Genomic DNA, 277,004 nt, shown 5'->3' on the forward strand with positions numbered 1-277,004 from the left:
TTTTTTTTTTTTTGAAACTACATCTCACAGAGAAATATAAGCTACTCTGGAGTTCACTATGTGACCCAGGCTTTCCTCTAACTTACAAATACTCCTGTCTTAGCCTCAAGGAGGAGAATTCTAGGCAGAAACCATTCCTAGTAGACCAGAGCTTGAGAACTTAGAGAATGTTGAAGCAAGAAAAGAAAACTAGAAAGAGAAAATAAGGCAGCCCCGATAACAGGGAATTCAGCCACTTTCTAAGTGGATCAACTAAACTCATGAATCAAAAGAGCTTCTGCTTTAGTCTAATGCAAGGTGAATACTGCCCTTTACAGCAATTATTTTTATAACTAAATTAGGTCATCTGTAAAGGTTTGATTTTCAGGGACACAGAAATCATACATCACTATAAAATCTCCAGAGAGCTCTGACCTGATACTGCATATAATTGAGACATCCCCACTTACTTCAGGGACTAAATCAGTTGATTTTCAACTCTTTTATTCACCTCTAATTTATATGTCCTCTTTCTAAATGATAATTTGACCCACACCATCTTTGAAATGTCTGAGACATTTAGCGATTCCTCAAGGGGCTTTTAAGCCTATGACTCCATGATGAATTCAAAAGGCTCTACAAGTTAATGACTTTTAAGGGGGGAAATGTATTTGCTATGGTAGGACTCCCATCCAGGAAATCACTCAGCATGAAATCTAAAGGTCAGGAGGGCTGGGAGGGGAAACAGGATTGCTTAACGCTAGTCTTTATGGTTCAAGCCAGGCTCACTCTGAGTACTCGTCAGAAAAGAGCCTTTTATGAATCGGAGTCGTTGAAGCTGTATGACACTGATGAAAAGAGGACTGAGTCGGGGACCTGGAAGCCACTTCTGGCTTTTCCACAAATTTTCTCATTACTCTAATCAAATTACTTCCACTGTGGCCAGAGTTTCTGCAGGCTCTCGTCCAGTGAAGGGATTAAGCGGAAACGGCTGAAAGCTATAGTTATGTGTGGGACAGTTCCCGTCTGCTGCCAGACACTTGTTTCACCTATTTAGGAATTGATGAAGGCTGGAGGCTGAATTGTAGTTCACATGGATGAAAAGTCTGGAAATTATTCTAGTGAGAATTAGGGAAAAAACCAAATCACACTAGGAATGAGGTTAAGAATATAGGAAATAGATCATTAGCTCACAAACCTGGGTCTAAAAATACCAGTGTTCAAAGAAACTGAATATATCAATAAATACCAGAGCTTGAGAGCTTTAAAGGCATCCTTTTAAAAAACTTCGTGCAGCTATTTTATTATATGCTGCATGCACTCCTCCATTGGCCTACCACTTGGTTAGCTAAAATCTCTAGCTCTCTTTCACAGGAGTCACAATATTCAAAATACAAATATTTACAGTATGATTAATAAATATAGCAAAACTACAGTCATGAAGTAGCAACAAACATAATTTTATGGTCATGGTCTGCACAACATGCGGAGCTATACCACAGGGTAACAGCATTTGGATGGCTGAGAACCATTGCTGTAGAGGCAGTCTGGCTATCTGTACACATGGGTGCCAAATGTGCCCCCCCACCACCACCACCATGAATAAACATAGCTGCATCTAAGACCTTCTTGCCACCTTCTGTTCTCTACAGCTGCTTTCAGGTAATCTAACAAGGTGCCGAAGACCCAGGCTGGGAAACTGGCCTCTAGCTATGTCTCCAAACTCAAGCCAACCCACGCAGAGACAAACCTCCCTGGCTCTGAGGTCCCAGCAGCACTGTTTGTTCAGGCAACCTTTTCTTTTGCTCTGTCTTCGCCCTTTCTCTCTCACTTACTATCTCACCTTCTAGGTGTGAGGCCATAGGTGATCTGTTGCACCTAACTCAGAGGAGCCCTGGTTAGGTCTGGGAACACATTTGGACCTTTCTTCTGTTTTAAAAACTGCTGAGAGAAAGGCACTGGAGAATTTCCACCGGCTATGATGAGAAAGTGTGCCTGAGGATTCCAAATCTGGGAATTCCCTGCTGGCCTAGCACTCGGGTCGCTGTAAGCTCTGAGAACCTTCCACTGGGCCTGCAGTTTCTTAACCCTTGAATTATAACGGTTCGAGATGACCCTCTTCTTTCCAGGCCTGTTTGGTCTTTTTGAGACTTAGAGCGTACTCTAAGGGACTGCGTATTGACCTCTGCTTTTACCTTGATGCTAGGCCCCATCAAGGGTTCCAAACTTCTCCATGCCAAAGTACACACCTTGAACCTGCCACAAGCTAACCTAAAGAGCTCCATTTGGGAGACCTCATAGCGAGTTCACTTGTTCACATCTTGGTCCAACTCTGGCTTCCATATCCAATAGACAAATGGCCACTGCTGGCCCAAATTTGAAATATTTACTTACTTACTTACTTACAAGTTTATTTACTACTTATTTATTCTTTGGTATATTACAACCTAACCTCAGTTGCCCCTCCCTCCACTCCTCCCAGTCCCTTTCCTCGACCTCCTTTCTTCTCCAGACTTCGAACACTGAAACTGATTTAGAAAAGTCCCTACAAGGGAATAATATTACGGTCCAAGGCCCCTCCCCCACATAACTCACATTTTCCTTTTAATCCTTCTCCTGGCTCAGGCTTGTCACCCTACTCAGAGTCAAAATACCCACCGTTGTTTCTGTTGAGCTTCCAGACTTGTATCTGTTCCTACATGAGATAGCATGGAGAGCTTTTGCCTTGCGCCTTTGGTCTACTTGTGTGTCTGCCTTTCCAAGACTAGGAAATCTGGCTTGTGTCTTTAACAACCACGAGGCAAAAGCGTTTTATATGATCTGCCCCATTTACAGACACACACAAACACGTTACAGATTTGCAGATCACTGAGTGCAGTCTTAGAAGATTCAGATGTCCTTTGGGTATGCATAATATTGAAAACTTGTTTCATGGTGGAAAAAAAAAGTTTCCACTCCATTGAAAAACACCGGCTCTGGAGTTGGAATTTGGCTGGCGTGCCCCAGACCCCACGCATGTTTGTTTAAAAGTTGCCTCCAAAGTCTCTGTCATGGGTCAAAATAGCCACTTGTCCCTGTTACAGAGAAAGGAGGGAAAAAAGAGGACAGCACATGAAGAAAAACTACTTCAAAGCATCTAAAAAGTAAACTATTCCCAGTGGAAATTACTGCTGCTTTATCTCAGCCTCATTTTCTCGGCTTTGTTTAACTCTCTAAGTACTCCCCCCTTTTCCTTGGTTTTGTTCGCTATCTTCAAAAATGACAAAGTGAAATCACGGGTGTTTTACTTTCTAAATACTTCCCCTTTTATGTCTCCAGGACGTTTGCTAAAACATAAACTTTGTCTCAGAATCTGTGTGGTTAAAAAGGGCTGTATTGGGGCGTGAGTCTGCACAGTGGGCGCCAGTCCGCCACGGGTCCGCGGGGTTCGAAAGATGAGGTCCTCAATGCATTTTCAGGAGGATGATTGTGTTCCAGAGCTACACAGAAATGTTCACCCCTGAGAGCGGCCTGCTTGGGAGGAAACACTTAGCGCAATGTATTAGAAATACCCAAGCCGAGATCATCCAAGATGGCGTGATCACACACTGTGTCTAATCCACAGAACAGCAGTGACTGTACAGCCACCAGAGACCATACTGAGAGCTCCAAAACACAGTGCTGGTGTTTCCCAGAAAGAAGGAAATCTTGTCATGTGGATCATCCATGCCCTCCCACCGCAGGACCATGCAACCATGTGCTCTGGTGAGCTCCCAGGGACCCTTGCCACAGCTGATGCAGCAGCAGCTGCTTTTTGGGTTGCGGCTGGCATAGTGTGGGGCAAGGAGATGGCGTTTGAGTCGAGCCTGGGTGAGGACTGCATTGCCCACACCACAGGCCTAACAGACCTCCTCTCATGGGCCAGGACCATGCTCAGTGCTGAGAATTGGATCATGCAGAAGTGGATACTAGGGGCAGCACTGAGGCAGGGGCCCATGGCGGATGGAGCATGTACTGGAACCAGAGACTCAGGAGGCACAAATCAACATAGCCACAAGTTCCCTGGGACAAGAAGCTGAGCTGGGCCAACATCAATGGTTTCTGTGAGCTACTCAATGAAGACTTTGAGGAGCCTCCACTTGCCACCCGCTGGATGGCCCACAAGTTCCAGTACCCAGAAGAGTAGGAGGCCATCCAGGCCTTGATGGCCAACAACAATTTGGCGCATTGAACAGGAGCAGAAGAGCGGACCCTGAGGACGTGGAAGCAGGTGAGCCAGCCCTCGAGACATGGGAGACTGAGAGCTGGCCTTGCCATGAGGGCACAGGAGCCGGCCCTGCCCTGAGGACAAGCGAACAAGAGAGCCGGCCTAGCCATGATAACACAGGAGTGGGAGAGTGGGTCCTGGTCTGAGGACAGGGGAGCAGGCCCTGATCCAGGACTCTGAGTTCACCTCACCTCAACATCTACCCCATGACCTGCTGGAATGCATGTAGAGGCCGGACCTGCAGATTCAAAGATTAAGACTCTCCTTAACACATGGCAGCAACAGGATATCTGACAGCAGTCCTATTGAGGATCCAGTAACAACAGTATAGACCTCAAACCAGACCCATGACTCACAGCAATGAACATTTGAAAGTAAACATATGTGGACAGAAGGCTATATTGCTTGATACACTACAACTTCTTTGACAAGATTTTTTGTTTGTCTGTTTTATTTTAGTGGGGTGAGGAGAGGGATTTTGGTGCATGATGTGTACATATAGACATTCAATAAAAGTTATTATTTCCATATATATGGAAAAATGGCTGTACCAACATGAACAAGTTTTTAAAAGGTCACAAAATTCCAAACAGTTTGTTTAAAATCTATATCAAAAAGTTTTAATAGTTAAAATTCTATATGTAGGTGATCTTAATTTTCAAAAGCATACCACGTATATAACATAGATTGAACTTTGGTTAGAGACAGAGTGTGTGTCAGATGGGCTCACCTTGGAGTAAATAACAACCATGTGGCTGCCAAATGAATCCTCGGCCACCATCTTTACTAAGTTAAGGCAGGCCATGTGGTTTTACCATTATCTTTGCTGAGGTGATCATGTGATATAAGATGGTTTGTTTTGTTTTATTTTCCCTACATTAAGGCAACAGTAGATCTCCAAGATATTTTGAATTATAATGAATTTTTTAATTTTTTTATTAATTTATTCTTGTTACATCTCAATGGTTATCCCATCCCTTGTATCCTCCCATTCTTCCTCCCTCCCATTTTCCCCTTATTCCCCTCCCCTTTGACTGTTCCTGAGGGGGATTTCCTCCCCCTGTATATGCTCATAGGGTATCAAGTCTCTTCTTGGTAACCTGCTGTCCTTCCTCTGAGTGCCACCAGGTCTCCCCCTCCAGGGGACATGGTCAAATATGAGGCACCATAATGAATTTTTGTGTGAATACTTTTATCCTGAGAATGAAAGATAACAGATGAAGACACAACCATGAATAAGGTTTATAAAAAATAAGACTTAGAAACAACATATGTTTGATTAAGGTTTATAAATACCTAAAGTTATAATGACCTATTCAGGCTGTTTTGAAAACTTTGTTAACCTTTAGCTATTTGGAACACTGAGTCATATAAAATTTTTGATATTATTTCTATCTTTGTTAAACTTTAGGTAGTTGGAGAAGCTCAGTCATAGAAAAACTGCTGCTGTGAACAGTACATCCTTGTTCCCAAGGCTGCCACCCTACTGATAGAGAAACTGCATGCTAGTTCAATTGATCATACTACATAACTTGGTATTCAATTATCCCTCTTAGTAAAAGCTAATTTCAGCATCTATACCCTCTCATTAAAGCAGGATGCCAGACATGCTGTGATCAAACACACAGCTTTAGAAGGTTATTTACAATTGTAACAGAGTCTTTGACAGCTTGCCTTATCATCTGTAGAGCCAACATATGATTCTATTAAGTGATATCTCAGGCCTTTAGATTCTTCAGGAGGAAATTACTTAAGTGGAAGAGATGCCCTCCATCATAGACTCACCTGTGGTACTTTGAGACTATAATCTAGTCTCTACCCAGAGAGAGTTTGAGGGCCAGTGTCTGTGCTCTTACCTTAAAGTTTATAAGGACTATATAAGCTCTGGCAGTGTGATGGGTTTTATGAGAGTTGCCCCAATAGGCTTATATATTTGAATGCTTAGTCACTAAAGAGTGGTATTATTTGGACACCCTTTGCTTGCTCGGGTGTAGGCCTTGACATCCAGAACAGGTAAGAGTCCTATCTGCCATTTAAACCTTCCCACGCCTTCATTCTGAGCCGAAAGACCCAAGCCACTAATGCCCTGGCCCTATCCATAACAGTCATAAAAGTTAAGAGCCCCAGCTGCACTCAGAACCCTCCCATGCCCTTGATTCAGATTCCAAAGATGTACCCTAAGACACCCATTTCTATGCCCCAGTCTGCCATGCCCCTACACTCACCTAAGGCGGATATCTGCTACTCAGGTAAAGGCCACACCAGCCAGAACAGGTAAGAGCTCACATGCCTATGAACCCTCCTTTCCCTCAGTTTGGAGGCAAAAGACTCAAGCTGCTGACATCCCCACCGCCATCTGCCCTCACTGTCATGAACCCCCAGCTACCACATGGGCAGGTACCTAGTGTTCAATTACAGGCCACTGCAGTCAAAAGAACAGAGATTCCCCTGCTGGACCGAAAGCTAATTTACAAAATAAAGTACTCAAGAAACTAGAGTTCAACAAACTAAATATTCCAATTTAAAAATAGGGTTCATATCTAAACAGATAATTCTCAACAGGGAGTCTCAAATGGCTGAGAAGCACTTAATGAAATGTTCAACATCCTTGGCTATTATGGACATGCAAATCAAAATGACTCTGACTCTGCAATTCCACCTTACACCTGTCAGAATGGCTAAGATCAAAACCACAAGTGACAGCTCATGCTGGCGAGGATGAGGAGCAAGGGAAACACTCCTCTATTGCTAGTGAAAGTGAAAACTTGTACAGACACTATGGAAATCAATATGGTGGATTCTTGAGAAATCGGTAATAGGTCCACATCAAACCCAGTTATACCAATCCTGGGCATACAACCCAAGGATGTTGTACCCTATCACAAGAACATGTGCTCATATCATCTTTACTCTTAATAGCCAGAAACTAGAAACAACCAAAATGTCCCTCAACTGAAGAATGGTTAAAGAAAACGTTGTACATTTACACAATGGAATATTACTCCTCTGTTTAAAAAAAAATCATGAAATTTGAAGACAAATGGATGGAACAAAAAAAAAACCAACCTGACAGGGGTAATCCAGACTCAGAAAGAGAAACATAACATATATTTTCATATAATGAATATTAGCTATAAAGAAAAAGAAGATAATGCTTCTTAGAAATAATACTTAGAGAGGCTAAGTAACAGGGAAGACCCAAGGAGGGGATGTGTGAATCTCCCTAGAAAGAGGAAACAGAATAGATATCCTAGGTGGGTATCCTGGAGGGTAGGTAGGGAGAAGAACAGGAGGTTTTGGGGTTGGGAGAAGATGGAGGAAGAGATTGTTGGGAGAGACAACTGGAATTGGGGGGCATTTTGAGAACATAGTGCAATGGAACTTCCCACCCATCTATGAGGATGACTCTAGCTAAGACTCCTAGCAATAGGGGTAAAGTAACTTGAACTAGCCATCTCCCAGGCAAGACTTCTAGTGGAAGAATTGGGACACCAACCCAGACTCAAAACCTATAATCTGTCCTGCCTACAAGATGTAGTGTTGTAAAGGTGGCACAGAGATTGGGAGAGTGGCCAACCTATGACCAGTCCAGCTTGAGACCCATGTCATGAGAGGAAGCCCACCCCTCACACTGCTTAAAAGGTCAGGGAACAGAGCCTGGATAGCACAGACACCCAGAATAGAACCAAACACAACTGGGGAAGAAAGATCTCAATAAAATAATTCCTAATGATATTTTGCTATCGTGGTAGATGGGGGCCTAGCTTAATCATCATTGGAGAGACTTCATTCTGCAACTGATGGAAACAGATGCAGAGACCCACAACCAAAAATTAGGGAATCTTGGAAAAGATGGAGAGAAAGATTTGTAGTAGCCAGAGGGGACAAGGATACCAAAAGAAAATCTACTGAGCCAAGTAACCTGTGTTCATAGGGGTTCACAGAGACTGAACTGACACGCAGGGAGCCAGCATGGGTCTAACCTAGGCCATCTGCATGTATGTTAGAGTTGTGCATCTTGGTCTTCTTGTGGAAGCAGGGTCTGTCTGACTAGTTTGCCTGTTTTGAAGACCCTTTTCCACCTACTGGGTTGCCTCATCCAGATTTACTATCAAAGAAGTGCCTAGTCTTACTGCAACATGACACACCATGTTTGGTTGATATCTCTGTTAGGTCTGCCCTTTTCTGAAGAGAAATGGAGGAGGAGTAGACGTGGGGGTTGGGAGTGGGAGAGGAGTAACTGGTGAGGAAACTCTGGTCCGGATGTAATATATGGGAGAGAAAAAGACTGGCACTGTTTGAGTAGGATTAAGAGGTGTGGCCTTGTTGAAATAAGTGTTTCATTGATATAGGCCTGGCCTTGTTGGTGGAAGTGTGTTACAAGGGGTGGGCTTTAAGGTTTCAAAAACCAGGCCCAGTGACTCTTTCTTCCTGCTGCCTGCAAATCTAAATGTAGAACACTCACCTTCTTCCCCAGCATCATGTCTATCTGCATGCCACCATGTTCCTTACCATGATGAGAATGAACTGAGCCCCTGAACTATAAGCCAGCCCAAATTTAATGCTTTCTTTTTATAAGAGTTGACATGGCCATGGTATCTCTTCACAACATTACAACACTGTCTGAGACAGAGGTGTTTTCTAAGAAATTCCAAAAGCCAATTATTTGTTAAAGCTCATTTAACTGCGTTATCTGGCTTTACAAATTATGCCCCTAACGAGCCAATCTATTTTAAGGACTTTCTTCCTTCCCCTCAGTGTGTGATGACCTAGAGGTTTGTCTGTCAACAAGAAATAGAGTTGGCTTTAGCCTTCTCTGTTAGTTCAGTCTATTACTTATTTATTACAAATTTGACATGACTGACAACTATCAGTCACGTTAGTTTGTTTCTTGAGTGTATGGAACAAACATACTGTAGAGAATTTTTGTGTGTTAAACTGAAAAACAAACATTCTGTTTGTTCAGTGTGTAGGTGTTTGTTTCTTATCCAGGTGTCTGATGTAGACAAACAGCTAACTATAGTTAACATGGTGCAGCCTGTTGTACAATTGCATTTAACTTTATGTGAAACTTTTCCTCATGTAACTTTTGTCTCTCGGTGTTCCCCACAAAGTTGTACAGTTATTACCTCCTAATTTATGTTCTGGGTCTTTGCCAGTTGTTAAGATTTATTATGGCCCCTTGGATGGACCCACTCCCGAGGCACTCTAAACTACAGCTCTCCTATCTGCCCTTCTGACAGCATTGAAACAATTACTGAGACTGATGCCCCCAAACCTCTAAAAGCTGTTCAGGTGACCTCTAAAAGGAGACCAATGGGCCATGGGTCATCCAACTCATCCCTCTTCTTGCCACTCTGAACATTTCTGGGGAGACTCAGAATTAAAGCAGCTGGCCTGAAGCCTTCTTTGTATCAATTAACCTCTCAGTCTCACCAGCTCAGATCAGCTAACATCCTCCAGGACCAAGCTTGGCTCCTTGACTTGCTGCAGTACTCCAAAAATAAAAAGGACTACATCTGACTACCAGGGTGGGATCTGTGCTCTCATCTTCAAGCATTCTGATTCCAGGCCAACAAACCATAATGGGCTTGAAATGGGGACTAGAGTCAGGGGCCAGACAAAAATTCAAGCACAGGCCTCTTCCTGCGTATGAGCTTCTGGCTTCCTCCTGCTCTTGCTCTGCCCGTTGATCGCTCCTTTTCTCCTTGCTATCCTCATACTTACAACTTAGCCTGTCTTTTAAGTGTTTTACTTTTCCCCATTATATCTGAACAAAATGTTCCATGCAAGCTTCCCCCATAGCTCTCACCTACCACAGCTCCATTTGTCCCTGATACATTGGCAAACACCTTTTAGAATTGTTGTGGAGAAACTCTTGCTGGAAGGGGGCCCTCATGCCTTTCACCCCAGGCCAGGTACAATTCTTGGCCTTCTTCTTCTTCTTCTTCTTCTTCTTCTTCTTCTTCTTCTTCTTCTTCTTCTTCTTCTTCTTCTTCCACTAGTCTGCTTTATCTCCTAGACGAGTGGTTCTCAACCTGTGGGTCATGACAGGTCATCTGAGGAAGAGGAGTCAAATGACCTTCACATAGGGGCCACATATCAGATATTCCACATAACAGATATTTGCACTACTATTCGTAATAGTAGCAACATTGCACATCTGAAGTAGGAACAAAATAATTTTATTGTTTGGGGACACCACAACATGAGGATCTATATTAAAGGACCGCACCATTAGGAAGGTTGAGAACCACTGATCTAGACAGTTCTACTTCTACTTTAACATCATAGACACATATAGGACTTTGTGATCAATAAATATTCTGGAACCATAAGGAAGAGAGGTATACACCATTTGTATTCCTAAGCTTGGCTTAGTTCACTTAACATGAGTAGGCATCTCATTGCATCCATTTTTTTTTCCTGCAATAAACATAACTTTGTTCTTTAGGGCTTACAAATTTCAACAGTGTATATATACCTACTGGATTTTCATTACCCATTCCTCTGGTGGACAACTAGCATGGTTTCAGAACTTAGTTACTGTGAATAGCTCTGTAATAAACATGGATATGCAAATGCCTCTGTGACACACTTACTTGGAGTTCTTACATGGCTGTTTAGACGATAGACATGTTTTAATTTCGTTTTATCACCTCTCTCTCTCTCTCTCTCTCTCTCTCTCTCTCTCTCTTTCTCCTCTCCTCTCAGACACAAGAAACAAGAACACAGAGAGAGAGAGAGAGAGAGAGAGAGAGAGAGAGAGAGAGAGAGAGACTCTATTTTAAACGATCTGGTGAGAAATTTATGGCATTACTGAACTAACTACTTTTGTGCTCTCTGCTACAAGTCTCTTGGGTTTACCAGCCCATAAAATGACCTTAGATTTTTCTACTTTGGAGAAGACATGGGTCTTATACCATTATTCAACATGGAGATGAGATGACCTTATTATCTATAACCCTGTTTGTATATTTTATCGCCAGTTTTCTTTGATCAGTTTTGTGTACTTATTGCTTCTTATATAGTTACAAACACACATATAGGAGTGTGGCTCTCTCCGCTCTTGGTAAAGCTCCAGTCTATGGTGGAGATGTGTGTGGATAGAGTGAAAGATTTATAAAATCAGTTTCAAATGCCATGTGAACACAAAGAAAACTGACTGATTCTGATTAGAAGTATGGATAATATAAAATTTTAATGTAGACAAATAGAGTCCGGAAGAAATGTGCTTTTTCCAAGATAAATGTGCTATAAAAAGAATGCCTTGGATTTAGCTGGAGTATTGCCAGGATCTTAGCTACAAAGTTTTGAGTGAGCATTTTTGAACGCAAGGCTTTTTCCTCAAACTCTTTATCATTTGATTGCATAGGTAATTTAATCAGAAATATGTTATCTAGTTGAAAGTCAGAGAAAAATGTAATAATTTGCTAGGTAAGTCAGAACCACTTTCTCCCTTAAAAATGAAATACAGATTGAGTGTCTCTACTTCCTGACCATTTAGCATCTACCAATCAGATAAGTGTTCTTTTTTTTTTTTACCCTGAATGAAAGCATGGGCAGGCATGGACAACTTCAGTGGTCGTTGGCTCACAGAGTTGTAGCTGACAGAACTGGGTTCCAGCCAACCTCCACTAGCATTGTTATAGCTTTCGGTTTTGAGCACCAGTGACCCTCACATATTAGAAGCTCTGCAAGCTAACACCAAGTGTCTCTCAGCAACACTTCCTGCAGTTAATGTTACAGCTGGTTTGCGGTCATAGCTCTGCACTGCCCTTTGCCATCAACAGTCCTGTGGCTCAGCATCCTGCGGCTCTCCATACTATTGTGCTCAGACACTCTCTGGACTAAGAGTCCCACAAGTTTCCTGTCCTTTTTATGGCCACTTCAGTTTACGCAGCCTATGAAAAGAGCTACCAGCACACAACGAGATCACCAAGATCCCGAGAACGAGGGTGATCAAGACATAGGTGCTGTCACAGTGAGACATAGCACAGAGGTCTGAACTAACAAAACAGAGTGTGAAGGTTTCTCAAATAGCCAGCCCACTTTGAGGTGCAAAATGGCCTGGGCCTTCTGGGTTGAGTCGTCTGGTGGTCATCTCAAGCTCTTGCCTACAAAGAGGTTTGTCTAGAGTAATTGAAATTTTGTGAAGTGAAAAAGAGCCTCCTTCTCTACAACTGTTGAACTGTAGTTGCTTGGAACAGAAGCAGGGTTTCTAGAGCAGCCATCACACCTGCATTGGTTTCCGCTGCTGGACTGGAGTCTCCTGTCAGGATGTATGGCCAGACTGAAGTCTCTATAAGCAGACGTGAAGCATTTAAAACATGGGTAGCTGTCCATAAGGACAAGCTCCCCTGACTGTGAAGGAAGCAGTTAGTTAACGAACAGCTGGGTAATTTCCAGGAAAGCAGAAAGGGCTGAACTTAGAGTCGCTACTGTAGTTCCAGGACCTACTACAGGTGCAGTGAGGTCACTTACAGTCTTAATGGCCTCGGATGATACAAAGATGGCTGTAACAGTCTTCCATGAGGCCGTCATCCCTGCTGGCCCTGTCGAGTGGCATGTACCACTCCCTGTCCCCCATTGTTGCATACATTCCGGCATTAGAGGAGAAGCAAAAATCTGACTTGTCAATCGAGCAGGCAAAAATAAAATATCAATGAATGTTTACAATAAAGATTTAATGTTAAGTAACAGTTTTCTCAGAAAATTTTATATAACAAAATTTGAATCCAACCAAATAGTCACAAGTAAGGATGCATCATGTAATACCTCTCTTTACATTATCTTTTTATGAGATTATAATTACAACATCTCTCCCTTCCTTTTCCTTTATTTAACATTTTCCATATATCCCTCCACATTTTCTTCAAATTCATGCCTTGTTTTCCACCAAATTCTATTGCATATAATTCTGATGTAGAGAAATATATATGTATGCACATATGTATTGTGTATATATGTGTGTCCGTATGTACATTTTAATATAACCTGTTCAGAAGCCTACTTCTCTTGTTCCTAGCTTTCTTTAGTCACCTAGCTCCTTGTGTAAAGTTAAGGACTCATAGATTTTTCCCTGTCCACTGATGTCATGAGATTTTATGATATATGCCTCTGCAATTACTAGGAGACACAACACCTCACAGTAAACGTATAGGTACACTGGCTCTAAAATCTTTCTGCACCCTCTTCCGCAATGTTTCCTGAGCTTTAGGTGTAGCAGGAGTGTTTTGTGGTTGTATGCATGGGGACTGGAAACCACAATGCTGCATTATAAGTGCATGTGGTTTTCTGTGGTGGTCTTGCCTGCTGCAAAAGGGTAATTTCCTTAATGAGGGGTTAACATTATACTTATCTGTGGCTATAAGGAAAAATATTTCTAGATGGTTTTAGTGATCTCTTTCAATAAAACCTTCTTAGCCTCTGGTGATTCTGCTACCAATAATTTTAGAGAAGCAATCAGATATCTAGCAGTGGTTAAATGAATAAGCACTTGGGCTAGAGAGATGGCTCAGTGGTTAAGAGTGCCGCCTGCTCTTCCAGAGGTCCTGAGTTCAATTCCCAGCAATCACATGGTGGCTCACAACCATCTGTAATGTAATCTGATACCCCCTTCTTCAGATAAAGCACTCATATGCAATAAAATAAACAAACAAATAAATGAATGAATAAGCACTCTATGTCACCAAGGCATTTACTATGCTATGTTATTACATGTAATTATAAACTCTCCTGTGAAAAATACTAAAATATTGTGTCAGGGAAACATTTAAATTTAATAGTTTGATCTTTAGATGACTTGTTTAAGTGATTGTATACTGGGTTTTGCTTCATTTTGTGCTTTGGTATTTAAGCTCTTTGTTGAATTTCTTACCCTAATAATCTTGTGCTGAACCACAATTCACAAACACACTCTATAGACTCTAATTGTGTGTGCCTCTCATCACTGTTTCACACTGTTAAACTGGGATGGCATTTCTAACGGCTCTAACCACAAGTCCTTGGAGTGACCAAGGTCCATCTAGTGCTGCTATAGCCTTTTCTGAGAGGAAGGCAAAAAAGGACAAATTCATCAGTCTATGACTCCAGCATCCTTCTGTTTTGACATCATTTACTTCCCCAAGGGTCTTGAAACTGTGCCCCATACAGTCCAGTCATGGAGGTTGCTCATAAAGCCAGTCTGCCAACAGAGGCTGTAACCATGTGACTGTTGAGGCATCCACAAAAAGAAGTGGACCGCTCCTTGGGTATTTGTGGCCTGGAAGCAAGGGACACACACTGAACTATGGAAATACTCAACCTTAACTGATTAAAGTGATAGGATTTCAGAAGACGTGTCGAAAAGGTAGTCAAAAGTCTTTAGACAGTTTATTGAAGTTCCTCTTTGGAACCAGGTTCATGCGGGGATTGATTCTCTTTTAATGTTAAGTAAAATTTCAGTCTAGACAAGAATAAGAACACTAACCATACTCCATGTATTTACATAGATGTGTATCTTCCATTTCCCCCATCTCAACAGATACTCACGTATCCTGCATTACTTTTAATGTCTTTTATTCTTGTAGGAAAGGATAACTATATTACCCATTTCAAAGCATCTCTAAGGTACAACTAAAGAAAGTTTTATACTTTGTAATAGAAATGATCTTAGAAAAGGGAAACTCAAAATGTCTAATGAAGTTTGGAAGCGGGGTTAGACTTAAGAACTGATGTTCTCTTACCAAAATACTGTTATCTGGTACTTACTAACAGTGCTGAAATTTGAATTTAAAAAAACCCAAATAATATTAAGGTGAATAATTATGTCCTGAAAATGCAACTCTCAGAGATATTCAAGTCTAATAATAAGTCTATAAACTGGGACTGGTGGTCCAAACCTGTGACCTCACCTATTTGGGCAGTTGAGACAGAAGGATCAGGAGCTCAAGGCTTACCTGAAGTACAAAGTGATTACAAAGCCAGTCTGGGCAATTTAGCAAGACTCTGTCTCAAGACAAAAAGTCAATGGATGAGACTTGATAGGCTGCAGTCATATGGTGGGGGAGGAGGAGGCCCCTTTCTGTCAGAGGTCTTGGGGAGGGGATTAGGGTAGAAAAGGGAGGGAGGGTGGGAAGGGAAAGACACAAGTGAGAGGATAACATTCTGTGTGCAATCTGAGTAAATTATAATAAATTAAAATTTAAAAATTAAAAAAAATATATAGTGGCAGGGAATGACTTGGGTATCAGAGCACAGTGTAGAGTATTGGCATATACACACAAGACCATAGATTCAACCCCCCAGAATAAGAAATCTGTAATACTTTGAAGCTGTCTACCTTGATTTAGAAACTGTTAGTACATATTTTACTTGGAACAGTAAATCTGAAAATATTCCATAGTATACAAATGATCTTACATTAAGTGCTTGTTAAATGTTCATGAAAATTTTGTGAGTTAAATATTATTATCCCTGTTTTAGCATTGATAATATATTCTTACCTAATATAATGGGAGTATCACGAATGAAAGGCAGGACTGTGGCGTTTAAATTCTGACACCGAGTTTATTAAGAACTTGTCTAAGGCTAATACAGCTGCGGGAAGAGAACATAGGCAATTAGAATCAAATTCAAGCATCCACAAAGCGCTGCTTAGCCATCCAACACCTAGCCTGCCGAGAATATCCATTTCACGTCACTCTACGTCTCTTGGGGCTCTGCAGCTGTTTACAGCACCGCAGGCTATTTCAACTGTAGATTGCTTTCTTTACAAACTTGAAAAATTCATTCCAGAGTGAGAAACTCTCAGATAGCAATGTAATGTTCTCAGATAGAAGACAAATGAAAACTTGGGGACCTAAGCAAAAGAAATACAAAGCTTGTATCTTGAAGCAGCACAGTGTTGTTTTTGGAAGATCTTAAGCAGATATTAGCTACCAGTGTCACAAGTGAGCCAGGACCACAAATCGGATCTCCAGACTCAATATAGTGGTGTTCCCACTCCCTAGGTATATAAGTAAAATTTCCTATTATATTGATTTGTTGTCTCTCAAACTGCAGGAATTAGGTTACAAATATTGTAGCTTAGTTCAGACTGCCAACAAGAAAGTGACCCCTATCAGAAGAAATTGGTTTAGAATTCCGTTCTTTCTGGCCATACCAAGGCAGATCTAGTTTCTAGCTTCCATTTGTATGAGAAGTCACCTAAAGATATTAGCTATTTTCCATATGACTAACAATGTGAATCCATCAGTTAATGAAAATGTCACTGCTCTAAGCTTATGGAAATGGATCTTGTGATTATGCAGACTACAAGCTGTGTTGACTGGGTGTCATTTCAGTAATTGTATCCATAATCATATTTACTCTTCTGTAATTAGGCACAGCTGATTGTGTGACGTGAGCTTTCTTATTTAACATAGTTACTGTTTATCACTAGATAAATAATAAGCTTGAATTCCACTGATATGTTTGAAAAGTATTAACTTTATTGGAATGCCTTTTCAATAAATGCCTAATTGCAACCCATCAATAATGACTGCACAACCACTTATGCATAGACTAAGAGCAACAAAGAGTGAGAATTCAAATGCCCAACCCTGAAATAGCTTACGGTGAAGTTACATAAAGTATTACAATGATACAAAGCCAAGTAAATAATACTATATAACTGTTTGGGTGAATGGTATAAAATATCAGAGCTTAGAAAAGGAACATTGTACTGTGAACTAAGGGAAGGGAGATTGGGCAAGGAGGGAGTTTTATAGGCAGTGTTTATAGACAGTGTAATATACTAAATACAATAGTATCATATCAGCTAGAATGAATCTTGGAATTCCAAAGAAGACTTGACCTTAGTCATACGATTCTTCAATTGCATCATATTTTACAACACCTACCATGTTATTAGTCACAAATATATCGAAATCTACATTTTAAAGTTTGTTACTTTTTGAGATTTCCCACACTCACCTAACCAACTCACCTAACCACAAAGACAAACAATTTGTGCTGCCCAAATATTCCTGAACATGTACCCTTCTACTGGAATACGGTCAGCTTAGCAGAGACTACGCTTTTAGGAAAAGCCATCTTTTCTTCTTCCAGAAGCTAACAGTTCTACATCTGTGAGTGGGAACTCCTGCCCAACTTCCTTGCAAGATGGATTATGTCTGTCTTGAGTTTGCACATGTCCTAAGCATACTGTCATAGCTGCTGTGAGTTCATATGTGCACATCCCCTGCTGTGTCCTGAAGAGGCTGTTTCCATGTAGCATCCAGCATCTCTAGCTCTTATGCTCTTTACATGTCTTCTTCTGCAATAATTCCTCAGCCTTGAGAAGAGGAGATGCAGTGCATATATTTCATCTAAGTGTCCCTCAGTAGAAGAATGGTAAAGAAACTGTGGTACATTTACACGATGGAGTACTACTCAGCTATTAAAAACAAGGAATTCCCAAAATTTGTGGGCAAATGGATTGAACTAGAAATGATCATAATGAGTGAGTTCACTCAGAAGCAGAAAGAGTCAGATGGTATATACTCACTTCTATCTGGACACTAGCCCAAGGGGCATGTCCCATGAAAGTCTTCACTTACCAGGAAACTGGGACAGAGGGGAGGACATCCTATTGGGACTCTAGGTGAGAGAAGTATGGGAGAATGGGGAAATAGAAGGATCCGGAGGGTCCTAGAAACCTACAAGAAGAACATTATGATGGGCAGATCTGAGCCCATGGGTCCAGCCAAGGATAATACATGCAGTAAACTTCGAACCCCTACCCAGATCTAGCCAATGGACAGAACATTCTCCACAGTTGAGTGGAGAGTGGGGTCTAACTTTCACACGTACTCTGGTGCCCCATATTTGACCACGTCCCCTGGATGGGGAGGCCTAGTGGCACTCAGAGGAAGGATAGCAGGCTACCAAGAAGAGACTTGATCCCCTATGAGCATATACGGGGGAGGAGGTTCCCCTCAGTCACAGTTATAGGGAGGGGAGTAAGGGGAAAATGGGAAGGAGGGAGGAATAGGAGGATACAAGGGATGGAATAACTATTGAGATATAATATGAATAAATTAATAAAATCTATTTTAAAAAGAAAAAAAGAATTAATCATTCCACAGTCTGTTATTTTCTGCACCTCAGCCAGTTACAGATCTCTGTGATAATCACCAGCCACTACAAATAGAGCCTTCCTATGTGAAGTCTGAGACAGATACACTAATCTATGGCTATAATGATAAATCATTAGGAGCTGGTTTATGTCCATTTATCAGCATAATAGGAGCAGGCTCTCTCGTAGGCCCTATGACCTATCTAGCCATAGGTTCTTTGCCTGATAATGTTGCCAGGTATGGGATTCATCCTGTAGTGCGTGCCTTAGATCTGATCAGAAAGTGGTTGGTTACTCCTGTGCTGATTGCGTCACTATTGCACCTGTTGCTGTGTCATGCTAGGGCAGCCATTATTGTGGCACACAGGACGCATAGCTGGGTAGGACTGATTATTATTCCTCTCACCTGATAGAGTGAATACCATTTTCCATCACTATGAAAGCTAGAAAGTAGGAATGAAGAAGCTTCCATATGAGAATCTTCTTGATTTACCCATGTTCTGTTTCTTAGGTATGTTCTATATTCGGCAGCAGGATCTAACTACTAAGTTATTGAAAGGTAATTGTGTTAGGAAGTTTTATATCAACCTGACATAAGCTATAGTCAATGGAGAGGTGGAAACCTCAACTGAAAAAAATACCTCAAGATTAGGCAGTAAGCAGGCAAACATTAAGGACATTTTCTTAGTGATTGATGGGGGAGGACCCATCCCATTGTGAGAGAGGCCATCCCTGAGCAAGTGGTCCTGGACTGAGCAATCCATGTGGAGTGGAGCCAGCAAGAAGCACCCTTCCATGGCCTCTGCATCAGCTCCTCCCTCCAAATTACTGTCCAATTCAAGTTCCTGCTTTAGTTTCCCTCAGTGAACTGTGACATGTAAGTCAAATAAACCCTTTCCTCCCTGGGTTGCTTTGGTCATGGTGTTCTATCACAGTTAAAATAAAATGCTAAATAAGACAGTAGCAATAAGGAACGATGGTAATAGCTTGTACTGTTTGCATGGGGGGTGGCCTATAGGATCTCAGTGGCCAACAAAAAATTTTAAATATGTTAAGCATTCCTAGCAGTGGAACTTTCTTTTGTAAGTTCTCTAGTAAGGGTATTATCTCCCGGGGCTCTTCAGTAATCTCATTTGAACACACACACACACACACACACACACACACACACACACACACACACACACACACCACGCATGCACCCCAGCCCCCCACACACATACCCAAAACACATGCACACATGCACGCACGCACACACACATGCACAGATGCACACACACACACACACACACACACACACACACACGCACCCCCCACATCCCCCCCCTACACACACCCAAAACACATGCACGCACGCACGCACGCATTTCAGCTTATAGAATTTCGCGGAAGCACAATCACTTGAATGAAAGTTTGTTTCCTTGGTACCACACCATCATCTTCTCTCCTAGAAAAGAATGGGTCTAAGCACATTAGTAGCTTACTCCCTCCCTATGGCAAGTTTCTATTCTCCACCCCCAGTCATTAGTCAAGCACTTGTTTCTTCTTGGGGAAGGGAGAAAACTTTTGACAATTACTTGGTTCTTATGAATTACAACTGTTCTTACAGGAAAAGAGCCCCACAGAGGTGTTAGGAAGGAAACACCTGGACTCATTCAATACACATTTATGAGAGTCACACCAGTCCAGGAGTTCTAAGGGGTCTAGGAGTCAAAGTTGCAGGGCTAATGGAGAGAGCTCTAATGCTTGCAGAACCTTCCTTCAGAGAGTAGTCATTCTCCTATGAACTAGATCAACATAACACCTGAAACTAACGAGGAAGTAGCACGCTCATCAAACAGAAAACTGCTGTGTGCATGGGTAATCTTTGCACACGTGTCCTCTGCTCCCACTCTCTGTGTGTACCCAAAATTCACAGAGTTAACACGGTTGAGTAAAACGTGGCAAGTGACAGCATAGACTTGGAGACTGGAGAGAAGACTCTGCAGTTAAAAACACTTGTTCTCATTACTGCAGCATGCACAGGAGAGATAGCAACTGTCTCTAACTCCAGTAATGGGGGTCCTGACACCCTCTGCTACCTCTGTGGGCACTGTGCACATATGGCACACAGCCATGTATGCAGGAAAAACAATCACACATAAAATAAAGATAAATAAGGAAATCTAGTTGGATGTGGTGGTCGTGCCTTTAATCCTAGCGCTTGGGAGGCGGGCAGATTCCTGTATGAGTAAGTTTCAGTTAGGGCCACAAAGAGAGACCTTGTTTTGAAAAGAAAAAGAAAGAAAGAAATTATAAATTAATTTTTATTTTTTATAATATTTTTTATTTTTTACATATACATTTATATTATTACACATATAAAATAAACTACATACAGCATGAAGAACCATGAAACAATCAGGAATTATATTAATGTTACAGTCATAGTGTTTTGGCTATTTGTATTTGGCAACATTGAAGGAAACATCTTTCTTATCTTGGTGAGCCTAAAGTTTTTTTTTTAAGGAGCAATTTAACAAAAGTTCTTTTAAAAAATTAGATATAAAAGAAATCCAGGCCCATTGGTGTCACTGGCCAGCAGTAACTCACTGCAAAACTGCATGTGTGGAGAGGCAGAGGCGAGAGGACAGGCTGAGGAAACCAACATTCCACCTCCTATCAGCTGAGGCCACTTAACTTCTTCCCTTCATCTTAAGACTGAGATAGGAGTTACACCTCCCAGAGGGCTTTGGTGTAAATGAAATGAGTTATTGTAATTGTGTTCTTGAAGCGGGATCTGGTAAATGGTAAGCATTGCTAGTATTTTTTTTCTACTAATTCATTTAATATCCATGTTGTAGGAGTATTGGTTTATATGTAAACATATTTTTGTTTTAATCCCAAGTGTGTGATATTATGGGGCATGCTCCAGTTTGTCCACAGCTGATAACCTGAGACGGCACATGATGTTTGTCAGATGTGAACTACCTTGAGTGGTGGTATGGTCTTTATCAGTGGAGATAAAAGCCATACCAAGAGAGGGGCTGAGAAGGGAGAGAGAGAGAGAGAGACAGAGAGAGAGAGACAGAGAGAGAGACAGAGACAGAGAGAGACAGAGAGAGAGAGAGAGAGGCAGAGACAGAGAGAGAGACAGAGAGAGACAGAGACAGAGACAGAGACAGAGAGACAGAGACAGAGAGAGACAGAGAGACAGACAGAGAGAGGAGAGAGAGACAGAGAGACAGACAGAGACAGAGGCAGAGAGAGATAGAGACAGAAAGTGGCAGAGAGAAATAGAGAGACAGAAAGTGACAGAGAGAGACTGGGTCGGGGTCCTTCAAACAAGAATGCTGCTGGTGCTTCCCCCTTGTTGCTCCTGGTTGCTGTTGATGCAGTTTGACAAAAAGAAGTTGGAGACATCCTGAAAGAGGATTGGACTTTCCCCGAAGGAACCCAATGACCCTAACAAGCAGGAAATAGCTAACCTTCTTTCTCACCTACCTGGTGTTGGAAGGGATTAGGGTGGAATAAGGAGAAAGAGATTTAAGGAACCCAAAATATAAATAGGGTTTAAAATATTTCAACACCATGTTTGTCATTTTATAATTGTAATGGATGCTCAGATACACTTATTTCATTGGTTTGATGTACTTAGTAATCTGCTCTAGGTAGAACACTGAATACAGTGCAGATTCACAGTTACTCACTATTTATTGGCATCACTGCTGTCACACGGGATATTGCTCTCATTAAAATATATTTGAGAACACAACTGTTTGCCAGATGTGATGTGGTATCTTAGCAATGCACATATCAATGAGCTCATGGGTTTTTGAAGCTTCTTAGCCCCTCCTCCTAGATCTGGGCTGTGGCCTTCAGTGGTTTCTTTGATCATTCTCTCTGCTAGACTGAAAATTATACCAAAGTGCTACTCAGAAGATTAAACGTTCTTTTTAATAGTACACTTGTGCAAAATTTGGAAAGCATGCACTACTTTCAAAATATTGTACTCACATATTTCAACCTTCACCCATTTGTTGTTGTGTTGTTGTTCTGTTGTTGTAACAATGGCTCTCATGGGTGTCAAATTCGTCACAACTGCAGTTGTTCTTTCTACGGGAAGAAAATTTGGTGTGGAACCAAGCCACACAGAAGGAGAAATTTACGACTTGGTTCATTAATATCGTTTAAATAAGTCTATAAGAGAACCGTGGCTTCCGCGTCACTGGGTTTCCTTTGTTGGCTTGTTAATTTTTCACCATCAAAAGACAATTCTGAGAGTAAGTTTTGAGGACTTTGCTTCTATTTTCCAACATGCCTTCAGCTGTATAACTGGCAACACAGAAACAAAAGACAGGAGGCATAGATGGAATTTCCTGGGCTGCTTCTTGACATGAAGCTGGAGGCCTTTGCAGATACCGACCCTGTCAGTGTTCTGTCCTAAACACAAAACATTCAAGTGCAACTTCATCAAAAGGAAGAATAAGACATCACACACGTGACCATGTCACCTAGAGCTGACTCCCATGTGTACAACGGGTAGCACTGGAGAAAGGAAGCTGTCTGATGCTGTGTGAGAGCTTTAATGGATTAGAAACATGTGAAGCCAGATAGTCATCATGGCTTTTGACAGCTGAGGTCAGCCAAGAAATACAAATCAAGTCTACAGGTACAGTATTCTGACAGATTTTGCTTCTATTACATGGTTAAATAAATACATAATTAACTAGACATTTTTTATTCCATAAAATACTCCCTGATCTTCTTTTAAGTATACACAACTAATTATTTGTTGTACTTGATTTGCCATCCCAGTAAGTTAACAGAAAATTCTACAAAGAATAATATAGATGTATATGTAAGAATAAATAAATAAAAACATAATACTAAAAAAGTAAATATATATGTAAAAAAAGAAAAATAATAAAAAAACAAAACTTTAAAAAAAGAATATATTTTAGAATCTGCAATGTTAATGGGAAATATTTCATACACAGTTCAAATATGCATACCAGTGATCCTTGAACCAGAAAATGTCTGGTTTTTTATATTTTTAGCAGAGCATCCTGATGTTTCTAGTCAGGCGATGTTCAGGGTGAACAAGAATCTTATATCGTGTAAATACCAAATGAGGCTTTTATGAGTTGTAAAGTCAGATCAGCACACTGCCTCACAGTCCCGTCAGTGGTTTAATGCTTGTCTGTGTGGTGCTGGTACTAGATTGACCTTAGCCAAAATATTGGGCTTGGTTTAACACACTGACGTGCTTAACAAAAACTTCTTTTAATTAGCCCTATGAATGTATCTACTGGCTAATTATGCCTACATGTAATATCTGAATGTATCAAGCTCTTAAACGAAGGCACAGCATGACAACAGTTTTACAGTAATCCTCCTTTAAGAAGCTGAGAACATTCTAGTGTCAAATCCTCAGGCAGGAGCGTCAGATGGATTCAACTCTAGAATGTAAATACGTCACAAACAGAATAGAATGCTATCTTCTTTTCCCCTCTAAAGAGATCAAGAAATCACATCACAGAAATACTGATGCTAAACATGTCTTTACCCTTCAAAGACACAGTGGTCCCTCATGAATCCCCAAAATTATAAGGATTTTCCCCTTTATATTGCCTTCTCTTGGAAACGTGGCTAACAAATTCAGATGATAATCTCAGCATGATATTTATATAGAATGTATCTCTGTCTCTTCCCTTTCTTTCCTAGACTATAAATCTTCAAGCCCCTGATGAAATTTGACATGAATAGCACAGGAATATTTACTTTGTTATTTAACAAAGGACCTCAGATGATCAAATTGTATTAAAAGGAATGCATTTGCTTTCCCAAACAACATTCCTCTAGCCACAAAGATATATGCAAACACTGGCAAAGTTGAATCTCATGTCAGGAAGATAAATAAAACTAAGATCAAAGAAATTATTTCTGTAATTACTCGGTTATTGCGTTTCACCAAGTCTTTTTCCTTAAGAAGCCTTTTGATCTGCAGATTGGAGGGAAAGAGGAACTGCATGGCCAAGTGTAAGTTCCTCTATGTTGTAACAGATCCTGCATAGGGCTGATATTCAGCGATTGTTTGGTAAATATATGAACTAAGCAATATTCTTTATTATTTTAGTTTATTAGCATATATTAGTTATACATAATGAACTTAATTATGATGCTTTCATGCATTTAATTATATTAATTTTTTATTTGTATTTTATTTATTTATTTTTGTTTTTCGAGACAGGGTTTCTCTGTGTAGCCTTAGCTCTCTAGACTCACTTTGTAGACCAGGCTGGCCTAGAACTCACAGTGATTGTATCTTGAGCGCATTTACCCTGTTAGGCTTTCTTGAGCGTCTCCGACTTTTACTCATTCTCTTCCTCTTCCCAACTATGATTCTTTGCCTGCCTGCCCACCCACTTGCCTTCCTACCCACCTGCCCGCCTGCCTACCTGCCTTCCTACCCACCTGCCCACCCACCCACCTGCCTTCCCACCCATCTGCCTGCCTGCCCACCTGCCTGCCTCTCTGCCTGCTTGCCTCTCTGCTTGTCTGCAGTTCTCTCATTTTCTTTAGTGTTGCTCACAGAAGCATAGAGAAGAGGTGATTTTCAGGAGCATGGACACTTCACCAGTGGCTATACCACCAAAGAAATGCCTTTCCTCATCATTAGCTACCTTAGATGCTCAAGGTGCTATAGATCCTCATGGGCCCTTCTCTGTATCATGACAGGGTGTGAGAAGCCAGGTCTTGTTAAGATTCTCTGCAGGTAGCCACAGCCCAAGAGAGCTAAAAATGCCATGCCATTTCATATTTGTCAGGTGGTGCTCCCATAATTCTATTCCTTCTCCTGACTTCTGTTCTGTGTATGCTCTCTTTTCTTCCACGATCCCCGAGCCTTGTAGTGCCTCATTTATGGCAGAGCATTGAGTAGTCACTTGATCCTAGCACTTTGGTTAGTTAGAGTCTCCACAGTACTCACTGCAAAATGGAGGTTCTCAGACCAAAGCTAATGACCTCTGATGGGTAGGTATTGGTATGATTATTGAGAGGGGGTTTGGTGGTCATACTATGCCCATTAGCAGGACAATAGCTACAGTTTCCCCACTAGGACCTAATGAAAATATTATCACAGTATTGGTCCAGCCTTTAACAGAGAAAGTGACTATTCTGAGTGCAACAGGTGGTAGAGTGCACACACATGTGTGTTTGTATATGTTTCTGTATGTATGTCTATGTATGTCAGCATGTCCTCATGGGTGTATGTCTGTCAGTGTGTATCTCTGTGTGTGCATCTGATAACATCAACAGAAGTAACCATTATATTTCAATATCATTATACAGCATACTCTGTATCAAGCATTCTAGTCATTTCTGGCAGGAATAAGAGGAAATAAAACAAAAGTAGAATAGAATTCCATGTTCATCAAATCTGCCATACACCTGTTTCTAACACATCGCTTATCCACTCTTAGCTTACATAGAAATGAAATATGATTGAGTTCTTATTTTGCTTATGGGAAATGTCCTCTTCATTTAAGCGAAGTGCAGTAAGTCATGGGGAACCTTCCTATGATTCCATGCTATATACGAGTTGGATCAAATAAATGCAAGAAAGAAAGAAAAAGGAAAGTCAAATAGGTAGCAAACACACCAACATGCATCAAACAATGTGATTATGTCCAATGTCCATGGGAAAAGGGCAAGTGCGTGGGTGATTACTTGGTTTCCTAAGCATGGACAATGCTCTGCACACATATGTTGGCCTTCTTGTCATATAGTACAGAGTAATGGAAGCTCCAAGTAATAAGGGGGCTTTGTTATAGGCCACTTTGGAAAACAATCTTAGCTGGCAGAGCAAAATCTTGGGAAGGACATTGTCCCAGATATGAAAAAAAGTTTCACTGAGAAAAGATAAATATTTTACAGAGACATTAATGGAGGGAACAAATTCTAGGTCACTCATATGCACATGGTCTCTATAGTTAGTAATAAAAATTGGATTATGTATCTAAAATTGCTTTTACAGTAGATATTAGATAGTCCCACTACAAAAAGTGTCATCTGTGAAGTGATGGATATGTTAGCTTAAGTTAAGTATGTATATATTAAACATTACATTATTCCTCAATATGTTTATGTATAATTACATTTGTTATTAAAAATCAATAAATAGTAAAATTAACTTTAAAGTACACCAAATAAAATTGTGTGTGCAGTAAAATAAATAAATCTATTTCCTTTTATAACTTAGCTGTCATTGTATGAATAGATTTCAAAAACTGAAAACAAAAGAGAACAGAAAACTACGCTATAATAGACAGTAATCTCTAGGGATTGAAGAAAAGCATCCTGGGTTGAGGCTTCTCTTTACCCACCTAAGAAGTGGGTTTTGGGGAGTAGTTCCCAAAATTGTAATAGTGCTCAGTAGAGTTCCTGTTCTTCAAAACCTTACATCTTTACCCACCTTTAGAGGCATGATACTTCGCTTTTGCCTCTGGATTTTTACCTGTTGTTCACTAAAGCCTCAACCATCACTCAATATAGATCTTTCAATTTTCCTTGCATCAGTTCATGCTCCTAAATATGTAGAGTGATGTGATACTTGTCTATGCCTTAAAGTTTGATGTGTGAACTAGTTCAGACATCAATTACATATATATGTATATATACATTGTATATGTGAAGTAATATACTGTGAATACAAAAAACAATGTAGGCCTATTTGCCTGTTATTCAGAGACCTCCTGAAATAGTAAAGAGATGTTGTGACAGCCTTTGAGAGTTCTAAGATATTCACATATGCAAGGCATTGTCTCTGTGTAAGGTGTACTGTTAGTCCATCACTAACACTGAGTCAATACTGCACCAGCTTCCATATGTTACCCACCAGGTTGTCCTTCAGAAAACTGCAATAATGTTCTATGGAACAACATACAATCCTCATTCGTTTTCTTTGATAGTTTTAATTGATACATTCGTTTGTTTGTTTACATTCTTATTAGTTCTCTCTGTTTCAATAGTTAAATTTCTCTGAAAGGCAAAAATCAGTGGTCAATGTTTAGGCCCTTTAGATTTGTAGCACTCTCATATCCATGTTCATCTCTGATCAGGATCATAGTTAAAGTGTGATGGGTCCTGATGCTTTCGTGATATTCCGTAAGGATAGCAATCTTATTGTGGTTTTAAGAAAAGAAAGAAGTCTCTGGAAGATCAGTACAGGCAGGCATTGATATCTGAAATTCCATAGATTTGTTGGTCACCACACATTCAATGACACTGACCAAAATCATTCAGATGTTGGTGTTGCATTCCAAATAACAAGGCAAGCAGCTAACCAAAACTGTCTGCTTCTTCTCATTTATTTATTTCTGGTATTATAACTTTTGAGTTTGGCTCATAGCACAGTGGCCAGCATTGAGCTAGATAATACTTTTCTCAACTGTGGGGATGTTTCACTTCAAAGTCTTCTCATGGTAGACAGCTTGTAGCTCACCTGGTGGCCATGTAAGCATTTTCTCACAGCAGTTTTATGAACTTTGGAAACACATTTTAATTCCAGTGTTGAAACTATATACAAACAAATTATTTTTTATTATGACCAATGTCAAACTACTCAAGGAAGCTCACTACTTGTAGATAAATATGCATATTCTAAAATGAAATCATCTGAAATCTTTATCATAGTATAAAGTTGTACAAAAACTCCATAGCTAGATAATGTGTGTAGAGAAATTAAACCCTGAAAGAATAATACAGGATTGAAATAGCCTGGAGTTTATGTCATTGCAGACTTCCTTGGTAGGGACTGAAAGTGCATTCTGAAGAATTAATGTGAAGGAGCCATGAATGTTTGTGACAGGAGAAAGCATTCAAGGCAGACAGAATAGGCCAGTAAGGTAGAAGAAGAAGAATCCCTTGGCATTATCAAAGGACTATAAAAAGTCATTGTGTGTAGTGGAAGTTTTGGTGTCTTTAAAAACTCAGTTATATTATGTAAACATGTTTTTGTTTTAATCCCGAGTGTAGGATATGGGGCTGCTTTACATTGTCCACAGCAGCTGATTGTTTGCCTAGCGCCGGCTCTGAGAGGAGTGTGATCTTTGCCAACTGCAGATAGTTTAATTTATGGGGACTCTGGAGAAAGAATAAATGCCGGAGCCAGGAGAGAGCCGGGAAGCTTCAAGAAAGAATTCTGCTCCTGGTTGCTGCATCTTGACAAGAAGACATTGGGGATATCCTGAAATGAAGATCGGACTTGCCCCATGGAACCCAGTCACCCTGACCAGCAGGAAGTAGCAGAAGAGAACTGTGCCCCCTCTCCCCACTAACCTTCTTTCTCTCCTACTTGGTGTTGGGGTGTTAGAAGGGATCAGGGTCGAGTAAGAAGAAAGAGGTATAACAAAATAAAAATGGATTTTTAAAAAAGGTACCTACAATTATAGGTGCAGTAGAGTAATTTCAGCAGATGCTAAGGGTGGAAATTTTGGTGGGAATCAGGTCATCAGATCTTGTGGACCATGGTAAAAGATTTATATATCTACCTTCTGTTGTTCTGGATCTGTAAAAAAAATAAGGCTAGAAAAAGAGGGCCTATGTTTGCAGCAGGTCCTTCTTGGCTTTACATATTTTATGTAACAAGATTAGGAGTGAGGTGCTCAGGGAGGAGGCATGGGTGATGTCCTGAAAAACTAGAATGTACACCATGGGTTTGGGGAGAAATGCAGAAATATGAAACTTATTTTGCATGTGAAACAAGAGAGCCAAAATCAGCATCTCTGGCTAAAAGTATTTGAAAATTTTACTCAAAAATTATATGACCAACTAATATTCATTCTGATTTTTAGTGCCTCTATATTGATTTCTAGTTTTCTATATATGTATATATACATATATACACACACTTTACGTATATTCCATATATATGTACATACATAGGTATGTATGTATGTATCTATACTATCTATAGAGACTCTATTTTCTTGACAGGTAAAATGGTGGTAGTCTCTAAAATTTCAGATGTTATATTCTAGCACTATATGATGCCACTCAGTATGACAATGCACAACCCACCCACATCTCCAGAGCTAGCAAGGAAGGAGAGAATTCAAGACCACTTCTCAGCTTCAGTCAGACAAGGGGGAAATTGAAACTGCTATATAGTTTCATGTGACTTCCCAGAAGGCCAGCACAGCTGAGCTCTCAGATTTCAAATTTATAATCAATGAAAGGATTTACAGTGACTGCATTTGGATTAAGTTGACCTACACAATAGTATATATTTATAGAACATGTGCTTTAAAAAGAAATCAAATAAGAAATCACAAACCCTCCTATTCAGGTTTCTTAAGTACACAAAGATAAAATAGAAACCAAAGGTTTGTTCAAGGGCCAAGGGCAGAGCTGAGAGCCCACCCTGACTCCTTCCCAGTACTCCTCAATTGTTGCAAAAGTGTTTGTGCCTAAGAGAAAACAATATCTCCGAAACGGTTCCAAGACAATAAATCACGAAATCTGGTTTGCTCACATTTTTTCCTTTTCTTTCCTTTCTTAGGGTTAGCCTCCCATGGAGAAAGTTACAGCATGCAAAGCATTCAGCTAAACGCCTGAAATATGTGCATGCCACCTAAGGATTCTTAATCATGGCTCAATGCCAACCAGCAGCCCTGGAGGAAAAACGGTGTGTGTGTGTGTGTGTGTGTGTGTGTGTGTGTGTGTGTGTGTGTGTGTGTGTGACATGCTTCCCTTCCTGATTTTTACAACTGTAGCTGTCCAAATATCTATCACTTCACTTTACAAATAAGGAAATCACAAAGAAGCAGCATATTCTGCCTTCCATTTTACGTTTGTTGAAGGATCAAAAGGAAAGGAGTTAAGAACGCATGTGGCTCTGACCTAAGCTAGTTTGGATCCTTAAAATTAGAACCGTCCTTTCTTTTCTGCCTCCTTTGCTGAAAGCACCATCAAACCACCACTGAGTGCCACATTAGTTACTGAAGTTAATATTGACAACAGTGCACGGTCAGTTCTTTTGTGAACATAAAGTTAGGCATCAGGATGTACCAGGAAAAGACACTGACTTAGAATCTTTTGATTCTAACCAATGATTTGAGAGTGGTGAGGTCTGGTAGGCAGCTACCTGCCTTCAACTTTCTTATAGAATTTCAAGACAGGGTAGAGGAGATCATGTATGTGAGGGTGATTTTTAAATGTCTAGAGTGAGACACAGAAAAGGCATTCATTTAATGACATAAAATCAATTTATATTTTACAGTGGAAAAGCAGCCACTAAATGGTTCACCCAAAATTAAATTAAACTGAAGTAAGTCTGAATCAGAAATCCAAAGGCACATATTTCTACTCCATCCATTGACTCTTATTATATTTTCTTTCCTTCTTCCCTTGAGTGTGAATTCTCTTATCTTATATAGAAATACAAGAGTAACAATATATCTCAAACATCAGAAAGAAATGATTGACATCTCATACTTTCTGAGTTTAAGCCTGAGCTTTCTCACTAATTTTGAAATTCACTTTTTTTTTGATACCTTAATAGAATCATTCTTAAAACCAGAATGAATTAACACCATGATCATAGGGATACTCTGAAAATTGTATGGGCCAGCAGATATAAAACCCTTGGAAGACTTCCTGGAATCTGGAAAATGCTTAGTCCACATCAGCAGTTCTTATGCCAACAATGCCATGTTGCTCTCTTTAAGGAGGTCTCTTGTATTGAACTTGGCATCAGTGCTCGTAGTACAACGTTGTATTGAGGCATACTAACCACACTGACAGTGTGCAAGACAATGCTATAGAAACTCCTGGGGGAAAATCCTACTTCAAAATGAGCCATGCAACTCATTGCCGGAACACTTGGAAGAGCCATATTCATACTCTTTTTATCTTTGAAGGTATTAAATTGAGTAGTAGAAAGTGTACACGATTAATTATTTTATATACTTGAACAATATTTTTGGAAGCCTCATAAATTGAAGAATCCTTTGACACAACAGATTTACAGTGAACAGCGCATACCAGACTCACGCATCCAATTATTTTAAGGTCTGGAGGAAATTTAAATTGCCCTTATCCCTAGCCATATCTTATCAAGCATGTGACTTTCTCCTTAGTATTCCTCTAAGCAATCCACCTTTCAGCCACTATTTACTGATTTGAAAGAAATTCTTATGCCATGAGGAAATTAATTTATTATTTGAAAGTTTAGATATTTACATTTTTTCATGATTTTGAATCTAATTTTATTTCATCGTAAATATTGTATATATAAATCAATCCCTAGTCCAAAGAGAATAATAATGTTCTGTAAATAAAAGGCTACGTAAAATACTATGAGTGGTATTAGCCATATAAAATATCTGCAGTTGAGGACTATACAATAGATAGTTCCTACCACAATATTCCTGAAATTAGATATTTCAGGCTACTGGTTTTCAAGTTAAACATGACACTTCCTGCTTCTCATTTGGCAAGCACCACACGATTACTTCACCATTTATCTCTGAATCTACAGTGCATTGTTAGTTGACAACCACTGCCTCCTGCTCAACTACATGTGTAGATGAAATGTATATTTCCCTTTTTCCTTCTTCCGACCTAATTTTCATTACTATTTTCAGTATTTCTGAGCTGCTAACTATGGCTTTCAAAAACAATATGCTTATATTAGAGAGCATTTTTCCCAGGAATAAGACAATTTTCTAAAATGAAGGCATCATTGCCTGGGAAATGTTTAGTAGTGGGAACAGTACTGTTCGTCTGTCAGCATAATAAAATGTATTTTATGCTTCTCAAATGTTATGGTCTCAATTACTAGCGAGGGAAAAGGCATTAGATATAGCAGGCAAGCACAAACGAGGTGCTTTCAGCCCTTCTCCTTTGCACCCGGACTTTCTTTCAAATTGTCTTAGTTTTAAAGCCAAGCGTGGTATCTAGAAGACAAACAACCAGGGTGCAGCCTAGTTCCCAACTTCTTTTATCTACGGCATAAGAGTTCATCTAAGGAACCCCCCTAATGTTGTGTGTTGCAGACCACAGTATTTTCCAAACTAAGAAACTTAAATTTCTGGCACAATAAAGACATTTGAGACCATCACCCCTCTAGGGGGCATTTTAGCATCAAACGTTGCAGAGAATGTCATCTCAGCGTAGGGGCTATTACTTCATATGGAGTGCTTTAGACACTGGGAACATTTAGTTCATCATTTGTGTTTTTCTCGATTGCCAGTGGAAATCTCACCAGTGCTCATAGTGTGGACACCTAATCCCAGCAAAAGCTTCCTGCATCTTAAATATAATATATGAAGATGTGACTGTCTGGATAAACTCCTTCCTCTAAACATGCTCATTTATTTCTCTGCCTACAAAGGCAGAGAAGGCTGATCGAGGACCAACGCATATAATATTTGGAAATTCTCTGTCTATTATAAGTATCTTTATAAATCACAGTCCCTATGTCACACTGCTTTTGCCAATTGTAAGTAAAGAACCACTGCCACTGGCTTGCCAGGAACCGAGGTCGAAATCTACAGCTATTTACAAAGACAGTGTACATAGTCCCTTTAAAACACATTAAAAAGCGGAAATGCCTTCCCTGTTTCGGGGCATAGAAGGAGAGGTCATAGTTGAGATTGTACCGTGGGAGGCTTTCACAGAGAACCAACCTCAAGGTGTTCAGAATTAGTGGTCAATGGATAAGCTTAATAGCTGCCTTGCCACTAGTATAATTGGCTCATTTGTCGGTTCAGCAAATCGGGCTTCATGGAACTCAGATATATTTGCACTGTAAATCAACTTAACAAGTGATTTACAGATATGAAAAAAAAATGGTAGTTTGCATTTTTAAAAAAAGGTTCCGGTTTCTCATGACATGCTTATGCTATCTTTGACCAGTTAGAACACATGTCCTCATAAGTAAATTCCAGATTGAGTTTTTTTAGTAGCTCAGTATATAGCAAATTGCTAGGGGCTACTCATCATTTTAATGATATGAGGTTCATACTCCCAGGAAGCAAGCACTTCATTAAAAGAAGTAAGCCAAGCAGAGAAGTAAAGCTATGGCAACCCTACCATTATATATATATATATATATATATATATATATATATATATATATATATATATATATATATATATTTTAAAGGGCAGCCTTCTCTGCAGAAAATATCTTGAAATACTGAGTTACCCCCGAGCACTGTTTTATGTTTGCTACCATGTTGCCTGACCCCATGGCCCCCTCAGGATCTTCTGTGGCTTAACTTTGCTCCAGCTTGCGGTTTAGTAGAAATCTCCATCTCTGCTGACTGGCAATGCCCTCCAGTGGTCACTGTGGAAAAAGAGCCTCAAACAAGGTCTCCGTTCTCATCTGCCACAAGCTGGGCAGGATCACAGAAATGGCTGCTAATTCTAGAGTTCATCAATCTTCTTCTGTTGTTAAAAATATGGCTGTTCTGATCACCATTTATTTTCATGTTCTTTCCAAATGCTCTCCTGTTTTAACCCCCATTACTTCTAATCATGTAAATCTGCAGCCAGTATCAAAGCCATCTTCATATAGACTTACACGATGAAACAGGGCTTGTGTAAGATGGGCAAATGCAGTCAGAAAGTATGTGTACTATTTTGGGCTTGCATGAATCCTAGAACAAAGCAGAAGATTATTTGCAGAATGTTTTATTCCTGGAAAAGAAGCCCCAAAAACAGCATTCACAGCATGCTTTTCCCAAAATATGTTGCCTAGTGACCAAACTGAATCAATTGTCAATTGATCTCCTGGGAGCCTCAATGGACGGTCTGTTTGGCTACCCATTATGAGGACTAATGAGCTTGTGGATCTCAGTCGGCTGCAGGAGGAAAGTGGAAGCAAGGACAGGAAACGGCTGTGTTAGTAAGAATAAGAGAGGGCTATGGGAAGATGGTCCTTTTCATGTAAAATGTGGGAAAGAGGAGAATTGGTGACAAAAGAATACATGTATTCATTTGAGGCTGTGTAGTGATAGACATGTTAAATCTACACAACAATCCAGCAAGCAAATGGGCATTAAAGTCATCCTCTCATGCCTTATCAAATGCAGTAATGAACATCCTGCATCCACAATACCTTCTTTTAAAATGAGCATTATTAATATATATCCATACATATACATATATATGTTAGACATAAGTAGTAAGGATACATAGAAACGTGTGTATGTATGTTTGTATTTAAATTTTATAAGTGTGTGTGCCACATTGCTCAGTTTGGCCAAGCATAACAGAGCATATTGTGTCACTGGATAGCTCACACAGGAAGATACTCTCTTACTCTTCTACAAGCTGCAAATCTCAGATGCAGCTAACAGCCAGTTCTGTTTCTGGTGCACACAATTTTGAGCTTCTTCCTGATGTTTGTCACACAGGCTCTCAAGACCCCACCCACAGACGGTGTACTCTGGAGAGGCTCTCTTATCATATGATCATCACCTCTATGGGATCAAGGCTCTAATCTCATGACACTGTCCAACAGTTATTACCTCCCTAGAGGCCCAATTTTAAACATGGCGCAGCATGTTGAGATGCAAGGCTTTAGCTTATAAAACTCAGGAAGACGCAAATCCACCTGTAGCACATATTTTACTTTACCTAAGTGAAAAACTCTAAGGGAGACATCAAAATATTATTTAATATGCTTAAATCTTACCCTTCGAGGTTGACATAATCCATAACTAATGCAGCACTCAAATGGAAAGAAGATTAGATGCCTAAAGTGAGCTATTAGCAGGAAAAAAAAATGACCAGTCTTGGATCAAAGCTTTGGAAACCGGCCTTCTGGAAGCAGCCTTATGAAATAACACCAGTAAGAATGTAAAAAGAGTGAAACTTGAACTCAACTTTGCCAGATTTGACTTCTTTCTTCCATGGCATAAACCGTGCTCCCCTGAAATTTTTCACAATTTGATTTTTTTAAAAAAACAAATTCAGATGGGCACTTAGTGGCACAAGAAATGCTAGTAGGAAGTCAAGATGTGACATCACAAATAGAGGAAGGCCTGGTAGGGGCATAGTAGGAAGTCTGTTAGCCCTGTGTTTGGAACTAAATCCTGCTGGGGAGCTTTTTTTTTTTTTAATCTGTAACAAGCTAGAATATATGGTTCTATTACTAATGAAATGAAGCAGGGGGCACTTATCTATCCACTCTCTCGTGTCACTGTTTGAGGGTCATTTTGAAGCAAAATCTGTAGCACTTCCAGGTTTCCCTGAGTGTAAATCCACAGTGCTCCCTGTTCATAACAGCTTTTGGACCAATAATATGGTGTGTTTTCATTGTTGTTGTTGTTGTTGTTGTTGTTGTTGTTGTTGTTGTTGTCCAGCACCACAGAGATATAACACTGTTTGCAAGACCTGTTGGTACTGTAACACTGATGCCAGTCTCATCTCAGTATCAACAGTCAATCAAGTCAGGTGATGCTCTACTTCTTCATCTATTGCAAACTCTTCTACTGGTCCTCCCTTCATTGTACTGCAGTCCAGATTATTGCACATGGGAAAACTTGACTTACGTTTATAAATACACATGTTATCACCCAAATTCTCTGCTTGAAACCCTATTATGTTTCCTCGGTGGCATTTAGAACAACACTGAATTTGTTGGCACACTTGGATTTATTTTATGGTCGACCTTATGCCCGGTTTCTCTCCCTATACAAATACATGGGGACCCTCATCATCTGACCTTCCCTGTACCATCCTTAAGTGGTCCTCATGAATGGAAACCTGGTGTAGCTTACCAAAGCACAGCAGAGTCCTTTTGTAAACAAAAGTCTGTAAGGGAACCTATGGAGACCAGAGCTTTTGCCTTGTCTATACCTCAAAAGGATGAGCATTATTCATACTTACCAAATAAGAACTTTTTTTAAACATGCTAAGATAAGAATTCTAAGAAATCATAAATGCCTTGATTTGTCAAGCTAAGTGACTGTGTCCAAGAACAATAGAAATGTCATGATGGTTTTAAATGGCTAATGACATAGGGGTGCAGAAAGGAATGTTTTTTGAGTCAGTGACTAGTCTACACATTGAAGGTTTAAGTCCTGGGCTCTTCCTCTCCTCCCAGTTCATTCTAACTCAATAACCAAAGTCTGACCATCCCACCTATGAAATGTCGAAGTGGACATCTTATATCCATCTATTTTGCTGGTGCCTTAAATTACTTTCTCTTCCCCCTTCCTCCCTCCCTCTCTCTCTCTCTCTCTCTCTCTCTCTCTCTCTCTCTCTCTCTCTCTCTCTCTCTCTCTCACCACCCTGCTCCCTCATCTTTCCTCTCTTCTCCCACCTCCACTCCCCCCTCTCTCTTCCAAGACAGGGTCTCACTATGTAGCTCTAGCAGTCCAGGAACTCACTTTGTAGACCAGGCTGTTCTGGAACTCACAGAGATCTACCTGTCTCTACCTCCCAAGTGCAACACTATAGCCCCCTCTCAAATCACTTTCACAGGCCATCGGTAAATTTATTTGCATTATCTAGTCCATGTTCCTTCCCACTCCCTGCCCAACTTCACTTCTGAAACTGTCAAGAGCAATTAATTAAAAAACAATATCATGCCATTAACTTTAAAAAATATGTGTTACAACACTCTTGTTTGTTGGATAAAATGACATGTAACATCTTTATAAAGTTGTACGATTACTTCTTAAAACTTATTTAGTTTAAATTATTTCTTATGTGACAACAGAAACCCTTGCATCAAAAAATATTTATACTCATTTCAAGTGTGTCTTTGTAGTTATTTTTGAAACTACATTTTTTATAATGCCTTTTGCTACTATAATAAACACAAGATATATCTTTCTTATATTAAAGTTATCTCGTTATGAGAGAATTGTAATCACATTTTTGCTTAGGGCATACAAGAAAACCCAAAGCAACATTCTTTTAAAAGAAAAAGAAAGAAAACAACAAGTGATAAGGGACCTGCCTAAGAGGACCAGAAGCAAGGACCAACAGGTAGTGGGGACAGGTGACAGGTGGGGTGATAGAATGTGGTCAAATAACTAAGTACATGTATTAAAATGTCAGGATGAAGTCTATTGTTTAGAACAATTGATTTATGCAACAAAAATAATTAGACCGAATTTTAAACTGCTTAGAACTTTTGTATATCAGGAATATACCACTAGATGGCGCTAGATCAGATTATTATCAAGTTTTCCACATGCTGCAGAAATAGCCTAACAAATCTGCTTTCTTTAGTCCTGAATTATTTTCCCTATCCCCTGTACATGAGTGATTCCTGAAGACCCAACTCAGTATAGCTAGTATCCTGCCAGATTTGATATATTCCTTAATTTTCTCAGTTCCTCCATAGTTTCCTACAACCTTGGAAGATGATAATTTGAAACTTCACCGGCCCCAAATTAAGATGTCTTTTTTCTTTGATATGATTTTTTAACCCTCCTAAAAATCAGTTTTGCCAGATATTACAATATATGAAGAAACATAAAACTAGGGTACACAACTACAAAAAGGCAGCATGCTTATAAGTTCATCCTCCTAGCTGACCAAATCCCTTTCTTCAGAAATACACTGGTTTTCCATAAACACAGCTCAGTTTGCAATTAAAAAAGAAAATAGGAAAAGAAAGTAATAACGACCCAAAGCCAAGTGCTGACCCACATATTGCCCTAGGATAATCTGCTGATGTTTCAAAAGCCGGAGCGTACTCGGGGTTTTAGGTCCACTATTTTATCCAAAACCCATATTTCTCTATTGATAATTTATTCTAATTACCTGACCCTGTCTTAGCTTGCCAGAGTTTCTTTTAGCTTGTCCTGTCACTCTTGCTAATTTATACATATCTTTTGCATGTTTTTATTTTCTGCCTACTACCAGCAAAATGTGTGGCTCATAATTGATGCCATAAACACCAACAGAATATGAAACATCCCACGTATGACATGTAACAATTATTAAAGAAATGTTGGCATATACTTGGTTCAGATGCAGCATTTTAACATATAGCAAAGCATGTTTAGCCTTTAGCCACGAGGCCCATTTTTTTTTAATCTTCTAAAGGTGGCTCAGCTAATACACCTGCTCCAAATGCTCACTTGCGTATAGGAGTTGAGAGTCTATTCTTGGAACAAACTAAATTCATCAGCTTTGTGAGGGCAGCGGCTTTGCCTGGGGGACCTCTCTGACATTTACTCACAGAAGGAAGGCACCCTAGAATCAGAATGAACTGAGCAAGGTGTAGGTGTTGCAAATCGGGACTCCACCTAGAAAACCCACACGGCACATACCAACAAAAACCCTGCCATTTGTCTTAAGCAAGATGCACAGATGTGCGTGTGGGGGAATTCCTTAAATAACAAGGAGGGAAGGTAATTTTAAATGGTGATATTGCAAAAGACAGCTATGGGAGTGTGGCTAGGGAAAAATTAGACCAGAAGAGCAGGGCGTTTTAGATAGGATGTGAGTAAGGATTGAATATAAGATGCTGTCAGATTCTCTTTCGCATAGCATTTGGATGCATGAATGGGTAGATGGGTGCACAAATAGGTTATTGGTGTGTACACACACATGCACACACATAAATGCACACATATACATACACACATGCATACACACATACACATGTGCACACATATACACATACACATATATGCGTGTGCACACACACACACAATCCTCCTATTACACTTTTTTTTCTCACAATTTACCATAACAAACAACATCTGGATTTACTTGGGCCAAAATAGAAGTAAACGTAAGTGCTCACAAAGAGCGTGTTTTTATACACTACTTCACGAGACCCCTATCTCCTCCTACCCACACCTCTCATTTTTCTTTAAAGAGAAAAGGCTCATATATGCTTTTCTAGGAGTCAATATCACAATCTATATGCATCTGGGAAACTAAGGTAGGAAAGACGAGCCTCCCCTCCTCATCACGAGGCAGTCCCAGCTGTACAATGTGGGAAGTCTGAGAACGTGCTCTTACACATTGTCAATCAAAGTGTCTGGCTCTCGGGAGGTTAAATATTTCTTCCAGGGTTCACAGTAAGGTTTCTTGTGAGGTTGAAACTTCACCGATCCGTGCTTTCTTTTAGGTCCTCAAGCCTGTGGACCAGTAGGCAAAGAAAGGAATTGAGGTTAAAAAAGCTATAATTGGCCGAGATTATTATGTGATGTTTCTGCTGCTAAACGTTGACAACTGAAGAAGATTGTTTTTGGAACAATGATGACAATTTGGTGCTAGGTAAGAGAGAATAGGCAGTTGCATTACCACATCCCAGGAAGACAAGGAAAGGCTCATCTCTCACTAGGCAAGCAATGTGATGTATTAGCTCCTATGCTGCCTAAGAAAGAAGGAGAGATAGAACAAAAAGTAGGAAGGGAAGATGAGGATGGATATATTGATTAATGTCTCCTTGCTGGATGTGGTAGGAGACATTGAAGCAAAATTTAGTAATGCTCGTGGCTGAAGTCATGCTGTCTTATGTCCTTAAGCAGCCAGCATAAAGAGGCGCATGTAGTCGCTGATGATAAAGACAGTACATCTGCTCCAGACAAAATAAGGCACTTGGAGCAAGCAACCAGATATGGCAAAATAGGTGAGAAAACATAGAAATGACTCTATCAGGTGTCCTCCATGTGCCATTTGGATCCAATCATGATCACCTGCTCTTGCTCCATTTCCAGCTATTTACATAGTGTCCTCCCCTGCCCCCGGCATGTCATTAAAATGGTTTAAAATCACATACATCTGCAATATACCTTTATTCCACTAAGGGCTTTCCACTTTATTTTTTTTAATTACATGTATATGTGTAGGCCAGAGAAGAGTATGTGCATATGTGAGTGCAGATGCCCACAGGGTCTAAAAGTCAGTGTCAGACTCCCCCTGGAGCTTGCATAGTTGTGATCTGCAGTTGTGAGCTGCAAAACATGGTTGCTTAGAAGCAAACAGGGTCCTCTGAAAGAGTGGTGCATAATCTTAACTACTGAGGCATCTCTCCAGGTCCGTTACTGGGCACCTTATCAGTGATAGAAATAGGAAGCTGTGAGACAAGGGATGAGTCCAAACAAGTGCACAGAGAAATGCTGAGGACTTTAACAACATATATGGTAAACTTTTGGTCAGGAGAGAGAGTACATAATTGAAGGGTCTCTGTAGCTATAAGGGCAGGCAGCAAGCCATGAAGAGGTGAAAAATGAAAGCTCAGTTCAGAATGACTTCATCAAACTTTGGGGAGTCTGGAGTCAGGGGTCTTATTGTCATCATATTTAAACATAAGAGAATTTGAGGAAAAAAAAGTTTTCAGGCACCAATCATTCGAATTCCAGGTACACGATAAAGCTTAAAGTGTGACTACATAGAAACTCCTTTGCAAGGTACATGTGCCCTTAAAGATGAGTTCTATAGCTCGGGGACCTGGGATCTGGTGTGGTCTCTGACTAAGGTAGTGTGGAGATTAGCAGGCTATAAAGTCCATGTGGCATGCCCCTTAAGAGTGGGTACTATTAATTGGAAGTTAAACATGAAGGTCTACAGAGGGAGATTCTGAGGAAAACATAATGGAAGATTTGGGTGAGGCCTGCCACCACAGATAGCAAAAGGTCACCAGGTTGTTTTCAGTATCTACTCCTAGCTTTCTGGGTGGTAAAAACAAATATTTTATCTTCTCCATTGAGGTCTCTGAAGGCTTAACATTCCTGGTTTCCATAGCGATCTGTGAGCAAAAGAACATGCTTCTAACATATAGTGTCCCCTTTCTCCTAAAGATACCCTGATGTATAATTTAAGGAACTCCTCACAGGATACTCTTTGGCTATCAGTCATACCTCATAGTTAATTCAATAACCCGCCCGCTCTTGTATGACCACACCTGGACTTAGCACACACTCCTTCCTTCCTTTTTACTCTATGACATACATCACTCATCACTTGTTACCCCTAGCCTCTATTTTTTTATTAGTAAAGTAATAAAATATGTAAGTGTTACACTTGCCTCAGATACCCAGAGAATTCAAGCTAAGTGGAGAGCTCTTTCAGTCGATTTCCACAGACGAGAGTTGAAAGATTAATCTGCACTACTCAGACACAGAAAGCTTTGGAGCCTTTGAATAGGTGCACTTATTTCTAAACATCTTTTTGACATTGACTCAACTTTTGGAAAACCATGGTCACATTGACCAGTAAAAGCCTCTTCTTCAAATTACTTTTTAAAAAAAAAAAAAGCATTTAATTGACACTTGATCTAGAACTGCAAAATGTTTCCTAAGCTGGTCAGTCTCCTTGTTCCATTTTCAAAGCTAGTTTATGTTTCCTCCGTTGATGAGAAAATTGAAATAGGAAAAAGGCGGGAGACTCTAGGAAAAAATGAAGACCAGAGGGAGTCCCCCTCTTTACAGCCTAGCAGAGATGGACACTAATTGCAGAGATTTGGCAGTGACCCTCAAGCTAGATCATCATCATAGTCATCATCATCACCATCACCACCATCATCATCATCATCATCATCATCACAAAAATACTAAAACCAAAGCAGGCCAATGTAAAAGATCCTACACATTCACTGATAGAAAAAGCCTCCTGAGTGGTAAATGTCTATATAGGCGTAATTAGTGATAGAATTACTCTCAACCCAGAATCCTTGGCCTTGTCTATGGACTCTCAAAGAAGAGACTATGAGATGGAAAAGGGGGCATAGAACTTGGAGATGTGTTCAGTGTTTCTCTCCCCCTCCCTGTATCTTTCTCTTTCTCTCCCCTCTCTGTGCAGTGCTACTAGTCTCAGTCTCCATGAACATATTAACAATGGCTCCTTTTAACACTTCCCACAGAGATGCCCTAAATAACAGCAAGGGAATATTTGTAGAAGCATTTTATTAACCACAGATGGGCGGGATCAATATCCCTTTGCTATTAATATGATCTCCGTCGTTCCTAGTCAACACTTTCCTGGTTGAAGAGGTGTTTATTCATCATCATATTTAGCCAAGCAGATTATAAATATGTAAGTGTCTCCTTGGGCTATCAATAATTAGGTTGAAGTAAGAAGTTCATTTTCTAAAGCTTTTTAGACTGAAAATATTTTTCCATTACCACTGTGGGATCCTAAGATCACCATAGCCTTGGGGAATAGCTCTAGCCCAAGAGAACAGACCTACTTAATTATGGGCTATTTCTTCATTTGTTATCATCTTTATTAAAATAACAGACTCTCTTTAACTGGAATGAACCACAGCTGACTTGAGATGAGACTATTGTAAAAATAGCCATTAAGTAAGTATTTTTAGCCTTTACACATTTCAGTCTCGACTAGCATAAAAATGTAAGACGCACACTGGTAGCAACTGAAAGGAGAGAAGAGACATTGTGCTTGTGGGGTGGGGTTGAGTAGGAAATTCGCTTCCTCTTATAAACATCAAGGCAGTAAATATTGTTGTAATTCCTAAGTATATTACTGGGCAACTTAAAACAAAGTGTTGATGTATCTAAAGATTGTTCTTTTCTAAAGGGAGATAAAAAGCTAGTGATTCCAGAGGGGAGGAAAAAAAGGGAGAATGGGAGAAGCAGAGAGAGGGGAAACTGTAATCAGCATATATTATATAAGAAAATAATCTATTTTCAATAAAAAAGTAAAAAATATATTGAATAACTTTTCAAAATGTTACACAAATGTACAATATAATAATATATAATAATAAACCTATACATTCATGTTGATATATATATATATATATATCCATGTTGAGAATGACTCCCCTCCCTCCACCCTCCTAAGTTCTTTGACAGGCCTACAAATTAAACTATGGTAGACAAGTTCAAAGGAGAAAACTATGCTAAGTCACACAAATGCACACAGGTGTCTTACAAAAATTTGTGACTCAAAGGACACTCAGATCAGGGCTCTGGGCTTCCTGGAAGGGCTTTGTGACAAGGTAGTGAAGAGGAGACAGAAAATGCACCGAGAATTAAGCACCTCTTTATTGTACAGGCAAAAACATTGTCTCTGCTCTGTCTCTTCTGTGTACAAATACAAGCGGTGAGGCAGATTCCCTTCTTTGTGGAAAGGCAGCTACTCAAACTACACCTGTATTTATAGTTTCCTAAAATTATCTGTTAGAATAAAGAAGCATATCCTTGTAGGAATATTTTGGAATAGTGTGTCCCAAGGTTTAACACTATTTTAAAAATTAAAGTACCATGAGATATAGATGGATTTTGCCAAAGGATAGAAATATGTATTAGCTACACCACCATAACCAACATAGAACAAACCATGTACATGGCTGTCTTCAGGTCCTTTCCTGAAGTAGCATCTCTCTCTGGCTCTGGGACAGGCACACACTGCTCATTTTACTCCTAGCCTGGAACAAGCCTTCTGTTTGGGTGTCTTGGCTTTCCTCCCCTTAGCAATATGCAAAGTTAAGATACCTTAGTTTGAAGCACACATCCTTATATTTCATAAACACACATTTTAGGTGACCTAGTTTTTAATCCACAGGCTCAGTTTCCATTGAATGAGGATAATTCATAGTACATTAGCCCAGAGCTTTCCTCTGAATTTCAATTTTTTTTAATACTTTCATTTATGGATTGATTTAATGTGTATGGTTGTTTTTGTCTGCATGTGTAGCTATGCACCATTTGTCTGTAATGCCTGCAGAGGCCAGAAGAGGGCACGTGGTCTCTTGGAACTTAAATTATAATTGGTTGTGAGTGCTAGGAATTAAAGCAGGGACATCTGAAAGAGCATCGAGTGCTCTTCCTTAAGAGTTCTGAGTCATGTCTCCTGTCCCACGAACTGTAGAATGATAAAGCCAGCTGCCAAAGAAACAGTCAGCTTGGATGTTCTCATGCTTCTCAAGCTCCACAACTTTAAAAGCCCTAGTTATATCCATGTGTATCAATGCCCCCTATCTTATGTCAGTGTGTATCAATGCTCCCTATCTTATGTCAGTGTGTATCAATGCCCCCTATCTTATGTCAGTGTGTATCAATGCCCCCTATCTTATGTCAGTGTGTATCAATGCCCCCTATCTTATGTCAGTGTGTATCAATGCTCTCTATCTTAAGTCAGTGTGTATCAGTGCTCCCTAACTTAGAAGGGTTTAGGATCATTCTCACCCTTGGCACATAAATAGTTTCTTCCTTTTATACCCTAACAAGCTCTAGTGTCTGCCACTGACTTATATGTTTAGAATAACAACAAGTAAAGCAAGAAAATTCCTATCCACATGAAGGGAAAAGATTTTCTTTTCTCACAGGCATCTACATAACCTATATTGATGAACCGCTAACATCTTTACTTCCTAATGGTCCTTAAATCTTTGCATTTTGTTACACCATAAACCCCAGCTAGTCTAAATTACTGTTAAGTTTCACTTGCACCATTACCAAAATAGCCTCCCAGCTGCTCTCCCTTTCTCACTCATGTCTCTCTCTATATAACCGTTCTTCCTGCGTCCAGAATGATCTTTAAAAACAGTAGTTATACTACACATCTTTTCTTGTCCAAAAATTCCCTCCACTGTCCTTAGATTAAAGCTCCAAATAATTATAGTTTATAAGACTCTGCATGACCTGGCCATGCATTAATATACACAACCTAATTTTTTATAGTAAGTCACAAGGAACTATATTTTAAAATGATTTTTCTTTTTGTTCACACTTTGTCCCTCTCAACTGCATAAACCTTTTAAAATATTCTGGAGAACACAGTTCACCCACCATAGCATATAATTGTAGGTCCTGCAACTCCTATGGTGGAGGCAGGTCAGCTTCATCTGCATGACTCTGTAACAAATCAAACTACTGCACATCACAACTGAATTTTCTCCTTCATAGTGTTTCTTGAGGTCCTATGCTGGTAATAAAGGTGCATTTCGGCATTCAGTGGGACTAATCCCAATAAACCAATTGTAATTAATGTAAATCTAAAATTCAATTAAAGTTCTTAATCTGTATTACAACCTAAGACTTATTATAAGCTAACTTCTACTATCTTTAAAATAATCAGAAACAAGGTTTCATTAAGAAGCTTAGCTGGCCTGGAATTTGCTATATAGTCTAAGCTGGCATCACTCGTATAGTTCCATCTTGCTTCCCAAGTGCTCAGATTAAAAGTGTTTGCCATTATGCCCCTCAATTTCAGTACCAGAGTAAAGTAATGAATTCAACTACTATAAGTTAAAAATCCTCCTACTCAGTATAGGAAGATAATGTTTGCACCTTTATGAAGTACTTGAAAATTGTAATAGATAAAAATGATACAATAAAAAGACATACCCTTTTCTTCTTCCCTCACAAAATGAATGGAAAAAAATACAGTAAACACAGCAAATTTTTCTGTAAGAAACCCAGAGACAAACATAAAAGAAAAAAGTCACTGCATCCCAGACAAGGATAAGCCAGTGAAATCAGCCCACTGAGAAAATGTGTGAAGCTCTCCAGCTTTATCATCAGAGGTCTTTCCTTGTGGTCAGAACCCCAAACTGCTCCTTCCTAAGGAAGGGGAGCTGCTTAAACTATTTTCAGCCTTGGCTGTACCCAAGTGCTGACTAGAATTGTGGCAATAGGCTGGACATGTCTTGGAATGGTTAATTAAATGTGCACACAAGTAGGCTGTGCCACTGACAGGCAGCAAGATGGAGTGCCAGAACATTGTTCAATATATTACCCACATTGTCACAACAGTCTGGAGAGGCACAGGGGAATACCTCCTGGGAAGTAATGGGCAGACCTGTTCCAATGAGCTTAAACATACAAGACCAAAGAAAATGCATTCAGAAACAACTTGCTAAGCCTACAGAATACCCAGCCAGGCTGAGCAGAGAACGTCTTCCATGTAAGAAAACTGATTGTCGAATGTAGGAGACTTGAACATTTCTGTAAATGCCATCATTTCAAATAATCAGACAATTGAGCAAACAGTCATAGCATATTTAAAGAAATGAATTCAAAGCCCAGAAACCAAAGAGAGAAAGATAACCTGGCAAAGGGTCAAGGTGCAGTTATAAAGATGCTCAATAAATTACATGAGTAAGCAGAACAAAAGCAGGAAAAATGCACAAGGACGCTAAGCTAGAGGGAGGTGGTGAACATGTGAAGAAAAATCGATCAGAAACCCCGGGTGTGAGACTCCAGTTTTGAGTTGAGCGATACAAACTATAGAGGTCAAGCACTAAAGCTTTGCACTCACCATGGCAGAAGAAAAAGAAGAAAGAAAACTTCAGACTGATAGAGCATTGATAGGTAGAGCATCATAGGTGCTATGGAAGTGCCAGAAAAAGATAAAATGGGACTGACAAACATAATCTATTTGAGTAAATAAAGGTCAAATTTTCCCTGCATCTTAGAAGAAGTGAATTTATAAGTTCAGGAAGCTCAGAAAATATTCACTATGATAAATAAAGAGGGAAACCCTTAAGTCACATAACGGTCTGTTTGTATGTTGAGGAAAGAGAAAGGTAAAACCAGCATGAGATGACTTATCGTGTTCGTCCCTGTAGAGGGTTCATAGGACCACCAGAGGCTAACAGGAGTAATGTATTAAAAGCATAAAAAGAAAAGGAAGCATCCACTCAATAGGACTTCTAGATATGCAGAAGCTGGAACACCTTAATTGCTTTATAAAAATTATGGAAAATTCTTTTTTTACTTTATTTTATTTTTTATTAATTTATTCATATTACATCTCAATGATTATCCCATCCCTTGTATCCTCCCATTCTTCCCTCCCTCCCTTTTTCCCCTTACTCCCCTCCCCTATGACTATGACTGAGGGGGACTTCCTCCCCCTGTATATGGTCATAGGGTATCAAGTCTCTTCTTGGTAGCCTGCTATCCTTCCTCTGAGTGCCACCAGGTCCCCCCCAGAAAATTCTTAATTGAGTGAAAGAATGATAAATAGCAAGGAAAAAAGCATGCAGGATATATAATTTCCTGATAAACATACCATAATACATATGATTATAATATAAAGATAAGTATAGAGACAAATAAAGAGATGTATAGCAAGAATCTATGGGCAAATATTTTTAAAAAGGAATGTGTAAAATATGAAGTAAGTTTTATCATCAATAATAATGTGAATGGGAGTAGAATTTTTTAAGTAGAATTTCATGGGCAATTCATGTTAACTGTCAGAGAAGAGTCTGATCGTCTTACTGTGAAATATTTAATAAAATTTCAATAGTATATAGAAATAGTATATCTGTAGAATATGTACACAGAGAAATGAGAAATCAATCAAAATATGACTGTGCAAAAAGCAATGAGATGGAGCTGGAGTGATGATGGCTCAGTGATTAAGAGCACTGGCTGCTCTTCCAGAGGAACCTTGGTTCAATTCCCAGTACCCACATGGTGGATCTCAATCATTTCCAGCGCTTGTGGATCTGATGCCCTGTTCTGGTTGCCATGGGCACAGTGTGCATGTGTGGTTTACAGATACATGTTCAAACAAAACAGCCCACACATAAAAATGAATATAAAATAAAGTTAAAAATTAATGAGGCACAAAAAGTGGCAAGAAGAAGAAAGGGAAATATTTAAAAAGACGGAAAAAAAAAAAGAAGAAAAATGTCATTACTTGTAATCCTATGCCAATAGCTACTTTAAATATACACACACAAAATACATCGGTTAATGTAAAAAAATAATGACAAGAAACAAGAATACTACATAATGATCAAAGGAACAGTTTATCAGGAAGATACGATGGTAAGATATACATACAACTTTCCAGCACCCATTATATCAAATGTATAGAAATAATGGGGAAAACGGTAACAAGGAAATGTAGTATATTTCAAGATCTCATTGTAAATTATGTATAGACTCACCAGAGAGAGGCTGCACAGGACGGGAGCTGAATGACAGACACCATAGGTGAAAAGGACCTAGTAAAAACAAACAGAACATGACCAAACACTCGATACAGCAGAATACACACATCTGCTGGCTTCATACTTGACACACGGAACAATTGCTAAGATCATACTCAGATGATGCCACAGAAGAAACGCTACAGGCTTAAGAGATTGAAATCTTATCGAATTGTTGTTGTTGTTGTTTTGTTTGGTTCTGATTTTGTTTTTGTTTTCTAGAAAGCAGAGATCAGTCACAGAAGGAAAACAGGGAAATCCTTAAAGAGATGAAAAATCAAACATCCTATTTCATAATCAAGTTCAAATCAGAAGTCATTAAAGAACCTAAAGCACCTGGACATAAATGTAAGTGAAGAAAATTTTGTGAAGCTGTAGGATACAGAGTAAAGCCTCTCATCTCAAGGAACTGGAATAGAAGAAAAAGCCCAAATTAATGAAAAGCCCAAAGATAAATGATATTGTAAAAGGCCAAAAGATCTTTCTTCTCATGTCCACAAGAACGGCTCAAGTCACCGTCAACACAAACTGGAAGTAACACACTGACCAATGGATGAGAAAAAAAATGGAGATGTGCAGCTGGAAAAGAAGAAATAGAATTATCTCTGTTTATTGATGACTCAATCAACTGTGTAGAATGGTCTAGAACGTAAACCTCCACACACATACAGCACATATGCACTCATACACAAAACTTTTGGGGACAGTAACATAATTCAGCAAATTGTAGTGTATAAAATAAGTGCTAAAAATTTAGTTGTGTTTACATTTACTAGACTAAGTAACCAATAAGGAAAACAATATATTTGCATTTTCCTATGTGTTATCAAAAATAATAAAATACTTCATTACAAACTTATCCAAAGAAGGACATATTATTCACTGGAAACTGTCAAAGTTGATCAAAGAAATAAAAAGGCAAAAATGAACATTTCTGGGTTTGATTGTGAAAATATATCTCTTAAATGATATATAGATTCAGTCATAAAGGAATATTTTCAGAAGCAAAACAACAACAACAACAAAGCAAATCCTGAAATCCTCCCAGGATCTCAAGGGATTCAAAGACCAAAAACAACCTTGAGAAAAGAAAATAATAACAGAAGCCTCACAAGCCTGGAGTTTAAATCTGTTTACATGACAGCTACCAAACAGCAGTAATTAAGACTTCATAATGCTATAAAAAAGACAGGGAAAACAGATAAATGCCACAGAGTAGCGAGCTCAGAGATAAGCCCTTGTTTTCAGGGCCACAAGAATGCCAGCTCTACACATTCGACAAGGAGTGACCTTCCACAAAGAGGCTGAGAAGAGTGCCCATTATCAGAATGAGTTGCTTCCTGACTTTACTCCACATACATAAATTGGCTTAAAATATACTGAAGACACAAATGTGAACACAGTTGTATTACAGCACTAGGAATAAAGAACAGGAGAAAATGTCAGGACGTTGGTGTTGGAAACACTATTCCAGGGAACCAAAAGTCAAGCAGCAAAATAAAACAAAAAATGACAAAGAGGAGGACAGGAGAGGTGGTTCAGTGGTGAAGAGCACTGCCTGCTCCTTCAGAGGACCCAGGTTCGATTCCCAGAACCCATATGGCCGCTCACAAATTTCTCCAATGCCAGTTCCAGGGAATCAGACACCCTCATATAGATAGATATACATGGGGACAAAACACATATATATGTAAAATAAAAATAAACAAATAAGAGAAAAAGAAAAATAGGCTGCAGTAAACTAAACAACTTTCATATGTTAGTAAAAAAAGAAAGAAAGAAAGAAAGAAAGAAAGAAAGAGAGCAAAAGAAAAAAATCAGAATGAAAACCGGGTGGCAGAATGGGGACAAAAATATGCAGTGACCTATAAACATAAAGTGTGAAAGACATCTACAACTCACCAATAATAACGTATACTTTATTTTAAGATGTGTAAAGTACATTCTGCCTAATGTAACAGAATAGCACACACTGGGGAACCAATAAAAATAAAACATTTTTTCTCATATTCTGGAGGCTGTGACATTCAGGACCAAGACAGCAGCAGATTTTTTTTCAGAAACAGTACAACTATTCTTCATTATAGGTGGAGCCTTCTCTGTGCCCTCAAATAACAGACAGGACTAAATAGCTCACAAACTTACCTTTTACGAGGGTGCCAATCTCACCATGAATGCTCCTTCTTCATGAGCTAATTATCTTTCCATATAATACTATCACCTTCGATGCCAGATTTCAACATTTGATTATCAAGATATGTAGGACTTGAATAAATGTTTCTCAAAAGAACAGGTTCCAATAGCCAATAAGTGGAAAATTGCTCACTGTCCCTAATTATTAGAGAAATGGACATAAAGAGCCGCCATGAGACGCCATCTCGCTCTCTTCAGAATGGCCAATATTAAAAGACCAGAAAATGTCAAGTGTTGACAAATTTAGGCATCTGAAACTTTGCATCACATTGAAGAAATGTGAGATGGTATTGTATCTTCACAAATCAATGCCTAAGATTTTTCTTATTATACATAACAAAATACACAATAAATAAGTAGTACATAGCCATCCTAAAGTAGACAGAGTAAAAATATGAACAACAGTATAGGAAGGCATGGAAAAACTTTGTGATAATGCTTGATTATTACAAAGAATAGTATAATAGAGCCCTAGAAGGAATAAATAATTAAAACTCAGCAATGCATAAATTATGCATTATGAGAAGGAAAAGGAAGCATTTCACATAGATAGCTGTAACTAACTAAGACAGACAGAATATTCTTATTAGTAAAACCAAAGTAAAATAAGATGACCATATCTAAAGTAATGCTGATGAGACAGAGCAAAAAAAATGCATTCATGCACTGATGGAGGGGACACCAATAATACAGACATTTTTGAAAATTATTTTTCAGGGTGTTTTTTTCATAGATAGATTTTATTTTTTAAAAAGAATTTTAGGTGGCCAGAGAAATGGCTCAGTGAGTAATGGGTTAGCCATACAAGTGTAATACCCTGAGTTTTCATCCCCCATAAACCCTGGTCTGGCCAGATACATTAGTCCAAGCACCTGCAATTCCAGCCCTCTATAGAAAGGTGAAGCTTTGAGAGTCCCAGGAAGGTTGTGGACCGACTGGCCTGGTATACCCAGCAGTGAACAATGACAAGCAGTGTCTCAAACAAGGAGAAGATAAGAACCTATACCTGAAGTTAACCTCTGACCTCCACAAGCACACTGTAGTGCACACATGCCCTACTCACACACATGGACACACATACACACACACAAATACTTTCGGAAATTTTTACAAAGAAATTAAGTAAATAGCATAGAGTACCACCTATTCCTGTAGATAATTCATCCAGTTATTAGTAATAAAAATAATAAAGCTATATATATTTTACAGCTAATAAACCATTATTGATAGTTTCTTAGCAACCAAAGTTCCCTTTTTTTCATATTTTCTTATTGTCAGATCACATGGCAAACAGTGATTTGGGGAGTTGTGAGAGAGGCTCCAGGACAAACGGCAGAGGGACTTTACCCCAGGTGCATTTTATTTTATTCCCTGGATTGTGCTTGGATGTGGTTTCATGCCTCCAGTGACAAATGTTTGCATTTAACTTATAAGACATGTTTATTCTTTGTTGGATATCAGAAACGTATTTATAGAACCGAGTCTGGGCAGTGTACCCTGAATCTGAATATGGCCTTCTGCTTGCTTTCCCAGATCTAATCTATAGTGCATGCCGGGCAACTGTGCTTAAATCGGTCTGTCCTAAGAACGTTCTGGAGAAGAGCGGCTCTGTTAACATTAAGTATGTGTTTACTGACATCAGCTTCGTGATTTTCTGATCATGTTGTCTCTGAACTCAAACAACCTTCCTTGGATCCGTTGTTTTCTTTGCTACATTCATTATAAAAGTACAGTCAAACGGAAGTGAGGTTGTCTTCAGCATCAGACTGCAGTCTGTCTCATCGTTTCAAGGTCTCATAGACACAGGTCTGCATAGGTCAGTGAAAGTCAATCGTTCACCAACTTTTAGTGCAAGACATCACATAATATAAGTCTATGTCTCCTTTGGTCCCTTTTGACCATGTCATTTCTCAGCTACCTCTTGTTTTTTAAGACCATGACATCTCCAAGGAGCACATTTTAAGTATTTTTTTTAACATCTCTTTGAGTTTGCCTCTTTTGTGGAGATATTATGAGATTGAAGAGAGAAACTACAGAGATAAAGTGACTTTATTTTTATCATCTATTCTCAAGAGTGCCTGGATGTGGCAGCATTTATCAGGATGTTCAACTTCAATTTCATTTTAACTTTTTTTTTTTTTTACTTTTCCTACCTCATCATATACTTTGGCAAGAAATCTGGACAACAGCACATGCTTAAGGAATGTAGCCCCTGCTGTGGGGTACTTTACCTACCTGGCTCTCTTATTTATGGAGATAATTGGTTACTTATTTATATCAGTGGGGTTATATGAATATCTGTCTTACAGGTTAGATTAGATTATAATGCAATTTTCTTTATTTTGTTGTTCCCATTAAGCAAACTTTGACCACTGAGAGGTCTTTCCACATATGTCCCATGCCTTTGTGTATATGCATGCATATGTGTGTATATGTGTTCATAAATGCGTATGCATTTCTGTGTGTATGTGCACATGTGTGTGAGAGCGTACACATGTTCAAGCATATGAAGGCCAGAGGTCAATGTCAGTTGCCTTCCTTATTTATTTGCCATCTTACATTTTGAGATGAGACCTCTCACTGAAAGTAGAATTCACTGACTCCACTAGATTAATGGAGCAGGAAACCCCAGGGATTCCTTCATCCTGGCCTCTCTAGTGATGAAATTACAAGTATGTGACATTGAAGCCCAGCTTTGTGTGTGTGTATTGAAGACTGAACTTTGGTTCTTATGCCTGCACAGGAAGAAACTGACCAACTGAGCCGTCTCTCCTACATGGTGATTAATGTAATCACTTGAGTTTTGTTTGTTCTGTGTTGTCATTGTGATGGTGATAACATAGCTGTACAAAATTGTCAGACTCACAGACCACACAGTACTAAGGCATTACAAGGTATCTGATCACACTGTGAATCCTCAGACTGGGTATTGGAAAAAAAGAAACATTTCTAGTTGTGGTGTGGCTCAGCCCTAGCACACCCTTTTATCTAAGAACTTTCTGTAAACAGGATTAAATTAAGCCTAGGTGAAGAGGCAGAGCAAGTAACCAGTTGACAGGAAATATGCATACTTAAAAAGGAGGGAGTAACCGGAAATCTGGAGGGCATATAGAAAGACATGCAGGAAATAAAAAGCAGAGACATTGTGTTGAAGGATAATTAAGACAGTGTGGAAAAGGAGAAGGGGAGGTTTTTTTCCTTCTGGGATGTCAGCTAAGTAGGAAGTTCAGCTGGGTATTTTCTCTGCCTCTCTGAGCTTTCAACCTAGTATCTGGCTACTGAGTCTTTATTCATAAAATTGAACGATTGGGATTTTATTTGTTTATAACAACACTAAGGAATTGGTTTTAATGTATGTTAACTATTCTTCAATGTAAAACTGAAATAAGAGTTGCTATGAGCCTGTGGCTTATCCCCCAAATAGTGCTCTGATACCCAGGCAAGTAGAAAAGGAGGTGATATGACATGTTCTCAACTACGTGAAATAATTTTGGCCCAGATAAAGAAAAAGAAGAAGTGAAAAAATCCATTCAAAAAATTCCGTTTATAATAGCACCAAGTCACAAAGATATTTATAGACAAAGATGATGTAACACAGGAAAAGCTAGAAACCATTTTAAATGACTTCCATAACAGGAAAGATGTACCACAGTCATGGATGGAAAGACTCAACCATTCAAAATACTATTTGTTTTCAAGTTGATTTATAATCACAATCTCAGTGGTCATTGAAGGTTTAATGACCCAGAAAAACAAAGCAGTTCAGGAGAGTTGAGAAAACTCCTACAAGGACGCTAGATCCTTCTAGGAACTTCTGCAGACACTTATAAGCTAGGACACTCCGGAGAAGGAGATCACCCAGGAGGACGTGAAGAGCCACTGGCACCTACACTCCTGAAACCGCAGCAAACAGATGGAACTGTGCACCCCAAGATGAAATGTCCATTTCCTGCCCTTTAAGATCCTCAAGCCCGCTGTGCCTGGGAACAGTCTCTGCTCCCACAGAGAGATTGTGGCTCTCCACTGCTCAAATTCAGGACAATGTGTTTCTTTAGATGTCTGACTCCTCTTCCCTTCATCTCACATTTTCTCTATTTATTCAGATCTAACAATCATAATAACAGCCAAAAACTGACCCTGGTAAGGATATATATATAATACAATAGATACTGCAAGGTAGTGGCAAGCAGAGCTCTATGATTTCAAAGCTAGCCTAGTTTGCATAGGAAACTCTGTCTCAAAAAGTGAATAGTAATAAAATTAATAGCTATAACATAGGATAATAAACATATATGGAAGCACAAAGTGCTTATAATAGCAGAACTAACTGGAAAGATGACTAAAGGAAAATTATCCATGATACTAAGATTCACTACAAAACTGCAGTAATCGATAGTGTATTAGCATATACATGGACGGATAGATCAATGGATCAGGAAAGTAACCACAGAAATTAATCCACACTGAATAACATACATTTATCTGCAATGACAACACAAAGCCCAATAGAGATGCTTGAATGAGCAGCCTATGCCAATAACCAAGCACAGAGCTGCCTGAGGCAGGAGAAGTGCTACAAGTTAGAAGCAAACCTAGAATACACAGTGAGTTCTAGTATAGCCTGGGCTACAGTACAAGATTCTACCTCAAAAACATAAAAAGTAAATAAATAAATTAGTGAATAAATCAAGTTTATAAGGAAGAAATTTTATAAGTGGCGTACAATTATTAAAGAAAAAAGAAAAGATAGGCCATGGCCTTTAGTTAGCACCACACTCAATCACTGCTTCAAAGTAATGGATACTGAATGAAAAATTTCAAAAACAACTAGTAAACAAAAAAGTGAAAACTCAAGCAAAGCAAAAGTTGCCTTAAATAATACAGCATAGAATATTTTCTTAGATGAGATAGGTAATATAACGTATGAAACTCAGAAATTGTGTTTGTGTTGAATGGCATGTTTCTGTGAATTGCAACATCCTTTCCAAATTCCAAATTTTCCTCCAGGAGGGAAATCAGAGGTTCACTAGCCTAGTGTGGTAATCAAGAGGCGAGCAAATGGCTATTATGTCCTGGAGAAGAAAAACTTCAATTCTTTTAAAAATTTTTAGTTTTATTAATTTATTCAGTTTACAACAACTCAATTGTTATCCCATCACTTGTATTCTTCCATTCCTTCCTCCCTCCTGCTTTCACCCTATTCCCCTCCCCTAGGTCTAAGACTGAGGGAGACCTCTTCCCCCACTGTATGGTCATAGACTATCAAGTCTCATCTTGGTAGCCTGCTTATTCTTTCTTTGAGTGCCATCAGGACTCACTCCCCACCAAGGGGAGGTGGCCAAATATGGAGCACCAGAGTTCATGTCAGAGTCAGTCCCCGCTATCCACATAACTGTCAAGAATGTCCTGTCCATCGGGTAGATCAGAGTACAGGTTAGATATTTACTATTTTTTTCTTTTTAAAAAAAGTTTATTTATTTATTTATTCATTTATTCCTTTTTTATTTTACTATTTGTATTTTCCTTGGTTAGTGCAATTGTTTGAACAGACCCCCCTGGGCCCTGATCCACCCATCTTGATGTTCTTCTTTAGGTTTCTAGGACCCTCTGGGTCCTTCTATTTCCCCATCTCCTATATTTCTCTTACCTAGAGTCTCAGTAGGATGTCCTCACATCTATCCCAATCTCCTGGTAAGTGAAGACTTTCGTGGGACATGCCTCATGGGCTAGTGCCCAATTACAAGTAAGTATATGCCATGTGAGTCTTTCTGCTTCTGGGTTAACTCACTCATTATGATCATTTCTAGTCCCATCCATCTGTCCACAAATATCTGGATTTCCTTGTTTTTAATAGCTGAGTAGTATTCCATAGTGTAAATGTACCACAGTTTCTTTATCCATTCTTCAACTGAGGGACATTTAGGTTGTTTCCAGGTTCTGGCTATTATGAATAAGTCTGCTATGAACATGGATGAGCATATGTCCTTATTGTGTAGTGAAGCATATTCTGGATATATTCCAAGGAGTGGAATAGCTTAGTCTTGAGGAAGCCCTATTCCCAGTTTTCTGAGAAAGCTCCAGATAGATTTGCAAAGTGGTTGTACAAGTTTGCATTCCCACCAGCAATGAAACATGGTGCTGGAACAGCAATGGGCTGGTTGATCAATGGATTCAAAGTGAAGACCCAGAAATAAATTCACACATATATGGTCACTTGATTTTTGACAAAGAAGCCAAATCTATTCAATTGGAAAAAAGGACAGCATCTTCAACAAATGGTGCTGGTCTAACTGGATGTCTACATGTAGAAAAATGCAATTGGATCCATATTTTCACCATGCACAAAACTCAAGTCCAAGTGGATTAAAGACCTCAACATAAAACCAGAGACACTAAACTAGTTAGAAGAAAAAGTAGGGAAGAGCCTGGAACACATTGGCACAGGAGACAACTTCCTGAACAGAACACCAACAGCAGAAGCCTTAAGGTCTATAATTAATAAATGATATCTCATGAGGTTGAGAAGCTTCTGTAAGGCAGGAGACACTGTCAAGAGAACAAAGTGACAGCCTACAGACCGGGAAAAGATCTTCACCAACCCTACATCTGACAAAGTTCTAATATCCAAAATATATAAAGAATTAAGAAATTACATTGGTAATAAATAGCTGATGGTCATGGGGACTCTGATGAGCTGAAGGACAGAATGAAACTGACACTTGGCCTGTGGAGCTGTCTCCAAGCTGCATAGGGACCCTCAGGTTTGTTTTTGTTTTTGTGTTTTGTGTCTTGTTTGTTTGTTTTTGGCGTAATCACCAGTGTAAACTATTGCCAGGTGTGGCCATGGACTCTGACCAGACAAAGGAGAGAAAGAAAGATGTCTGGACTCTGACACTTTGCTTGCAAGCTGTGTAGAAAGCTGTGTGAGTTTTGGGGAACCATGAATCATGTTGGGTAGACTTTCTAGTAATACAGCTGCCTTTGAGTTACCCCTGCCACTTTTAACTGACTCCTCATGGTTAGGTCTTTTTGTAACCCCAATTAAAAACAACAGACTCACTGCTACCATAGGAGAAGAAAGTGTGTCACTTGGGATGGGATTTGAGGTTTCAAGAGAAGCATGCCATTCCCACTGTTTGCTCTCTGCTTCCTATTTGTAGAACAAGATGTGACATGTCAGATATTCCAGCCACGAGTCCTTTGTTAAATATCATGGCCACCAATCCTCTAAAGCCATCAGCCCTTTCAAACTCTTTTTCTCTGTCTCTGTCTCTGTCTCTGTCTCTGTCTCTGTCTCTGTCTCTATCTGTCTCTCTGTCTCTCTCTCTCTCTCTCTCTCTCTCTCTCTCTCTAATACACACACACATACACATTGATTTGGTCATGGCTTTTTTGTCATAGCAATATAGAAGTAACAAACACATAGGTAAAAACTAACCAGCAGAATAGACCCCATGATCACTCCTCTTCTTCCTCCTAAAATAGTTTCACCAACTGGGGAAACAACTATTCAAGCACATGAGTCAATGAGGGTCATTCTCATCCAAACCACCCCCCATGGTCTCTACTTAAGTTCCTCCCTCTATGTTCCTGCTGTGATCTTCACTTGGTTTCCTTCTGTTGTAGAATATAGCTTGTAATGTGAAATAACTCCTTTCTTCCTCAAGTCTCTTTGGCTTATGATATCTATCACAGCAGCTGAGAAGCAAATTAGGAAATAGACATGTCGACTGACTGGGACTACGTCAGGGGCAACATTTGAAGATAATAGCAATATCCTATACCTTGATTAGATGGTGGATACACAGTTGTAAATATATAGATGTACAGGTAGATAAACATCACTAATACACATTATATATGTGTAGGCATATGTGTAAAGTTTTATAAATTATGATATCTAAAATAATTCTTATTGCATCTAATAAAAGAGATGGATTTTACTAAGGGTAATAGTAAAACAAATATTTAGTGGCTACTCAATGGTTTAGCTCCAGATTAATACAAAATTTTTTCTTAAGAAAAACTTTTTACACAGAATAAAATCCAAAACAATTTGTTTGTAGACTATGTACACTATCAAGACACTACTGGCTATTTCAGATAATATTATAACAGTGTATTCTGGTGTATATTTGAATATAGAGAAGTAAAATACACTGTAATAGGTGGAGGACATAAAAACAATTACATAATGTGAAACATCCTAAGATAATTCAGCATACTCTTTTAATGTAAGCACCATAGTTTAAAACAGATTTATTTTCATTTCTAATACAATAATGAACAAATAACCATCATGTAGCTGGAAACTAATTCAGAGAATGAAAAGGAATACTAACAATTATGCCTGAACTTCATTATGGCTGACGTTCAGAAATCAACTCAAAAAACAGAGTAATTGAGAAAAGTAATTGAGTAATTGAGAAATTCCTACAATCCACAGGAAAATTTAGGCCACATAATGATTACATTATATACATTTAACCAAACACTTCAATTAAACAACAGAACATTATGAAACTAGGCTAAGAAAAGGTCCAAACATATGCTCCTTATGAAAGACACACCTTAAACACAGCTGGACTTAAGTGTTAGAGTAAAATAAAAAAAATATATAAAACATGAGAAGGCTAACATGTTTATCATTACACATCAAAGTATGATTTAAAATAGAAAGTATGCTAGAGATGAAGAAAATCACACTGAAATGAGAGGGGGAAATGCCAGTACATTAAGATGTTAAAGACATTGACCCTACTCCATGGGATGTCTAAAGTTGGAGCCCAAGCCTCTGGTACTCAGAAGGTATCTGTCTTTGGTGAGAGTGGGTGCCTGAGTTTGTGGTACATTTACACAGTGGAATACTACTCAGCTAGTAAAACTAGGAAATCATGAGATTTTCAGGCAAATGGATAGAACTAGAAAAGATCATCCTGAGTGAGGTAACACAGATCCAGAAAGACACCCATGATGTCTACTCACTTATAATCAGATATTAGCCATATAACACAGGATAACAATACCACAGTCCACAGACCTAAAGAAACTAAATAACAAGGAGAAGCCTAGGTAGGATGCTAGTCTTACATCCAGAAGGACAAACAGAAGAGACACCAGATGTAGCTGAAGAAAGGGAACAGGACGGAAACCTACCATAGAGGTCCTCCACCCAGCAGAGGATCAAAGCAGATGCTGGGACTCACAGCCAAACTTTGGTCAGAGTGCAAGGAGTCTTATGGAAGAGTTGGGGGACAAATGGACATGGAGGGGACAGGAGCTCCACAAGGAGCCCAACAGAGCCAACTAATCTGGGCCCATGGGGGCCTGCAGAGATTGAAGCACCAACCAAAGTCCATGCATAGAGAAGACATATAAACCCCTGTTCAGAAGTAGTCAATAGGCAGCTCAGTTTCTGTGTGAGTCCCTTAATATGGGGAAGCAGGAGCGGTCTCTGACATGGACACATTGATCACTTCCCTCTGATGGGGCTACCTCGTCAGGCCACAGAGGAAGAGGATGCAGGCAGTCCAGATGAGACTTGATAGGCTGGGATCAGATGGTAGGGTAGGAGGGCTCCCCATTCTGAGAACTGGGATGGGGGAGTGGAGAGAAGGAGGGTGGGACCAGGAGATGAGGGAGGGTGCTACACACACACACACACACACACACACACACACACACACACACACACGTCATGGATTTGAGAAAGAACATGAGAGGGTACATGGGAGGGGTTAGAGAACAGATAAAGGGACTAATGATGTCACTGTCATCTCTGTGGTGATTTGAATGAGAACGGCCCCCATGGGCTCACAGATTTGAATGCTTGGTAACCAGGGAGTGGTGGTATTTGAAAGGATTAGGAGGCGTGGCCTTGTTGGAGGAAGTATATTAGTGAAGGTGAACTTTGAGGTTTTCCTTTTTTTTTTTCTTTTCTTTAAATTATTTTTCTTTTTTTTTACATATACATTTATATTATTATACACAAATAGAATAAGCTACCTACAGCAAGAACCACAAAACAATCAGGAATTATATAAATGTTAAAGTCACAGTGTTTTGTCTCTTTGTATTTGGCAACATTGAAGAAAACATATTTCCTATGTTGGTGTGTCTAAAATTCTGAATGTAAATAAATATCTATCATATCTCATCTTTATCAACTTAAAATATCTATCTAGGACAAAAAAACACCTTAACCCCTAAATAACACAAGCATATTGTAAAACTAAACTATCTAGTCTTCAACGCCATTGGACACTTGAGAAAGAATAAAATTAATTACATGAATAGACAGGAAGTGCAGGATAGAAGCTTCTAAAATGGAAAAAAATGACAGAAAAGTTACTGCCTGAACAGTCACCCAAATCTCTCTGTAATGTTGGAGCATTATCTTTAGCCTTCTGGCCCAATATATCTATCTGACAGACAGATTTGTGAGGCAGGAACTATTGAGGACTTGCTTACTCTGTCTTAGCAGAGTTTGGCTGTCAACTCTGCCTGCATCCAACTTGCCCATTTTTAGGCAAAATTTTGTCTGTGGCTGAAACGAGGACATTTTCCCAGTGGCTGGCTTGGCACATTTTATGCCATCTCCATAAGTAGGTTCTTTGATGCTCATCATCTTCTTTGAGGTAGGCTGGGTATTGCCAGGACTTAACCTGTCTTATTGTAAAATAATCTTTAAAATAATAAAAACATCTTTAAATGCCATATTCATAGGTCTTCTAGAGTTTTGATGACCATATCTAACTATTTTACCTTATCTTTCTATAGAACCATATCTATCTGTTATTCATAGGATGTATATTCTTGTGATACAAATGGACTAGTAATTGACATGACTATGATATGATCAACTAACAATTAACTTGTATTACTTAATGATCCTAAGCAGCCTGCAATAGCACTTTCAAAGTATTAGAAGTAAACCTTGTATTATAACTGAGTTGTATGGGTATAATACTTCATATTAGAGTAAAAATATGTGTGTGTGTGTGTGTGTGTGTGTGTGTGTGTGTAAAGAATAATCTTACATTTGAATTCTATACCAAAGTATCAAGATTAAATTTATTTTGCATCAATATACAAAATTCTATGCCAGTGAATTAAAAATAACTGTGAATAACAATTCAATAATCTACTTTTTGATCTATCATCCCTATATATTTCTATTTTCTCCCTTCTTTCTTTTCAAGCCCTATTTCCAAAACTGAGAAAAATAAAGGAAAAGAGAGAGAAATTCACGAGTCCAACCTTGTTTTCTATCTGAATAAGGCCAATAATAACTCATAACCAACTCCCAATGCAAATAAACATCTATAGCCCAAGAAAGCAACCCAAAACCCACACACCTCTCCTTAAGAGAAATGGAGTGTCATTCTGTTAAGGTTTCTCCCAGCTGATTTGGCATGAATAATACCTTTGTAGGGGCCCAAATAAAATTGGGGAAAATGGTTAAACAACTTAGCAATAGTATTTGTGGTCCAGTTTCTAAATGTTGAGAAATGTTTTCCAAAAGCCCAAGACAGGCCCAGTGACTCTCTCTTCTTGTTGTCTGTGGGGCTGGATGTAGAACTCTCAGCTATTTCTCTAGCACCAAATCTTCCTGCATGTGGCAATGCTCCCCAACAGGATGACAATGGATTAAACCTCTGAAACTGTAAGCCAACCCTCATTTAAATGCTTTCCTATGTTAGACTTGCCGTGGTCATGCTGTCTCTTCACATCAATAGAGCATTGACTAAGGCAATCTCAAAACAGAAAAATATTAATATTAAAAATCAAGAAGACACAAGTATCCCCCAACACTGTGTGCAGCTAAGGCTTCCTCTGGATGCTCACAACTGCTGGAAGTGATGCTGAATTCCCAGGCTGTAGAGTAAGAATAGTGGTTAAGCTTCCATGTCATCTTGAAAGGCAGAATGCTCAGATTAAGCATTGTTTTGAGGTCTGTGAAGATGTTTCCAGATAGAGATAGCATTCAGATTGTCTCCTTGTTGGTCACAGTCCATTCCCTGTGTTGAAGGCTAGAATAGAACACAATGAAGAAGAAGGTGGAATTCATCTTTTCATCTGCCTCACTGTTGGAGCTAAGACACTCCTTTAATTTCTTTTTTAAAATTAATTTATTCATATTACACCTCAGTTGTTATCCCATCCCTTGTATCCTCCCATTCCTCCCTCCCTCCCATTTTCCCCTTACTCCCTATGACTGTGACTGAGGGGGACCTCCTCTGCCTGTATATGTTCATAGGGTATCAAGTCTCTTCTTGGTAACCTGCTATCCTTCCTCTGAGTGCCACCAGGCCTCCCCATCCCATGTTTCCAGAACATGGAAACAGACTAAGTGTCCTTCCTTTAATTTCTTATCTACTCTTACAGCCCCCTCCAGTATCCAGAGCTGTTCCAGCTAACCTGCCCTCTTTCTGCTGCAGCATAACCCATTATGAGAGTGACAGGACTCTCCTACTATTTTTTCTATCTTCTGTGTTCCCATAGCCTTGTCAATTGCCAGTCTGTTTCTCCCCTTAACTTTTCTTCTTTTCTTTCTGCTCCTCTCTGTCTCTTAGAGATACCCATGTCCAACTCCCCAAGACGTGTCTGGATATTTCTTTCTCTCTTTCTGTGTCTCTCTCTCTGCCTCTGCCCCATCCTTCCTCTCTCTCTCTCTCTCTCTCTCTCTCTCTCTCTCTCTCTCTCTCTTTCTCTTCTCTTTCTCTCTCTCTCTCTTTCTTTCTTTCTCTCTCATAATAAAAAAATTCCCTAATAATGTAGTGGTCTGATCTGTAATTTCTATAGTGCAACTTCTTGCATACAATCTTTTTTTTCTTTATTTTATCATAATTTATTCACATTACATACTGATCCCCTTGCTCTTATCTTCCTGTTCCGACCCTCCTTCTATCTTCTGCCCTAGACATCTGATAGGAAGAGTCCTCCTCCCCCACCATCTGACCACAGCCTATCCAGTCTCATCTAGATAGCCTGCATCCCTTCCTCTGTGTTCCCACAGGGCCTCTCTGGCAAGGGGCAGTGATCAAATCATGGTCATCAGCGTTCATGTCAGAGGCAGTCCCTGCTCTCCCTGCTGCCCCTCCCCTACATATAGAATGAACTGTCCATGGGTTACATCTGAACAGGGGCTCTGGGTTCTCTACTTGCAGTGTCCTTGGTTGGACATCCAGTTCCTGCAAGTCTCCTTGTGGAGATCCTGACAACTTCCCTTTGTTCTTCCATCCCCCCTTCCATACAACTCTCAGCACCTCGCCCAGAGTTCAAGTATCTGTCATGATCCCCAGATGGATGGACTTTCTCAAAGGACATCTATGTTGGGCTAATATCCACTTATAAGCCAGTAGATACTATGATTGTCTTTCTGGGTCTAGGTAACCTCACTCAGGATGATGTTTTCTAGTTCCATCCATTTGCTTGCTAATTTCAAGATTTCCTTGTTTTTAATAGCTGAAAAGTATTCCATTGTGTAAACATACCGTGGTTTCTTTATCTATTCTTCAGTTGAGGGACACCTAAGTTGTTTTCAGATTCTGGCTATTACGAATAAACATGCTATGAGCATTGTTGAGCAAATGTCCTTGTTGGATAGTGGAGCATCTTTCTGGTATATGTCCAGGAGAGGTATAGCTGGGTCTTGAGGTAGCACCATTCCCAGTTTTCTGAGAAAGCACCAGATTGATTTCCAAAGTGGTTGTACAAGGTTGCATTCCCACCAGCAATGGAGAAGTGTTCCCCTCTTTCCACATCTTTGACAATATGTGCTATCATTTGAGTTTTTGAGATCGTCTCAATAAAATGAGTTTCATTTTGATATTTTCATACTTGTGTATAATGTGCTTTGATCATATTCACTTCCTATTACCTTCTATTTCCCTTCATCACTTTGGTCCCCATTCTCTTCCTAAATAATCCCTCCTGTTATTTATGTCACATATATGTGTGTTCTGGTTTTTGCATATGAGAGAAAACACATTTATCTTTGAGAGTCTGGTTTATTTAACTTAACATCATGACTTGAGTTTTATCTACTTTCCTTAAAATGAAAGAATTCCCTTCTTGTTTGTGATGGAATAAACTCACTATATGTTTAAAACTGATCAGCAATATGAAAACTCTCTCACTAGATTTTCTTGGGCATAGATATGTATGACTATTATATAATAGATATAAACATGTTTTTTTTTAATCTCAAGTATGGAATGTGAAACTTATTGCTGTCAGGGTATGCTGTGTTTTTCCACTGGCAACAGGCTTGTGAGAGAGCAAGTGATGTTTGTCCACTAGAAGAGGAACCACCTCTTGCAGGGCGTGGCCTTTGCCAACTGATAAATATCCTAGTATGGCCTCTGAGAGTCCTCAAACAAGAGGCTTGGCTTCTTCAGATTTTTAGTTTCTGGCATTGCTTCCTATTGTTTGGCTATTCATCACTCCGCTTTGAGACACTCCTGAAGAGAACCACTCTAGAGAATGCTTCCAGGTTCTGGCTGCTGCTCTGGGTTCCAGCTGTTGCTCTGGGTTCCAGCTGTTGCTCTGGGTTCCAGCTGCTGCTCTGGGTTCCAGCTGTTGCTCTGGGTTTCAGCTGTTGCTCTGGGTTCCAGCTGTTGCTCTGCGTTCCAGCTGTTGCTCTGCGTTCCAGCTGTTGCTCTGCGTTCTGTGCTTGCAGTCACTTTTGCTGCATTGCTGTTTGTGTTTAATGGATCTCCTGAAATCCTGACTATGAATTACTCCAAGGAACTGAGTCGGAAAAGGTCTACTTCCGTTCCCATTAACCTCTTTATTTTTTTTTTAATAGATCTTGCCTCTGGCTTATTTGTAAAAACAACATAGGGTATTTGTCAGCTGTAAACAGTGTGTAAGAAGGTGTGTCACACCAATCCATCTGTCTTCACATTGGCAGAAGCCTTTTCTCTGGGGCCTTCACAGGGGCCTGGGCACCTATGGGAGCCTGAGCTAGGGCTGAAGCCTGGGCCTTAGCTGGAGCTGCAGCCTCTGCGTAGGTTTGAACCTTGGGCTTTGGTTGGCAGAGCCTACGACCCTTGGCCATGTAGCTTTGAATCTGCTTCCCAAGCTTGGGATGAGCGATGAAATCAAGCCAGCTGAGTTTGCGGCTGGGGCCCTTTGGCATGTTGGGCTTAACAGCCTTAGGCTTCACTAGGGCCTTAATGGCCTCTGCATGGCACTCACTGCCTTTGCATTGTTTGCCTGCATCTTCTTCAGGCCTTTCTTGTTGTGCTTCTTGGCAAAGCGCATGTTCCTCAGGAACTTAGGGCCAACCTCCTTAACAGATTCATATCGTTGTGACTGTTGTGTCTTGATGCCATTTCTCTGCCACTTGTGGAACTGGTATTGTGTGGTGTGGTTCTTGGTTTTGGCCATGTCTACATGGTAACCTGTGGCTCTTGCAATACCCTCCCATTAATCTCTTTTCTCTCCTATCTAGAGTAGATAGGTTGCAAGGGAGATTTAAGTATTAAAGAACTCAAATTAAAGTAGGTTTGAAAAAAGTTTAAAGCCTACAATATGATTACATTGTTTAAATGAGAAGTGGGCCATTTTCTACTCTGTTTTAAGTAAAATAGATCTTAGGGACATATATGTTAATAGACAGAGATCCCATCTCAGAAGAACCCAAGAATGCCTGCTGCTTCCCCCCCCCCCCCAACACTCTAGGCTAGAAGTACCTGTGCATACCCAGTAGAAGGAAGAGTCCTCAACCTTGTTTCAGTGAGGTAGTAACGTGAAATCACTAATTCTAATTTTAAATGGACACATTTAAAAACTTAAAACAACAGCATGGAGTTCACCACCATACAATGACAGTTCTTAGTTGTAAATTTGACCACAATTGGAATGAACTAAAAATCTAAGTGCTGAGTCCAACTGTGGTGGGTTTTATCTTAATTAAAGCATCTGAAGTGGGAAAGAACTGCTTTTAATCCAGACCTTCTGCGGTGGGAGGCTCCACCTTTAAATCTGGGCCACACCTTCTGTTGGTGTCATATATAAAGGATAAGAGCGAAGGAGGCTTCCTTTCCTTGTCTCCTTGCTCTTACTGGCAAGTCCCTTCCTTCACTGGTGTCAAAGCCTGTGCCTTCGGTATTCCAGCAGAAAACAAAGACCTACTGAGCATCCTACTGGACTGAACAACAACTGTATTCATGTGTCTTCTATTGGTAGACAGTCATTTTTCCGTAGCTGGATGAAAACTTGTAAGCCACTCTAATAAACCAACATTAAAGCAACAAATTAAAGCAATAAATAAATAAATAAATAAATAAATAAATAAATAAATAAAGCAACACACAGAATATACCCTCCTGTGATGGTTATTCTAGATTGTCGCCTTGACTCAACTGGAATTAACTAAAACCTACATGCTGAGTACACTTGTAAGGGGTTTTATCCTAACTAAATCATTTGAAGTAAAAAAGACTCTATTTTAATGCAGATTTTTGCCTTCTGTTGAGCTATGGTGTATAGTTATGGTCTTCATTTGCTGTAAAGAGAATCTTTTTTTGATGAGGAGTGAGAGCTACACTCATCTTTGGGCATAAGTGTTAGAAGGGGATTTGCAATTGTGCTGGTCTTGTAAAGTGGTGGTATCAGGTTCTCTCCCAAGACTCATGTCCTCACTGGCCCCGGACGAATGGGTAGATTTCTAGTACCAGATATGATTTCCTTATTGTTGGGCATGGGTTAAGTCCAATTAGACAGCTGTGGTCACTGTGAAGCTATGACTGGTACTGTTGTATCTCTGGGGATGTCTTGCCATGTTGGTTAATTATTGTTGCATATGCACTACAGATAGATAGAATTAGTGACTGCTTTCTTCCCTTTGCTGCTTGGATAGTACTGTTGGTACTATGTAAGCCAGACCACAGAAGGAAGGTCTTCAGGATAGATCCAGATTGAATCATCTAAGTCCTTTGTGCTACGTGTGTGTTGTCCTCAGCAACAGGGACTTACCTTCAATCTCTGAGAGGTCTCCAAGGGCAATGCCAATAGCCTATTGTTTTTTATTGTTTTAGTAGTCTCTTAGACTACCTTAGCCAAGAACTCAAAAGGAAATTTCTCATGCTGGGTACTGGAATTTATATTAGTCTGTGACTCTTGTTTAATATATGTGTATATACTTATACACATACACACACACACACACGGATGTATGTGTTCACTCACATGTATGTATTTTATAGTAAAATAGAAAATAGCATGATTCCTTGAGGTTTTATTAAACAACCTTGGTATTATTTGTCCCTCCTCCCTTTGTTCTTCTGTATTTACTTTTCTCCCGACACTCCAACTAACCTACTTTTCCCCTGTCATTTTGTGTGTGTGTGTGTTTGTGTTGAGTGTGTTGTGGGTTGTTGTGTGTTGTGGGTGTGTTGTGTGTATATTGTATGTGTGTGTGTTTGTGTTGTGTGTGTTGTATGTATGTTGTGTGTGTATTGTATGTGTGTGTGTTTGTGTTGTGTGTGTTGTATGTATGTTGTGTGTTGTGTGTGTATTGTATGTGTGTGTGTTTATGTTGTTTGTGTTGTATGTATGTTGTATGTTATGTGTATATGTTTGTGTTGCGTGTGTTGTATGTATGTTGTGTGTTGTGTGTATATTGTATGTGTGCGTGTGTGTGTGTGTGTGTGTGTGTGTGAGCATGCGCTGCTGGTGGCTTGCACACACTACATGACCACTCCATCACTGAATCACTAAGCTAGACTGTACGTTTTGTCAGGCTTAGTTTCTTCCCTCCTTATGTATGTTCTGTTAATAGTTTCTATAATATACCGACTGACAGTCTCTGAAAACCCATTTTTTTTTTTTGTCCTGAGGAACATCAAAAAGGCTGAGTGCCCTTTAATGGCCATCTTTATTATACCTTAGGTGGCTTTCCTGTCAACTTAATAGTTTAATTACACTTTAGTTTTTATAAGGAAAATATAATTATTTTAAATTTGCCTTCTTTACATATGTTTAGTTAATTTTGGGCTCATGTTTGTTTCTTCCACACTGTTCCTTCCTGCTGAGTATGCCTTTTCCTTTTGATATATTGTCTGTTTATTAATTCCACTGGTAGGACTTTTTTACTTACCCTTTTTTAAAATTTATTATTGTGAACTGTCATTGCTTCCCCATGGTTATGAATTATGGCTTAGCTGGATATAAATTTTAGGCTGACAGTCTTACTTTATTTTTCTCAGTATTCTCATAATATTATTCTAAAAGTTGACTAGCATCAAATTTTGCTGTTACAAAGTTCACTGGCAGTCAAATGTACTTATTTTTGTATCGTGATCTTTTATTCTTTCTTTTCTATAGATTTCCCCCTTTCATCCCTTTGAGCATCTGAAATGCAGCAACACACTTATTTTAAATTCTCTTTCTTATCTCTTCCTTTCCTGTAGTCATAATCAAATGAATTTTTCTGCTTGATAAGTCTGTTGTCTACTTATTTATTACATCTCTAAGCACAAAATCCATGGCCAAATTTTAGAAAGTCTTGCAGATTTTAAATATCAGGAATTTATCTCTGAAAGCAATTATGTAGATTCTTTGCTTGGTATATATGAGGTAGGCCAATCCAATTTATCTAACAAATTTTCTAATCATTGTCCTGTTAAACATTGCTATTAGTGCAATTATGGGCTCCATGGGTACAGACATTTTCAGATCTTCTAGGGATACCATTTTCTTGCTTGTGACTTTCTGCATGCCTATGACCTTGAGTGCCATCGGCGGGTAGACAGAGATGTTAGAAAATCAATACCCTCACATATCTAAAGCAGCACTAATTTTGGCTTTAGATTTATGCTGAACATGAGTCTGTCACATGGGTGAAATGAAGTCCTGCATAATTTATGCAAATGTCATGTTTACAAAAAGCAAACTCTAGTAATGGACAATGCTATACTTGGCTTCAGCTCATTGCCTTAAGGCTATTTTTCTTTCTTTCATGAGGATAGTTCTCCTTTTTGCTTCATGTCTTCTTAGACTCTTTTCATCCATCTTAAATATATGATGCAGAAGTGGTTTGTGTTCAGAAAAATAGCCAAGCTTTTTCTTTGTTAGCTTTTCCATTTTGTCCAAAAGTCTATCTCCTCTTTCCTCAGTCCCTTCTTCTTCTTTAATGTCTTTTTCTTCCCTTTTATCCTATACTTTCTTTACTATTTCCCTATTTGAATTCCAGAGAAAACGTATCTGACTGATCTACCCAACACCATTGTTCTGTGAGCTGACAACTCATGTTAGACCACATCACACATGAACAGCTTATGAATTTACTGTTCTTGGCACTGAACACTGATCGTTACATTCAAAGTTCTCTTCCCTTAAAAGAAGGATAGATTGGGGTTAGAAAACATGTTATCATTACCGTCACTATTATTAACATATTCAATACGCCTTCTAATGTAATGCTTGAATTTATGGAGTAAGGACTTAGCTTGGTATTTTTTTTTTCAGTCAGAGTCACCAGAGAAAAGGTCATCTCAACTGAGAAAATGCTTCTATCATATTGGTCTGTGGTCAAGCCTGTGAGGTATCTTGTTGATTAAAGATTGATGTCAGAGGACCAAACTCATTGTGGGAGATATCATCTAGGGCAATTGGTCTCATATTGTATAAGAGAACAGGCTGAGAAGCCATGGGAGCACGCCAGTAAGCAGTCCTCCTCCGTGTTCCCGCCTCTCCTCACACTTGAGTTCCTGCCCAACTTCTCTCAAGGACTGACTGGGATTGGGACACATAGGCCAAATAAACCCTTTGTTCCCCAATGTGCTTTTGGTCATGCTGTTTCCCACAGCAGTAGAAAGCAAGCTAGAACAGTATGGGACTGGGTGGTGCCTAAAAAATAAGACTATGTTTTACACACTGGATATGCAAAAATCTTTGTTGAAAGACGGAATACACAAATGAATAAACAACTTGTGTTTTATAAAGCCTCTTCACTTTATTGGAACAAACTTATAAACAAAGCTCATAAACAATTATAAAACAGTGAGAATAGTATTGGCTCTGCTTACTTCACAGGCTGTTATAAAACTGGAAACAAAAGGAGACATAACATGTGGAAATATTTTGAAACTCTAAAATGGTGTATGAATGTGATTTATTGCTACTGCCATAACAGCGAGCAAAAACTATATTTTATCTCACAAGACAATTTAGATAGTCTTATTATAGTCTGTAATGGCAAAATAGTAAGGCTTAGTAATTGTGGAGCCATTCTTGATAACATCACAATATGTCATCACAGCCGAAACGTAGGTAACCACACGAGAACCAATTTGGTTTGCAATGTTATAAGACAAGAGTGATTTGTGGGGAGGATTTAGACATTGGATGGAGATTTATTTAGATTCTGGTGATTGTTTGATCTTTGAACAAGTTAGCTGTTCTTCTCACTTTACTTTTCCTCACATATGAAGTGAGGACAGCTCTCTGGCCTCTTGCTATCAGGAGATGATTAATGGCTTGAAGTACAGGAGGATAGTTGACCTTGCCACTTTTCATCTTCCTCTCTTCAGCCAATTCCTACAGCCACCCCCATGCAATTCTTCACAGGAAATGTCAAGGTGAGAGAGAGAGAGAGAGAGAGAGAGAGAGAGAGAGAGAGAGAGAGAGAGAGAGAGAATAACTAAGTAGTAGGAAAAGAACATTCTTTTTTAAAGGAAGACTGTAAATATACCTAATTAAGGAAATGGAATAGTGGCTCAGTGGTTATTGCTCTTGCAGTGGACCCAAGTTCAGTTTCCAGTAAAAACATGGCAGTTCACACCTATCTGTAACAGCAGTTCCAGGGGTTTTGACTCCCTCTTTGACATCTGTAAGCACAAACTATCCAGACAGTGAGCATATATACATGCAGTCTAAATATTTATACGTGATCGAGAGCCATGTTTGATAATAAGTGTAGTTATTACACCTCACCAAGGAAACTTTTCTCTATAACAAACAGAGATCATCACAGAAATCCACAACTGGATACAATGCAGACAGCAGACTATGGAGAGCCCAGCCTCAATGAATACAACTTACATCACATCTTCTGCATCTATGGTTTGAGGAACATGGCCAAAGAAGGAATGGAAAGATACAAAGATCCAGATTAGCAAGACTTCTCCTCTAAAGCAGTCTCCTCTGGAAATAGCTGCATAAAGAAGACGGGAACAAAGACAGTATGAATAGATATGCTAACATGAAAAGGGGAAGTCTTACAGGAAGGTCCCATCCCTAAACAAGGAACTGCAGGAAACTGATGACTTCCTAGAGAGGGAGGATTAGCCTCTCCGAGGGATGAGGCCCCTCATTGCTGAAGCCTATACCCACCACCAACAAAAATGGACTCGGCAAGTTCTATTTATATTTGTGCATAATTATACGCACATACATACCCACATAAGACACACATATGTATATATGTAAAAAGAAAACCAAAAAGAGGCTATTAATTTAAGACTTGGGGCAACATGAAAGCGGTTGGAGGGAGAGGATTTAGGAAGGACTGGAAGGAGGAAAGAGAAGGGAGAAATTATGTGATTATATATTAATTAAAATGTATAAAAACACATAAAAATGTAAAATTGAAAGAACATAACTAGTTAGTGCAGTGCAGGTGGCTTTTTATGGCCTGTTTATCTATGGAAAGAGTTACACATGCTCTTGGGGCTAGGTCACTATCTGCCTAGAACTGAGCTTGTCGAATCACTATGACCTGCTTCCTGCAGTCATGCAGTTCTCTGAACAAACTATCTAGTCTAGTTTTGCCGGATCAAGGGATGTGAGAGGAAATGGTGTCCCCTATTATAGACGTGCTATAGGTATGACTCTGTCACTCTCCACAAGTGAAAGCTGCTTGCCTCTCTTTCTTTTCTTCTCTGAATTCTTCAAAACACGGTATGTCTCTGCAAATCAACTAGTAGGATATGTCTTTGATCTGTTTTTCAAAGTTTTGATGTCTACTCAAGTTACACTGAGAGAACTGCTCTCTGGGTCCCTTTGTAACCTTTCACTCATCTATCTATTCTGGGTTTGTTTCTGAATTAATGATTGTTAATTAATTAATCTGCTCATGGTTTTGAATAAAAGCTTGACATTCCTGAACGAAACACACTTGAATGCTCTTCCTCAGGGCATGTAGTTTGATGAAATGCAACAGGAAGCAGAGTCCTTTGACATGTTTTGATTTTCAACTTTGCTCTCTTTCTTTCAAGGGCAGGTTTTGTTTTTAAGACTGTGTGACTTGTTTGAATATGGGTGCCCGTCATAATTGAATGAGTCTTTCATTGTAGAACGTTGCATGGCTTTCAAAAGAAAGAATCGTTTCCCTTTAATTATCTTTGGTTAATTATCTCTACATTAATGGCCTGACTGCTGTTATCCATCACATGAGAAGAATAAAGAGAGGGCTAGAGCAGAGGAGCACAGCCTAGACAAGGTCTTTTCTCCTCACTATCAAAGACACTTAGTGTTCCTATAAAAGGGTCCTACAAGGTCAAAAACTATGCAGACCTGAGGTTTTGATTAATTGACTCAGGACATGTGATTCACCATAGATCAAAATTATTATGTTAATTATGGCCAATTATTTATAAATATAAGTTACCCATTCTGATTGCTTTCAGGAAAAATACAAACTTTACTTGTGTGTGTGATCAAAAGGGCCAAAGACAGAAATTGCTTTAAATAGCTCTTAATAAAGGGGTTCAACAACAGCTTTCAAGTCATCCTCTTTATATTTTGCTTTTTTTCCAGTGCTGGCTTCGTTTAGACGGTGCCTTGCTAGATAGTGAAGAATGAGTTAGCAATGCCTGTTCCCAAGAAACCTCACGAAAATACAATTTTGTTTCCATACAAGAGCAGATCTAGCAGAATTTCTTGGGAGTAGTTGGGATGACTTGCCTTCTGTGAACTAATTACTGTGGCTAGGAACATGCTACTTACAGGATAATTTCAAAGCTTTAGTCTTCTGGGTCTCATCTACCCATTAAACAAGGATTAAGAACAGACGACCTGGATTTCCTGAAACTTTAGACAGTTATTATTGTGAAACTGGGCAATGGGCCTTGGATTATAAAATTCTGTTGTCATGTTTTGTTAACAAGGTGAGGCGTTTGTTTCACATCAGTTGTTGAGCAGAAGTTTATATGAAAAACAAGCAGTAAGCAGTTAATGCAAAGGGCACCTCAATACTCAGCGATGACTAGAGCTATCATAACTTGGAGAAGTAAAGTCGAGTTTCTTCTGCTTTTGTGGTCAAGTTTCATGGCTCTCTGTGCAGTGCCACTCCTACATGTAGGCGTGCTCCAAGACCTCAAGATAAGCATTTTAAACATGCGTGGAAGAGAATTGCTAATAATCGGTAATAAGTTAGAAGAGCTTGAGTTTTATATAAAAATGGTTTATGAGGTATCTTCTGTGTGTGACATAGGACAGCATGCAGGCCTTAACAAGGCAGCAACAATTACAATTTAAGGAACTACTAATAGAGACTACAGAATATAAAAATCAGTCATTCAGTGCAAGTGAGGAAGCAAAGAACCTCATTCTTCTCATGAACACTAGCGTTACAATGGCTTATGAGATAGCCCTGGAACTGCACATGGTGTTCGCAAGGCTTCGACTTTCTCTACCTCAGATACACAGTCTCACTATGCTCTTTTACACCGAGAATATTGTAGCTAATCCCATAATTCCATCATGCTCTGTCCTTATTTCATTAACCGTGACAAAAATTAAGACTAAATAGTCTGCAGTCAGCCCTAAAATATTAAAACCTACCCTTTATAGGACTCTTTACCCTACCCAACATGACCCAGTCTCCCACCATATTCCTGCTGAGATAAATCAAACTGATTTTATTAGTAGTCACACGTGGCCAAGGTTAGAATAATCAGCACTATCACTTGCACACGTTCTGGACTTCACTTTTTTTTCTGACCTTACTCCCTATCTATACAACCCCAACATTCAATTTTCCTTAATATAATCATTATGAACTTGCTGTTCCTACAGCTTTTCTCCATTCTTAAACACATCCACAAGCTTCTTTATTGGTGTGGCTTAAATCCCGTAGCCAATGAATCCAATCATAATTTGGCAGGCATTCTCAATCTCCACTTAGTAACGCATTTTTCACCTTCTCATCTTCTGTATGTACATAACCCATATGGCAGAGACAAAAGAATAACTATGTTGACTATTCTTATAAATTCCATGACCAAAATTCTCATGCAGATTCTTACTGAACTTTCTATACTTTGTCATGTTGCTCTGTTCTATTGATTCACCCACTTTTTAAAGTGACTGTGGTTCAAACATCATTTTCTCTTATGCTCCCACTCAAGACTGATTACTCTGTTTTAAAACTTAGAGATCATCAGAAAAAGCTAGAAGACATTGAGCTCTAATTCAGGGCATACAGTCTACTCACCTGCTACCATACTCCCACTCTTTCCACTGCATGGAATTTAATGACACTCCCCCAACTTGTACATGGGATTCTGCTCGCTCTGGATTATTTTCTCATCAATTTCTCTTCCTGATCTGGTACCTTTAATTTTCCCCTTTTTATCTGTCTGTCTATCTGCATGCAGTATTAAAGGGAGCACGTGAGTGCGGTAAATGTTTTCACAACTTCAGATTGCAATTCAGGATTGGAGTCTCCTTGTTCTAGTGATATAAAGAAATGACAAAATACTTCTTGATGTCCCTTTGTACCTCTAATGACTTAATTTTCCTGTTTCCTTTTCACTCAGAGTGCTTCTGATTTCTTAAAAGCTAATTCTCTGTCTCTACTCTCTTTAACACACTCCCCTTGGGAATTTGTTCCCTTCACTCCACAAGCCTCTCGTCAATTTTGCCAATAGAGTCTCTAATGATCAAGCCAGTGGTCAAATGGTCAAATCTCAGCAGAGAACTTATCTTGATCTAGATCCTGCATCTGGCGCATTGGTCATTCCCTTTGCATTGCTTACTTCCCGGGATCTACAGTCCTGAGGCTCTTCTCCTAGACTCTTGTTAGAATTTCCTCACTATCCTAATTTCACATAACTTTAATGCTTTAGTCTTAGCCCCTGGGCATTTTAATTAATGGTTTTCTGGTAATTTCTGATGAATTAAATATGAATATATCTCTACAACCTTTCTATTAAGTGGCATGTTTGCATAACTATCTCTTGAGCATCCTCAGTTTAACATCTGAGACTATCTTAAACTAAAAGCAAACAAAACCAAGAAGAGCAACAAAGCCCTGAATTCCCAATCTCCCTCACCCATCAAAACTGTAAATCAGGCCAGGCAAGGTGGTGCACCCCTTTAATCCCAGCACTTGGGAGGCAGAGGCAGGCGATCTCTGTGGGTTCCAGGCCCGCCTGGTCTACAAACTGAGTCCAAGACAGCCAGGGCTGTTACAAAGAGAAACTCTGTCTCAAAAACAACAACAACAACAACAAAAAACCCCAAACAAACAAAACATAAGTCTCTCTTCTTGCTCAAACCAGGAAGAAGTATGGTGTTAACCTTAACTCCTATTCTGCTTTCACTATCTCATCTTTCAGAAGATCATGTCAGTTCACCATTCACAACTGTGGTTTTCAGGCCCATCTCACCACAGGCACATCTCACTCCTCCCCTGGTTGCATGTGGCCCAAATCTCCACCATCTCTTATCCTATTTACCAAAGCAGCCTCTGAACTCTATTGTTCTTTCCTTAACTTCCTTGTCCACAAAACAGACAGAGATATCTTGCTAATATATAAAGAACAACATAGTCTTCTGCTTTGATCCATCCAAGAGATCCTAAACCTAACCTCTCTCCTGTATCCTTTCTGCTCTTCTGAATTTATTCCTTAGGAAGTTATATAGCACTCCTTGGCCTCTGGATTCTGTTTGATTTCATTCAGGATAGACCTTATCTGGGCAAAAAGAGAGTAAGGTCCAGATATTCTCCTTGTTTCTGTGCTGTCAACAAGTACTGGTGATGCCCTTATACTGCAAACTGCACCTGCTTCCTCCCAGCTATACCAGATTTTCCTTGAGCCCCTGTAACTATTGCTGCCCCTTGACACTCTAGGTCTGGGTATGTGGTCCTTCAGCTGTCACAAGGACTAGTTATTATAGTATCACATACCAGCTTTCCGAAGTTTTCCCACATATCTCTAAAGAGAAAATTTAATGAACTGTCCTTCCCCTCCCTCCTTCCCTCTCTTCCTCCTTCCCTCCCTTCCTCATTCCCTTCCATCCTTCCCATTTTCTTTGTCTTAAAACAAGATGTGGTAGTTTGAATAAAAATGGCTTTCATGGGCTCAGGGAATGGCACTAATAGGAGGCGTGGCTTTGTTGGAGGAAGTGTATCAGTCTGGGTGGACTTTGAGGTTTCCTAAACTCAAGGCAGGCCCAGTGTCACTTGTTCTTCCGGAGCCTGCTAATCCAGATGAAGAATTCTCAACTACTTCTTTAGCATCACGTCTTCCAGCTTGCTGCCATGCTTTCCCACTGTGACGACAATGGACTAAACCTCTGGGCTGTGAGCCAGCATCAATTAAATGTTTTCCTTCATAAGAATTGCTGTGGTCATAGTGTCTCTTCTCAGTAATAGAACCCAACTAAAACACGAGGTCTCACTCTGTAGTTCTAGCTGGCTTGGTAATTCACAGAGACCTTCCCAAGTCCCAGGACTAAAGGTGCGCACCACCACGCCTGCTGTAAACTAGCCTTAAAATGTCCAATTTCAGTACGTTTTGTACTTCCTGCTGCTGGGACTATGGGTGATACATTTTCTATTAGGAACAAAGAAAACCCTGTTAGAGTGTCCTATAAAGAATTTATTAAGGGTGTCTTTTTCCAGTATCTGAGCTTCATGGCATATTATTTTTCACTTGTCTATTGTATTCGAAACACAAGGTCCTTTGCTTTTTCTCTTGATATCTTTGGGGTTTTATACTGTCTATTAAATCTGTCCAGTCTCCCATTCATTGTCTTCATTCAAAAGCTGTCTTTTTAGAGCAGCCATCCATGGGCAGACACTATTTAAAATGATGAGCTCTGTCCTAATGGTCCCATGTCATGTGACTGCTGATTCATTTACCTCTACTGTGTGACATATCCTGTCACATGTAAAAGTCATGGGTATGTTTGTATGTGTAGGATGTATGTGTTTGTATATTCATGTGTATGAGTGTGGATGCTCATGTGAACCAGCAGGCACGTGCAGGTCAGAGGGAACCTCAGGTGTTCATCCTCATCTTTACCTGATTTGAGACAGGCTCACTTCCCCCAGCCTATAGTAGCTGGCCTCTGAGTCTCCTATCTCAACTTCCTATCTTACTCTAGGAATACTGGGAGCACAGACATAGGCCTGCCACATCCAGCCTTATGTGGATTTAAAACTCAGTGCCTGTGTGAGAAGCACTTTGACCACTGAATCATTTCCCCAGCACTCTCTATTATCTCCCTGTCTTTTGATTTTTTTTTAAAACAATCTTGCCACTAGAATATAAGTTTAAATAAAAGAAAAAACTTGACCTATTTTGTTCATTCATTCTCCCGGTTTTTATAAGAGCCCTGAGCACAAAGGAGATATCCAATTAATGTTGTTGAATGAATGAGTTAGTGTAAATCCAACAGAATATCTTGTAAGATTAAGTGGAAGAAAGCAGTTTCTGCTGGTAATGTCAAAATGGCATTTGAGAGTCACTCTGTATATGGACACACGAAATGAAAGAGACGAATATAGGGTTTTTACAGACTATAATAACAGCTTGAATATGTTTACACTGATACAAAAAGAATTTACTGTATCCTGTATTGTTTAGTTGCACTGAGTGTTGGGTGCATGTATGAACACAAAAGAAACTCCATTTCTGACTCCAGGCTGAGGCTACAGAATGCAAAGCTTCCAATGCAAAATAAAACAAACCAAAATGGATTCACTATTAGTCTGGAAGTGCCACGCCTGGACTCTCGATTCATGTTGTGGCAGAGTTGAGGAAGAGCTACAGAGAGTCATTGGGGAAATGACAAAGCTCCGGCACTGGCTGTGAGTGTGGCACGGGGCTGTAATATGGCCTATTTTGAGAGGAGCTTTCTGCCCATAGATACAGAGTGTGTAGAACTCATTCTTCCTTTTCTCCTGACCTACACCAACACAGCACTCTGTTTCACTTTGCCAACACAATCTGGAAGTTGAAATAACAGGCAGGTTTAACTGTTGTGGCTTCGAGTCATTAGCCAGAAAAGCTCTGCGGTACACTGTGGGTAGAAAACGCTCACCACAGCTCAATGCCCTGCCATTTGAGCTATTTCATCGCAAGATCACAAGCTAAACATCTGGTGATGAGCCTGATGCTGGGTCCTGCATCAGTTGTTACTGCAGATGAAAAGGAGCCGGATGGACATCCTAATGTGAGGAGGCACCCAGGCCAGGCAGGATGCCGCTGGATGTCCCTTCCACTCTTGCTTGCCTGTGGATCATCTGTTCTCAAGTTACACCAACGGCTGGACTTACTGGTGCAAATATAGTACCAGAAGCCCTGGGATTCCAATATCGGAATTCATTTCACACCGTGATGAACAAAAGCCTGAAGCAATGCCTTTGATAGAACACTGAATCTGTAATGAAAGGGAAGTAGAAGAAAGAAATAGGCGAGGCTCTTTTATTTTGCTCTCGGTGATAACAGTCATGGTATTTAATTCACAGGAATATTAGTGGAAAAATTGTATATGCTAGTCACCGTGCTAAGTGCTCAAATTAGAGGTCCAATATGATATCTTCTCAATGGAACCGGGAGACGGTGAAGGCGGGCAAAGTGGGTATTGGGAAGCTTTATGTTTCACTAACAAAAGTATTGTGAATTATACATGTGTTAGGAGGAACACTCTACTTGCCTGGGGGGAAACTCATAGGTTTGGTAGTCTTTGAACTGAACCTGAAGCATTCTAAGAGCCCTTGTAAGAGGAAGCATGGAGTAGACATTCCAAGCTGTTTCTTAGAAATGCAGACAGGTATGATCATAAAAGTGTATCACATGTTACAGACATGTAATCAACAGTGTTACATACCTTAAGTTCTTGACATTTTTGGAAAGCATAGGAAAGAAGATTTTTTATGTGACGTTTAGGGCATGTGATGGCTTTGTAGGGATAGCCTCTGCGAGCGCTTCAGCTCTCTGGACTGGGATCACCCGAATGAGTCTTGACACCTACACAAATGTCCTGTTTTGATGCTTTTTTGCTCCACCTCACAGAGCATCATGCTCGAATGACCCTGATTCCAGTTTGTTTCTCCACAAAGCCTCCCAGCAAAGCACTTAGAGATAGGATCCGGACCTGGAGTTCCTAACCCTGGGGATGCTGCGGCTGATACAGTGTGCGGGATTTCAAAGCCAGGCTCTGGCAGTTCTGCGTCATGACATATGTGGCGCATGTATCACAGCAGAGAGGATGCTAGGGACTTATATGCACAAGACACAGGGAAGCGACACTGTTAGGAATAGAAAGAATTTGTCCCTCTAAACAAGTTTATAAACCAGGGACCTCAAACCCGGAGATGTAAAATGATGCAGAAAAATTACAGTCCCGGAGCTGATCTATGAATAGGCCTTGCGTAATGCAAAGCATTTACTTAGAGCCAGTGGTTTCAGGAGGTGACGGAAAACAGCTGCTCCGCTCTGCAAGTGAGAAGTGCATGTTATAAAGAGCAAGGATCAAGGAAGGCTTAGCTGTGACTCAGTACAAAATACTCCTTGCCTCCTTTTAAATGTTTTCCCATATCACTAAGTGTGAGTTGCTAGTGACAGTATATATATGTATAAAGGGGGAGAAGATTGCTTTACTATTACTCAATGAACCAGAACTACGGTGTTCCACTAACTTCTGCTCCAAACCCTCTCATTTTGAAGACTCCTGTTCCCAAGTATGATGAAGTCCTAAGTGACATGAAAGAAAGCAATTGCATGTTCTTTTTTTCTTAGTGACTGATTTTTTTTAAAAAATTAATATTCATTTTAAACACCTCTATAAGTGAATCTAGAATACAAGTTATATTTTAGTGCTCGAATTCCAGACCAAAAATTTGGCTTAACAGCCCCATTCATATAACTCATGCCTAGTTTCCTGTTTCTTAATTAGGAGATAAAGAAGTAGGAGTTGGGACACACACATGCGCGCGCGCAAACACACACACACACACACACACACACACACACACACACACAGAGAGAGAGAGAGAGAGAGAGAGAGAGAGAGAGAGAGAGAGAGAGGGGTGGGGGAGGGAAGGAGAAAGGGAAAGATGGAGAGAGAGACAGAGACAGAGAGAGACAGAAAACCCTTTCCCGTTTTAAGCTTTCTCATGTTTAGGTTCTTTTCCAACATAGAAAACAGTCACCAGCTATAATACAGTCCCTTGCTTGACCAAGTCATGGACGGCATACTGGCCTCCTTCTGTTCAGGCCCACATATTCCAGGAGAAGCCTGTTGATATGTCATGATGACATGTGAGCATCCTTATTGTGGAAGGTCCTACGGGGCATGCAGATGCTATGGGGGCTCCCCACTAAGTTCTGTGTGACTATATATGGAAGTGGGTCCTTGAAGTCCACTCTAGCCTCAGATAACCACAGATTTGGCAAATAGGTTTCTTCCCCCTCCATCTGTGATGCTGAGAGAGAATCAGACAACTAAGCCTCTCCCACACTTCTGACCCACAGAAGTGTAATGTAATGAGTAGTCCTTGTTTTAAGTACCTATAAGCACAAAACACAATTATTGACCTATGTCTTACTTTTTAGATATTACGTTTGTGGTCATAGCGCTTACAGTAATAAGAACCTAGATTTTCTACTCCCCTCCTCTGTTGTATAAGTACCCCAAGTGCTCTTCATTTCCTCCAGCCTCCTATTACAATGAACCACAGATGATGAAAGATGATGATGATGATGATGATGATGATGATGATGATGATGGTGATGATTGGTGAAGGTAGTGATGGTGACAATGACAATGCTGACGAGAAAACAATACCACCACCACATGTGTCATTATAGATTTCAGAAGTTCACATTTATTTTTATAATTTTACCCTTACAACAATTCAATGAGGTAGATATTATTTCCATGTAACATGAAGAAACTGAGAATTTGAGAGCAAACATGTGCGAATCAAATGCACACTCACTTTAATAAATGATGTCCGAAAGCATATATCTTGACTCCAAAGTAGTATTTTACACAATAGGAAGCTTACAGTGGAAATGACTGTCTCACCTTGTTCCTCAGCCCTGAAACCAACCCTGCCTCTTACTCTAGTGGATACCAAAGATATTTGATACATTTCCTCTTTTATCCTGGTGCTTAAAAGTGGGGAAATAGGGCTTGATTGTCCTCGCCGTTTTCTTCAGTGTCTTCTTAGATGTCATTTAATGAAATTTGCCAATAACTGGCTTTTATGCACTCTTTCCTGCTTTAGGGGACTGATCGTATGAAACTAGTAAACACTAAAGCCATGGTCTTCTTCGGCTATGCCAGTTAGCAACTCTGCTTTTGTAATTTTATGTTCTTTATTGGTATTTTCTCATTATCTCATCATAGTCAGAATGTGAACAGCATGGAAGTACAGAGCCAGGAGGATTAAATGATTGCTTTATCCTTTGAACAAATAACTCAACCCCAGCATTTGGCGAGGAGTTTCAAGTTTTCCTCTTTAAGGAGGAAGAATATTATTTGATTTGCCCTTTCATTCCATATAGGCAAGGTATCAATCCTAAATTTTCATCAACTCCTGTTCAAAACTTTTAAAGGTTTTTAAAGCAGTTAGTCATCCTTAACAAGATCAAGGGTATGAGTCATCAGGAGGAGGCTTGGCTGTCTGGGGCCCACCACAGTACGTACAGTTGTCCTTAAAGACTGCATTCACTTCCGGCTTCACTCCCACTTTCCCCGAATCTAAAACAGCATAAGCCTGTGTGACACAACTATCACAAATTAAAACAAATCGGTGAGTTAAATAAATGAAAATCAGGTGTTATTTTATTCTGCTGTTTTGGAGGGGGTGGTCTCACTATATATATATCTATCCCAGGCTGGCCTAGAATTTCCTTTGGTCCGAGTGGTCTACAGCTCATAAGCCTTTTTGCTTTTGCCTCCAGAGTGTTGGGACTGGGGGCATGAGCCACTACACAGAGCTTAAAGTTGTTTAACATATAGTAATGGGAGGGTTAAAATATCTGTCATCCAGCCAGGCACAGTGGCACATGCCTGTCATCCAGCCAGACACAGTGGCACATGCCTGTCACCCCGCCAGGCACAGTGGCACATGCCTGTCATCCCAGCACTCAGGAGGCAAAGGAAGGCAGATCTCTGTGATTTTTGAGGCCAGCCTGGTCTACAAAATGAGTCCAGAAACCCTGTCTCAAAAAAAAAAAAAAAAGTCAACCAGGGAGAGAGAAGTACAGCCCATGATCTGCTAGCAGATATTGTTGTTTGCACACTTTCAACTTTCTATCCATGCAAACCTCTCAGGAAGTCATTCTCTATACTTAATTTTAAATGTTTGAAATATTCAAGGCAAAGCTATGTGAACTATTGTTAGAAGGATGTTGAATGGTAATTTCCTTATGACACCAAGAAACAAAATCTTTGTTCAACACTACAGCTTGTTCCTAAGGATTAAGACTCTGAAATATTAACTTTTTACAAACTGAGGAAAGCTTTTAATTATTACCAAATAATATTATGTACATTAGAAAAGTCATATAAAAATTCAAATACTTAATTGCAAAAGAATCCAATCAGAAAGAGAGAGAAGGCGAGGAGAGTCATCACAGACGCCATGACGTTCACATGGGGACTGAGCTGATCCTGTGTGGGATCTTCACCATAATCAGTCTGAATTCCCTGTTCAACTCCTCAGATAAATGGATCAATGATGCTTCCTAATGACCGTGTTACATGCTCGGCTGTGTTCTAAATGCCTTCAATTCTTCCGAGACTCCTTGAATTTCTAAAATGAAATGGCTCATTTGCAGACAGTTTAAGCATCGCGTTCTTAGAGCACTAACTAACCCAATATGGCAACTTCCAACTTTTAAAACATGCTTCCTTTTAATCGGAAACTGCAATTATTATAATGCAGTCTGTCAACAACCTTCAGTTAGGGAGCACTTATGTGTGAGCTTTATTCTTTTCGTGTGGGGTCTCATCTTGATATCTTGACACACACTGAGGTTGGATGTGAACATCATAGTCTTTTGTTTATTTGAGTGTATGAAGTAACACAATATCTCATCCTCATCTCATTTGCAGAAGACAGTGCCACATTTTCATAAAGTTCAATGTAAATTTCCCTTCCTAGTGACACTAGAATATATTTTTTAGCCTTCTCTATGACTGCATCAGAACCCCGGAGATAGCTCTAGCTAACAAAATGTAAGGAAAGGAAAATAAGGAGTGTCAGTTTAAGCTCAAGTATAGGACAACTGCAAGCTACACATTTCACATGGCAAGGACACACAACCGCAAGCCCCTATGCTGGACCTTTAGCATCAGCAAAAATGAGATGGGTGATAGGAAGTTATTGAAATATTATCCCAGCATATCTTATCTTACTCTAATAGAGACAATGGCTGCAACACTCCCACCGCGCTCCAAAGAACAGTGTTAGATAGTTCACAGGATACAAACACACTCTACCAACCACTCTATTCGATTCTTTGCTTGTGCTGAGACAATTCCAAGGGCTAACCAGGCCCTCCATTTTCAGCTATTGCCTGCAAACACTTTGTTAAATGGATGATTTGTAGTCCTCCTTGACTGGAGAAAATCAGAGCCTACAAGGGTAAAAGAGAGGTAAAAATTAATGGTTCTTAAACAATTTGTGCGTCGGAATCATGCGAGAAGTTAAAGTGGAGCTCTGCCCCGTCTTAACCTCATTTACTTCATCGTGGTAGCAACAAGGAATGTGTCTTTCCATGTGAGTAGAAACAGCTCTGATACGAGTGATGCAAGGAGTACAGCTTGTCAAAGTCAGGGCAAGCTAAATCGTTTTCACTTACAATCTGAACAACGCTGTAGAAAACATGAAACGCCTTAAGGAGTATTGTTGTAATTGTCTTCCAAGGGTGACTCATGGGACACCTAGCATATTCAAATTACCAAGGGTACACTCTAATAAGGCAGATTCCTAAACTGTGACCCCCTGCCCCAACTTATAAAAGGGTGACTGTAGTGAAGGAACTGTTTTCATGTCTTCAGTGTAGTGTCCCCAAAGGGACTCTCAGACACATCAAATTTTACATTATTACAACCATTATTACAGGGTTATTTATCCTGGGTATGCTTGAATAGTTAATCCAGGTTATTTCTATATTGGAATTTCAGTTTATCCAACCACTTCAAATCACCTATCTAGGAGCAAATATATTGCTACTGGAGGTTTTAATAGTTATCAGAGGAGATCACTCTCCCTCTGGAACTCATAGTGTGTACTACAGCTTCAAAAAGTTACCTTTTCATTTTAATGTACACAGGTAATCCATTTCTATATTTACTTTGGACAAATTTAAAGTATTAGTCTAGAGAACAATAATTGTGGTTTTAAAGTTATAATATGTAAAAGCATTGTATAAAATCATAATATAACAAGGTTAGACGATCCGCTGGACGTTGATATAACATGCTTCTGTGTGTAGAGCTTTCTTATGATGGCAAATCTTAGTTGCTAACTCGAGTACATCCAGCATCAACTGAGACCCAAGCAGCTGGGCAGACCTGTGAGCAATTTCCCTAATTAGAGTGATTGAAGTAGAAAGACCCACACTAAACCTGAGCCACGCCTTCTAGTTTCAGTCTACATGAAAGTACATTGAAGAAGGAAGTGTTTGCTTTTTGCCTGCTTGCCCTCACTCTTAATGGCAAATTCATCTATATTATATATTGCTGAGACATGTTTTCCTATTTGTGTTAGAACACATTTCTTTAAGATGCCAATCTGGACTAAAGACCATCAATGTTTTAAGAACCTTCTAGGATTCCACATTGGAACTGCTGAGACATCCAGTATTGTGGATTGAACAATTTCCAAATCTTTGGCCTTTCCATTGGGAGAAAGTCATTGCTGGACTACCTGAACCTATAAGCCACTCTGATAAAGCTCCCCCCTCCCCCACGCACACAAACTTCACTCTATTTGTTCTTTTCATATAGAGAACTCGAATGCACTTGCTTTTTATATTGTGATATACATGGTTGTGATAAAATAGTTCCACTTATGAGACTTGGAATAAAAACTCATTTGCATGCATCCACCAGGGTTAGTTTCAGAGTTGGTACTGGAAAATATATTAAAAGTCTAAGTTTGGGGCCCAAATGTATCACTAACTGGCTGAGCACCATTGGGAAAGCCACTTACTCTGAATAATAGTTTCTTGTTCTGTGTTGAATGAGGATATTTTATGAAGATAAAAAAAAGAAGTGTTGCATATGCATTAACCTTGTGACATGTCACTTAATGCTCAAAACTTTCAATGGTATTAATAATATTACCTCCATTTCAGATAGCAGAAAATCAAGGGTCAGAGAGATCATAATCCAAGAGAAAAGAAAAAGGAAGACTGTATTTGATTTAAATTCATGCTCCTAAATAGACGATATTTCTTAAATAATGGTGTATTTACTTAACCAATAATTATGCCATTTCAATGACATATAGTCATTGACCACAAAAAATTTTTCTTATTATTTGCATCACTGAAATATGACACTGGATATTACTTTATTGTGGCATGATGGTTCAAGGAATAATATTGTTAATTTCTGAGTCTTCCTTCATATGTTGAAGGTATGTCCTTATTTTAGAGACTCTTATGTAACCAAATGCCCCCAAATATGGCTTTATATTGCTAACCCTGTACTTACCATCTTCAAAGAAAATCAATACCAAAATTTAGCTTTGAGAATACCAAAATTACACAGCTGTTTAGAAGAACTTATGTTTTACAACCATACCTCTACCTTTAGCTCTTTATTATATTTTTATCTCCTAAGACAGTAAGTCCAAATACTTCATCTATAGTACCTAGAAAACTCAATCCCATATGTACCAGGAAACCTCTACCTTCTGGCTAGCTTTCATAGGGGCGGAAGTTGCTATTCTCGGCTGCTAGAGAGAAAAGACATCAATTGTCTTACTCAGCACTGATCCCTGCATGATATTGACCAACCTCCCAAGCAAGATATACCCAGTGGTGCATTAGTGGCATGGTACTTACAGGGCAACCAACTACTTTCTAATCGAATTTGAGGCCCACTGCATGCTTGATATCGAATACATTTCTGCTATTTAAAATATAATAAAATCCCATGGCTGGGGAGATGCCTAGGTCCTAGATGGAAATTACTACTGTTATGTTGTTAAATGGTCAGGACGTCAAATAAACTAAATGTTTACATATTTACATCAATGGAGCTGTGCTGCTTTCATCTTCGGTCAGAAAAGCTCCCTTTTACAGTGGGACAGAGTCAATGCAGATGCTCATAACTAGCCAAAGTAATGAGAATACGTGATTGTAGGCATTCAATTCTAAACAAGGGGTCTTTATCCATCCTGTGCCAAGACTTAGGGAACACAGGGGAAGAGGAGGCAGGAAAAAAAAATAAGAGCTGTAGAATGAGAAGGATGGGTGTGAAACGCTTTGTTTTAGACATGACACTGCTTTGCACTCACAAACTCCTAGCAATTGTGGTTACCTGTAAAACCTAACTGAATTCTAGCATGAATGGCAGAGGAGCTGTTGAGTCCCCAGGGTTTAGAGAAAAGCATCCTTCCTTGTGGCAATGGTACTGGTACTAGGCTCTGCTCCAGTGGGTGTGCCTACACCTATACATGTATTGGTAGCCAGACTTGATGTGTAATGTTTGGAGTTGGGAGGGGAACTTGTCAGGATCAAGGGAGGCTAGTGGTGGATAGGATCATCTTTCACTGTATAACCCATGAACTTTAATTATTTACCCATACCTTTTAAATATTTTTACTTTTATTCTGTGTGTATCTGTGTACTAAGTGTATGTATTTGCATCCTGTGTGGGTTGGAGTCCTCAGAAATAATGAGTCATTGGACTCTTTAGAATTTGAGTGACAGACAGCTGTGCGTCACAGTGTAAGTGCCGACAGAGAACCCAGCCTTGGTCCTCTGTAAGAGCTGTCAGTGCTCCTAACCACCAATCCACCTCTCCAGATTTGTATATGAACGTTTCAAAGAGTACTTTTAAAAAGATTTAAGTGATTATGCATGTGACAAAATGTCATTTCTGAGATTTTCCAAAGATATGTTACAGTTTGTCTATTAATAAGAAACAAGACTAATTTGGATTGGAGCCTTCTCTCCCTTCATAGGACTGGAAGCCATGTATAGTACCTATTTTCTGATGACTAAGTTGAGGCCTTTGAACACTTCTTCAAAAAGTGATACAGCAATGAATGAGAACTTTTCATTGGTCTGAGCTGTTTCTGCTGAATATGGCATGTAGATACATATTCTTTCATAAGCAGCATTTTAGACAGGGTGCATTCTTGACGGATACAATGAAGAACGTTCACTGCTGGTTTTCTCTTTCTACCACTCCCTCTGTGTTTGATTGAGAGGTTGGCTCTGGACCAAGCTCACTAGCAGCAGGGGGCTGCTGTCATGAAGGTGACCCCTCCCTCCTATCTCATGTCACCCGCTTCTGTTCCGAAACAGCTGATTTTGTGCTCGTAACTCTTACAGTAAGCAGGAGACGTGGGATGCTGAAAGAGGATAGAGACACATGTTCTCAGATGTCTCCTGGGCTGGAGGATTCAGCCCTATTATGAAGGCCAGATGTTTTCAGCTTGGAGAGGGAGTACACATTTCCCAAATGTTCTCACAGCCAACTTGCCTTATCTGAGGTCAGAGCTGCCCATAGCACTTGAGCCCACCCCTATCTCAGCATCTAGTCTTTGGCTGAATACTTTTGTCCTGAGATAACATACATTTGACCCTGAGGATGAATACATCTCACACATGAAGGGTTTTTTTGTTTGTTTGTTTGTTTGTTTGTTTGTTTGTTTCAACTCTTTGACATTATTTTTTTATATAGTTAAGCCAGGATATAATTGAAAGCATACCCTCGAATAGTAACGTTTTATACCTCATTTTTAAAAAAACAGATAATCTGTCATGCAGAGGCTAGTTCAGTGGCAACAACCAAACAGAGCTGAGTAAGCTCTCATGTGTAAGCTTAAAGGTGCCTAATAGGTCTCTGACTTAAAAACAACATGCCATGTACCTTTTAATGTCATGTGACTGTTTGCAGAAAGGCCTTTCTTGTCTGAACCTGCATGGTATCCCTGTTGGTGTTGGCTGAAGTCTACGGACATTAAACTTATACTGGCTTCTTTTTTTCTTTTTCTTTTCTTTTCTTTCTTTTTTTCCTTTCTTTCTTTCTTTCTTTCTTTCTTTCTTTCTTTCTTTCTTTTCTTTCTTTCTTCTTTTTCTCTAGCCTCTAACCCCTGGAGGAACTTGAACTCAGCAACCAATTTCAGAATTGTTAACAAAGGCTGTGGGCACCACACTCTACCTATAGTTCCTTGCCAATACTGAATGTCACTGCTATCATTTGAATGAGACAAGATCCTTACATAAGCCCAGGCTTCTCCTAGAATGCCAACTCACTGCCTTTGGTGCTTTCTTAGATTTCCAGTACACATCCGAAAACAAAACAAAACAAAACAAAACAAAAAAAAAAAAAACCAAAAATGACCCCTCAACTTCCCTATCTAAATCTAAATCTCAATTTCCTGAAATGGAATGTTCTTTAGGTTTGAATATAAACACCAAAAAATGTAAAGCGAGGAGAGGACATTAAAAATCTGTTAGTACAAAAGACGTGGCATAAAAATATACCTTTATTGAGACTGACAACGTTAAGAAGCTTCGAGCACAGTATTTACAGGGAGGCAATGAGAAGCACGAATTCCTAGGGGGGAACATTTGGTTCCCGGGGGCGAAATGTGCTGTAGGTTTGCTGCGGAGCTCTGTCCTACAGTGTCCACCAGAACCCACTCCTCTTCAAGCAACTCCCTGTGAGGGTCAAATCCATGGTGCCCTGGGCACACACACTCTGTGTCAAAGCCCTGGTCCCTTGAGTAAAAATGCCCGTGAGTATTAAAGCCCTGGTCCCTTGAGTACTCAAACGCACAAGTTCACTTCACTGACCCACATCACAAAGAAATACCGGTTCTTAGCTACTTTTGAACCACTGGGCAGGATCAGAATCTAGGCAACTTTTACTTACATACTGACCTTCTAGGGCCCGAGAAGAGTGTGCCCTTCCAAGGCCGTTAGAGGCAATAACTGGATGCAGGTGCTTCAGGTCTTTTGTCTCCTAGAAATAAATAGTTTTTAAAAAATCAATAAAGGGGACACAAATCTGATAGTCTATCAGATGACCAAAAAAAAATGTCAGTTATTCCCAAAGATTTGTGACCCAAAGAGAGTTGGTAGGGATAGCAGCCACCACCCTCCACGTAAAGTGATTATAGGATATAAAAGTCATTGTTATTGGATAAATCTGTAAAATGGCGCAGCGCAAGAGCTGAGATCTGGGGCGTGGGTTCAGGTCTGGGGCCGTTTTGTATCCACTGACTTTCGGACTCTTGGAGAGCAGGCTTACAGAGGTGTGTTTCCCACTGGGGTTGGGCGTGCATCTCTGCCCGGCTCTTGCTCCTGAGGTGACTTTCTCCTTCACAGTAGGTGACACAGCAGCGGCAGGCTGCCGAGGGCTTTCCTCGGTGCTTGGACATGGTGCCCTGGGTTGGCGCTCCTCCAGACACTCTCTCTGAGCTCCGGAGTTCTGGGGGCTCTTTCAAACGACTTCTCCTCTGAACGTGATCCAGACTGATGTCAGACTGAGAAGAACAGCTCTCATTCCAGCCGGAGCTGGCGCTCAGACTTCTCAGGGGAAGAGCCAAGCGCAAGGCCTTCCAGAACTTGGAGCCAGAATGTTTGGACTTCTCTCCCTTCCAGCTCACAAAAGACACAGACTCCTTCAGCTGCAGGATGCCTGGGTGAGGGTGCTCAAGGGGACGGTACTCTACTACAATGAGCTTGGTGGCAATGGAGTTCTGGCACATGACACCCAGCTTAAACTCCAGCATGCTGATGCTCTTTTCTGTCACATAGTCCGGGCTCAGGACGACGATCATCCTTCGGCTCCGCTGAATGAAATCAAACACTGCTTCCACCGTATCTACAGGGAAACGAAAAGATAGCATAACGTCTGGTAATGGTGTCTCCGTACCCAGTTGGTCACTGTCCGGTCCACAAAAAATGGGCATGAACAAGCTTTTGAGAAAATAGGGCATCAGTGCTACCGAATAAAAAATCAAACTTATTGACAGGAAGAATCTGACAGGAGACTCTTGAATTTAGTGCAACACCCCCTTCCTTCCAGATGCTTTCTTGGGGAGTGGGGCATTATCACCTATCATAAAAATAAATGGAATGTAAATTAAATGGACTATGTCAAGAATCAGATGACACACACTCTCTCTCCCTCCCCCTCCTCTCTCCTCTCTCTCTCTCTCTCTCTCTCTCTCTCTCTCTCTCTCTCTCTCTCTCTTATCAATCATTTCTTGTTTTAGAATTTTCATTTCCGTACGTTTTACCTGGTGCTCTTAGGTCAGGCATCTTCCAATCCAATATCCCAAGTATCTAAGCACTACTGTGATACTTCAGCATTTTCCTCTTACCTCTGGATTAAGCAGCTTCAGGTATTTCCTCTTATTCTATACAAGACATCATTTCATGAACTCCCATCCCTTATTATATTCCTGTGAATAATAATTCAACTAATATTTTCAACAGCAATGAACATACTTACTTCTTCAGAAGGCTTGGTTGGCAAAGTACCAAAGGAATTACCACCTCCACACATCTTGAGGTAAAGGCAGCCCCAGGTAATTAAGTAACATTGTAGACACAGTGTTGTTCTTTATTAGCTAATATTTCCTTCTTTCCTTGCTCCTTCCTCCATAGCCTCTCTCCTTTGTCTCCTTTGTTGCTTCACTTTTATTTTGGTTTTCCTTGTGTGTGTGTGTGTGTGTGTGTGTGTGTGTGTGTGTGTGTGTGTATACACAGGCCCGCAAAGAAGTGGCCTGAAAGTCAATTAAAGAGCCGAATACCACCATACTGGTTAAGAATCAATCAATTAAGACTTCTGGCAGAGTGTTCCATTCTAATGTTTGCTGAGGGGATGTGGACAAGTCCCATAGGGAGATTCTTCAAACCAATGCAGTATTTAACTGACTGTAAAATGCACGGGATTAGACAACAGGGTCACATGGGAAAGAAATTCCACCCATGTGACTCTTAGTGCCAAAAACACTGCAGACATATGCCAGCCAGTCCTGAGGCTGTAATTGACCTTTCTTCAGTGTATGGAGACTCAGAGATTTTGGTCATCATAAATTTTATAGGAACAAGGTTTCCAAGATTCTTATCCCTGATTCACTCTTTATACAGAGTGAATTTAACATGTTTAGGTGAAACTTCAAAGATTTTTTTTGTTCTAATGGTGAAAGATGTATTTACATTTTCAGTTATCAAAACTTCATGTGTGCATGCATATGTGCACGTGTGCACGTTTGTGTCTTTTGGTAACTCCCTTGTTCCATCTCTCCCCACTCAGATTTTATGAAATTGCCTTTCATACATTAGAGCATGCATGTTTGAGCATTCAGCTGTTTTATCTGCATCATGAAAAATGAAGGGGTTAAAAAACTTAGGAAGACAGAGCTAGATTTCAACACAGAAAAATTATTCAGTCAAATTCTAGCAGTGTGTATGTTAGGAAAGAACTATGTTCTTTTCAGTGGGATAGGCATGAATGAAAGTAAAACAATATCTTAAACATTGTCTTGGGTTTGCGGGTTTTTTTTTAACGTACTTTTCAAAATAGGAGATTTCCATTTGAAGGAAGGCAATGTGAATGCATATCCGAGTGGTGGAAACACAGTGAAATAGGATGCTCCCCGAGTGAGGCTGCTCTGGTGCTCAGCACTTTGTCGTATTTTAGACGTTAGCAGCTTCCTTTTATGATATTTAAAACACTTCCCCATAACTTTGAGACTTCCTGTTTGAAGATGAGGGTGTTCGTTTTTAATGCTAGAGTCTGTATAAAATCATAATGAATTTTGTAATTTACCATTTGACTCAGAAGAACGAGGTCTAGTTATGTGGCAGAAATGGGATACCCTGGGCTGGTCTTTACGTCATGGTTGTGATCCAGAACTCTATAGCAGTTAAGGAGATTCATGCCTTTAAAAGTTACACTAGCCCTGGACTCACACTCATCTACATGTAAACTGGAACTCTGATGTTTCTTCCCTTTGGATAGAGGAGCTTCCCCCTCTCCACACTATGCTGTTCTTTCACATTTTCTTTTAAAAAGGAACAACATCACGTTAATAGTGATTTTCCTTATCGTCAGCTATTATAAACTAAATGAGTGGACATTTTAAATCCTATTACTGTGATTAATTTATTAAGTTCATATTCTAAAGCTAGTATCAAAAACTGATAAAAGTTCAGTAAATGCATTGGTTTATTTTGTAATTTGAGTAGAAACACAGAAGTCAGGGCCAGTAAATTGGGCCAGCAGGTAAAGGTGGCTGTCAATCTAAGTAGGAACCCTCAGCCGACCATGAGAACCGACTGCTGTGAATTGTCCCCAGCCCCCACCTCATGCTAAACCCCTCTCGCCCCCGACAAACACGTAGGGATAGAAAAAAACACACAACAATTTCATTTTTTAAAAAAATCCTTAATAAGAAATACTGAAATAAAAAAAGACTAGCCTCTGACCACATCTTTCATACTGAGCTCCAAGTTTTGCTTACAAAACTGACCTGTTTAGTGACATACACAACTGGATGGGAAAGTGTCTGGAGGGATTTCATTAGGCAAGTGATAGCCAGATGGATGACACTAACGCAATGCTATCACCGACTCTTCTACGGGGCCACCATTGACAGGTGAAGCAACTTAAGACTGGTTACCATATAGATGTAAAATATCCATATACAAAATATAATACAATGTATATTTCCTGTAATGGGAGATTGTATATGCGCACAGTAGAGAATTCTGTTATCATTCCAACTGCTGGAAAGCTGTTTGCTAACTGAGCAGAAGCCTGAATCCTCCTGATGTTGGTCCATGGATCCTGACTCCATCCTTTTGTGGTTGGTAAGAACTATTTGTGTACAGTAGCAGAGTTGGAAACTGCAACCAGAGACCTAAGTGTGCTTTTGTTTTAAAATGATCATTAACTGTGGCTTCTGCCTCCTCCAGGCCACACCCATGTACCTCTATCCCATGCACTGAATTATCCAATCGATTTAAATGACTCTCGTAATTATATGGGTAGGAAATGCTCTTGATTTGACATTCACATTTTTCTTAAACTTTCCCTCAATAACTATGATACCTTCTTTAATTTCTTTTTCTAAATATAGTCACTCTTTTAACTCTTATTTCTCAAGCCCCAAACATGAAGATAAGGACACAAAAACACATGCACAAAATAAAATTCAAAGGTGAAAATAAATGGTTTATTGTCAAAAAATATGTAAATATACAAATCAAATGAAAATGGAAAATACAAATGTTTATGAATAAAATTAAAAACGTGGTCTTAAAGAACTAAAACCTATGGAAACAAACAGGCAATTAACATGTGGAGTGATGTTTTTGTTTCCCAATACAAGACAGTACTTTTTTTTTATTAGATCTCAGGGACTCATCTTAGGTACAAAAGAAAATTAAATAAATCACATGTGGACACTCTATATAGCAAGGTTCTTTGTTAACCTGGGTGCAGAAGGTCCCTTTATCATAGACTTAAAATCATGGAGGATTGTTTTTTTTTTCATAAGAGACAAGATAAATTTATTTTCCTCTAAAGTACAAGTTTGTGCTTTCCCCCACCCACCACCCCCGCCCATGGCTGTTACGTGTGGAGCAACTTCTGAAACATGGACAAGAGTCTTGAAATTAAGTTTGCTTAGGATGAGATGTGTTGTGTAGATTTAATATGCTTTACACTACAGCATTGGAGTGGGCTCAGTATAAAAAGGGACTATGAATAGGAGACCACAGAGGCGATGCAGTAGCAGCTGGGATGAATACAGGATCCAGCAGTGCAGAAACTACACAGGACTGCAAGAATGGGCCGTGGCCAGGAGCTTGGATCTTGCTTTCCTCTAGCCCATGGCATAAGTAACAGTCAAAATTTATGTGGCACCAGCACTCACCTGGTACAGTATGAAATGGTTACTAATGGAAATGGTAATTATTTGAAATAAGAAAAGAGCATTGGCACCTCAAAAAAGTTAGATGCAAGAAAGACTATATATCATAATTTTAAGTAAAGAATTCAGAAGAGAACTCTTTGCGATGGAAAGTAATCAATAATTCTGACACAGAGCAATGATTTACTGGAGGCTTCAATGCTGATGAACACTTGAAAGTAAGAGATGATTTTAGAACTGCTTATTAGCATTATTAATACAAGTTGGATAAAGTCTTCCTTAAATTGTGTTATAATTCATAGGATGCTCAGACTCATTTATAGCTAGAGCTGGTTTTCTTCATCACTCAGCAGTCTACGTAACTGAGGGCTGAGATAGACACAACTTAGATTGTAAATGTGTCTTCAGGGAAGAAAGAAGCAAGTCAGCCAGAATCAGATGGCTGCCTGATGTTGAACAGTGACAAGGGAGGTCCACAGATAAGAGATTCCCCTACAACCCAGATTGACCATAGGAGCCATAAGTCATCCTAATCTATGGGAGGCAAGGACCTTGATAACAATACACAGAGACCCAGGATTTCACAAAAAGAACAGCAATGAAATGAAAACAACAACACACAACCATTACACTACAAACATAACGTTAAAACTGAACAATGATTCTACTGTCTATTAACACTGTACTAATGGCTGTTTAAAGATGTATGTGTGTGATTATGTATAGCCCCAAAATAATACACATAGATAAGTTATAGGCAGATGGATATACACACATACATCTTATTTGTGTGTACTTCTATATACATAGACACATAAAATTCATGTGTTCAGATTTCATCTATGTGTATATATACATGTGTCATATCATGTTAGACATGATATAAAAATTGGCCTCTCTAAATATAAATGTTGCACTTAGTTTTCACTTTTATGCATCTGAGAAATAGTAAGATTCTGCTTAAAAATGACAAAACAATTTGATTATTAGTGACTTTGAGGGTCATTCACTTGGAACAAGGTAGTACATATACAGGAGAATAAATTATTGCAAGGGGTCATTTTTTTTTTTTAGAATAGTGATGCCACAAGGGAAATCAGTACCCTCCACTTCACTTCATAGTGACGAGGTGTGAATGAGTGAGGCTTAACCACTTTCCTGCTTTTCACATTAGTAAGGATGGAATTAAAAGACAAATTGCAAAAGCATCCTGCTCTGTGCCCTCTTCCTGTGTGAAAAATGACGCGCGAGCCTTCTACTGTTCTCTCACTCTCCATTAGCACCATTCAAATGCTTCCTGTCAGACTGCACCAAGTGTGCGGCCACCCGTGAGATATGACTGATGGATGCAACAGGTAGGGAGATGTAGTGACAAGTACAGACATATCTAACTGCAGACAGCTGAGAAATTACTATGATAAAACAAAAGCCACGACTTTTTTTTTCAAGTTTATAAATATGATATCCATTACCTGAGATGAGGGCAAATGTGGTTTAGTAGCAGGAAAGCAACATGCCACTTAATCAGTCATGAGGGACAGCTGTGGCTTGACTGTTAGTCTTTTTGAGCTGGTAGGTTCGACAGACACATAAGCAAAGGAGTGAATTATCCTCAGCTCAGATAGATTTAGTCCCTGATTACATGTTTAATGGATGACAGAAAGTAAAAGAAAATGAAAGGATAATCCTACTGAGGAGCAGGTAATACTCCTGTCAGCAGGCACTATATCTTTAAGAGGGAGTTTCTAGTCACTGGGCAAAGTGGGCATAATGGTGAGACTTTTTTTTTTTTTTTTTTTTTTTTACAAAAAGGTTAAAAAAGAGGGAAGAACTGAGCTGGGGATGCATCAGACACATCTTCACTTGCAAAGATCATAATGGCTTTGTAACTGGTGACGGACTGTTGAGAACATCACTCTACCCCGTCCTATTGCCGGAGAAGCAGAACTGCCAGCCGTACAGTCCCTAGGATGTTTTCCTACCAGGGGGCTTAGACAGGATTCTTCTCCCATCTGTGAAACCACAGCCTAGGAGGGAAGAAGGGGGCTCTTCCTTCCCATGAGCCCCTTTGTTCTTTTCACTCCTCCACTTCCTCTTTCATACATTTTTCAGGGATGAGTAAGAGAGGCCCTGCTTGTCACTGCTAGACCACCTGGGATTCTTCTTCACTGGCATGGCCACCTGCAGCTGCTTCCAGAACCTGCCCTGTGGATATTTGGATTTCTCCCCTTTCCACTTAATGACCGTGAGCACCGTCTTAGCCCTCTTCAGCTCTTTCACCTTCATGTCCTTCACAGCTTTGTACTGCACTAAAATGACGTTGATGTTGCCCCGGGAGGCCATATTTTCTAGGCCAGCCTTGAGCTCCAGGAGAGCTTGTGTTCCCTGGAGCACGTAGTTGGGGCTTAGGACAACCAGAAGTCGTCTGCTTTTCTGAATGAAGCTCAAGGTCTCATCTGTGACAACTGGGAAAGAAAACACCACGGGGATTAGTGTCGGCCAGGGACTACCTCATGCACAGAGCTCAGGGGTCGAAGGCAGGGATCACACACGGAACAACAGTCTGGGAATCAATCATGGCTGCAGCATGTTTATCTGCAACACCTCTAGAAACTTCATCTTGAATCCAACCACACTGTCCAGAAAACATCCACTCTGCTCAGGGAAATGGAATCACATATGAATGCCCCATTCAGAAAACATTCCCAAACAAACTGAAGCCAAAATATGGAGGACTGCTGTTTTTCAATCCTCAAACACACTCTGAATTAGATGGAATGGGCAGATTTTAGAGACATGAGTTTCTTTAGTGTTGTGCCCCAGACAAACTGGCTCCCAAAGGGTACCCAAGGATAAACTATCTTCTATGAAAAGTGTTCCAACAAATGTCTACTACAGAGCCAACCCCGGGCCCCTGGTTTCATTCGCAGCTAACCTAGGACAGGAGCAGGGAGTGTGGCATTTGAGTCTCTCCCTGATGTGTACTTTCGTGATGGCAGCTGATGGGCACCATGTTGGTGGATTACTAACTCAAGCAAATGGCATCTTTCCCAGCAGCGTATTCCCACATCAGCTTCCTCCTTTTCTCTGCTATGGAGGTGAAAGTCAAGTATAGGTATTTGTCCTCCTCCTCCTCCTCCTCCTCCTCCTCCTCCTCCTCCTCCTCCTCTTCCTTCTCCTCCTCCTCCTCTTCCTTCTCCTCCTCCTCCTCTTCCTCCTCCTCCTCCTCTTCCTTCTCCTCCTCCTCCTCTTCCTCCTCCTCCTCCTCCTCCTCCTCCTCCTCCTCCTCCAGTCTTCACTAAGCCCCTTCCTCAGCAAATACTCGCTGATGTGTTTGTACTCACTAACTTTCAAAAGCTTTCTCCAGGTGGGGGAAAAATAGGGCGGAAAATGGAAATGCAGACTCATTTTACTCAAGGACTCTGATTAATTCCTGCCACTAAATTCTTGGGACTAATCTCCTCCCAGATGCTGAGGGAGACCCACATAATCCTTCACCCGGAGGAGAGAGGCTCACTTGCTCCAGGCAGCACACGGGTGTTGTGGAAACCTATATCACATTCTCCTCAGCCGTCATTTCCATTATTAATCTTCACACGTGCAGAAGTAACAGGGAAAGACTTGCCAATTAAAATCTAACATGTGCAGCCTGGGCGAGAGTCCAGGAATGGCTCTGTGTTTACTCTAAGCATTTCCACTGGAGGCTGACCATCTATAAGCACAGAAAGAGGTCTGGAGGCAAAGTGGCCCCAGGAAGAGCATCAGGGGAAGTCTAAAGGGAACAGGGCCTTCAAGGTGCAAGAATAATTATGCCTTCTTCAAAAGACTGTCACACACATACACACACACATACACACACACACACACACACACACACACACACACACACACACACACACCATGAATGGTCTTCCCTAAATGTATGCTGTGTACCTGTTAATCATTTTTTTCCCACATAGTAGATAAGATATATTGATCAGCTTTATGATCAAATAAATAGATGCATGAATTAGGCAAATTAAGTGTTAATGTGAGTGGAAATTTGCCTTTAACCATGGAAGATACCATTTCCTGACACAATGACACTGAAGGAGACTCTCCTGTGGGCCAAGGCTGAGCGATGGCTGGGCAGATGGGTTAACTGACACCTTAGCTCAGAATGAGAAGACAACTATGTCTATCCCAGGTATCAATCACCCACATATTTAAAAAAACATATAAAATACTTAATGTGAACATATTTCCAAGGGAGTAAAAGAAAAGAAAGAAAACAAAGCTTGCTGTGCTCCAGATGGGGGGCAGTGCACTCATTTCCAGTAGGAGAGGGTTATAGGAGGTGGACATTGTTGGAGATGTGCTGGCTACAAAACTCCCAAAGGAACCATGACCTTGTTTGTTACTGTTTGGCATTAAAAAGAGGAGGCTTTGTGTTTTTGTTTGTTTGTTTGTTTTTGTTTTTGTTTTCAAACCAATATTCAGTAGTTGAAGCTTTTCCTTGTAAAACTTGCTGGAATGCAATGGCCTTACACAGCTTAAGGTAAAACTCAAACACACACTGACAGAAAAGGAGATGAAAAAAAAAAAAAAGGCAGGATTGAATGGCACTGTTTCACTGGCACAGAAGTGAGAAAACAATGAGAAAGGGGCAAAGGGCGTGCTGGGAAATCTCTATGCCGTCTGTCCTGCCACTTAGTTCCACTTAACTGAGGAAACTTCAGTCTTCGCAAGGTAGCATTTTTCTATACTTGCTTTTTGTAAAGGAAAATGCAAGAAATCTAATGCATGCCAGCCTAATGCAAGGTTAGAAAGATCTAACCTTGAGGGAGACAGACTTCCTAATGCCTCACTCTTTTCTGACCTGGAGTTCTTAAAGACTGCAAGGGAGTTTGTAATTTAAGCCATAAAGTGGACTGAACAGTGTGCACCTTACAACGAAGCTGATTCTCTGGAGAAGTCTCTATCACTTGAAGGAATTGTGTATTCAATACCTGAATGCCAATACTGAGCTACAACCCACGCATGCACTGAGGCTCAGGCTCTGCTTTTCCCTTCAGGGTAGTACTGTTGGTGTTCATCTGCAATACCTACTTCCCCCAGGCAGGCTGTCTCTGTCGAAGATGCACAGCTTATATCCAAATTCATTCTCCAAAACTCCACGGAGGGTAAGTAGCACAAATTCCTCTTCCTCAGCATTTCTTGCGTAAGAAATGTAAATATCATACTCCTTTCCATCTAGCAAAAGGAACACATAGCCAATATAAATTAGAAAAAAATTCTAAAATTGCTCATTTTTTCTCAAATCTAACTTCTGGGTGTTGGCACACATTCTTTTTCTTTTCTCCTTCTTTTTTCCTTTCTACTTTCTTTTTTGTTTTTGATTTGTTTGTTGTTGTTGTTTGTATTTATGAACAATGTGAGAGATTCCAGTGTAGTTTTCTGGTTGTGACAGTATTCAGGCCAAATGACCAGGAGAATTTCGAGTTGCGTCTGATGTATCTTCCAATCTTATGTCAGGGAGTTGCCCTTGTATCAGACCACGACTGCCCTGTGGACAGGGATACACGCCACCAGTGCTAGTAGCTAATGTCAGGAAAGAAATTTCTCCCCAGTGTTTTAGAAAAATACCCGTTAATACATTAGAACTCTAAATTGAGAAAGACTTTGAAACTGACTAAATTATACCTAAAAAGACCTAGAATTAAGTTATGTTTAGGCTCAATATATTGATCTTTTGTAAATATGCTTAATAAAATTCATGAATCATTCAAAGTATAGACAATGTGCCTTTTTCCCAAAGCAGGCTTAATTAGATAGAACTCTATGGCATGGTCTACTTCTTTTTCTTTTCTATTAGTATAGATTCAAATGTCTCATTCATCCTGCTGAGAGAATTTCTGTCAGGAATACACATTGGAAAGACTTTTTGGATAATGGGAGCCAAAGTAGAAGATAATTTTAAACTTTAATGTATACTTTGGTCACCTGCAAGAATTGTTAAAGTGTACATTCTGGCTGAAATTATGTCAGGGTGAAGGTTCTCCACTTAAAAAGCTTTGGATGACTAGTCTCCAATTATAAGTGAGTATATACCATGTGTAACTGAGAGTCTTCACTCAGTGGGGAATTGGGACAGATGCTGGGACTTGCTACTGGGACTTCAAGTGAGAGGGGTATGGAAGAATGGGGAGATAGAAGGACCCAGAGTGTCCTGGAACCCTACAAGAAGATCATCAAGGCTGGTGGATCTGGACCCAGGGGCCATGCACAAACTACTGTACCAACCAAGGACAATGCACACAGTAAACTTAAACCCCCTATTCAGATCTAGCCAACCACAGTAAACTTAAACCCCCTATTCAGATCTAGCCAACGGACCCCACATCCTCCGTGGTTGTGTGGAGAGTGGGTATTGACTCTGCCATGAACTCTGTTGCCCCATATTTGACCACTTCCCCTTGGTGGAGAGTCTTGGTGGCACTCAGAGGAAGGATAAGCAGGCTACCAGGATGAGACCTGATAGGCTGTGATCATATGGCGGGGGAGGAGGTCCCCTTCTGTTCACAGGCCTATGGTAGGGAAATAGGGTGAAAGAGGGAGGGAGGGGGAGAACGGGAAGATACAAGTGAGAGGATAACAAATGAGATGTAATCTGAATACATTGTTTAAAATTTTAAAAAAAAAGCTTTGGATGATCATGATGCTGTATGTCCTGGGTGTCCCCCTTGAGTACAGCCTGTGAACCTGCAGCTGGCTGGGGTGGCACACGCCTGCTACCCCAGGGCTCAGGATTGAGGTCAGCCTAGGCTATACAATGAGACACTGTGTCAAAACACAAAGGACAAAACAAAGCAAAACAAAAGACTGAGAACCTGCACTGTCCTACCCTGTAACCAAGAATCTCACGTGTCTGTTGACCGTCTGAATGCAGCTGTCTGAACTGAGATGTGGCAGGACTGCAAAGTAACATTCTGAATTGTCAGTACGCTCAAGGCTGAAAGGGCTGCAAAAACACCTCATTGACTTTTAAAAATAATTTTAACGCTGAAATAACAATGTCAGAATATTGAATCAAATCCTTATTTTTCACTTGCGCCCTTTGAACCAGTAGAGAAATTGTAAATTTCATATGTGATATACATCACAACTTTTTTTTTTTTGAGACAGAGTTTCTCTGTGTAGCCCTGGCTATCTTGGATTTGCTTTATAGACCAAGCTGGCCTCAAACTCTCAGAGGTCCACCTGCCTCTGCCTCCCTGAGACTGTTGGGATTACAGATGTATGCACACATCACAATTTGTATATGTGATCATTTGTATATCTAGATCAAATCACATATCTATCAGGGACGGTGAACAGTGCACACTGGAAAGACTTTTTTTTTTAAATCAGGAAGAGCTGAAATAAAAGAAAATCTTGTTAAGTGCAGTGGTTCATCATTAAGGAAACACACTTTCTGATGATGGTGACACACAAGAGATTTGCATTGCATTTTCATTACCTACCAAGAATGGTTTCATCTGTTCCAAAATGAGCCCGGTAAAAGAGGACCATCTCTAGCCAGTAAACATGGTAGACCACGATGAGAACAACCACTAGAAAGACCGTGGCTCCAAAACCGCAGGCGAGTTCCACTGTGTACTTTGGTGGGATGACTAAATAAAATGACAAAACAATAACGATGACGATCATTAACTTCTACCCATGACCTCAGTTACCCACCAAACATCAGCCATGCAGCTAAGTCAGGCGCTTGCCCCACACATGTTAACAAATAGAAACAATGTGATAACAGATTAGGCATCCTACCTATTTACTCTTTTTGTTGTTGTTTATAGGCCCTGACCCAATGATTTGAATAGATCCTAAATGTATAAATATAAAAAAGGATCTTAACGTTGGGGAAGATTTCCAGGAAGGTTATCAAATTCAACTCAACACAAGGCCTTGTACATGCTAGGCATATGCTTCCCCCACTGAGCTATATCACCGGCCATACATAAATTGAGATGGTCTTGCTGTCTGGCTCAAACACAACCATCCTCCTGCTTCAGCCTCCTGCATACTGAGACTGCGGCGATGTGCCACAATTACAGGTCAGTGGTGACTTTGAACCTACTACATCCTGTGACTGATCATTTCTTGCAGTGTTCTCCCATGAGCTCTCCCATTATCAAAGAAGGTAACTTGAGCAAAAAAATCTTAATGTGTCTATTAATTTTGATTCCATCCCTCCAGTGCTACAATCGGTGGCACAAACATCATTCGCTTGCTGTATTGGCTGTGGTGCTGCAGCTGAAGACTTTGAGAAACAGACAGTGTTGGCTAGATCTGAAGCAATAGATAATATTTGTTGGTTGGGCAATGGCTTTCTTGGCTCGGATCTGCCAGAAGTTTGGAGAATGGAATGTGAGAAGACAGGAAGGGCTAAAACTCTAATGCCAGGAAATAAAGAAACAAGGAAACAATTCATTTGGTTAACATACAAATTGTAACTGGTGCCTCTTAAAAGCAGGTGATATGATGGGGGTGACTAAGGAGTAAGACTGGGGCAGGGAGCTGTAATACTGGAGAGGCAATGGGAAGACTGTAACCCTGTAGGTACCACGCGCGTCTGCCGGGATGAGCGTGGGCAAATCACATCCGGAGCTGGACTGCTGTCCAGGTTCTCTCCAAAGTGCACATATCTTTCTGTGACGCTGCCACATGGTCAGTTTACTGATTACATGCCGGGGCGGGGAGGACTTTGAGAGCGGTGTTTTGTCCCAGAGAAAACACGGTAAGCAGCCTAGAGCCGGAGTCCAAAGTTCTCAAATTTAGGGATAAATCCTGGACTTTCAAGTTCATTCACCTGAATCCAGTGTGTTGTATATGTAGTACAGGGGCATTCTGGAAATGGCCAGTGCAATATTGTTGTCAGGTATGCTCCTGTGCTGGCCCCGGGATAACGGTCCTGTAGATGGATGGGTGTTTCCCCAAATATCAATGGAGGTCTTGCTTAGTGACCAAAAGATCAATCACTCCATTGATTTCCCTCTGCCATGGTCATGGTTCCATTGCCTCTTTTTACTATTAATGAGAGTTTTCAAATTTCTTTTGTATCACCAATGATGTGTCTCATATTTACAGATTGTGTTTCCTGGGGTCGTCTTGTTATTGAAGATTCCCTAACACTACTTAAGTAATTGGTCTCTAAAGTAAATAATCCACTGGGCTTCTTCTCTAAATGGCAATAGTTATGTGCAAGCTGTGTCTACAGGTCTATCTTATCCAGCAGTGACCTTACAGGGAAACAGCGACCCTTGGCCTATACTCTGTGCCCTTCCCACCACTAGTCTCTGCATTTGGCACAATGAGTTCCCACTGATGCAACTTCAGACGAAATGGTTTCCAGACAAAAAGGAGTGATGCAATCTGACCACACTGGACTCCTGCACTCATTGATTCCACTGAAGTCTCAACAAGAATATAGCCAAATGCCACCATTTACTGACTGTTATTCCCCAAATCAGAACTCACTTTGCAGTTCTTTATGAGAGATTGGCTCTGAAACCCTTTTGCCCAGCCAGCCATCTTTGTTAAAAGAATGCAGAAGCCCAGTGCCCCGGCTGTTCCCTGCTTTAGGTTCTGGCCCTACTTTTATCTTTGTCCTTGGCAACCCACGTTATTCATCTTCATTGTTGTAGCTGGGCTTGCAATCTACTGAGTTCTTCCTCCAAATGCCAGCTGCCTGGACTTTCAAATGTCCCCTGACAAAAAGCCCAGGGCTAATCACTACTAAATTCTGCATAATTTTTGAAATTGTGGTGATGACCATTTGTCTGAAATGTTGACAAAAGAGTGTTTTTTTTAAGTGATGTCAAAACAGAGAACTGTGAATTGGCCTGCGAATCAGATGGGTTCGGGTCTGAGGACATGACCTCTGTTCCCTGCACCTCACCACTGGTACTTGACAGGTAACTAATACCTAACTGACGTACCGTCCAGAATATCTAAAATAATGGAGTTTTACTTTTCACAGTTGGAGAACTGATATGAGTAAAATAAACTCCATGGTCATTATGTCTTTTTCTTTCTAAAAAAAATACCAAATATTTTTTTTCTTTAGATTTGGGTACAGAAATTCCTTTCTGTACCATAAGAAAGTGGTGGTTGCCCTGAGCTAGTAAAAGATATGAGAGTAGAGACTATTGGGTGAGGTTGAATTTCAAGGACAAAGTCATGGAAAGAAGAGAACCAAGTAGAACTCTAGAAATCTTCCTGAGGCTATCTCCAGTCTGTGGCCAGAGGCAAAGCTGTGGGTACTTGGGTTTATACTTAGAATGTCCTATAAAGAACATCCTGGGAAAGAACAACCTTATGGGAACCAGCATCAGAGGGATGGAAGAGGGAGAGTCTGTGATGCCAAAGAGGCTGAGACTGAGATGTGTCTCCTCTCAGCCCTACAATGTAGGCATTTCTGTCTACTCTAATACACGCCTTGAAGATCAACTGCAGAAGCAAGAAAGGAGGAAAGAGAAGGAGAGGAGACCTATAATGTAAATGAATTAACTACCTGCTATGATAAAACTCAACATCTAGCAACATAGCATCTATTACACCCAGAATAATGATAAAAAGATAAATATTCAAAAGAGATATCCTCAAGAACAACAACAACAGAGCCCAGAATTGGCAGAGACAATTTAGTGATTAGACAAGCACCTTAAAACTCATAAATTAAAGTTTGTCTGTTGAGGTTTTTTGAAGAGTAAATCAGAAGTATCAATGGAGATAGATATTCCAGGGAAGTAAAAATTCAAAATCTGAAAAATGTGTTCTTGAAAAATGATAGGAATCATTTCTTGGGAAATAAATCACCAAAGTCTCCGAGGCTCTGAAAAGATCGTAAGTAAATGATACACAAAGTGCATGACTGTTCACAGCAACTCGGGAGAACCAGGAAATATGCTAGAGGGAAGCTAGGAAACTGACAAAAGAAAAGAGCCCTAAGGAAAAAGAAGAAGAAGAAGAAGAAGAAGAAGAAGAAGAAGAAGAAGAAGAAGAAGAAGAGAGATAAATAATGTGGGAATTAATGGATTTGGGAAGGTCAGATCAACATTAGTACATAAAAATCAATTAATTGCATTTCTATGCCTTGTTAATAAATAATTGGAAAAAATTTAAAATTCTGACAAAAATAAAAACATTTAGATATCAGTTTGATAATATATATAATAAAAACCTGCACACTCAAATATTTTAAATTGATGCAATGAACAACTAAGACCCTTTATAAATAGAGAGATCCATCATCTTTGTGGATTTGTAGACCCAATATTGTCTTCAATATTCCTCCCAAATGTAATACAGACTCAGTCAAAACCCTAGGTGAATTCCATACGCAAACTGACAAGCTGGTACTAAAATATATAAGAAAAATATGTAGTGTATTATCCTGAAAAAAGAGAAGAAGGTGGACAGTGTCTCTGTTCTCCTAATTTAAAGCTGAACTAATAAAAATGGTGTAGGCTAAACACAGAGTAGTTGACAAAAGTGGTCAATTAACAAATGTAGAACACTGTAGGGGCAATTAGGGTTTTGTTGTTTTGTTTTGTTTTGTTACCAAATTTCAAGAAAATTCAAGAAAAAAATGTGAAACACATTAAACATGATGTCAGAACAACCATCTCTGTGGAGAAAGAATGAAAACCAACATCAAATGATAATCTGCAGCTCACACTCTCAAAATTACAATCTAAGATGGAACACAGGCCTAAATAGAAAAGAGAAATCTTTGAGCAAAGCATAATATCTTTTGACCTAACGCAGAAAAGATTAGTAAATATATAATTCAGAAAGTACTAACTCATTAAAAAGAGACTAATAAAATGAGCTTTCTCAAATGATTAAGAATTATATTTATCAAAACATCAGCTCAGGAGTCACACTGGGTAAGGGCACTGTGGCTTTTGCAGAGGATTCAGAGTCAGTTCTCAGAAACTACACAGTGATTCCCAGCTATCTTTAACTCCAGTTCCAGGGGGATCTGATGTCTTTTTCTGGCCTCTGTAGGCACTAAGGACACACATGATATACGTATGGACATACATACATACATACATACATACATACATACATACATACAGGCAAACCACTCACACACTGAAGTAAAAGCAAATCTTTCAAAAAATTAAATTCACAAACTGGATACAAATCTTAAAAAATGCTCTAGTTAACAAAGGACATGTATTCAGTGCCTGTATGTGTGACTATGCATGTGTTTCTGTGCACTGTGTGTGTCTGTGAGCATTGTATGTGTATTGTATAAGTTGTACATCACATTAAATTTGAAACAAATGATCCAGCTGAAAATGACTGAAGACTTTGAATTGCCTCACGGAAAGAATTATTACTGATCAATGAGCTTGAAAGAAAGCCTTCAGCATCACCAGGGTCTCAGAGAGCAACTGCAATGAGACACAAATGCTCATTTTACGGCGATGGCTAAAAGCTTGACAGCTGACAACTCCAAAACTTGGTGAGAAAGGAGACTGTGCGTGAAGGTTATATGTACTGCTGCTGACAGTGGGGGGACAGCAAACCTCTTTGGCAACTTCTCATCTGGTTAAATGCACACATCTCCTTACTGCTTGCCACTGACCACAAAACACCTGCACATTAGACTTGTTTACTGTAGCTCTCTCACACGTAGTCCTTTAACTGAATAGATGAAATATGCTATGCTGTCAGTAAAACGGATTCTATGGAATTATTCTCTTTCCATGTGTTAGCCTCTTCCTGTCATCTTGTTTTTGTTGTTGTTTGCTTGTTTGTTTGTCTGCTGTAGTCCAGGCTAGTCATGAATGTGCTGTGTAGAGGAGGCTGACCTAAATTCATAAACTTCTTGCCCTAATCTCCCACATGGTAGGATTACACGTCTGGACATCCAGTAAGTGAGTCCTGTCATCTTTTGGGTGAACTGCAGCTGTAAAATATATGTCATCACTCATTGGTCAAGTAGGTAATGTGCCACCTCCATATTGTCCCCACCGCTGTCTACCCCACACTCAGAGCCAGAGTTTATGTGCTCTAGAAATTACTCTGTTGGGCTGGCAGACATCTTTGCACATGTTTCCCACAGAAAACATTATTTTATTTGTGTCTTGATCCTATTTTTTGTAAATTTTTTACTTATGCCATTTTCCATTGCTGATCTGCAGAAAAGAAAAGCCATTAGAAGAAAAGCCCCCCCCCCCAAACCCTCTGGACTTAAGCAATCTGGATCCTAATACAACTGAAAAAGCCCAGCCTGCAGCAATCTGATTACTTGGAATGCTAAATATTAAAAGCTCTAAGAGGTCTTGAACTATCAAGTCATTTGATTTAGTTTTCCACCTCAACTATAATGTTATTTATTTGATTACAGATATCTGTGTCAGTTAAGGCCTCTGGAGCCCTTGGAGACCTAAGAGCTCGCATAGTGTGAATTAATAGTAATGCATGTTCTGAGGATTTTTAAAACCAACCTTAGAGGTACTGGTATTGTTTTGTCCATTTTTATGATCAAACTAACGAGGCTCAATTAAGCGCTTGACTTTTCCAAGGTCAGAGAGTTAGGCTGCACGGGAACTAGGATTTCATGAGGCTACATGATGCTAGAGCACAAATAATCCACTGTGAGGTGAGTGTGATCTGCAGCATCCACAGGACCCAACATGGAAGCTGTGGGCATCCACTGCATCCATCCCTACAGTGACTTCTGAGGAGTGGAAGCAACAAGGAACATCCTGTACAAATTCCTTAACTCTTCTTAAGAGCCATATACAATTTCTTCCTAATATGCAACAAAATGTTCAAGTGTGCCCTGTTTGTTCTTCAGGTTGCAAAAGAAAAAAGAAAAAGGATTCAAGCCCAAATGCATATGCAACAATTATGTCAGCTTTCTCATTTTTTTAATAAACATTATAAACTCTATCACATGCCAGGGGCTAGGGTATTTCAGAATCGCATGACTACCATATGATGCCACTGTTAACTTTATTCCATACCACTGGAAAATATTCTGGAAGGGACCAAATGGCTGGGATACGTGTCACGCAAAAGGCCCAAAGAGAAACTTAGGCAAAATGTTTTAGGAGCAACAGCTCACACAAGAAGGGTTTATAATTTTTATTTATCGTAGAAAATTTAGATGCCAACATAGAAATTATTTTAACATCAAATGAAATCATATTTTAATAAGTCTTATTTTATCAATTATAGCATTATAAAACTGGCTAAATACTGATACATAATGTTTAAAATGCAAATTTAAAATTCCATTTTTTTTCTGAGAATTAATATCCTATGCCTTCCTTAACTACTTGTACAAAAATAGACGGCTGCCCCTCTATGTTTCCTTCTCTCTTACACTTCTAAGAATAGTGGTAGATTCACAATTCAGGAAAAATTCCCAAAGGATTAAGTCATGTGGTATAATCACTCTTGTGACCCTTGACCTCTGCTTCCAGTTACTTCCAAGGGCATCTTTGAACTTCACCACCAGTATGGGACTCTAGCAATTTGATTATATCTTCGCTAGCTTTGAATATTTTGTATTTTCTATGATCATCTAAGATCTAAAATTGTGTCTCATTACTGTATTCATGGATTTTTTTTCAAGCAACCTTTGTGTACTAAGGTGTTGAAACTGTCAGAACGAACACGGTATGTTCACCAAGATGGAAGCGTTTTCCTTAAGAGTTCTCCTTGAACTGACTCATTGTTTTGTGTCCGATGCGCTAGGTGCTGCAGCTCTCTCCTTTCTTTCCTATTCACCACAGTGTCATCTGAAGAGTTCACAGAGACATCGGCTGGATGCATCCATTACCTTTCTGTTTCACCTTGGCGGCTCGCTCAGCTTCCCCTTTGGTATTTCGAGCATGACAGACATAGCTGCGCCTGAGATCCTCAGGGGTGACTTTCTTGATACTCAAAGTCTGAATCCTTGTTTCATCTTCTGTGGTAGAATAACTTATACTGTGTACAAAGAGAAGGAAATCAAAATGTTTTGTGAGACATGAGGGCTGTGCCCTCTGTGCGAATCGCAAGTAAGCGTCTCTAGAATCCCGGATGAGTGCGGATGGAGCGCTGGCAAGGATCTCGCCACACTGTCGCCATGCTGGACCAGCCCCAATGCTAGAGTCTTGTTATAGATATTTCTTTGGGACTAGATGTAACCTTTGCTCTGGATGCTGAGGCACAATACCTGTATCAGTTTGAAAGGATTCTCTGGGATCAGACTTACTTAGGTTTTGACACATGTTTTGTCCCTTAATGCTATGTACTTCGGGCAATGTCACTAAACTTTCCACATCTTGGCTGTTTTGTGAAGAGTTATATGAATAATTTACTGGAAGACTCAGGAGACTGAACATACATCTGTGCTGCACCAATGCTTGATGGATGCTCTGGTGAGCTATTTTAACTCCACAGTAACTTTGGTAGCTCAGAGGCACTGGAAGCTTGATTTCCAAACACAGGCAGAATGTTTTTGGAAAATGTTGAAACTGCATAGTTAAATCCTAACGTACAACGAGAAGAAATAGCTCAGAATGAAAAAAAACCTGAAGTGTGAAATATATCCAAACTCCAGTAAGTTCCACACCAAGTAGTTTGTGTTTTTAAAAACCCCTTTGAACGACTTGTCTCACAGGGATTTAAAGTTATCTTTTCCTTTGCCGACCAACATCCAGGCTCTCCTTTAGATCAAGCTTACTGTCATTCATAAAAATTTGTTTAAGGACCCAGCTGTTGTCCTCCAAGCTTAATTTCCTGCTCTCCTGGACACGGGAAATATATATTAATCACAGCAAGGTAGAATAACATGACTTTGTTGTTCATTATGAAGATGAGAATTGAAATTCTCAGAATTTCTGAAATGATCAATACCTGTCCCTCAGGGCCTCAAGCCAAACCTTTCATCAGCTCCTGCTACGAAGCATTCAATTTTTGGAGGCTTTTTAAAAAAATGTTTTCAGTTATTCTGTGTTTCTGTAACATCCAGGTCTTTGCACACAATCTTCCCTCTACCACTTTTCCTTTCGTTTCTTAACTTAGCAAAGTTGATTTGAATGCTGTTTCATCCGTGAAGGACCACTTAATCTCCCTGACCTGACGGAACCCCCATAAAAAGCCCCCAGTTATACCCACTTTTTCTCCATCACCTATTTATCACATTTAAATGCCTGCTCTGCCACTGGCCCATGACATGTAGCTAAGTAAGGTAAGAGCCTGTTCAATGTAGACGCTTTATAATTTCTATATGCTCTTAACTTACTATTAGGAAAGAAACAGGTTTGGAATTGTGGAAATTCAATTGGCCTAAGGTCTGTATGCATAAGAGGAGCAAACTTCGGGGCTTACAACTACTCTGTCACATACCTGGCCACTGTAATTTATTAGTTTCTGCAACAAACCAATTCTCTCTAGCAATTTATACTTCACTAATAGAGAAATCCTCGGTCTTCAGAGACTTACAGCATTTCTCTTTATTAAATTCCTACAGATATCATGTTTACTTAAGTATGAAATGACCCAAGTTGTTATATTAAGAGAAGCCTCTGTTATTACCCTTAGGCTATAAAAATTAGCTCTTTGAGGGTTTTGTTCATTTGCCGTTAAAATTTTAATTTAAAGAAGAAAACAATTTGTTAGTTAATATTTAACAAGTGATTCTTGTATCAGGGGGAAGATGAGAAAGGCATGGTTACTTTGAGAGAAGAAGTAAACGTCATTATGTAAAATGCAAATATCTAGACCCATACTTCAGAACTGAGAAGGGTAACACAGTACTCTCATGCACTCACACCCCCATATTTCTCCTACACATTCATCTTTTCCCGTAGGAGATACACTCCACATATTTCTAACCGAGAATCATAGAGATGTGAAGGTTGTTGAGCTTAGAACAATATGATACATGCCCTGCGGGCTGGAAGTACTCAACTTCAAGACAATGCAGTTACAAACTTTGGCACGCAATCTGGCAAGTGTGTGCAATTGGGTTGCAAATTCAGTAACCCTGTTTTAGGATGCAGGCACTTAAGATTCGGACATCCTGCTAAATTGTACTGGAAGAAAAACAGTAATCATGTACTCTGACTGGCATTCGTGAAGACCTTAGATCTACAAAGACTAGAGGCCTTGCATGCAGCCAGGATACCTTTCATTAATAGTTATATCAACAGTGACGTCATCAGGCTTCTTTCCATCAACGGTCCACCAAACCTCATTGTGGGAGTCCATAATAAAACTGAAATAGACTTTACAGGGGATGACAAGCTCCTCTCCTAAAAAAAAAAAAACCAAGCACATTAATAGATGAAGTTAACCTATAGTAATCCATCAGTGTGTATCTTTCATACAACCACAGGTGCCTGATTCTCTAGTGGCCACTGTACAGCAACCTGCCGTGCTTCATTCTAAGACCAAAGGATGAAACCAAGAAGACATGCCCAGCAACTGTACATAAAATACACAGAATGGCCATTTTTAACACTATACAAATTTACCGTAAAATGCCAGAAGAACTCTGACTACATTCTTTCCAGGCCCAAGCCTCCCCTTTTGCTATTTCCTTCGTAAAAGAACTTGCCATGGCCAAGGCAAGTTATAAAAAGAGAGTGCTTAACTTGGGGTCCATGGTTCCAGACGGTAAGAGTCTATAACCATCATAACAGGGAGGAGCATGGTAGCAGGCCTGCAGACAGGGTGCTGGAGCAGTAGTGAGAGATCATTCTCATGAAAGACCATGACGGAGGGAGGGAGGGAAGGAGGGAGGGAGGGAGGGAGGGAGGGATGGAGGGAGGGATGGAGGAAGGGAGGGATGGAGGGATGGAGGGAGGAAGGAAGGGAGGGAGGGAGGGAGGGAGGGATGGAGGGAGGAAGGGAGGAAGGGATGGAGGGATGGAGGGAGAAAGGGAGGAAGGGAGGGAGGGAGGGAGGGATGGAGGGAGGGAAGGAGGGAGGGAGGAAGGGAGGGATGGAGGGAGAAAGGGAGGAAGGGAGGGAGGGAGGGAGGGATGGAGGGATGGAGGGAGACAGGGAGGAAGGGAGGGAGGGAGGGAGATAGAGAGAAGATCACTAGGAATAACATGAGATTTTTGAAGCCTCAAAAGACACTGTTAGCCATGACTAATAATCCTTCTCAAACCGTTCCACAAACAGGGCACTAAGAATTCAAATATATGAGCCTGTGGAGTGGGGCGTGGCTATTTTCCTTCAAACTACATCAGTGACAACAAAAAGAGTCTCTAGATGATGAGTTCTTGTCAAAGGAAGATGGAGTGATGTCATCACTAAGAGAAGTGGCCACGGATTGTCATCTTCAAACTGTCAGAACTTAGTTTAAAACAGCAGTTTGTGAAACTAGGAAGGTTCATAAACAGGGATAACAGTGCTAACAATCATTTCAGGGATCAATATTATTGCTGTGAAGTTGGTAGAACTAAATGTCTAACATCTGTTAATGTATTCATTTATTCTTTCAAAAATCACATACATTTATGTAATTAAGTTTGGTTATTTTCATCCTGTCATTATTATCACTCCTCTAGTCCCCTGAACACCTTCTTTTTCCAAACAAGCCTGCTCCTACTTTGATGTCTTTGTCATGAACCTCTGAATTTAATCATGATTGTTTGCATGAGCATGGGTGTTGTTTACTAAAACCTGGGAAATGTATCAATGGCGATAGCCCTGAAGAAAATAAGGTGACTGTTGAGTGTCTATCCCTAAATGGGGAATCTGTATCAACCATTTCAAAGCCCAGAAAACATTGATGAAAGTAAAAACAGAAAGGTTCTAGGAGCTAGGGGATGTAGAGAAGTATATAGAACAGTTATATAAAATTAGAGACATAATTATATGTGTATATGTTCCCTGAGCTTTAGGTGAAGGGACTGTCCTATAGATGTATCAACTGGGGATGGGTAGTTCTTCTCTTCATTTTTGATCAGCATGGTTTTGTAGGCTGCAAAAGAAGCTTCTCTGATGACAGGTGAGGTCTACCTCTAGCTGTGGGTATTTAGGCAGAAGATAGAAATTACACTAATTTAGGCACATGGCAGAGTTGACGGCCTTACCAACTGGCTATGTTGACAAAGTCAGGCCTGAATTCCTACCTACTGAGCAGACTTCAAGTCTAGTTAGATGACTGTTGGTGAGCCCTTGTATAGTTGTGCCATTATTACACCTTTTTGGAAGATCTTGCTGTTCTGGTTATGTGGTTTGTAGGTTTTACAGATGGGCGGACCTATTGGTCACTTCTCTCCATTGGGAGCTTGCCTATCTCGCTCCCATCCTATGAGAGCTAGTTCTCACAGGAGAAACATCTAGGTTAGATTTAGATTGGTTCTTCCAAGTTTTGTCTTCAAGGTGCCCTGTATCATCAGTGAAAGGGTTTTGCTTTCAATTTCTGAAAGGCAATCAAGGACAACAGCAACAGCCTCGATTGTTTGGGAGGTTTCTTTTTTTTTAAACCTTTTGTCCAACAACGTGAAAGGATATTTCTCATGCCTGATATTGAGGTTTTTGTTAAATGGTCTATGTCTTTTGGTGAGGAGAATTTTTATCCCAAGTGATGTAACTTCAGTGTGTGTGTGTGTGTGTGTGTGTGTGTGTGTGTGTGTGTGTGTGTGTGTATATATATATATATATATGTATATATATATATATAATGACTTAAAGTAAATATAAAATAGCATAGTTCTCTACAGCCTTTAAAATATCCCTAATGTTATATATTCTTCCACTTCTCATCTCCTTCTGTGTTACCCTCCTTCCCAAGCAAGTTTTCCTTACCTTAGGCATTTATTCTTGATCAAATAGCAAGAAATCTTTTAAAAAGTAATGTTCTACAGAAGCAAAAGCTGACATTTCTACTTATCAAAGAGTATTTGTAATTTTTTAGTAAGAACGGGGTAAGGATTTGACCCAGGTTGGACCTGTAATACCAGCCTGCTGAGAATAATTCTGCTTTGTACTTGTATTGTTGGTTCACTATGGCCAGGACTCTGAAGACCCCTCTCATTATCTTGGGTTTAGCAGACTGACGTTACTCCAGACCTCCCGTTCTGACACATGGCTTCTCTAAGGTCTCCCTACAGACTTTGAAATCAGTGTTTCATTAAAGAAGCTAAAATCAACAAGAGATCAGGAAAGCATTTGAAGTGCGTCATGATAAGTAGAAGAAACAGACTTGGGTGGCTGACTGATCTTTACTTCAGCAGTAAAGCCCATATTAACTTTAGGAAATGCAGTCCATTGGAGGTTGGCCAACCCTCTTAGGACATCCTGTACTCTTCACAAGACAAATCATACCAGAAAACTCATGCGAACATTTGCATTTCGGCAACCCACACGCACAATCTCTTCAGTCCAGTCAAATAATTGTTCTTCCATATTTCTCATTGGGCTTAGAAAGGTTTTACTATATAGAAGATGATATAAAAGTGTTAAATTTTTCTGTGGCTTTTGTCTCTGCTGTAGGATGCTTTCAGTTGAAAGAATAAAGAGAAATCTATTTGGTAACTTATGGATGATTTCTTTCCAGAATAAAAAGTTATGAAAACTCATAGGCGACTCGTGGAGGCATGGCAACAATTTGACAGTGTTCTGAGCGCAGCGTTCATGGTTCTGTTTTTCCCATAATACTCTGGGTTTGGATTCCATGCTCTATGCTCCAAAGAGGAAGCAGATGTGTAGAAGCCGTCCTGTGCTATTATTACAGACTCGGCAAACCAAAGACCAGGGTAATGTCGAATTTTCCTCAAACAATAACTATGGATGGAGGCAGGGAGCAGAGGATAAAGGACTTGGCTCTGGGAAAGAAGCCAGAACTCCCAAGCTGCCTTGGGATTGGCAGAGTGTAGCTGATCCTCACATGCCGTGGCCTCTGATCATATTTCACTTTAAATCTGAGCATTTCCTTACAATTAACCTTTACTGTAGGATACTGACCTATGCTTTACTTCTTGTAATTCAGGGGATCTAACCAGGACTCAGAGTCACACCCATAGTTACCTGGTTCTTTCTCGTAGACAATGCGGTCATTCGGAGAATGGATCCGGGGTGGTAATGCATCTTTTGGCGAGCCTATGACAGGAGATGCAGAAGGTGAGGGGAGGGGCTGTTAAATCATTCAGACTTATGCAAAGCTCTGCGGCTAACTTGTTCAACTTCCTGGCACAGTTTGTCAATTCTTGAGCAGACCCACAGTCTAATATATACTCAATTCCTGGATTTCACTCACCGAGAATAAACAAAACGTGATGTAATAGGAAGCATGTGCTCATCACTATTACTTATTCCTAACACAGAACTCATGAGAGCCCTTTAATTTCCTGAGCGCTGTGGGTGATCTGAGCATCTTCCATCGCAGTCCCCCGTTATTTACTCTTAGTCCCCAGTCCTGAGCCAAGAGCGTTTAAGTCCCTCAGACTCTGAAGGCAGGGTTGTCCATCTGTGGGGTCTGTGCTAACTTCAGGTAGTTAGTATCAAAATGAATTAAGCTGTAGGAAACAGATGGTGTCTAATAGAACTGGAGAATTGCTAGGTGTGGAAAATTTGCACATTTCATGACAGAAGTGTGTGAGTACAGAAAAACAGCTTTTCCTTTGTAAAAATCCAAACAGAATGTATTGAACCCACTGTATTGTTCAGGTGGGTAGATTGCTTTATCGGTGTTGCTGCCTCCCAGTGCTCGTGTGACGTAGTCTTCTCCTGCCGTACTAAAAACAATTGTTTCCATGCCTTATTCCTTTTTATTCCTCTTGTACTTTCCAGGCGACTTTCCCCACACGACTTGAACATGTGGAACCACCTTTTTCCAGGTTGCAAACCATGCTTACTATTTACACTCACTTTCTAAGCATTTCCCCCCTAAACGTTCAGAATGTCTACTGTGGGACCTGGATAATATTAAGTTAATGTTTAGCTATATGGAAAATTTGAGGAGACGTCTATATATGTCTGATGGGTTGATACTGGAATACTAGCCAAATATCCATACATGAAAATGCTATTGTTTGTATGGTCTATACATGTATGTTAAAGCACCTTGAAAGACCTTTGCACTGAGTGTTTTTTAATTTTTTTGTTTTATGGATCTGAATGTTTTATTTGCATGTCTGCCTATGTGTCACATGCATGTCTGGTGCCTGTGAAGGCCAGAAAAGGGTGCCAGATGGCTTGGATCCTCTGGAACAGAAGACAGTGGTCTTTAAGCACTGAGCCATCTCTCCCGACCCCAGCATTTACGAGTGTGAGTTGAAAGACTGACCAGACTATCTCTCTGCTTTCTAGATATATTGATCATATGTACAGAAGTATATTTTCAAATGTAAAGGTAATTTTTCTATAACTCTAAATATGGTAAATAAAATTCAACTCCTGGTTTCATTTTTAGGAATAAATTACATAAAAAAATTAGTCAAACTATACTAATGCATCCTTTAGTGAAGTTTAATAAATACCCAATGTGTTGCAGCTTTAAAAAGTGATTTTGTGTCTTTTGAAAGTTGGTTAAGAATGACTTCTACACCCTGTTTGTATGTGTGTCAACTTTTATATCTATAAATTGGTGACCAAGAACACCTGTTTTTTACCTTTGCAAATGCAGATACACACATGCAGACAAAGAAATCATAAACAAATGGTGATATAAATATAATATTATATAATTCATCTGGTTTCTAAAACACACTCACATTTATTCTTTTTTTTTTTTTTTTTTTTTTTTTTTTGGCCTGTGAATTAATTCTCAATGCAGCATCAGTCCATAAATTTGAGAAGTGATTACAGAATTGGCTGGTTTAGGTTTTATTTGTTTTGTGTTAAAAGCTTATACCCTTTCCCTCTTTTTTTTTTTTTTTTTTTTTTGGTGGTAATTTATATAGAATGATTTCAGATTCACTAGAGGAAATGTCTTGAACAGTGCCTGGAATTTAAAATTCTCCCACGAACTGGCATAGCGAGTCCCACTTAGTGAAGAATATACTCCAATACACTAACTGTACCGGAACCTGTTAAACACAGCCCACCAAGCCTTCTTTCTCCCTCTGTCTTGCTGTGCAGCTAAGACTGAGACCTTGACCAAAGTCATGTGAACACAGACTGGTAGATTGTGGGCATCCGTTTACCCAGTGCTCTCATTCCCTGGTGTGATCATCACCCCCGTTCATATGCACAGTGAGTTTAACCAACAGGGACGGAGTCCTTACTGTGCACATGGCCCCACTTACAGTCTCCAGGGATAGCGCTGTGAATAAATCCTGTTATCTCTTTAAGTAGCATTTTCACACTTGTGTATCATAAGCCATTGAGATCCCAAACAAACTCAGCGTCCTGGCGGATGGCGAGCCGGGCTTACCTACCACCTTCACAATCACAGTCCTGGTGAGGTGAAAGATGCGTCCGTTTTCTGGGTACGTCACAACACACGTGTACTGTCCGTTATTTGAAACCAAGGGGATAAAAAAGCTCAGGTCCATTCCTTCAGGTAGCACATTATGAAAATTCACTACTTCAGTACATTCCTAGGGGAAGAAAAGCGGTTCATTGTTTATAGACAAGTGTACACATAATACGCGAAAGAAGAGGTTTTTACATCTCATTTTGCATGGAACATGCAAAAATCTATGCTCTACTTTTTATAAAAATATGTAATGAATAGTGAAGCATCTGGGTAATGGGTTTTTTTTTAATGTGGCTTAAGTATAATTGACCTTTGTGCATAAGATAAATTAAAATTCTAATTCAAGATATGACCTGAAAATCAAAGCTTCCTGTCTCAGGTTCAGTTTTCAGATTCTTGGAATCCCTTCTTGACAATGAAGCAAGGTTAATGTTTTGCAATCATGACTTAGAAAACATGTACAACTGCAAGCCTGGCTTTAATTTAATTTAATTTAATTATGTGCCGTTTTCTGCAGCTTCTCACTGATTTCTGTTAATTTAGAAATCTGGCCACTTTGGTACACCTGAAAACACATCTAATTTTTGTATTCTTAGTCTTTTTTAATGAATTTCTCCATGAGTCACTTCAAACAACATTTTCAGGTCTTCTTTTACTTTATTGCATTTTTCTCAAAAGCAGATTTATTACAAGCCACTTTTAATCTGTCGCCCAAAATGTATGAGCCTTATAAAGACTCAAGAAGTTATTTCTGTTTCTAACTCCCATTTCCATATAAATCAGTTGAAGTTTAAAATATAAAACTGGACTGTCTCATACAAAATAATAACCACAGTCCTGTTTCATATCTTAGTCTCTGGCTATGTGGTTTTATGTTAGCTATAAGCTAATACATCATATGTGACAAAATCCACTTTAATATTTACTTTTCAAATTTGTTTGGTTTTTCTTTTAAAAAATAATAATTTGTAAATGGCAAAAAATTACATTATTTTTAAGGACTTGAGGTCTTTAAGTTTTTGGGCTTCAATTACTGACTTGTATTTTTTATTTCTTTTTTTAAAATATATTTTATTAATTTATTCATATTACATCTCAATTGTTAACCCATCCCTTGTATCCTCCCATTACTCGCGCCCTCCCATTTTCCCCTTAATCCCCTCCCGTATGACTGTTCCTGAGGGGGACCTCCTCTCCCTGTATTTGCTCATAGGGTATCAAGTCTCTTCTTGGTAACCTGCTGTCCTTCCTCTGAGTGCCACCAGGCTGCCCCATCCAGTGGACGTGGTCAAATATGGGGCACCAGAGTTTCACATATTTAACATTTAAGTCCTGGATGGGGAGGTCTGGTGGCACTCAGAGGAAGGATAGCAGGCTACCAAGAAGAAACTTGATACCCTATGAGCATATACAGGGAGAGGAAGTCCCCCTCAGGAACAGTCATAGGGGAGGGGAGTAAGGGGAAAATGGGAGGGAATGAGGAATGGGAGGATAAAAAGGATGGGATAACAATTGAGATGTAATATGAATAAATTAATAACATCTATTTTTAAAAACAGGGTTTTTTTTTTGTTACGCTACTTCAATTCCTGGCAGGTATATTTTGAAAGATGATATTTACCCTAAGAAACATATTTTGTAAGACTTTGTCGCAGGAAATACAGCTTTGCTTCATGGAGATCAAGAGGAAGTGATACTGGCTCAAATACATTTTCTCAAGTGATTTCTTCTAGATACTTGTCACATCAGCACCACAAGGTTACCACAAAGTAGGAAGTCATAAAGGCTGACACCTTATAATCAATTCATGTCAGGTGTGGCTTTGGCTGAATTTAATATGTCTCTAGAACTCAATTTGACTGGACGACACATTTCATTCGAACAGCGTCAAGATAGCGTTCCTTCGTTTGTTGACTTAGCTGTTCTTAAATTCCCATGAGGTAGACAGATAGAAAAAGAAATGAGGTAGATAAAGATACATCCTAGACATCACACGACAGAGCTAAAACTCTTTTTCAGATGCTACAATTAAGGTTTCTCACTGGACTTGGAACTAAAGATGACAAATTCACCCAAGAGCTAGGGTTATAAATATTACAGCAGGGCATGTGTTTAAGCACGCACTGTATTATCTCAATCAACTCTTGTCCCAAACTTACAAAACTTGCAGTGTTCAGACCCCATTTTATGAAAGAGAAAACAAAGACCTGTGAAACTCAAGCACCTCGATGACATCTTGCAATTAAGTAATGCTAGAAATGGAATTTGAACCTAGATTTATTGGTTTCGATGGTGGATTAAAATCTATTGGTCCCAAAGCATTTGTTTTTAATCCCATAGGACACCATGTCCTCATTCTATGTTGTGGCCCTACATTGAGGCCAAACCCTTGCATCTATGCCATACCCCGCATCTGTGCCATACCCCGCATCTGTGCCATACCCCGCATCTGTGCCATACCCCGCATCTGTGCCATACCCCGCATCTGTGCCATACCCCGCATCTGTGCCATACCCCGCATCTGTGCCATACCCCGCATCTGTGCCATACCCCGCATCTGTGCCATACCCCGCATCTGTGCCATACCCCGCATCTGTGCCATACCCCGCATCTGTGCCATACCCCGCATCTGTGCCATACCCCGCATCTGTGCCATACCCCGCATCTGTGCCATACCCCGCATCTGTGCCATACCCCGCATCTGTGCCATACCCCGCATCTGTGCCATACCCCGCATCTGTGCCATACCCCGCATCTGTGCCATACCCCGCATCTGTGCCATACCCCGCATCTGTGCCATACCCCGCATCTGTGCCATACCCCGCATCTGTGCCATACCCCGCATCTGTGCCATATCCCGCATCTGTGCCATATCCCGCATCTGTGCCATACCCCCACATCTGTGCCATACCCCGCATCTGTGCCATATCCCGCATCTGTGCCATACCCCCACATCTGTGCCATACCCCCACATCTGTGCTGTCCCCTGCATCTATGTCATATGTTGCATCCAGGCCATAACATTACATCTGTGCCACACCCCTATATCTGTCTCATAACCTGCACCTGTGCCATATCCCTGCATCTGTGTCATACCTTGTATCTATGCAATATCCTGCATCAATGCTATACCCTGCATATGTGCCAAACCCTGCATTTATGCCATACTCAAAGACAAACCCAGGGTTAGTAGTTTGATGTACTCAGTGTCTACAGTTAGAGGAAAACTGAAAAAAAAATACTTTACAGCACAGAGGGGCAGATACTGTTACTTAATTTGTCAAAAGCATCTTTGAGGATATAATGAAATGAGGCTCAACACTGTTAGGCCTATAGAATTTTATAAATGGGAAGGAAGGAAATGATTTACATTCTAAATATGTGCATGTGGAGTATGGTACATTATCACACTGTTGTATTACAAATACACACTAATTTTAGTCCGCAATGTCGAGTTAGATATTTTTATACAATTAACTCCAACTCTATATTCTTCAATAAGTGTCCCAAAGATATTGTTTTTCATAGAAATATTCTTAAAATAATCTTAATGATGGTTTCAGAGATACTTGCTTGGAATTCAAAAGAAAATGAAGACTTTAGTACTCAAGGAACAGAAGACAGGTTTTCGAAAATAAGAAACTAGTTAGCACTAAAAGAACTTCATCAATGGCGCAGCCACTTGAGTGACCAGCAAACAGCCCTTCTAAGCATCCCATCAGTTCCTCATTCCAAATTCAAAAGAACTGTCAACCTCATAGCCGTTGCCATGACAACCAACCACAACATGTACGTAAGGAACAGAACATGAAATGACTTTGGGATCTTGGAGAAGAAATAGGTACCCGAGGAAGTGAAGGCTGTGGGTAGGGTCATGTCACAATGAAGTATGAAGTACGAAGTGGTTTCCTTTAGAGAAGTCTATTGCACAAAGGGAGCTGTGTGAAGATATTACTGAAAAAGACACGGTTTTGTTTTTGTTTGCTTGTCTGTTTGTTTTTGTCTTGCTTTTCTCAGATATGCAACCTAGCAGAAGATTGCTAGGATTATGGAGGAAGGAAGCACACTGGGGCCAAGACACGTATAATCAGGATTAAACAGTAAGTCTCTAGAAAAACAGAAGTCTTCCTGGAGAAGGAAGATTTGTGTTGTATTGTTAATCCTAATTTGCCAGAGAAAAGCAATTCCATCATTTTGGGCCAAATTTGAAGCAAGCTTTATTATACATATTGAATACTGGCTAAGAGATGGACTTTGGTCTGCACTACTCCCTGGGCTTTCCCAGCAGAAACTCCTTGTTGCAAGGGCTGTATTTTTAATTATATCTATATAATTAAATTTATAATTAAATATATATATACACACACACATATATACATATATATATACATATATATATATACATTTATATTATTGCACATATATAAAATAAACTATATATAGCAAAAAGAGCCACGAAACAATCAGGACTTATATTAATGTTATAGTCATAGTGCTTTGGTTATTTGTATTTGGCAACCTTGAGAAAAACACCTATCCTACCTTGGTGAGTCTAAATTCTGAATGTAAACCAATATCTATCATATCTCATTTCAGTCAATTTAAACATATCTATCTAGGCCTAAGGACAAAAACACATAGGCCACTATGTAGGACAACGTACTTTCCCATGAGGCTTTGTTATTTTCCAAGAACCACAACTCCCAGCATTCCAGGAAGTTACCTGGTCCTTGGACAGGTGTGGCTTACAGGTTAATTTTTAATCCTTAAAATGATATGGAAAATATTGACAAAAATTAGGGGTTAAATGAAGACACCCGAAGCACACTCTGAGCCCAGAGGAGACTGAAGAGCTCAATTAAATTCATGGAGTATTTTTCCTACTTTTTACTATTTACATCACTTTATCATAATGCCAGTGTTCCTCTTTTTCTGAATAATTAACTCCTGTTGGAGGAGTGAGGGGTGGATTAGCAATTGGGCCAATATTTTGCATATTGACTTCAATATATTTATGTTACATGATCAAAAATATGTACGAAAGCAGCACAGATACATGGCACAGAGTTGAGAGCTTATAGCGTATGTGTGGTAGTAAACGTATAGACCATTACACATGGGGTAGGTATTACAAGATACATGGGGGAAATGGGAATGAAAACATAAAGTTTAAGCTGCAATGTCTGATGCGTTGGGGATAGTTATGGAAGCTATGAATCTATAAAAATCTTGGCATAAAATACACTATACTTTGTTGAGTTCTGTAAAGAGTTTTATAAGCCAGTCACTTCCAATAAAGATAATTCAGTCTTTCAATGTTGATAAATATTTACAATGTCCCTTCTATGTTGTGCCGGGCAATGTTAAGAGCTAGACGCATAATAATAATAAATGAGATGCCATACATTTTTCATGTAGTTTTACAACCCAGTCTAAATCCATTATTCAATCAATTCTTAAGTGCAATGCAGATTGGCTCAGTCTTGTGCTCTATGACTGACATTCAAGAGAAGGAAAAAGAGGAAGAAAGAGAGAGAGAGCTGATACTTAGCACAGAACAAAGAAATATAACCACCACAGAGACAAAGATGAACTATGAATTAGGTTTCCTCAAAGTACACAGTGGATCATTCATTTGACCTGATTTAGTGTCAAGGTTTCAAATGTATCACTTTAATTTGCTTTTCAGCTTAAACAATGAATCTTGGGTCTCCAGGAGCCCTAAAACCATATGAAAAATTCTGTGTATGTATACTTGCACAGAATTCTAGGTGTGCAGCTCCCAAAGAGAATACAAATATGCTAACTTCATGCCAAAGGTTAAAAATCCCTCTATACAGATTATTGAGAAAGGGAAGAGACGAAGAGCCATTCTAACTAATTGATGCAGTCATTCAGTAAAACAAAGTCTATCACTCAGAGATTGGATTGACTTCTTAAAAGGATGCGCCATGCCTAAAGAAGGCTGGACATGGCTGGTTTTGACAAACGCTCTTTCCTGAAGTTATGTCTTAGGTAGGGTTTTCATTGCTGTTATAAAACATCATGACCGTAAACAACTTGCGGAGGAAAGGGTGTAGTTCATGTTATAATGCTCCAGTCGCTCTCCATTGCTGAGTGAAGCCAGGGCAGGAATTCAAAAAGGGCAGGACCCTGGAGAGAGCAGTTGATGCCCAGGCCATGGAGGGCCTGCTTACAGGATCCTTCAAGAGCACCTGTTCACAGTGAGGTGGGTTATCCCACATCAGTCACCAATCTTACAGGGTTGCCTAGAAGCCAGTCTTTCTTAATGGAGGGTCTCTCTTCTCAAATACTCTAGCCTGGGTCAGGTTGACATAAAAACTTACCAGCATGGGGTATTTTAACAGAAATAAAAGACAGGAATTTAAATATTTTCTGAGAAACAGACACAAACAGTATCTTACCACTTGTGACTTTATACTGGATTTGGGAGGAGTTTGGGGAAAGGAATATACTGCATGGAAATTTTATTTTCAATTAAAAGAATCGAAATAGAGGCACTGTGCAAAACTTAAGTACAGTGGGCATGAAGATGTTCTGTTTAAACCGCTGTCTGGACTTACATCCATCCTGCTCCATGGCAAGGGAGGATTTTTGCACTTACCGTAACTCTAACATACAGTACACCCAACAAAATGATTTTCCCCACATCTCAGGGGAAAGATGACACTGACCTCACTTTCCCATATCTCTATAAAACGAAATTTGAAAAGCCAACCACAACAATAAAACAGGAGACTAACACAGCCACACAAAAGGCATGGTGGCATGAAAGCGTGGCTCTATAATTAGATCTTACAACAATAGTAATAAAACAGCAGTAAGAAAACCACACTTCCCTCAGAATTTACTATATGCCTTGATGGCATCTATTTCTAAACCAACACTTTCTCGCATGTACGTACTGCATTCCAGAGCTTCTTTGACTAGCCAGCTATTTGGAATTCAGTAAATCATTCACACAGTATAGTATGCTCGCCAGGTGAGGAGTTACGAAATCTGTCTCATTGGACAGACATTTACTGAACAATTTGAAACAGCACTGTCGAAGTCCTGAATCAAGGAGGCCCTACATTAAAGAAGACAGGACGACAGAGGAAGAAATGAAGTGGTGAGGAAAGCTCACTCTTGTTTCCGCTTCTCCACACTTCTGAAATGCAAACACTTGGTGCTCTAGGACTCTGACACCAGTCCCTTGGAGTCCCCTCCATATGCCCTGCCCACAGTTTGCTAAGCCCCACCATCCAGTTCACAAATCAATATATGTTCAAATATTGTTTTTTTTTTCCTTTGTAATTCTCTGAGCTCTAAAAGTAGGGTTTGTGTGTGTGTGTGTGTGTGTGTGTGTGTGTGTGTGTGTGTGTGTGTGTGTTTGTATATTTTATATATGTATATAAAAAGACTTGTACTGTATATGGGGAGGTATACTTGCCTGTGTGCCAGCCACTCTCTTGTTATTTGTTGAAACAGGTTTACACTGAATGTATAGCCCACCATTTACCTACACCCTGTGAGACTAAAGAATCTGCCCGTCCCCATGGGTTTACACATGTGCAAAACACAACTGGCACTTTATATGAGTGTTAGGAATGCAAACTCTAGCCCCCATGTTTGTACACCAAATGCTCTCCTCACTGAGCCATTTCTCTTGACCCATGCTTATATTTCTAGCCATCTATAGACTGTGAGAAGTCTGACTCAGCAATCGTTATATAGGAGTGATTTTTTTCCTCAGTCTCTTGTCTAGACTTCATGTCTTCATTCAGTGCATGCATATATTCTCTGGAGACCAAGGCGGACCCCTCTACACTCTATTTCATTTCTTGGTGTTTCAACGATCACACAGATACATCCACTTTTCTACATATAGTGTGACTGTTAAGTTTTAAACCCTCACTTGTACAGCTACTGTCTGCTTGTCTATATGCCCCTCTGAGGTCTTAGCCATCTCTAACTGCAGTGCTATTTACTAAGTTCACCATTGCATGCCTAGTTTCCTGTTCTACTCATACCTTGGTTAATAGCACCACCATTCATAGAGATAGAAAATTCAAATATTAGAATAATTTGATATGTTCTAATCAAGTGTCAATTGGCCTCCCAGGTTACAAGTTCTCCTTATTAAAACCAGAGCACTTTCTCTCAGCTACTTTGTAGGATTCAACATTACACTTAAAAAAATTATTTCATCTTATTTTTCACGTGTGTGTGTTTCCCTGCATTTGGCAAATGCACTACATGCCCACACGGTGTCTACATTGAATTGCATGTTCCTTTTGAGACTTCACTGAGCTAAGGCTATATCTCATTTGTATAATTAAACCTCACTCTATGCACACTACAATGGCGCCGTTTATCTTTAGCTAGAGTATACGCCTGTGAATAGAAGATTGCATGGATGAATGCAGTAAAAAGTGACATTAAAACAGGTGTGGACAAAGAGGTGAGGGTCTCCAGGGACGAAGGAAGGAACAATCCACAGCAGAGGTAGGCTCTGATCTGTTCTGAGAAAGAATCCAGGTGGTAAACCTTAAATCCCTACCCAGATCTAGCCAATGGACAGAACACTCTCCACAGTAGAGTGGAGAGTGGGATATTACTTTCTCACATACTCTGGTGCCTCACCTTTGACCATGTCCCCTGGAGGGGGAGACCTGGTGGCACTCAGAGGAAGGACAGCAGGTTACCAAGAAGAGACTTGATACCCTGTGAACATATACAGGGGGAGGTAATCCCTCTCAGGAACAGTCATAGGGGAGGGGAATAAGGGAAAAATGGGAGGGAGGGAAGAATGGGAGGATACAAGGGATGGGATAACCACTGAGATGTAACAAGAATAAATTAATAAAGGAGAAAAAAATGAAAAAAAAAAAAAGAATCCTGGGCAGAGGTCATATATGGGAATACGAGAAGAAGAAATGATAGAGTGTGGACACAACAGGCCTAGAGAAGCCGACAGGTGAGAAGACAGCTGACCTTTCCATAGGAACATTTTACTTATCAATGCCAACTTCTTAAAGTTACCTCATTAATACTCTTATATGCAAAGATTTCTGTATGTATCTATAAACTAACCCCACTCTGTAATGTAGCGAAGGCCTCAGTGTCCCACTTAAAAGTAATAATTTGTTGACGCCCTTTGTGTCCCACACTCAGAATATTCTGGGGTTTCTATTGTTGTGTTTTGTAAGGTGTGTGAAACAGTATTCAACTAAGGTCCGCCCGCTACAGTTGGTTGCCATTCCGTAAGTCTCTGGTCTCTCTCCCACTTACTAACTTCCTCTTCCCACCCACGGCCCTCCCCTCCCCTGTACTTCTTTCTTGACTCCCTAACTCAATCCTTCCATTTCTCCTTGTTTTCATAGCTAGCTTAGCACACAACAAAATCCAACGTACCCGCATGGATTAGCCACCGAGTTATTTCAAAGTACACATTGTGGTAAGCACCAGCATGGCCAGGAATAGAATGGCGTGAATCACCCTCGCAAGCCTTCCACACAGGCCTTGTCAATTTCACCTCCTTCACTATTCTTCACGCAAGTAGGCACTATTTAAACTCTCCAAAACGATGGCTCGGATTCCATTATTAATTTTATCATGTATGTATAGGTCCACATGTAGATATATGGATTAATTCTCTTTTTAAACAGCCTTACATGTTCCCTTTCATTCTGTAATTTTCCCTTTGATATCGTGAGAACCCTGCACATCAGGACTATAGGTTCGTACGGTTTTCATTTTCCCCGACTTAAAACCCATGATGAAGTTCCAGGGCTTCCTGTGTTCTCTGTGTCTCTGGCACACAACTGTGATCTGCCTCAGGCTTACAAAACTGCAGCTAGCATCGTTCTCTCATCAGAAGAAACACTTCTGTGTATCACTCTGTGATGCTGGTGGTAACTGATGCTTAATGCTCAGACTGATCAATTGGGTCTTGCAAAGTGATATTTCATAGCTACCAGGATTATTTCATTTATTGGTAGAAATACTTCTATAGACACGTACTTATCTGCCCTATTTTGTTAACTTGTGGCATATTATTGCCGTCAGAAAGAGCTAAAATGTAAAACTATCATTATATACTTTGTTGGCTTGGAAGCACTAAAATTTTTACCACTATTAAGTTTCAGATTGTCTATCTCTGGCCAACAGAAGGCTTTTAATGCGGATTACTAAGTCATTTCATTCACAGTTGACCAAGAAATAGAATTTACATAGGTGAACTGTAGTTGTGATTTTGTCTATTTCCCCCTCAAACTCTGGCAATTTCTAAGAACTTCATGTATTTGGGGATATTGTTATAATATAGAGATACTTCTGTTGCTGTGTAGCTTCCTGGTGAAATGATCTTTTCAATATTAGGAAATGCCCATTATCTCTCTGGCACTACACACTGTTTTTAAAATCTCCTTTCTCGGATAGCAGGCTACCAAGAAGAGACTTGATACCCTATGAGCATATATAGGGGGAGGAGGTCCCCCTCAGTCACAGTCATAGGGGAGGGGAGTAAGGGGAAAATAGGAGGGAAGGAAGAATGGGAGGATACAAGGGTTGGCATAACCATTGAGATGTAATATGAATAAATTAATAAAATAAAACTTTAAAAAATCTCCTTTCTCATGTATTCCTGTGGCCACTCCTCCTGTTACAATTCTCTATTTTTAAATTTCATCCTTTTACTTCCTACCAATCTTCAGTGCTGTGCATTGGTGTGAGCATGGGTACAATTGTACATGTGTGTTTGTGAGTGTGTGTATGTGTTGTGTACACTTCTATGTGTACTTTGGTGTTTACATGTGTGTCGGTGCATGTACTTGTGTGTGTGTGTGTGCAGATGTGTATGTGTGTGTGTATATGTGTTCATGTGTTTGTGTACTTGTTTGTATACATGTGGAGTGTTTGCCTGTGTGTGTGCATGCATATACTAACATGTATATTATGTGTGTGTATGTGTACATGGGATGTGTGTATGGGTGCATGTGCTTGTGTGTGTGCATGTGTATATATATACATGTGTATGTCTGATCATATATGTGCATGCTTATGTGTGCTTAATGATGTATACATGGTGTGTACATGTTTGTGTGTGCATATGTATGTATGTGGTGTGTATATGGTTACATGTACTTGTGTATGTGGGTGTGCTTGTGTATGCATACACATGTGTATGTGTGATCATAAATATGCCTTTGTTTGCTGCTATTTTCCATCTTGGGCTTCATTGGTAAAATAGTTTTCTTCTCTTTAAATTTTCATTAAGTAATGTCAGGACATTTAAATTCTATTTGTGCAGCCTGTTTATTCACATATCGTATCATTTTCCTGATGTAGGTCTGTTGTTAAAAAGTTTTTAATAGCATAGCCTCTGACACACTTTTTTTGCAACAATATTATTGTTTTATGAACTTTTTTCTTGAAACTTAAATGGAACTTGAATTTTTATTGCTCATTTTTATGTAAACATGGCCTTTTCTGTACTTTAGAACACGGCTGCATGTTTAGATTCACGGAGATTCTTCAAAATGTCTCAGCCTTGAGATGTCCCCACTCTTCCCTTCCTCCATGTCCAGCAAGTCCATTTCTTTCTTTCCTTACACTGCTCTAATCTAACTGGCCTTTTCCTTTCCCTGTAAGCTGGACCTGCAAGGCACCAAGCATTGCAAGTAGGTGTCTTTCCGGTCCTGCAGCTTCTCCTTGCTCTGGCTAGCATTCCTGAGGAGCACAGCAGGGGAACTGCTCCAGGCCAGCAGAACTTCTTCCTAAAGGACTTCTGTGACTTGTTGCAGGGAACGAAATTTCTCCCACCTTCAGCTGCTGATTCTCCGCTGACCTATTCTATGCCCAACTTGTTGTCTGTCCCACGTCTAAGGAGATCATGTTCTCAAGTGTGACAGATAATCATTTCCATCAGCTCGTCCCTGAAACGCTGACTCTATGGCTGCCTAAAGGCTTTTGTCCATTCCGCTTAGTTTGCTGAAAATCCTTTGTGTGGAGTTCACTGTGCACTGTGCTCTGTGTGTGAGTTTTCCATTTGATGCCTGTGGACACTCCATGAGATTCAAAGTCTGTGCTGTAACATGTGTCACCTTCCAATATTCACTTTAAAAAAAAAACACTTTCCAGATCCTCAGATGTGAGGGAGAGACCACAGATGGATGGTGCCCACAGATGAGGGCAATCAACAAAGTACACATGAAGAAAAAAATTACAGTACTGACTCATCAAGGGGCTGATGGTCACATTGTAAATCAAGCACCTTCTGACGTCCCAAAGACAGTGAGTGGAAGTGGGCAGCATTTCTCAAAATGTGTCCCTCGGGGGTGAACAGGAATCAGGTAGTTAGTGCTGGGATTTGAGAAAGAGCAGTCTGAGGCAAAGCAACCCACACTTCCCTTTCCAAAACAGAACAAAATAAGGAAGTGGCAAAAATGTGTAAGAAGAGATGAATGAAGACCTCAAAAGGTCCAACGAGAGACGTTATCAGTGTGACCACTGAACTCAGCACGTACTTATTCATTACTCTTTTAAAAAATTTTTTTTCCAGCTTTCTTACCTTATACCAAGTGACAGTTGGCTTGACACTGGAAGGGAAGTATCCATCTACATTAGGGCACGATATCCTATGAATACCCTCTTCAATATATAGTTTATGCACGGCGAGTCTCATGGAGGAATTGAAGCAGGCGCCCTTCTGCACGACTTCCAGGGGAAAGGCAACTTTGCTGCAGTACGTTGTGTTCCTGAGAAGACAAGGGCACAGTGAGCAGGGCGGCTTCTCTGCATTTGATTTCATATAGCTGGCACGTCTTCATGCGTGCGAATCCGTGGGAACATGAAGTGACTTGCTGAAGTATGTCTTATACCAATTAGCTCCATACATGCCAAGAAGCAAACCGGCATATCTTCTGTTAATGAACCTACATATTTATGTTCTGCACATGGCCTTAAATGTGTATTCAAAGTGTTCAATTAGAACATTCCCAGCAGTAGCGGTTTTTTTTATTAAGGCAAAGGTAAGGGTGGCATGCTGAGGGGTGCAAACCAACCTTTGAGAAGGAAGTTTCTAGAGTTTTGGCTTCAGACCAGTAACTTTTGGAATTTTTGTTGTTGGTGTTGTTTCACAAGATCAAAATTTTAACAAAGGAGTAATAGAGCCAGGGCACAATCCAATATATCTATCTAGTGTTATTTCAGTCAGGGAAACATGGAAATTAATAGAAAAGCAAACAAAACAGGTCATAAAGAAAACTATGATACAGTTTTCAAAACTGTTGTATGTACCTACAGGCAAGCATGAAAAGCAAAATCCGGCACAGGAACCATCTTACAGTGAGTGGGAAAATGTGCGCCAGTGTTCGTCCAGACTGAGCCACGTCTCTGTCACTTCTCTTCTACATCCTATCCTGCACTTCCACAACAGGTCTCCTGTAGTGAGCTTGGATATTCTCAATTAAATATGTAACAATTCAAAAGCTATATGAGTACATTATAACCATTATCAATAATCTTGGTAAGATGTAGCATTGCCATTTGAATATGAGAATGTGAGCAATAAAATATAGGAATATAAATCTAACTCCAGAGCCTTAAGCATACCTAAACCTACCTAGGAGTTTGAATGAGAACACTCGCATAGCCTCATATGTTTAAATACTTGGTTCACAGTTGGTGGAACCATTTAAGTGGGATTAAAGGGGTGACCTTGTTGGAGGAGGTGTTTCACCAGGGGTGAACTTTGAGCCTTCAAAAGCCCATGCCATTTTCAGTTAGCTTTCTCTGCCTTGTGATTATTGTCTCAAGATAAGAGTCCTTAACTCCTGAGGCACTATCATGACCTTATGCCTGCTGCCATGCTCTCTACCTTGATGGGCATGGACCCTCTGTAAGCATAAGCCCCAAATTAAATGCTTTCTTCTGTAAGTTGCCTTGGTCATTTGTCTTACCACAGCAATAGGAGCATAATGAGACAGATGTTAGTACGAGAGAGCGGCAGGCCTGACCATGCCGTTCTGTGGAAGAATGTGGAATCCTTTGGGACTCTGGGCTAGGAAAGCTCTTGAGTGCTGTACACAGGCAGAGCTTAGCGGGTCATTCTTGTCAGAGCAGCAAACACCGTTAGCAGAAGAGTAATGTAGGTTCTGCACCAGTGGGTGCCGAACACAGACATCAGCAGCACATGGTGCACAGCAAAGACAAAGCCAAGCAGGCACAGCTAACAGCTCTTTCCCAGGGATTCACTGATGGCTACCCAGGAAATGTTATAAAATTAGCAACAGCCAAAGATGAAAAGGCACTCAGAGAACAATATCCTGTTCTTCCATAGTATAGTTACAGATGCCAAAGCTCCAGATTTTTACACAACCTGCCTTAGTTCACCAGCTAAGCAGAATCAAAGGTTTTTTTTTCTTCTGTGTCTCACCTGATGCTCCTTCCAATACAATCTGCTTTATGCCACCACTTATAGCATCTTTTGGAAATAGATAATAAGAACATGAGCATCCCGTGTTTATTGGAGGGCCATGTGTGAGTCTAAAGCTTATTCCAAGAAAATTATTATTGGATGACAACTTCAAAGGAGGCTTCTCCAGGCCATGAGGACTCTGCAAAGGGCCAGTGGTCCAAAGACTTTCTTCTGATGGAGCGGAGAACCCTTTCACCTGATAAAACGGCAGATGCTTATCAAAACTTTGTCTTAACTCTCTGCCAGAAAAAGAGTTAACATCCAAGAGAGGGAAAGGAAACAGGCTCACTCATTATTAGAGGATGAACTGTGTTGATAGCCTCCGTTAATTTAAATGTTGAGGGTTAGTTAGCTCACAGGACTTCAGGGCTGGATTATACTTGGAACTAGGGCCTATAAAGATATAATTAAGGCAAATGAGGTCATACGCATGGACCTTCATCCAGTACAACTACTTCAGTTTAAGTACGGGATAGGACAGGGATGCTAGAAGGAGACCAGATGGAGAGGAGATGAATATCCGTAAGCCAAGCACTGGGAACAAAACCCACCCTGCCAACTGTGATCTCAGACCTGTAGCCTCCAACTGGTACCAATATTCTCATTAAATAGTAGCAAATTGCATTAAATGAAGAAATAACATATCCTATGTGTGACTTTAGAAAACAAATCATGGCTTGGTAGCAAAAAGGGACTGTGAGAGCTAAGTCCAATTGTGATATTTTTGGAGGGGCGAGAGACTTAGACATTCTAAACCTTTTTTGAACAACTCTAAAAGGAAGAGAGATGCATCGAAAACAAAAATGGATTTGGTAAACCTTGGCTACTTCAAGTTGTACTTTTGGATTCCCAGGGGCATCACTTTGTTTTTCGGAGGAGAATTTTGGTTGAAAACTTAAAAGCACTGTGCTAAGTATATTGATGCATCCCAAGTAGTCTTTTTTATATAAACGCATCCTGAGTGCAATGTCTCTGCCGGGCACTTTAATGAAAATCCAAGCATAACAGATATGAATAGGTTCTTCATTTTTCATTTTCCAGTGAAACGATGGCAGGATCCGGGGGCCACGGAAAGAAGCCAATAGACTCAACCTCAACTTCAGACAACACTGCTATATATCACTTCTCTCAAAAGAATACTCTCAAAGACAGAACCTCTCCACGCACCACCTTCCTCCAGTGTCAGCTAGGCCACCCAGGTAAGGCTTAAGCCATCTTACACGTGCCCTTCTCCTGAGAGATGCCACGGCATATTCATTACTTGAATCATATCCTAGGGACTACAAGGAGAAGGGAAAGTCAAAGTGGGGAAGCAGCCTACCTCAACATGCAGGTGTAATTGCCCGTGTCATTGAGGAGGGTGGGCCGGAACCAGAGCGCATCTTTCTCCTTACTGATGCGATTCTCTGGGAGGCGGAAGTTGATGGGCTCCTCCAGGTCACGGTCTTGCCTGGTCCAGTACCAGATGAGGGTCAGGCCTGAGGAATGGGCCGTGCTGTAGTTGTACTTCAGGAAGTGCTCAAAGAGGGGGCACTTGATGCGAGCTGGCTCATCTTCAAACACTTGGATTTGTCGCATGGTATCTAGTCCCCAGTCATCACAGCGTTCTGGAAGAAGCAAGAGGAAAAGGCAGATGAGCCATTTCAGGGAACGCTGTCTTCCTGACACTGGCCTGGCTGCTTCTAGGCGCCTCTTTCTCTAGTCATCTTTAACAATCTCCCTCAGATAAATATACATTATAAGCATCCTCAGTGAGAAGGAATTATGCCTTTCTGTTTCTTTATCATTTTGTGTTGTATCTTTTGGTGACAGCTATCTGTGTCTTGGTACTGGGGGATCCTTCAGGGACTAGAGGCTGATTCTCTTTAAAAAAAGATATGGCTTCATGAAATTATAGAGATAGAAAGATCTTGAAGTATCTCAATAGAGAGACGACTACTGGTTTTCGTCAGGTCTCCTGTTTGTGGGACCAGACTTGTATTTTTTCAGAAGAAATATAAAGCAAGCCACAAACTCAATGTAAGATACCCACCTACCACATTAAGAAGGCAAAGATGAATTAATGGAAACATTACATTTTGCTAACTGATAAATTCATTAAGCACAAAAACATTATTGATATTTTATATATTTACATGCTGTATGGCAATTCTTTAAAATTCCATGTATTTTACAGGAATATTTGAGGTACACTGTGATACACCCCAACCTGGGCTGTCCATGCACATCAAGGGATGACCACACTGTGCAAACAGAGTGGCAGAACTTAGGGAGAAAATATCTGCTAGTGTTTCACTGATAGGAAATGAAAAGAAGTGATACTGGCTTTTACAACTTATTTTATAATGAAAAGTAATCACTGATGTACTCATGAAAAAAAGGCAAAATGATTAATTTTATTTTCCTAAGAGTTACATCAGAATGGTACAATACAGAAAGGATTCCGGGGTGATAAGGGTCCTGTGAGAACCAGCCACACTACTAGACAACAGTCTTATTTATTCTTTGTACTCCTAATAGTCGTGTATAAATATATACATAATATATAGGTACATAAGTATATAACCTACACATATATGATATCATATGTACAAATATAAAAGGCATTCAAAATTTAAACATAGTATAAGCTTCCTTACATCCCAACTTATACCTAAAAATTTCCATTTTATTTATAATAAATGGAAACCAGGTTTTTTATCATATTATAACTAGTCGTATTTGAAAATAAAATGGTAACCAAGAGTATAAAAGACCTTGTGGTAGTTTGCATGGAATATTTGGTCCCCAGTTGGTATAACTACCTGAGAAGGATCAGCAGGAGGAGGTGTGTCACTGGCGGCAAGCTTTGAGGTTTCAAAAGCCTCCTAACACTCCCAGCTTACTCTCTGCTTCCTGAGTTGACTTATTTTCTCTGCCAACATGAACTCTGAGTCTTTGAAACCACAGCTCAATTAAATGCTTCCTCTTAAAAGTTGCCTTGGTCAGGGTGCTTTAGAAATAGAAACTGAAAAGCAACAAAGACAGACCTGTACAATGAAAATTCTAAAGTGATACCTAAGGAAACCCATGGATCAAAAGGCAGATGCAGGAAGATCGGGGAGTTTGAGGCCAGCTTGGTCTACAAAGAAAGATATGGTCCAGCCAGAGCTATGATGCAAGATTCTGTCTCAAAAGGAAATCCAGGAACACATACTAAAAGATGGAAATACCTCCCTCATTCATTTATCCAAAGAATCAACATTATGACAATTTAGAGGGTCTATTCAGTATCTATCAAAATCCCCGTGATGCTCTTCACAGAAATAGAAACAAATCATTTGCAAACGCGATTTGGATGCAAAAGAAACCCTAGATGTCCACAGAAAATCTGAACAAAAGAATAAAGCTGGAGGTATCACCACACGTGGTTTCAAGTGATACTACAGAGTTATTGTGGGGGGGGGTGGGAACTGGCACAAAAACAGACACATTTTATTGATATACATACATACATACACACACACACACACACACACACACACACACACACACACACACATCAACAAAGGAGATACAAGGCCACACAATCAGTACTACCTGGCTTTTGACAAAGATTCTAAAAATACACACCAGAAAAGAAAGATGTCGTCTTCCACAAATGGTGGCAGGATAACTGAATATCAATGTGGAGAAGAATGAAACTAATTGCTCCTCCTTTATCCTTCACAATCAATTCCAGAGAACCTCACTGTAAACCCTGACACAGGTCTGTATAACAAAGGAAACTGCTGACTGAGTGGAGCGGCACCCCTCGGAATGGGAATGGGCGGAGACGATTGGCATCAACACTCCCCACAGAAAGTCAGTGTCTAGAATATACAAAGAACCCCAAAAAGTGAAGTGCCAAGAGCAGAACCAGCTCAAGCAAAAGTGCGCTAGGGAACTGATAAAAGATGTTCTTCAACAAAGAAATACAAATAGCTAATAAATGCTTTCAGAAGATGATCAACATCATCAAGCACATATACATTACTTTCAGATTCTGTCTCACCAAGTTAGGATGACTGTCATCACCAAAACAAATGACACCAAATGCTGGTGAGGACGTGAGGAAAGGGAAAGCCTTATGTACTATTGGTGTGAGCATAAACCGATCACAAAAATCAGTGTGAATGTTTCTCAAGAAGCTACACATAGGACCACTATATGCCCCAGCTACACCCATCTTGGTCTTACATCCAAAGGATTCTATATCTTATTATAGAGATAACTGCTTCTCCATGTTCACTGATTCTCTATTCATAATATCTATGAAATGGAATCAGCCTAGGTGTCCATTAACTGATGAAGAAATATGTAAAATGGAATAGATAAAGAAGCTATGCCCCCAATGTATGCATATGTATGTATGTGTATGTATATATATATGCATATATACACATATATACATACACACAGATATATGTATATTCCTGATTAGATTGTAGGAATGTTCCAAAGCAAAGAATTCATGCCATGTTCTGTAAGCCTACTTGGCCAAAATCCTATGGCTGGAGATGTCATAGGCCTTAGTGTAGGATGACTTACTATTGTTGTTCTACAAAACTGTCTTCTAACTATTTGGGTTTACATCAAATATATGTATATAAACATGTATATATGTATACATATGTATATACATATATACACATAAACATATGTGTATATATGTATATATGTGTATATATATTCAGTGGAATATATAAAGAAAAGTTAAATTATGCAGAAAAATGGATGGAACCAGAAAGCATTATACTAAGTGAGGTAATCCAGGCTTAGAAAGACAAATTCCACACATACTCTCTCACAAGTGAATCCGAGCTTTCAATTTGTGTGTTCTGTGTTTAATTTGAAGTATTTGCAGAGTCTGTAAGCTGTAAATGATCCATGAGAGGCAGGGAGTGAAGAGGCCGTGGGGAAGGAGAGGACAGTAGCATACATGTGATGGCAAAGTGGGGGAAGAATACTGAGAGTTTAAGGAGTGGGATCAGAGCAATGGTGAGAAAAGTAGGTCAGGTGTAGATTACTCACAACTAACAAGGTTAGAAAAGAATTTATAGAAATCCAGTACTTTGTTAGATAATTAAAAGCATGACTTAATAAAAACAACAAAAAAAGAAAGAGTTTCAGCAGAGGTCCTCTACATGGGTGAATAAGTTTTCCTCCAGAAGCAATGTTAGTAATATACCACTCAGTGCCTGGTGTGTGATAGCTTCCTACAAGGTATTGATCAAGGAGACCCCAGAGGCCTTCTAATTAACATAGGCTATTGATACTGGCCTTGGCTGCCCACTATAACTAAATAATATGAAACTATTGCTGAAAATATCATAGTTTGTTTCCAGAACACACAGATCCAGCTGGACCTCACTAGGAAACTTCTCTATGCTGGCTAGCTCTTACAGTGTTGGGATGTGCTATATAGGCCACTGGAGGAGAAAAATCAATGATCAGTGTTCTTATTCAGTGGTAGACTTTGCCTGATATATTACTCATCTGCCCAACAAGATGTATCCATTCATAAAAGAGTGGCATGCATGTGATGAGGGCACCCAACTGCTTCTTGATTAGATTGTAGGCATGTTCCACAGCAAAAAATTCATGCCATGTTCTGTAAGCCGGCTTGGCCAAAATCCCATGGCTGGGGATGTCAGAGACCTTGGTGGAGGATGACTTACTGTTGTTGCTCTACAAAATTGTCTAAGAATTTGGGTTTATATCAATAAACTAGTGCTGCTTTCAACTTGGTCAGAGAAGCGTGTTTTTTATTTTCGCATTGGGCAGTAGTCTTAATGCTCAAAGTGCTGAGAAGAGCAACTATTGGGTGTTCAGATTTATCAGAAATCTTCCGATAACCAGTACTCAGAGAACAGAAGAGGAAAAGGGGCTGAGAATGTCAGAGAGCGCCTCCAAACGCTGTCATCTGGACTCGACTTGGTTGCTGCTCTCAGGAACTCGGGAACATTAGCAGTGGTGACCCACACAAGATGTACACAAGATCAAGCTAGTCAACGTTCCAGCGTAAACTGGAGAAGGGCTCAAGAAGGCTCACCTGTAGGTGAGGAGCTATAGGCAGTTGTTGGCTGCTAGGGGAGGATCTTCTTCAAGGGTGTGGTCGCTGGTAGGTTGTCCACACACCAGAGATTGCCGATACCCATATACATTTGATCATCACTCATTAGACTCAGGGGGTTAGAAAAAAAGAGGACATGAAAGTGGAATGGGGACATGTTGAGAGGCTTCCAGAGTGCTAGGAGGCAGGAGAAAGGGGTGGAAATGATCAAGATATATTGCATACATGAAAAAAATCACCAAAATATTAACTAAATAAAAATACTATCACTTTCCTTTTAGTGTTTTTACACATCTCACTTTTAACCACAAGTAATGGAATGACTCAGCATGTAAAGATACGAAAGCTGGAATTACATAAGTAAGTGTTTTTATTCTTGAATGATGTTTTAATAATTCCTTGAGACTTTCATATAATGCCTTTTGATCATATTCATCCTCCTCCAGAATATTCCCAGGTCCTCCCCTACCTCACTATCCACCCAACCTCAGAGTTTCTCTATCCCTTTCTCTCTCTAACCATATTTGTTTTTCTTCTTCAAGTTGTATGAATTATAATTTCCTCACATTAATTGAATATTACTATTTCATAGCAATTAAAATATGTTTTCATTATGACATCTGCCTGTACAATTTGTTCAAAGTGTGAAAAATATTTTTCTTCTGGAATGATAAATTAGGATTATGATATATATATATATATATATATCATTTGAATAATACATATCAATTTTATAAATGATTGTTAAATATAAATTTTTATTGAACTCATGTGGTTTGTTAAAAAGATTTTATTTATGTTTAGTATATATGTGAGAGTATTTTGCTTGTGTGTATAAGCATGCAACATATATGAGTGTGCTGTCCTCAGAGGACAGAAGAGGACATTGGATTTGTTGGCTCTGCAGCTATAGAAAGCTGTGAGTGTGGGTGCTGGGATCTGAACCTGGGTCCCCTGTAAGAGCTGGATGATCTCAGCAGCCCTCTTTGATATGCCTTTATGTTTATCTATCTTAGCATAAAAACTATTTCTAATCACCATTTAACAACTCTTGTAGTAGTCCCCAAACCCAGTCTGTATGCCTTTTCTACTCTGCATTGTCGCCCTCAGCAATGGGAAGCTACGATTCTTTCGGTTGGGAACAAGGTTTTCATCCCCTTGAATCTATCTGGCCTAACACAGAGATTTACATGGCAGATACAATGCAGCCAAAGACCTTACAAGTCGCAAGCTCTGTGTTTTCTTGAGATCATCTAGTTACTATAAGAATAAGTCTGGTTCAACTCAGAGTTGAAATGAGCAACAATTTGTGTACACACAGGCCACATTCAATAGGACAGCATCTTGGCCAAAGCCCAAACTTACGACTGCGCAGAACCAGCCTAGAGTACCTGTCCTAGCCAATCTACAGACTCGTGAGGACAGAACAGCCACACGTGTCACAGTTAAAGTGAAGCCTTGTCATTAAAGTTCAGGGTTATTCTACAACCTGTCCACAGCAGTAACTGACATAACTGTGTCAGTAACTATTTTGCTTTTCACAGAATCCAAAAATTGCATCTTTCTATCACACACAAAAAATGAAAATACGTGACTTCTAAATAATTCTTGAGGAAATTAGATAGAGTACTTTCCAAGACTCAATAATCAGTGATTTTTTTTGATGCTCTTTCATTAACTTTGCTTTTTGTATGCAACTTCAGAGAGAACTGAGCAGTTCAAAGGCAGCTTACGTCAATATGCATTTGTGATAACTGTATAATACTTTTTATAAAATATGTAACCACACTCATTAACTAAATTCCCATTGCTGCTGTGGAATTTCAGAATAAGTCCATTTATTTACAGAAAGCTACAGCAGCTTTTCTGATAAATGTACCAGTTTTAGTGTGTGATCCCAATTTCATTGCTTTCTCAAGCTCCACTAAAAGAAAAATATTTTTCCAAGACATGATCCAAAGTAACAACAAGAATAAGAGAAATGACTATGTCAATATTGAAATGACACAGGCTAAGGCATTTAGCAGATTTCAAGATACGAACCTTAATCCAGCAAGGAAATGTGGGAAAACAAACTGAGCTGCAGCTCTGAATCTGTTAGTACCAACACAAAGCATCATCAGTGCGGCTCGCCCTACATACCCGAGGCTCCTCCTCACATACGACAGACATTTCAAGGAAGAAAAGGCATGTGACTTACTTAGGCCAATATACAAAGGCCACTTGTAGGGGGGATTTTAATGGTTAGGGTGTGTTTCATCAAGCTCTCCTCTGTCTTGTGAAATAAGGACCCTTGTTTAGGTCCCTCCGTGTAATGGGGCAGAATGCAGCAGGTTGTTTAACTCACAGAGATTGACACATGCCTATGGCCAATGCCACCAATATATTCTAACCTGGATGATGGATCAGATACTCCAAACACTAAAGAGATGGAAGAGTGTTAAAATAAAAAGGATTAGAAGAAAACTATCAATAAAGTTTATAGCCTGTGTTCCATTCCCATTTTTTCTCCCTGAGCAGGGGTCAACACACAATCCCAAGGTAAGGGCATCCAGACTCTGTTGTTGTTGTTGTTTTAAAAACAAAAACAAAAACAGCGTATGTACTATGTAGCTCTGGCTGGCCTGGAACTTGCTGTATAGACCAGAGAGCACCTAGCCTCTGCTCCGTAGCACTGAAATTAAAGGCAAATCCATCATCACGGCCTTCGGACATTCAGACTTTTGCAGCCACTTGCAAGCAGGAGAAGGAAAGAATCTTCAGTGAGTGAACAAATATTTGAACTCGGGGCTCCTGAGTTCACTGTAGAGCCGCATCACCTTAAGGAGAGCTCCAAAGCTAAACCTTAGGTTCACATTCAGAATTTCTAAGCAGCTTCTTAAATACAGCTATACAAGGCAGGAAGATTCCGAGAAAATTGCTACAGAATTATACTTCTCAGTGACCCAAAGTAAAGGGATTTGGGGGAAAACTAAGATTATTCAAGGAAAAAAATTTGTAAAGGTATTGCTGATTCTTATCTTCTGAGAGGCGAGGAGCCAGCTACATTCTTGCAGAACAAGATCCTGTAACAAAGATGTTCAGAAAGACAAGGACTAAGTAGAGTCCAAGTGTGGCTGCAAATGTAAGACTGTAATGGGTGGTTTGCTTGGGAGTTAGAATTGAAGTTTTCCCAAAAGGTAAAGTAAAAAGAAGAGCATATAGGAAGTACACGTGGAAATCAGAAAGCCAGTCCAGGAAGTGCAGCATCTCATTCCACAAAAGGAAAGAAATTAAAGAGGAAAAAAAAATCCCTTTCAATTAAATAACTCAAAGGAAAAAGGCCCAGAGTAGGAATACAGAGCGTTCTGGTGAAAAAAGGCCCCCATGATTATGCCCATTACATCCCACTACAGGCAGTGAAAATAGATACATTCCAGTAAGGTGTTTTGAAAACATTGAAAGAGATGATTCTACAGGCTACAAAGGAGTACGAATGACAAAAATTGCACACTGAAATAATGTCAGAACAAAAATGCGGGAGAAGGCTCAAAAGCAAACCTAAAGACTGGAAGACAAATAATAGGGATATGGAAAGAAAAAAAATGATTTCCAGGCTTGACTTTAACCCTAATGGAACAATGTAATGTTAAGATCATATTTGAAGACACGTAACACTCACTCATGTTGTTTCCTTGGTTCTCTTTTAGAAAGCCTCAGGGGTACACATGTCATGACAATGAAAAAATAATAATAAAAAGGAAAGCACCGGATCAGGAACAGGGGATTCAATTTAAGTGAACAAAGAAACAATCCACAGTGTGACTGCAAAGACCTCGGCTTGGGATAGAGCCCTGGGGCTGAGTTCAGTGACGAGTTCAGAGAGGCACAACTCAGGGAGTGGAAGTCAACAATCAGGGGAAATCCTCGAGCATCTGATAGATCACTGTAAGAGAATATGCAGAAAAGCAATGAAGAAAGTAAGAAAATGGCTGTGAAAAGACAATCTGGAGAACGTGGAAAATACAAGTAATAAGTTCAAGAACTAGAAGAGTAGCCTAACAGTAGTTTATTGAAATGTAAGATGATATTACTCAAATGGTTGTGGACTCAACGAAATGTGCAGCAGCACTGGGTAGTGAGGAGGAGGCAGGAAAACCTGGGAAGACAGGAAGTGATAAAAGATGATTTTCATTTATTATTGTAGAGGATTTAAGCATGATTTTATTTTGATTCCAATCGGAGGTTGGGGAACAGACTTGTGAGAGATCGGATGATGTTTAGCCACTAGAAGATGAATCACCTTGTGCGGGAGCTTGGTTGTTGCCAGCTGAAACACATCTTAGTACAGATTCTGAGAGGATATATATATATCCCAAAACATATATATATATATGTGTGTGTGTGTGTGTGTGTGTGTGTGTGTGTGTATACATACACATATATATACATACAGACATATATATACATATATTCACACACACACATATATATATATCCATGTATATATATATATATATATATATATATATATATATATACACACACACACATATATATATATAAACAGAAGGCGGGGTTTTTTGGGGTCTTGGTATTGTTTGGCTGTTCATCACTCCACTTCAAGACACTCCTGAGGGGACCACACCAGAGAATGCTTCAGGGCTCTGGTTGCAGTTGCTCTTCCTGGTTCCAGCAGCAACTTTGGTTGAACTGCTGGTCTGCTGAAACTCTGCCAACTCTGCCAGGGGAATTGCTCCCAGGAACTGAGTCCAAAAAGGTCTGCTTCTCCTGTTCCAATTAACCTCTTTTCTCTCCTATCTAGGGTAGGTGGGTTGGAAGGAATGTATAAGTATTAAAAAACCTCAAATAAAGTAGGTTTGGAAAAGGTTGAAGCCTATATATTATCATAAATATAAAAATATAAAGGAGTGTCATAAAACGTGTTACAATAGTTGACTTAAAATACTTGTAAATTTTTCTACAGGATAATTGAGAAATGTAGAAAAAAGGAAAGAAGGAGGAAGGATAGAAGGAAAGAAGGAAGGAAAAGGGTGGGAGGGAGGCATAGGGGGAAAGAACATGCTATCCAATACAACTGACAACGCTGTTCCCTATGTTAAGTTATCTTAAGGCACATACTTTCTTTTAGAAGATTTCTTCACTTTATGTCTTAATTCCAAAAATTGTGTTACTGTGAACGCATGTGACCATCAGTTCACTCTTTAATTATAAAGCACATACTTGAAAAAAAGGGGGACAGAAGGTTTGAACATCTGACGGAGGCCCCAAATTCACCACTGTTAAGACTGTTGTCTGGATGAGTTTAGGTAGCACAGCCTTACGCTTCCTATAGTCAGTCTCTACTGCTGCTCTCGGAGGAAGCTCCACCAAAGCCCTGTTTTCATCACAAGTAGACGGTGGTAAAGCAAGACTCGTAGATTAAAACTACCATTCCAATTCTGACAGGGTGGTCAGGCCAGTTTCTATACAGGTTGTATGCTTGCAAATTAAAAGAATTTATTGACAGACAAAGCAATTAAAAGTTTTATTTAGAAGAGTAGGTGAAAATACACGAGGCGAGCGACTCTAATGAGTTTTAACTGCTGCACTGAGAAAGGCTAAGGTGTTTCTTTAATTGTGCGGTCTCTTTCATAATAATAAGTGGTGGTAATCATCTTAAAGTCATTGATGCATGCATGTCGTATTAGGAATTTTGTAATTGTATTGCCAGTAGTGAGGTGACTATAGAGGCATGGGTTGTTTAGATCTTTGGGGCCATAGACAATTTTAGTTTTAAGTATTTGTTATAATGCCACATCCCTGAGAGAAGGCTAGACAGTGGTCACCTGCTGGGGGTATGGGGAGACTACACATGTTCAGGAGTGTCATGCATGGCTTTGAATGCCTCAAAGAGTATTCCTGAGATTAGAGTTCTCAGCTTCTAATGGAATATATATATTATCCTATCAAGGCCAAGTGGTTATCATGGAAGAGGGAGCAGAAAGCATCTAAGAGCCAGAAGTAGTGGGAGTTATTGTTAATTGGTAGCTACTAGGAGAGGGAGAGTTAGTTTTCATTGAAGGTATGATTAATCATGCTCCTGTAGATGGCCACAAACTTGAGACTATATGGTCAGCACAAGTTGGACTCAATGGATTTTTATAAAAGAAAAAAAAAAAGAGAACACAAAGTTGATGGGCAGATGATTTGGGATTAGTTGGGGGGAGAGGAGTTAATATGATCAAAATACAATGATCAAAATACAATGTATGGAATTCTCAAAGAATTAGCTTAATACATTTTTGACTGAAGTATATGTGATTTATTTTTAAAAAGGACAAGACATAACTATACCTGGTTAGGTGTCTCCTTTGGATTATGTTTCATATGAGTAAGACTGTAAAGTGAACCAGACTCCTTGCCTATGGGGACTGAGAATATTACATATCATATCAGTATTCATGCACATTAACCAAAAAAATGCTATTATTATTGAGATTTTCCTTTGGGATATGTACCCATTTGAAATTTACTCTGTGAATTTGTAAGTTTCTCTAGCTGTTACCTGAGGCTATGTTTTCAGGGCATTTTTAAAATCATTCAGTGAACAAATAAAAGTAAAGTCTATGGCAACAGGCTGCAATATTGTGTAATTCCAAAATTAATTATGTGATTCTCTCCAGGCACTGGCCGTACACACGACAGGGAAAGGCTGTTATGTAAATAGAGTCGTTTCTGATACTAGCAAGGGAAACAGATCAAATTACTGGTATGGTACAGTGACCTGCGTTTTTTATTTTCCCCCTGTCTACACAGTTAACTCCACAGTAGAAGTCCTGTTTAAATTGGCCCTTCAAATTGAGGGGGACACAAAGTCATCACTGCTCTCAGCCAAAGGGTTTCTTAAGGCTGAGCCTGGGTGACATGCAGGAGTAATGGAAAAGCTGCGCAAAGCCAAGTCACTGGAAAATCCAGCCCACGCTCCTGACAGCAATTAGCATTTATATAGCAGGGTATACATTTTAACTAATTAATCTCACAACACCCTCTTGGGCCTCATGCCCATTCCCACATTACATGCCAGGAAATGGAGACAGAGAGATTCACAGGCTTCCCTTTGCCTGAGTGGTAGCACAAATAAAAAACTGCCTGAACGTAGATCTGGGACGCTTGCTCCAAATCTATGCACACGCAGTCAAAGCAGGATATTTCCCACAGGAATGCTGTTCATATATTTGTATTTATTAAATATTTATTGAGAACCTGCTGTGGCACTGAGCTGACTGTTGAGGCACATAAGAATGTAGGAGGTTCAGATGCAGAAAAGCAAGAACAAAGATCTGCATTGTGGAAGGCCTACAGGAGAATTACTTTCCACAGTGAGTTATTTTCCATGTAAAATCCACTTCTGCTATGACATATAAAATGCTTCCTTTCATCTCAGTTTCTGTACACATAACTTACCTATAGGGCAACACACTTAAGGAGCAGCATATAATGTGTGTATAGACATATACATACATACACACACACACACACACACACACACACACACACACACACACATATATATATATAATCTTTTTGATGTAATGAACTTAAAGAGACCTTTCTTTTTAACAGAACTTTTCCTTTTAATAGACCTTTCTTTTAATAGACCTTTCAGCCCATGTTGTGGCCTTCTGTGGTGGAGGAGGAATCTTCAACTCTTAGAAACCAGAAACAAAACAAAACAAAACAAAACAAAACAAAACAAAACAAAACAAAAAAACAGAAAGGACCAGGGCAGAGTTCCAATACCCTCTCCATTCCCCTCAGGAACCTAAATTCCTCTCACTAGGCTCCACCCCTTAAAAGCTCCAGAGTGCCCTAGCATCACTGGCTGGGAGCTAAGCTTTCAAGGCAGGAGACTTTGGAGAATATGCAAGATGCAAACTATAGCAATCTATTAGCTTACTGTACGTGACAAATCTGAATTGGTGGTAGCTTATAATGAAGTTACTGCTCTTGGGGTGTTTTTGTTTGCGCTTGGTTTTGTTTTTGAGACAGGGTTTCTCTGTGTAGCCTTGGCTATCCTAGACTCACTTTGAAGACCAGAGATCTGCCCGCCTATGCTTCCCCCAGTGCTGGGATTACTTCTCTTAATAAAGCCAAGACTGATACAAAATTATCAAAATGAACTAATGTAACAAGAAAAGCTGCTTTTGCTGAAACACACTGCCTCTTCCTTGCAGCTTGCTACTTAAGGAACATCTCCAAGCATCCATGGCATCATTATAAATCTGACTTGGAATCCATTTTAGAAAAGATTTTTGCTCAACTCTATACACAGACATAGTAATTATATAAAGAATGTCCGTCTAAATATTAGTACTATAAAGTTCATTGCTCCTAAATTTACTTAACCTCTCTTCTCTGCACTTTATGCTGAAGTCACCTAGAAAAGAGGAAGCAGGATTCCAGGAATGGTGAGCCTTGAAAGTAGATCACGGCAGGAAAAGAGTGTCCCCACACAGAACAACTGTCTCATGACAGGAACTGAGGCCTAACCCTTCAGCATGGGCCATCAGCTCAAGGCGGGAAGGAACTGCATTGCTCCATCCCTAAGGCAATGTGACGTGAGGACCTTGCAGAACTAGACATGAGGTAATAACCAACCAGACCAATGTGTGGCCAAGGCTACTTCACTGTGCTTAGTGTTCATGCCACCGCAAGGCTTCTTCCACTTCTACTTCTGAAGACCGTGCCAAGGACACCGATCCACGTATCTTCTCAGTGCGCTTGTACAGGATACTAAATTACTGTTCTATTTGGGTTTTTGAGAGAAAGGTCAGACCTCATTTGTTGGGACACCCTCATATCGGGGTCCTTTCTGTCTTAGGACTCTTGCAACACTAACTAAAAAACAGCATCAAAAAATAAACATGGTACTATATTGTTCTAGACTTTTATGTTATAATAAAGAGTCCCGTTGGTGGTGGAAGGGCCGAGAATACATCAGGATTATTACCAATCCGTTTCACATTCCAAACTGGAATCTAATGTTGGTTAGATCACCTTCAAATTCTTGCCACGAGGATCTTCCAGTTACCGTTATGCAAACTGAACTCAGAGAGTAACTGAAACACATGGGCTGGTTTTACATCCATTCCAGGGGCTTGCTGCACTTGGTGTTTTCAAGTGCTGTGTGTGACTCACGGTATGGGCTGATGTTGACGCAGCCACATCCACTGAGCATCATGAACATCAAGAATAAAACAGTGCTAGATACTATCTCAAGGAAATAAGGGATAGGGTGGTAGAGGAAGGCACCAGATATCATGCCCTGGCTTCCACATGTGCACATACACACAGACCCTTGTGTGATGCACTACATATAAGCCACACACACTTGTACATGTAAACAAAGAAAAGCAGAAATGGGGACTAACTATGGGGAGGAAGGAAACCAGCTGACAGCAGAGAAAAGACATAGGAATGTGTGTGAATGTGTGTGTGTGTGTGTGTGTGTGTGTGTGTGTGTGTGTGTAAATAATAAGATCAAAGCATAATGGCACATGTGTAAGGGAGGGTAACTACGAGACCAAAGCATAATGGTACATGTGTAATGATGCTCGAATAAACTCTATTACTTTGTATGTCCTGATATAAAAACTCATTTATAAAAAGATGTGCTTGTGATGGTAGCAACATGATTCCTTAGCATGTCTGTGAGGGGTAACCTAGATTCAGCTAGTCTCTAGCTATGCCTGCCTGTGAGAGAACCATACTTATGAGATTCACTGCAGTGGGAGCACCCACTCTAAAAGGAGAAGCTCCATTCCCAGGGCTTGAGTTCAAGCAGTCATCTCCCCCTGTCCCTTGCTTCTTAAATGCCGAGGCAATGTGACCAACTCCCTCAAGTTCCTGGCACCTGCCTTCCCCACAATGATGAATGTACCAAAGACTGTGAAATAAAATAAACCTCGGCTTCCTTAAGAAAAAAAAAAAAAAGAACAAATCAGTAAGTACAAGTAAGTTTATGTGACAAATACAGGAACTTCAGAATGAAAACAATAGGTGTCACAACAGAGTAAGCTGTGGCAGAGAGTGACGCATCAAGGTTGAGGCATTAAAGACATGATTCAAAGGCAGGGTCTGAGGCCTATTGGCTTTACTTATTAATTGGTAAACTGTGTACTAAGCATGCCCCCGTGTGTTGGGAAACCAGGAGGTTTTCACCAGCACTACAAAGACCTCCTAAAACGTACCTGCTAGTACCAGGCAACTGGCAAGAAACAACATGCTAAAGATAAGGTAGATAGACAGCATGTTGGAGACTGACAAGCAAATTTAACATAACCACAGAACGTGGTAAGATGGGTGGGTCACAGATGGTAGAGGAAAGAAGAAGAGTGAAGCAGAGGTGCCCAGCGCTAGCAGTGAGAGCCAGGGTAGACACAGAGACCAATAATGTCTCTCAGTCATTTTCAGCGCCGGTTTTACATATAAGAACCGAGGCTCCTAGTAATACAGGGTTGTTATAAAGCCTGGATGACAGTACAGCCAGACTCCTTTAGATGTTAGGAAGTTTCATATATGTATTAGTTAACAATTAACCTGTAAGTTGTCATTCTTAGATGTAGCAGAACTCCATGTCTGTAGCAGATCCTGTTCAGTCACGTTCCATATGCCAACCTCTCACCCTTTTTTACAGTTTGGGCATTTTTGAGCTCAGCTCATAGCTGCTCAGAATAAAGGTGACGTTTCCAAGCTTGCCTTTCACTTACGTGAGATGAGGAAACTATGTTACCGCCAATTCAGTGTTTGAAATGATCCTAGGGTGGAGTTTAGAGACTTTCTCTGAGCTCCTGCTGTATCAGTGCCTCTATGTAACTGCCTGGAACATGGACGTGGGAGCTGCAGTTCTGTCACAGGTCACAAGAATGGAGGCCACACTCTAAGGCTGCTGAGACAGGGCAGGATGCTGAAAAGCTCTTACACCTGTCTTGCCGGTCTTGAGTGATCCACCTCTAAATTTTATATGAAAGATAAACACTTTTATATCATGTTCTTCTTACACCCCTATTCAACGTGTTGTCCTCGACTCACCAGAGTCAGAGGAGCCTGAAGGGACTGAAGATTTCAGGCCCCACTGGAATCTAATTGCATCAGAGTTTCAATTTAAAGAGGCTGTGCTGATCCTTAGGCTCATTAAAATTGGAGGGTCACCTCCTTGGACACACTCTTAGTGTGAGTCTCCTTATTCATAGCTGATTTATCATCACAAATACTGGGGTCTCATTTCACCTGCTATAGGGACTCCTATGGATCTATATCTCTTTAGTTAATATTTAGATCTAAATTTTTTTCCTTTAGTAAAAATAAAGTATCTAGGTGCTCCACTGCCAATGCCTTATAATAATGAGCAGTTTTCAAAATTTTACAAATAACCGGTGCAAAGAATATGATATGCGGTCAAATAGTAACACTTAGATATCATTTATTTGAGAGGAAGTAAAAGAAAAGTCTGAAGAAAAGGTAGAGAATGTGACTCTGAAAAATTCCTATTTGTCAACTGAGCCATCAAAAGGAAAGAGCCGGAAGTGAGGGGCAGGAAGAGGGCTGAGGGGCTGAGAGCATCCATCACCCATCCTCATGTCACTTGTGCTGTTCAATAGTCCTGGGCTAATAACTTGGCAGATGGCTTTCCTGGACCAGATAATTAGAAATACCTTACTCCCACCAAAAAAGGGGGAATTTTCTTGATTGAGTAATTTGAAGAAAATAGAAAATAGCCCTGGGCAGATGATAGCAGAGGATAAGATTTGCCGGATAAGGGAAGGATGCCAAATTCAGAAAAAGCCTCAGGCTGGGGAGGGAGACGCACAAGGCACCCTTTAGATGTGTAGTTAGAGATTGCTCCGGAACACGCTCGCTGCAAAGCTACAGCAATCCTCCTTGTAACGCCACCCATTTCTCTTTGCAGCTGCCATTTCATATCAATTCGAAGTGGCAGCCTTGTCTGATTCAAAGAAGAAGAAAAGACAGATGTGATTAGCAGTCAAACATGAAAACAGAGAGAGAGGGAAGGAGGGAACAAGGAGGAGAAAGAAAGAAAGAAAGAAAGAAAGAAAGAAAGAAAGAAAGGAAGGAAGGAAGGAAGGAAGAAAGAAAGAAAGAAAGGAAGGAAGGAAGGAAGGAAGGAAAGGAATATGAACATGCTGATCAGGCGAGAACAACCAATTACGGTGTTCAAACTCAAAACGACAGCACCTAATACCCAATGTCTTGAATTGAAAGTATCTACAGGGTTGCTTAGAACCAGGGTCTTTCAGTCTTCCTGTTTCTATTGCATCAACACACAAGGATATCTAAGAACAGCTGCTTGGGTTTTTGTTTTGTTTTCTGAGACAGGGTTTCTTTGTGTAGCCTGGGTTGTCCTGGGCTCACACTGTAGGAACTCACAGCGATATGCCTGCCATTGCCTCCCTGACTGCTGGCATTAAAGGTGCGGGACTGCTGCTGAACCTCTGCCATGCACTCTAAGTGCCCACTGTTTGATCAGTGCCCCTTCACAGGATGGCCTTGTGGGTATACAGAGGAAGGGGATGCAGGCTATCCTGGTGAGACTTGATAGGCTGAGGTCAGATGGTGGGGGAGGAGTCCCCCAATCTCCTCTCCCCTCTCAGAGTTCTAGAGAAAGCAAATGGGGCACAAGAGGGAGGGAGGCTGGGAAAGGGAAGGTAATAGTGAAGGGATAACAATTGGGATGAAATGTGAATAAATTATAATTTAAAAAGGGGGCATGCACCACCAGACCCAGAGGCTGTTTTCTTGTTTTTCATTCCTCGAGGATCTGCCATAACTTCATGAATGCAAGAGACACTTTAGTTTTCCTTCTGGCAGAGGACTCTAACAACTATGGGCATCCTACAGAATTTTAGTGCTCATAGGTCTAGACTAGATGAGTTGCTTGTGGTCTCCAGGCTGTTTTTTTAAGTTGCTACAAAAATTACATCACAGCTGGTTTTGAAAGAGACCCTGAATCACCAGGTCTTAATGCCCATAAAGGGCCCAGAGTGCTGCCCCGCCCCCAATGCCTGCAGTTGTATATAATAAGGAGGAAGGTGGGACTGATCACAAGATGGTACCCAGGAAGGCTCTGTCTTCCTCACAGAGGCAGCAGAGGTCAGCAGGGATAAGGGTGTGATGCTTCTGTACCACGGTCCCATTTAGCCTCATTTGGCTGAAGAAGATGCTTGTTTTTGCAAAGCTGTTGTAACAATAAATAAACTGGCTTATGTTGTGTGTGGCACAGTACACTAGGGAGAGTGTAGCAGTTTGTTAGTGGGGCTTTGCATTTCTTCTGTTTTCTCCTTAGCAGTCTTTTCTAAGTCACAATTAAGATGTAAAGACCCAATTACTGTTTTGGTGTAACAATCAATTGGCATCCACTCCATTCTGTGTACATTCATTATGATATGACATTTATTTGGAATCTTCTGCGTATTAAGGGGCTCCAAAAAAAAAATCCAGGAAACAAAATGGAGTTTGACTTGAAATTTCCTTTCAAGAATTGTGTACATTGAAAGTGTAGTATTTTATACATTATCACTGATTCCCTGAATAGTGGGTTGTCAATACAGAGATAGTCTCTCATCCCAACAGGGTACCTGTACTACCTCATTGCACAGATGAAATAAGTACAGCCAAAGGAGATTCCTGGACATGGAAAAAATATGTAATACAGGTGAGGAAGGACAAACCAAGCCCCTCCTATCCCCAAACTGCTGTCTCTTTGAAGGGTACAGCACCGAGTCTCAGATGACCTCTAGTCTCGTTCTGCCCCTCCTAACCCACATGGCCCGTGTGAATGATGTAATGCTCCTGAGTGTAAATGCCACCCTTCTGAAGACGAAACACTCTGCAGCATGTTTAGCAGAGAGCAAGTCATATGGCCCTGGCCATGAACGCTGTTACCTTCTTCTTTTTCAATTCCAATTTCAAGATGGCCAATTTCAATCCAACCGATGTTCCATAAATGCTACTGATGGTTAGTTTATGATGACTGAGAAGTGACAGCTCAGTGTAAGCTTAAGAATGTAGGCTTACATAGGAGCTTGGAAAACATTTCGAGCAATCTTGTTGTTTTACAAGTAGGTTACAAGCTTCTGAGTTAGCCCAGAGTTGTGAGTTAGCTAATTTGATGTCAAAACATAACTCACTGGAGCCAAACTCTGAATCTTAGTTTTTCGCCTCAAGTTTTACGTTCTTTACACTTTCTTACCTAGTAAAATAAATATTTTAGATATATACCAACACAAACACACTAGGTTGATGCTGGGAAAGCGTATAGTGGTACAATCTCCTTCAAAAATAGTGGATAAGAGCCAGGCATATGTAATCCCCTTGCTTGAATGTGGAAGCAAGAAACTCCATAGTTCACTGTAATCCTCAGCTAGATAGTGAACACACATGTGCACACACACACACACACACACACACACACACACACACACACACACACACATCTAAAACTAAAAATGAATGCCAGCCAAGACTGTGCTTGTCTTTAATCCCAGACCTCAGAGGGGAGAGGAAAGGAGGGTTTCTTGACAATTTGAGCCAGACTGGTGTACACAGAGAGTTCTAGGCCAGCCAGGAACAGACAGTGAGATACTGTAGGAAACAAAGCAAGGCTCAACCAAAGTACACGCTTTAAAACCACACAGGAAAAGCGGGTATACATGAATGTTATTAGAGGGACAAAGACCACAGCTTGAGTGTGTATTCAATCAAGTCACCCAAGTGTGTGTTCTTATCCTTAGTTCTCAAGTAAAACTGCTGATGGCTAGGTCTTTTACCATGAGCACTGCTTCCTGTTAAGTGTGGTACCCATAAAGAAGAATCCAGAAATTCTGTCTCCTCACCTTTAAAACTACATGAACAAAATAGGAAGCTAATAAGAGCACCTGCCAGGTAGAGCTGTCGGTAGGGCTGAGTGAGACCAGAAATAAAGAGATCGCCTGGGGCCTGGAGTGCAGTAAGAACTTAGCGGGAACTTACAGAGTACCGCTGGAGACTTACAATGGTAGTCTTACAAATTCAGATCGTGAAGCCGGACAGTGGTAGCACACACCTTTAATCCCAGCACTAGGGAGGCCGAGGCAGGTGGATAGCTGTGAGTTTGAGGCCATCCTGGTTTACAAAGTGAGTCTAGGACAGTCAAGGCTACAGAGAGAAACTCTGTCTCAAGAAAATCAATAATAATAATAATAATAATAATAATAATAATAATAATAATAATAACAACAACAACAATAATAATAAAATTCAAATCCTGAGAGCTACAAACAGGGACAGAAGGGAACAGGAATTATCTTGTAAGTGTGCTTTTGAGTGTTTTAAGATTTAAGGAATCATGGCCAAAACACAGAAAACGAAGACTTGAGCCCTAAGATATGGCAAGCAGGCTGACTACCACCTCACTTAGGAAGGTCTCTCACTGAACCACTCAGCAGCAGAACAGAAACTGAACATCTTCCAGGTACCTAAGTGTCTCTGGAGCCTTCAACCTATGTTTGTCCCATTTCCCAGTGGAAAGTACATTCCATGCAAGCAAGTAGGCACCTTCAGGCTGTATCTGGGGAACATGGGATTTCCCCCACTGAAGAATATGCAGCCATATCTCACTCACAAGGAGAAAAACCTGAGGAAACATGGCTTGGGCCCCCTGCCAGCAACCTCCTCACCAATTCTGGGGAAATTTCCAGAAGCAAAAGAAGCCTACAGTTGTAATCACCTGGCAAAGCAAGAGATGCAGGCGCCGACTCTGCCACTGCACGTCACAGGCATCACCCGTGCACATCAGTGTGGCCGCATCCAATTTTAATAATGTGTCAAATGTGCAGATTTTTCTTGAAGTCTCGTAGTGACGGGCAGAAAACAGACGGTTCTAAGAGATGCTCAGATAAAGGGAGCGTCAAAAGCAGAGTGAATGAGAAATGGAGAGCGGGGAAATGCCTGGAGATGAGAGCGTGGTGACAGGAAGAATTCAAAAGGCAGGGAGGGCTCAGCGTGGCTAGTTTTTCAACGGTCAGTCACCTAGAGAACAAGAGCCAGCCTGCAGGCAGCGGAGCAGGGAAGAAAGGACATGCCATTGTAGAACTGCCATCTACGTTTCTAAATATTCAAGTTACCTGTAACTCTATGTGCATCTTAGAAAAGACGGAACTGTGCTGCAAATCAGAGCTGGGAAGGAGCTCAGAAATCATATGGCCTCAGAGTCACCGCACTGGTTTGTCTCTGAGTTCAGTGCTGGGAGAGAATGTGTGGGGTTAAAGACTGGGTTAGCAACGAGCAGGGTGAAGTTCTCCCAGATTTCCAGCTGCCTGCTCCATATCCAGCCCCAGGTGAAATCAGATACAAAGGAGTGTTCACCCTACATTCCTTATCAGTCTGGTTTCCTTTTTTTTTTTTTTTTTTTTTTTGTCCTTGCAGGTCATAGCAGATTTCCTAACCCAGGTTTATATTTAGCCTCTTGACTCACTATATCGTCTTCGGGTTGAGAACGTGTGTCGCCTATGTGTCATTGCTGAAGAGGACTCAGAAACGGTGACTTATCTGAAATCCATAGTTCTTAAGACAGAAAGACAAAGCAAGAGGTGGCTCTACGCTCACTTTGCTTCAGAAATCAGAAGACAACATTCCAAAGCACCCACCCTTAAGAAGAGTCGCTGGTGTTGCCAGATCCGTTCCCTATCCATTCATGCCCCCTCCCACCTTTTTACCCAACAATTCACTGCCACTGAAGAAAAGAAAAGCAACTACCAGAAAATGGCAAGACTGAAATGAGAAAAATAGGTTCTGAGCCAGAGCAAAAGACCTGAAGTCATACAAACAAACAAACAAACAAACAAACAAACAAAAAAAGGCTTTTAGTAGCTATGAGGTATAGATATAATGGCCAGAATACTTATGTAAGTGTGCATACACAGTCACAGTCATAGGGGAGGGGAGTAAGGGGAAAATAGGAGGGAGGGAGGAATGGGAGGATACAAGGGATGGGATAACCATTGAGATGTAATATGAATAAATTAATAAAAAAAGAACCATAGAACAATAAACTTGTAAATAAATAAATAAATGCATAAATACATAAATAAAAACTGAGAAGGGTCTGAGTCTAAAAAAAAGTGTGCATAAACATAGTTTGTGTTGAGTGTGTGTGTATGTTTTGCACATATCCTAAAGCAACACTAACAAATTCAGGACATTCATCTCTGGGGGCTCTCAGTTTCCCAGAGCTATATCTCCCTGCCTCATGGAGACATTGACAGTGAAGCCAGCTGCTTTAGAAGGATGTGACACAGGTTTTTATTTCTAGAACCTTTGAGGGAGAAAACTGCCCCAAACTCGTCATTGAGAAATTACTCTCTTCTTTCTTACATTGTTCTTCATCAAAGACTACAGAGTCGTCACTGCTAAAGGGGCCCGTGCAACCTACAGTTTGATGCCAGTTTCCAGTGTGGTGGTCCTTGTTCCACCTTGGGGTTTGGAAAGAGGTTTCCGAGGCAACATGGGGAGTTCAGAGAGCCAGTCAGCAGTGGAAGTCTCCTGACACCAAAGCAAACACTCACCCCCATATAACTTCTCAGTTTTCAGGGCCTGCTCAGAGCTCATGTACAATGTCTTCCCTCAAATGCTCCATGCTCTTTGGATTCTTTATCTTTTTGTTAATTATTGTTCTTTCATATATGACACCTGGACCACAGCTTCCCCTCCCACCTCTCCTCCTAGTCCCCTTCCAATTCCCTTATCCCCCCCCATCCACTCCTTCTCCATTTCCTTTCAGATAAAGGGGGGCCTCCCAGGGATATTAACCCAACATGGCATAGCAGGTAGAAATAAGACTAGGTACCCCCTCTCATATTAAGGCTAGAAGAAGCAACCCAGTAAGGAGGAAAAGGGTAGCAAAAACAGGCAAAAGAGACAGAGACAGCCTCTGCTTGCACTGTTAGACGTGCCATAAGAAGGCCAAGCTACACAACTAATGTATATACAGAGGGCATAGGTCAGTCCCTTGCAGGCTCACTAATTGCCCTTTCTACTCAGTGAGCCTCTATGAACCCAGGTTAGTCGATTCTGTGGGTTTTCTTGTGGGGTCCTTGACCCCTCTGGCTCCTACAATCCTTCCTCCATCTCTTCTGCCCGATTCCCAGTGCTCTGCCTAATGTTTGGCTGTGGGTCTCTGCATCTGTAACCACCAGTTGCTGGATGAAGCCTCCCTGATGACCACTGGGCTAGACAACAATCTACGAGTATAGCAGAATATCATTAGGAATCATTTCATTACTCACCTGTAAGTAAATATCAGCTGTTAAGTAAAGATAATCATGCTGTAATCCACAGACCCAGAGATGCTAAGTAACAAGGAGGGCTCAAGGGATTAGGGGGTGGGGGCGGGGCATGAATCTCTATGGAAAGGGGAAAACAAAATAGATATTGTGGGTGCCTGTGGAGAGTGGGGATGGGAACAGGAGGGACGGGGGACAGGAGTTCTGGGAAAGACAACTGGGATTCGGGGGTCATTCTGGAGTGAGGTAGAAACCTTGTGTAAGGGAAACTCCCAGGATTCTACTACGGTGTTCCGAGCTAAGACGTCCAGCGGAGGAGATGGGTTGTCAACCCAGCCACAAAAGCTTTGACCTACAACTTGTCCTGCCTGAAAGATATGCTGGGGTAAAGGCGGTGTAAAAGTTGTAGGAGTAGCCAGTCAATCACTGGTCCCATTTGATACACCCCTGATAGTGCCTGGAGGGCCAGGATGCAGAGGCAGGATAGCCCAGAGACCTAGACTAGAACCCAACGCAACAGGGAAAAAAAAAAAAAGGAAAGAAGATTCTTTACCTTAAGAAACATCTCGCCGGGCATGGTGGTGCCCACTTTTATGACCAGTACTCGGAAGGTAGAGGCAAGAGGATCTCTGTGAGTTTGAGATTACTCTGGTCTACAAAGGAGTCCAAGACAGAGCAAAACCCTGTCTTGAAAAACCAAAAGTAAAGAAAAGAAAAGAAAAGAAAAAGAAACATCTTGACCATATTTTATTCCTTTTGTCCTATACCAAACAACCTACGGATTCATGTTTTTCATTTCCTTTTCTCTTTCTCTTTTAGACAGAACCTGATTATGAACCCTAAGCTGACCTTGAACTCTCCTCAGTCCTCCTGTTTCAGCATCTCATGCACAGTCCTGGCAGGTACCATAACCTCTGCTTTGACTTTGACTATTCTAATGAATCGATTTGCACTCCATCACCCCTCAGGATTGCTCCTGAAATACACTGGGTGGTGTTCTCTATAGAGAACAGTATCGTCAGGTAACAAAATGTGGCTTTTCTTCACAACTCCGGAAGTTATAAGCCTCATCACTTCATTACTGAACATTTTCCATATGGCAATTATTAGATATTTCACTTGATGTGTATGTGTAGTACATGCAATGTGTGTACAGCGGTGGTCAAAGGTGGATGTTTACTAAAAGAAGGTGAGATCAAATGTCCTCCCCACCCCATTCTCTATAATAGGGTAACCCTGACATTAAGAGTCCATCTCAGCCTGAATCTTGAAAGTGAAAAGTCAAGTTTTTCAAAGAGAGGAAAAGACCGAGTGTGTGTTACAGAGGGGAGGGGCAGAACACAATTTAATCAAAAATGGGACAAAAAAAAAAAAAGCATTGGACTTTTGACTACCAGCTCTCAGCACCAGGTGGCACAAGTCACAGCAAGAAGTGGCAGGGCCAGCGCATCCCTCTGAATCAGAATGTCAGTGCAGCCTCCAATGGAAGCTCCAATGATATCTTCATTCTCAAGTATCCTTCACAAAGCCCACTTTTAAAAAGCAGTGAAGTTGGAAATGTCAGCGCATCCTCAGAGGCAGCTCCCTTGATGGGGTTGCTCCCATCTCACTAAGGACAGCCAGACATGACTCAGCACCTCCATCAAGTGTCTGGAGAGACTATTTTATGCTCATAGAAAATCACCCAAAGCAGAACAATGGAAGGCAGCAAAGGTGGGTTCCTTATTCATCAAAATCAAATCACCCTTTTCTCCCTTCTAGACAGGATATAAAAATTACAACCAATAGGAAACCAGGAATGCCTCTGCTTGGAACACATCAAATCATCCTGTCACCTTCAGTTATGACTATCAGCCACTCAGACACTTTATCTGTCTGGGTCACAAAGCAGGGTGACATGCAGGTTATGCCATGTCTTTCAATCAGGTAAACCCTCCATGAGAACCTACCGCACATGACAGTTTATAACCGGAGACAAAGACAGAAGTAAGAAGACATGGCGTTCCTTTCAAAGATCTCACTATTTGGGATTAAAAGGTAGGTTTAAAAAAAATCACTCTTAGAAAAATGGAAAATAAAGCAAATGCTCAAAAGAGGAGTGACACAGCATGGCATAAGAGGACAGATGGAACTCTTCACTCTGACCGTGGGTGGGGAGGGTTCAGCCATACCTTCACAAAAAAACAGCGGCAGCTTAAGTCATCTCGTATCTTCTCCTGACTTGAGCCCGGGCAGTACACAGACATACACTGACAGATAGCAACAGAAGGAAGCCAGACTCTGGAAGCCACGAATGAATGCTCACACCTTGAGGCACTGTATGGATTCCAGGCTGTGGGACAGTTCGTAGAGTTTTGGGGGGCATTGTGGAATAGTGTCACTCAACTGAAAGTCAAGGATGAAGCAATCAAACTAACCATGGGCACAGATGGAGCAGCCCCATGTACAAAACCATGCACACGAGGCGCCTTCATCCATGGGCTGCCTAAAGTCTTACTTATATAAGCCACAACTAAAGTCAAGAGATAAACCACAGCAACTGGGACTGAGGAATAATGCTGCAAGGCTAACTTTTTATGAAGTCCTTTCGCTCCACAGACAGTGTGGGGAATTGAGATATACCAAGAGAAACACTGGGTTCCCTGGCCTGGTCTCTTACCACCCCTGAGTCCCCATCAATATCAGTGGCAATGGATGGGGTCATCACTTTATCATAGCTTTCAAAATCTAGTGAGCTGGATTCCCTTCTAGTGAAGCCTAACTTAAAATTGTTGCAAAAACAAAAACAGATGCCTCAACACACAGCAGTGCACTAACAGTGGCACAGCAACCTATCTGTATGTCCATATGACCCTCTCTCTGCTCTTACCTGTGCATTAAGAAAAGAGAAATACTTGAAGTTGCTCAAACATACTGAGTAGAAAAATGAATAGTGCATGATCCAGTAATAAACACAGGATGACTAACAATGACTAACAAAGCATGAAAGGAGACGTTAGCAAGTCACCAATGAGGTAAACGTTGGATATCCAGAATCGGCTGTAAAGGGCTCCCAAAATTCAATGAGAAAGTAAGTCATCAGAAAGGGGGAAACGATTTCAGTGGATAAGTCACTAAATGCTGAGATGCTGCTCAGCGAACAACGACCTTCAAATAGACACAACCCTGGGATCTATTTTCAATACATCCTGCCAGGTCCAACAAAACCACTATGAGCTCCTCTAGCTGACCCTAAAAATGTCAGACTCATAGGGACAGAAAACAGATCAGTGGCTGCCACGGATGGGGGACACGGATGGGTGACCAAATCATGGCCAAAGGAAAACACTCTGGGAAAGTAAAGAAAATTATCAAGATCATAACAGTAGTAGCTGTTACACTGTTAAATTAATTTGTCAGATTCCTTAGACTCCATACACTAAAATTCTTATCTACATGTAAATATGAGTGAATTTTTAAAAAAAACACACACACACAAAATTTCAAAAGTGCACTTCGAGACTTGCCTTTAATTGTAAAATCGAACGGGGCACAGCTTTGCTCATGGACATTTTTCAATGCCTTTTCTCCCCAATCTCTGAAGAGTAAAATCGTACCCATCACTTCAAGTCCCAATTGGACACTACACCTCCAGACGCAGCTGTCTGCTCTCAGCTGGAAGTAATTTCTCTCACTTCAGAATCTCTACAGCATTTCCTCAGGACCTCCTCTAACCCTGACCGCTTTCTACCTTGGGTAATTGCTCTTTGAGGATGTGGCTGATCCCCAGCTAGACCGTGAACTCAATGTCAGGGCTCAGGTGCTGTTCAATCTACATGGTGCCCAGCACAAAGCCTAGTAGATAATACTCTTCTTCTATGTAGGGTGGGCTGAGGGAGCCCACAGTGAAAGCAGAGATCAACAGCGGTGCAGAAATGGAAGTCCGTGTCCTGTCAGAACAGCCTGCCATGTCTGCCATGGATTCCCACACAAAATAATCTTACAGCTGGCGCCAAGAAGGAAATCTGTGCCGTCTACTATGTTGATGCATTCACTCGTGGAGTATTTATGGAGCATTTACAGAGTCAAGCCTCTGCTCGTCACTAAAGGTGGATCAACTGAGCCTATCCCCAGTGGGCTTTCATTCTATAGATGACTGGCTTTACGGAATAGATTAACTAAATACGTAAAAGCTAGGCAATCAATAACCCATTGCAGTTTGAATAGGTAATGTGTGGAAATAGCTAGCAGTATGAAGGGCTCCACGCAGGGGAAGCTTGCTAACTTTCAGCTTTTGGCATGTTACCTAGGGCAGCTAAGTGTGAGAAGCAAAGTTTAAAGAAATGTCTGTGCAGAACGGCTCACAGTGTGGAGAAGGTGTGCAGGGATGTCTTAATGAAGCCCAGGGGAGCAGAACTAGCAGAATATAGCTGGAAAGACCAGTAGATGAATGAGTAAAGGCACTTGATGCCATGCCTGGCACTCTGAGTTGTCCTCTGACGTGTGTGTCCTCCACACATACACCACGGCATGGACGCACACTCACGCACAGATACATACACACACGATGTGATTTTAAAAGATACACACAGTGAGACGACATAGAGACACTGGCGGGCCAGACAAGGATCTGAGCACATATCGTAGGGCCAGAGGCAATGGAAATGTCTTCTGATAATAGCGAGAACACTGCCAGGGTTTTTATCAGTAGAAGTGCTTGATGTAAAATATTTTCAGTAGAAGATTAGCTGGTTTGGTGTGTATCAGATGAACTGTAAGGAAGAAGAGTGAAAACATCATGAGAGCGTTGCAGAAACCCGGGTGGCCCCGATCTGACCACTTCCCCTCAGTGAGGAGGCCTGGCGGCACTCAGAGGAAGGGGAAGCAGGCTATCCTGATGCGACAAGCTGTGGTCATATGGTGGGGGAAGAGGTCCCCTTCTGTCAGAGGTCTAGGGGAGAGGAACAGAGGGATGAAGTAGGGACAGACGGGAAGATACAAGTGAGGGGATAACAGATGGCATGTAATCTGAATCAAGTATGAATAAGTAAGTAAGTAAGTAAGTAAATAAATAAATAAATAAATAAATAAATAACCAATGTGGTATGGCTTGTATAGGATGCGTTAAGATGGAAAGAAATGGACAGAGTCACATGACGGTCTGATGAAAAGACAGAGTGACTTTGTTCAGTGGTTCTTCCTTTTTTTCTTTCACATCTTATGTGGTGGTTGGGAGGAAGCATGTCATGGTGCCTAAATGTGGATGTCAGAGAGCAACTCTTCCAAGTCGACCCCTCCCTGCACTACGCACCTTCTGGGTCCTAGGAGGTGAGCTCAGGCTGGAGAGCACGTGCCCTTCCTGAGCCATCTCAGCATCATGGTTCAGAGGCTCTGAAGCCTCAAACAGATCTCAGCTTTAGGACCCTAGAGTGGTGGCGGCAGAAGCAGCTGAATGGCTTAACAGACAGAGACACCCGGATTCTGAGAGGTTACGAAGCTTACCCAAGGACACCGGGCAAGTGGCCGACAGGCTTGAACCTGTGCATCAGGTATGTTATGTTCCTCATGGTAGTCCACGTTTTCATTCTTGCTCTCCATTTTTTAAAGTGAATACAGTAACAGTAATATTGTTATCAGTGAAACGTGATAAAAAAAAAAAGACATTCAGATACAGAGAAGAATACAGCAGAGTGCTAGCAGTGTAGAATCAGGGAGCTCCTCCACTTTGCTTGTTCTGCTTCCTGTGTTAGTAAATGCCTCTGACTTTTGCAGTTATACTGAAGTCACAACTGAAAATTATATCAGAACTGCCTTAGAGTCCTCCAGAGCAGAAGGAATTGCAGAGAACAAAGGGGCCAGGGCTGCATCCAGCAACTCAGTGGGAAAGTGCTGCTACCTACCCTTGAACTCTCAGGCCATCATAACTAAAGACATACTTAGAAGGAGCACAGCTTCCTTCTGGTCCAAGGTTTTTAATCACACTTGGAAATGTGGGTGCCTGTCATCAAATATCCACCATCCAATGCACAAGGCCCAAGGAGCAGTTGGTACGTAGCTACCATCTATTGAGTGTGTGTATAATTCCCGACTCACTGAACAGAGCATCTGCTGCCTTTTGCTGGTGACAGAAAGCTTTCAAACATATCATCTCTTGAGATCTTCATAACAAGCCTGCCAGGAAACCATAACCAGCATCTCCTTCATCTTTCTGATAAGTACACATCCATATCTGGGTTCACATCCATGAGAACTGAAACCACGATTGTGCTCACGGCGACACTGATCACCACAGAAACACTAAAGTAAGCTGCATATCCATCAGTTGCTCGTATTTTCATGCGATGTAGTTTGCAGTAAGGATCCCATTCTATGACCTGATGTTAGCCATCTCGGTATTTTCCAATTATTACTTACAGCAGTAGCAACAGCAAAAACAAAATATAAAAATAAAAAGCTGGCCATGGTGGCTCACGTTCATAATCCTGACGCTTGGGAAGCCAAGACAGGAGGATTGCTGTGTGTACGTCTAGCCTGAGGTTCACAGTAAGTTGCAGACCATCCTGCAACACTGAGAGAGACTGTGTCCCTGAAGGGATGCTGGAGACCTGCATGCAAAATAGCACAGTGACCCTAATGAAAATTTGAGAGTTATTTCAAATGTTAAATATGAAGTTGTCATGGCCCAGCATATCTCTCTCTCTCTCTCTCTCTCTCTCTCTCTCTCTCTCTCTCTCTCTCTCTCTGTGTGTGTGTGTGTGTGTGTGTGTGTGTGTGTGTCTGTGTGTGTGTGTGTGTGTGTGTCTCTGTGTGTGTGAATAACCAAGAGAAATGAGTGCACATCTCCGTGGAAGATTATACAAATGCTCATGGCAGCATTGTTCATTACAGCCACAAAGCAGGGATAACCCTCTGGCCTATCAATGATGAAGCAATAAACAGGAGAATATTACGTGTTAATAAAACATTGTGAAGCATTGATTTATCTTGGAGACTGTTCATAAATTGAAAACATTATACTATATGAACCTACCAGAAAAGCCACATAAAGTATGATTCCATTTATAAAAAGATTCAGAATAGACAACTCTATAGAGATAGAAATTGGATAAAATTAGATTAGTTATTGATAAGGGTAGTGCGGAAATGAGTAAGAAAGAAGCGGCGGTTGACAAGTAGAATTTTTTTTTGTAGTAACTGGATGTTCTAAAATTAGATTGTGTTTGGAACACAAAGACCAACATGTTAGACTTTATTGTTCACAACACATGGCATCTTGGGGGTGGGGAGGATAGACGATGTCCATAGCAGACAAATGGTATGGAATCCCAAAGGCCTGTCAGGAGAATGAGCAGTGCACCTTTCAAGAGCATGGTACTACTCTTTTATTGACTGTCTGTGTGTCCATGGCTGAGGCACTGAACCTCAATAAGCTTGTGCTTCCTCAACAGGGTAATGCTACATTTCACAATATTGTCTTAAGGATCAAGGAGTTTTTGTACTGAAAGGTACTAAACTATGTCATTTACCACTTTGATAGCTAGTGGATAAAAAAGAATGTCAATATCTCTGGCACATGGTTAAAAAAAAACAATATTACATATGTTTGTTGAAATGGAGAAAAAAATTCAGGAAGGTTGGCAGATGAAGAAAAAGTATCATTTGTTTAACTCATACATAATAAATGCCTACAGAAATTGAAATGTTGACAGTTGGCTAAGCATACTCCACAGTCCGATTTTGTCTACCCTGTATAAAAACAACCAACCAACCAAACAGACAAACAAACAGACAAGAAAACCACCTGTACTCAAAAGGAATGTTTACAAGTTTACAGAAAATTAGGAAAGAACCAAAGTATTTTAGAGACCAAGCACCCCAAATTAACAAAAGTGGGGCTCACTGGTTGTAACTTTAAGTGCTTGTGTAATTAATATTCACTTTCATGATCTTACATGCCTAACAGATACACAACAGGCATGGGTATAGTACAGAAAAATCAATAGAAACAGCCCTTGGTCTTCACAGAGCATCTAATTTAGCAGTCTACCACGATAATCTGAGGAAGACTGGACTAAAGCCACCCTGACTCAACCATTCAGAACACCACTCTCTTCTATTTCTGAACATTACGTTCATCTTTATTTTTAATGGTAACTAAAATAGAAGGATTATTTGAATTAGGACAACAAGTGAAGTTATTTAAGTGAGAAAAATCAACACCACTCTAACCCTGTGTCCGAAAGGGAGCGCTATCAGGCTCTGCAGCCATGTACAGACCAGCAGCACTAAGTGGACCCCATGAGTTTTAAAAGAAACACCTGCATGGGGAAAAACTAAAAAGAAGTGGTTGGTCTCAAAGTTGTGTGAGAAGAAAACAGGAGGGTAGAGAGTGTAGTACAGGGAGGGGTTGAGATGGGTCGTTACCTTCAAAGTACATCACATGAAATTCTCCAAGGACTAATTGGAATGTTAAACGAAAGAGATTATGAAGTTGGGAGGGAAAGAAGTGTGGAATCTGGAGGCTCTAGAGGGATGAAGTAAGTTTTGAAATTGATCAAGGCACATTGTGTGCATGTATAAAAGTCTCAAACAATAAATTAAAAATTAAAAGAAGTACAGAAAAAAAAGAAATAGGGGGTGGGGAAAATCCTGCCAAAGTTTTTCTGTAATTTCACCCTAATGCATGCATGCTCTTGAGATGGGCTGGTAGCCCATTTGAGAGGAGAGGAGGGGGTAATTTCTAGCCTGGATTTGCCCATTTCCATAGAATTGATACTTTCAAAGAATCCAATTTCAAGATACTGACAACTTGATAACTCGGTCAAAAAAATTGAAAAAAAAAAATAAGAAGAAGAACAAAGCAGTATTTTCCATAAACACCAGAAAACAGATGACAAAGATTTTAGAATCAGGTTGGAGAGATGGCTCAGAAGTTAAGAGCACTAGTTGCTCTCCCAGAGGTCCTGAGTTCAATTCCCAGCACAAACATGGTGGCTCAAATCATCTATAACATGATCTGATGCCCCCTTCTGGCCTGCAGGTGTACATGCAGATAGAGCACTCATACACATTAAATAAATAAATAAATCTCTTTAAAAATATTTCAAAGCCTGTTTTTACAGTAGCCAATTTAAAGCAGAATGTTCATTAAAACAACAACAACAAAAAAACCTGATTACTACATCAGCAAATATAAATATGGACTATTTCCTGAATGGCTCTATACTATTGTACTTTATTAATGAATATTTGCATTCTTTACATGATATCAGTTTTAATCATCCTAGGAAAACCCTAGGTATGAAAACATATTTCTTGTATCCTTTTCTTACTGAAAGAGACAAGGTTAAAGGGATTCTGGTGACATCTTTGAAACAAGGAACAAGGTGCTGTCCACACAGCCATTTCGGTCATCAGTTATGTTATTCTCTATGTATGACTCATCAGGACCGGAAGGCATAGCTAGGACTGTGCTTACAAATGGTTGACAACCTAAGGAGTTTTAAAAAAGACAGAAAGTTATCTTATTGTTGGTTTCATTTCCCTTTTACGTTAAAATTTATTCTAGGTGGTCAACTTGCTATGTTCTTCCTTAAATACGTTCAAACCTTTTTTTAAAAAATCCACGCTGTATTTTATATTTGACAAATTTCTTTTCAGTAAAAACAAACAAACAAATGAAACCTTCTTATATTGTGATGCCATCAGTTTTTGCCACATATCTATATTACCTTAATTTCAACTTGTCATACAGAGCGTAGTATTTTAATTTGTTATTGTTTTATGAGTATGGGTGTTTTGTCTGCATGTATGTCTGCACCACATGCATCTGGCACACAGAGGCCAGAAGAAGGGAACACTGGATTTCCTAGGACAGAGTTACAGATCATTGTGAGCTGCCATGTGTGTGATCAAAGCGAGGTCCTCTCAAAGAGCACCCAGTGTTCTTAACTGTTGAGGCATCTCTCCAGCTTCAGTTCATATTTTGATGGCCCACTAATGATTTCCAAATCTTTACATTCTTAAATGTATCAAGTTGTTATTTAGCTTTGATCATACACTTAAAAATTCCCTCCCTAACTGAATCACAATTTCATAAAATGCTTTCTTTTGGTACACTTAGGAATTTATATTTTCACATTTGAATTTTTTGGGGGGTTCAAAACACAGTTTCTCTGTGTAGCCCTGGCTGTCCTGGACTCACTTTGTAAGCCAGACTAGCCTCCAGAACTCACAGCAATCTGCCTGCCTCTGCCTCCCAAGTGTTGGGATTAAAGGCACGCACCACCATGCCTGGCCAGATTTGAATTTTTAATGCAATTCAGTTTAGTTTTGGTATAAACTTTAAGGCAGGAATTTTATTTTGAAGAAAATTATCTAAATGTTCAAAAACATCTTTTTCCACTGACTGACTGTTAACCAACCATATAGCTAGCTTCCTTTCTTTTTAGATTCCTGTTTTGACCTTACTTTGGGCCTCTGAGGTGTTCTTACCTACTCAGAAATTCACTGTGAGACACATTTATTTTTAAATGCAGAGTTTCTATTTAATTTGTACCAGAAGAGTTACTTAAATGATCTTTGTCCACCATGTTGGAGAAAACCCAAAATGTTCTCCAATCCATCTTCTGCATAATGCTAGCACAAATATTTAAAATCTTAGGCGGGTGATATCAGGTCTCCATTTATTCAAAGAAATTGTCAAAACACTTGTATACTTTCTGGATACTTCCTTTTCAACCCACACTCTTTACTCCCCAATTCCTGGCGCTCCAGCAGCACTGGCAGTGAGTCTATGGCTCCAGGCATCCATCCCTTCACACTCGCTAGTCTTTGTGCATTGCACACAGCGTATCTTTGTCATCCTTCAACTCCTAACAGAAGAATGGTATCTTCTTAAGTAAATCCTTCTTTATCTAAGACCAGGCAAATAAAGCATAGTTACAGCTGACTTTGCATCAAGATGATGCTCTATGGATGATTGCTGTGAGACTTTTATAAACTCTTTATTTACTTCATTCCTCCACCCTCAACCTGCCCCCAGGGCTGTAAGCACAATGAGACCATAGAAAATTCCCTGTCCTACTAGTCAGTACAAACAAGCATAATTTCTAGCACATAAGCACATAGTATGAATGGATGGGTGAGTGGATGGATGGATGGATGGATGGATGGATGGATGGGTAGATAGATAGATGGATGCATTATTGGATAGGTGGGTGGGTGGATGGATGGATAGATAGATGGATGGGTTGATGGATGCATGGATGGATAGATGGATGGATGATTAGGTAGGTGGGTGAGTGGGTGGGTGGATGGATGAATGTATGATTGGGTAGGTAGGTGGGTGTGTGGATGGGTGGATGGATGGATCAATCCAAAAATGCCTTGTTTTCCCACTTCCACTATACAAAGCTATGCACATAATGGGTGGCCTGAAAATGCCTGCTGAACAGGAGGGTTCCATGTTTCATCATAAAGTTTCAGCCTCCCGAAAAGTGGGGCAGTAGGAGTACAGGGGGAGATGCACAGATTAGGGCACACAGATATTTGGTTTATTTGTATTAATAATAAGACACAGTTGCAAAATAGAAGAGATACTTATGTTGTGGGAAAAAAGTATTACATGCCTTGGAAAGCATAGATGAGCGGATCTACTGAAAAACTGAATTCTTTGAGACACAAGCATGTTTGTACACTCATGTCCTACAATTTCAATTTGGGAGGCTTTACGCTAAGTGAGGTTGCCAGCCTGTGTATGGTTGGATAATAATCTCTACAGCCCAATTTTCTGTGCACTTGGCCAGTTCAGGTGACCATTATTCTAGCTGTTTGTTGCCACATAAAAAAATTGACAATTTCTGAGAAATATAAACTATTCCAATTACATCAGAAATAACCTAGAACTTGGAGTGAAACCACAATCAAATTTCGAAATTCACACCCGATCACTGCCAATGCCTGCAGAAAGAAATGTCATTTTTAGAATGAAAAGAATTCTCTAGGACTTACTGGGAACCAAAAAAAAATGTTTCAGTGCTGTATGTTAAACTCCATTTATTAAATCCCTTAATGTCTTGGAGGAGAGGCAGAGCCTACAGTAGTTGGCTATAAGGAAAATCCAGGCACTGTGGTTAGCATCTTTGTGTTGGCCCTGAAGGATAACAAATGGCTAGGCCCAGGGCACATGTGCAGCATCCTAAGGCTAACATCTCCTGCTCCAGATAAACCCACAGGGTCCATACTGAGACACTATCCCTGTATTCAATTGCAAATGTGTCCTTGTGGAAAACTTCTGTCGTTTAGGAAATGAATGTGGACTTGAAGCCACTAACTCCAGTCTGAATAAATACAGTGAAATATGCTATGCATGTCTTAAGAAGTGCTAGGCAAATCAACTTGAAAGACAATTTTCCTCATGAAAACTGTCTATGTTCTTGCCTTTGTTCACTGGTGGGTAATTTTTTTTTAAACGTGTTTCCAATGTCTTCAATTATTGACAGGTACCTTTAGTTGGCATATTTTGAAATTAAAACATCTTCATTCAAAGAATTCAGTGCTACAATGGTATTTTTAAATGCCATGCTTCTTAAACAGAAATACTGTGAACTCTTTAGCTGTGAACTTTGAAGTTAACTCACTTTTCAGAACTTGGAGTTCCACATGGGTAAAGACAGAAGAAAACTTCTCATTATCCCAACAGTCTTGACTTAGGTAACACTATATACACTGTGGTCCAGTTGATATTATTTCTTTCATCTTCCTTTCTTTAAATCATACACACACATGTACCATAGAGTCGATACCCCTTTTATAGATGATTGAACGAGACTTAAAATCACGTTTATCTTAACATTATCTCCTTTTCCTTCCCTGGTTAAACATCTCAACATGATGTAATGTTTTGTGGCTCTTGCTGCCATCGTCAGCTATCACTTCATTCCGGATGAGAGTAAGAACCTTTTAAATAACATGATGCTTAAACCTAGAAAGGTGTGATAACAATGAAGCAGCTAAGAAGAGTAGCTTTGCCTTCTCGTCTGCCCTGAAAGCCCCTTAGCATCTCTCTACCTGTGGAGAGCTGCGATGTGCTGTGCCTTAACATGGCGCAGGCTTCCGCCTTCTGCCATCCTGATGGCGAGCGCTCTCTAAGATAAACAAGTCCTTATATGGCAAAAGGCTGTGCAAGGGTAACTGGTGATCTGATGACGAGCAGTCCTGCTCTGACGCGGACCTATGAGGAGGTGACACCTGGCATGAGCTGATTGGCCCTTGAGTTGTACTTAAGCTTGGCCCTTCCCTTCTTCGGGGCCATTCCCACTGAGCTAAATCCTGAGTAAAGATCTCGAGTTGGCGTCTTATTTCCGCTGGACGGTGCGGCGCCGACATCTACCATTACACACAATGAGAGGGAGGGATTCCTCCAACACTCCCAATTAATAATGATTCCATTGCTATTTCCAGGATTCCAACTATTCCCCAGAGAGAGCTCCATTCTCGGTCTAGACCACAACAGAGACTGAGCTCACACCGAGCCTTCATCAGTACATCGCCAGTAGCAAAGAATGGCCAACGTCAACAACCAGCAGTAACATATTACTTCCGTTTCTAAACCACGGAACTGGAAAAGATGATCCAGGGTCCTGCGCTGTCTCCTGCTGTCACTTCTTCCATCATGATCACGAAGGCCACTCAAAGCTCTAGGGACTCTCAATGTCTGCCCTCTATTTCCTTCAGAGGGAAGGCATGTGTGACTGACGAAGCCTTTTCACTAGATATAAGGACGACAGCTCTCATAACTGGGGTTGGGGGGGCACCCAGTATCAGGACGCTTCTATAACATCTGTGAAATAAAAATATCCTCCCATCATTTTAACACGAGAAGAAATAAGAAATGTTTAAAGGTACAAAAAAAAAAAAATGAAAGGCTTAACTGTTTGAAAAGGCAAACGGTCAGTGCAAAGCTTAGGATAAATCTGAATATTTGAGTGTAGTTAAAATGATTTCTGTAACCTGAAAAAGCATGAAGGTAGATTTGTATCAAATCTACAAATACTTTAGTGGAAGACTATCATTTCTCCTGTTTTTTAATTTCTCCCTCTTTCTCTCTTTTCTGCTTTCTTTTGTTTCTCTTTCTTCTTTTTTCTCTCCCCCCCCTCTTCTTTCATCATCCTTTATCTTGAGGGTACAGTGAGAAATTCTGAAGCGGCACTTAAAATCAAACCAGGGATGTCAAAATACCCTGCATAAGAGAAATTCAATTTTCTCTAGGAGGCCAAAAAAATCAAGAGTCCAAAGAAACTTAGAAATTAGAAGGACAGAATTAATGTTTTTCTCTCAAATAAAAGCAAAACTCAGTTCACTAATCAGCATTTGAACAGTCTGAAACCCCAGAGAAACCAGAGGAAAGTCATGCACGAGTTTAAAACTAACTTGTTGATGTGTCCGAGCCATAAGCAAACCCATGGTGAACAATTAAAGATTGCTTTAAGACAAACAAACTACAGTAGCAGAGGTCACTAATAAATGGGATCCACAGGGAATAATAATCTGTGTGTCAACATTGCTTTAAAACACAGTCGTTTTGTTGGCTGTGAGTTAACGCATATGCAACTTAGAATAAAAACATCACTATAATAAATTAACACATGGTCGTATCGACATAGAAACGTTATAAGTGACTAATGGGCGAGTGTGTTTTCTGCATCCTCTGCACTGCCTACAAGGAGCAGACAGTGGAGGTACTACTGAGGGAGCAGCTGGAAGATCCCGTCACCTGTTGTCGCCGTGGCAAGACCAAGACTCAGAAGGATCACTAGACATCTTATCACCAAGCTACAAGGAAAGCACCAAAGGCAGCACCCTTGTGTACATGCCGGAAAGACCCTTCCCCGACTACCTTGGAGGGTATATCAAGGACTGCAAGAAAGACCCAGAGGAGGAAAACAGGCTCCCTAATAAGAACCTCGAACTCCAGTCTCCACAACCACTGTGCGAGTCACTTTCCAGACTGCACTGCTACAGCTCACCCTTCCCAAGGGAGAAAGAGAAAGCGAAGCCCCCGGAAAAGACGAGGTTCCGTCAGACTGGACTGCTAAGGGCTTTTCTCTAGTCTCACTTTCTCAACCACCTTGTAACCGCCATCTTCCTGCTGCCTCTCAGGCAGGAAAAGGCAAGGCTTCCCATTCGGGTTTTTTGTTTGTTTTTCGAGGCAGGGTCTCTCTGTTTAGCCTTGACTGTCCTGGACTCACTTTTGTAGACCAGGCTGGCCTCGAACTCACAGCAATCCGCCTGCCTCTGCTTTCCAAGTGCTGGGATTAAAGGCGTGCGCCACCACCGCCCGGCCGTTCTAACCATTCTGAACATCAGTTCTTAGGTGTTGTACAGCAGATACTTGAAGGTATTGGTTGTGATTCCTTCATTTTTTATTTTAATGTGACTATTGTTTTATCTCTCAAAACCAACAAAGGAAAGCTGGAAATACCTGGTAGATTTTAAAGCGCACGAATTGGGTTGTTTCTTTGGGTGTAAATATATCTCATTCCCTGACGAATTGAGTCAGCTAACTGAAAAGTTTTAAACTGTAGAATAATAGGCCAGAACAGGGCCAGCAGCGAGTTGCCACTAAAGCTAACAAAGCCTGGTAGCTTCCAAGCCCGTTGCAGTGGGGCAGAAAGATCGACTTCAGGAAGGGGAGAGGAGACCGACGCCATGACGCTTCGCTCTTATGAACCCGCCCTCCCCATCCACAACCACAGGCACTTGTGAACTCTCTCCAAAAAGTCCAGTTTTTCCTTTAACGAATATGCCCATAGGAGGAACAAACCAGGTCATTTTTCCAAACATAAAATTATCACTGTGACACAGGCGCTCCTTATTTGCAAACTCAGCAGCAGTAAATGGTGCTCAGTTCTCTTCCGAGTCTGCATAACGCTCACCCAGAGAAGGTAAAAGTAACTTAGAAGTAAGCAGCCCAAATATTTCAAAATACAAACGCAGCCTGGATATAAAGGAGTGCTCAGATCCGCTCTCAGAAGCAGAATTTAAAGAACGGGGTGAAATTCTGTAACTCCAATGACCTTTAGGACTAAGAATAAAATGGAATGGTATTCTTCATACATTCTCCAAATGTTTGGACAAAATTGCATAGAAACGCAGTATACAGTCTGAGCAGCCATGGGCGACGGACAGAGAGAGGACGGAATGTCACAAGTCTGAATGCAGAAGGGCTTCAAAACGCATATTCAAATAAAATGAAGCCGTTGAGGCTGCCAGCAAATGCAATTCTTATAAAAAGCTGAATGAATCATTGCATAGCATTAAGAATATTACATGTCTGGTTAATTTTGGTATTGGATTGTTATATTTATTTGCAACTTCCAAATAATAATTTTATCACAGGAGTAATTTTACAGTGTAAAAATATATGCCCTCCCAGAAAGAAAATAGAATTTTAAAACCTTTAATAATTCTTTGAGATTTTCAGACAATATACCCTCATCATATTTATCTCCAACTGCTTTCCCTAAGTTCTCTCAGACCTACCCCATCTCACTAGCAAACCCCAACTTCATGGAGTGTGTTGTTGTTGTTGTTGCTGCTGCTGCTGCTGTTGTTTTAAATAACTCACTGGCTCCAATTTGCTCTGCCCATCCGTTTCTAGGTGGAGGAGCTATGCACGGTGTTATGGTTCCTACCAGGAGCTGTAAAGAACTGACTGACCTAGAGACGTCAATTTGAGTCAATTCACAGTTGAGGTCCAGCCTTCTAAAGCCATTCTCTCTCCAGTTGGATGTTGACTGGCTAGATTACCCGCAGGTGGGCACGACTGCTATGGGTTCATGTGTACAGTGGTCTTATCATGCCCCAAAGACACACACACACACACACACACACACACACACACACACACACACGGGTTCATCATCACCATCCTCATCATAACAAATTGAAAACAAGCAGGCAAGTCGGTTTGGTTTGCTTTGGCTGCTTTACTTGGCTGATTGGTCTGGGGTTTTGTTTGTTTGTTTTAAATGTTACTTATGTATTTTATTTATATGTGTGTGTCTTTTGTCTGTGTGCATGCCTATGTGCTCAGTGCCCACAGAGACCAGAAGATGGGGTCAGAGTCCCTGTCACTGGAATTACAGATTGTTGGGAGCTGTCATGTGGGTGCTGGGAAGCAGGTCCTCTGGAAGTGAAATCAGTGATGGCAGCCCTAGTGTGTTGGTTTTCAAGGTAAGAAAGGGCACAGGAGGGACAAGAACTGATGCCGTTAAAGGTGGTAAGCAGCTCACAGCATGAAATGCTCTGAACTTGAGCCAATGTCTCAATTGCTAGTAAACCTCGAGGTTTTCACTTATTTATTTCATCTTGAATAATGCATGCCTTAGGAATCAGCAGACTACCTCTACCCTCCAGAAAGTTCAATAAAAATCAGTAAAGGGAATGTGACTTCCATTCACAGAACAATGTCCTAGAACGGCAATGCTTTATAAAGGAAAAAGTAGAAGGCTAGGGAGATGGCTTGGCTGGCCGTGGGGGAGTCAGTGCACTTGCTAAAACATGAGCAAACCTGAGTTCAGATCTCTAGCACTGACAGGAAGAATGAGGCATGCGCATGCTCCTGTAAACCTGGCAGTCGAGGGTGGAGACAGGCAGATCCCTGGGTACCTCATCAGGAGCTACAGGCTGCAGCTTGGCCAACTTCCAGGCCCTTTATTTCCTAAATCGCAAGGCTGTACTTCCTCCTCCTAGCACATGCGTGTGAAATCAGCCCTGTGTGTGGTCCATAGTTATCTGTGTCAACTTGGAAACAAAAGAGCATATCTGAGTATCTTTTGTGCACATGCATGTTTTGGGGAGATAATACATTGTCTAATTTTTAAAATATATTTTATTAATTTATTCATATTACATCTCCATTGTTATCCCATCACTTGTATCCTGCCATTCCTCTCTCTCTCTCCCATTTTCCCCTTACTCCCCTCCCCTATGACTGTGACTGAGGGGGACCTCCTCCCCATGTATATGCTCATAGGGTATCAAGTCTCTTGAGGATCTACTGAGAAAATATTTTTTCAGATGGTGAATTTTCAAGTTCACCATCCTGGACACTATTTTCACTATCCAATTTGGAGTCAGGGGTCAACCAAATATGTATTCCTACTCCCAGGTAGCTTTTGCAGTTTGGGTTTCTAGCATGTAGCCAATGGGAAACAAACCAAGGGGGGGGGGGTGGTAAGATGAAGTGACTCTTTCTCTTTTAATTCCTGTAAGCAGGAACTCCTTCCAGCTAAGAGTGGAAATGTTGAAAGGTGTAGGAAGGAAAAAGAGCGATGCTGAGGTTTGAAATGAGAGTTGCAGTGATTTTCCATCTGAATGGAAAATGGTCTTGAGGGAATGGTAAAGATGTAACTGCTTAAGTAGACAGCATAGAAGCCTGACCAGGCCGATCTTCAGCAGTGAGGGAGCAGCTGCCTCACACTGGTGTCCCATGACTCTCGGCATCACAGCCTTCTCTCTAAACCATGTTCATCCCGGTAGAGCCCAGGGGAGCCATTTTTAATAAAAATAACAGGAGTCTTGGGAACTGAAGAACGAGGAGACACTTCAGTTATGCCGAACTCTAGCTGTGTGGGTTTAATTTCTTTCACTACGTGGCATGTAGGTGTCTACTAAAAAAGAGGGAGGTACAACAGTCAAGATCTGGGTATAAAAAAAGAAATAACACTGAATGTGCAAAGTGCAAATTACTTTTAAGGAATAGGAGTTACCAGACTTCTAAAATACCCACTTTTAATTATGTTGCCACTAACATAACTATCCAAGCTTTAATTCCTAGAAATAGTATAATAATAATAATAATAATAATAATAATAATAATAATAATAATAATAAATTATTGTTATTATAATTTTGTTTTTAATTATTATTTGATATGAAGATGTTTCTTTCCCAGGTTTTGAAGGTATGAGGAAAGCAGAGTTCTCCAACCCAAAGGCCACACTCTGAAGTCAGAATGTTGTGCCTTGAAGGGCAGTTCTCTGCACAGGCACCTCATTATACGACAGCAAACTTTGAGTCCAGAGAGCCAAATCCCTGACTTGTGTTTTATGAATACAGAGTACGCTAGAGTGCTCACAATACTTCTGCTTTGCTCCTTTTGTCAGTGTGTGCTTCCAATAAGAGGGGAAACTGAGGCACAGAGAGCCCCCCCCACAGGAGACCAAGTGTGCCTGCATCTCCATCCCTGCATCCCTAGCAAAGGTGCCACTTCATGTGGAGAGGTTGACTGATCCCTCAGGGTTGCAATGATCCCTTTTATCCCCAGAGCCAGTTGCCCCTTTCATTTTTTTTTCAACAATGCTTCCTTTTTGTTCCTGTCCCTCCAATGAGGAAGTGCGGCACAGACGCAGACACAATACACCTCTTCATAAGGAAGGCATGAGTGTGTGCCAGATGGGCAGAGGGGATTACAACATGTTTCCTCTCCCATGCTGACTCAATGGGGCTGGTATGAGAACTCATCTTATTCAAGAAGGCAGCTTCCCCTGACAGAATTATGAGTCACAGTTCCTGGGAAGAAAGTACACTTACCAACAACATTTGGGGGAAGGGGATCCTTGGGCGAATACAGTGAGGGTCATTCAGAAAGGCAGCACTGCCAGGGCCCACTGGGCAGGCAAAGGGCCTTGCAAACTTTGGGAAGCCTTGATCTCTCCACAGCCATAGCATGGACGCCTCTCGCTTTAATGTCCAGGTGTTGTACTTGACACGCCAATGAGAATGAGTCGTGTGGCTTTAAGCCCAGTCAACAGGAAACTGTCCAGTTTGAGAAAAGGTGCTTCTGAAAGGTTACTCATTCATGTCTTTACCATGCATGTACCGAGGACTTAATGTGGTCTTTATGTATTAGCCATTATTCTGAGTGTTTGGGAAACCAACCCCAAAATAAATAAATCTATGCCCCCAGATTCAAAGAGAAGGTGATGACAAAGGGATAGAGCAAGAAGACAAGAAAGAAGAGACAGAGGAAGGATGGAAAGGAAGAAGAAGAAAGACAGGTGAGAAGAGGGTAAGGAGGACAGGGCTGAAGGGCAAATTACAGAGATGGGGTACAAAGAAGAGTAGACTGAATATTAGCAGGCGATGGAAGATACTAAAGCAACACTCAGCAGGCAGAGGGAAGTGACTGGCTGGGCTATTTTTTATTGTAATGGTCGTGGAAAGCCTCTGTGAGAAGATAACATTCAATCAGTACTAAGTCAAGTGAAATAAATTATGGTCCAGGGTTATCATCAGCATATTTAAGAATCAGTACATCAAGTCCCTTCCAATCAAAGGAGACAGATACCCAATAGATGCTGGTGTATTAGTGTGGCCCAGCTGTATGCTAGCACATCCCAGATGAATACGAGGCCTGGTTAAAATACAGCCTTTCCTCTGTGAAGTCCCAAAGGGCCAACAAGTTTAGATATTATCTGTACTTTCAGCTGTACTCTGTCCTAGTTACACCCCGTCTTTAGAGTTATTTTTGGTTCCTGATACAATGCACTAAGTGGCATAGAAAAACTGAAGTGCACCCAGCAAAGATGATCAGGATGGCAGGAGGGCTGCGATTCATGCCGCATGAAGAAGAGTTGAAGGTACATATTGCAGAGCACTGGGGTCATGGTTACATAAGGCTGATTTAACACTTCCAACGGGTTCTGAGAGAGAATAGGCATTAAAGCGATGATAGTCAAAGTACGGCCTATGGTGTTCAGAGGAATTATACATATGGATGCTTATCCTTATTAAAATTAGGATCCCTGGAGTCCCTGTGTTAAAATTAAAGAATCAGTGCTTCAGACTTTTTTCAGTCATGAGGCTAAATCAAAGAAATATATGAAAATGGCAGAGACTAATTTCAGTCCTACGTGCAAAAATTTTTGCAAAAGCTTGATGAGTCAAAAAAAAAGTAACAGCATACAATCATTTGCTCACTAAATAGAGCAAACATGGGTGACACTGAGAAGCAATTTAGAGATGAGAGGAGACCTCAGAAGATGGGATTATATCCAAATTCTTCTATCTCTGCTTAGATGTGGTCCAGGACCATGGTGACTAATACTGCTTATTCACACTCACTTAAGATCTTGATTGGCTCCTCATACAAAGTCAGGCCCAAAGAAAAAAGGCACCTACCAACAAATTCTTTGTTGCTTATAGAGATGCAGTTTGATCAAAACTATCAGTTTTGCTTGTTTGTTTTCTCAACATCGCAGTGAACTGCTAACAAATGAGTCTTTTCCAGTGCTGGTGCACTTTTGGGTAAGAGGTTGTACTATGCCCCTGCCATTTCCTCTATAGGACTTAAGATAAGAATAAGGAGAAGTACTCTTGGGAGTATACACACCAAACGTGTTCCTAAGTGTTCTAGTCCCCCTTCCCCCCCAAATTCTATTATTCTTTCAGCTACGTGATTGTATGCAACTACAGAAGACCATGTAACAAAGCCAACATTATGTTCTTTTGCATTCACTATCAGAAAGATTGGGCACATAATTCCATATGTTATCTTAATTTATCAAGTGCCGCACACTCACCTGAGGCATGGCTCTGCAGGATCCCATAGAAGGACAGACTCATCAAACACCACAGAAGTCCCATCCTGTGAACATAAATAAAGAGGTAAGGGAGGGTACTTCTTCCCTGGAGAGTTTTTAATAATGATCACTGGGGATGCTGCGTGCTAACTAGAGGTTAAGAACTGTTCCAAGGGTTTAGGAATACCAAACATCTGTACAGTCAGAACCAATAACAAAGTTGATGGCTCCTGTTTTGCATTGCCACTTTTCTTTGAGCCCCATTATTCCATGCAGATGAACTCAAAACAGATCTAAATAACGTGTGACTGAGGTCCCTTGGCTAGAAAGTGGTCCAGCCATTGTTAAATTCCAGGGGCGAGGCTACAGAACTCTCTGCTGGTCACAGAACTATAACTGCTACATTAAAAAAAAATGTTCCCCTGGATTTTCTGACCAGGAGTCACACTGCTGGCAGATGAGTCTGACCTTCTTGCCCTTTATTGGCGTTCGCTTATCTAGTCTCAGTGGGAAATAAGTCACAATCCAGGTACTTTTCCATCTTACTGATGAGTTGAAACTCTAGAGATTTTGGGTCCAGATATGGTCTGTAGTCAACCACACAGAACTTATATCACTGGGAAACATGGAGCCCTCCTGCCACGGTGCTCTTGCTTATGGACTGAAAAGACAAATGGCAAGGCAGGAATCTCAGTGATCTTTAGCTTTCTAATGAAACCAGTGGGAACTGCCAACTAGCAAGGAGCACGTGCTCCTCTATTTGGTTGTGTGGTCATTAATGCAGGAGATTTATCAACTCTGTAAAGTACATCTTTCCTATTCCGCTGGACCTTCCTGGTCAGTGAGAAAGTGTCTACAGTGCTATAAATACAGAAATATGGAATGACTCAGAAATTCCAGGCTCATGACTTCTTCCTTCTCATTGATAAAAGCATCCATACAAACATGCTGAAAGGCATCTGGTAATTTGTTCATAACCATACTTCTAGAAAGCAATGGAGACGGTATTTTCTTAAACCCTCATCAAGCACAGAGACTCACATACCAAAAGTGGCCAACATGAATATGTGATTGTATGATGTAAGACAACAAAATGGGCCACTTTTAAGAGTACTACATGGAAATAAATGGTATAAGTTCATATTACCCAAACAACTCCGGTTGTATTGTACAGCCTAATACAAAATGCAGGCTTCTACCTCTACCGTTTATCTTAACAATAGACAACCAAAAATCTCTACTTCCTTCCTTAGCCTACCTGTATAAAAAAATCACAGGTGAGTTTATCACAAGTGGTATTACATGAAAATATTTTATTTCAAATATCAAATGTTCTTTTCTACCAAAAAGCTGCCTTCCAACCCTCAAATCACCATCTAGAGAAATTTATTCACACACACACACACACACACACACATCTATCACTCATTCATTCAGTAGAATGCTTTGAGGGCTGGAGAGGTAACCTGGAGGTACAACACTTCCATAACATGTGCAGTACTAAGGCCGTGAGTGCCAGTACCATCCTGATCCCCTCAGTATTACACGATTTTAAAGTTATCTTCATCTAACCGCAGTGCGTTTTAGCAAGCACAATGCAAGGCCTCTGATGAGTACATCTCTGCAGCCAGTAAACCCACGTTTTCAACTATGTATAAAATGTACACATGCAAACATGGACTAGAGCTATGACGTATCAGAGAAAAGGCAGAGTAGTGAGCACAGCCTCATGGTAACCTAAAACAGGTACCAAAAGAAGAAATTGAACTACAAAGTAAAAGGGGGGAAAAAAGGACAAAAGAAAGCAACAGATCAATGCAATTGAAGATGCTCAAAAGAAAGATTGGTCCCCATCAAAGACTACACACAAGATGCTTTCACACTGGATGAGAATTGGTTAATTATTGGGACTTGAAGCATAAGGAAAGTATGGGGAAATGAGGGTGTGGGAGAACAACATTCAGAGATAAAGAGACATAAATATAAAAGAGTCTAATAATAGTCTAATGCTAATTCTGTTTGGCCCAAGTACAGGGTATAAGAAAAAGAGCTATAGATGATTTTGCTGGAAAGCAGAAAGAGCCTGGATGAGAATATGCCAATGCTGAGAAAAACGAGCTAAAGGCTTGTGTTTTAACTTACAAAGCAAGCAAGATAACTGATGCTTTCTGAGTATAGGGGTGGCACAGTGATACAGGAGTGATCAGCTTAGGCCTTAGGGAAGTCATTCTGCCAGGCACATAATGGAAGAATGGTCACTAAATTCTGTCTTGGAGTCATTTTGGATCTTGAGTTTGTCATCACAATAATTGCTCTCCTGCTAGTTTTTGTCATTGGCACACTTGTTCAGCATGCCACCTATGTCCTCACCCAAGTCATTAATAAAAGTAATTAATAATTCTGCATCAATCCTTGTCAGCAAGAGAAATAAGATTTTGCACTGCAGATTCAGAGTACAGCAGTTTAAGCCCCACTACTTGGCTCTATTAGACTGTTCTGACCTTCCGTATTGCTTTTGGCTATTCACACACACACACTCACACACACACTCACACACACACATACACACACACATGAGAGAGAGAAACAGAGACAGAGACAGACAGAGATAGAGACAGAGAGACAAGAGACAGAGAGATGCACACACACACAGAGGAGAGAGAAACAGAAACAGAGACAAAGACAGAAAGACACACAGAGACAGAGAGACAGAGAGAGACACTCACACATATGCGCGCACACACACACACGAGAGAGAGAGAGAGAGAGAGAGAGAGAGAGAGAGACAGACAGACAGACAGACAGACAGACAGACAGACAGACAGAAATAGAGACAGAAACAAGAGACAGAGATGCACACACACACATACACACACACAGGAGAGAGAGAAACAGAGAAAGACAGAGAGACAGAAAGACAGACAGAGACAGATAGAGGTAGAATCATGCACACACATTTGGACACTCACTCACACACATGAGAGAGAGAGAGAGAGAGAGAGAGAGAGAGAGAGAGAGAGACAGACAGACAGACAGACAGACAGACACACACACACACACACACACACACCACATACACACACACACACTTCTCTTTTTGGATTTTTACTAATTTCCTATTTATAAGTTGCTGAACTATTAGAGCAACACGGAGACAACATTCTAATTAGGATGATTGAGAATCTTAATTGATATTCCCAAGAGTTGCTGGATTATGCAGGATGGAGCAGAGTCAGATCACCAACAGAGAGCTAGTCCAAAGATAACCCTTGTGCAAACACAAACCCAGGGTCAACCTCGCCCTGTGATGAATAAAACATCAGGACGACAAAACAGAAAATAGATTGTGCAGCGTGCCATGACAGACTGTAGGTACCAAGGTTAGTGGGAGATGGCTGGCTGGCCAGAACCCTTTTAGAAGTTGATGGTTCATTTAATACCAGCTTGCATTTAGCCTTGGGATTTTGTCACTGAAAAAGGAATACACCTTCTGTTCTTGTTTCTTGGAGTAAGAGGGTATTGAGTCAGAGACGGAGTATCTGGCAGAAGGCAGGAGACCTATCTACGGATGCAAGGGCTCACTGTAGATGAATTACAGTGAGCTTCACACAACTGTGATGGTGTCTAGTGTGTCCTGTTCTAGCTTTAGAAAATAGAGACCTACATGGCTTCCCAGCCGTCCTTTTCTGTTACCCATTTTACTTCCTATCATAGTCCCCCCCCCTTTTTTTTTATCAGGACTTCTCTGATATGCAATGCCATTGATTTTTTATTTTTTTATTTTTTTGCCCTTGTTTCTTAATATACCAACTTGTGCACATATATCATTTATCAAGACATTTTAAGTGCATGTTTAACTCCACATAAGCATAGAAATGTTAACAAGGGTTTACTTTCGCCTCACCACTTCCATGTGTACCTCTACATGGGAAACTGTCTCTCTAGGCTTAATAAGTATCTTGTTTTCGTACTCTCTGAGTTAGCTATCATGGGTTCTCTCCCTGGACCAGCATCCTGGGTCTGCAGCCACAAGGCTGCTGGTCACACATTTGCTTAGTTTTCCCTTTGCACAATGGCGCTTCCCTGAGACCCGGAGTAGTGGTTTTCTGAATGCCGGCTCTGTGTAGCTCTATGCTGTCAGAATGGTCACTCCTAAAAACACTCCACCACAATGGCTGGACACAGACCTTCAGCCTAGCCTTTGTCAGTTTTTCTTCCCGGGAATCTTACCATGTCCCTCTAAGGTCATCTTGCAGGCTGGCTAAGCCTCCTGTGGCCTTGAATTAGATTTAACTTGCTTCATTTCTGCCCTTTGTTATGATCTAACCATGGAAAACTTGGCCACTAGCACCAAAGCACAAACCCTAGAAGGCCAGACCCATGTCTGGTGAGTACTGCTACCAGGCTGCTTCGCTGGGTCCTTAGCTATCACCAGCCCACCTGTGTTTCCGTTCTGTTGTCTAAGTCACAGATAAATCTGAGTAGGGTTTCCACTCACACACACCTAAGAGATGACAAGCAAACCTCTGTCTCATTTTAGAAAAAGGAAAATGATGTCTATTAAGAACTGGCGAGTGTTTTCATTCCTCTTGTACTGCCTCATAATGTTTTCACCCATAGAGGATCTCTGGGAGACAATTTCATGAACCAATATTGAGCAATAAGCCAACATTTAAACACACTGACATGAAATGCACTAATTATAAGTAGTATGAATGATGTCAGCTCAACCCAGTTCTTCTGAGCAACGAAGGCACGGAGCATGAGCATAATAAGAGCAGCCTTCTCAGGACAACAACCAAGTGACCTATTTAAGCACCAAGATAGGCCACATCACGTGCCATGAATCAAAACCACAGCAACTTTAAAGGAAATGAAAGGACAATCCTTAACCATAGGATTGAATCACACATAAAAACAGGGAATTAAAAAGGGAAGTCTTCAAAAGTGAGGAATATAGTTCTAAATAAACCATGGGCCAAAAGAAAAATTCTCCAAGGAAGAGAAGAAATGAGTTTGAAATATCCTACCAACTATGTGCTTGGCAGACAATTTGTAATGTTACAGCCATGATGCTAGAAAGAATGTGATAAAGCAAGCAGTTTAATATTCTACTTTAGATCCTAGGTATAAAAATACAAATGAGCCAAGTAAGCAAAATAAAAAATAAAATAACAAGTAGAGATCAAAGAGTTTTAAAGTGGGTAAAAGTGGGGAAAAAATTCAAATTGATTCTCTAAAAATAATAGTGAGGGTGATATATCTCTAGCCAGGTAAAGTAAGAAGAGAATGAAATTACATAAAGCAGGAACGAAAGAAGAAATATAGCTACTGATCATAGAGACATTAAATGTATAAGCTGAAGCTATAAACTCTAGGCATATAAATTCCATAACATAGATGTAATGAAACAATATTTTAAAAGGTACAAACGTACAACATTCAGCTAAAATGAAAGACAGTCTCTTTTTATTTGTTCTGTTTAAGTTTTTCGTGTTCCAAGACAGGGTTTCTCTGTGTAACCTTGGCTGTCCTAGACTAGCTTCGTAGACCACATTGGCCTTGAACTCATAGAGATCCACCTGCCTCTGCCTCCCTGAGTGCTGAGATTACAGGTGTGCACTACTATGCCCAGCTGAAACAAAGTCTTTTTAGTCCTTCAAATACTGAGGATATGAAAATGTATTCATCTCTAGAGTTTTGAGAAAAGAGCAGAGCCTTGGTTAACAACTAGATGTCAATCTTGCAAGAGGAAAACCAAAGAAACAAGCACATTGCTCTGTCCCTGTCTTTCTGGATCACAGAAAACTGTGCGCTAACAGATTGGTGTCTTGTAATTGTTTTGTTTGTCTGTTTGAGTTCAAGGTCTTTCCCTCCATTTTACCAATTTTTTAAGAATCTATTTTCATCATATTCAATCCCAGGTCTCCCCCAACTCCTCCCCGGTGATCCACCCTCCAAATTTGAGTCCTTTTTTGTTTGTTTGTTTTAATAAAATGCCTCCACTAATTTCTGCTGCCCATAAGCTCCTGCATATAGGACCATCCACTAGAACCTCGATCATGGTCAATCTTCAAAGCTCTAGGATAAAGGACAATTGCCTCTCCCTCCCCAGAACACAACAACTGCCCATAACTTCTCAGTGAGGGGTCAGGGCTCATGAATTCCTTCTGTCTCCATCCCAGAAGACTGGATGCCTTGCTCCTGGGTGGACATCCATACCTGCCATGAGTTCATGAGTAAAGTAATCCTGTCACGTCCGTAAGATGCTGATTTAGTCTGGACTTCTCAAACTCCTCAACCTCTGCTTCTTACAATCTTTCTGCTCCTCTTCCAAGGCAGTTTCTGAGACTTGGGGAAGAGGATGTCCCATGTGTGCTTGAATACTCCACTGAAACTCTCTCCACTGTCGATGGATGTGAGTTTCTGTGTTAACCACCATGCACTGCACAAAGAAACTCCTCTAATGAAAGACCAGGGTCCTTTTATGTAGCCCAAGCTTGACTCAAATTCTCCATCCTCCTGAGTCAGCTTTTGGGATGTTGGAATTGCAGACGTATACCAGGCCTTATGGGTGTCCTATAAAGGGACTTTCTGGTCATTTGTTCCATTCCTGAGAGTAAATAACATAATAGACATAATACCCATGAATGGAAAGGCTCAGCATTGAGAAGAGATTGTTTTTCCCGAAGCTAACTAATGGGTATGGTTAATTTCAACCAAAATGTCAGAGAAATAGCTTTAGATACAGTATATAGGAGGAGGGAGTAGGGGCCAATGAGGGGAAACAATTTTTAAAACAACAAGAAATTGGAGGCATTACCCAGTGAACAGCCCAGTCTTCAAATTCTAAGGCTTTGAATTAAAAAGCATAATAACTTTACCAAAAACAATATGCTTAAGGCAAAGAACAGATCAAAGGATGTTTAAGATCATTCTTCATTTGGGAAATGTAAATTAAAACCACGAGAAATTAAAATCACTACTCTACACCTTGCCAAAACAGCTAATATAAAAATAAATTTGAACATACCTAAGGCTAAAAATGACAGAAACTATCTGGAAGTGTCACACGGGTGGAATCCAGATTGCAAAACAGAGTGGAAGATTTCTGCAAAGTTAAACAACACTCCTGCCACATGGGTCCATAGTCTCACCCAGGTCTTTCCCCATAAGAAATAAAAACTGTCTCACAAAAGAACGATGTACATGAAAATTTATATCTCACTATCAGGTGCTTAGAATTGGAAGCAACTCAAATGCTGTGCAGTGTATGAAACAATCAACAAGCTCTGGAGCACATAGGAAAAAAGAACAATAATCCTCAGCAATCCGGAACAGTGGGCATCATCCACTGCATGTTGCCACGTTACTATGGTAAACATCAAAGGAATTCTGTTAGATGAAAGAAGCCACTCTGAATGGGATACACACTGAATGCTTCCATTTACATGAGATGCTCAGAAACGGAGAAGTGGTGTGACAAGGGACAGACACTGAGGGTTGGAGTGGTGGAATAGAATAGTGGAGTTGTGAAGAAGCTGTTTAGTGGCAGGGACCACTTGACTATCCCGATTGTGGCAGTGGCTCTGGGATCCAGGATGCGAGCTAAACTTCCATTGTCTTGGTTTCGTCCCTGTCATTGTGATAAAATAACATAATACCGGAATCCAGTGTAAGCAGGTCTTCAAGGAAAGGGACAAGGGGTCTGTCTCAGCTCATGGCTCCAGCTTACAATCCAGCTTACAAACCACAGTACATCTGCAATCACAACCAGAAAATGTTGACCATGTGCTCAGCTTGCCTTCTCCTCTCTATACGGTCCAGAAATCCCCGCCCAGAAAAATGGCCCCCACCTACATGGGAGATGAGTCTTCACACAGTGATTACTTAGGGCATGGTGGCACACACCTTTAACCCCAGCACTCGAGAGCAGGAGGCAAGCTGACCACTGTGAGTTTGAGGCCAGACTGGTCTACACAGCAAGTCGAGGACAGCCAAGATAACACAGAGAAATCCTGCCTTGAAAAGCTAATATATATATTTATACTGAGACAGCTCAGAGGTTAAGGGCACTTGTCAGTTGATAGGAACCTAATTCCCTGGTCAGTCTCCAACACCCACATAAAACACCCGCATAAGTTCAGAAGGGGAAAAGTGACTCTACATAGTTGTCCTCTGACACACACTCATACATAAGCCCATACATTCATCGTACACACACACACACACACACACACACACACACACACACACACGTAACAAACAAAATACATTTTTAAAAATACAAGCTCTTACAGACATACTCAGAGGCTAACCTTTACAGGCATGGCCAGAGGCCTGCCCCCAAGTCTGAAGTGGCAGATTAGTGGTATTGACCACATCCATAGAGCTGTGCCTCAAAACAGGTCAATTTTATTATATGCCTATTAAATAATTTTAAATAACATGATTCTTTTTTTTTTTAAACTGATGCATGATTTGTGAAGTCTTTTAGGCAGTCTTGATAAAAAGCTGTTTTAACCTAAATATTGGGTTCTATTTTCAACATTCACTTTCAAAATAACAGTCTTGTCATTAAGCCCTGAGTGTTCCGGAAAGTTCCAGCAATAGACAGAAAGTGAGAGAGATCAATGAACTGTCCTCAGCTTTAAGCTCACCAAGTTAGTGCTGTTAACCTTCACTGATGAAACATCAGGGTCAAAGTTCACCCCAGAAACCACTAGCACACTCCTGGACATTGCTTTCCCCCCCATGGCTTCAAAAGATTGGGAACTTTGAGAGGACAGATATAATACACCGCCTGCCATCTTCTGAGGCTTGGTCTCAAATGTGAGCAGGAAGTCATCCCATTGGGCTTTAATGTTTTGAATACCAACAAGTTCTGAAAGGTGAGAGAGGAGGACATAGCACCATAAAGGTCCATTTCTGCCATGAGGAGAGTAGAAATAGGTTTGAGGTGAGAGGAGGAAAAAAAAAGGAGTTTAACAGAATGCCAGACCTGAGCTTGTGTGTTTGACTGCGTGACCCTGGATACCCTCAGAAAAGAGGTGAGGCAAATATCTGATGAGAGGTATCCACTTCAGAAGAACAAAGGCCTACTCAGTCTCCAGAACCAATTTCAGACCTTGTGCTCGAAGTTCACAGAAACCTTCAAGCAAAGTTGGGAATGCCTTCCGTGCCTTCACTCCAGTGTGCAGACTCTCCGATGACTAAAACTTCATTTCAGGGACACTGAGGCTGGCAGATCATACACTTTGATGTTTTACCTCATTTGTTTATGGCTATCCATGAATGGAAAAATGTACCATTGTCCAAGAAGCCAAATAGTTGTCAGCAAATACTGGCCAACATCAGCCTTGTCCATTGAAATAACAGAGGTGAAACACTTGGAGTTCTGGAGTCATCTACATTAGTCTATAGCACAAGCTATTCTTGAACATTGTTTCTAAGGAAGAACTCAAATAACCAGGGCCTTGCCTACAACCAACTGTTGGGTACAATGCCTCAAGTCTTAATCTTGGGTATAGCAGGCCCAGGTTTTGTGTAGTATTCCTAAAATGCTTCCAAAGAGATGGCTAAGGATCAAACTGAACATTTCTACATAGAGAAAAGCCAAGGCTGTTATGGTATTCTCTACAACGGAATTTCAAATTGGAATAAATGATGCTGCTAAAACATAGGAGGGAAAAAAAGCCCTTCATAGTTACAAGTACTATGTAAACTCCTGTTGGCTCTGTTTATTAACAATTAAACTTTATTATACAACCCAACTAGCATATACAAGAAGGAAAAAAGAGTTAAAGGGACAGAATAGTAAACCTTCTGGAATCCGTTCCGCAGGATGGATTCTTAGGTGTCTCTGTCCCACGAGCTGGTCCAGTCCCTTCCTCTCTCTGCCGTGCCCTGCTCGCCTTCCTTCTCTCCCTCTTGTTTTTCTCCTCACCACCTTCCCAGTCACATGCAAAGGGCGGTCTCCTTCTCCCTTTGAGGGTCAATTAGGAAAACAATAGCCACGGTGGGGTTCCCAGGTAGGCTTCCTGAATTCCAAGCCCAGGAAGGCTCCAGTCTCTCACAAGGTATTTATGGTGTGCCCCAAGGGTAAAGCCCGCCAAGATTGCTCCCACCTGTGACAAAGCTTAATCTTTCCCACAACTCCAATCACTACTAATATCTTTTATAATGAAATAAGTTTGTTTTATTTATGCTTGAAAGGAGAATATGGTATAGCATCTCTTCTAGTGCACTCAGCCAATGTTTAGGAAGAACAAGGAAGAACAGATGTTGTCCTGTCCTTATGAAAGGTGATGTTCTCAAGCCTCCTGCATCCGGCGTTTCTAAGCATGTGAGCACAAAAGGGGAGGGAATCAACTCACCTGGGTGCCTTGATGCCACCTGAAGTTCAAGAAGGGAATTGGGTGGAATTATTCCCACCACAGACACAGAACAGCCATGTCACCTTAGGACTAGCATCCAATCACTTCCTGGTTAGGAAATTAATTACTTTTCCCAGCATAGAAAGCTTCTCGGCCATCTGAGGGTTTCTGCTACTTAAATTTCGTGTCAAGACATGACTACCAGTAACCTGTCTAATTCAAAAGAACGGTGCACAGCACACGATCCTGCCTGTGGAACTCTCCAGAGAGAGGCGCCTCCACAAACCGTCACAAAAGGCTGAAGCAGCGAAGCTGTCGCCACATCTTCATAGATTTGTGCTTAAAAGACCACACGGTCTACCTACTTGGTCTAGGGCATCGTTTTCTGTTCAAGTCAAGGAGATATTTATGGCACCCCGACATCATAAACCTTACAGAGATAAACACAGCTATGGTTAATGTTGCTTATCCATTTGACAAGGGCAGGCTTTACCCAAGAGACAAACCTCTTGGCGAATTTGTAGCAGGGTTTTGAGAGTGGATTTATGTGAGAAGACCTCCCCTAGGTGTGAGCAGTGCTCTTCCACTGGCCCATGGGCCAGGGCCCTGAACCCAAGAATGAAGGGGGAAGTAGGCAGAACATCTATGCTCATTTTCTTCTGTTTTCCTGATTCCAGATTCAGGGTTACCAACTGCCTCAGGCTCCAAATCTGTGCGTCAAAACAAGCCTTCCCTTCCTAAAGTTGCACTTGTCAGGTATTTTATCACAGCAGCAAGATACTGTTGCAATAATCAGGAGCCTCATAGCTTGGGAACAAAGAGACATAAAGCCAATGGGAAGGAAAGAAAAATATAAGCAAAGTAACAAGAAAGCAAATGTCCAACTTCATTCCAAATGCCAGCAAAGTCACTTTGAAATCTATGAGGCATCGTTCACTGAGTTCTCTGAAAAACTGTCAAGCAAAACTTCTTTAAAATGTGTTTCAAGAGTAATAGACCACAGCTCCTCAGGAAAGTTCAGGAGTCCTAATGGCATTTTAATGCCTTGAGACAATCTGTTAAGTAAATTTCATCATTAGCTTTGTTTAGCAAAATATTAACTGAACTACTTTGCCCATGAACTCCTTCATATGCAAATTGCCTATCTGGGTCTCAGTAGAGATACAGCCACAGACAATAGAACTTCTAAGTGGGGAAGGAAGGAAGGAAGGAAGACACCAAGGCATGATTTACAGATCAATGCTGGGTCCCTAAGACACAGCTGCCATGCCACTTGATGCTGAGATGAAATGAATCTGACTGTTCTCAGCCTCATACGTGCCTCTCCGCTCCTTCGCAGCCTTTCCCTGTTCCTGTTTCTAGAAATAAACTGTCCTCTTTCGAAAAGCTCAGAGTAGGTGTTTACACTCCCTGTAGCACTTCAAGATGCTTTGACCCTGGCCAAATTTGTTCAGTTTTTTGTCCTTAAAAGTGGGAATCCACATTTATGTTCATAGCATACAATCCAATGCTGTTATACAATGAAAATGCACACGTGTGTGTGTGTGTGTGTGTGTGTGTGTGTGTGTGTATGGGCAAGTGTAAGTGTATGAGTGTGTGAATGAGTGATGGTGTGTGAATGTGAGCATGTATGAGCGTGGGACGGGGCAGGGGGTGGAGGTTATCTCCTAAATAGTAAAGGAACATTTTCCAGAACAATCTCCTCTGCTTTAATTTCTCATTGATCACTTTTTTTTTTACCTGTGTGGGTTTTGATATGTTGTGCTAGTACCACAGCCCCTGGAATCCTTATCCATAACATGAGATAGCAATCTTTACTTTGAAGACTACTATAGGATTACGTTAATGTTCATGAAAACGCCTCACACATGGTGAGATATGGTATAATGTGAGATTTTGTATTTTGTACACTTATCTATCTACAGGTTCTGAGGTATTAAGCTCCTAGAGAGTTCTGTACATTTTCTCAAGATTGTCTACCTACAGAAGAAGCCTGTCCATAGAACCGGCCCTTGAATGGATCTTGGAAGTCAATGCACATCATCCTTTAAGTTAGCGCTTCTGTACAGTGTTCCCCAAATTCTCTCAAAACAATGACTAGCTTCCTAGAGACGATTCTTCAGCCTCCAGCCTTACCTGCCCTCTTGTCCATTGCCCAGGGCTTTAAGTGTGCCTCCCTTACTCTGTCAAATGTGACAACACCAACAAACTCCCCATTTTCATTACAAGAGGGGAAAAAAAGGTAAGAACCTTGGTCCCAGTCCTGACTGCTGTGACTCACTCCTCGACCTTGGCCGTGAATTTTATTGTCTCTCATCTTCTGCTACTGGCTTTATTAGGAAGAGTTAGAGTCAAGAGTTAAGGCAGAACCTTCAGAAAGGGCTTAGCACATTCCAGGCTGACAGGGTGCCAAGCCGGGAAGCAAGGCTTCTATGCTCACATTGTCTGGCCACTGGGGAAAACAGCCTGCTCAGCACCCTCCTCATCCGTATCCCCAGTCTTGTCCCTGAAATGCAAAAGTAATATTCCTTGTCTCGATGGAAACTTACATCAGGCAATTTTAAAGGGGGCGGGAATAGCAAGGCTTAAAGATGATACCCTATCTCTGTGTCTAAAGTGTTAAAGAAAATCTGCGTATGAACTAACACTGAGGAGGTCTGTGTCTCCGTTGAGAAAATTCTATGGCTCCATTCACTAGGTTTTGGACACCAGGACCATCCTGACAGATGGCAATGTACACCCACCAGTCCCGGAGTCTGGGCTGTGACCTCAGTCCACCAGATCACACGGGAAGGTGGGGGAGGGACTTCGCGCTGCATTTCATCTCTTGGTCGTTGAAAATCTGGTGATTGTACTGCAAGTAAAGTAGTGTCATCCAGTCAACCTTGTAGGATAATGAAAATAAGCTGGAAGTGTGCAGTGACGTCATTTAAGTATCCATAAGCCACTAAAGACTCAAATGACCCTAATTACAAAAGTTATGCCGTACCTTCACCATACAGCTATTTATAAAATTTCACTGGCCTCCCACGCAGAGAGGTGTCCAACTAGTGTTAACCTGAGGTTTTAAATAATGTGGATAAGCAAAGTGAGCAGAAGGACGGAACATGTACAAGACCAGCATTCTGTGGCTATACCACAATATTGTTGGGGCCATTTTTTTTTCCAGTGTAAAACTAATTACTAGTCTGAGTGGGTACCCACAGTGTGGAGTTCCTATGTCAAATGCTAAGGTTGGCAGAGATTTTACTGCATCTCAAGCACCCAAGAGCTAACAAGCCAGCAGTGAATCTCCACCTTAAATATGGCTGATTATAATTGATTAAAATTGACTGTAATTAGTTATAATCAACTGCAAAATTGGGAGATTGAAGTCCATACTTTATGTGTTCATTAATGGGATCATACCAGTTAATTTATATTATATATAAATATATATACAATGCCTAAAAGAATATTTGCTATCAGTGCTTGGGTGGCATTTAGCCATGTTTCCTTGTGCTATTAGCAAGTGTGCATTCAGGGCAGTGGCGTGCTAGGAGGAAGGCATTGCCTGCATTTTAATAGGCTCCGGGAGGCTGGGGCTTGTTTCTTAGATGATGGAAAGGTGTTTCAACCCCGGAGGTGAAGTGGCTGAAGCTAGCTTGGAGAAGCAATTCAACTGGACCCTGGAAGCAGGCATCACTCTGAAAGTACAGCCCAGCATGCATACAGAACAAAGGCACACTAGGCAAAATGAATTGAAGTGCTAATTAAATGCATGCACTCCTTCAGGTGCGAGGGAGGGGACTGGGAATTTTGTTTCCTATGCTCCAAGGATGGGCACTCCTAGGAGCTGCTGATCCTATCAAGGCTCGGTAACTACACTGTGGGTGGGGAGGGAGCTAAGTAGCCACAGCACTGCTGATAGGAGTTGTTGGGACATTTCTCAAGCCATGGGGCCATAGAAATCAGTTGTGGGTTTTTTTTTTTTTTTTTTTTTTTTTTGGTTTTTGGTTTTGGTTGTTGTTGTTGTTGTTGTTTTCAGAACAAGCTAACCATCTAAGAGAGGGATCCATTCCCATTAATACAAAAAGTAGTCTTAGGACACTCTGTCTTGCACAGTCTTCTCCATACAGTAGCACATTTAAGTCCCCCCAGGCTTCCAAGAGACTGTCCTTTAACATTGAACCTCTCCTACAGAAGTAGTGATTTCCCCCAAGTCCTGCAGAGGATGCACGGAGAGAGGCCTGCTCTCCATCCCAAACACCTGGCCACCAACGCCCTTCATCTTTCATTCCGCAGCAACGCTCTTGCAACTACTTCTAAAGTTGCTGCTCCAGGCGGGAAGTCTCACAAAGACAACGTTTTCTGCCGGAATTTGACTGTCTACCTTCGGCTGAGCAAACCATATTCTCATTCATCATGTCCCAAGGAAAATCCCATGTTGCTTCATGCCATTGATTTGCCACTGTCTCCAACAAAGGGACCTGCATGCCTGCCATGGCCCTGGGAATTTTAAGTAAGAAGTCAATGAGAGATGCTGGTAAGTGGTCTGTAATTGTCTAGGGGCAGAGGAAACCTTGCTGGAATAACAATCTTATCAATATGCTGGCTACACGCATGATCCTGCGGAGAATTACAACCGGGTACTTAGGCTCCAAAGCCTGGGGTGGCAGATCTGCATAATTAATCTCACTCTGCAATAACCCCGCAGGGTCAGCAGCCTTGGCATCCCACCTTCAAAATTAATATCCTATTATTTCTCTCCTCTTCGGGGTTTCTGCAGATGCATGCAAACAAAATCACACACAAGAAACTAGTATCAGGTGTAGCTGCTCCATGAAGCCAGACAGGGTGTTAAAGGTTCACTGAACTACATACATGAAAAATACTGGCATGGAAAATCCAAGCAGAAAGACACAGGGCCAATTCAACACATGTATTCCTGATGAGTACAGCAACTAAACTCTGGATACTTCACATTTTTACTCTTAAATTACTATAGGGCCTGTGGAGGTCACATACTGTCCAACCTAGGCTTCTACAGAATGACTTTTGAAAAAATATATATGATATCATATATATATATGATATGCGACCTGTGGTTTATGATATATGTTATATATAATCGGTGTTTTGCCTTCCCTTTAGGTATGTACTCCTCCTAGGCTATAAATCATAGGTGAAGGATTATGCGAAGAAGCCATCTTTTCTGCGGGACTTCTTGGAGCCTCTTAAAAGGCTAATGTGTATTATAAAACTAAATTGCTTAGGGATGAATCACAGTATTCCTCAATCTTAACCCACTGTAAGGATTCCCCCTTTATAATAGCTCCAAACATTTAGGTCCCTGGCAGAATTTAGAAATGCTGACTGGCTTTTCTCTTAAAAAAAACAAAAAAACAAAACCAAAAAAACCTGAGGATTTGACTGTTTTAAACTACCTCTGAGTAGACCGAGCTTAGGAGGTGCCTACAAAGTCTCCCATGAGGTGCAGTACTAGTTGGGTGGGGAGGAGTAAGGTCAGGGTCATGAATCCTTAATTGGTGAAAAGATAATTGAGAACTTCGATTGTATCATTTGCTAAATCATTTCCACCACAAGCTCGGGCAGGAATGGGGGGCATAATCACCAGAAAGCACTAGACACAACCCATGCTGGTGGGAGTACATGCAATGATGCTGTACCAGAGAGCACCAGACACAACCCATGCTGGTGGGAGTACGTGCAATGATGCTGCACCAGAGAGCACCAGACACAACCCATGCTGGTGGGAGTACATACAATGATGCTGCACCAGAGAGCACCAGACACAACCCATGCTGGTGGGAGTACATACAATGATGCTGCACCAGAGAGCACCAGACACAACCCATGCTGGTGGGAGTACATACAATGATGCTGCACCAGAGAGCACCAGACACAACCCATGCTGGTGGGAGTATGTGCAATGATGCTGTACCAGAGAGAGCACCAGACACAACCCATACTGGTGGGAGTACGTGCAATGATGCTGTACCAGAGAGAGCACCAGACACAACCCATACTGGTGGGAGTACGTGCAATGATGCTGTACCAGAGAGAGCACCAGACACAACCCATGCTGGTGGGAGTACGTGCTGTGATGATGTGCTGTCAAGATAGCTGGGCGGAGGGGACTCGATTTTACTTCTAGCACAAGGATACTGAAAAACCACTGCCACACCCAAACATGAGACAACAGAACTGGAAAAAAGAGGGAGCCATTATTCTCCCAATTTTCCCAGTGCATGCTGGAAAGCCCAAGTAGCCCTAATATGTACTGGGAAACCAAGTTACTATGCTTTTTAATTGCTATGCTGTTTCTGAAAAGAGAGAGAGAGAAATGTGTTAGTAATTAGGCTGGCCTAAAATTCAATACTCACATGCGCATATTCTCTCCACCCTGGAAGGCATGAAAACAGACTAAAACCTTGTTCTCCAAATCTAAAGGAAGAGATCTTTATGGCACTACAAGAGAGAAGTTTGTAAAAGCCTTAAGTAAGGAATGGGGTGCATTGGGGACACCTGTAAAGGCTGACTGATGACTCTGTCCAAAGCAATTTTTTTTCCCACACAGCACATCCTAATGCTGTTTCCCTGGCATCCTTCATGTGACACTCCAGATCCTCCAAGTCCTAGGGAAAATATTAAAACCCTTTCGAATTCTTCCCCGAAATCCTCTTCAGCCCCAATTTCCAGCACAAGTACACCCACAGATGGTTCCATAGATCACTTTTGTACCTTCATTCCCCTCTGATGGGCTCTTCTGTCAAGAATGCTCTTTCCTTTCCTCTTCACATGAACAAATCCTATCAGTCCTTCAAGAACTAGAATCAAAACCAGATCACAGGGTGCCCCGTTTCTATCTTTGGAAGGTAATGTCATCCTGATTCTTACAGTTGTTACTCTGGTTCCCCTATAGCTCCAGAAAAGTGATGTTTTGTTGCATTGCGACTAAATATGCATGCTTTCTCTGCCCAGATTCCTGGAGACAAGGCTACCTCTATGCCATGGTTGTCCCCTAAGGTCTAGCCTGATGTTTGCTACATACAGAGCACTTATACTGTTGGCTCGATGGCCAGTCATCTGGACTCAGTGGCTCTACACATTGGTTCTCAGTAGAGGAAAATGTTGTCATCTTTTCATTTGCTTTCTACATCTTTAGCCTGTACACACTCATTTATTCTCGCCCTCCCCTCCCCCCAAGCTAGGCAGGAGTTATTCCTCACTAAAACTGGTTAAACTGCACTCAACAAACTACTGTTGAGTTGTGAGTTGTCTTTGTCAGAGTGGGTTCTCGGTTATACTTAAAAATTCACACCTTGACATTTACCGTGTGCATGGCGACACTGGGCAAGAGTCACTCTGGGAGCTCTTGCCTGAGTGTCCACACAGGGAGCTCCTGGAATTAGGCCCTGAACGCTGCTTAACATGGATTCACATTGTCTGACTCAACATTACGGCAGGTCATTTCCCTTGGGCCAGGACGGAATCTCCGGGGCATGCTGACACTGGACAGAGAGGAGCCATTTCCCTCCCTCCGGTGTGTCTCAGTGGATGCCTGCTTCTACCTGTAGTTCAGCCTGCCAGAGGGGTTAAGAAAGAAGCTAGATTTCAGAAAAGAGGAGACTGTCTCAGAAACCCCCATGCACTCCTTCAGACTAACCCCCTAAACCCCCAAATTCTGAAGAAGTCAGGAAGAAATGGAAAGCAAAGGGTGGGAAGATTATGAGCCCACTCAAGGGTGCACCCGGGGAAGGCAGAACCCCGGGTTACAGCTTCGGGAATGCATCCTTTGCCGTGGTCACTCTATGTCTCATTTCCTCAATGAACAGGAATAGCTCGTGCTATGACAGCGACTCTTTTCATGTCTCCTACTTGATATTCACACAGCTCATTCAGAAGAGAATATTATAATCCCCCTGGCTCACAGATGATGAAATTAGGTGCAGAAAGGTGAAGTGTCTAATTCAACATATCACAGCCATCAAACAGCAGAGCTTGGCTCCAAGGATGAGGCCAGCAGGTTGTCTGCCTTGGATCTTCCCCCTTGTCCTTCCCTGTGCCCACGGCCGGCTACAGAAACCTAACACGTGAAGGGAGTACCTGATTTTATTGCTTTCCTACATTTCACAAACTAATTCAACAGATCAATTAAGAAGGGCAAAAACTCACCAGAGCGAAAGCCACAGAAACTGCCAACTCTACGTTAATAAAATGACCAAGTTATGAGGAAAAATACATTTCAAGAGGAAGTTTTTCAATTCCGTTAAAGTAGTGGAGTAGCAGTGATGAGAGGCCTCTGAGTGGGTGCACAGGCTTAGACTACTGGTAATTAGGGTGATGTCACCCTGTTAAGAGGGGGCAAGACCGGCGCTGGCTTCAGAGTTCTTTTTCTAGCTCCCCAAGAAAACACCCTTGCCTTCCAAATCCACAGAAACAAAGCTCTCTACTTACTGCCCTGCAGTCAGGATATGCAAACATGGAGTGTAGTTTTCAACATAAAGTTTAAAATGCTAATAATAATGGTAGCCAGGGGTAGGAAGGTGGAGAACGGGAAATCAGTTGTTAAGGGGTATAGTTTCAATTGCAAAGATGACACACATCTGGAGATGGATTGAGCTAGACAGAGCTTCAGAACAGGACCAATGTCCACACTAATACAGACTAGCAGACTTTTAAAAGAACGGCCAAATAGTAATTAGCATATCACTTATCAAAAATGGTAATCTTAAAATGCTTATGAATTTAAAAAGTCAGATTACATCACAGTGATACGAACCAAAAAGGAGGGGCAGAGAGATAAATGGTAACCGCTAGTCCTAGTGAGGTTTGTATTTCTCACCAGGGCGAAAGCCACTTGGGGAGGAGAGGGTTCCTTTCAGCTGACAGAATACAGGCCATCAGGAAATGGCATCATGGCAGGAACCAGGAGGCAGGAACTGAAGCAGAAGCCTCAGAGAAACAGTGCGTATTGCCTTGCTCTCTGTTGCTTACTCAACCTGCCCAGGGCTAGCACAATCATTTCTCAAGAAAATGCCCTACAGACTTGCCAACGGGCCAATCTGACCGAGAAAATCTCTCAGCTGAGAGCCTCTCTTCCCAGGTGACTCCAGCTTGTATCAGGTTGAGGAAAAAAAAAAACCTAACAAGCATAACATCCAACCATGAAGCTCTGAACTCAGACTCCTAGCAACCATGAGAAAACAAAACAAAACTAGGCTGGCATGTGTTGTAATCTCAGCACTTGGGAGGCAGCACAGGGGGATGGCTGGAACTCGCTGGTCATCTGCCTCTCCTAGTGACTCATCCTATGAGCCGAATGGCTACCATTCTCAAGAACTCAGCTGAGCCCCGCTTGCAAAAGATCATCGAAGCTGGACTTTTGGACTCAACATTCCCTTGCAGATGGAAGGAACAGGGAGGGTCACAGGAACTTCACTGGACTGGTACCCAGCTAGTCCTCTCAAGTCACTTTAATGCAGTTGGCGAGGGAGGCTAGCCACAGGGAAGACCAGAGAGACAGCTGCATCTACCGGCACATGGAAGACATATCACTGCTGGGTAGAAAACCTCTGTTGGGGCTACTTTAAGGCCATCTACCCTAATAGAATCACACGGTGGCTCCCAAAAGTGCGCTTTGGTAGAATCGCATGTTGGTTTCTCACCGGAACCCCAGAAGGAGAATCAAACATTGCTTTTTGTCTCCCCTAGGGAAAGGATTTTAACCATCCTAATCGAATTGACAAGATCCAGGACCCAGCAAAAGATGTTCTCTGAAAAACTAAGGGGGGGGCACGTCTGAAGAAAATACTTGATATTGACCTCTAGCCTTCACTTGGAAGTGCATATATCTGCATTCATACCCACACCCATATATATGTGTGTGTATATATATATACACATACACCACACACACATGTGTATATGCTCTCAAAAAAAGTCAAAGATTAATTTCAAGCAAATCTTTAGCTGATATAACACAAAGGGGAAAATATCAAGACCTGAGTTTGGAACTGTATTGGATAAACATACAGAAAAATAACCTACTCATTATAGAGACATACAAGCTAAAAGGAAGGGGCTGTTCCTATTGAAAGTCAGTAAAGACCTTCTGTTTTTGTAATACTTACTTTAGCCAACTTTGCAATATTGGCATGTAAAAATATAAGCAAACACACACACACACACACACACACACACACACACACAAACAAAAAACAAAAAAACAGAGCCTAGAGCCCATTTCTCACACAGATGCCACGAATCCCATTTTCTATTGGAATAACAGGACTCTAACTTTGATTGATATCCACTATAATTTCCAAAATCATCTCCTACCATAAATCCTTGAAAAGCTTGGTTTTCCTTTGAATAGCCATGTAGCTAACAAGAGTATTATTGTGACTGCCAGGTATGTACGTTATACATGGTATTGATTTAACTTCTTACTTAAGGACTGTTGTTTACCTTTAAAACATGCCTATGATACAGCACTTGCCCATATAAAGGAATGAAATGCTTGTGTATGTGGGGGGTAGTGGTGGGAGGGGGTGTAAAAAGCAGAGAGGAAGGAGATATGCAGCAATTAGCTTTAAGTGTCACTATGATGGAATGAAGAATCACTTGTGAAGGGACTCTCAATGAGAAATTGTCATTGAGGTAGCCCTGTGGGCATGTCCATGCAGAATAATCTTGATTAGTCAAAAGCACTGTCCACTGTGGGTGCCACCATCCCCTCGGCAGAATGTCTTGAACTGCACAGGAATGAGGAAATGAAGTGAGCTGACACAGGCTTGTGTGCATTGATTAACTTCTCTCTGCTCATGACTGCAGACATGATGTGACCGTAAGCTTCAGTGTCTCTTTCTCCTGGCATCCTATGATGATGGACATGACCCAAATAAACACTCCCCCCCCCCCCCGGTTTCATCACAGCATCAGGAAACAAAACAAGTGGGTGGGGAGGGCAACAAGAGAAGGCGACGGAGTACATGTGGCATGAACACAGGTGAGGAGACAGGGTAGACGATGAGAAAAATAAGAGCGTAGGATAGTGAAACGTATATACAAAATATGCCGCAAGGAAACTCGTCAATTAGTATAATTGCTATCAGGGTTAATTTTAAAGCTGTAAAAATGGTGTTTATATGGAGTGATATTTTCTTCTGGCTTCGCAATCACTTAGTGAATTACTTACCACTTGGTTCACATTCCACAGAAATGCTTAGTGGGAAATGGTTTCTTTTCACCTACTTTTGTGAAGAAAATGTCTTGTCTGGGAATGATTTTCATGTGAAACTTCATTTACGTAACACCTTCTAAACCCACAACCTTTGGGTTTTATTTACATTAAAACAGAGATTATGGGAGCAAAAAACAAACAAACAAACAAACAAACAAACAAAAAACCACCTTAAATGATAGGTACACATGAGAAAGGTTGGTTACTGCTTGTCTAGCCAAGGCAGGGAGCTCAGAAAGGACAATACAGTTTTGGTGGGGAAAAAAAAAAGCAAATGCACACTAATTTTAAACATAATGAGTGTTGGTGTCTAGAAAAACAAATTCATGGTTAACTGTACATCCTGGATGGGAGTAAAATACCAGTCCATACAGGTTCCTGACTTCCCACAAGAGAATTTAGTGCCTTCAAACTTTCAGCTTCAAGGCAGCATCATGTAAGCGTTCACCCACTGAAGACAAAAACAGAAATCCAAAGCAGCAATAAAAAGACTGTGGGAAGAAGTCAGAACAGCCTGGAGAGAGACCAGGGGATGGAAGTGTGAGAGACTGAAGGAAGGAGAGCAAGAACTCCACAGTAGGAGAGAATAGGAATACAGAGGAGGGCTCATCTGCGCATGCTCTCTGCTCTAACAGGCCTCATGGCCTCTGTCCCTTTTTGCATGGCCAGCACCTTGGGACCAAGTCTCTCAATTCTTTTGCTCATTTGTAGGTATTTATTTACTCCTCCCTTCTTCTGTCTTGATTATATGTTTACGTCTTTGAATGCCCATGCCAAGCTCACCTAGGAGGACAGACATGCTAAGCACCTGTGAGCGACAGTTATCGTCAATGGCCACAGCTGAGTTGAGTCTTTCACAATGATTGACTGATTAAAGTTCTCCAATTGTGAGAGGCAATACTGTTGCTGGCCACGAGCCAGACTCATCCTGGGCTATCCCAGTTCCTTAACAGTCATTTCCTAGCAGTCTCTTAAGCGACCTCCCATCTTTGTGACTGTCAGATTCAACATTCAGAATGCCCAACTTCTTGAGCCACTTGGTTCCATCAACCCAAAAGCTAAGGTTGCTACCATCAGATAATATCTGAAAACTATAAAAGAGATTTAGCCATGTCAGCTGTAATCCACTTACCTGACTTTCCCACCAAAAATATTTGGTAACTATATTTATCTATGACATTAATTTTATTTTATTTTTTAACTACAAAAGTTCCACACTACCATAGTGCAGGTTCTTCAAGATAACCTACATCTGTGCCTCCAAGCCATGGCCACTTATCTTACTTAGGCCTTGGCATAAACTATCTCATACTCTGTTTTTGAGTGAGCCCCATGCTTGCACTAAATAAAGCATCTAGTCAGCTTATTAGTACACATCTCAGCTCTTTCATATCAACTTTAAAGGTTTCAAGACCAAAAATAGTTGTGTGGGCTTCTTAATAATTCATTTTTACCCACTGAAATACCACATGCAGAGCACGACTCAAAAAGTATTTTCTAAAAAAAATAAATAAATAAAATAAATATACTGAATACTTCTGGGATAACACTGTGGATTCTCTCACTCTGTGAGTGAAAAAATCAGGAGAACAAATGGGCCTGAGCCAGAGAAAGATTGAACATGGATCAGAAGTCAGAAAGGAAGTGACAGTATTAGCAAAAAGTGTGGAGGAACAGCCGCGCAAGCATGAAGAAACCAGGCAGCGTACACAGCTCCAGCCACCCATAGGAGGAGAGTGGAGATTTACAGTCCGAACCATAGGCTCTGTCTATAGTTCTCTCAAACCTGCAACCCAGCTGGGGTTTGGTTGAAGCAGGGCCATCTCAGGCATGACCAGTGAGCAGCTGGGAAGTCGGTTTTGTCACTTTCCACGTCTCTGAGGGCTACGCCCAGTCATCATCTTAAGAAGACCCTATACTTAAGACTAGAATTCCCTAAGGGCCTCATAACAAGAAGCAGCCATGAGTCAGGGTCCCTAGGAAGAGCCTGTCACAACAGTAAAGTGAGAGATATCCACAGGTGGCAGCTGGGAAGAGAGGAAGTACTAGACATCAATAAGATGGAAAGTTCCAGGAGAGGACATCTAGGAGGATGTTTATGGTAGGCTCCTGTACTGTTCTCTCATTTCAAGTGCTTCCAGGGTCTATTCTATTTGCCCTTCTGAATGAGAATCAAGCATCCTCCCTAGGGTCCTCCTTTTTAACTTAGCTTCTTTAGGTCTGGGGATCATAGTGTGGTTATCCTGTGTTATGCGGCTAATATCCACTTATAAATGAGTATATACCATGTGTGTCCTTCTCTAACCAGCAGGGCACTGAAGCAGAGGCTAAGACTCACAGCCAAACTTTGTGGCAGAGAACAGGGACTCTTGTGGAAGAGTGGGGGGATAGAAGACATGGAGATGACAGAACCCCCACAAGAAGACCAACAGAGCAACTGATGCACCAACCAAGACCCAGGCATGGAGAGAGCCTAGGCCCCCCACTCAGATGTAGCTGATAGGCAGCTGAGTCTCCATGCGGGTTCCTTAGTAAAGCAAAGGGGGCTGTCTCTGATATGGACTTTGTTGCCAGCTCCTTTATCACTTCCCCCTGGTGGGCAGCCTTGCCCAGGACACAGAGGAAGAGGATGCAGGCAGTCCTGATGAGACTTGATAGGCTTGGGTCAGTTGGTAGGGAAGGAGGGCTTCCCCTTTCTGAGGACTAGGGGAGGGAGATGGGGTAAGAGGGAGGGAAGGTGGGACCAGGAGAAGATGAGGGAGGAGGCTACCATTGGGATGTAAAGTGAATAGATTTTTAAAAATAAATTTAATTCTTGAAAAAGTTCAGGCAATGGAAAGTGGGCTAAGGCAGTGAAAGGGAAAGTGAGTACCAACCAGGCTTGCCCTTCGTGGCTAAGAGCCAAGGCTCATATCTGAAAGTCTGCTGTTAGCCCAGCCTATAGACCTGCCTACCTTCTAAAAGGGTCAGTGCTATAGGGTTCGAGAACTCTGATGCTCCAATATCATTCTTGACTTCTAGATCGTTACCCATCCACCACCAAGGGCTTCATTCCGTCCCCACCTAGTTTAAAAGCAACAAGATTCGTCCATCCACACAGACTGTGGTGTGTTTGCTTTCCCCACAACCAATGCAGCCTTCAAACAGCCCCGAAGGAAAGATTAGCCACCACAGGTGTGCAGACTGGGGAATGGTGACAACAGTCATGTGAAAGACCCTGTCTGACCTCCAGCCTGACAGAGTTAAGTGTGGTCAGCAGGATGTCCTGCTACACTAAGGAACATTCAGAAAGAATTTGCAGCTGGTGTCTGATACTTCAGTGGTTCTCCACTCAGCAGTAACAAAGCTGGCCTGCTTTTGATAATATTTCTGTTTATTTGTAATTGATGGTTTTTAATTTTTATTCTCTGCTGGGTTTTTTTTTTTGAGCCATTTTCTCTACAGTGTACATATAGGTCCTCTGATTTTGTGTGGAATAATTATAAAAATTGCAAGACACATAGGCAGAAAGTTCAAGAGAAGATGGTAGTGATCAGATAGTACATAGTGTGAGAAAGCAGCGGGGCCAGGAGACATGCAGAGGAGGGACGGAGTAGAGTTGTATGTCTGACGATGCTCCGGAAGAGGAAATAAAGGAGGTTATGCTGAGAGCATAAAGCTTCCCCTTTTCCGTTGTGTTGTGTGTTATGGTTTTGGTAAATGTAAGCTATGAGGAAATACTTTTTCCCTGAGGCCATATACTCTCAACTCTTATTCTTGTGATGTTTATGATTGGGTGTCTGATTTCTAAAAATAAAACCACAATAATGCCAGCATGCAAACAGCTCTCCTGATAGAAAGCTTGACATGGCCAACTCCTCTGTGCTGCATTCTCCTATGTGTAGCATTAGTTTTCAAAGAACAGAGGAAGAGACAGACTTGGTAGGAGAGTGAGCCCTTCGCACCCTCTCGTTGAAAGCATGGGCTGTTTCCTGAGCACACACCTTCAGCCCCTTCTGCACACACACAACGTTTCATCTTGCCTTACAGAGGGCAGGGTAAGATCGCCATGGATGGGCTCTGAGCACATGTCACAGCTTCAGAGTTGACCGATTCAAAAGCAACTGAAGGAAAGGGAATTTGGAGACTTGCCATTTGGCAGTGCTGCCCACCGATGAGGTTCATGCAGGCCAGCTAAAGATGCAGGCCAGGGTGGACACTTGCACTCATGAAATCTGGGGCAAGACGGGCTTCTGTGGCTCCGGTCAAGCCACAAGGCCGCACATTGAGAAAGAGAAGTGAGACCATGTGGAGGCAGGGAATGCCACCAGAACTGGCTCCTTCTGGGTTTAGAAACATTTTTTAAATAGAAGAACTGTGTCTAAGCAGGGAGAGAAGTGGATGGAACTGATCCGTGTGTGTGTGTGTGTGTGTGTGTGTGTGTGTGTGTGTGTGTGTGTAGGTGGAGGACCAAAATGAACATCCAATGAAGTGGAAAAGAGGACAGGAAAAATATAAGGAGAAGACAAAAGAGAGAAAACAATTTGATCAAAACTTACAAAGCAGGAAAGTGAAGGAAATATTAGGGGAAACCAAGGGATCTGACAAGAGGCTTGGAATCTGTAGAGGAATAGACGAGGAACTAAGGGGAACAAGACTAGGGTAGTGTGCAGGAGGAAAACCTCCCCATGTGCACTTCACTTTGTGCGTGGGAGAGAAGGAAAGTCTGGTCGGCAGCAGGATTGGCACATTCCAGTGGCTAAAATAAATTATGCAAAATTACATCTCTTCAGCTAGAGATCTTGGTAACCCCTTTTCTGTTCATCCCAACCTAGTCTTGAATGAACAGTGTTTCTTCAGTTTAGCTATTTGGGATCAAACTATTCCTACTTTATACTGCCCCAGGTTCTTTGCAATGCCCTCTGGGGGGGGGGCCTAATATCAAGCAGCAACTCAGTGGAAGCCTGCATCTGTCATTTATATTTATTCTCAGATCCTGATCATGCGTGGAAATGTTTCATCGTTCAGTATCAAAGAAAGAAAGCAAATGAGGCTCTAAGAATGCACAGTGTTTTACACCGCTGCCTGCATGTAGAGGGTCAATACTGAGTGCCAGGGGACAAAGCTGACACAAGGGATGCCCAGGAAGCTCAAGGTAATGCAGAAGCCTAAAGGACAAGCTCACTGCAGGCTGTCTAGAAATGCTGTTAGTGATGAAAGACAAAAGGTACCCCCAAGGAAAGGCATCTAGGAAAGTCCCCGTCAGCACTTCTTTCTGGGTCTGTCCAAATCAGCCAAGTCTTTAAATACAGCCCTGGTTCTGAGATAGGAGACACAGTTCACTTAGAAATGAGTTACATGTCAACTTCTTCAGCAAATGACTACATCTGCCTAGCAGCAGAACATACAGACATGATCACCCACGAATACACCAAGGTTTAGTTAGATGACAAAGCAACCATTGCGTAAAGTGAATAGGAGAATCGGTGCAGATACATAGGTAGTCAGTCACTGGACCGTATTTCCAACTTCGTTGTATGTTTTCGAACTTTCATAAGAACATTCGAGGAGTTCGTGCCCATTTTCTAATGCATTTAGATTAGCTGTGGCTATTTCATATCCCATTCTCCTTTAAGCATTCATCAGTTCTCCCTCCCAGAGTCAGTACATGTAACTAACAGAATCAAAGTCTTCCATTTTCACGTTTTACATTTCCCTTTTGTAGAAAATGGATAGTGCGCGGATCTAAATTTGCTTCTTTAAATTAACAATACATCAATCATGCTTTCCCAGATCAGTTTGTGTGACAGCATTTTACTCATTTTAATAACTAAATGGGATTGTATCACCCAACTGCACAATACTGTATTTCAATCATTTCCCCCTTAACAACATTTTGATTACTTAAACAAACAAAAAACCAAGGTCTCCCTTTATACCTTCCACACTAAGGCTTATGTTCATTTCCCTTTAAAACAAAAACACTAACAGCATCCCACGATGTCACAGTGAATAGCTGAATGAGTCTGTTGTTCACGGATAGTAATGTTTGAATAAAAAGAAAAGAGAGGCCCACACCATGAAAGGAAGTCTTACGTCTTCAGGCAGTTGCAATGACTGCCTAGCATCAGTTATCAACAAGTACTCAATAGCCAACAACTAGCCAAACAACAACTAGAATGCAACAATGTAAAACAAGAAAATATCAGTTTCCTGCCCGATGTAGCTCCTCTCCTCCTCATTCTCACCTAGTTACCAGGGTCCTCTTGCCAAAGCAGAGAGGGATTAAATCTAATAAAAAGACATTTACAAATAGACATGTTCGTATTTAAAAAAAAAAAACAATTGGGGCTCTTCTATATGAAAAGTGCAGAGGCAGGAGGACCTGAAATTAGATGGCAGGCACCCATGACAAGGCTAGACTGGGTGTGGCTTCTTTGTCCAGAACCCCAGGGTTAGGGAGTGGGCGTGGATGGATATCAGCCTAGCTAGAAAGGTGCGAGTTCCAGGTTCAGCGAGAAGCCTAGCCTCAAGGAATATCCTCCTTTGGACTCTGCAGCTGTGTGCACCCGGGCACACACCCACTCATACATAGGTGTGCATACATATACTACACATACATAAAAATAATAGTTTTAGCAGAAGACGATAAAATGAAAAGCAAAGAAAGCCAAAGACGTAAGTGTTTATAGTCATTTACTGTGAGAGTTTTATTTGTTTCAATAGGCCCTGGGGATACGAGATGCAAAGTGAGAAATAGCGATCGTTTGAAATTATGAATCTGAAGTGTCAACAAATGCATGGTTTCCTGGGATACTTGCTCCAAGGCTGCAGTATAGCACAGAACACACATTAGAAAGATGCCCTACCAAGATAGATGCAAAATCCTCCACCACCGGAGACCTCAGGAAGATTTGCTCAACCACTTCACCAAATGACAGAAGGACAAAAGCGTGAATTCAGCTACGTGGACCCTAAGTGGCAGGGAACAATCAGAGCTATAATGCAAGGCATGTGGATTTTATGCGGCCATTTGATGCTACTCCAGGACTTCAAAATTAGCAGGTCGGGACTGAAGCATCAGCTTTCCTTAACGCCCTATGGCCTACAATACACCCAGCCTTGATTTGCAGAAAGCTTGATTTTTCCCCCACCTCACTGTGATCAGACATATGACCGTGAGTAGCTCTGGGGAGGAGCTGAGCATGAGTTAAAGTTCCCTGGGGAAAGAAAAACCTGAAGAACAGAAAGTCATTTGTTGACTTCTGTGCTCACAGTGCAGAATGGAGGAAAACATGCCCAATACATTTAGGATGGGGAAGCAAAGCTCTGCACATATGCAATCGTCTTGCTATCGGTCTTCTGACCACCAAATCTCATTATTCAGAGCCAATCAGCTATTGAATACAGAGTCTCACTCGTTTCTCAAGGTTATGGCTGCCCCACTAGGCAAAAGGCCTTGCGTGTGGGTGCACACTGCTGAGGAGGCAGCACACTTAAGATTGTAGTTCTGTGTAACACTTGACAAGGACCTTTCTCAAACGAGCAAGTTGAACATAATGGTCTTTTATAAGCTTCGCAGAGGCTCTCAGTCCCATTTCTAACCAGCTCTCTGCAAATACAGAGAAGCAAGTACGGTTATCTATGTGGCAAGCAATGCTGACTGGATGTCCTTTACAGGTCCCTTGGTTATAACAAAGACTTTCTGAGAATTACTTAGAACGGTGAACTCGTGTCCCCAAGCTTGCATCTTGTAATTTGCTGTTGTTTTGCTTAAATTCTCTCACCCTTCTTATCTATTGAGATAGTGCCCGGAAAAATCAGTAAGGACAGCAGACGTCAATAATGTCAATTGGGAACATTGTTGGGTCACAACGGAAGAGCGGAGACAGGGAGGTGCCTTTCAGGGTGCTGGTAACTTGCGAGGAGAAATGTGAGGGTGTCTTTTGATGCTCAGTTCAGGTCTTTCTCGTATGATAAAACCATGCTTCCTCCAAACTCTGTGAAACGTCCCCTAAAAATAACATGCCATTTAGAAGCCAAGAAAGATTCATTTCTAAACAAGCAAGGGTCCTGCATTAAAAAAAAAAAAAAAAAAAAAGACAGCTTCTGGGGTCCAGGAGCAATGAGCAAGCAGTGCAGAAGCCAAGGTTGTCGGTCTTTCCCATCATAGTTAAGATTTATGGGGCACGTGGGAAATCTTGGCCAACCTTCATACAGACAGCTCCGAACAGATCCCCAAGGAGCTCCCCGCAGCTAGCAAGTTTGTAACATTTGTATTTCCTGGCAACAGTTGGCGTGACCTAATGGAAGATATCTAAGCAGGCTGGGCCTTCCTGATAACAGGGACAGAAAATCATACTCTGATATCCCAGTGTCATCGACTTGAACAAAACATCTTGAGATGGCCTATCTCATCTGATTAAGTCTCCAAGTGGGTAGTAAAAGCTTCTGTAAGGACGGCAGAGGCCAGATGGCCTTACATAACTGAGAAGCACTGGCGGCGCCGACTACCGACGAAATAACATTCCTTCCGTCAAGAGCGAATAAACTGCCTGAATCCCGGCAGTAGGGATTATCATTTCTGAACAGCAGAGCTCTGGGACTGGTAAGAAGGCAACTGAAAAGGATAAAAAGAAAACAGGACGATGGTGACGGCTACATTCCTGACACCCTGGCCTGCTAGCAGCTTGCCTTTGAAATGGCAAGAAGAAGAACCCTCTCTGAAAGACACGTTTTCATCTCTTGCCAGCTGCAAAGGGGGATGTGTTTCAGGGGGTGCTTGTCCGGTCTGACTGGAACTTGTTTCTGGGTGTGTCGCCATTCCTTCGAGAGTTTTTGCCCTGGGCAAGGCTGCATTCAATGGCACACAGTTAAAAAAGAAAGAAAGTCCAGAGCTGGCAGCCAGTGGGTGCCTTTTCTACACGGATGTGCACTTCCCGCCTGCACCCATCACAGACAGGACTAGGCTGGGCTGGTCAGGGAGCCTGACGGAACGGTGCCAGGCCCAGATAACAAGTCCTCCATTCTGACAAGCTACGCTGCCAAGCAGGACAGAGCCGCATCCTTCCTCATCCGAAGTCCCCTTCTTAAATTGAGTAGTTGTTCCAAAGGGAGAAGCACAGCGGGGAGGGAGGAAGGGGGCATCTCTTGTTGGTATTAATTATAACAAGGGGAAACCTTTATTCCCAATATAAAGTTTCTAAGTGAATTCAAGACAGAATCTCCAGGCCGGAAAGACTCTTAAATGTCATTTTGATTCAAACTCTTTCATTCCCCCTCCCTAATATTCAAATTTTCCTGTAAAACCCTTGCCAAGTAGCTGGTTAGGCCCTCTTTCAACATCTGTTGTGACAGAGCAGAGAACCCATTACCAACCTCATTTTCACATGGCTACAATGAAGTGCTAATATATGGAACTGGATCCTCTATAACTGTGTAACTGTGTTACTGTCCTGACTGAGATCTCCGCAACAATGTCGCACAAGTGACCCTCTTCAACAGAAACATCTGGACCCATCTGTGAAGGCACCATTTCCTTCTCTCCATAAAGCTCACTTCCCTAACTGGAGGTACCAGGAGAGCATCCCTCCTCCCCTCGCCAACCCCCAAGATGAGAAAACCGTACCCTGGACATGAAAATGTCATTAAAATGTCAACAGTCGATTAAGATATCTCTCATGGGTTTTGAGTCTAAAAGAAAACAGATAAAGGAGAGAAGAAAGCAGTAAGAGTCCAGAAATACAAAGGGCCAGTGGGGCTGGCTCAGCTCTGAGCGAAATTTCTCAAAAACTGTTAGACGCGCCAGCTTGTTAACTATGTCTCTGTTACAAAAAGCTCAGCTGTTCATAGAAGGAGACTACGGAGGAGCCTGGAGACAGAAGGCAAGGCTTAGTACCCTGCAGCAAGGTCGAGGGTTTCAAGATTGGCTTTAGTGATGCACAGAGCCAGCATCTCGTCCATATCCACGCCAGCTACTTAACCAAGTCTCAAACTCAGCAAGATAAATAGTCAGGGAAGTGCCTCATGGTGGTAGGGGGCAGCGCGGGGGTGGGGGTGGGGGGTGGGGGGAGGGTGGTATGTGCCTAGCTCATTTCGCACCTGGCACAGAGTCAGCATTCAGTCATTAGCTACTGTTGTTATTCTTTCTTCTTCTTATTAGAAAGCTAACTTTTGATTCTCCTAATTGTTTCCCCAAACACTGTAACAAATATAAGGAGTTGGAAACCTATGTCTATGGTGGGATGTTGAGGCCAGTGTGAGATCGGAACCAAGAGAAAGACCACTGCATAAGAGTACCTATACCAGACGTTGGAAAACTAGTAGAAAGGCTTGGCATTTTGACTTCTGACCACAGCAATCTACTGAGATACACTCCACACAATGCCATCTCTGCAAGCTTGCTTCCTATACACTTCCTCCAGTTCCCTTAGAGTCTGTACTTCTGTCACTAGCTACAAAAAGAGAGGACTGGGTAAGCACCCACACATATTGCTCCCCTAGAGTTCTCTGCCCTGAGTGGGGATCATAGGTTATCTCTAATCACTGCTGCTGCTGACCTCTCGGGCTATGTTGCATCAGATGTTAAGTATCTCTTTTAAATGGGTCAAGACCAGTGAATAAGTTCAGCTGCATCTTGATGTGTAAGAAGCCAGAAAATACTAATTTTATATATGCAAGAGTGTGTCCTAGAAGAGCTGACTGAAAAGACTTAGGAAATGCCTCAATGGAGGGTGTGCAGGCCAAGGTCTCCTGGTGCTTACACAGTCATATTTTTGTAAAAGACACTTTCCTCTTTGCCTTGTGTTTGATGGAAACTTTCAAAATGCTACAGGGGACGCAAAGAAGCAGTTATCCCTCAGGCTGCTGGAAGCCTGCTGTTTCAGTGGAAAGGGACCTTGAAAGTGGCAATGTCTAAAAATTATAGACACGCTTAAAACAGGGGCACCGCACAAGCAAAGATGAGTCTCAGCAACACTGTTGGACAGTGACACTGTGCAATGGAAGAATTAGCAATGGAACGTGCAGAACTCCAACAAATACGAACCAATTATCAAGAGCTGAGTGGCCACTTGATAGTCATTTCAACCTCTGAGGTACGATTTCCTCACGTCCAAATCAGAACAAACTGACCTGACAGAGCTTTGATCCAGTCAAGTGCCATAATGGATGCACAAGCATCTTGTAAATTGGTAGGCACTTGGATGTGCACCAGGAAATACTCCTTTTGCCACTTAGGAAAGCCAAAAGTCCATTGGTTTACTGATGAAATTAGTGCCTTCCTTTATAGGATCTGTCCCCTCAAGCTGATCATATTGTGGTCATATTTAAGCCAAGGCTCCGCTATGTAGACTTCGGCTCTTCACATGTCAGAAAAAGATGTCCTCGTGGACTTGGGAAGAAGGAATGTAGCTATGTCATTATGCCATTATAGTAGACCAGGAAGGCAGATATCACTGTGCCTTGTGTGTGCCTAAAGTACAGTAGCAACTTTAATCCCACAGCAGCCTGGACCAATGTCTGTGATGCCTTTGGACCAGCCCTGCTGAGGACATTACTGGTCACTGCTGGCTCACTTAGTGGAAACCCTATGTCTACTGCTTGTCTCTGCCCACAAGATCTGACACTTCAAGTCTGAAGCCAGGCAGATATGAGCCTACAGGGCTGTGCACACCGGCCCTCTCTGTACGCAACCAATTATTATGGTGACAGATAGAGACCAAAGGGCTGCAATTTGTCCTCATGGCTTCCGGACCACCTCCTACTTCACTAGCTTTTCCTTATGAGTGCTGCCTTGCCACAGCCCTTTGTACCAGCTCTTTCTCGAAGTCCTTGCTTAGAAACTTTTCTCGGGCCCCAGCTCTCCCATTTTGGATCTCCACATAATTTATCCACGCACCCCCCCTCAAAGAAAATCATCAAACTAGACTCACTAAAACACCCCAGTTTTCCTTGTTACATGTGAGAAGACAGAAAGGAACCCTTTCCGTCATTTCGTAAGAGGAACGCCAAAGAGATTGCAAATGCTGTGGCTTGAATGAGTTTCCTACATTTGGGAGGCGGGGGTTCAGATTTTAATTCCCAATGCAAACATGTTGAGAGGTGTGTCATTTAAGTGGTGAGCCACGATGGGCCCTCTCTACCCTACTGAACACAATAATGCCATACTCCTACGAGCGATTGGCTATCAGGGAGTGGGATGACAAAAAGATGGGTTCAGCTGCCTCTTCTCATGAGTGTAGAAATACTGTCTGGTCTTTCTGTCTCCTGTCTGAAGGTCATGCACCATGATGGTTTTTCAGATGTGGCCAGGCCACCATGGACTTCCTAGCTGCTAGAACCAGCAGAGTCAAATCTCTGTTTTCCATCCATTACTCAGTTTTAGGTATTCTCTCATAGCAGCTCAAAATGAGCTACGTGTAAACAAACACCACATCGGCTTCTAACAAAGACGTAAACAAATGCATCTACCTAACAGTACTGGGCTCGCTACATTAGCTGTTTCTCAAGCACACACACCGCCAAGCAGAGAACAGCGCCTCCACTTTGCTTTGTCTCATTTTCCTGGCAAACATCTCTTCTTTACAGGGTGGCCATCCGCCACCTCCACCTGGCACTGCATGTCTGCACAGTTTGCCTTTAAGAAAAATCAAGCAAAACAAACGTAAGAAATACCTGATTTTATTTATCATCACAGCCCATAATATGTACATGGAGGTAACAGTGGCAATGATTTGTTGGTGGTGTTTTGGTCTGGCCTTGTGATTATTTTTTAGTTAGCTAGTTAGTTTGTTTGTGTGTTTGTTTCTAACTTAGGTTTCCACCTGAAATTGAAAACCTTTGCAACCGTGGTTAAATAGCGTCATGAATTCAAAGCCTTGGGCACAGCTCCCAGCACATGGACTTTGGACCAACCTTAGGCTCTGCCTTTGCAACTCCCTGAACTGATCTCCATAAGTGTTGTTTGGAAGAAGAGTGTTGGACTTTTCGCTTTTTTTTTTTTTTGCTTATGACTCAGGATGCTCTGCAGCCATTGCTAGAATACAAAAGAACTTTCCAGCTAGGTAGAATAAGTCTGAAGAAGGATAGGCAGGGTTGGAAGCAATGCCTACAGGTCTCAAAGCACCTTTTGCTCCCATGCAACCCCCAGAGGTTTTCAGAATTTACAAGGCATGTTTACTCTGAACAAGATGCCCGAATGGGCCCTGCAACAAAATTAACGTCACTGATTATGATCGCACATTGGCTCTAGTTTTTCAAGGGGAGTTATTAATCACAACTGAAAATTTCCCTATGTACATAAGCATATGCATGTTATTTTAGTTCAAAAGCATAATAAAACAGAAAAAATCGACTGAGAACTAATTATTCCAGGTGCTGGGCTAAGTACTATTTAATTATTTGTTTATATAAAATTTAATATCCAAAGCATCCAGGAACACAGATGAGGAAACACACTTAGAGATGTGAAATAATTTTACCAATCCCAGGGTGCTGATATGATTTGCCTGCCCAGGTTATCTCAGCCTGAAGGCCACATTTTTTTTTAATCACCAAATGCTAATGAAGAGATGTAATCTCGAAGAACAGACCACATATTGATTCCTAGATTAAATACACTTATTGAACTACTTCTCTTATATAAAGCAGCATGAAGTAGGTGGGACAAACAGAAAGGAATAAATAATAAGGTCATCCCTTACAAAGTGGTGTCACTATACAGGCTCTACCAGTGACCAGTTCTGTGACTTTGGACCTTCGTTTCTTCTCCAGCAGAATGTTGGGTACAACTATACCTGCCTCAGAGGTTATTCCTAAACTTTTTAAAAAAATGAATATTCACAGAGCACATGAAACAGTACCTGGCATGTATCGTCATGCTATTTGAAACTCATATTATGATGCCTTGATGATACTGTATATGTAGAGGCCCATAAGGCTCCACAAGAAAATCACCTGCAAGCCATTCCTAGGCTGGGTAGGGACCGTTTAAACCCAGGGAGTCAATGTGAAGAGTCTTACCTTATGTGGAACTAAATATTTCCCCACTTTGGTACAGCAGGGTTCAGAACCTGGTAGTTGAAGAATTACAGGGATATACTCCTAGCCTCGATGTTTTGGGGGATCTGATTACATAATTCCCCCGTCTCCCCCTCCCCCATACACACACACACACACACACACACACACACACACACACACACACACGACTGTAAAATTCCCTGCTGAATGGAACTGAGCAATGCATACATTTCCTTCCATTACTTAATGCATCTGGCAATGAGATAGATTCACTGGAGGAAAACCAAAGGCATCCAGTCTTGCCTACTTTACCTAATTCCTTTTTTTTTTTTAAAGACGTTCTAATAAGAACTAGAGGTTTGAATGAGATGTGAATGAAACTAAATTGCCTTTCGCATCTGCTCACAGCAGCTCTTACAAGGTCAGGGTGGTTTATCTACTCATCGGGTAAATAAGTCGCTTGGCTTCACTCACTGTTTACTGCCCTAACCTTTTGTTAACATTCCTCAGTATTTCATGCGCTATACAGGCTCCTTATAATGCCAGCAGAACTGGTCTAGTCTTACCCCCAGATGTCTTCCTAAGCCAGCACTCACCTCAAGAATCTTCTCATGTTAATCTCAGATTCCCTTCCCATAAACGCAAACCTCTTGTGTTGCTCTACTTGCCGGTCTACCGGAAGATCTTAGACAGACAGACAGACGATAATATTTTTCATTTTTTGGTCTTCCTCCCAAACTGACAGTACTGTATCCAAACAATATCTCAGCTTGCAAAGGCAGATTTATACAATTCAAAAAGGTAATGCTACACAGATTTATATTTACACACACACATCATCATCAAGGATTCTAAATAAAAATCTTCAACAAATATACCTATATTCATGTTTGTGTTCACACACCTACATACATATACATATATATACATATGTATATATTTGTATATATATCTATCAACTTGTTTCAGTATTACATACACACATATACAATTTCTTTCCTTATTTAGTTCTAGATATTTCTTTCCACCTCTTAGGGACATATAATCGTATTGGCATCTACCCATACATTTGTTTATTCATCACTGAGTCATTATTGAGAAACACCTTCTAGACATTTTTCTAGCCTCTTACAATGTAATAGTAAACACATGTTCCTGACCATGTATATTTTACTTTCAAGTTGGGCTGGAACAAAAATGAACCGTAGGCTAAATAAATACAATGATTAAATAGTGTGTGGAAATGTGATATACCCACCTAGGAGATAAGTGGAGCATGCTCAGTATAAGCTTACAGATAAGAAAACTAAGTCTAAATAAGACAAGCATACACTATCTAAGACTTCTTAAATCTCCTCCTGAATGCAGTGCCTCCAACTTTCCAGCAACTGTTTCAAGTTCTGTCTCTGTCAGCTGCACTCTGCAATTAGAAAGCTAAATTCAAACTTTCCAGAGAAGCACGGCTTTGTGTGTTCTGTCATTCTTGCGTGTCACTCGTTCCCCAGAATTGAATGAGCTCCTTCATTTTAATAAGAACTAAGATTCCCCCACGAACAATTTGAAAATTCCAAGAAAGGTACACTCATAATTCCAGAATCAAAAAAGAAGCCAAAGACTGCAGAAATACACATATAATTATATATTACATATATATGTATAAATATTTAAATATAACAATTAAATATATAAAAATAGTATAAAATATATAATATATTGTAAAATATTATGGTGATATAGTTTGCATTATATTTTTAAGGCTACTTTCTCTTTCCATCTGCAAACCCGGACTTCAGAGCATGGCAGCGTCTACAGTAAAAAAAATAGTGTGGAACCATATTCCCCAGGACACAGAGGTACCTTTCTGGGTGTGTTGTGCCATGATGCTCACTGCTGCCGATAGGCCAGCCAGCTGTCTGTGACTGTGACACTTCACAGACCATGAAGTGCAGGTGCTTTTGTGGAAAGAGAGTTCTGTTCTCGGCCTTGCACGCTATCACCCATACCTACCTATCCGCTGCCCATATCTGCAGCCATAGGCTTCCAGCAGCTTCCTAGGAGACTGCTCTGACCATACCCTCATTCTTCCGTTGCAAATAGCAGGCCTACAGAAGGCATCCATGCCAGGCTGGTGGGCTGAATGGCTGGGGGTTGGGGGCGGGGGATCCTCTTCACTGCATGCAAAGGCCTTTGGAAATGGTTAAACTCTTTGAGACTTGGGATAACAATGTGTTGGCAGCATCTGACCCAATTACCTCAGAGCTTTAAGTTTTACAAAATAATACTTTTATATGTTAGTAAGAGACATTTTTATATTTTGAAACAAAATATATAAACAAAATCGGTGATAGTATTTGAACACAGGGCGTTTTCTATTGTCTGCCCCAGCATCCACATGGGCACGTGTGAGAATCATCATCACTGCTGCTAATCATGACCAAGGCCACTGTGCCCATGCACCAGGCTTTTTAACAAACCTCACGGCATATGACTGACACCTACCAAACACATGGTGATGTGGGTTGTGTTATCCCATTGTAGATGGCGATGATGAAAACATGGCAGAGACAGAACTAGTAACCTCTCCAAAGTCAATCCAGGAAAGGTCACCCGCTGTCGAAGCCACCTATGCCACACAGTCAGAATCTGTCACAATAGCTTCCACAGGAACAGGCTCTAAAGGATTGTGCTCTCAGTGAAAAGAGCATTTTCAGATACCTGAATTTACAAAATGCTTCCTTCTCTTCTCTCTTCGCTTTAGAATTGATTGGGAGACTAGGAAAGGAGTGAAATCGTAAAGGTGCACGTGCCACTCAGGAAGAAAAGACGTGCACCTGTGGGACAGAAACTAGAACAAAATGATTGCCTGTCCTTAGGTTCAGCTGAGACCAATTACATCAAATAACAGTGAGAGAGACTGATTGCTCCTTCAGAAAGCAGAAGACCCAAGCTCACTGCCGTTGCCCACTTCTGTGGAAGCTTCTTTCTTTCAGAGTCATGTTATCTGTGACACTTGACACTATCCACGGTGTCAGGACAAGCAAGACTGCTCTTCAGTGTTTGCTGAGAAGCATCCTTTATTAGGGTAGAAATGTAATATGCTTTCCCACCACTGAGCTAGCGATGTCCAGTCTTTTTAGAGTCTGGGACTCTATCACCTGTCTTAACTTATAACCACACAGTTTTTTAAAAATTAAAATAATTTCTCTTATAGAAGCAACTTGCAAAATAAGTAATTCAAGCTGTGCATGCACAGTGACACTGTCCTGTAACTCCAACACTCTGGGAGGCAGAGGCAGGAGGATCTCGGTGAGTTCAAGTCCAGCCTGGTCTACAAAATTAGTTCACTGTCTCGAAACCCTGTGAGACACCCTGTGAGAAGCTCTTTCTCGAAAAACCAAGAAGAGGAGGAGGAGGTGGATGAGAAGGAGGAGGAGAAGGAGAGGGAAGAGGAGGAGGAGAAAGAGGAAAAGAAAGAGGAAGAAGAAGAAATTCTATATGTGCTGGAATAGAAGGAAGTTAATCATGTGTCTATTGAATCTACTAGTAATCTATCAATCACTCCGTTCATCTCTTGTATGCACAGGATACTGCCAGGCACAGGGTCGGATAAACCATAACTAAATGATTTAAGTGTTCATCAAGGACATAGGCAAAGTCACAAGTAATTGGCCCAAAGCTTTCAATATGAAAACACATATTATAAGAACTTAAAGGGGGTTTTATGAACCAGGTTGAACTAGGAAAGGATTTGGAAAGAACAAGGACAATAAAAGTAGCAAGATTACAGCTGAGGACACAATAGGGGGACATTTATGAAAGCAGCTGTACAGGCCTGAACACTCTGTAATGCAATATCCAATAAATAAAGTAAAGTGGACCAAAGGCCTTATACTGCAGGATCTTTGCAGTAGTCTTTACAGGCTACACAAGCTTAGGCCAAGCCACATGCTTCTCTACATATCAGGTCTTTAGGTATGTAGATAAATGCATAGATGAGGATGGGTAGAGACAGGTGATAGATAGATAGATAGATAGATAGATAGATAGATAGATAGATAGATGACAGATGATTGATAGGTTGACACAGCTATATAATAGTTATAAATTTAATATTTATTTTTTAAATTACTTATTTATTATGTATACAGTGCTCTGTCTCCATGTTCACCTGCACGCCAGAAGAGGGCATCAGATCACAATATAGATGGTTGTGAGCCACCATGTGGTTCCTGGGAATTGAACTCAGGACCTCTGGAAGAACAGCTAGTGCTCTTAACCTCTAAGCCATCTCTCCAGCTCCCAATAGTTATTATGTCCCTAAATGAAAGGCAACACTACATCTGCATGCTCAGTCTCACACTTTTCTGTCTTTGGTAGGAAAATACATTTGGATGACAAACAATAAGGGTATTTTCTCTTTACTTCCTTTCCTACCCTGCCCCCCCCCCCGCCATTACTTGATATTTGTAAAAAAAAATAATAATTTTTAAATACAAACAAAACAAAAAAGCACGTGACTATAGAATTTGAGAGCTGAACTGGTTCTAAAGAAGGCATCAGGTGTGACATGGCAAAATACCCTTGGAGATTGTTCACTCACCTCCCTCACATCTTAGGCCCCAAACAAGCTGAGTAACATCAGTATTACAGCATTGGTGTGTGGCTGGCATGGACATAGGCCTAAGTTCTGTTATTTAGCTCTTGTCCAGAGTCAGGAAAATGTAAGTCTTTCCTAGCTCTAAGAGGAAGGAAAATGATGGGTCTCAGCAGCTTCACTCGCCTTGTGCTCCATGGCATGGGCCGTGCACCTCAGTGTCCTCAAAAACAGAGGGTGCAGCAGCATCACCAGGATTAGATGAGACAGTATGGGGAGAACATTCCGCACAAAGCTCAGTACAGGTCAGGAAAACACAGCTGCTAAATATTGAAGACTATGATTTATCAGACTGATAAATGGAAGAAATTGTGAACAGAACAAAAAAAAATAGTTCTTATAGAATACTTCCTTTTAAAAAAAAAATGTGCGGGGGTTGGGGGTTGGGTGGGTAGGGAGAAAAGGATCCAAAATTTAAGGTCATTTTTTTTCCTACACAGCAAATTAGCATGGACTAATCAAATCTTCTATCTCATAAAGCCAGCAAGCAAAAAAGCAAATAAAAGAAAGGAAGTAGAAAGAGAGAGAGAGAGAGCGAGAGAGAGTCCTCTAAGGCACTTTTTCTAAGTAGCTATAGAGCCTGAGGCTCACCTCTTTAGAATCACTTCTTCAGGAACTGCCAGAACCTAGGACTCACAGCTGATAAACTCTGCTAACCACCCCATCACAGTAACCTACACATTTACACTACAAATAAATGAGCAGATGAGCAGATGAGCAGCCGACTTGTATGTATCCCCCAGAATATCCAAGTGCTCTGTAACCTTCTTGTTCTTTGGCACTTTTTTTTTTTTTTCAATTTTCTTTCCCCCTACAGAACAATTTCCAAAATGGGCAAAGAGCACAGTAGGTGGCTCTCTTTAATATTTCACAGGCGAGGCAACAGTGACTCACTAGAGCCTACATCTGTGTCACCAGCAAAGGCCTGATGGAGTTGAGCAAATGAAGCCGTGTGTATGCTGAAAATAATCTTTCCGTTTGCCCTCAGCCCCATCCTCTGATTTCCTCTGGCCGCACTCTACTTTCCTAGCTGTATCAGGTAAGATAATGCTAAGTGTCTACTTTGGGGCAAGAGCAGATGTGGGCTCCCAGATGGCCAAACCTTTCTCCTAGAAGCGCACTAATAAAGCCTGCCTGTTAGCTACAAAGGAGAGCAGCCTGACTCGTGAATAATCTCCATGGACAAATGGCCTCGCTGACTTGATTCTTCTTTCTCTGTCTGCCTGAAGCTATCAGCTGCTGCATGGAGGACTGAAACTCTGATTCCCTCCAAATGCTGTGCTTATATACTCTACTGGTTAGCCTTTGTCCTTGCACTCGCTATACCTAGCACAGGCTCCTCAATGGAGGTGGGTTTTGGGGTTTTTTTTTTTTGGTTGAGAAGGTGCAGCCCATGGTTGCTTGCCCTGTGTGCTCAGCCAAAACATCACTAGGGTGAGAGGTTATGGTAGAAGATTGCTGATCCTGGCAACCAAGGAGACACAACACACACACACACACACACACACACACACACACACACACGGAAAAGCAGTCATTCTGCTGATGTTTTCCTTTTATTCTTTTATTCTGTCCAAGCCCCCATGCCTTGGGAGGTTGTCTGTATTCAGGGTCGGTCTCCCCCATCCACTGTTACTCCAGACTGGATGTGCCCTCCCTGTGTCACACACACACTGATGTGTGTCTCACAAATCTAAGTGCTTCTACACCCTGTCAAGTTGACAATAAAAATTAAGCACGAGGCATGCCACTCTCTCTTTTCTACTCTGTCCGGGGAAGTGGTGAGAGAGCTAGGCCACTTGTAGTATTTTATCCTTAATCATCATGCTGGCCACCAACCAATCACAGGAAGGCAGGCAAAGAGGCCATCCAGAACAGGAAGACCAGTCTGACATATCATGATCTCTGTGTCTTTTTTTTATTTTTATTTTATTTATTTTTAAAATTTTATTATTAGGTTTCTCTGTGTAGTCTTGGCTGCTCCGGACTTACTTTGTAGACCAGGCTGGCCTCAAACTCAAAGAGATCCGCCTGCCTCTGCCTCCCTTAGGGATTACAGGAGTGGATCACCATGCCCGGTAATGTGTCTTGATAGTCCCCTTCCTTCTAGAGTCTGAAGGCGTACCCCGTCAAACAAATGAGAAAGGAACGCTGCCCCAGAGGGCATCAGTGTGAACTCTACAAGGAGTCAACGCCACAGACTCTACCGAGCCATGTTGAAGAATTGTTCTCTTAGCAAAGAAATAACCACTTTGTGACCTGAAATCACCAGCCAAAGAAGGTCAATCTAAGAATGAGAATAAATTGTTCAAGTTCTATTGGGGGGGGGGGGTGACAGGGTGTGACAGGAGAGGGCCTGAAAGAAACTGAAGAACTCTGAGGTGTGAACTATACCCCATAGGGCAGAAATTCATCAACCATGTGACCCCTCGCATTTCTGCAAGTCTCACTTTAATTTACTTTCCAAGGAACTGAGCTAAGCTAAGAGAAGGTGCTATTTAATGAGTACAAGCACTGGATGTTACAGAATGTCATTTTCACACGAAAGTCCGGCATATGCATATCTAAGTCATTTAAGAACTTGATAAAACAGAAAGTGCTGAAAGTTAAAACGGTTTTCCCAGTATCACCCATCAACTTATATATCGGACCCAGAATTTAAAAATCAAGGAGCTTATACCACACCGTAGATGCTCCCACTATTAATATGCCTGCCACGAACATCTCCAAGGGCTATGGCAAGCAACAAGGAAAATAATAGGTGTGGAAAACACTTGGAAATGTTAAAGCTCTGCACACACACACACACACACACACACACACACACACACACACACACACGGTTTGGGGATAACAATAATATGTGTCAGGGAGGATAAGACCCAATATGCTTTCTTCAAAAACTCAGAAGCAAAAGGGATTTGTTTTCAATGTTCCTCCCAGCCCCTTGTTTTGGCCTTATTTCAAATAGTTCCCTTTTCCTCGCAAGTCCCTGGTTTCTAAGGCACATATTCAGACATATCCTGGCCAAGTTATCACAAGGAAAATACAAGGAACAAGCTGACAAACAGATGTGATCCTGTTCTGTGGCAACGCCTGGTGTGGGTGGTACCTAGGTAGGCATCACCAAACCCTCACCTCCTCCCCAAGCCGTATCCCACTGCTTCCCTGGAGTTCATCAATTTTGCATGCAAATGCTGAGGACAGTGAAGGAGGCAGCCATTTACAACTGCTAACTACTCATTTCAGGGGCTTGCAGCATGGCCAGTAGATGGTAGTAAGTAATTGTATGGATGGAAGTAAAATCAATTGTCATGCAAGTAGGGTAGGGGTGTCCAGGAGAGCTGCTTAATTTTAAAGGACTAGTAACATAGGATGGCTCATGTGAGCATGCATTTGTATTTGAGTTTAAATAAGGCAAATTAATATTCAGAAGAGACTGAACTTAATAGTTACTGGACAATTTTTAAAAATTCCGTTGCCTCCTGATATTAGCTAATGAATATGAAGTTGTTAGACGTTGTTAGATGGACCTATGAACAGGAATAGAAGGCTTGGCCCAATCTACGGCCCTGCTATGCCTTCAAGCTTTCCTCATCAAAAATAAGACCCTCTTTGCCAATGTAGGGTGCCTCCTCTCAAAGCAGTTCACAGGCTGCAGGCTTGACCTGAATACAAGGAAGAAATTCACACTGCTCAAACACCAATTTTACAACCAAGTCTACCAGTGGACAAGATTGGAAAAATACTGTGGAGAACTGTTCAGGCCTGGCAGGTAAGGATGCCTCCCCTCGACCCCTCAGCCCAGAGCACCAGAGGAGTTCTGTCTTCCTGGTAGCAAGATAGATAGGATTCCTGAGAAGTGTCCTTTGGCCTCCCCACACGTGTGCACGCACACGCACACAAATACCTGCAAAAAAACTTTTTAAGTGCTCAAAATCTAAAGGGAAATTATCATTATATTTCCAGATTTAAAAAAAAAAAGTCACTCCAAGGGAGTAGGAAATCACCTTTCTCAAACCCAGTGAATCCAGAATCATTACTGAGCAATATTTACCAAAGTTGCCAGGCCAGGCACCACTCTGAGCACGTAACTTGAACTGTTGTATTTCCTCCTTCCCCCTGCCCACAACACCTCACAGTGAACACTCTAGTGTCCATTTTGCCGCCTAAAATAGGATCAGAAAGGTGGCTAAACTGCCCAAGTTCACACAGACAACACAAGGCTGTGATACACAAGGCTATGATTAAAAAAAAAAAAAAAAAAAAAAAAAAAAGATCTTTTCAGCCCCCTTGCTAACCAGGGAATCTGCCCTGCAAAGCTAATGCTTCTCGGTGGCACCTTGCTGCACAATTTCACATCCAGCGGGTTGAGGGAGGGAAAGTGGGGGGGGGGGAGGGGGGACTGTCTCCTAAAGGAAGCAGCAGAAGTTTGCTTTCATGTCTTTAATATTCTCTTTAACTAGGCTTCCTTATTCCCATCCAGGACATAGAGGTAGAAAGATGCTCCAGGCTCCCTAAGTCAGCTCTTCCTAAAGGACAGGCATCCTGTGTTCCCTCGTCGCCCCCCCCCCAACACCCGCCAGGATGAGCCATTCCGGGTACCTCCAAGGCTGTTAGAGCGGTGACCACCACTGGGTTGTCTCTTACCTCTCCAGGAATCCACCAGAAGCCTGGTAGAGACCCCAAGCAGGAGCCTCCCTCGAAGAGGGTAAAATAAAAGCAGGTCAGGAAAGGAGCTAGCTAAAGCTGCTGGCAGCCTCTCCCCAGGCTGTCACTGCTGGGGCTGCTAGCGACGTGATGGAGTGGGTGTGCTGGGACACAGCCTCCTGCTCGCTTCACGCTTACAGCGCACTCCTGAGAACCCTAGGCACAAGAAGACTGGTATAGATCCCTCAGAGAGCTGAGATCCCTCACAGCACCGGGCAGCCTCCTGCTCTCTTCAGGCTTACAGCGCACTCCTGAGAACCCTAGGCACAAGAAGACTGGGATAGATCCCTCAGAGAGCTGAGATCCCTCACAGCACCGGGCAGCCGTCCCGCGACTGCTTTACTTAAACCCTACCAAGGATAGGACTCCCGGTTGCTCAGTTCAAATCCCGACGGAGCACTAACTAGTAGTGTGATTCAGCGGTGGTCACTGTCTAGCCCTGTGTCTCAGTTTTCTCGTCTGTAAAACAGAAGGGTTGTAGGAGCCGATCTACTACCCGGAGTTACTGCGGCTGGGCATTTCAACCCAGCCTTCTCTGCAGAGCGAGACTCACCTTCCTGGGCCAGCGGAGCAGGCTCGGCGACAACGACGGGATGGGTGCAGGGTGACCGGCCACTGCCTCTTTCTTTGCCCTGGTCCAAGCCAAACCCAGGAGAGCCAGATCCTGGCAGCCTTCTCCGACTAGCCTCTTACTTTCCGCCGCACTTTCTTTTTCCCCCTCCGGGGCTCCTCCCCCGCCACCGCGCGATTGGCCCTGGGATCCGGTGGCCACAAGCTCCACCCGCAGCGGTGGCTCTTGCTCCGCCCGCGATCGGGGCTTCCCAAAGCTGGGGGTGAGGGCGGCGCGCGGGGCAGTCCCGCCCGCTACGAGGTGGAGTCGCGTGGGGCCTGCCCGCGGGCGGATGCCAGGCTACGCTGGCTGGCCCCGCGTGGGCGGGCCCCGGGCGGAGCACAAGGGGGGGAAGGGCTAGTCCTGCAGTCCGCTGGGCGGGCGGCCAAGCGCTCAGGGCAGGTACGGCGCCCTCTGCACACCTAGGTGCACAGGCTTGCTCCTTGCAAGATCGCGGGTTCTGCAGCCCAGGTTGACATTAACCTAAGGTCTCTTCCGTTTGTGTATTCACCTATCACACTCTGATGGCCACGAGTCGCTTCAGGCTGCACCCTGGAGAGCCCACCATGTGTTGAGCTCCTTAGAGCAACAGGAACCAGAAACAGCACAGCTGAGTCCTCCGCCAAAAACTCTCTTGCTCTGCTAGAAGTGGTGGTCACTGGAAAGAGGGCACCCATCCTGACAGTAGGACGCAATCAGTATCATCCACTGTCCCTCATCAGACGCTAGCACAACGAGAGACACGAAGCTGGCATTCAGGGCGAGTAAGCTGAAAACGAAGAAGAATACGTGGGAGATTGAGTGAAATAATCAATTACAGAAGGCAATAATTTCCTATTCATCCACTCTCATATCCCCTTGGATAAGCTTCCGCGGCCATCTCCACTGTACACGGAGTTATGTAATCATCCGAGGAGCTTCTGAACGTCCTTTTTAAAAGCCAATTTCCTTGTTTAAAAGCCTCCCCAAAAGCAAGGCCCTTCAAACCCTGTCCCCTTTTGAGTATCCCCAATTAATACATTCTGCCAAGGTGACTTGTCACTTCCCACAGGCCACCTCCTTTAAGTTTGCCCCACCCCCAAACTACTTAACTGGCTCTTTCTAATTTGTTCAAGAAACTGAGTCCCAGACGAAGCATTTGAGCGGTGAAGAAAGGGATGTACAAATGAAGGAGCCTGTGAGAGTGGGGACAAAGTAAGAGGCAGGAGATGCCAGCCTTACCACAGCTGCTGGCAGCTCGAGCCTCAGACACTTCCCTGACATGATGGAGGGTCACTCCTGTGTTGGTTTCATTTATTTTGCTGTAACCAATACACCAAAGAGAACAACATAAGTGATGGAAAGACCTACTTTAACTCACAGTCTAAGGCATTTTAATCCACAGAACTCCCCTTCAGCTCTCCTGTGTTGCATTGTGGGAAGAATGCGGAAGAGAAGCTGTTCACTTCCTGGCCTGCAAGAAACAGAGGAAAGGAAGGGACCAAATAGAACTTTGGCATCCGCGCTGCACCAACTTGCCTCCTCTAGCTAGAGCTCACCTCCTAAGATTTCTAGACCACTTGTTCGACTCACAAACCTGTGGAGGAAATTCTCATATTCAGACTGCAATAAGCCCCTAAAAGAAGTAACAAAGATGATCAGGTAGCACGTTTTGACCTCAAGAAAAGTAACAGTTACATTGTTATTTACGTCTGGAGATCTGACACATAGTGCACGCCCACAAGATTGCCGCTGATCCAAAGAGGAAAGAATCCAAAAGCATGTTTAAAGTTGCTGGTAAACAAAAATAAAATCCCTTCATTTCTTCCTTGTTCATTAAGCATATTCCAGGCACCAACTCATTTATTTTGTAGGTTACCTACAAAACAGAAGGCATAAATCAATCACAATGGCTTCAGATATCTTGGTTCACTTAACTTTCACAAAGTTTAAATCATTTTCTCAATGCTATAAGTCTAAAAGTAGAAGGTGCAAAAATCAGGAAGTGGGAAGCCAGCACTGAAGTTCCTAAGCACCCCCCCCCCCCCCGCCCCGGGACTAAACTGTATTGGACAAGCTAGAAGCCATACAGATTATGACAACTGACAATGGACCCAGATATTATCCTGGACATTGAGGAGTTGCACACAATGTCACAGAGACTGAGGACATAGCAACAAGTGTAACGTATTATGATTTCAGCCTATATAAATAAGAGAAATAAAACTATTAGTTAACCAATGCAATATATTCATATAACAAGACATTTATTATCAAAATCACTATATCATGGACATATATTTGCATGAAGTCTTGCAATATAGCTAAACAGAATCAAACAAAAGTTAAGTAGACAAATGGATAGCAATGAAAAAATGTGAAAAATGATGCAATGTAGCTTAAGGGAGGGAGTTGTGTTCTGCTGGTTGACCTGACATAATGTATCATAACGTATCATCACCCAGGAAGTGAGTCTTAATAAAGAATTCTCTAGATTTGGTTAGCCTGTAGGCTTGCCAGTAACTGAGTATATGAGGTGGGAGGATTTGCCCCAAATGCAGGAGGTACCACTTCATTCACTGAGCTGGGGACTTGGTGATAAGGAGAGAGGTAGCCTAGAACCACTATGCATCTATTAATTCATTGCTCTTTGCTCTTGACAGTGGATAAGATGCAGTCAGTTCTTTCTGGCTTCTCGCACTCTCTCCACTAATATGTGAATTGTGAGCTAAATCAGCCCTTGCTCTCTTAAATTGTTTATGTCAGCATCTTTTTTTCACTAATTTTTTAAATTTAAGTTTTTACATCCCAATTGTAGCTTCCTTCCTCCTTGTCCCCCAGTCCTATCTTCTCTCCCCCTTCCTCCTCTCCACCCCTCCCCTAGTCCTCAGAAAGGAGGAACCCTCCTCCCCTACCATCTGACCCAAGCCTATCAAGTCCGATCAGGACTGCCTGTATCTTCTTCCTCTGTGGCCTGGCAAGGACACCCTGCCAGAGGGAAGTGAATGAGCAAACAACAAAGTGCATGTCAGAAACAGAGCCTGCTCCCCATATTAGGGCACCCACATGGAGACTGAGCTGCCTGTTAACTACATATGAGCAGGGGATCTAGGTCCCCTTTGGTTGGAGCATCAGTCTCTGCAGCCCTCCCTGGGCCCAGATTTGCTGGTTCTGTTGGTCTCGTTGTGGAGTTCCTGTCCTGTTCACATCCTTCTATCCTCCCACTCTTCCATAAGACTCCCTACACTCTGCCTGAAGTTTGGCTGTGAGTCTGAGCATTTGCTTCAATCCCTTGCTGGGCAGAGTCTTTCAGAGGACATCTGTGGTTGGTCCTGTACCATCTCTTTACCCACTTATGGTGTTTATTCTATTTGCATGAGAATTAAGTATCTTCACAATGGTCCTCCTTGTTATTTAGCTTCTTTAGGTCTGGATTGTACTGGATTGTAGTATGGTTATCCTGGATTATAAGGTTAATATCTTCTTATAAGTGAGTATATACCATGAGTGTCTTTGTGGGTCTGGGTTATTTCACTTAGCATGATATTTTCTAGTTCCATCCATTTGTCTGCACATTTCATGGTTTCCTTGTGCTTAATAGCTGACTAGTGTTCCATTGTACAAATGTACCACAATTTCTTTATCCATTCTTCAGTTGATGGGCATCTAGGTTGTTTTCAGATTCTGTCTATTATGAATAAAGCAGCTATGAACATGGTTGGGCAAATGTCCTTGTTGTCTGGCAGAGCATCTTTCAGATACATGTCCAGGAGTGGTATAGTTTGGTCTTGAGGTAGAACTATTTCCAATTTTCTGAGAAAGTGCCAGGTTTATTTCCAAAGTGGTTGTACACGTTTGTACTCCCACTAGCAATGGAGGAGTGTTCCCCTCTCTCCACATTCTCACCTCATGTGCTGTCACTTGAATTTTTTATCCTTGCCATTCTGATGGCTGTAAGATGGAATCTCAGAGTTGTTTTGATTTGCATTTCCCTCTAGGAATGTTGAGCATTCCTTTAAGTGTTTCTCAGCCATTCAATAGTCCTTTGTTGGAGATTCTCTGTTTAGCACTGTACCCCATTTTTAATTGGATTATTTGGTTTGGTTGTGTTTAACTTCTTGAGTTCTTTATGTATTTTGAATATTAGGGTTGGTGAAGAACTTCTCTGAGCCTGTAGGCTACTGTTTTATCCCATTGATGCTGTCCTTTGCCTCACAGAATGTTTTCAGTTTCATGAGGTCCCATTTATTAATTGTTGATCTTAGAGCCCAAGCTGTTGATGCTCTTTTCAAGAAGTTGTCTCCTGGGTCAATGAGTTCAAGGCTTTTCTGAAATTTTTTTTCTTCTAACAGATTTAGTGTTAGTTTATCAGGATATTTTATCACAGCAACAGGGGGAAAAATCCTAAGACAGTCATCCTTTTCTCCTTTTAATTTGGTTCATTGTCAAAACATTAATATGAAAATAAAAATGTGTTAAATTATTCACCACATTGTGGATATTCAATAAATAATTATTTCTTGAGCAAATGAATGTCTGAAAATTCAATTTCACTGCTGTTCACACATTAGCCTCATTAGCCAAATTTGACCCATTGGTCTTTTACCCTATGTTACTTTCAACTCTTAGTTTTCATCAGTCCCATCTGTTACATTTTATGGATGGTTCTAGTTAGGTCCCTCTCTCTAAAAGCAAGGACACACCCGCTCAGCCTATGGAAAGATTTTATTCCCTCTTTTAGGCATCTTATCTAGACACATAGCTTTCTAAAATATCTATATGATAATGACCTGCAAATTTAAATCTACAGCCCAAACCAAAGACTAAACATACTGCTCGCCTCCTTTATATCCATCCTTGATATTTCATGTACATCTCAAACTTCACATATTCAGAATCGAGCTCATTAAGGGCAGAGATTTCTGAAGCCAGCCTGAATCAGATTCCGCATTCTGTACCACATTAACATAAAGTCAGAGTGTTGTTTCTTTCTCCTCTCAGTTTCATCCTCTGTGAAATAGGAAGGATAATGTGTTTACCATGTTGCTCTTTTAAAATTAAGTAGCATATGCAAACAAAGATCTTGGAACGGAGACTGACATAAGAAAAGCTTTGTAAATGTTCATTATTATTAAAAAAAATAGTATGAGCGTGGTGGCACTGGTAAGTGTGGGAATATTTGTACAGCATCTGCAGTACTACAAGAAAAACACAAAAGAAATATATCATCCTCCTCTCACAAATATTCCATGATTTGTCATCACATTGGGCTGATCTCTAGAGTCCATACTGGGGCTGTATAACTCTGATATGGTCCAACTCTGTGTTATTTCTTAAGCTGGTCACTGTGTGGCCCCTGCACTAGCATGCTCCCCACCATGCTGTTTCTGTTCTCTCTTCTTGGACAGCTTTGCATCCCTGTCAGTCACATCCTCCTGCATCAGTCAGCTGGCACTTCAGGGCGGCCTTTCCTTACACTCACCTGGAATCCCTTTATTGTCTACCTTAGCTACATCAGGATTTCTTTATGTATTGAGTGTCTTTCTAATTACTATGAAAGCCGCACAGGAGCAATATGATACTTCTGTATCAAATAGCCCCCCAAAATCATTTAATAAGTATCAGTTGAAGTATCAACCCAACACAAAACTTTCTCTTGTTACTATTATTATTACATTTACTTTTTTAGTATTTGTTCATTTATTTATTAATTGCTCTCTCTTTCTCTCTCTCTCTCTTTCTCTCCCCCCCCCCTCTCTCTCTCTCTGTGTGTGTGTGTGTGTGTGTGTGTGTGTGTGTATCTGTGTGTGTGTATCCGCGTGTGTGTGTGTATCTGTGTGTATGTGTATGTCTGTGTCTGTGTCTTGTGCACACATGTGTTTGGGGGTGACTGCTATAGCACAAGCAGCTTTACCTGCTGAGCCATCAGCTGGCTCCAGTCCAAAACTTGCATCGATAAAACTAAGGCCCATATTTTTCATGTGACAACTTCCTTGTCTTCCTTCTCTTCATTATCTTTTTAGGATGCTAAAGGATGGGAATACTAGAAGTAAAACAACAAGTCTCAGTTTGGGCTGTGTTCAAGGTAAAGACTGTATGTGTGCACATATTACTGTGTGGCTCCTTGTGAAGGGAAAGGGCAGGGCTAAGGCAAGGGGGCTGGGAGGATGTATGAATGAGGGCAAAGGTCATGTGTGAGACTTTCTGTATCTGTTGTGTTCCTCCCTTTTGTACCTCTTGGTTCTGCCCCTCTCTTCTCAGTGCCACACTCATTTTCTGACTGCATGCTCTTTAGTTCCTTCCTCTTCCCCTTTGCTGCTTTTGTCCTCCGCCAAAGCCTTCCCACTCCTCTCAGCTTTGATTAGCTAAGGGGAGGGAAAACAAGAAGAATGGCTGTCAGCGTGGGAAGGTAGAGATTTCTGTGAATTCAGCCCTAACTTGTCAGAGATACACGCACATTTTGTACACACATTTATCCAAACACGTATACCTGGCTTGTGGAAATTCAAGTTGTTCGGAAAAGGAAATATGGCTGCTCTGTACAGCAGCAGGCTCTCTCAGCCTCCCACAAATTCTTGCAGCTGACATGGAAAAGGGGTACAGGAACTTCTGGGTCTCACCCAGAATTCCATTGGCATGCGCAGGGATGGGTTGTGAACCCACAACGGAAGAGCATGATACAATCCAAAGATGGACTCTGCAGGACGTTATAAGGTAAGGAAGCAGCTTTTATTTAGTTACCAATGATAATAGGGGAAAGAACTAAACTTCATTCCTTTGGGTACGGAGGCCGCTTGAACATTTTAAAGGGAGATACTGTAGAGACAGAGAAGGGAACAGTTAAAGGATGGTAGTGTTCGGGGCTGTTGAGATGAGTCAGTGGTTAAAGGCAACTGCTGCCAAGCCTGAGTACATGAGGTCAATCCCCAGAACCTACAAAGTAAAAGGACACAACCTGACTTCTACAAGTTACCCTCCAATCTTGACACATGTGCCATAGCACATGTGCACTCACTCGTATACACACATAAAATAAGTAAAGAGCTGAGATTTTAAAATATAAAGAGTGGTGGTCACTATGGGGTAAGCAGGTGGTCTATGGTTGTTGGGAAGTGGTCTCTGCCCTCCACAGAGCCAGGGAGACAGGCTCCCTTGTTCTCCGAGAGGCATGTCCCCAGCCCTTGAGATAGTATGGAGGGACAGAGATCAACACTCACAAGTGTCAACACATTTAATAAACATGTTTAATAGTATTTATTACACAACGACAACATCCGGTGACATACCAATAGGGGTGGAGAAATCTTACAAGGCTCCACCCAAGATGAAAAGCTACCGACAAGCAATTGATGGCTACATCAGACAGAATTAGTCTTCCCCAGGGAGGAGCCTGATAGATTTTTCAGTCCCAAGTGGTCCACCCTTCACACGTACATATTGGTTAAGTCTTTTTAGTAAATATTTTAAGGGAATTTGGAGCATATTGTCATGAGCTGGCAGGCAGACATGTCAGTCTCTCGGGAGTATAAATATTTGACAGGCAATGGGGTCTGGATCAGCATAGGACCACTGCTGGGCTATTACAGGCCATACTACAGTTTGACATTGCCTATTTCTGCATGCATGGGTAGAACCAATACCTGCATGATACTGTGATCCTCAGAAGTTCGAAAGTTCGAGTACAACAATCCTAGAGAAGTAGCAGAACCAATCCTTCAAGTTCCTGATCCTTCTGTCTTTGTCTCTCTTTCCTTGAGTCCTTGTTTTCCAATGAGAGCCTTCCAGTGTCACCAGAGGGGCCTGCTTGTCAGCAATAGAGACAGTTAAAGGAACAGTTCCCAGAAAAGCCTGAGTGGTTTGGGCGTGTGCCCTAAAGCTTCCAGCTACGGCTAGAAAATACCTAATTTTCTCACCTTGCTTTTCTCCTCCCAAACAGGAATGTTGAAGAAAGGTCAGGATTTTAATAAAGTCTTAGAGGGTGGTTATTATGCAGGATTGACGCTTTACTACAGCAGGAAATTTAAAGACCAGAACTCTGTGTGAAAAGAAAGGAAACCTCCTTATTATACCTTTCCATAGTCTTTTAAATAGTTTCCTTTACCAACTTCCAGCCTCCAAAACTTAACAGCAATTAAAGCCGTGTTTTCCATATATGTATGTGTATGTTCACCTGTGCTATCCTATACACGAAAGCATTGCAGCATTGCAGCATTCTGTTAGGCAGACCCTAACTAAATTGCTCACCATCTGGTGAATAAAAAAAAAAATCAGTCAGCAACAGTGTACAAGTGCTTGTATTTCCTTGCTCTTGGTAATCTGAAAGGCCAGTGTCATTAAGCCATATTATCTGTGTGCATCAGGGAGACTGACAGATCCTCTGGCAGAGAAAGTGACTCCTGTTAACTCATCTACAGGGGAGGATTTTCAGATGATGATATGGGAATCAGAGGTTCCCTGTGGGATTCGCTCTCTGACACCAACGTTGAGAGATTTTCTTTTTACCCTTCGTTCATTCATTCATCCAAACATTTGCTGAACATTTCTGCTACAAGGGAACTGTGAACAGTGCAGAGCTACGGGAGAGATGTTTCCTCATTAGAGGCCAGAGGAGAAGCCAAGAAGCTGCAATGCCTCCTACGTCTGGAGAATGAAAGCATTCAGAGTGGCTAGAACAAAGCATGCGGCATTTCTTTGTGACATGAATGTCCCAGGATGGCCAAGGCTTCACCTCAGTGGTTCTGTTCTCCTCTTAATCACAGGGAATTCTTCAGCCCCAGCTGATCAGAACCACAGATGCTCTGAAGCGTCCCAAGCCGGCCCTCCATTGTTTCCACTGTTCTCAATATTCTTGTAGCTCATGCTCCCAAAACAACGCAGTAGGTTCAAAGCATTCAGCGGCATTCCCAGGCCAAAGTCCCAAACTCTTACTACAGTCTCCCTCAAAACAACATGGTCAAGTTCATCACCGCAACATCCCAGGAACCTGGTATCGTTGTCTTAGTTGGGTATTCCGTAGGTGTTATAAAACACCATAACCAAAATCAACTGGGCAGAGAGGGGTTTATTTGAGTTGATAACTTTCAAATTACATTCTATCTGAAGAAAGTCAGGGGCGTAGGAACCTGGGAGCAGGAATGGAGCTGGAGCCACGAAGGAGCTCTCCGTACTGGCTTGCTTTCAAATCTCATGCCTTTAATCAAAGCACTCGGGAGGCAGAGGCAGGCAGATCGGTGTGAGTTCGAGGCCAGCCTGGTCTACAAAGTGAGTCCAGGAGAGCCAAGAGTACATGGAGAAACCCTGTCTGGGGGAGGGAGGTGGGCAGAGAGAAAAAAAAGTACACAAATCTCCCTTTCTTATTCAACTGAGGACCACATGCCTAGAAGTGCCACCACTCCTAGCTCCTGTGGGTTCAACCCAGATTCCTCGACTGTTAATCATGAAACTGCACTGCAGATGATGGAGGCATTCCCTCAACTGAAGTTCCTCTTCTCAGATATATCTGAGTGCTCACCAAAAAAAAAAAAAAAAAAAAAAAAAAAAAAAAAAAAAAAAGCAAAACAAAACGAAATGCAAACAACAACAACAAGAAAAACAGAACCAAACGTGAAATAATTTTAAAAGAGAGAGAAAGAGAAAATAAAGAAAGAAAAACTACCATTACCAAAACCAACAGGACAAAGCATCATTTCTACACTTTATGTATTGACAGGCTGAAGTAATTTCTCCTGCCTGTAGTGAGGAGAGAATTGAATCACAGAATCTGGCTTATGGAATGTTACACAGCTTGTCAGGGTTGAAACCAACACTACAATCCAAGTCTAGCAGATACGGAAGGTCACACTCCCTTTACACAACACTAGCACACAAGAGAACACTTCATCAAAGCATCCTTGCTACACTTGGTAGGCTGAGCAAGGGAAATGCCTCTTCTGTTCAGAAAAGAGCAGGAAGAGACACAGGTATCACTGGAGTTTTGGATGAAGAAACAAGGATGTGGATGGGTACAGCAGCATTCATCTTATCTCAACGGTCTGGAGGCTGAGGCAGGAGGATTGCAAGTGCAGAGCTGGCCAGAGCTAAGTGAGTTGTGGCTCAGCCTGGGCTATTTAACAAGACACATCTCAAAAATTAAGGGGAGGACGTAATGGAAAAAGATTGTCGCACAGCCAGGAGAAGAAGGGAAGAAAGTTGGGTCATCCAATCACTACCTGCTGTATGAATGCAGGAGCTGCCACAGGATTAGCCTGAGAGTCGAGAATGTCAGGTATTCCTGTGGAAATGCAGAGGAAGCTGTTTGACCATATTCCTGAAAGAGGCAAGATTAATCAGCGTGGGTCTTTTGACGTTAGCTGGAAGACATGTGGGAGGTAGTGGGAGGAAAGGCCGGGCAACTATGCTTGATTGAGCATTGGGAGAAGAGGCAAAACATCATTTCGTTACTCTACCAACATGTTGTACGACTTGCTTGACCTTGTGTGCCAGAATTTTGCTTGACATGAGAAAAATGTTTGGAATAAAAAGAATGATTACTCTGTATGCTGAGAGATAGGCAGTGCTTATGCATTTCAGGATTTACCCCTCTTACGTTATCACAGACACCACCTTTATGATGTAAGTATTTTTCCTATTTTATAGGTAAAAAATATGAGGCCTAGAGAGGTCATGTGAACAGCCCAACACCACGGAACTGAGGCAGTTTTAAAATCTAACTCAAGAACTGACCATTGCTTTCTACTCTGCCCTTGTTCAAAATGGCAAGCTAAAACAATGTTGTGCTGTTAACTTTTATTGCTTTAAAGAAACATTTTAAAGGGTAAAACAAAGACAACATAGTGATAAGCCGTGGCAAAGTAAACACAGCCATATGAAAAGAATCTATGTCAAACACACCATCTTACAAATGACCCAAGTTTTCATGTTGGTACAAGATATTATATGACATGACATGACATGATATGATATGATATGATATGTAATTTTACCAAGTATGATAATACCTTCATTTCTGGTGGTGCAAAATGTTTCTCCTTGTAGTTCTTGTTATGAACATGCTATTCCCGGCAATTAGTGAGCCACTGAGTCATAACTTGCCTGGAAACTGAGCTCATTGGTGAATGATGATGCCGTCCCTGCAGGGACCACATGTGCCTCCTCAGATCAGAAGTTGCCTTTATTAAGAGGCAACAACAGAGGCGAACCTGGAGATGGGAGGACCCAAGGAAAGCCTGGCTGCCTATGAATCAATCCCAAGGAGCAAGAAAAGAAACCAGCAGAGCAACTTCCACATCTAGTTTTCACAAGGAGCTATAATTAGCACGCTGCTCTCTTGTGCCTTTTGCCTTTAGAATTGTAACCTGTAGAAGTTAAAGCAGCCGGTAACTTAGATATACACAGAGCCCTAGAAGAGATGGGGAGGGCTGGCTGAGAGTAGACGTGGGTGTGTTGCGTGTGTCCTGACTAGGGTTTAGCGGCTCAATTTTGACTGTTCTGGATGGAATCACCACTGCTTTTGGGAGTGTCTGGGTCAGTCACCACCCAGGAAGAGTCAGGAAGTATTAAGGCTGCCCTAGCATAGTCAACAGCCCTCACCAACCTCTCGAATCACTCATGATGTTGAAATTGTATTTTATTCTGTTGTTTTCTTTGTGTTATTGTTAATAATTAGAAATGGATGAAGCTAGGCATGGCGGTGCCAGCCTGTAGTTCTGATATTAGTGAAGGCGGCACAAGAGAATCAGAATTTGGAAGTAATGCCATGTGTCCAAAAATTAAATAATTGAGTAGTAATAGTAATAAATAGTAGAGATGTCAGCCCACAGGCCATCACATAAGTTATGTGTATTGAGTGACAATTTGTTGAAATTTGGTGTGGGAAATGGCTGGTGCTCATCCCTCAGTTACCCAGATATTAAATGAATTCAAACATAAATTAGGAAAATTTAAAATGTGTTATTCATTTTAACTCCACAGAAACCGCATTTAAAAACAGATGTTGACCACATATACATGAAAAAAATACACACACACCCGCAGTTTGGAGCACAGGAGTCAGTTAGATTCTAAGTACATTTGATAAGCTTTATACATATACAGTTATTCAATACCAGCTAAAGTTCACAGAAAGGAAAAACAATTAAGAGATTTACCAGGATTTTTAAAAATTTGTTTGTTTACTAAACTCAAGTAAGGTATAATTTTCTTTGCTTTTTAAAGACTTGCTTTGATGTCCATATAGGTTGATATATGGAAACAACAATTAAAACAATTATCAAGTATAAAATTCTTCACTGTACTCAACAGGAAATGTGGAGTTAACTTAAAATAGGAAATTTCTGGTATGGAAGCACCATGTGACAGGTAGACACACTCACATGATATGTTGATCCAGCATATGACTTCTAGGTAAGAAATCAAATGCCATGCCATGCCATGCCATGCCATGCCATGATGTTGGAGTTAGGCATTGAGACAGATGGGATTTTTCAAGAAGAAAAGAAGGCAAGAGACACAGAATAGTAGAAATAGTAGAAAGGGCCTAGGGTAAGCCAAGTGGTATAAGCTTACTCAAAGGAGAGGCGGGATATGACCTCTTTCTTGGACCAAATCCCTATCCTAGTGCGTAGGTGCTGAGACAGGAAAAGCAGGCGAGCCTCCTCCTAGCTGGGTGAGGACATTGCTCCAGAAACTAGGGAGCATCCCTGCAAGCAGATGGATAAAGGGAATTTCTCAGGTCACACAGGTAATACAAGTTAGAGGGCTTGGGGCCAGGGCAGATGGCTTTCTGTGGAAGAGTGAGCACTTGCTCTGAAAGCACAGGACCTGCGTTTCAATCGCCAGAACCCACATAAATAGTTGGGCATGGTTCTTCATGCTTGTGACCCCAGCATCGGCAAGTGGAGACAGACTGCAGGCCACTAGGCCTAGCACAAGCCTTCGGCTTCTAGTTCAGTTAGAGATGACAATAAGATACAAAGTGATAGGAAAAGGCCCACGCACCTGACCTGATGTCTGCATGTGTGTCTGCACACTCATGCATTCGTGTGCATGTACCACACACATGCACACACAAACACATGCACACAGAGGCAAGCACACATTCGCATAAATAAGAGCATACATGTACACACACACACACATTCACATATGTGAGTGCACATGTGCACACATGCACACACATACATGAACACACACACACACACACACACACACACACACACACTTTTAATGCCTCAACTATACCCAAAGTAGTGAAGGAAGAATACCTAAGCCAAACACAACATACTTTGTGGTTTCCAGACTTTTCCATAATAGCCTAAGTTATAGGGACTCTTCAAAAGTTAAAGACAGGAGTGACATTTATAATATATTTTTTCTGGTGGCGTCAAGGCTTCTCCAGAGCAGAGCTCAGTGGTGACTTTCCCATAAGGAGTTGCAGCATGCAGCAAAGCTGGCACCAGGAATGCTGTGAAGACTGCATTAGAAGTTGCACAGGGGCTTTAAAATTGGCCGAATGCAATTACCCACTTTGGAGTTTGGCCAAGGTCTTAAGATTTAATATCCCCTCTCATCCTAGTCCTTGTAAAGACCTCTGTGGTCAGAGACCTTAATTTTATTATTCCTGTAAAATTCATGGCATGGGATGGCATTTTTAGTCCCCCCCCCCCATCTCTCCATCCACCCAACCCCCAACCAGAACCCTTTTCTTTATTTTTTGGTCATAGTGCTTTCAATATGGCTTTAATTGTGGCTGCTGACACCAGGATACTTTCATTGCCCCTGAAGTCCATTTTACTTAGTGGTACTCTGTTTCCAAAAGATGCATTCTCCTCCACCAATATGTTCAGCAGGCTACGTCATAGCATAGGCTGAGATTTTGGTGACCATTCACCAGCGCAGCAGATTGTGGAAATTTCACAGCTCCAGCATGTCAATTGTGAGGTATCTTGAGAAAAATTGATACAGGATGACCTTGTTCTAAAAAGAAATAATAGAAAATACAGCAAGGGGGACCAGGTACCATTCTCAAAACTTGGAAAGAGTTAACTAGCAATTGCGTGCAGAGACATAGTTTTAAACATCAAAAACTAAAACATAGCTCAATTTTTAAATATGCAGAAACAATGTTACAGGATGTTTCAGTTGTAACTAGGCAACGGTCCACTTCTCAACAGTTAAACAGGCAAGCATGTGATCTAACTATGAGCAAGCATGAGAGAGTAGAGCAGCCAGAATTGACGTGACCTCCTCTGCATCTTTGTTTATAACCAAGAAAAGGGAAATGGTGGCAACCAAGAGCATCTCTGCATGTGTTATTGAAAGAAGAAATTGAAACTAATTTTATCAATACATTTTGGGGTACTGCTACATTGTTTCATTTTCACAATTTTAAAGTTAATACACAATTCTTTGAAACTGCAATGTGACAAAAATGAAGTTTTATTCCTAAAAATGTATCTAATAAAAAAATTCATACTAAGAGAAAAAAAACAAACAAAAAGCAATATCAATCGAAAGGTAATTATAAGAACTTGGACAATACAACAGAAATAACCCCCCCCCACACACACACAAAAAAACCCACACAGATTAAATAATCATTAAAAGACTCAAATAGAGATTCCTTCTCAGAAAATATGCCCATGGCCAATAAACACATAAAAGATTCTCTCTCACTATTATGAGTCACTGGAAAAATGTAAGTTAAAACCATGAGGGGAGAATGAGTCATAGCACACCCATTAGAGTGATTGCTGTGAAAAGAAGAAAGGAAAAGCCAGGCATGGTGGCTCACATCTTTAATCCCAGCACTTGGGAGGCAGAGGCTGGTGGATCGCTGTGAGTTCGAGACCAGTCTAGTCTATGAAGCAAGTCCAGGACAGGTAAGGCTACACAAAGAGACCCTGTCTCGAAAACAAAAACAAAAACAAATGAAAAGGAGGAGGAGAAGAAGAGAGAAGAAAGGGAGACAACAAAGGCAGACAATGGGTGTTGGACCAGTGTGGAGAAAGTAGCTGAGATGTTGAGAAGGAAATGAGGAGTTTGCGTTTCACAGACCCAGGATGCCAGTTCTGTACAATGAAAGTCCTGAGCACTGATTGGCTAAAAATCTGAATATGACTTAAGAAGCATTTTTTTAATCACTAGAACTGTTTACTTTAAGAGAATTATAACTGAATAGAAATGACACTTTAAGGGATAAATTTGATCTTGCATAAATAAGGCTGTAACAAAAAGCATTTGACACAGATGAAATAAAGCAGGCAGATCTAGAGATTGCTTACTTACAGGAATGGTTTAGGAAACATTTAAAATGGTTAAAAGAGTCAATTTTCTGAAGTGTGTAATTTATTATGTGTTTTTCAAATGGCAATATGATTCTTATAGAAATCTTTAAAATTGCACGTGTGTGTGTGTGTGTGTGTGTGTGTGTGTGTGTGTGTGTGTGTGTGTTACTGGGGATCCAACAGGGTACACACACACACACACACACACACACACACACACACCACTTTGGGACATTGCGTGACAGTATTGTTCAGCCATTAGAAATTATACACACTGTAATGATTCCTATACTTAAATTTTTAAATGCAGTATTTGAAGCTGTTGTGTTATAATTAATTATAAAGATAAGAAGAAGTGATGTATAGAAATGTACAACTGTATGCAAACTCTGTGGCCTTTTACTTATGGCATTTCACAGTAAAGTTTACTACAAAACAAATAAAATTGTCACTGTATCTCCCAAAGGGGGCTTCAAAAACTTCTCTCCTACGGGAATAGGCTAAAAATAGTCTTTCTTCCCATAGAAAAATGAGCAAATAAGCAATTTGTTATATGTTTAAAAAGAAAAGTCAAACCTAGTCTTTAGCTTAATGTAAAAACAGCAATACAGTAGGAGCTAAAAATTGAGCCACCAGTATCAGGAAAGCCTCAGGTTACAAAAGAACATTAATGCAATTTATTTTATTTTTTCACCGGTTCTAATTTGTGATTCACTTTTATACCATTATTAATGTTTTACCAGTTTTTTACGCCCTTGGAGCATATGCTTCTTACTTTTCCCTTGTGTGTGTGTGTTCTTTATGTAGTGTTACAAATTTTTTTTACTGGAATTTATTTTCAATTTTGTAAAGCACATTAAAATATGTGGTATATAGTCTTGGTAAGTCATTTCAAAAGATATCAGTGTTGATTGTAACTTTATCCAGTAAGGGGTCCCTTGTTTTCTTTTCCAAGTAATGTTAATATATTTAAATTGGATGGCAACCAAGGGGCTCAGTGCTTCTGAAAAGTTCTTTAATGTGTCTCCACTTCTATCTGTAAAGATGACATAATGGCACTCATCTGTGTCACCTTCTGACTGTCAACAGTGCCAGCGATCTTTCTGTGAGATAGGATCCATGCAACCATAGAGGACAGCCATGTTTGGCATGTTTTAAATGAAGGGCCTGGTGTGAATGACTGGCCTGGGTGAAGAGATAGAGAGAGAAAGAAGAACCTGGAATGGGAAGCCATGGGGGGAGGGAAAAGACCTGCTCACCTAACTGCCACACCAGTCCTGCTTAACACTTGCACACGCTGTGATATTCTGGCATGGACTGTATTTCCAAACTTCGGACTGATTAGTTCTATAAGTGCGCATGCATGTGCGTGAGTGCATGCGTGCGTGTGTACGTGTGTGTGTATGTGTGTGTGTGTGTCCGCGTGTGTACATGTATTTGAAGGTGTTCATGCATGTAGAAGCCAGAGAGAAACCTACAGTGTTGTTCCCCAGGTTCCATGCACCATCACCTTGGGCTGTTTGTTTGCTTTCTGGTGGGTTGTTTGTTTTTGTTTTGTTTTGTTTTGTTTTTGCTTTGTTTGGTTTGTTTTTGTCTTTTTGACACAAGGGTTCTGACTGGTCTAACACTTATCAATTAAGCTAGGCTAGCTGGCCAACGAGTCCCAGGAATCCGTCCTATCTGGCTCTGTTTTAACATATGCTGTGTAGATTTAACCCAGGCCCTGGTGTTTGCACGCTTGTGAACACTTTCCTGTTTGACCCATCCCCTCAACCCTGGTTGTGAGTTCTGAAATAATTGTCCTGACTTCCCAAACTCTTGTTCTTTATGGATGACACTTGGGTGTTAAAAAATACTTCTATTCTGAAGGCCACTTCCTGTGAGGTTGCCTGGGACAATACATTTAAAGCGTCTACCATCCTGTCTGACATCTTCTTCAGTGTGGATGGGAGATGAAACCCTCTCTGCCCCATCCTCCAGACATCACAAATCTGTGCCTGGACTGGCCCTTCCCACCTAAGGGAGCCATAGGAGGCTTAAAAGAGTCACTGATGGTCGTAATTTTATTCTCTGCAATTTTCACACAGTTATTTACTTGTGGTAGGTTGTTGACAAAACACTCATTGATCACCCAAGGCACTCAATAAACACATTTCGATTGATCCACATTGCAGAGGGAAATGTATGACCTTAAGATGCTTCCTTGATTTATTGTGAGAACACTGGGGTAGCAGGAAGCCTAGAGAGGCAGCCTGTACATAAATAAGTAGGATGGAGTGGCCTCTCCCTGCAACTGTAATAATTACAGCCTTTTGATGTTCCCGCTCATCAGTATGACTTACAAAGTAAGTGATGTAAAACAGCTCTGCAGAGGGAGTTACTCCACGCACTGTGAGGCCATACTCCTGTTCAATGGTGTGACTTGCTTTCAGAGAATGACACAGGGCGAGGACAGCAGTGGGGTTGGTGCCAGGGAGCCTGTACCAGGCTCTTCACCAGGCAGCTTTGTGCATCTCTCACAAAGACTCGCAGAGCCTTGTAGTCCTGGCTTCGTTAGCTTGTTTATAGCTACGGCATACAGAGCTACACAGTATCTTCTCAGCACCAGTTTTCAGAATGTTTAGCTCTGAATCTCCACCAAGAATCAAATTAAGATTTAATTAAACAGTCTGGTGTGGTGGCTCAGGTCTTTAATCCCAGCACTCAGGAGACAGAGGTAGGCAGATCGCTGTGAGTTTGAGACCACCTTGGTCTAGGACAGCCAAGGCTACACAGAGAAACCATGTCTCTAAAAACAAAAAAACAAAAACAAAACAAAACAAAACAACAACAAAACAAACAAACAAAAAAACAGAGAGAAAAAACAATAAGAAAATATTTAAAGATTTAATTAAACAACATAATTTACTCTAGAGAAAGACACAAAAAGACAACTTTATTAAAATTACTTTAGTCCTATATAATTCCTGATTGTGTCATGGTTATTCTTGCTACAGGTAGTTTAGTGTGTGTGTGTGTGTGTGTGTGTGTGTGTGTGTGTGTGTGTGTGTGTAATAATATAAATGTATACGTAAAATAATTTTTAAAATAATTTTACTGTAGTCATCATTCTTTATTATGGCCTATTCTATCGATGGCTTTTGTATTAATGGATCAGCACATTTTGTGGGTCTTTACTATTGAAGACCTACACTCAGAGCTGGGGTTTGGGGAAGAGCCTCAGTGTATAAAATGTGTAGGTGAAATTGTCTTGTCTGGGAAGTCATTAAATGAACTTGGCATCTTGGAAGGGAACTGCCAGCATCGCTCCCAGCATCACTGACAGCAGCAATCTGATGAGAGCACAGTTTCTGGGATTTAGTTCATCAGTGCAACTTAGCTGAAACAAGAAGCCAATAGCTTGTCTCCTCCGGAGCCCTTATGCGTTGGGCTATATTAAATCACTGGCTGTCTTTTCATCCTATTGGCATGTCATTAAGGAGTGGTGTGGGGGAGCGGCAACAGTAATTCTAGAGAACTGATTGACAACAGGAACTGACTGGCAACAGGCAGAACCACACAGAGATCCAGAGAGCATGTACTGCTGTCCACATGTCTGCGTTGTCAGCCTTACTTCCTTCTTGTAAATGTGGGCAATTGACACTTTTCGCCTATGAACAAATTATTATTAAAGAACCTAAGAGAAGACTGTTCTAATCATTACCTACTCTCTGTTCTTGGTAAATAGACCGTACAAATAAGTCTCAAAGAAGGAAGATGAAAGCTACAGAAAACACAAAGTTTAGCAAAGTCGTTTTGTGTGTGTGTGTGTTGTGTGTTGTGTTGTTTTGTTTGATCACACCAATTGATTCCATGCAGCACATTGTTTCCATGTTTGTTCCTTAGTCTTGCTTTTTAACTGTGTCTGTTATCACACTGGGACCCCAAATCCTTATTAATTCTTCCCAAATTAATGACAGCCAAAATACACAGGCCTCTCTTGGTTGATCCCATCCCTCCTGGGGCTGTAAAGATGAACACGTTATTTTGTTGATTTTACTTGCCACTATGACAACCTTGGCATCCACACAGTTAACCTTCTAAAGGAGATGGAGAAGTGTTTGCTCAGTTGTCTGTCCGCAGGCTCATGACTTTTGACTTATGAGTACCTGCTACAAAGGGCAATGGAGGGAAAACAACATCTGAGAACAAAATATGTAGCCCATTACTGTGAGTTTTAAAGGTCAGGCTGCAAGTGACCTGCTCTTACATGTAAATTACACAATGACTAAAAACAAACATTCTGAGGAGATTGGCTGGATAAAATGACTATTATAACCTTACCGTTTATGTATGTCAGAACAAACAGAGCAGTGCAATAGCATTTTTCCCAAATTTCTCTGAAGTACGGCAGATAAAATTAATTTGAGACCAGAGAATAGGAAGGGAGAGGTATAAATTTGGAATTTGACAAATAAGGCATGCTTATATAGTGTGCCAAGTCAAAAATAAAAGCTGAACGTGTAAGAAAATCCCAAATCTTTGTGAAAAGACTTGAAAATATTTGTCATTCAGGATTTTATCTCATTTGTTCCCTTTTTGGCACTGTTTCTGTTTTTATTCTGTTTTCAAATTTTGAACCACAATCAGAGCACTGCATCTACCATCCCTACAGAGAAATACACACACACACACACACACACACACACACACACACACACACACACATACACAAACTATGGATGTGAAAACTTAAGCTATATTCAAGTATTTCAGGCTCTATAGCCACAGGAACAGAGAATGTAAGGAAACTTCCAAAATTAAACAATAGCATTGTGTGTGTGTGTGTGTGTGTGTGTGTGTGTGTGTGTGTGATGCATATAGAACAACATTTATTCATGGTGTTTATTTTCACATGTTATATACATGTGTACATACACAGACACACACACACAATCAGTACTCTCACTATGTGTGTAAACATATAAATACAGACACAGGACACTTTAAATATCTATTTAAATATCTGTTTAAGAAGTTCTCACGTGTTCTTTTTATGTAAACCTGGGCATGTGTTTCCCATTTAGGGTCCAGCTGAACCCTTCTCTTCTTTTCTGCCCAACACATGCTACTAGTTAATAGTGCCCGCAGCACAGTATGCACTTGGCAAATACTGCTCAAAATCAGATAAAAGGGTGAACACCAAAAAAAATAATTAAATCAATACAACGGTATAAATCTTTAATGAGGTTGCCTCCAGAGTTGGAGTTGCAAAGTACTCTGGATAGCAAATGTCACTTCGGAACCAGAGTTCCAGAGATCGTGTGTAAATGTCTGTTCTGTAATCAGTCAGCTGAAGGGAGCTGGTGAGGACCACATCAGTTTTACCTAGTTAAAGTAAGATCTTAAGCAAAAAACTAAACAATTGTCAACTTGTATATTGTTGTCGATGCCGCCCCCGACCAGCAGGAAAGACACCAACAACGGGAACTCTTCTTGCCGCAGTTTATTCAGGATCCTGGACTACCGGAGTGACCCCGGGAAAACCTCCCACAGAACCTTTATAGTGTGCCTGGTCCTATCAGAGACTGCCACGTTGTTGCTCTTGGTTGGTGCGTTCGGATCACGCCACCTCACACTATGCCTTCAGGCATGCGCATAAGGGGCTTGCTCAAAGGCGCACTGCTCATGCGCATAAGGGGCGCATTGCGCCGGGGAAGCAGCAGGGGGTGCTGCTATCTGTGGCTCTCCACATATTGTCAATGCTGGATAGATGTTATAGCTCCTATTTTTGTTCTGAACATGTGCTAACTTATTTGCTATAATAACAATTATTGTTGCTGTTACTGTTGTTATTATTAACAATTAGTTTATTTTTCTACACTGAGTACCACTGTGTAATCCTGGCTGGACTCGAACTTCCTGTATAGATCAGGCTGGCCTTGAACTCATAGAAATCCATCTGCCTTTGCCCCTGCCCCCTGATTGCTAGGATCAAAACTCTACACCAGCAAACACAGACATATACTAACTTATTAATAATTGAAAATAATCATCTTCAATGTTATAGAGTCCTCTTAATGAAGGAAAATGTTTTTAAAAATATTTTGTCTTTGAATTACTCATACATTTATCCAATATTTTAAGAAACATTTATTTTTCCTGTATCTTTGTATACAAGTCTGTCCATAGTAACTTCTCTGTAGACCAGAAATGTGGCTGTTATGACTGTACAATGAATAATGCCTGGTCTGTGATCCTGCTGGCCACAGAAAGCCTTCACTCAATAGGCCGCAGTTTCTCTGTCTTCAAGATAAGGGAATGAAGCCATATTTAAGGGATATTCTTAGAGTTTTGTGAATCTGTACACCAGAGATTTTCTTGTCTAGTCAAATTTATGGGAAACAATAAAAAAGGAAAGAGCTCAGAAAAAGGCAGTTAAAGTAGTTGAAGAATGAATTCATTCTTTAGAATTTTCTCAGTTCCCTGTGTTCAAAATTGAACACAATTGTTTTATACTTAAAACTTAGCTTTTATTTATGGTTGCTTTGTAATTTGAATTATTATTGACTCAAACAAAGGCAGCCCTGTTCTCATAGTAACTCTCTGTATAGCTTGTCTATTTTAACCACTTGCTGAGAGCCTCCCCACTTCCAGCAGCCTTCGCTCTCTGGGTGCTGCACACAATAAGAGATGACTCTAGTCAAGTCGTTCACAGCCTAGGGACAGGCAGACAAAAGACCAACAACGAAGAAGAAATAACATCTGAGAATTAATTAGAGTATAGGCAGACTGGAAGCATTTATAGAGAATTATTAATTCTGAATGAAGGAAGTAACGCTTAGAATTCTTGAGTAAGTGGATTGCAAGTTTTCACACACCCTCTTTGGATTGAATGCTTTCTGAAAAGCAATATTTGAGAATAAAATAAATTTAGGTCCTAAAATATTACTCGTGAAAAATTTTAGTGCCCCAATGCTGGATTCTACTGATTTTGAGGGGCAAAAAAGAGTCAGACATAGGGCTGGGCTATGAATCTAAACTGCTCTGTATGCTTCTTCCACCTGCTCCTTAACGTATTCACTGAGCAACCATTTGTTCTGTGACTTCTCTGTGGCCAGGACTGTTCTAGGTGATCGGCGATGAGGAAATAATCAAGTGGATGAAATTCCTTGCTGTGCCTGGGGGGAAACAGTTGCTCCTGGGATGGGGACAGGAAGTGTATAAGATGAGCGTGGGGTCACCTCGTGAGAAGAGGAAGTAAGGCAGTGCTGGAAATAATGAAGATGTGTTGAATGGCAACGGGTTTGACTTCTCAAGCTCCCAGTGGCCAAACAGGGCACAATCTGTGTGACCTAGTCAAGTAGCACTGGGCTGGGACTTTATGAATAATACATATCTATGCTCTCATACTAATAAGTACATGGTGGGGGGTTAAAGAGATTGCTGGGAAGAAACAAATTCTCCATGCGAAACAATTCTTAATATCTCCAATAGATTTCATGACACTCACTTCTCTCTCAATGAGCTCGGTCTCCCTTGTTTGTTACCATTTGTTAGTTTATGACTCTGGGCATGTATGCATGTATGTATGTATGTATGTATGTATGTATGTATGTATGTATGTGTAGCATGTGTGTGCCTAATACCCATAGAGGCCAGAAGATGGCAGCAGATCCCTAGAGCTAGAGTTGTGGGCAGTTATGAGCTTTCAGTGAGGGTTAGGCACCTAGCCTAGGTCCCCTGTAAGAACAGCAAGTACTCTTACCTGCTACGGCCAACGCTCCAGTCCCAAGTTAGAACTTAAGTGTGGGTTTTGTATAATGACTTCCTTCAAAAGAGTATCAGTATTAACATGAGGGGAGGGAGTGAAAACTGGAAGAGATGAATTAGTTGTCAGTTGCTTACCTTGCAAGCAAAAGAATCTGAGTTCAATCCCCGGAAGAGCTTATGTTACAAAACAGAACCTAGGCTCAGTGTCATACATGAGGGGGTGGAGACAATTAGTATTGCAGAGCTTGTTGGACAGCCAGATTAGCCTATTGGCAAGCTTCATGCCAGCGAAAATCCTGGCTAAAATACAAGTGTGATGGTGCCCAGTGATTTATACTCAAGGTTGTCCTCTTGCTTACACACACACACACACACACACACACACACACACACACACACTTGGGGAGGAAAGCAATGTGATATTAGATAAAACTGACAAATGCCAGGCCAGCCAGAAGATGAAGACCAAGGTCACTGTCATAATTCATGGATGCACATTCGGCATGCTGTTACAAAGGTGGCCCATCACCCCTGTGCGTGCCTCCAGTACCTATGACCTTATTTTAATCATGAGGAAATGCCAGAATTTGCAGTTGCAGAGCAACCTTCATGATCTTTGATCAGTGCATCTTCAAAGTGTCAGGGAAACCTTAACAGGACAACTTTAGAAGTCATAGCGAAGAAGACCTCAAAGGAGACAGGGCAGCCTGATACAGTGTCATATTCAACTGAGTAAGAGGAGAAACGGACTCACAAACTTTCCTCTGAAACTCCACAAGCCTGGCCTCATCATCTGTATTGTTGCCAGCAGTCTCATCATCTAGGCTCCCACAGAAAAACACCCCATTAAACTTTGCACACTAGTAGATTTTCCAGCCAAAGTTCCAAACATTCCCACAATCCTTCTAAAACAAAACAAGACAAAACAAAAAGCCAAGGGTAAGTCTGTTACAACAAAAGCCGATTCTCTGGTATCAACTTTTGCCCTAGTTTGATTTTCTGTTATTGTGATAATCCCTGACCAAAAGCAACTTGGAGAGAAAGGGTTTATTTCACTTACTTGTCCCAATCACAGTGTATCCTTGAGGAAAACCACACAGAAATTCAGTCACAGCAGAAACCTGAAGGCAGAAACTGTAGCAGAGAGCAGAAAGGAAGTCAGCTTACTGGCTTGCTTCTAATGGCTTGCTTTCTTATATAACTCAGGACCACCTACATAGGGGTGACACCACCCACAGTGGGCTGGACACTCTCCCAGCAATCATCAACCAAGAAAACAAGCTACAGACTTGCCTACAGTCTATAGCCCAAACTGATGGAGGTGATTACTCAAGGGAAGCTCCCTCTTCCCAGATGCCTCAAGCTTGTGTAAAGTTGACACAAAGCAAAAACAAAACAAACAAGCACATCAACAAAAACAACTGGAGAATAATTGAGCATTGTAACAAAGTCTATTTATTGAATCTCACCAATGAATGAAGGCTGGCAAATTATGTACACTAAACTATAAAATACAGCATATCTTGTAGACTAAGTTCTGTTGATGATAGAACAGGAAAAATAATTCTGAGGTTAGGATAATTTTGCATGAAGTGGTCAGAAGATATGTATTGCTCCCTCCAGCCCAGGATCTCCTATTGCTGCCCTGGGTTCTGTAGTTACATGCGTGTTGTTTACTCACATTTGAGGACTTGAAGCTAAGAACTGCAGGTATGAGAGAGCATGCATGTGTTTCTTTCTGGGTGTAGGCTATCTCACTCAATCCCTACTTTTCTAGGACCTTCCTCTTATCTACAAATTTCATGATCTCACTTTTTGTCTACAGTGTTGTCTGCTCCACGTTTTTCTTTATCCGTTTGTCAGTTGAGGGACATTTCAGTTGTTTCCCTTTCCTACTGATTGTGAATAAGATAGCAATGAATGTTGCTGAGCAAGTGTCTGTGGAGGAGCATACGGAGTCCTTTGGGCATCTGTCAAGGAGTGCTCATATGCTGGATTTAGGGGTTTCTTTTTTTTTTTTTTTTTTTTTTTTTTTTGAAGGTTATCCAGAGTGGCTGGACCAATTTGCATCCCACTAGCCATATATGAGGGTTTCCCTCCCCCCTCATCCTCTCCAGCATTTGTGGTTGGTTGGCTGGTTGTTCTTTGCCATGCCATTCTAACTAGTTTAAGGTGAGTTCCTGAAGTTGTTTTGACTTGCTTTTCTCTAATTGCTGGAGATGGTGACAAATATTTTTTTTTGAAATGTTCCTTAGCCATTTATATTTCTTCTCTTGAAAACTTTCTGTTTAGATCCAAAACCCAGATTTTCAATGAGTCATTTTTGACTCTCTGTTTCTTGAATTCTTTATATATTTTGGATATTAATCCCTTCAGATGTATGCTGGCAAATATTCTCTTCTGTTTTGTGGGATTTCTTTTCACTTGATACTTGTTTCTTTAGCTTTACAGCAGTTTGCATTGTTTCACTTTTTCTAAAACAAACTCCTATTTGTCCCTCCTTAGCCTCCATTACTGGGCAAATGGAGGTCTGTTTAGGAAATCTTTTCTACACTTCGATTCTGTAGGGCACTGCCCTGTTATCTTCTATCAGTTCAGTTGCCATGCTGTGCATTTTAGGTCTTTGATCAATTTTAGGGTTAATTTTTGTGCAAAATGATACTATTTGAATTGCTTTCATTCTTTTGTATGTAAACATCCAGCTTTAGCAGCACCACATGGTGAAGATGATCTCTTCCTACGTCTATGTTTGGCATCTTTGTCAAATATTAGATGGCTATCTAAAATTACAGGTACTCATGTTTGGGTCTTGAATTTTCTTCCATTTGCTTGCATGTCTGCTTTTTTGTGCCTCTGCCATATTGTATTTATTGCTATTTTCCCTTTAAGATATTTTGATGTCTGGAATTGTAATCCCTCCAGCACTGTTCATTTTGCTCAGGGTTATTTTATCTATCTGAGATTTTGTGTTTTTTTGTTTTGTTTTGTTTTGTTTTCTGGTTCCATATATATTTTAGGATAGATTTTGCTATTTGTGCAAAGAGTGAGATGAGGATTTTGATTAGGACTGTAATTAGTCTGTAAATGATCTTTGGTGGAATAGTCGTTTTTTACATTAATAATTCTAACAAGCATGGTCATGGGATGTCTTTCCGTTTTCTAGCATCTTAATCTTTTTCTTCAGAGATTTAATTTTTGTGTTGTTGTTGTAGAGGCATTTCTCTCTCATGGTTAGATTTATTTCTGGTTTTTTTGTTTTGTTTTGTTTTTGTTTGTTTGTTTGTTTGTTTTTTAGGATATTGTAAATAGGAAATAGGTCCACGTCCTCTTTCTATGTAAATCTGTGGCCATATACAGAACATTTGTTGATTTTTTTAAAGTTGATTCTAAAATTGTCAGTCATTTATCAAAGTTTTCTGGTAGAATTTTTGGGATTTCTTATGTGAAATATTTGATCACCTGCAAATAAGATATTCTGACTTCTTATTTGCCTGTTCATATCTCTTTAATTTACTTCTTTTGACTTATTGCTCCAGCTAGTGCTTTGAGAATAATATTGAAAAGGAATGGGCATACTGGACAGCCTTGTCTTATTCTAGACATTAGTGCCATTGGTTCAAGTTTTTCTCTGTTTAGAATGATGTTGGCCAAAGGTTTCTCATGTGAAGCTTTTTAATATGTTCAGTTATGTTTCCTCTAGTTCTTTTCTCGCTGAGACTTTTATTATGAAGGCATGTTAGATTTTTGTCCACAGCTTTTCCCGCATATATTGAGATGATCATGTGATTTTTGTTTTCAAATCTGGTTTATTACATCTATTGACTTGTATATCTTAAGCCATCCCAGCATCTTTTAGATAGAGTCAACTTGGTCTCAGTTGGATAATCATTTTGATGTATGTATGTATGTGTATTTTATGGGTTATTTTTGAGTCTGTGTTCATTTGAGAATATTGGCCTGTGATAATGCTATTGTCGTATCATCAGGTGGGTTGGGAGTAGAGTGATGCTGGCTTCATAGATGGAGTTTGAGGGTACTCCTTATGGCATTTGGGCATTCAAAATGCATTACTTCAGGTTCTTCTGGCTGTCAAAGTTTCTGTTGAGAAATCAACTGTTGTTCTAATGCATGTTCCTTTATCTGTGATTTAAAGTTTTTCTCTTGCTTCCTTCAATATTCTTTCTCTGTTCTGCAGATTCATTTTTTAAACAATTATTTGCTATGGGGAATTTCATTTTTGTTTTTGTCTCTTTGATGTTCTGTGTGTTCCTTGAATCTGTATGCATATATGTTTCCTTAGTTTGGATTTTTTTTTTTTATGATGTTGTTGAAGATCTGGTCTATGCCATTAACATGGGATTCTTCTCCCTCACCTGTGCCTATAATTCAATGGTTTGGTCTTTTCATGATGTTGCATATTTCCCCTGTGTTCTGTTTATCTATCTATCTATCTATCTATCTATCTATCTATCTATCTATCTATTTTTGTGTAAAGATTTATTTATTTATTATATATACAATATTCGGCCTGTATGTGTGTCTGCCTGCCAGAAGAGGCACAAGATCTCATTATAGATGGTTATATGCCACATGTTGTGCTGGGAATTGAACTCGGGATTTCTGGAAGAGCAGCCAGTGCTCTTAACCTCTGACCCATCCCTCTAACCCTACTTATTCATTTTTTATACTCTTTGTTTATTCTTCTTAATCTGGTACTTGCTTACCAGATCTTTATGGTCACTCAGCTCATAAGGCTTGCCCTTGACTTTTCTAGTTAAGATACTGTGTATTTCAGTTCCATCTTTATTTCCTGTTAGGTCCTCTTTAATGTTACTAACTCATTATTAAATTTCAATTTCAAATCCTGGACTGTCTTTGTCATTTCCATCAACCAGATGTATGTATTCTCTTGGTTATAACTCAAGCATTCAGTGTCTTTAAGCTTATTTTCTTTGCTTTTTAAAAAATTTTTATTTTTTTAATTAATTTCTTCATATTACATCTCAGTTGTTAGCCCATCCCTTGTATCCTCTCATTTCTCTCTTCCTCCCACTTCCCCCCTACTCCCCTCCCCTATGTCTGTGTCTGAGGGGGACCTCCTCTTCCTGTATATGCTCATAGGGTATCAAGTCTCTCCTTGGTGACCTATTATCCTTCCTCTGAGTGAAGCTTATTTTCTGTATGTTTATTAAAGAAACATAAAGATTCCTTGAGTCATTTTTCATACTCCTTGAATTATTTGATGAGGTTTATAACTGTTTGCTTAAATTCTATTTCCCGGTATCCATTTATGAAATTCTTACTGGTAAACATTTCCATAGGGCTGGTCAATCTGAGAGGTGTGCTACTGACTTGGACTTTCATATCCCACCAGGTGAAGTGATCAATGAGTAGGCAACAAGGTCCGTATCAGAGGCAGCCCCTATTCCCCGATTATGGGGATCACGTGGAGACTGTGCTGCCTACCAACCATATCTGAGCTGGGGGTCTAGGTCCTCTCCATGCATGGTCCTTGGTTGGTGCATTGGTCTCTGTAGGTCCACATGTGGGCACAGATTTGTTGGTTCTGTTGTCCTCCTTGTGGAGATCCTGTCTGCTTCAGGTTCTTCTATCCCCCATGAAATCTGGGCAAATAGAATTCTTTTCTTAGTTCCGTGTCTGGTGTAGATAAAGTTGATTGGGGCAGAGCCCAAGATATATAGGCAAAGTTGGGCCAAACGATTAAATAGAGCTGATATATAAGCTGGGCACTGGGAGCTGGACTGGCACATAGGGTGTGCATCATTGTCAAAGCTTAAAGTTTGGAAGTATATCTGGGGTGTGGAGAGGGTGTGTAAAGCCAGAATTAGGCAAACTCGCCTGCTAGACCCTGGCAAATGATGTTTAGTATTTGGTTGGACAGAAAGGTTGGCTGTGGCCTGCTAGTTAAGGGTAGACAGGGAGCATCCTGGAGGAAACCTAGAGGTTGGGAGATAACACAAGAATGATGGGGCTAGGCCAGGGCACCGGATCTTGCAGCGGGGGCTCAGTGAGGGTACGTAAAGTGTAGGAACAGGTTGACTCTCTGGGCTAGACCATGGTGAAGGCTGTACAGGATCTGGGCATGCAGAACGTTTGGATAAATTAGAAATACTTGAAGAAAGTCTGGCAGTGGACCATGCAGAACTGGCTAGAACAGAAGACATGACAGGTGCAAAGTACCAAAGTGTAGTCAAACCTATGCTGTTTGAGAAATAGCAAAAGCCAAATCATTTGGTGCAGAGAGCCTATCGGTGGGTTTTCATTTACTTGTTGTAGCTAAAATGCAAATGTAAATCTGACTGACCCCATATCCTTGCTTCCTAAGTTCCAGTTGCATCTTTGTAAGTGCCCTAGGGACCACTGCGGCTCTGCTTCTCCTTACTGCGCATGACCTCATCCTCTTTTGGAGCCCCTCTTGTTCTTTATATATATATAAAACCCCTAGAAAGCCTTTCATTCTGTACTGGACTTCAAATAAGTGTTCTCCATTGTTGGTGTTCTGTCTCAGTAGCATGTTAACTTGTCATGCTTGATTGTTCTGGTGCTTTCAGTATTTGTCATCCCATCAAAACTATAAATCCTATGAAATCAGATGCCAAATCTGTTCCATCCCAAGAAAAAAAAATATTAAACACGGCCAGTGCTCAGTGAAAACTCAACTCCTGTATTTGTGAGGTTCTCTTGTTTTATCAATATATACCTTATACAAGTCTTTGGGTTGTGTGTTATTCCTTCACTCCACATACACAGACAGCGCTGACAAGTTTCTAATCTGCAGTAACTGCTCTGAAGCTAGTCTCAGGCAGAAACGCATCCAGTGGGCCTCTGTTCTGCTCAAGTGCAGTAAAAATAGGCACTGCTTAGCAACCAGCATTTTGGACTGAGCTTTCTCCTCTGAGAATGTCAGAGTAATGTTAGGGCTCAAATAGTGAAAGGATTTAGGAACTGGTAAGTATATTAAACAATTAGAGAAAAGTGCTTTTGAGAAAAGGCTCCAAACACTTGCTCTAGAAAGAACAGGAACATGACATGCTAATGATGACAGAATCTCCTTTACAGGAAGCCTTGCGTATCCCAAATTAAATGGAGCACTCAGGTCATAGCAGGAAGGCTCTTTACATAAACTGCCCTGAGCTAATTGCACACCCCTTCCCTTCTGGTTTAGCTTGATTCATTGCTCTTATTACTACTATTCTCACCAGCTCTGGAAATGAGTTCAAAACCAAACTGGAAAGTGTTTCACTCATTAGTCTAAGGGTTTTTGTTTTAATTTTTAATTCTCTCCTGCTAGCTTTTATATCCAGAGTTCAGTTGTGATTTCACTACTACACATTTGGACAAATTTGGTCAGGCTATTTTTCTGTTGAAACCCACTTTCCTCAACCATCAAGGAAGCTGATACAATGACCACTAAAGTCCCTTGAAATCTTAACATGGCCATTTGATGGGACCGTTTGGGTAAATTCTAACCACCAGTGGGTTAAAGGGTGACACAATCAGAGTGGCTTAAATGCATACTTTTTTGGCTGAGGACTTTGTTTTGATCTTAATTTTGTTTTGTGATTTTGATAGTGGATAAGAGAGAAGAGACAAGATTCATTAAGCTTTTGATGTAGTAGACCCTGGGAAGAATACAAACATGTACCTACAGGATTAAGAAAGGCAAAGATCTGCCTGGAGTAGAGGCCACATACTATGTTTTAACACAGCTAAGTGAAAACTGAGTCTTCAGTTGATTTATACTTTAAGACAAGTTCCTAAAATTTTACAGCTCTCCTCAGAGGGGAAAAGGTTTTCTATTTTTTTCAACAAGAAGTTATGGGTATTACTTGCCTCTGATGATTTTTCTTGGTGAAAGTGAAGCCCTTATTGAATTTTCATTAAGGTTCCTATAGAGGAAGGCCTTGTTCCTTACCCTTGCTTTCTCTTAGCAGTGCTTAAAGCCCAGCTATGGGATGTATCTATACAGCACATCAAGTCTCATTAATTTATGTGGGAAGAAAAGAAAGTGAAATGTGTGAGAAGTAAATCGCAGAAGATGTTAGCTACAAAACATCCTCTTCCGTGATTCCGGTTTTTTTTTTTCCAGTTTCCAAATGTTCGTGTAAGTGTCTCTTAAATTATTTATATACAATCATGGAATCCACATGCTGAAAAATAGCAGTCCCAAGTTAAACATGAGCATCAAGATAGCTATTCCTCAGATGAAGATACCCCAAAAGTCCAGCAATAACAAATAACTATCTTCTTTTCATTAACAAGGAAGTATTTGTTAAGTTTGTACCCCTTCTTTACTATTTTGGAAAACATAAATGTCATTAGTTACGTATAACAACCCAAAGATGATTTAAAATGAAAAGCAAGCGTAATTGGACCTTGGCCCCTTACACAGATGTAGCTGATGGACAGGCTTTATTTGGGTCCTCTAGTAAGGGAGGGGAACTGTCTCCCCTGCTTTTTCATCACTCCTCTCTGGCGGAGCTGCCTTGCCAGGCCACAGAAAAAGATAATGCACTGTCTTGATGAGATTTGATGAGCTGGTGAGGATTGGGGGGCTCCCTTTTTCTGTGGAATAGGGGAGGGGGGAGGGAGAGGGAAAGTGGGACCAGGAGGAGAGAAGGAAGAGGTTATGATCAAGATGTAAAGTGAATAAATGAATTAATTACTTAAAATAGAAAAAAGTTAGATATATCAAGTTAAGGTTAATGAGAATCTCAAGGCAGACCAGCAGGTGGAGATGATCTACCCTGCTATGATGCCTTATCTTGGTTGTCAACTAGACACACCTGTAAAGAAAGAACCACAAAGGGAGAGTTAGCCAGAACAGGCTAGTCAATGGCCACATCTGGATGCCATAAATTTTGAGTTGCTAACAATGCCCGTTGGCCTAGCCCCTGTGGTTGGTGTCACCTCCTAGGCAGATGGGACTGGGATGTACAAGAAACCTAGCTGAACGTGAGCCTGGGAGCAAGGCAGTAGGTAAAATACCTCTGTAGTCTCCACTTCGGTTCCTGTCCTAACGTCCCTCGACGATGAACTGTGGAAGAAGTTTAAGACAAATGCACTCTTTCTCCTCCAAGTTGGTTTTGCTCAGACTTTTATCTCAGCAGCAAAGAGGCAAACTAAAATACCTCCTGTAGAGTAGGCTAGGCCTCTGAACTGACACAGCTAACACTGAGCTCTGCCTCTAGGCACTGATGATGGTATGGTAGAGAAGACCTCCAAGCTGGCATGCAAGAACTTTCCAGAGACTCATAGCCATGCCCTGACATTCTGCCAAGGAGTGACTATTTGTCAAAGGGTTTTTTGAAGTAGCCTTTCAAATTTCTGTAGAAAAAAAAAAAAATCAAAGCCTAGCATTTCAGGCCCTGCCTCATTTGGGGGAAGGGGCATATTAACTTACTGCTGGATTATTTTTGTGGTTGATTTAAAACTGGGAGTAACTTCGGAGTCATGGCTCATATTCTGTAGCTTGCCTAAGGGAGCTGAAAATAGGATTCACTGAAAGGGAATGTCATCTGCTGTGTTAGGGATTAAAACAAAAGCCAGATGGGCCCCAGAGACAGAAGCAATGGGGCAGATGGGAAATGCCAACCACAGGCTAAATAAAATGCAGTATGAGATACTTGCTTGAATTTTGCCCCTTTCAACCAAAAGGATATTAAGCAACCAGATGATTTTTTTTTTTTACACCGTGTGGCACCGAGGCTGCGGGGAATGTCCTGAATGGCTCTTCCTCTGATTAAGTTCTAAATACTGAAAAATACGTCCACCATAATTTTATCCCTTTGATAGGGTGTCCTCATGGAGAGATACGCATGGACTCTTCTTAGAGCGCCTTGGCCAGGGTTATGCAGTTAAGTGATATGAGATGCCGTTCAGCCTTGTTGAGTGCTGTTGAGAACGATGGTTTTGTGTTGGTCTATTTTTAAGCCTATTGTAAGTACCCTGTAATTTTGTTGCTGTTGTTTCTCTGTGGATGGGTGACCTTAAAAAGGAAGCCATTCAGGCCTTTGAGTGGCAGCAGATAGAGCCTTTTCTCCTGCCTGGCAGCTTGGAGTGGGAACCTGTAAGCCTAGAGCTTCTAACAACAATCCAAGCTCTCTTCATGGCAACCTGCTGTTTGGGGTGCTTTCTGGTCACCCTGACAGCACGGTAGCTCAAAGGGCCATTGCGTCTAAAGCCCATAGCTCATGCTCTGGGAGGGCTTGCCCTAGTCCCCACCATTCCAAACACCCTGCACCAGCGCCTGAGGCATCATCTTAGGCAAGGGGGGCCTTGGTGAAAGTCCTGTGAAGCTAGATCTTTTCTCTGTCAAGAGCAGAGAAGGAGTGCAGATTGAACTGGAAGCTGGGCTACTTACAATCTTCCATTTGAATGCCACACCCATGTCACAGGCCCCTCCTCCCAGTAACAGACAGGCTTTTCCACTGACTCTCTTGTCTGCCTGGAGACACCCTGTGCTGCCCTCTGGCGTTGTAACATTAAAGGGCAAGTAAAGGCTTATTTGGGCCATTTCATGCTCAGTAGAACTTTTTTTTTTTTCTATAAATAAAAAAGGCTGGGCTTGTGAAAGGAAACAGCAGCATCAGCAAGAAGAAGAATGTAACTGGGCGGCTGGAAAGTTCCAGTGTGTGTGTGTGTGTGTGTGTGTGTGTGTGTGTGTGTGTGTGTGTAGGGGCAGAGACATGGAAGGTAGAAGTAAAGAACTAAAATGTCAAAAGGCAGAGGGTGGTGGGCGGGACATGTCTGGCCTTGTTCATTGGAAGAATTTCTGGAAGCTGTCAAGCCTTAAAGGGTCAAAGCCAGCAACACTAGCTACTGTACTGGTGCAGTGTCCCAGCACACAACCTGGAGTGCTATAAAACTAGCTGCCACTGCCTGCTGCTGCTGCTGCCGCTGCTGCTGCTGCTGCTGCTGCTGCTGCTGCTGCCGCTGCTGCTGCTGGCTGCCACCTAGGCCTGAGGATTATACTAGCTGTTGAGGACTGGCCTTCTGGCAATCAGAATCAAGGGCAGTAATTCTTTAGTCCTGTGTAGACCTCTGGCTTCTGTGGGTCATATTCATTAATTGTTAGTTTTCAGGGCTGGGAGCTATAAGCCTCTGACCTTTCAGCCCAGCCCATAAATGTTTGGCACTTGAGGACTCAGGTATCAACACAAGGTGGACTCCTTGCCTCCTCTAGATTTTCTACCACACGAAGCAAAGGGATCCCAGTGCACAAAGGACCACGAAGCTGTCCAGAAGGGTGGCTAGGCCCTTAGCATCACTTGGTGCTATATAGTTCAATATTTATTTAATATACATTTATTTGCATATTTAAATATATATTAAATATATATTTAAATGTTTATTTAATATACATTTAAATATATTATATATTTATATATATTTAAAATCAGAGCTACACTAATAAGAACAGAAGTAAATCCACAACAGATTGAAGTGTACATGTAGATACCTTCACAGTTAGCATTCCTGTGTCTGCCTCATCTGTAGGAGTGGACAGTGACCTCAGAAAGACAATGACACCCACCACACGACACGTGCAAAGGTAGGGAGAGGGCCGGTTCATGTTTTAGTCTAGGAAAAAAAAAAAAACCAAGTTGAAAGCTAAGTGGAAAATTTCATGAATACCATTCTTTTTTGCAAAGCGGAAGTGCAATGGCTGTCCAAACATTCCCCTACATGCACAGACATTTCTGTTTTACTGCGGTATATACAGCCTGGGGTAGAGTGGGAAGTCCCGACTCTCCATTTCCTTCTGTACTGCTGGGGCACCTGGGTATTGCTACCCTCCACCCCATGAGGTTTTATTTAACTTCTTTAGAGAACCCTACTGCAGGAGCAAAGAACTGCAAGCCCCTCCCCCCTCTTTTCCCCCTCAGAACTCCCTGCCCCCAATGCACAAATACACATTTTTCTCTTGAGTCAGTTTGTCAAACCTTTTGTTGTTTACCCTTTAGCGTTACAAATAAGCCTGGTCTTGCCAACATCAACCACGTTGCGACGTTATTTATACAGGAGCGGTTGCTTCTGCATCTGTGATTATAACCCAGGGGAAGGACCGGAGAGCTGGCTGGTCTTTCATGTGCTTCCTTTTTGCTTGAGTCATTAATGTTCCAAGCATTCGGCTCAGGGTTTCTGCCACGGCTTTTATCTGCTAAACTAATGTTACATTAAAGTGATAAATGATGCTATAAAAAAAAATGAGGAACTCCAGCTGAGGGATTAATGTGAGGTACCCTTTACAGGGGATTTAGATTATGTGTTTTAAATGTATTTGTTGGAAGATTCCTTGAGCATTGTGGTAGTACACCAGTGTTAAACCCCTGCGTTCTGATGTTGTCTGTTTAAACAATGTCAGATCATCTCTCCCTACACAGGCATCGAAGATAAATCTTCTCATTAAACGAAGCTCCTTGGGTACCATCCCCACGGAAGCCCGTGGAAGGCAGATGATTAAGCCGCTCCTCTGCGCTCGTTACCATTCATTACTGCCTTTCTCTTTCTGATACCTTCCTCTCTCTCCGGTAGCCCCCACAAGACCCGCTCTGCTCTTCCACGCTAGATACGCCTAAGCCTTGGTCTGGTGGTCTTCCATATTACAAATGTGGTTTGGCTAAGAATAAAATCTTCATTAAGAACGACCATGCTACTGAATCTTCTTCTCTTTAAAATCATTACTTAAAAATCAAGAGTGGGTCAGTTGTTACAAGACCACTTAGAACGTAAATAACGAGAATATCCGTTTCCCAGTTTTATCGCAGGTAGATGCACCATGTCACTCTTTTGAGAACTTCTTGGAGTAACATTCTTTCACAGTCGCTCCTTGAACTGCCGTTTCCTAAAGCCATTGCGTCATGAGATAAATGCGTTAATATTTGGAGATGATTACATGCCTATTCTCTAGAATTCTGTCATTAAATTATTCCTTCGTACTACCTGTAAAGGGGAGATATTTTCTTCGCCATGTCTTTAATCTTATGTCACTTCCTCTTCTAAGACTCAGAAGCACTTAGGATAACGGATAGCATCAGTGTAGGAGGCTTTGCAGCAGGGAGAAGGTTTAATTACTCTGAGGTACTATCGGGATATCAATTAGACTTTGCAGGGAGTTTGGTTCCTGTTTCTTAAACAGCGTATTTCTGTTTCGAGTTGAGGCAATTAGAAATCTGTGCAGATCAGCTCTTACATGCTACCTTCAAAAGTACGTCTTAGCCCAGTTACTCTGCTGATTGTCTGCAAAGCAGATGATGCCGGCTGTCACACAAAAGCCCGAGGGTCGTGGAAATAAAACTGTAGACTCAAGGCAAAGTGCTTCAGAGGAGGCGTTTCTCACAGTTTTCGTCACAATCTTAATGGAAGAATAAAAGTCAGGCAGTCTCTAACTTAAGAAGTCTTTCTACTTCTGTTTCCTTCGGAGATCTGATTCATACCCTTGCTGATGCTGCATCTTTGGGTGCATTTGGAGACACTGAAAGATTTTTTCCCCCTCAGCAAGCCATCCTTACAGTTACAGGTGTCTAAGTTTTGCACCTCCTGTGTTCAAACTGTATCTCTTATACACCTATTCCCCTCTACTTCCCTAGTCTTTTCCTTAACATTTAAGACCCCTTTAATGGTATAAGTGATTTCTTGGGATTAAGACTTAACCTTCTATGCCATCAGATCTTGTTTCAGCTAAACCCACGTACTTCCCATGCTAAAGGCATTTTTAGAGGTCCCTTAAGCTGGAGTTGGATGGCTAATGGATTTGTGGGTCACGTGTACTAATCTTCATATTGATCTTTAGAACTGTGTTCAATTGTCCTGGAATAAGGAAGCCATAGACAGACGGTTTCTATTCAGAATATTTTACCAGAAACTAAGCCGGGTCTCTCTCTTAAGCTGTCCAATTATTGTATTTCATTACATATATATTCAATATATTATGTTAATGCCCTTCATTAAAACAGTGTATGTCAAAATTTCACAAAGTGTCCATGGGCACACTGATTGAAAATCCTTGGAGAAATGCAGAGAAATGGGAGACTCCTGGTTCCCTGGCCAGTCTATGCCTTTCTAACAAGCCTCATGGTGATTCCTAGATTGCAGGATATTTACTAGCAGAACCTTAACAATCCAGCTTACCTCACCATCTGGTCTGAATTAACACCAGCTTTCTTACTTCTGTATGCGCTGTATTCTTCTGGATTGATAACCAGAGATGCCCCTGGGTTTACTCAGGCTGAAGAAGGATTGGAGGGAGAACACGTGAGTTTTAAGGATACTGGATGGATGGCCTGTGCTCCCAAGTCCTTAAGAATCCTATAGCTTCTCCACATGGAGTTACTTCTCCCTTGTGTCTTCAATTTGCCATCGTCTCATACTACCTTTCTATCTCTCTCTCTCTCTCTCTCTCTCTCTCTCTCTCTCTCTCTCTCTCTCTCTCTCTGTGTGTGTGTGTGTGTGTGCACGTGTGTGTGTGTGTGTGTGTGTGTGTGTGTGTGTGTGTGTGTGATCTCTTCCTCCTCTTTGGCTTCCACCAAAGCTTTGTGTCTCTAAGTTCAATCAAGAAAAGGAGGTAGATTGGCCTCATTTTACCCAAGCCAATATGTGGGTTGTTGGCCAACTTACAACGTATGCAACTTCTAATCCAATGACGGTGATGTGGACACAAGGACACCAGGGGATCTTCATGGCCACCTAAGAGAAAAGTCATGAGTAAGGGCTCCTCAGGGGATTTGTGTGCTGGGCAAGCCCTGTAAACAGTAAACAGGCTCTGCTTCCTCCCTCATCTTAATACAGATAGTGCATGTTCCATTTGAAACATGCTTAGCTTTTCTATTCCCCTACTTCAGTGTGTGTGTGTGTGTGTGTGTGTGTGTGTGTGTGTGTGTGTGAATATAATTTTTCCTATCTTAAATGATCTACTTTCACCTTCACAGTCTGAAGACTCATTATTTCTTTAAAGAAAATTGAAAGAAAATCTAGTTTCATAGTTTTCCTAAACTCTCTAAATAGAATTGAACCTTCTTATTGACCTACACTCAAATGTCCCTTTTAAATGCCTTTATTTGTTGGTTTGCTTATTTACTCTTGCCCGTAAGCTTTTTGTTCATACTTAAGGTCACTTGGGTGACTAGAGGTGGAATTCCCTTATAAGCATCATTAATTTGAAATTTACTTTTAAATTATGGTACAAAGTAACAAGTTTCCTTGTTACATTTTCATGTGTACTCTGCTTTGGTTGTTTTTTTACCCCTGTCCTCACCCCCTTCCTGGTTTAAAGGGTGCTCGCCTCTCCATATTCATGCCACATATTCCTCCCCACCCAGCTTCCTTGAGCCCCCTTTTCTGTTTTCCTGGTCCCTGTTCTAGTTTCCTGGCCTCTGAACTCACCTCCCCCCTTCTACATCAACGTGTACAGGAAGCCACGGAAGCTTTGAGTGAATATGTGAAGAGTGAATGAAGTTCTGATTAGATGTATTGTTGACATGAACACAGCCCGTGCCTAGGACCCAATGTCTCAGGTCCGCGGGGATGGCAAAGCCTATTCCTCTACCCCTGCTGTGAAGTGCAGATGAAAAGGCAGTGCCTTCCCCTACTCCGGATGTGAATGATGATAGTGTGTGAAAAATGAGCAACCACAGCTTCCTCCGCCTTCTCCTGGATATATCCAGCTGGAGATGGCTCCCTTGCAGATATCTCTTACTGAGACTAGCTAACTTCTCCCCTCCATGCTGTACTTAACAAAGGCAACAAGGGTCCACGTAAGGGAGGTGCCTGATGCCTATCCATCCAACCTTCCTGGACGTGCATCTGTCCTGTACTTCTGCTCTCTTTGTCCCAGTCAGTTTTCCAGTATCCAAGACACATAGGTCAGCTATAATACTGTTGGACCCTAGAGTCCACTCGGGTGGGGGGTCGTCGCGAGAGACCACTCAAGGACCACAGTGTTGATGCAAAAGCACAAGGTTTATTGCTGACGCGCATCAGGGGGCCTCAGCACTCACTCGGGAGGGAGGCACCCGGAGTCACTGTTACAGACTATTTTTAAAGGCTAAAACCGCAAAGGTTAGGAGGGGCTGTGAGCCCTATGTTAGGATTCGCTCTGGTGGTCACTGAGGGTGCTTGTCTAAATGTTATTGGCTATTGCAGAGAAGGGTGTTGGGGAGTTTTCAGAGAATTTCTAGATGGTAATTGTTTACCTTAGTTGAAATTGTTTATCTCGGCTGGCCACCTTGATCTCAAAAACTGAAGCTGAGTTGGCCTTCAATTCTTTCTGGGTCATTTTCCCAAGCTTGTCTGGGTCACGTTCCCAGGCTGGCTGAGAGAGAGGGCCTTACAATACATATACAAATAGACTAATAAACATTTACATGCTCTCTGGTGTCTAGACTGGCTACACTTCCTTGCTGTAGTGGATAGAGAATCAATTAACATGGATGTGCAAATATCTCTTTAGTAAGGTAGAGCCCCTTACTACTCATATGCCGAGAACTGGATAGCTGGCCACATAATACTTTCATCTTCAGGTTTTTGGACTTCCATAGTGATCACTTCAGTTTGTTAGCAAACAAGGAGACACAGCTCCATTCTGCCAACCTTAACAGCCAGAGGATTTTCCTTAGGGACCTCTGTTCAGACCGCATGTGAATATGTGGCTTGGACCCTGAAAAAGAGCCAAGGATTAGCCGGTGTGACAAACAAAGTTGAGTATTATATTCAGGATATGTTAGCAAGGGCTTAAGCATGAGAGTCAGGAGTGGGTGGGCATACGCTTTTCATGGTAGAGGTGCAAACTTGAGACATACCAAAGTGCAGGTATGGACCCCTTGAGGAAGAGTTGCAATTAACTGGTTTCATGTTAATCAAGTGTGTTTGGTGGCTCTCAATTACATCTCGAAAAGTTCCTACAGAACCTTTTCCCTTATCTCTTTGTTTTGATAAGCAACATTATGGGATAGTATCAGAGATGACTAGGGTGCAATTATCACCTGATAATGAAAAATGAGAAAACACTTGAGTATGTCCTTCCCCTCTAAGCTGAGCTTCTGGTAAGAGTCCTAGAAAACTACAGGATGGAAAGAGAAGAGGGCCTCAAACAGTGGTTAATTGTGCTGAAATTCTTGTGTCTCTGCTGGTAAGTGACTTCATCCAGATTTCCGGTTGAGGAAAATTTTCCGTTCTTATGTCCAAAAAGTTTTTTCTACTTGTCTATCTGACTTCAAATGTGCACACCCACCAATAGTCGATAAGGGTTCCCCTTTTCCCACATCCTTAACCAGAACTTCTGTTTGCTTGTTTTTTTGAGACAGAGTCTTAGTATGTAGCTTGGCTAGCCTATAACTCACTGTGTTGACCAGACTGAACTGGAACTCATAGAGAGGTGTCTCCCAAGTGCTGGGATTATAGGTGTATACCCAGTGTCATTTGTTATCTTAATTTCAGCTATTCTAATTGGGTGAGAGAGAATCCAAGGTGGTTTTAGTTTGCATTTCCATTATGGCTAAGAATGTAGAACACTAGAAATATTTAAATTTTTCATTTGTGCTTTATTTTTCAGTTCAATTCAGTTTTTAATTAATTTTTTGAGGTGCTGTATATATCCTAGACATGAACTCCCTGCATTCTCTCATTCTATAAGCTACTTTTTCATTCAGCTGCTGGTTTTCCTCATCATAATGAAGCTTTTTTAGTTTCATGTAACACCATTTGTCATTTCTTGGAGTTATTCCATATGCTTGCTACTGGGGTTCTATTTAGAAAATTATTTCTAGGGCTGTAGAAATTACTCAGTAGTTAAGAGCACTGGCTGCACTTCCAGAGGACCTGGGTTCAATTCCCAGCACCCACCTGGTGATTCACAAATCCTCTGTAACTTCAGTTATCTGACTCCTGTATGGTGTACAGAATACGTGTAGAGAGACACCCATACATATAAGATAAATATATTTTAGTGCTTCCAGTTTTAAGTTAAGGTATCTGATCTACTTTTTGAATTGACTTATGTACAGGGTGAGAGATGTAGATCTAACTGTGATCTTCTACGGGTCGGTATATAGTTCTTCCTTTGTAAATAGGCTACTGCTCTTCCAGTGTATGCTTTGAGACCTTTGTCAAAAATTAGGTGGCCATAGTTGTTTCTGGCCCTTCCATTATGTCCCATCTGTTTACATGGTCTAAAAGTATTAAATTTGCTACGTAGTTCTTCTGCAAAGTTGAGTAGTGTTTGGAGACAGTATGCATCAGAACAGTGATTTTAATCAAATTTAGGGACATGGCCAATTGGGTGACTATTCAGGCAGTAAACTGTCTCTGCCCTCTTCTCATGTGAGAAGTTGCTAACCTGCACTCCCCGTATACTCAGGTAAGTACATTTTTTTTTTCTTCTCAAGTACCTGATGGGGTTGAAGACCAGATAGCTTAGTTTACAATTAAGCTTAGTTGTTTAGGGGTTAAGATGTTTTTAGGTCTAGATATATGTTTTAAGTTGATAATGATGAGATATGTAGATATTGATTTACATTCAGAATTTTAGACTGGCCAAGATAGGAAAGATGTTTTCTTCAAAGCTGCCAAATACAAATAGCCAAAACACTATGAATGTAACATATATATAATTCCTGATTGTTTCATGTTTCTTCTTGTTGTAGGTAATTTATTGTATATATGTGTAATAATATAAAGGTATAGGTAAAGTATTTATTAAAAATTATAATAAAAAAGAAAGAAAAGAAAAATACGATGTTGAAATCATCATTTCAAATATGAATATAATTTAGGCTCATATTGCTTTACATATTGTTATAATAGTTTACATGATATTAAAAGAAAGAACATATAAATAGTGTCTATAGTATATGTTCAAAATAGAGATTCTAAAGGTTTTGTGTACTTTATAGGTTATTTGATCACAAATGAGTTAAAGACATGGAACACATGAGGTTCTGGTTGAACACAGAGGCACAAGCCTTTTCTCCCAGATACTCTGACGTTTAAGCTAACACAAAGAGACTGAGTATCTGTCTCAAAAGCTAAACAGCTACCATCAAATCAAATAGTCCTTAACCACTCTGGATTTTGTCTACCCATTTATAAAGTAAAGGGACTCATCTGAATGTTCTTAATGACATATGAAGGCCAAAAGGCATCCCAGTGCTGACATCCTGAACCTCAAGACTCCCTGTAACATTTTAAGTACCACCCGCCATTCCTGCCTGCCAATCATCTTTCTTTTCTCCACCCAAAACTTCTAGTACTGTTTTTTGACTTACTTAGACTCCAGATAATTTGTAGACCTCTTGAGATGGACTTGAGTTACCCAGAGCCCATTAGCTCACCACTCAGCTTGAGATTACAGTAGGGTCTTCACACTGACCCTGTGCTCTTCCTTGTTAGCCTTGTGTTCTTTGATGGGTTCAAGGTGGGGTCTTCATACTGACCCTGTGCTTTTCTGTGGGTTCATATAGAGGTCTTCACACCGACTATTTGCTCTTCAATCTTAACCTATGGTAGAAGAAGTACTCTCTGCCTTTTTTTTTTTAAAGTTTAATTTACTAGAATCCAACTTAATTAAAGTGCTTAGAACTTTCTGTGTGACTATGTAGCCTTGTTGTCACAAAGAAATACACCAGGCGATGTAGGAAACTTTCTGGAGGGCAAGCAGCAGGAACTTTCTCTGCCCTGTCCTCCTGAGGGAGCCCAGCTGATGAGTCAAACCCTGGGCATTGGCAGAGCCTCTAAAGAGCCTAGAAATAAGGCCTCTCAAGAAGCAGAGTTTATTCTCTGTAGAAAATGACAGGTTGACAAGAAAAAAGCTGAATGACTGAGTTTATATCAGCAATTATCTCAGAATGGTAATTAACTATCTTCTTAAGTTTTGGGAAGTTTAAATAACTGTAACTCTATCTGCTATAGTATTATGGTGTTTGGCTTTCAGAAAGAACGGCTCCTCCCCCCATCACATGCGTGCACATCGACACATGTTCATGCACATGCTGCACAATTTTTCTGTATATTTTTCCTTGTTCTTCTCTAGACTAAATTTCACATTATATCTTTTAAATATTTTGTCATCTATATTAGTGTGGAGAGCAGAAGGAAGTCACCTTAATTTTTACTTTAATAAATATCTTAGAGTCATATAGTCTTATCAAAATTCATATATGAATATCTTCTTTTTCTTTTTTTCAAGACATGGTTTCTCTGTGTAGCTCTGGTTGTCCTGGACTTGCTTTGTAGACCAGGCTGGCCTCAAACTCACAGCGATCCACCTGCCTCTGCCTCCCGAGTGCTGGGATTAAAGGCATGCACCACCACTGCCCGGCTTATAAATGCCTTTTATTTCTCAACTTTTGCTAGCTATTTTAAAGCTACTTACTTTCCATGTACATATTAGAATTAGCTAATATAGCTATGAAATAAAAATTTATATTTAGAAAAAACTAATTAATTTTTAGAACTAATTAAATAAATATTTCCTTAAGTATGCATTCTTTTTCATTCTTTCAAGTCTTGACATATAGTTTTAGATGTGTTTTTCAAGGGATCTCAACATAATTTTGTATAAAATTTTTCTAAATTCCAGTGTCACAGTATTAAATATGAATAGTTAATCAAATATTAACAAAAATAAAATACTTTTTCAAAATGAAAGAGATTCAAATAATGGGACACATACATATATACATCAATAATATATAATCATATACATATATAAATACATATATTCATTGAGAGGGAATGGCTATGAGTTTGTGGCCCACCTGCCTCAGTAGCATAGAAAATTCTATTAGTCAATCAATATCAATCATCACTTAATAATAAGAGAGATAATAATATATAATAAACATAAATTTCAAAAACTTCATAGGAGAACAGTGAAAATCAGAGAAAATATAGCATGAATTAATAAGAATTAAATCCTATGGAGAAGATATAAAGAACTTCATGGGACAACCCTCAATAGCTATGAAAAAGGAGTTCAAGGAAATCTTCTAGTTTTAAGTCTGATTAAATTCTTATTTTGCAAGGAAATAGTGTTGTTATTAAATATAGACTTATGCCTTGCGCTGTGTTTTTATATTCTAGTGTACCTAGCCAAAATAGCTAAATTTCCAAAATTATTGTAAACCAAACAGCTTCTAGTTTGTAACTTGTTTAAGAAATCTTATTTCTTCCCTGCTAGAGAATCAGTCTCTCTGAAGTACTTTTTGAGCACACACACACACACAAAAAAATGGCAGTGGTTTGTTTGTTACTGATTCTGATAGTTAATTTTATATGTCAGTTTCGCTGGATCACATATTGCCTAGTCATTTGATCAAACATTCTGTGGACTTATTTAATATTTGATCTAGAGGACTGAGTTTCTCCCCCACCCCCACCGTCTCTCTGTGTGCTTGTTTCTTTCTCTCGCCTTCTCTCCCTCTGCATCTCCCTCTCTCTCTCTTCCCAAGGTAGGTGGCCACTTACAATCAGGTACAGATGTGAGTAGACAGAAGAGGCCGAGTAGGAGAGCCTCCTTCCTGCTTGATTGCTTTTGTGTAGGACTTAGGTCTTTCCTTTCCTCTTAAGCTGAAATACTGGTGGTTTCTCGAAGTGCATTGGCTTTTTGAGGTTCCACTCACTTATAGCAGATTTTGTCAGCCTTCATAGTTCTGTGAGCCAATGTTATGAGTACTGTTACAGCAACATCTTCCTCCGTGTGTGTGTCTGTCTGTCTGTCTGTCTGTCTTTCTGTCTCTCTCCTTCTCTCTCTCTCTCTCTCTCTCTCTCTCTCTCTCTCTCTCTCTCTCTCTCTCTCCCTCCTGCCCTGCTGTGGCTCTTTCTGTCTCTTTCCTTCTTGGTTCTCTCTCTCCCTCCTCTCTTTCTCTCATGTGTCATCTAGGCTTCTGATTGATAACATTGAAGAACTGTTGCCTTCACTATTAGGATTTTCCTATGCATCACATAATTTCCAAGAGTAGAAATGAATGTCAGTTTAGAATAATGTAGCCAATCACACGAAGTGTTTCCAGGGGTGCTTAGAAGAAAAGAATCACAAGTGAAATTAATGATGGTAAAAAATGTATTAGCAGAAGAATTAAGGACAAGTTCTTTGAAAACCTGAAATGAAAAAGAAAATAAATTATTCACCGCTATTGAAATCCTGTGGATTCCAACAGTCACTTTAGGTATTTATCATGCTGTATTCATCTACCATACGAATGTGAAGCTTCAAATACACTATGCATGAATTAGCTGATAAAATGCCTTAGAGCAGAATATATTTAAGTTTTCATTGCTAAATGGTTTTGGCAAGAAACTTAACAAGATAACAGCTCCTGAAAAGTGTCAGCCGTTATTATCCGATTTCAAAGTCCAGAGTAAACTCCGTCAGTATCTCAGCAATGGAATAGAAATCGTAGTAGCTCCTCTGTTTTTTAGAAGTCTCTCCCTTCCTTTCTGTCCCTTCCTCTGCAGGATTAAGTGGAACTTAAAGCCTGAAATCCCAAATAAATGATTTTTCCTAGCTTTGTTTCCATGTGCCAATTACAAGTTCTATCGGAGTGCAGATTCTAATGAGCGCGCGGGCATGATGTGGGGAAGCAGAACTAAAAGTAACTGCTTGGAAGATCAAATGTAATTTAAAAATTCCTCCTTACTCGTTTGCTGAAGAGTAGAAAGCTTATTAGGACCCAGAATTACAGTCACAGTTTTAAGCTTTAAATCCATAACACTCAGCCGTATTTTATTGCACCGCTATTCTTCTATATGATGGGTGATAGTAAAAGGCTTCTCCGGCAGTCTCTTTCACTGTGGGCTCATCACATTCTTAATTGCTTTATCTAAAAAAAAAAAAGTGAGGCAGTTTTATAAGTTAGTTATCGGATTGGATGATTTCTGCTCTAGAGCTTTCCTTCCAAGCTGGCTTGAATTCTAGGCAAAGAAAACCGTGCTTAGGGCCACAGCACATGCGTAGATGGTTATTTTGTCTTCAGCTGTTGGGTCGGCGGCAGGGGCAGTTAACACTCAATCCCTGGCATGCTTTCCTTTGGTTTTGCAAAAGGGCTGAATTGATACTAAACGCATCTGAACAATGAAGGATGGCAAACAGAATTGTGTAGAGAGCCGGTTGTGTGGGGTTCATAATGCTTTACCGAAGTCTGAAGACCATGGAGAACGGCCACTGACGGGTTTGGTGACATAATAATCCTTGCACACTGATACCTAGGAAACAAAGTGACTTCCTTGGGCACACACACATTTCAACTGGACCAACATGGATTTCTTCTGTTCTGTGAGCCTCTTCATACAGCAGATGCATACAGGATGCCATTTGACCTTCACCTTTCCCTTTCCCTATGACCTAGGGTACAATTTACTATGGAATAAATGACAAAAAGGAAATAGAACACTTTATGCAGTGAACAGTAAAATGTGCCAATTCTGCATGGTTGTGCCAGATCTCCAAACGTTAAGGCTTCATGTTTGTAGTGATCCTAACCTCCAGACAATTTAATACCTACAGTTTAGGGAAGAGAAAAAACCTAAGGAGATGTGACAGGGAATGTGCCTTCACTCATGAGTTTGGTCACCAGCCCAGGAATCAGTCCACAGTACAGTATGGAGAGGAGTTGACATGAGGACAAACAAATAAATATATGCATGCAGGAAGTTTTCAGCTTTAGCCCCTTGGCAATATTTGAAGGCAAACCACAGCTCCAGAACAGATCAGTGTCATTCAAATTCCAATAACATTCCACGGTTTCTGGCCACAGGAAATATAAGACGGGGCAGAGGAGGATGAGGAGGACACAAAGGGAAGAGAGCTATAGAAAGAAACGACCCTGCACAAGTGCCTAAGTAACCACGCGCCCAGGGCTGATCCACACAGTGGAGGGCATTGTTAAAGAGCTAGATGTCAATGGGCCCGTCACCCTTAGAAGGTGACACAAGATTATAATGTAAATACAGTCCATTTGCGTGCTTGCTAAAAAGAAAAAAAAAATAGAAACATGTTTCTGAGAAGTGCACTAGAACCACACCATGTAGACTCAAAATACAAAGAAAGGAAAAATTCAACTGTACATCTGACAACGGGATGGTCAGTTCCTGTGCCTTTGGGCCTTGTAGCTCCACAGATTGCAGGCACCTGCCCTCAGACTGAGGCCTAGCTAGCCTGCCTTTTCAACAGTTCGGTGTGGAACTGAACCCCACCATTCATTTTACTGAATGCATAGGCTGCAAATGATTTGTAGTAGAGGCTCTGACCTTTGTAATGTCATGAGCTGGTTTCCATAATAAATCTTCTTTTCTATGCTTTTAAATGTTCTTCTGGTTCTGCTTCTTTGGAGAACCCTAAAATAAGGGGAAAGGTCACACCAGTGCTTTTTCCAAAAGGGGACTATATTAGGAATGTATAAAAATAAAAATATTCTTTAATTGGATGTGGGAGGGGTCAATACCTCTCTGGCAGCCCTAGTATTCAATAGGTAGATTAGGCTAACCTCACATTTGCAGTGGTCTTCCTGGCCCATTCATGGTTGGATTGAAGACATGCAATCTTGTGCCCAGCTTTATTAGAAGTACTTTAATGATAACTGATTTAATGATTACATTTGTAGAAAAATCTATTAATAAAAACTGACTTTCTGGTGATACTTTTCTATCTATAATACAAGTTAAATTTATAGTTGAGACATCCCTTAATTGAACACTTCAGCCCCTCTGGATGACTGGTATGTTTGCTCATGATGGCTCAGCTCTGTGGATGCTGAAACAGGAAGATTATGAGTTCATGTTCAGCATGAACTACAAAGGAAGAGCCCGACACACATGGTCACCCTGAACTACAAAGGAAGAGCCTGACTCAAGAAGAATAAGAAGATGAAGACAAAGAAGAAAGTGAAATCTGAGGCTTCATCAACTGCTGGTGTGAATGCAGCTTGGCATGGAATGACCACTTTGGGAAACATTCTATCAGTTATTCAAAGAGTTAAATTTGAAATAAATATGAAGGATTAAAACATGAGCCAATGTCTTTGCTAAGTTAGAGAAGGCAGAAATTTATTAGAAAATGCACAGAAGTCATGAACCGTAAGATAAAAAATATTGGATTTTATAAAAATAAAATCTCATGTTTACAAAATAAAAATGCAAACAAATGGCTGAGAGGAAATCTTTGCAGCATATCAAATTGTTTGTATTGAGAATATATAAGAACTTACATAACCCACAACTCATTCTTTAAAATGGTAAATTATGAACAGACTTATTAACGTTATATGTCCTAATTAAGTTTACCAGTGCTGTAGTGAAACACCATGGGGAAAGAAAAGGGTTATTTTGATTTTGCTTCCAAATCTGTACATCATCAAAGATAGTCAGATCAGGAACTCAAACTAGTCAGCAACTTGTGCTCAGGAGCTGATGCAGAGGCCACGGAGGAGTGTTGCTTTCAGCTTGCTCTTCATGACTTTCTCAGCCTGCTTTCTTATAGCACTCAGGACCTCTAGCCCATGAGTGACCCCACCCACAATGGGCTGGGCCCTCCTACAAGGATCATTAATTAAGAAATTGTCCTACAGGCTTGCCTACAGCCCGATCTCCATAAGATCTATGGAGGCATTTTCTCAATTGAGCCTTCCTTCTCTTTGATGACTATAGCTTGTGTTAAGTTAATATTAAACTAGCCTGAACTATATACAAATGGCCAATAAGCATATAAAGAAGCAGTTAATAGCTTTAGTAATTACAGTAGTTGAAAAAATTTAAATGTCATGTATCAACACATGTCTTTTCAAAAGCGTAGCATTAAGCAATTGAATGCATCCGATTTTGACAAAAATATTCATAAGTCTTAACAGTCATCTACTTTTGGTGATGATGTAGAATGCTAGGAACATTTGGAAAACATTAAAAATTTTCAGAAAAAAATTTCAAAACTCTAAAGAAAGAGATTGAAGATGACATGAGAAGATGGAATGATCTTCCTTGCTCATGAATTGGGAGAATTAACATAATAAAAATGGCCATCCTACCAAAAGCAATCTATAGATTCAGTGCAATCCCTATCAAAATACCTACACAATTTTTTAAAGAAATTGAAAGTTCAATTCTGAACTTCATATGGAAAAACAAAAAACCCAGAATAGCTAAAACAATCTTGTACAATAAAAGGTGCTCTGGAGGGAGGAGTCTCCATACCTGATCTCAAACTGTACTATAAAGCAATAGTAATTAAAACATCGTGGTACTGGCACAGCAACAGGCTGGTTGATCAGTGGAATCGAATCGAAGACCCAGATATGAATCCACACACATATGGTCACTTGATTTTTGACAAAGAAGCCAAATCCATTTGATGGAAAAGGGATAGCATCTTCAACAAATGGTGCTGGTCTAACTGGATGTCTATGTGTAAAAAAATGCAACTGGACCCATATTTGTCACCTTGTACAAAACTCAAATCCAAGTGGATTAAAGACCTCAACATAAAACCAGAGACACTAAGTCACTTAGAAGAAAAAGTGGGGAAGAGCCTGGAACATATTGGCACAGGAGACAACTTCCTGAACAGAACACCAACAGCCCAGACATTAATGTCAACAATTAATAAATGGGACCTCATGAGGCTGAGAAGCTTCTATAAGGCAGGAGACACTGTCAAGAGAACAAAGTGACAGCCTACAAACTGGGAAAAGATCTTCACCAACCCTACATCTGACAAAGGTCTAATATCCAAAATATATAAAGAACTCAAGAAATTAAACACCACCAAACCAAATAACCCAATTGAGGAATGGGGCTTGGAACTAAACAGAGAATTCTCAACAGAGGAATATCAAATGGCTGAGAAACACTTAAAGAAATGCTCAACCTCCTTAATCATCAGGGAAATGCAAATCAAAACAACACTAAGATTCCATCTTACACCCATCAGAATGGCTAAGATCAAAAATTCAAGCGACACCACATGCTGGCGAGGATGTGGGGAGAGAGGAACACTCTTTCATTGCTGGTGGGAATGCAAACTAGTACAACCACTTTGGAAATCTATCTGGTGCTATCTCAGAAAAATGGGAATAGGGCTTCATCAAGACCCAGCTATTCCACTCCTTAGAATATACCCAGAAGATGCTCCAGCACACAACAAGAAAATTTGCTCAACCATGTTCATAGCAGCCTTATTCATAATAGCCAGAACATGGAAACAGCCTAAGTGTCCCTCAATAGAAGAATGGATAAAGAAACTGTGGTACATATACACTATGGAATACTATTCAGCTATTAAAAACAAGGAATTCCCGAAATATGTGGAGAAATCGATTGAGCTAGAAATGATCATAATGAGTGAGTTAACCCAGAAGCAGAAAGACTCAAATGGTATATACTCACTTATATCTGCATACTAGCCCAAGGGGCATGTCCCATGAACGCCTTCACTTACCAGGAAACTGAGACAGAGGGGAGGACATTCTAGTGGGACTCTAGATGAGAGAATCATGGGAGAATGGCAAAGTAGAAGGATCCAGAGGGTCCTAGAAGCCTACAAGTAGAACATTATGATAGGCAGATTTGGGCACAGGGGTCCCGCTCAAACTAAGGCACCAGCCAAGGACAATACAGGCAGTAAACCTTAAACCCCTACCCAGATCTAGCCAATGGACAGAACACTCTCCACAGTAGAGTGGAGAGTGGGATATTACTTTCTCACATACTCTGGTGCCTCACCTTTGACCATGTCCCCTGGAGGGGGAGATCTGGTGGCAATCAGAGGAAGGACAGCAGGTTACCAAGAAGAGACTTGATACCCTATGAACATATACAGGGGGAGGCAATCCCCCTCAGGAACAGTCATAGGGGAGGGGAATAAGGGGAAAATGGGAGGGAGGGAAGAATGGGAGGATGCAAGGGATGGGATAACCATTGAGATGTAACAAGAATAAATTAATAAAGGAGAAGAAAAAAAAGAAGTTTTACTGGCAAAAAAGGAAAAAATAAAAATAAATAAAAATTTTCAGATATAGTTAAGTACAAACTTCCCCATCACATACTCATTTCACACCCAGGCCATTTGCTAAAAGCAAAAACAAAAACAAAAACAAAAAAACATTATGTTCCCCACAGAATTTTTCTGTGCTTGTTCATATTTTATTTCTAATCAATAAAAGTGGTGAATGACAAATTGTCTGAAAATAAGTGAATCTATCAATAAATCGTGGCAAGTGGGATATTAATCAGCAAGAAGAAGCAAACAATTAAAATATGAAACTACTTGTATAAATCTGAGTGAAAGAGACAGACATAAAAAGCTGACACTATATGATTCCATTTATGTAAGATTCTGAAGTCTTCTTGTGATTAGTGTATCAGAAACCAGAGCATCAGCCTGCGAATTCAGAGTAGCTAATGTCTCACGGAAGCTACAGGAATGTTGGGGATTTACAGGAAAGTTTCAATAACACATTTTACATGATTTGTGATTTACTGAATACTCAATATGCTATAATAAACTTGTAAAATGGAGTAACCTAAACTTGTAAAATGGATTGGGGCAAACTAGTCATTAAAGGACAAGCCCTTCCTACTTTACCTATTTTAACTTTTCAAGCAACTCTTTGTAGTTGTTTGATCTGATGATGTCACGGCACATTTTGATACAAGCTTCATAGATACAGACAGAAAGTGTGAACTCTACACAGTTATATCTATGTATTAGATAGTTAAAGCATAGGCAATGCATCACTTGACAAGTTTTGAATGAGCATAATGGATTGGAAACAAAAGCAACTGGAAGCAATAAGCAAACTCCCCTCTCCTCACCCAGCCAGGAAGCCAGCCTTTGCCTTCACCTGTTTAGACTGATAGATGTCAAGGTAGTAAGTTACCTGGGAAGAGAGCAGATCACACAAGTCAAGGGGCAGCCATTTCTCTCTGCCCCTGGAATTACTTTCTTAAGTCTGTACGTAGATGCATTGACACTGGCTACACATACAGATACTTCCAGCTCTGATAAGCACGGGCTTTCAGAAAACACAGACTAAAAGTCCCTTCAGATCTCCCTTAGCTTTGCCCTGTCATCTCTCTCCCTCTTCTTTAATGTGTCCCTTTGTGTCCCTCTTCCCTGCTGCCTCATACCCCCACAGACACTCCTCTTCCTCTTCCTTCTCTTTCCTTGCCTTCAATTCTCTCTCCCTCCCTCCCTCTCTCTGTTCTCCTCTTCTGTTACATTCTTTCCTCATCCATATTTAAGAAGGATTACATCGACTCATTAAGATCCGGAAACACTTGATCTGCCTCCTCCTACTTCTTGCCTTTATGCACCAAATTAGAGAGACTGAAATTTAATTCTGGAAGCTGTTGGAAGCCAATATGTATTTCTTAAGGGGCAGAATTATGTGATCAACTTTAAAGCTTTGAAAATTCAGTCTGCCTAGGAAATTATAATGGGAGATGAGGAGGATGATAGGAAGCAGAAAATAGTAAAAACAAAATGAAGCCATCATAAAAGACTGAAGAGACTAGTCCTTAATTACTATAAATAGATGGACAAATAGGCTTTGGGAGACACTCGGGGCAATGAAAATCATGTGTTGGTGGATAGAGAGCTGAGAATAAAAATGATGGATGAATTATAACTAAACTATATTATTTATGCATATGAAAATTCATAGAAACTCATTATTTCATACATATAATATATAATAATAAAAATGCTGCTATCAGAAAGTCACATATGTTTTGTTTTGTTTTTT

General features: G+C 40.9%; 1 protein-coding gene and 1 long non-coding RNA gene across 6 annotated transcripts; one reads left to right on the forward strand and one right to left on the reverse strand.

Annotated features, from left to right (window-relative positions):
• Window positions 1–81,469: 81,469 nt before the first annotated feature.
• On the reverse strand, window positions 81,470–224,450 carry IL1RAP (interleukin 1 receptor accessory protein). Of its 5 annotated transcripts, XR_014783387.1 has the most exons (13): window positions 224,183–224,446; window positions 178,641–178,705; window positions 133,979–134,264; window positions 130,750–130,936; window positions 118,131–118,296; window positions 115,784–115,855; window positions 111,924–112,050; window positions 109,590–109,738; window positions 102,244–102,393; window positions 99,830–99,973; window positions 90,103–90,678; window positions 89,733–89,814; window positions 81,470–84,239 (listed from the first exon to the last, which is right to left on the reverse strand). XR_014783387.1 is itself a non-coding variant. In XM_084802531.1 (11 exons), exons 2-11 carry the CDS (start codon window positions 178,702–178,704, stop codon window positions 89,966–89,968), a joined length of 2,058 nt encoding a protein of 685 aa, XP_084658657.1. In that variant the 5' UTR covers window position 178,705; window positions 224,183–224,450; the 3' UTR covers window positions 89,300–89,965. The 5 variants fall into 5 exon arrangements, 2 of the variants coding, with proteins under 2 accessions (XP_084658657.1, XP_084658658.1); XR_014783386.1 differs by having other exon boundaries at window positions 89,733–90,678; window positions 224,183–224,450; XR_014783388.1 differs by lacking the exon at window positions 224,183–224,446 and adding an exon at window positions 223,570–224,119 and having other exon boundaries at window positions 89,733–90,678.
• Window positions 121,595–133,878, forward strand: LOC311609438. Its single transcript, XR_014783391.1, has 3 exons — window positions 121,595–122,016; window positions 122,193–122,275; window positions 133,699–133,878. It is a non-coding gene; the product is annotated as an uncharacterized lncRNA (long non-coding RNA).
• Window positions 224,451–277,004: the final 52,554 nt, after the last annotated feature.

This window comes from Acomys minous, assembly GCF_964271855.1.
Source record: "Acomys minous genome assembly, chromosome: 11".
NCBI lineage: Eukaryota > Metazoa > Chordata > Mammalia > Rodentia > Muridae > Acomys > Acomys minous.

Excerpts from the sequence above, each read along its gene's own strand:
- IL1RAP (XM_084802531.1), bottom strand. The coding sequence starts at position 178,704 with ATGGGACTTCTGTGGTGTTTGATGAGTCTGTCCTTCTATGGGATCCTG. Across the intron at positions 118,297-130,749 it reads CAACTGTCACTTGGTATAAG|GAATGTACTGAAGTAGTGAA; the intron begins GTAAGAAAGCTG and ends TTCTTCCCCTAG. Across the intron at positions 112,051-115,783 it reads TGTCTACGAGAAAGAACCAG|GAGAGGAGCTTGTCATCCCC; the intron begins GTAACTATGGGT and ends TTTTTTTTTTAG.